The sequence below is a fragment of the Schistocerca nitens genome, chromosome 8 (genome assembly GCF_023898315.1).
Source record: "Schistocerca nitens isolate TAMUIC-IGC-003100 chromosome 8, iqSchNite1.1, whole genome shotgun sequence".
Classification (NCBI taxonomy): domain Eukaryota; kingdom Metazoa; phylum Arthropoda; class Insecta; order Orthoptera; family Acrididae; genus Schistocerca; species Schistocerca nitens.
This window is the reverse complement of record NC_064621.1, coordinates 200,211,879-200,500,236: the sequence shown is the minus strand read 5'-3', so window position 1 is coordinate 200,500,236 and position 288,358 is coordinate 200,211,879. Positions and strand designations below refer to the sequence as shown.

The 288,358-nt window shown below is 38.7% G+C and overlaps 1 protein-coding gene and 2 non-coding genes across 3 annotated transcripts; 2 read left to right on the top strand and 1 right to left on the bottom strand.

Moving 5' to 3' along the window:
- Positions 1–61,281: 61,281 nt before the first annotated feature.
- Trnal-caa (transfer RNA leucine (anticodon CAA)) lies at positions 61,282–61,356 on the top strand. The gene has a single exon. It is a non-coding gene; the product is annotated as a tRNA-Leu (tRNA).
- A 1,128-nt stretch (positions 61,357–62,484) lies between these two features.
- Trnas-uga (transfer RNA serine (anticodon UGA)) lies at positions 62,485–62,559 on the top strand. Its single transcript has one exon. It is a non-coding gene; the product is annotated as a tRNA-Ser (tRNA).
- A 34,367-nt stretch (positions 62,560–96,926) lies between these two features.
- Positions 96,927–251,740, bottom strand: LOC126198716 (B-box type zinc finger protein ncl-1-like). The gene is made up of 16 exons (XM_049935235.1): positions 251,612–251,740; positions 250,921–251,156; positions 208,402–208,549; positions 195,285–195,464; positions 195,055–195,195; positions 189,473–189,804; positions 164,725–164,929; positions 159,188–159,523; positions 153,391–153,574; positions 144,176–144,310; positions 133,905–134,069; positions 133,558–133,808; positions 105,738–105,931; positions 105,441–105,604; positions 104,182–104,414; positions 96,927–97,425 (listed from the first exon to the last, which is right to left on the bottom strand). The coding sequence occupies exons 2-16, from the start codon at positions 251,049–251,051 to the stop codon at positions 97,321–97,323; spliced, it is 2,904 nt and encodes a 967-aa protein (XP_049791192.1). The 5' UTR covers positions 251,052–251,156; positions 251,612–251,740; the 3' UTR covers positions 96,927–97,320.
- Between the last annotated feature and the right edge of the window lie 36,618 nt (positions 251,741–288,358).

Below are 288,358 nucleotides of genomic sequence, written 5' to 3'. Positions count from 1 at the left end.
AATTCCCACCTTTTTGCAGTTTCTTCAGTTTTAATCTACAGTTCATAACCAATAGATTGTGGTCAGAGTCCACATCTGCCCCTGGAAATGTCTTACAGTTTAAAACCTGGTTCCTAAATCTCTGTCTTACCATTATATAATCTATCTGATACCTTCTAGTATCTCCAGGATTCTTCCATGTATACAACCTTCTTTTATGATTCTTGAGCCAAGTGTTAGATATGATTAAGTTATGCTCTGTGCAAAATTCTACCAGAAGGCTTCCTCTTTCATTTCTCTCCCCCAATCCATATTCACCCACTATGTTTCCTTCTCTCCCTTTTCCTACTCTCGAATTCCAGTCACCCATGACTATTAAATTTTCGTCTCCCTTCACTACCTGAATAATTTCTTTTATCTCATCATACATTTCATCAATTTCTTCATCATCTGCAGACCCAGTTGGCATATAAACTTGTACTACTGTAGTAGGCATGGACTTCGTGTCTATCTTGGCCACAATAATGCGTTCACTATGCTGTTTGTAGTAGCTTACCCGCACTCCTATTTTTTTTATTCATTATTAAACCAACTCCTGCATTACCCCTCCTTCACTTTGTATTTATAACCCTGTATTCACCTGACCAGAAGTCTTGTTCCTCCTGCCACCGAACTTCACTAATTCCCACTATATCAAACTTAAACCTATCCATTTCCCTTTTTAAATTTTCTGACCTACCTGCTCGATTAAGTGATCTGACATTCCACGCTCCGATCCGTAGAACGCCAGTTTTCTTTCTCTTGATAACGACGTCCTCCTGAGTAGTCCCCGCCCGGAGATCCGAATGGGGGACTATTTTACCTCCGAAATATTTTACCCAAAAGGACGCCATCATCATTTAACCATATAGTAAAGCTGCGTGCCCTCGGAAAAAATTACGGCTGTAGTTTCCCCTTGCTTTCAGCCGTTCGCAGTACCAGCACAGCAAGGCCGTTTTGGTTAGTGTTGCAAGGCCAGATCAGTCAATCATCCAGACTGCTGCCCCTGCAACTACTGAAAAGGCTTCTGCCCCTCTTCAGGAACCACACGTTTGTCTGGCCTTTCAACAGGTACCCCTCCGTTGTGGTTGCACCTACGGTACGGCCATCTGTATCGCTGAGGCACGCAAGCCTCCCCACCAACGGCAAGGTCCATGGTTCATGGGGGTAGGGAAATATATATATATTCGAATACATTCCCAATACTCGCATGGTGGCTGTCTTGCACTGAGAAGTGCTGAGAGCTTACAGTAGGCAAGTACATCAGCATTTGATCTCCATAGCACATTGACAACTGCACTGACTCTATGGTAAGGAGTAACAGTTTGTTTTCTCAACCATACTTTCTAGAGTACATTATAGTTCTGAAATTATGGAGGCAGTGCAAGACGTTTACCAGGGTCCTAATAGCATTAAAGTTAGCCATTTTGCAGAATATGCTACGAGTTCATTAAATTATAATGCCAAAGTATTATATACAAACACTGCTGATTCCTTCGCTACAGAGTACAAATGCAATTGACCAAATGGAGATGTTTGACTTAATTAACTGTCTTAACATCAGGCAGCTAATTATTTACACATACCTGCATTTTTTTATTTATTCTACCAATTTCCTGCCAATTTTACAGCCAGTTTGTCAGATTAACAATCACGTGCTAATTTACCAATTTTCACAGCCAATTCAACAATTTCATACCAAATTGCCAACTTTACTATCAATTTAACATTTTCACAGCCAATTCCACCACCTTCCTGCCAGTTTTATGAAGTGGGGGAGGGAGACAGGGAGGGAGATAGCAGAAGGAAAGGGAGGGGAGGGGCGTGGGTGACCTTGAATATGGCATACCAATTGTGTCAGCTGTAATATGATAGCAAAGTTCATTTCAAGGTTGGGCAGAATACCCACTGATGCCCTACCACCCCAGACCCCATTCCATCCTTCTTGTGCTCTTCCATGACATCTGCGGCCCTTCCACGCCCCATAACTGTTACCTACCCTACCAGGTGCACTGTATGTTTTTGCCCATGCCTCTCTACTGGGTGTCTTCCTCTTGGTATGGTCTTTCCCATTTTTTTTCCACTTGCCGTGCTCCTCCACATGTTGCACACCCAGCGACATCTTCTCTGCCACTTTGAGTCTCCCTCTCGGGCCTACCTTTGATTTCCACACGTTTCTCTATATGCTTACATTCTGGACCGCCATTACATCTCAGGTGGCCGCTGTTGGTCGAGCCTTCACTCCCACTGCATCCTTCCTTATCACGCATTTTGGTGGTCACAGTGTCCCCTCTGCCCAGTGCCCCATCTTCACCCTCCATATGTCTCCTCTCCCCTTTTTGCCTCTTTCACATTTGGCTGAGATTTTTCTGTCTTCTTCTCCTAGGGAGGAAGTGTATTATACCAGACCACATCTCCTGGCCAGCACAAGCACCAACATTACACTCCTGCCCTGCAGGTTGTCTAGCTCTCCAAAAATGGTTCAAATGGCTCTGAGCACTATGGAACTTAACATCTGTGGTCATTAGTCCCCTAGAACTTAGAACTACTTAAACCAACCTAACCTAAGGACATCACACACAGCCATGCCCGAGGCAGGATTCGAACCTGCGACCGTAGCGGTCGCGCGGCTCCGGACTGAGTGCCTAGAACCGCGGCCGGCCGTCTAGCTCTCCACTAAGTTGCGCATGCACCACTGATAGTGGGACTCCATGGCACGACCATCAGCAGGCAGATGTGTCCCACTCTGGGAAATTATGCCAGGTCCATTCTGTGGCCCATCAATCAGAGCTAACTCACACCCCATTCTGGCCAATTATGGGGCTATATCCCATGGCCCATTAGTCAGAGCCACATTGCACCTTGCCGGCCTGTAGGCACTATCGCATCCTGAGACTGCCAGTGGTTGAATGCCACCTCTCACCTTCTGCCAAAACCTGTTGATATCGTCGCCATCTTCACTGACATCACTGGCGCTTCCGCTCTCGCCAAATGCTAGCCGAGCTCTTGCTGCATCGTCTCGCCAGATGCCAGCTGCCCTCTTGCTGCATCGTCACGCAACCCACCAACCGCACCCTTTGTTGCGACACCTCATCAAGCGCACCCTTGCCACATTGTCTGACCGGGCGGAGCCACGCCCATATCGCAGCATTTAACTGGCTGCTAGCTGCGCCCACAGCACAGCATCATGCCGGTTTCCTGACAGACCTAGAGGAGCAATTTCTATTGTCTTACCAAATGCCTCATTATTGTCGGTTATGCAATGAACTATTATGGATACAAAGCTGGGAAACTTTATATTCCGTGTGCCCTTGCCACTGTGCCAGTACACAAAATCTATAGTTCAGAGTAGAGTCACGTATTTCACAAGAAACTTGGTTTCATGTCCCATGGTTCATTTGAAAGATAATTGCAGTGATGTGGAATGAGTCATTTTACATTCAAAAAAGAAATTAATTTGTAAATATGAGTACATGCTCTTTTTTATTAATTCAAATATGAATTAGTAATTCCTACCCAGCTCCTTTACAAAGCACAATAATAAAAATTCTTCTATGGAACAGAAGGAGTTCTTAAGGCAAAAATTTTTCAGTTTGTTTCTAATTTTACTTTGCTGTCTGTCAGGCATTTTATATCATGGGTAAGTAACAAAAGTTTTGGTTATAGTACTGTACACCTGTTGTTGTGCTAAAGACAAACTTAAAAAATAAAAGTGTAGTAATAATTTGTACCGTAAACACACTCCTATAAAAACTGTAAGAGTAAGGAGGAAACCTGCGCCATAGCTCACCAATCAACTCAAACACCTTATGAGTATCCGAGATGCAGCACACTGGAAATAGAAACGGCACCCGACTTTTGCGAATCATGTCATCTACAACTAACTACGCAACCGAGTTAGTCAGTCTGTGCAAAATGCAAAACACAAGTACACGCACTCATTAACAGAGGACTTCCACAGGATCTCCATCTTGTGGCAAAATTTGCAAGATACAGGAAAAGGCAAACCTGAATCAACAGCTGAAGCTCTCGTTCCTATTGAGGATCTAAATGAGTATTTCGCCAAGCTGATCTCTTCACTTGACCAAGCGACAAGAGCCCAAACCATCGATTCCCTTAAAGAATCTATAGTTGATACAAAATGATTTTTTTTCTGCATTTGATGAGCTTTCATATTGCCAGGCAGTCAATTGCATGAAATCTTTCGGCAGTTGCAGGACACAACAATACTGCAGTGCATTAATTTCCTTGTTGATCCAGTAGTGGTCAAAATAATGGACTCAACAATATGACAGTGCAATTAATTTCCTCGACGATCCAATACTGCCCAAAATAATGAACACTTTAACCATTCTCTGAACTCCAGCGTCTTATGAATAGCCTGGTAGTAGGGACTCATAAAACCTCTACACAAAAGGGAATCTTGAAAAGAAACCTCTGCCTATACAGGCCCTTTGCTTTCTACCAGGATTATCTAAGGTTTAGAATATATAGTTCATGATCAGCTTACAAATTACTTAAAACGTTCTAGATGTATGCTAGTCTGGTTTCCAAAAAAACCAGAGCGTGGTGACTGCTCTTACCAAAGTGACTCACGAAGCTATGGACAAACAAGAAGCTACTATTATGTACTTTTTGGATTTCAGCAAAATTTTCGACACTGTCGTCTTTGATATTCTACTTGCTAAACTCAAAAGCGGAAATTTTCCTTCGGGTGCTGTACAATGGTTCCACTCATATCTTACATCCCGTCAAAAGTTTGTAATGGTCACAATGGAGGAATGTACTATCAGGGGTCCACAAGAATCAGTACTGGGCCCACGTCTCTCATTGTACGTTAATGATGTGTGGACCACTTCTCCCATTGCAAATATTTATACGCTGACGACCTTCAGTTATACCTAAGTCCAAGTACAACAAAGCTGCACACAGCCTTTCAGCATGTCAATGCTGACTTTCTTGCTTTTCAGAGCGGGCAGAGAACATAGGTTTGAAACTTACCCCGTCTAAAATGCAAGCAATCTTAGGGCTCACAAAATACCCCTCAGTTCAAAGAATCTCTCTATCATCCTTAAGCCTAAACAGCACAGAAGTAACGTTTCCTTCTTCTGTATAGAACTTGGGGATAATTTTGGACCATCTCTTAGACTGAACTGAACACGCAGTTGCAGTCTGTAAGGTGTCAGCATCACTTCATTCATTACAGGAACATAAACAAAGTATTTCTTCTCCAGCTTAAAAAGAAAATCATAGTCACTTATACTCCCCATTCTTGACTATACTGATCATACTTCCCGAGGACTTATGTATGAAATCTCACACTGCACTGGACTCGCATGCGGGAGGGCGACGGTTCAATCCCGTGTCCGGCCATCCCGATTTAGGTTTTCCGTGATTTCCCTAAATCACTCAAGGCAAATGCCGGGATGGTTCCTTTGAAAAGGCACAGCCGACTTCCTTCCCCGTCCTTCCCTAATCCGATGAGACCGATCACCTCGTTGTCTGGTCTCCTCCCACAAAAAAACCCAACCCAACCCAGCCCAGCTCATACTGACTGGAACTGGCGGTAAGTGCTTGTGTGTGACACATTTGTCATGTATACTATTTCGACCATATCACTCCTGCCTACAAACAATTTCATAGCTACGTTTCGGTAAATGTCGTGTACCACAATGACCATATTCCGTCAGAAACATTCAAAGTAGGAAGTAGATTACAGCAGAGCCAGCCACAAAACACAATACCGTCACCGCATGTTGCAAGGCGAGCAAACCAGGAGAGGTGTGGAGATAGTTGACACAGCAGCACTTAAGTGGAAGGAGGCAGAATCCTTCCCACACCACAAACTGCAGAAGTGTTTAGTATCATGCCACAAGACATAGTAAAGCTCAAGCAAACAGAGCTGTGAGTGTATAAATACCTAGCCACTTTTGTACTGAAATCATATTGGGTTAGTGTCACAGCACTACCACCACGAGGCTGTGAAACCGGGGGTGCCATCCACAGTTCAGTCTCACATCAGGGCAGCCTGCCCTGAGACATGAGATGCGGAGCCGCCGTCACCACGTAGCCATCCAAGCCCTGGTACATAGTGCGCCAGCCACAATGCTTCTAAATAGGTAACACTATCCAGAATGCTGTACAGAATCCATAGTTGGACCTCATGTCAGGACAGCCTGCCCTGAGACGTGAGATGCAGACCCTCCAATGTCATGGAACAGCTGAGCCCTAGCGCACAATGACCCAGCCACAGAGCTTCCACAATGAGTCACGGTCGCTGCACTGCTGGTGACATCAGCTGCGCCTCAGCCTTACCTGCTGACACCAAAGAAAACACCAGTCCTATTTCAGTAGGGATTATCATATCTTGTTGTTATGGCACGGAATAACTCAGCTCTCCATTTCTCATCACGAGTTGATCACTAGGATCAATGGCATTGAAAGTACTGGTATTCAATTTCACGATTATGATACTGTAGGGAATATATGTTCTAGATTCTCCAGCACAATCTATGACATAGCCAAAGATGTACCTGACATGATGGCCTTGACCTGATAAACTTCATGCTGCTCGTTGCCTACCATCTATTGATGGGAGAACTGAATGTCCTCTGACAACACCACCATTGCAGGGTGCTGCCAGCATTGAACTTCAATGCAGAAGCCGGTGACAGGGTCTCTTGGGGTCCATGTTACTGTTCAACTCTCAGATGCCTCCAATTGCTGAAACCTACTAGGCATAGGAAGGAGATAAACTGACCATATGATTACCAACACCAGGTACATCACAGATAGTTCATTAAAAGTTATCATAGCGTTCAGCGTTGGAACGAGGACGCTCCAGCAGCAAGTGCAAGAATCACTTCTTTCTGGGCAACGGCTATGCCTGCCAGCTGTAAACCTGCTGTAACATCCAAGGTTGCTGACATCTTCTCCTGGGAGTGCAACCACTGAGCTGACTCGATTGATGTCAGCTAGAATCCAACACACAGCTGAATGAGCAACAGCTGAGGCTGGCGTAAAAGTAAGAAAGCTCGTAAATATAGTGAATAAATGACTGAACTGTTAATGTTTTACTAGCTTCATTGACGTTTCACAGGTTCCCAACAGCTACACTGAGTTCACACAGAGCCGCGCGGAGTGGCCGTGCGGTCGTAGGCGCCCTGTCACGGATTGCGCAGCCCCTCCCACCAGAGGTTCGAGTCCTCCCTCGGGCATGGGTGTGTGTGTTGTTCTTAGAATAAGTTAGTTTAAGTTAGATCAAGTAGTGTGTAAGTCTAGGGACTTACACACAGGAATTCACACACATTTGAACATTGTGAACTTCACGCAGAAATGTCTCAGGTCAGCCCTCTCTAAATTGGCGCCAGAAGTGTGCACTCTGACGATGTCATCAGAGAATTTGGCATCAGAAGTGTTCGACTCCAACATCTGGACTTCGGAAGCAATGGCCTGCATCTACGACATTCACACTTCATAGCAGTAACCGCAATGCAGTAAGCACAGAAGACTTTTTTCTCTTTCTTTGGTTGTAAAATGGCAAAGTTTAGCTTATTGATGGGTCTGCTACGTCCAAAGGATCCAGAGGATTTGGTTGCAGTACTACTTGTTGCCACACAATTGCTGGGAAGATACACAATGGGAAACTAATTTTTGTTTCTGAAAAGAACTATTGTCGTTGTGGGAAGATAGGGCATTTGAAGACGCAGCGCAATCAACCACAATGTTACAGATGTGGACGTTTTGGTCACAAGACAAATGAGTGAGGGAACCGAAAGCAGTATAGCCCAAATAGGCAACGGAAAACGTTAAACTAAAACTGGAGTGTCTCTTCCGTCGGAAAGTATTTCGAGAGAGTCAGAGCACTGCAGACACTATTGAAGAGATGGAATGTTGTCTGATAGGTTTCGTAAATGTAAATTTTTAGTCGATACCGGTGCACATGTATCTACGGTTAGTCTAGACCTCATGAGTAGGAGAAGGCTAGGGACTCCAAGGTACAAATTATGTGGAGTGGGAAACAATGATTTGGTACCATTGGGGGCAACACAGTTCGCCTTTAGGATTGGAACAATAGAGTTTCGTGAGCATATGGAAGTGCTGCCAACTGTGGGACAAGGATATTCTACGATTCTGCGAGTTGACGTCCTGGATAGGCATGATGTAAAAACTAATCTTGCACAGCGCACAGTTGAACTTGATATGACCTTGTTTCTGATGAGTCTAACAGTTGTAAGTCTTTCAGTGTCGGACGGTACACCAATTGCTAAGGTGTCACCAACTGTTCTGTGTACACGTTCATTAAAGATAATTACGCATGGCAAAGTATCTGCTGGTGCAGGGAAGTTGGTTTTGGTATCTGTAGGTGCCGATGTGCCACAGCAGAGATTATGTGCGGTTGAGCCAGTGTAGAAGGATGAAACGTTAGATGAAAGCATTGTTTTGTATGAAGAAGCACTGCGTGCATGTCCAACGTTAATGAGAAACTGATGATTTCAGTGAACTTTGATAACTTTAAGGCAGATGAAGTGAATCTCCCAAAAGGATAAATTTAGCAGGTTTAGAGATGCTCGAGGACGAGGATATCGACGGATCACGAGGGACCGAAGCATAAAAGCACTGCCAAATCGTCTGTACCATGCACCAAGGTTCGTCACTTGAAAGACAGTGAACAGGAAGCCATGGAAACTTTGCCGTTAGGATATTCGCTTCAGATGGCCCACTACCAGCAACTCATACCACAGAACACCACATACCAACAGGCGGTAATCCACCAGTCTATAAGAAACCATACTGAACAGCGAAACACCTACAGCCACTAATAGCCAAATTTATAGATCAACAAATACTTTAGGTTTTTATCGAGCATAGCGATAGCTTGTGGTGACCAAATATTGTTATTGCACCCAAAAGTCAGTTGACGGCGCTCGAAACTATCGATTTTGTTGTGACCACCGTTACTTAAACGCACAATCCACAACGGATGCATATTCGATCCTAAACATCATGGACAAATTAGACAACCTAGGAAGAAGTAAATATTTTTCAACAATTGGTCTTAGAAGAGGTCATCACCAACTGGAAGTGTCTCCCAAAGACAGACCAAAAACAACTTTCACAACACCTTCAGGTCATTACCAATATCGAAGAAAGCCGTTTGGGTACATAAATGCTCCAGCTACTTTCCAACGCATATCAGATGGGGTACTTCATGTATTAAAACCAAGCATCTGTATGATACATCTCGACAATATCATCGTCTAATCGAGAACTACAGAAGATCATGTTAAATCTCTGGATGAAGTATTTAGCAGATTGAGGACAGAACACCTTACACTTACTGCCTGGAAAGGCTATTGTGCTCATACATAACTAAGTTTATCTTGCACATATTATCAATCAAGAAAGAGTGAGGACGGATCCTCGACTTACTTCCTCCAACGCCACTAACTATTGAACAGTTACAGTTGTCTATTGGATTCTGGAGGCATTATCGTAAAATCGTAAAGTGATTTACTGAAATTGCACATCAGTTAATTAAGTTGCTGTGAAAAGGTCTTTAAATGGACAACACAGTGTCAAGAAGCATTCGAGAAACTGAAGGCGATATGTTAATATTCTCTGACTTTGAACAGAATTCATATTTGTTGACCTTCAACAATGCTGGGGGCCGTATTCTAAATCAGAATGTTGATAAGAAAGAATTTTTGGGACATTGAATAAGACTGAAATTAATTATTTTACAATTAAAAAAGAAATGTTAGCAGTTATTTAAGGGAACTCTGATCGTCTTTGCTATTTGTACGATTGTAAATTCAAAGTGCCTACAGACCATGTTTCTTTAAAATGGTTATTGGGGTTGAAAGATCCATCAAGTCGATTAACGAGATGGACGTTACAATTGAGTTCGATTATGAAGTAGTTCATAGGCCAGGAGTGAGACATACATATACAACATGTTTGATCATTGTTCACGATAATTAGTTTTGGTAGCCATCCCAGATAAGGTGGCGAGTACAGTAGCATAGTCCATGCTAAAGCTTTAGAGAAACAAAAACGTACTGGACAGCAGACAAGTAAACTACCACAATACAGGACCGAGGATATTACTAGCTAATCTGTATGTTCCAAAGGACAAAAATTTTAATTAAATATCATGGACCTTATCAAGTTATCGAAATGACTTCGCCAGTCAACGTAAAACGACATGAGCATCTATCCGTCTAGAAACAAATAGTACTTTGTGCCATTTTGCAATTGTGCTGTTCAAATTTTTGATATTTTCATTACCTATTATTCCAAACAAAATTTTTAAGTATTTCCCTCCTGCTTCTAACCAACCTTGTTTTTATATATTAGCGTTTGTGACTTTTTCTGTTAACTGTTGCAATTTAGTCCTTAGTTTCTCATGCGAGAGTTTTAAGTCCTGGGAAGAAACGAAGTTCCGTCAATCCCCTCCCTCCTTGATGCAAGTAATTAGACACAGAACATGACAAGTGAAGAAAATTAAGACTAAACTAACAAACCAACAAATACCGTATGTGCATTTCACATAAAATTTGTCCTGTTTCCTACACATAAGTAATTCCACTTTTTTCACAACGGTTGAAGGAATCTGTGGCAAAGCATCAATGTCACCTCCTAACGGTTTGGCATTACTTACATGGACTATAAAGGCTCTAGTTGGCAACTAGAGCTTTTATAGTCATAGACTCCTTCAACTGTTGCGAAAAAAGTGGAGTTACCAAGGACAAAGGAACATCAGAGAAATGTACTTCATGCACTTAGATCTAGGAAATAACGCAAATTTCATGTGAAATGCACAATTGGTTCTTATTGATTTGTTATGTTAATTTACTTTACTTGTCATCTTCTGCATTTAATTACTTGCTTAAAGGATGGAGTGGATTGACGGTACTTCCCTTTCTCCCAGGACTTAAAACTCTCTCATGAGAAATTGAAGACTAAGTTGTAACAGTTAACAGATATGGTCACAGACACTAATATGTAAGAAACGAGGTTGATTAGAAGCGGGAGGAAAACTGTTAAAAATTTGTATGGAATAGCAGATAATGAAAATATCAATAATTTTAACAGCACAATTGCAAAGTGGCACAAAGTATTATCAGTTTCTAGACAGATAGATGCTCATGTCATTATGTCTGTAGCAGATTTAAAGGACTATACTAGAGAAGATATTTTTTGTATATGTATGCGTGGTATCCGTTCTTTTGGACATGGCTGAAAGAACAGACACCATACGGAATCCACAGCTATGATATATAATATGCAAACTGGATGTGGAGAAGAGAGAAAGGGAAGGAACTCAAAATGTCAACTGCATCAGAACTTCATGCGGAATCAGCAGCACTGAGTGAAAATGTATGCCACCCCAGGATTCGATCCCAGGATCGCCCGCTTACCAGGTAGCTGCATTAACCACTGCGCCACACAGACAGAGAGATTAGTGCAGTTGCGTGGACTATCTCGGTATGCCCCTTGACTGAATCACATTCCCACCTTGCTCCACATATCAACAGCCCCAATCCATGTCCTCCATGCTCGCTACTTTGAGGTTCCAGTAGGGCGTCGAACTTGATTCCGAAGTCGCGCTGAAGGTGGTGTATTCACAGCCCATCGAACTGACTCAGTTATATGAATGTGTGGTGTTTATTCTTTCGTACATGTCCTCCACCTGATGTACACTACTGGCTATTAAAATTGCTATACCACGAAGATGACGTGTTACAGACGCGAAATTTAACCGACAGGAAGAAGATGCTGTGATATGCAAATGATTAGCTTTTCAGGGCATTCACACAAGGTTGGCCCCGGTGGCGACACCTATAACGTGCTAACATGAGGGAAATTTCCAACCGATTTCTCATACACAGACAGCAGTTGACCGGCGTTGCCTGGTGAAACGTTGTTGTCATGCCTCGTGTAAGGATAAATGCGTACCATCACGTTTCCGACTTTGATAAAGGTCGGATAGTAGCCTATCGCGATTGCGGTTTATCGTATCGCGACATTGTTGCTCGCGTTGGTCTAGATCCAATGACTGATAGCAGAATATGGAATCGATGGGTTCAGGAGGGTAGTACGGAACGCCGTGTTAGATTACAACGGCCTCGTATCACTAGAAGTCGAGATGACAGGCATCTTATCCGCCTGGCTGTAACGGATCGTGAAGCCACGTCTCGATCCCTGAGTCAACAGATGGGGACGTTTGCAAGACAACAACCATCTGCACGAACAGTTCAACGACGTTTGCAGCAGCATGGACTATCAGCTCGGAGACCATGGCTACGGTTAACCTTGACGCTGCATCACAGACAGAAGCGCCAGCGATGGTGTACTCAACGACGAACCTGGGTGCACGAATGGAAAAACGTCATTTTTTCGGATGAATCTAGGTTGTGTTTACAGCATCATGATGGTCGCATCCGTGTTTGGCGACATCGCGGGGAACGCACATTGGAAGCGTGTATTCGTCATCGCCATACTGGCGTATCGCCCGGCGTGATGGTATGGGGTGCCATTGGTTACACGTCTCGGTCACCTCTTGTTCGCAGTGACGGCACTTTGAACAGTGGATGTTACATTTCGGATGTGTTATGACCCGTGGCTCTACCCTTCATTCGATCCCTGCGAAGCCCTACATTTCAGAAGGATAATTGAAAGGTGGCTACACTGAGCCACAGCGCCAGAGATCGCGCTAGAGAGTATTGTTCCGCCGCCTCCACTGGCAGTGATTATTGAGAACTCGTAGTGGGCAGTGCCTTGGGAGAACTCGTGGTAGTCAGTGCTGAGATGTCGTAGTGAGGAGTGTTTGTTGAGATGAGCTAGTAGGCAGTGCTTGCTGAGATGTGATACTGAAAAGTTCTTGTTGAGATGTGATAGTAGCGAGTCGGTGTGGAGAGATTGTAATGTCTAGAGTGCTTTTCATCAATATAAATTAAGGTAACAAACTACTTTTCTTTTCTTTCTCATTATTTCAATGTCCTGAATAATGCGTCATTACAGGTTCAGTCAACAAAGCATCTGGCTTGTGTTCTTGTATTAGAGTGTAATTCTGGTTTTCTTGAGTAATTATGGTATTTCTATTTTCTTTAATTAATTCATTATAAATGATATTTAAAATTTCTTGTGTTGTTGAAGAAGAACCGTACCAGATGCGTACGTTGAGTCATACTTCCACACACAGAACAGTTACACTTGTGCTTTGGTTTCGTAGGTTTTATAGTTGCTGGGGACTTAATTAATTAATTGTGTTAATGAAAATTTCCATTTCATTCTTTGTTATTGTTCTATGCAGTCAGATAGCGTAATAATACTAGTCAGGGCCAACCGTTTACGAGACTTCGTAATCGGACAGACAGCTACTAAAGCAAAAAATTAAAATTAATTGCAATATATTTTAATTAAGCCCCCATGCACGTGGCGACCGCTGCTTCGGATCGTCCCTTGGAATCTTCTGACTGTAAAAATAGTAGACAGTAGTATTGTTGTAGTAATTTGTAGTTTAGTAATTGTAGTCTATTTTGCATGTGTAGATTTGGTAATTGTCATTCTTCTAATGGTATTTTTTTCTCAGAATTTGATTTGTTGTCTTGTATACGCGTTTGACGATTTAGTGCAATTATTTCAATTGTTCGTTAATCGTGTTTGAGGGAAACATTTCGAGTGAATGGTATTGTTGATGATAAAGAGTCATTGTGTGTAATTTTCGTACAGTGACGAGCTTTGTATGTTTTGTAAATGATTACGCGATCAATGAAAAAGGCAAAAATGATGAATAGTGAGAATGACGAAATTGTTAACATGGCGAACTCGCCAACAGGGGAAAACAGTATGATGGATAATGAAGTGGAAAACAATTTAATAAGTCGGGAAAATAGTCCGGAACCATTTCAAAATTTTTCACAATCAAAAAATTTTCAGAATCCGAGATTAACGACAGAAGATTCTGCAATAGTATCGAACTCAGATAGCTTTACAGCTATGCAGAAGGAAGTTAGTTTTGCGGGAAATGTTAGGGGCGAAAAGAATTTCGAACCGGGTAATATGGAGCAGTTGATGGGTGCTATATTACATTTGGGATCACAGATGGGAAATTTGGGATCACAAATAGGAACAATTAAAACTGAGATGGGAACTTTGAGATCTGAATTAAAAACAGAGATGGGAACTTTAGGATCTGAATTAAGAACTGATATGGGAACAATGGAAACACGGTTAGACTCACTGGGATCACAGTTGGGATCACAAATAGGAACAATTAAAACAGAGATGGAAACAATGGAAACACGGTTAGATTCACGAATAGGGACATGTTTCAAAAAAATGAAAGATGAATTAAAGAAAGAAATTAGAGAAGAAGTACAACCGATTTTGAATTCTCACAATAATAGATTAATTGCAGTAGAGATTAGACAAAGGGAACAAGATAGAGAACAGGAAGAAAGAGATCGCGTGATAGTACAAAAATTTTCAGAGTTAAATTTACAACGTGCACACGATAAGGAAGAAATATTTGAGAGAATCGAGGAATCCGTACCAAATGACAGAATAAATAACCTAACACAACAATATGAACAGTTAACTACCAAATGTGTTAATACTGAAACCCGAGTCGCGACACTTACGGAAGACGTCAATAAACAGAAAGAAAAAATAGGTGACTTATCGGAAAGAGTTGAGGAGATTTCAGATAAATTGACAAATCTTAGTTTACATGGGGACAGAGAGTCGGATGATACAGCTCCATTACCATTTGCAGAAACCGAAGAGTACCAGAACATAAATAAGCATGTTGAAAATCAGGGAAAATTTAATGAACGTGTTAAAAGGGAAGCTGAGGCATTACGAAAGCAAGTCGAACAAATTGAAGGGGAAATTGTAGGAAAAGACAGCAAAAGAAATTTGGAATCACAGATAGCAGAGGGGTTTGAAGAAAATAATTTGTTTCATTTACGGGATGCAACAAGAGAGCGCCAGGCGCGCGAACTTGACAATAATCGACATTCAAACTGGGACAGACGCGGTAGGTCTTTTGTCGCCACGAGGCGAAAACTTCGACTATAAACACTTTTTGACTGTTCGGAAATTTAAGATCTTCCGCAATTCTAAGAATGACATACATCCATGTTCATGGTTAGATCAATTTATGTATGCACTCCCACCAAATTGGCCACTAAGTCACAAACTGGAATTTATGTGTGGATATTTAGAAAACGAACCGGCGACGCGGATGCGCGCACTCATTAGAGATTGTAATAATCTGAATGATTTTTATCATGCATTTCTATCGGCATATTGGTCCGAAAACACACAAGACAGAGTCAAACATAGTCTGATTATGCAGCGTAATTTTAAACAGTCTGAGTTCCGCACACCGGCAGAATACTTTGAAGACATGATTCGAAAGAATCAGTTCCTTTCCAACCCTTATAGCCCGAATGAATTAATTCGCATTTGTTTAACTAAGCTGCCACAATCCATAAGACAAATTGCTTTAGCTGGAAGATGTAAAGACGACATTGAGACTTTTAAGACTTTGTTACAAGAACTTGAGTATGACAACGACGACGGGACTTCTTGTAACTTTTTCAGTAACAGTAATTACGATAGATTTTCAGAGAAAAGGGATAGTGATCGGAACGGGCGTTATATGGGTAATTTTGAGAATGACAGACGTAACAGACAGGACAATAGATACCAGCCTTATGACAATAACAGACGTTCTAACAGAGATTACACAGACAATTATAATAACGGTAATTCGTACCGGAATGATCAATCATACGGAAACAGTAATCGGTATCATCAAGACAGAAATTATTCATACAATAATAGAAATTCTTACTACAGAAATAACCAGGGTAGTAGATACAACAATAATTTCAGAAGTGACAGTCGAAATTATACAAGAAGTAGTTATGCAGACAGACAGGAAAACAGAAATTTTAATAACAGACACAACCAAGAATTTGCATCTAACAGACAGGAAGGACCTAATTGGCATCCTCCGCGTGACAGAAAGTCAGAGAGACAAGTGGAAATAGTAGAAATTGATCCGCGAAATGACGGGAATAATCAAAGACGTGACGCAAACAATCGACCATGACTTGCAGCTTCGGCTTCTGGCAGCAATATAGACGGTTCAGAAAGTAATGACACTACGACTTTACACTACGTACGCCTGGAAGACATGAGAGACATTTTGCTAGACGAAAAGGAAAATAATGTAGACGCATTTTTACATCCTGTTATTGAAGTATGTGTGGGTAAGAATAAGTTCACTGCAGTTTTAGATTCTGGGAGCCCATTGAACGTCGTTAGTGAATCAGTTTTTCGTATATGTGAAAGAACTATTGCCTGTCCTGTGTTACCTATTTCTAAAACTACAATTCGAGGAGCGATTTCTGGAAAAGGTGTGGAAGTTAAACAACAGACCAACCTAAATTTCATTTGTCAGGGATACGAATTGTCTGCTAATTTTATAATTGTTCCATTACTCAACACACAAATTATATTAGGTATGGAGTTTCTTAACACACATAAGGCAATTTTGAACTTTAAAGAAGGAAATGTGAATTTGACTGTTGCCGGAATGCCGAAATCTTTGAAATTTTTCGAGTGCTTAGCAAGATCTGAATCAGATACAAAATGTTTAAGGTTTCTTACTTCTGATGTTTTCGTTGAGCATTATGACGACAGTGTGTTTATTCATGACAATGACAATAGATACAGAGACGCGATGGAGAATATAATTAGTAGCGAAGAATTAATTAATGAAAAGGTTAAGAAAGCTGAAGTGCCAGATGACGTTGCAAGAGAAGAGCTGCACCATATTTTGACTTCACATGCTACAGTGTTTAGTCATCACACAGGAACTATACAAGGCTCACAATATTTATTTAAAGTAAAAGAACACACACCATTTCGCGGAAAAACGTACGCTATTCCTTTGGCTTACAGAGACAAGGTTAAGAATGAACTTCAATACATGTTACATCAAGGCATTATTGAGCCAGCAGTCACTCCTTATACCAGCCCATTACACGTCGTTCTTAAAAAGGATGGGTCAGTCCGTTTGGTTCTGGATTCCAGACAGATAAATAATATCATCATTCCTGAAACTGACCGTCCACAAAATTTAGATGTACTTATTCAACATTTCCATGGAATTAAAGTTTTATCCACAACTGATTTGCGCACAAGTTTTTGGCAAATAGAACTCCACCCTTATTGTAGAAAATACACTGCCTTTTTAGCCTTTGGTAACTGTTATCAATTTCGGAAAATACCGTTTGGACTTACTATATCTTCTGCAGCATTCATTCGTAGTTTAAACGAAATTTTACCTGTTTATCTTCGTGACAATATTACTTCATATGTTGACGATATTCTTATTGCTAAACGTTCTTGGAGTGAGCATAACAAAATTTTGGATTCATTATTACGTATTTTTGCACGAGTTGGCATGACAGTGAACTTAGAAAAATCTGAATTTGGTCGATCTCAGGTGAAATTTCTCGGTCACACTATTTCTACAGAAGGTATTCTTCCTGATCCAGAAAAGCTAGACGCAATTCGTAATTATGCTGTTCCTACTACAAAACGTGATGTTCGTAATTTCCTTGGTGTCTGTAATTTTCTTAGACGCTTTGTTAGATTGGACAATTTGGCCACACCTCGTTTATGTGAACTATCTGGAAAAAATTCAAATTGGTGTTGGGATGAGGAAGCTCAGTCAGAATTTCAACAACTTCGTGATGCTTTAGTTGCTGCTCCACTTCTTTCACACCCGGATTTATCTAAAGATTTTTGTTTGGCGACGGACTCATCATACAAAGGCCTAGGTGCACATTTATTTCAAGAGATAGAAGAAAACGGCGTTGTAGTACAGAAGACTATTGCATTTGGAAGTCGTGTTCTCTCTAAATCCGAAAAGAATTATTCGATTTCGGAACTTGAAGCTTTGGCTGTTGTTTGGGCTTTCACAAAATTTCGCACATTTTTGTTTGGTAGACATACTAAGGTTTACACTGATCATCGAGCTTTGGAATTTCTTATGTCGACAAAATTAACTCATGGCAGATTGTCACGATGGGCGTTGTACCTACAGGAATTTGATTTTAGTATTGTTTGCATACAGGGATCTTCAAATATTGTTGCTGATGCTTTATCACGTGCACCTATGGGTTTGAAACAAACTGCTGAAGAGGACTGCAAAGAAAACCATTATTGTTTGATGTACATTCAAGGTGTTGCGTTTGAGAACTTTATTTCGTCTTCGCTCCAGGACATCGCTAAGGAGCAAAATAAGGATCCAATCTGGAAGGACATTAAGGAGAAGTGGAGGAGAAAGGAACGCGTAGCGATTAGACAGCATTATTTAGTTCGCAATGACATTCTTTTCAAACGAAAATCGGTCGACAACTCTGTTTGGTTAGTTTGTATTCCTGATGAGTGGGTCAATAAATTGATTTGGTACACACATTTCAGTTATGCGCACTTTGGTCCGAGAAAATGCTTTCATAAATTACGAGAAAATTGCTACTTCAGTAATATGGAAAAACGTATTCGATCTGTTCTTGCCAAATGCAAATTATGTCAACAGGCTAAGCCGCCAACTGTTTCTCACAGAGCACCGTTGTTTCCTATCATTCCAGCGAAATTAAAGGACATGGCTGCAGTCGATTTGTTCGGTCCAGTGGTTCGTTCTACTAATGGTTTTGCGTACATTTTCGTAGCAGTGGAATTGACATCAAAATACGTGTGTTTTACACCTTTACGCAAAGCAACAGCTCGTTCAGTATCTAATGCTTTCATCAAACATTTTCTTAAAGAAGTGGGTCATGTTGATAAGGTTATATCAGATAATGGATCACAGTTTCGCTCTAAAATTTGGCTTCGTACTCTATGGCGTCGTAAGATTAAACCAATTTTTATTTCACTTTTTCACCCTCAATCTAATGCTTCAGAGAGTTGGATGAAGGAAATCAATAAATTGTCCCGTCTTTATTGTCATCAGAATCACAGAACTTGGGATCAGTATCTTCATATTATTCAAAACATTCTGAATGAACTTCCTAATGACTCAACTTCTTTACCGCCTCTATTGATATTAAAAAATAAAGTGCCAACAAATCGCATTTCTGAAATCGTTCCTTTTCCGCCTTCACGGAAACTGCGGCATTCTGAAGTTGTCAACCTGGCTCTACGAAATATTGCATCTGCGGCTGCTAGAAGAGAGAAATCAGCGAAACGTCCTGGTCGTTTAAAAATCTTGTCAGTTGGTCAGAAGGTGTTAATTAAGTCTCATCGTTTGTCTCATAAAGGAAAAGGCTTATGTCGCAAATTTTTTCTGCTTTATAACGGTCCATATAGGATTCGCAAAATTATACATGATAATACAGTTGAAGTAGAAACTCTTAAATCTCGGCGCTCTAAGGGAATACATCACATATCTAACGTTAAAATTTTTGTGGAATGACATACTTTTGAGAAACCAACAGTTATACGTAAACATGCGGAGAATACAAGGATACCGCGCCGTGTTCCGGCGGCGGCAGATACTCAAAGCAACAGTGAAGTCTGCGCGCTGCACAAAGCAGTCGTTGACCGCAAACAATCACTTTCTACGTCACGCGCCTACAGCTGATCGAGCGCTCAGTGTGAACGCGCTGACAGCCGTAAACAAATACACAGTCTAATTTCTCCGACTAAATTCTGTATAAAGCTATGGTGACTTTATAAATTATGTTATTAACGTTCAGTATTTTTCAGGATACGGTTGTGTAAAATATTTAAGACCTTCAGGTAAATTCTGTGCGTGTCCGACGTTAAGATGACCTGCTATGGAGAAAATTTCAGGAAGAATGTAATTTGGAAGAAAAAAAAGTAATAAACTAAAAAGGGTAACTATTAATTGAGTTTATTTTTCAGGTAACATATTTCCACTTAGGTACGTACTTTAGACGTAATTTGCTGCTTGCGATTACGTGACTCATACTTTGTGCTAAATTTCATGTTCTATGAATTTACTTGTGAAGCGACGTGCTTGTGTACATTTACTGATTTTGACGATGATTGATTAATGAACAGGCTTGTTATTTGTATATATTATGCATCGCTTGGCTGCACTGCTTTTTCACTGATGTCATATTTTTCTATTATGTGCCTGCTGTGCTTATTTATTTAAATTATAATTGTCACCTGATTAATTGTGCTGACTGTAGTTAGGTATGTAGGTTACACTTTGTGATTTATCTGCTTGCGCCTTCATGTTTACTTATTAAGATTACATATGAACATTTATTTGCTTATGCTGAATGATGCTAATGACTTGTTTATTACGTAAGATATATGTTTGCTGCTGTGCGTATGGATTGCATATTTACACACTTCTGTTTTGTTGTCATAACTACTCTTTAATTTAGAATATAGAAATGCTGATATACTGTGTACGAACATAGAGTTTAGGTTACACTGTGGTATTAATTATAGATTGTTTGCTTGACAGAGCCTCGTTGTAGGGATTGTGCTGCATCCACTTGTTGACATTCTGTTCTCTACTGGTATATTTACTCGCTATTGCATGTTTTGCTTACGCTCAGTGCTTTATATTTTTGAGATAAGAAAATGAACTGCTATAATTCGACGAACGACATTAATACGAGAAACTTCATAGAAGTCACATGAGCTGGAGGTTTTATGCAAGCTGTATAAATTTAGGAAGGAAGATAACGACATGACATACCAACACTAGGTTAGACCATTGACAGTTATTACACTGCATTTTTCGTGAGTAATTGAAATAGGAAGTGACACTTGACACAAGAAATACTCCATATGTTTGCTTCTTTTTGCCATAATTCTTGAAGTGGTGTACACACTGTGAAATGTTATGATCATTAACACTTCGTAATCGTACTTACTTACTGAAAGTTATTCAAACTAAAGGCTGTTAGAGGTCATGTATGCATTTCTTTTATTTAATGATGGACAAGGAACCAAAATGTATCTTATAATTTATAATGAGTAGAAAATTTGGGTCAGATGGATTACACAGAGGTTGTGTGTGGACACTGTGTCTTCGGATTGTATGGGATGCTGAATTGAAGTTTGCACTAGGATTTTGTCTGTACTTGTTCGAGGAGACTGACTAGAGGAAAGAGTTGTTATGGAAGTGAAATGATATTGGTGCTGAGGTTTATATATATCGACGTATTGAAGAGGTATGATTGAGGTATTGAGATTATGTGAAGTTGATGATTATTGGAGTTTTCGTGGACAAGAGGTAAGGTAAATGATATTGATGATCGACGTATTGAAGAGGTATTATTGAAGTATTGAGATTATGTGATGCTGATGATTATTGGAGTTTTGGTGGATAAGAGGTGAAGTAAGTGAGGAGCATTTTTTTTTTTTTTTCGTTGGTCTATATGGAACAAGGAGGATAAAGATGGCAGACTAGAACACTAAAGTAGCAGGAAGATTGTCTACACACACACTTTGTTAAATCACTAAGCAGTATATACTTTTTTTTTTTGGAGAGAGGAAGTAATTGCATATCTTGGCTCACTGACAGTTGTTCAGCAACCGTACAATTTGATCTGGCTTGGCAAACATTGGTCTTGACATGATGACTATGACGCTGACTAACTATTATTGATTGTTATACATTGCTGCCACTACTACTTGATACACATGATGAACATAAAATTTTGACAGAATTGCATTTACACAGTTAACACTATTCAATTACACAGTAGCACTAATGTGGATGAAAGATGAGTGAGTGTGTTTTGTGTGTTTTCCTTTTATAATCCCAGAGAAGTGATCCCAACCTATCTCCTAAATATTATTTTACTTGTTTGTTGTGGCTTGCACTGACACCCATAAATATTATAGGTTTACTGCTATTTGTGTGTTGTAATAGTTAATATGACAATTATCTGATATCATTTGTGTGTTTATTATTATTTGTATGATGAACTGTCTAATTAGTGATAGGGAATATTTTGGACTGTTATTTGCACTTTTTCTACATGATTGGTGCCACTAGGACATGTTTAATTTCTGCTGATGAACTGTGTGATTAGTGATAGGGAATAGTATGGACTGTTATTTGCACTTTTTCTACATGATTGGTGCCACTAGGACATGTTTAATTTCTGCTGATGAACAGTGTGATTAGTGAAAGTGAATATTATGGACTGCGGTCAGCACCTGTTCAACATTGCTGGGTGCCACTGGTGGACTGTTTCTACTGAAAAGATGTCACCTGTTGCTGTGTGCACCTGCTCAACATTGCTGGTGCCACTAATGGAACTGCTCATACTGAAATGGTGTTACTTGTTGATGTCTGCACCTGCTCAACATTGCTGGGTGCCACTGATGGACTGCTTCTACTGGAAAGATGTCACCTGTTGATGTCTGCACCTGCTCAACATTGCTGGGTGCCACTAATGGAACTGCTTATACTGAAATGGTGTTACTTGTTGGTGTCTGCACCTATTTAACACTGCTGGGTGCCACTGATGGACTGCTTCTACTGAAAAGATGTCACCTGTTGATATCTGCACCTGTTCAACATTGCTAGTGCCACTGATGGAACTGCTTATACTGAAATGGTGTTACTTGTTGGTGTCGGCACCTGCTCAACATTGCTGGTGCCACTAATGGAACTGCTCATACTGAAATGGTGTTTCTTGTTGGTGTCTGCACCTATTCAACATTACTGGGTGCCACTGATGGACTGTTTCTACTGAAAAAATGTCACTTGTTGGTATTTGCACCTGTTGACCATTGCTGGGTGCTACTGCTGGAACTGTGAACTACTTGCTTCTTGGGCTATGGAAAGCGTTTATGTGAATATTTGTATAAACTGATTTTTTGTGTATTACTGTTGGTGAAAAGTTATGAGACTCTTACCTGCACATATTCGTCATTGCTGACGCTATTAATTGAACTGTTTAACCACATAATACTTGTGTAAACTGTTATGTAAAGTCACATGTATGAAAGAATTTGTATTGCTTACTGTATTTTATATATTAGGTTATTGAAAGGTCAGTGCAAAGCCAAAATTTTATCTAGTTATATGATATTTACGTATTAATTTTATCTTTTATTTTTGTCTGTATTTTTTTGACGAATTTGGTGGTATTTTCACCACCAATGCTGGCAAAAATACCATCAAATTCTAGCCTGTGGAGGAAGGGCATATGAAAGGTGGCTACACTGAGCCACAGCGCCAGAGATCGCGCTAGAGAGTATTGTTCCGCCGCCTCCACTGGCAGTGATTATTGAGAACTCGTAGTGGGCAGTGCCTTGGGAGAACTCGTGGTAGTCAGTGCTGAGATGTCGTAGTGAGGAGTGTTTGTTGAGATGAGCTAGTAGGCAGTGCTTGCTGAGATGTGATACTGAAAAGTTCTTGTTGAGATGTGATAGTAGCGAGTCGGTGTGGAGAGATTGTAATGTCTAGAGTGCTTTTCATCAATATAAATTAAGGTAACAAACTACTTTTCTTTTCTTTCTCATTATTTCAATGTCCTGAATAATGCGTCATTACAGGTTCAGTCAACAAAGCATCTGGCTTGTGTTCTTGTATTAGAGTGTAATTCTGGTTTTCTTGAGTAATTATGGTATTTCTATTTTCTTTAATTAATTCAGTATAAATGATATTTAAAATTTCTTGTGTTGTTGAAGAAGAACCGTACCAGATGCGTACGTTGAGTCATACTTCCACACACAGAACAGTTACACTTGTGCTTTGGTTTCGTAGGTTTTATAGTTGCTGGGGACTTAATTAATTAATTGTGTTAATGAAAATTTCCATTTCATTCTTTGTTATTGTTCTATGCAGTCAGATAGCGTAATAATACTAGTCAGGGCCAACCGTTTACGAGACTTCGTAATCGGACAGACAGCTACTAAAGCAAAAAATTAAAATTATTTTCATCATATTTTAATTAAGCCCCCATGCATAATGCACGACCGCATGTTGCAGGTCCTGCACTGGCCTTTCTGGATACAGAAAATGTTCCTGCTGCCCTGACGTGCACATTCTCCAGATCTGTCACGAATTGAAAACGTCTGGTCTATGGTGGCCGAGCAACCGGCTCATCACAATACGCCAGTCACTACTCTTGATGAACTGTGGTATCGCGTTTTAGCTGCATGGGCAGCTGTACCTGTACACGCCATCCAAGCTCTGTTTGACTCAATGCCCAGGCGTATCAAGGCCGTTATTACGGCCTGAGGTGGTTGTTCTGGGTACTGATTTCTCAAGATCTATGCACCCAAATTGCGTGAAAATGTAATCACATGTCAGTTCTAGTATAATATATGTCCAATCTGCATTTCTACTTGGTGCAGCAATTTTAATGGCCAGTAGTGTACTTCATACAGCTCAACCCTTACCATCTACTGATGGATGAATTGACTGTCTCCTGAGAATACCACATTGCAGGGTGCTGCCAGCACGGAACTTCAATGCAGAAGGTGACAACAGGGTCTCTTGGGGCCCACGTTACTGTTCAACTCTCAGGCGCCTCCAACTGTTAAAGTCATCATGCATAGACAGCAGATAAACCGACGACTCGGCTGCCAACACCAGTTGCATCAAAGATAGTTCATCAAGGGTCATCGAAGAATTCAGAGTGGGACTGAGGACACTGCAGCAGCCACTGAAAAAATTACTTCGTGCTGGGAAAAGGTTGCGCGTGCCAGCTGGAAACGTGTTGCAGCGCCAGGGCTGCTGACATCTTCTCCGGGAGTGCAACCACTGAGTTGACCTGACTGATGTCAGCTAGAACCCAACAAACAGATGAATGAGCAACAACTGGGACTGGTGCGAAAGAATGAAAACTTGTTAACATTGTAAATAAATAACTGAACTGTTAAAGTTTTATTAGCTTCATTGACGGTTCACAGGTTCCCAACAGCTATAATGACTTCACGCAGAGGTGTCTCTGGTCAGCCCTCTGTAAATTGGTCCCAGAAGTGTGCACTCATATGCCGTCGTCAGAGGATTTGGCATCAGAAGTGTTCGAATCCAACACCTGGAATTCGGCAGTAGTGGTCTGTGTCTACGAAATTCACACTTCGTAGCAGAAGCCACGATGTGGTAAGCACAACAGACTTTTTTCTCTTTCTTTGGCAGTGATGTGGCAAATTTTACTCTTATCGATGTGTGTGCTACGTTGAAAGTACCTTTTGTTAAACTTATGGGACCTGTTGATTTATCAGAATGCAGTGGAAATTCTACAGAGACATGTCTTGTAGCGTTTAGATGCACTATTTGTAATTTGGGTAGATCACATAACTAATGAGGAGGTATTGAATAGAATTAGGGAGGAATTTGTGGCACAACTTGACAAGAAGAAGGGACCAGTTGGTAGTACATGTTCTGATGCACCAGGGGATCACAAATTTAGCATTGGAGCGCAGCGTGGACGGTAAAAATCGTAGAGGAAGACCAAGAGATGAATACACTAAGCAGATTCAGAAGGATGTAGGTTGCAGTAGGTACTGGGAGATGAAGAAGCTTGCACAGGATAGAGTAGCATGGAGAGCTGCATCAAACCTGTCTCAGGACTGAAGACCACAACAACAACAACAACAACATCATTTGTAATTTAGTGGATTACAGTGAACCATGCACTAAGTTCGTACCAGTAAATAACTCTACTTATAGATGGCATGGTCTTGCAGCTCACATGTGTAGTTGATGGCGCTGGGTGATGATCAGGCAAAAAAAGTAACTGAGTCTAGTTTCGTAGAATGTAAGTTAATTTTTTTCTTTTTTGATATATGATGTTCTGTTAGAAGCATGTACTTGTAGCACAAATATAAGTTAGTGGTAAAATGCACAAAAACGCTAGGAACAAGGTCAGCTACCACCAGTGATAGTATAACCACTCTGATAGAGCGATGAATTGATGGTCCACGTACAGTCTTTGCAGGCTGCGAAGGCCCTCAGTCGGATTCGAGTGAATTGAAGTCGCCAGTAGCAATGCCCCACATTTCAGTAGATCCTTCAGTAGCTAACCTAATCGCACCTTTCTGCAGCAAAGCGACAGAGGATGTAATGGTATTCATTAATTATGTATTGGCTACAGCTGGAATGAGTAACTGTCCAGATGAAACTACTCTGCAGGTGGCTAATTTATGGCTTATGGGTGAAGCCCAGACATGTATGTTACAAAACGTTGAACAAGACAGCTATACAGACTACTTGGCAGTCTGTACTGTGTTTCCTCTATCATCTTCTCAATCATTGTACTCCCTCTTCCTCATCTTCAACTCTTTCACTATTGTCTGCACAGCACAGCAGAAATATTTGTTCTTGTGCTGGCGTAAGCTATCGCCAGCACACTGGTCGGCAAAGCTGAAGGGCGAAGATCGATAGTAGGTGCTCGATCAAGCGCGCCTATCACGAGAGAGGCCAGAGACACACCCGCGAACAACACGCCGCCAACAGCCTCTTGACAGCATGCATTTAAGCCGCCGACGCTGACTGGAGGAACACACTGACGCACTCATTCCAGTTGGCGTCCGTCAGTATATTCACCGAGCAAGCTCAGTTCACATCACTACAACAGCACATATCGAACAGATTAGTGACTATGGTGAGACTTGTACTTTACCAGCTGTGAGAGCAAAGTTCGTAATAGCAAGATTACCGATATTGTTTGCAAGAGGACTATTATTTATGAGCTTGTACCACAACACATGGACTCTGTTCAAGTTGTTTGAAGAAAGAGGATACTGGCCATCCATAACAACATCCTCTCCCTTGCGGCTCAAGGCTCTACAGTGGCGACGAGTAGACTGCAGTGGCGAATGAGGATAATTCAGTGGCGATCGAAGGTAATCAACTTGGCTGAAGATTTTGCTTGCTTCTCTTGTATTTTAGGCTGCACGTGTGATCGTGTTCAAGTGTTTCTGTTTGCTAATTTGTTGTTGTGTCCTTGCATGTAAACCAGAACGGGGGCAGCAGAACTATCAAATTACTCTTTTCAGAGGCTTTGCTTGCTTTTTCATATAACCTATTTGTGTACTCCATGAATTCCCCGCCTCCTCCACCTCCTTCCCACGCGCCTCGGCCGCAGACGGCCAATGGGATGGATCTCAAACAAGCTTTTCAGTTTCAGAACCAACAAATTGCTACACTACTGGCCATTAAAATTGCTACGCCAAGAAGAAATGAGGATGATAAACGGGTATTCATTGGACAAATATATTATACTAGAACTGACATGTGATTACATTTTCACGCAATTTGGGTGCATAGATCCTGAGAAATCACTACCCAGAACAACCACCTCTGGCGGTAATAACGGCCTTGATACGCCTGGGCATTGAGTCAAATGGAGCTTGGATGGCGTGTACAGGTGCAGCTTCCCATGCAGCTTCAACACGATTCCACAGTTCATCACAAGTAGTGACTGGCGTATTGTGACGAGCCAGTTGTTCGGCCACCATTGACCAGACGTTTTCAATTCGTGACAGATCTGGAGAATGTGCCGGCCAGGGCAGCAGTCGAACATTTTCTGTATCCAGAAAGGCCCGTACAGGACCTGCAACATGCGCTCGTGCATTATCCTTCTGAAATGTAGGGTTTCGCAGGGATCGAATGAAGGGTAGAGCCACGGGTCGTAACACATCTGAAATGTAACGGCGTCTGTTCACAGTGCCGTCAATGCGAACAAGAGGTGACCAAGAAGTGTAACCAATGGCACCCCATACCATGACGCCGGGTGATACGCCAGTGTGGCGATGACGAATACACGCTTCCAATGTGCGTTCACCGCGATGTCGCCAAACACGGATGCGACCATCATGATGCTGTAAACAGATCCAGGATTCGTCCGAAAAAATGACGTTTTTCCATTCGTGCACCCAGGTTCGTCGTTGAGTACACCATCGCAGGTACTCCTGTCTATGATGCAGGGTCAAGGGTAACCGCAGCCATGGTCTCCGAGCTGATAGTCCATGCTGCTGCAAACGTCGTCGAACTGTTCGTGCAGATGGTTGTTGTCTTGCAAATGTCCCCATCTGTTGACTCAAGGATCGAGACGTGGCTGCACGATCCGTTACAGCCATGTGGACAAGATGCCTGTCATCTCGACTGCTAGTGATACGAGGCCGTTGGGATCCAGCACGGCGTTCCGTATTACCCTCCTGAACCCACCGATTCCATATTCTGCAAACAGACATTGGATCTCGACCAACGCGAGCAACAATGTCGCGATACGATAAACCGCAATCGTATTAGGCTACAATCCGACCTTTATCAAAATCGGAAACGTGATGGTACGCATTTCTCCTCCTTACACGAGGCATCACAACAATGTTTCACCAGTCAACGCCGGTCAACTGCTGTTTGTGTATGAGAAATTGGTTGGAAACTTTTCTCATGTCACCACGTTGTAGGTGTCACCACCGCCGCCAACCTTGTGTGAATGCTCTGAAAAGCTAATCATTTGCATATCACAGCATCTTCTTCCTGTCGGTTAAATTTCGCGTCTGTAGCACGTCGTCTTCGTGGTGTAGCGATTTTAATGGCCAGTAGGGTACGTTACTGATGGCGGTACAACTACTGGCTGCTCAAACTGCGTCGGCCGCACAACTACAACCGACGAACCAACCAACCCAACAAGTGCTGCCGACCAGTATACCAACGTTCCGGCAATTTAAGGAAACAGAAGAAGAATGGCTTGAATACCTGATTCAGTTCCAAGCACATTGTCAACTACATCGTGTTCAAGGTACTGTAAAGTTACAATACTTCCTTTCTATTGCGGGGTCCCCAGTGATCAGATTAATAGAAAAACTAATCTCAACCGCATCTCCCGACGAACTCTGTTGTGGTTGGCAGGAGAGCCAACACCGTGTTACTAGAGGAGGACGAAAGGCACGCGTTTCAGCTCACGCAGGCTGGCGTGAGGTCTGGAACAGGACAAGGAAATTAGAATTTAGAAAAACGGACGTAGCTGGTGGAATACTTAACTTTAATCCATTAATGATGAACGTTGCTCTTGATGGTACATAATTCACAATATCAATAGTAACTGAATATGGCGCCTTGCTAGGTCGTAGCAATTGACGTAGCTGAAGGCTATGCTAAACTATCGTCTCGGCAAATGAGAGCGTATTTTGTCAGTGAACCATCGCTAGCAAAGTCGGTTGTATAACTGGGGCGAGTGCTAGGAAGTCTCTCTAGACCTGCCGTATGGCGGCGCTCGGTCTGCAATCACTGATAGTGGCGACACTGTCCGACGTATACTACCGGACCGCGGCCGATTTAAAGGCTACCACCTAGCAAGTGTGGTGTCTGGCGGTGACACCAAAAACTTAGCAATGACCATATAATCGTTGCATTAACTAAATACTATGACCAGCAAATCCAAGTAGCTGCAGCTAGATTTCAGTTCTTTCGCTTGCAGAAAAAGCCGGAACAGACTTATCGCCAGTGGTACACAGAATTAACGGGCATGACAAGGAAGTATAAATTTAAGTGTAGTTGTGGCAACTTTTGCAGCGATTTAATGATACAGAATGCAATAACAGTCAGTATCCCAGATAGTAGAATACGGGAACAGATCTTAAAGTACTCACATACATCACTTCCCCAAGTATTGCAAATCTTAGAGCAAAATGAGTCGGGTGCCGTAGCGACCGATAAGTCTGACCATGCCCCGATTTTTCTGGTCGACTCCCCCCGTGTTCGCGACCACCCGATGCAGGCACAACAACGAGCGCGTACACAGCCACGCGGACAGCTACGTAGACATGTAAACAGGCCGGGGAATTTAGTGAAGTCTTGCACTAGATGTTTTGTTCGCCACAAAATCCAGGATTGCCCATCAGGTAACGCGACGTATTACCTACAACAGGTTCTGACGAAAGTAAGATTATGGTTGTGCGTCCTTCTCGCTCTAGTGCTGTGCAACGACGTTCTGACAAACTATTTGTTTCAGAAGGAATTGATGGCCGTGGTGCGAATTCCAGTTAGACACAGGTACCTCAGTAACATTGCTTAATCGTGCCACATACGAACAGTTAGGCTGATAACGCCTTTTAAATCTAGCAATAACCTCACTGCTTACAACGGACAGGAAATTCCCGTGCTTGGACAGAGTAGTTTGACTGCCACTTACAAATCTCACACTAAGACAGTGACTTGTACTGCGTTGAAATCAAGAAACTGTGAGAACGTATTCGATTTAGATGCATTTGATTTCTTTGGACTTAGCATCCAAGACGATATACTTTCAGTGTCTGCTGAACTATTTTCAGAAGGAATGGGAATAGCTAATAACTTTGTAGCGCATGTTACATTGAAAGACAATACACAGCATATGTTTTTTTCGGGCCCGCCCCGTTCCAATTGCTTTAAGAGACAAAGAAGAAAGTAAATTGAAAGAATTACAAGATAAGGTGTAATTGCTCCCATTCAAGCTAGTCAATGGCTAAGTCCTCTCGTTTTGTTGCCTAAGCCTTCTGGTCGCATTCGCATTTGTGTTGACTTCAAGTCTACAGTCAATCTACAGACAGTAGTTGACACTTGTCCGTTACCTCACCCTGAGGAATTCATAAGACAGGCTTGGTTCAAATGGCTCTGAGCACTATGGGACTTAACTGCTGAGGTCATCAGTCCCCTAGAACTTAGAACTACTTAAACCTAACTAACCTAAGGACATCACACACATCCATGCCCGAGGCAGGATTCGAACCTGTGACCGTAGTGGTCGCGCGGTCCCAGACTGTAGCGCCTAGAACCACTCGGCCACTTCAGCCGGCGACAGGCTTGGTGCAGCACGTTACTTTTCTAAGGTAGATTTGCGTGACGCCTACTTGTAAATTCCATTGGATGAAGAATCACAGAAAGTGTTTGTTGTAAATACACTCTTAGACCAGTTCAAGTATTTACATTTGCCCTTCGGTAGTACTTCAGCAACCGCCATTTTTCATTGTTACTTGGAACAGTCGATTGCAAAAGTGCCATTTTGTTCCAACTACCTTGACGATATTGTCGTCTCAGGTCGTACACTAGAGGAACATATTGCCAATTTGCGTACTCTTTTTTCGAGTGTTATCAAAAAGCAGAACTCAAGTGTGGCCTCGAAAAGTGACTTTTTTCAAACAGAACTACAGTACTTACATCATGCGAAAAACAGTCAGGGTGTTCACCCCCTCCAATCTCATTTACTTGCAATCCGTGACCTGCCTGTTCCTCGCAATGTGTCTGAACTGCGGTCGGTACCAGGCAAGATGACACACTGCATTCGGTTCATACAGAATGCCGCACAGATCGCGGATCCATCGCGTCACTTAATGTGATTTTGAACAGATGGCCAAGGTTCGCACCACCCACACACGGGAACAGGCGCTCCAACTCTTTCTCGACTCCTGTCGCTCCCACCCACCAGACGATCATCGGCAGAACTTCTGTATGGGTGCCGCCAACGGACGCTGCTGCACCGCAGCATCAGCGCCGCCAATGGTCCGCCACTATCGCTTTGTGCCGCGCGATCTTGATCTTCTCAGGATTTATGGCAACCGTGGACGCTGGGAAAGAGGTATGATCCAGGAACGCATTGGCTCTTTTGTGTCCCGATGGTTTGTAGCGCCGGAACCAGAACCAAATTCGTGTGTGTCATTTGCCCCGTGGTTCTCCTGCTTTTCTTCGCAACCGCCCGCTGGTGCCACTAGGGCACCCTAGGAGGAGCTGATAGACGATGCGCCCTCGTCTCCGCCGTCCCCGCTCGCCGACCCGATGGACGTGAACCCGTCGTCGCCATCGCCGTCGCCGGCATCTCAGGACACTACTTCAGGCAGCAGTTTGCAGGAAGATGTCCCTGTTGCCTCGTAAACCAGATGGCGGGGTACAGTCGGGAGCACGCCGTCTTCCAATCACGGCTCCCAGCTCACCTCTGTGTCCAGTGTCCTGCCTCCCTCTCCCCCGTTGTCGTTCACATCTTCCCTGCATGACAACGGTGCGGCATTTCAGGGGGAGGAATGTGCTTGTGTAAGCTGTGGCCAGAACACTGGTCGGCAAAGATGAACCGCGAAGATCGATAGCAGGAGCTGCACCATGGGCGCCAATCACAAGAGAGGCCAGAGACACACCGCAAGCAACAGTCCACCAACGCCCTCTTGACAGTATGCATTTAGGCCGCCGTCGCTGACCGGAGCGACTCACTGAATCACTCATTCCTGTCAGTATATTCACTGAGCAAGCCTAAGTCACATCATAGGCTATGACAGTATATAGCAAACAGATTAGTAACTAGAGTGGGACTTGTACTTTAACAGTTGTGAGACTAAAGTTTGTAATAGCAAGATTACCAATATTGTCTGCAAGAGGACTATTACTGATGAGTTTGTATCACAACACATGGACTCTATTCAAGTTACGTTTCTAGTTCTTGTAAACAAACAACTGTATTAATCCACGTGTGGATCTGTGTTGTAGAAAGATGATACTGGCCACCCATAACATCCTCTTCCTTGCTTCCTTGCAGTACAAGACTCTACTGTTCTCAACAAAGTAAAATCCTCTCTGTACCACTCCACAACACTGCCATGTTCTCTCAGTCATTTTCTGTAGCAGAAACCCGAGTTTGGAACGACCTTCGTCGGAATATTAGAGAAATTAAAATGTTTTCAGACTTCGGAAGGCAGCTATTAAAACGTTTTCAAACTTCAAATAGAAACTATTGACCCACTTTCTATCACAATAGCTATCTCTTCCATATGCTTGTCTACAGCTCGGTCTCGTCAACCCACCCTCTCCCCCCAACCACCACTTTTACTGCCCCATTTACGACAGAGTCATCTACTGAAATTCTGTTCTTTCCCAACAGCCACTGTCACTTTCATTTCAATGTACTCCTCTTTCATTATCCCTTCCACTTCTTATTACACCGAACAAGGTTTCTCATGCACTAAACTAATCAGTATCATCCTTAATGCCTTTATTATTTCATTATTATTATTATTATTATTTCTTTCCTTTCTTAGACGTTCCGTCCGGTTAAAAATGGAAAGTAACACGGACCTTGATCAAGCGTGACTTCCTTTCAACTGTACGTTATATGTCACATTGCATTTAGGAACTTTCGGGTAATTGAACATGTATCGATATTTACAGATTTCTGTAGTTGTATATACAGTATTATTATTATTATTCTTATTATTATTATTATTGTTAGTATGCTATTGTTATTATTATTGCCAAGTATTATTTTATTAATAATGCGAATTATTATTATTGTGATTGCCACATAACACTGTATTTTATTGTGTGTGTTGTTCTGGTCGGATGTAAGAGAGGGCTTTAAATCTTTAAGCTGGTCAGGCTACATAAGCAAAAAATGAATAAATAAAATAAATAATGAATATAATTTTTTCTTCTGCTATTGTAATATGTATGTCATTGTTTCTTTTGAACTGTAGTGGAATATTTACAACAAACTTCATGTTGGAATAAATGTATTGTGAAGCAGAAGTCAAAATTCCTAAACCCTTAAAAGGATGATGCCAGAACATTACTTCACATGACATTATTGAATAAAAATGTTCAAAATATGTCAACTTATGACTTCTCTCTCCCAGATTTGCAGTGTGGCTGATATAAGTTATTTTAGGAGTTCTAAAACGCATTTTTTTTCAGTTTAAATTCGCATCAATATGAACACCTATAAATTTTGAAGTTTTCATCCTGTTTATTATTTCCTCACACGTATCATTGGTGTAGAACCTTTAGGTATAGGAAACTAAATATTGTAAGCAGGCTGTTTAGGTTTTTATGTTGGTAACGCCATGTAGCGCTCTATATGAAATCACTGACTGTGCTGTGTGCAGTCTGTAGCTGGTTTGCATTGTGGGAATTTGCTATTGTAGTGTTGGGCAGTTGGCTGTTAACAGCGCATACCGTTGCGCAGTTGGAGGTGAGCCGCCAGCAGTGGTGGATGTGGGGAGTGAGATGGCGGAGTTTTGAGAGCGGATGATCTGGACATGTGTCCATCAGAGACAGTAAATTTGTAAGAGTGGATGTCATGAACTTTATATATATATATATATATATATATATATATATATATATATATATATATATATATATACTTTTGAACACTATTAAGGTAAATACATTGTTTGTTCTTTATCAAAATCTTTCATTTGCTAACTATGCCTATCAGTAGTTAGTGCCTTCAGTAGTTTGAATCTTTTATTTAGCTGGCAGTAGTGGCGCTTGCTGTATTGCAGTAGTTCGAGTAACCAAGATTTTTGTGAGGTAAGTGATTTGTGAAACGTATAGGTTAATGTTAGTCAGGGCCATTCTTTTGTAGAGATTTTTGAAAGTCAGATTGCGTTGCGCTAAAAATATTGTGTGTCAGTTTTAGCACAGTCATTTATAATTTTTCTAAGGGGACGTTTCATATTTCGACCCGTAGCCGAGGATACCTCACTGGAACTTCTGATTTTTTCTTGTAGTTTGTGTAATTAGTGTAGCTATTGTTTATTGCTAGCGCGTAATTATAGAGAGAATTTCCTTTGTAGTTGTAGTTTTTCATTGTTGTACAGTAAAACAGTTGTGACATGCATGTAGATTTGCACCAAGTATTTCGCAGCTGCGCTTGCAATTAACTAGATATTATTTTCAGAGCTATGTTAATGTGTTTTCTTATTTTTGCTCTTCAAATTGTGCTTTTCTTGTTATCGTGTGAAATACGTGATAATTTTGGCGTGTGAAAAACGTAACACTAGGCTCCAAAGTAAATTGAGAAATGATAGTGACGACGAGCGTTGCTTATCAGCAACACCGTGTAATGAATTAACGGACATTCAAAGCAGTAATTTGGTAATTGTGCATAGGGAATTGGAGTGGGCGGCAAATAATGGTGTAGACAGTGAAACCATTAGTGAACAGGGAAGCATTATCGATCGATCGGTCGGCAACAGCTCGCCTCAGGAATCCGAAATGACAGGACACAATCTCGCAAATACTGTAGATTCAGGTTTTGCGTCCTCACATTAGGGACATCTTCTTCCAGGAACACGACGTAAAACATAACAACATTGCATATCCTGTAATTGACATTACAGTAAATGAAGTAAAATTTACGGCAGTACTTGACTTTGGCAGTCCCATTTCAGTAATTAGTTAAATATCCTTCAGCAAATGCAACAAATCGAACGATTGCCCCACACTTCCGTTACGTAAGATTAAATTACAAGGTGCAGTCGTTGGAAAAGTGTAGATGTACGCCAACAAACCAACTTAGAATTCTTTTGTCAAAGCCACAGCTTATGAACTTTATCGTCAACAGAAATTATATTGGGAATAGACTTTTTGAATGAATACATAGCAATCTTAAATTTTCACGATGCTGAAAAATGTTTATAGAAGGAAGGTAAGTCAATAGCTTTGAAATTTGAAGATTGGCTCTCAAACCACGACGATGAAATTAATCGGCTTTACCTCTTGTTAGACAACAGTTCGGAATTTTCGACGGAACTTGACACTAACAATCACTCTGCAAGTACTGACAGGTATGATATCGACGGCTTATTTGATACTAATGAGTTAATTCAGAATAAAATTCAAACAATTGAGAATTGTAATGACACTGATAGGCAGGACCTTTTTGAGATTTTACACGCACATTCCACAGTTTTTACTCACAAAACAGGAACACTCAATGGATTTCAATACCAATTTCGTGTTCGTGAGCATACTAAATTTTGTGTTAGACCATACGTAATTCCGGCACATTATAGGGACCGTGTTAGAACAGAAATACAACCTATGCTTGATGAGGGCATTATTGAGCCTGCAGTAAGCTCATACAACAATCCATTACATGTTGTTGAGAAGAAAAATGGCTCGATCAGGCTTGTCTTAGATACGAGGCAAAACAGTACTATCATCATTCCTGAAACAAATAGGCCGCAAACGTTGGAAGAACTTCATCTAAACTTTAATAGTGTAAAAGTGTTTTCTTCCATTGATCTCAGATCCAGCTTTTATCAGATCGAACTTCATCCAGAATGTAGAAAATACACAGCTTTCCTTTGTTTCGGCGTTTGTTATCAGTTTCGAAAACTTCCTTTTGGTTTGAACATTTCTTCGGCAGCATTCATTCGCGGGCTAAATTCCATATTATCTGAATTCTTAAAACATCACATCACCTTATATGTGACTCATATTCTAATAGCAGAAGCTTCATGGGAACAACATAATCGCATCCTCAGCAGTGTGTTACGTATTTTTGCAGAATCTGGAATTACAGTTAACTTGGAAAAGTTTGAATTCGGTAAGTCAACGGTGAGGTTTTTGGGACATATTATTTCATCTGAAGGCTTTCAGCCGGATCCTGAAAAGTTATAAGCAATCAGAGGATTTCCAGTTCCATCCACAAAAAAACAAGTCCGCTGTTTTCTAGGTCTCGTAAATTTTTACCGTCGTTTTCTGAATATGCAAATTCTAGTTACACCAAAACTTTGTTCTCTCACTGGAAAAAATACTATTTGGAACTGGGACGAACAAGCACAGTTGGAATTCAGTTCTTTGAAAGAAGCGCTACTTAACGCGCTCATCCAGATCTGTCACAAGATTTCTGCCTTAGCACGGATTTTTCTAAAGTCGGTCTTGGTGCCCATTTATTTCAAGAAGTAATAGAAAATGACACTACTGTTCAGAAAACCATTGCTTTTGCTAGCCGAGTGCTAACAAAATCTGAAAATAATTATTCCGTTACTGTATTAGAAGCTTTAGCTATCGTTTGGGCATTTAACAATTTCCGTTTCTTTCTTTCTGGTAAGCACGTAAAAGTATACAGTGATCATCGTGCATTACAGTTTCTTATGACTTCAAAATTAAGTCATGACAGGTTAAAACGTTGGGCATTGTTTCTGCAAGAATTCCACTTCACAATAGTCTACATTCTCGGCAAGCAGAACATTGTTGCGGACCCACTGTCACGCGCACCGGCTGGGCTTGAGAAAAGTAAAACAGAAGGCAACCTTGAGAAAAATATCAGTATTCTTTACATTCAGAAAGTCGCCTTTGCAAACTTCATCACCACATCTTTAAAGGACATAGCTCATGAACAAGATAAAGATCCGATTTGGAAAGACATCAAAAGAAAATGGCATGAAAAGAGACACACAAATCCGGCATTATTATCTGATTAGAAACAACATACTCTTCAAACGCTGCACTGTTGATAACAAGCTTTGCCTTCCTGACGATTTTGTTAATAAGCTCATTTGGTACATTCATTTCAGCTACGCACATTTTGGTCCAAGAAAATGTTACCATATTCTTCGGACGACTTGTTATTTTAACAATATGGAAAAGAGAATTCGAAGAGTCTTGTCTGTTTGTAAACTTTGTCAAAAGGCTATACCATCTACTATCTCACATCGTGCACCGTTGTTTCCTATCATTCCTTCTAAATTAAAAGAATTTGCTGCTGTTAATCTCTTGGGACCCCTTGTCAGAACATCTAATGGATTTTCGTACGTTCTAGTCGCTGTTGAACTTACTTCAAAATTTGTTTCTTTCACCCCGTTACGTAAAGCCACTGGACGGTCTGTATCCAACGCCTTTGTTAAAAATTTCTTACATGAAGTTGGACACGTTAGTAAAGTCATTTCAGAAAACGGACCGCAATTCAGGTCTGATGTTTGGTACGCATGCTTCGGAATCATAAAAACAAACCTGTTTTTATTTCATTTTACTCACCACGTTGTAACCCGTCTGAACGGATTATGAAAGAAATCAATAAGCTTTGCAGACTTTGTCACAGAAAGCATCAGTATTGGGAAAGATATTTACACTTATTTCAAAACGTGCTGAAAAAAAGGCCTCATGACTCCACTGCTTTACCACCTATTCTTGTGTTGAAGAATAAAGAACCACCGAACAGAATCAGAGAGATTGTACCTTTTCCGAATACACGTAAACTTCGACACAAAGACATAATTGATTTGGCTATTAAAAATATAAAATCTGCAGCAGACAAAAGGAGAAAACTACACGGTAAAGCAAATGCAAAGAAATTATATATTGCTCAGAAAGTTCTCATTAAAGCTCATTCATTGTCACATAAGAAGAAACACTCGAGTCACAAATTCTTTCTGATTTACAATGGTCCTTACAGAATCCGACGTATACCACATGATAATTGCGATGAAGTTGAAGCTCTGCGTACTAGGAAGAGTAAAGGAGTGCACCACATTTCACATGTAAAACCGTTTACTGAGAGATAATCTGTTTTTTAAGTTAGTCTTTGGTATAAAAATTTTCACTTCACGTTACTAGTACTCTTTGTCACACTTAGAAACTGTTTACATGCAACTGTGTTTTAAAGTTAACTACCCAGTCAAGAAACTAGGGAACTTATTTAGACAAGTAATTACAAATGCATTGTTATAGTGAACAGAGGACACAGTGTTATTGTGTATGTACATTCTTGCTTGTTAGTTGCACGATTACGTAACGACTATAAGGCTTACATAGAGCATATACTGCTAATGAGATTTTAATGCAACATTTTGGTTTACTTGAAAAGACATTCTTTATTTGAAGTACATTGTGTGAGATTAAAGATGACTTAGTATTTGGTTTCTTTGATAGCTACACGATTATATCACGACGCTACTAATGTGTGATACAATTTACATTGTTGCTTTTGTGCTGTATCTGTTTTATATCTGCACAGTTTTTCTGAATTCTTCTGGAAAGTAAAACATGTTTTAGTAGTAACTTTTGTGGTATAGCTACAATGAGACAGCCTTTTTCGTAGCACAACAATACGTTACAATATAGTACTTTCTTGATCACGGTAATGTACGTAATACCTACATTATCTCTACGCATAGCATTTCACTTTTGTTTATGATTAGGTAAGTACATTGACTTCTGTAGAACTTAGCTTTCGGAGGACATTAACTACGACACTTCCACAGAATTACCTTACACCAAGACGCACATTTACCGCTAAAGGACACGTATTTGAGTGATTAATTTTGTACTTAAAACACTTACTTTTAAAGATTTTTGAATTACAAGGATAGAAAGGTTTTCCGTGATACATTTCATTCCATTGCTGTAATCTGTAACACCTGAGGGTATTATTACATTAACCCTCAGGGGGGTAACGCCTACTTTGTGTACCATGTGTTTGGCTAGCACAAGGAGCCCTAGCTAATATGGTATTTGTTTATACAACTTTACACGTCGGCACCATGTTTCTCTAACACATAAATTACACAGCTATCTGATCATTTAACTGAGAGAGACAAACATTTTTTTATTATGTCAGTGACACATGTTTAGGTAATTACACTGGTGGATAACTTCACACTTCTGAAATTGTAATTTGTCTGTACTTTGTGAAATTATCATATTTTTTTCGGAACCATTGTGATATTGAGAGCTTTGAATGATGTATTTGGTATGAGATCACGATTTTTAAAATACGTTTGAGCTAGATGACACTATTGAAATGAGCAGAGAATTTTTTTTAGGTTTTGAAATTATTGCAGAAAGATACGACGTTTTTGAGATTTGGCTGAGATGTTATGATGTTATTATTACAACTACGATGTGTATTATGTTGTTGAGGTATGTTTATGATCAATAAGCTGATGCTATATGAGGAATTTGATTATGCTACATATTTATGATGATGAAATATTGAAGAAGTGTCTACGAATATGTATATGTGCAATAAGGTAAGGACTAATGAGTAGAGGTTAAGGACTCTGATTTGTGGAAAAGGATGTTGGAAACCAAGAATCATACTTTAAGAATTATGAAATGTGTGTACATGCGTGAATGTATCACAATGCCGGCGAAAACTTTTTGGACACTGTTACATTTATAGGATTCTCGACCTGTGAAATTTTTTTATGAGACTGTCACTGTAGTGCAAACTGCTGTCGTAAATATTTCGGTAAGAAAGCTAAGTGACCTTGATGTAATGCATTGTGGATGCCCAGCTGTGCCAGACGACTGGAGAAAAAGCCATTAGGTGGAGAAAACAAATGGCCATTAACCTCGATATTGACATCCCTTTGTAGAAAGCATCGCAAATACGACACTTTCTGATATTTACTGAAATGACTAATGAAACGATGAGAAACATTTCACAGCTATTGTCTTGCTAGTTGAGAGATTTTTTACTGTCTTATTAAATGCCATATGGCTAGTGAATGACGTTTCACACCTTGGTTTATGTATTTATTTGCTCATTTTGTTTAATATCTATTTTCTAGCTGCACTGCAGCATTGGTTAAAATAAAATTTAATAGATGTACTAATGTAAATATTTTCTGTCTACAGATCCATTAAACAATAATTTTATGATCTACTTTCTTAAAAAAAAAAGAAAAAGAAAGAAGGGGGAACACAAATAGACATTTCCCTTCACAGGAACTGTATAAATAATTTTTTAACGATTTGGTAACTTGTCTGCTAGAGTAAGTTATCGTGATGCATCACTCTAGTGTTAAGATGTGACATCGGTATTAGACATGGCCATCTTTACTGTAATATTTTTTCTGCTTGAGCTTTGTCATGTTTAGGTATAAGTTATGTCATTTGCTGCTATGTTTGCCAGACATAGTGCTACTAAATTTCACTTTGTATTACTCTGTTAAGCCAGTTTTACTACTGATTTATTTTTCTTGTTTGCTGCACAGTGCCTTATATTAGTTGTAATGTGGCATTTGCTTTGCTAATTTAGATATACTGCTGCTTGCTTTGCCAATTTGCATTTTTTGTCATTGCTGTTTGTGTTAATTTGTTGTGTGTTGCTGCATTGCCTCGTCCCTTGGTATATATATCTGAGCTCAGTAAATTTAAGTTAGCTTAAGAGGGGGTATATTATATAAGAAACTAACTATGAAGAATAGGGAAAGAATGCATTGAGAAGTCATATGAAAAAGATTTGGGCAAAAAATGAGTATTATAGAATGAGAAATATTTATTTTGAAAGAGGATACGAACAAAACAGTAGGGTTTAAGGACAACAGGCTTAGATAGGATTTTTTTTTTTGCAGGAATGAATGTTGAAATAAGAGGAAAGATCTATGGAATGAAGTTTTGGGTTGGACTGCAGTACCAGACGTCTCACTGAAAACAAACCCAGTCCTTTCCTTTTGTGTTATTCCGCTATGTGTTTGTATACTCTTGTGTATCTGTGTTTTTCCTGTCTTTATGTGTTTAGCTGATACGAGTTATGTTGTAGAATTTTTCTAATGATATGTTATTTTCTTTGTAAAGATGTTTAGACGTTATTAATTCTGTTGTTTCAATACTCATGTGTGAAATTAATGTTTCGAAAACTATTCTCATTATTTTATATATTTACTTATCTCATAATTCCTGTAGCACTAATTTATATGTTTATTTCTATTCTTTTGTAAAGCCTGTACTACTACAAATGTTATCTGTATTATTATGTTTTAATAATGTTTTCTGTACCTTTGTGATTGTATTCTCATGTTATAAAATTGTAATGGACACCAGTTCATCAAATTAAGTAACTTGTAAGCATACATTTCACTGCACACGTTTCTGTTGGTCTTAGTATATGCACAATATGTGAGAAGTTGGGACTGTTAGTGTTAGCACATGCGTTAATAATTCAGCAAGGGACTGGTTAACAGCATTGCTGGTTCTAAGGACATTTCAAAAAAAATTTTGTGAGTGCACAGGTGGGGTGGTTCATGGACTTGCTATATTGTCCGCAAGAGTCTTCAATGGTGATTGTGCACCTGCAGAGTCGCAACAGATGGCTGCTGACCGTCTCTACAAGGACTGCAGTGGGTCTGCATCTTTGGTGGCCCACCAATACCATTATTTCTACAAGGACTGCAGTGAGTCTGCACCTCTGGTGGCCCACCAATACCATACTCTCTACCAGGACTACAGTGGGTCTGGTCTGTGATGACCTACCTACCAATATTCTTCAAAACTTCGACTAACTCTGCTGTGGGTTTGCTCTGTTGTGACCCATTACCTGTCTGCATGTCAAGAATCAGCACTGTCTTTTCATTAGAAGGACAACACTACTTCTTCAAGACTGCATGGAAATCCACTACTTCCTTGTGCATTTTCTTTTACTAATGAGACTTTGTGGAAAAAACTGTAATTCCTATTGTGATAAATGATCAGGATTGTCTTTATGAGAATAATTTTTGCTTTTGACTAACAGTGTATCAATAAGTGTGTGCATTTGATACCTTTGTTATTGTAATTATGAAAAATTTTTTCAAATCTGTATTGGCCACTGCCCAAAACAATTTGTAAATTTTTTTGTGGGGAGCATGGGGGCTATGTAATAGACTGTTTAGGTTTTTATGTTGGTAACGCCCTGTAGCGTTCTATATGAAAATTACTGACTGTGCTGTGTGCAGTCTGTAGCTGGTTTGCATTGTTGGAATTTGCTATTGTAGTGTTGGGCAGTTGGCTGTTAATAGCGCGTAGCGTTCGCAGTTGGAGTTGAGCCGCTAGCAGTGGTGGATGTGAGGAGTGAGATGGCGGAATTTTGAGAGCGGATGATCTGGACGTGTGTCCATCAGAGAGAGTAAATTTGTAAGAGCGGATGTCATGAACTGTTATATATTATGACTTTTGAGCACTATTAAGGTAAATACATTGTTTGTTCTCTACCAAAATCTTTCATTTGCTAACCATGCCTATTAGTAGTTAGTGCCTTCAGTAGTTAGAATCTTTTATTCAGCTCGCAGTATTGGCGCACACTGTATTGCAGTAGTCTGAGTAACGAAGATTTTTGTGAGGTAAGTGATTCATGAAAGGTATAGGTTATTGTTAGTCAGGGCCAGTCTTTTGTAGGGATTTTTGAAAGGCAGATTGCGTTGCGCTAAAAATATTGTGTGTCAGTTTCAGCACAGTCATTTATAATTTTTCTAAGGGGACGTTTCAATATGTTATGCCTTTTTTAAACTGAGAGCGAGACCATTACAGAAAACTTGTCAGGGATACTTTTAAGAACATTGTTTACCATTTCTTCGCTTGCTATGGATTGATAACATTACTAGTGTCATCTACAAAAAGAATTAATTGCATTTAGATGCAAGATTGTTTACACATATGAGAACAATAGCAGACCTAAGATTGAGCTTTGGGGAATCCCAAACATCATTTCTCCCCAGTCAGAAGAATCTCCCCTGATTACATTGATTGAATTACTAAGTGCTACTTTCTGCATTCCTTTGGTAAGAGGTGACATCCATTGACTGACTATACCATCAGTTGCACAAAAATTGCATTCTATCTAGAGTGGTATTGTGATTTGCACAGTCACATGCTTTAGATAGGTCACAGAAAATATCACCCAGTGCCATTTTGTTATTAAATGCTTAGAAAGTTTGGTGAGTGAACCTGTAAATGCATTCTCTGTTCAGCAACTCTTCTGAAATCCAAACTGTGATTTACCAAGTGAGATACTATTACAGAATATCTCACTTACTCAAAATTTTTGGAAAATAATGTCAGTACTGAAGCAGATCGGTAGTTATTGACATCTCTCCTACCACCTTTCTTAAACCAGGTTTTAGCATTGGCATATTTTAGACTCTCTGGAAAAATATCAGTGATGTGAACTATCTATACCGTTAACTTCGAAGTACCCATTGTCATCTTCGTATGATATTTTGTAAAACCCCATGTTAAAATAAATGGGATCTTACATTCGTGATGTACTGTGCATTTCTTGTGTTCCCTACCGTTTCTATAAAGAAGATTCACAGGTTATGGCCCCAGGATCGCCGATCGAAAGCGAAAGGAAATGAGAGTATCACCCAAACAACAGAACAGGCTGGAAGATCGTTTGAAACGCTAAGGAACTGTGAGAACTGTATATTTTACTTTTTTGTGAAAGTGATAGATGCGACAGAATTCGACAGAAATAAGTAGGGAAAATTATCTTACTGCGTGATACGAGGGCAGTTCAATAAGTAATGCAACACATTTTTTTTCTCGGCCAATTTTGGTTGAAAAAACCGGAAATTTCTTGTGGAATATTTTCAAACATTCCCGCTTCGTCTCGTATAGTTTCATTGACTTCCGACAGGTGGCAGCCCTGTACGGAGCTGTTAAAATGGCGTCTGTAACGGATGTGCGTTGCAAACAACGGGCAGTGATCGAGTTTCTTTTGGCGGAAAACCAGGGCATCTCAGATATTCATAGGCGCTTGCAGAATGTCTACGGTGATCTGGCAGTGGACAAAAGCACGGTGAGTCGTTGGGCAAAGCGTGTGTCATCATCGCCGCAAGGTCAAGCAAGACTGTCTGATCTCCCGCGTGCGGGCCAGCCGTGCACAGCTGTGACTCCTGCAATGGCGGAGCGTGCGAACACACTCGTTCGAGATGATCGACGGATCACCATCAAACAACTCAGTGCTCAACTTGACATCTCTGTTGGTAGTGCTGTCACAATTGTTCACCAGTTGGGATATACAAAGGTTTGTTCCCGCTGGGTCCCTCGTTGTCTAACCGAAAACCATAAAGAGCAAAGGAGAACCATCTGTGCGGAATTGCTTGCTCGTCATGTGGCTGAGGGTGACAATTTCTTGTCAAAGATTGTTACAGCCGATGAAACATTGGTTCATCACTTCGAACCTGAAACAAAACGGCAATCAATGGAGTGGCGCCACACCCACTCCCCTACCAAGAAAAAGTTTAAAGCCATACCCTCAGCCGGTAAAGTCATGGTTACAGTCTTCTGGGACGCTGAAGGGGTTATTCTGTTCGATGTCCTTCCCCATGGTCAAACGATCAACTCTGAAGTGTATTGTGCTACTCTTCAGAAATTGAAGAAACGACTTCAGCGTGTTCGTAGGCACAAAAATCAGAACGAACTTCTCCTTCTTCATGACAACGCAAGACCTCACACAAGTCTTCGCACCCGAGAGGAGCTCACAAAACTTCAGTGGACTGTTCTTCCTCATGCACCCTACAGCCCCGATCTCGCACCGTCGGATTTCCATATGTTTGGCCCAATGAAGGACGCAATTCGTGGGACGCACTACGCGGATGAGGAAGAAGTTATTGATGCAGTACGACGTTGGCTCCGATATCGACCAGTGGAATGGTACCGTGCAGGCATACAGGCCCTCATTTCAAGGTGGCGTAAGGCCGTAGCATTGAATGGAGATTACGTTGAGAAATAGTGTTGTGTAGCTAAAAGATTGGGGAATAACCTGGTGTATTTCAATGCTGAATAAAACAACCCCTGTTTCAGAAAAAAAAATGTGTTGCATTACTTATTGAACTGCCCTCGTATATGCACAGCACCTAGGTAAACGATCAAACCTGGCTGACGAGCGGGAAATCGAACTCTTGAATAACGGTAGTTACCGCCACTGATTACAAGCCATTAAAAAAGGAATTCTCATAAATAAACAGCGTTGTTGTGCGATCGATATTGGCATGGGAAATACACCCACAGTGGAAGAACGAAATGCAAATGAAAGGGCAATAGGAATACTACTAGAGTGACCGTCACGAAATTAGACACCCCAAGGTCACTCTCGCTGCCTGCAGTGCACAGACGTTCAGCGCTGTGATTCGCCCGCCTCATAGCTTTGTTGCCACATACATACTGTTAACTGTGCAGTAAGTCAGCACCATAGACTAGAGTCAACGCCAACTCAACATTCCGTGTTTCTGTGTTTCAAGTGTGGCAGCACTCTTCTGTAGAACGATGCATTGATGTGTGTTTTATAGTGAGTTAAATGCTGAAGCAAAGATCTACGTGTACTACTAATCCAGTTGGTGTGAGTAATGGGAGAAAAGACAATCGAAAACAATTTAAAATAGTCATATCGAATACATGGAAGTTTTTTAAATCATATGGCCAACGGTGAAGACATCAGAAATAATATAAATTTTGCGGATGTTCATTAAATCACTAGAAAACTTGGTGCTGTTTAGGAATCGACTGTGTTCCGTATCAACAGTGCAATAACATCGCCAGACTCTCTAGATGTCAGATGTGTTTCGATTCTCCGAGAAAGGGATATAAACAAAAACGGAAATATACGGAATTGGACGATGGTGATAAAAAGTTAGTCTTAGAACTGTACTTAGATACTACAACAGAAGAGAGTATGTAAAGGCTAGAAAAGTACAAGGATGACCTCATTGAAAAAATTAAGTATTCTGTCTCAGAGACCTCCGTTCATTATCTTCTCTAGTCACTTTGTTTTTGATTCAGAAATTGTAATGATAAATCAAAATTTTTAATGGAATGCAGAGACACTGCAGCGCCAAGACGAAGTTTTGTGTACGATGCACTTTTTGCGTGCTGAGGTCAATATTCTTGTAATGTTTCACAAAACAGTACATACAACAGAAATAATGGCCTGAAAGTATCTAGTGTTACTGTTGTGTAGCTTATATCGGCGATACGGGTGATGTGTGCAGTGACGAGGGGTCAGAAAGAACTGCAAATAAAAAATCCTGTCGCCGGCATACAAGTACTTGCGTGCTAGGGCGCACTGAGTCACTCGCTAATGAAATAGGTGACGTGCAGGGCCGGCCTTAACCATCCAGATGTCCCGGGCGAGTCATTCATTTGGCGCCATTTATTATATAATAATATATAATAGAAAAAAACTAATTTTGAGTTGGGTATCGTATTTTTTATCCAATTTAATATAACTCTAAGCAGCGAGCCTACTTTGTCTGTCAATCGTCTGAACGCAAAAGATTTAATGAAAATCAAATATAAAGAAACATCTAAAACTTTACTTCTCTAGCTTTTTTGTCAGCAAACTTTCTGATAAGATTAGCAAAATCTAGGTTTTCTGCAGTTCATTTTCAACGGACTGTGAGGCCAAACTGGTCAATCTTGTTTGAGACACTGCGGACCGCAAGTATGTTTTTAACAATTTCAGTTCGTAAAAACTCAGTTCGCCATTTGCACTGATATTGTTAACAGAATACGCAACGTTGTCCCGGTGAAGATTATGGTTGGTTGATTCGGGGGAGAGGACGAAACAGCGAGGTCATCGATCCCATCGGATTAGGGAAAGATAGGGAAGGAAGTCGGCCTTGCCCTTTCGCAGGAACCATCCCGGCATTTACCTGAAGCGATTTAGGGAAACCACGGAAATCTAAATCAGGATGGCCGGACGCTGGTTTGAACTGCCGTCCTCCTGAATGCGAATCCAATGAGTTAATCACTGCGCCACCTCGCTTAGAAGATTGTTTTTTGATCAAATTAAAGGCTTCAATAGGTGTTGCCTGACTGTCCTCGAGATAATATTACAGGCCTAAAATTTCGTCGCACAACAAATCGCCATCAGTATCTGATTTCATGGTGACACTTAAAGTAGTAAAGGAGTTTTGCTATTTGGGGAGCAAAATAACTGATGATGGTCGAAGAAGAGAGGATATAAAATGTAGATGGGCAAAGGCAAGGAAAGCGTTTCTGAAGAAGAGAAATTTGTTAACATCGAGTGTAGATTTTAAGTGTCAGGAAGTCGTTTCTGAAAGTATTTGTATGGAGTGTAGCCATTTATGGAAGTGAAACATAGACGATAAATAGTTTAGACAAGAAGAGAATAGAAGCTTTTGAAGTGTGGTGCTACAGAAGAATGCTGATTATTAGATGGGTAGATCACATAACGAATGAGGATGTATTGAATAGGATTGGGGAGAAGAGAAATTTGTGGCACAACTTGTCCAGAAGAAGGGATCGGTTGGTAGGACATGTTTTGAGGCATCAAGGGATCACCAATTTAGTATTGGAGGGCAGCGTGGAGGGTAAAAATCGTAGAGGGAGACCAAGAGATGAATACACTAAACAGATTCAGAAGGATGTAAGTTGCAGTAGTTACTGGGAGATGAAGAAGCTTGCACAGGATAGAGTAGCATGGAGAGCTGCATCAAACCAGTCTTAGGACTGAAGACCACAACAACAACAACAAACCCCAGTACTCCTGGGAGGAAAAGAAGATCGTTTATTCCACGACAGCCCACTATGACTCATAGCGTCCTCCATAGTACAAATTACATATTAATGTTCAGTGTTCTGACACCAAACTAAGCAGGTGGCACGTTATCATAACTACATAATTATTTCAATTATTTAACTTCATGAAATGACAACTGTTGTTGTAATTATTATCACGAGTCATATTTGCTCACTTCTTGAGAGTGAGTTGCCGGCATTGACAACAGCCCACCAACCCCACCTTTGCGCCTGCGCAGTAGTCCATGCCCTGACTTGACTGCTCCCTGCGTGCTTCGCGGCAAGGGGCCAGGTTTTCGTGGCTCAGTAGTATACATTATATTTTTTGAAAAATAATAAAATACCCTATTTATTTTAGCCTAAACTCTAACCAATTATAACAATATTCACGACTCACTAAGTATTGAGCCGTTCCAGCCAATGTTTAGAAATAAGTGTAATGAAACGGACTATTATTTCGTTTCAGCCATTCGTTAATAACTCCACAATCACCACAGTTCAAAAAAATATTAGTTGGGACTGCTCCGTAAATCATTCCGCAGTTAGAAAGGGCTACGCCGCGCTGTGTACTTCCAAGGAGTTCCACCAGATGGCGATGGCATCGTTATCACAGTTCGTTGGACTTTAATCTATCATTTATATATAGACAGAGAGAGAGAGAGAGAGAGATGGTAGGTAACATCCCTCTCCCATTACACTTTGCCCTTCCACCCATAAAGTATCGCATGGGCGCCCTTGGATTAAGAATTGATTCATTCATTCTTTCTCGATACCCATTCCTTTTATGGTCGCAAATGTCTTGGCGCTGCGAGCATCTACTAAGTCAGAGCTTTTTACAATAACATTTTTAGGCATTTTCAAAAGTCCAAAAATTTTATTAAACGAATATTTTTAAATGCTAAATTCATCGAAGTATTCTGTTTAATTTTAGACCCAACATTGTTCATCTCCTTTTTAAACACCCATTGGAGAGCGCCCCCGGGTTCACTCCCCCCTCTCCCCCCCCCCCCCTCCGCCGTCAACCATTTATAATATTCAATTTATCTCGGTATACTTTTGTTTTAGCGATTAAATATGTATCACATGCACCTATAAACTTTCAGAATGTTCATATATTTTTTCCAGTCCAAGTATGTCAAGTGGTTCTGGTTTGTTGAAGTAAAAATTATTTTTCTTCAAAATATAATGCAGCGTTAGTTATTTTTCTTCGTAGCAACTAGTAACACTTGTCTTTTGGAAAGTACATCATCATATTCTAGACTAAAAATAGAGATGTCTAATATTTTTTTGAAATTTTCTAACATTTGCAATTATCACTAATTGGCATTACTGCAAGACTGTGAGATGACCTTGAAGTGCCTGTTTTTGTGATGGCCGCTATAACAACAGTAGGTGATAATTATCTGTATGATATACAAGTCATCAAAAGAAATATGTGATTCGTTGAAAGATTTTCATACATAAGATTTGTGGGACGGAACGCTTGCATTAAAGGAATATGCGAAAATCAAAAAGAAATCCGACGAATCGATGTTAGATCACCTTGCGAGGCACAACGCACTGCTGTTCAAACTACGTCGTTCCGACGTAGAATTAATAGAAAAGCAAGCAGTTATGCACACCTTGATAGGTTTACCGAATACGAAACTTTGGATGAAGTATATGGTTTGATGAGGCGGATTTCTCTCTTAAGAAATTATTCTTTTAGAATAAAGACCAGGACTTACAAACACGAAATGCGAAAATGAGACAAGAACACTAGGAGTTTCGACTGCCAGAAGAAGCCAAACACGACATACAGAGTGGGGCGGAAGTGTTCAAAGAGGACGAGGCCGTGGCAACAGCCAGAAGGATAAAGTCGCGACAGTTACGAAAAAATATACTTTGAAGAGGCAAAGAAACTAGTACGCCTGCCTAATTCGTGTAGGGGCCCCGCGGGCACGCAGAAGTTCCGCAACACGACGTGACATGGACTCGACCAATGACTGAAGTAGTGCTTGAGGGAACTGAAACCATGATTCCTGCAGGGGAGGAGACCTCTTCTGAACAGCACATTGCAAGGCATCCCAGATATGTTCAATAATGTTCATGTCTCGGGAGTTTGGTGGCCAGCACAAATTTTTAAACTCAGAGAGTGTTCCTCAAGGCACTCTGTAGCAACTCTGGAAGTGTGAGGTGTTGCATTGTCGTACTGGAATTTCCCAAGTCCGTAGGAATGCACAATGGACATGAATGGATGCAGGTAATCAGATAGGATGCTTACATACATGTTATATGTCAGAGTTGTATCTAGACGTATCAGGGGTCCCATGTCACTCCCAACTGCACACACCCCACACCATTACAGAGCCACCACCAGCTTGAATAGTCCCCTGTTGACATGCAGAGCCCATGGATTCATGAGGATGTCTCCATACCCATACACGACCATCCGCTCGATGCAGTTTGAAACGAGACTCGTCCGACCAGGCAACATGTTTCCAGTCATCAACAGTTACTCGCAATCTGAACGTAAATCAATGCAGTTTCATTAGGTACCACTTGAAAATTATGGAGTAAACTGCTAAAAGTTTTATGGATAGCTAATAGAAGCGGTAACTGGCGTAGAAATTCTTTATTTTAGATTGTATTTTAATCACACAGTCACAGCCTCAAAAATCAGTCCGCTTTGAACGACAATATTTTTAAAAAAGTGGCACAAGTAATTAACACAAGTAACGGTTATTCAATAGTAATAGTGATGACTTGCAAGACGATAGCATAAGTTATTGCCATTTCCTTTTTACAACGTTTCTTGACATTTCATTTCTACAGTGTTTTTATTGGCATTTCATTTTTTCAGTTTTTTCACTGAGATTCTGTTTCTGTTTTCACTGGCCTTTAAATAAAACAAGTTTGGTATACAGTTGTCTTTTGACTTTACCTGTCGGCTCAAGTGATGTGGCTTCACATAAATGACCTATTCTGCATATAAAGTAATGTTTGAGTTGCAGATTTATGTTTTGCATTATCCTTTCATTCCCCAAATTCAGTTGCTGTAAAAAGATGAGTACTGTTTATAAATAAGAAGCTTCTCAGAAATTGCAGTAAATTGTTGTTGCATGAGATAATTGCACAGACTTCCGTAAACCTGTGGGGTCAAGCCACCCAACGGTGTGTGGCGGAGGGCACTTTACGTGCCACTGTCATTATCTCCCTTTTCTGTTCCAGTCGCGTATGGTTCGCGGGAAGAACGACTGCCGGAAAGCCTCCGTGCGCGCTCGAATCTCTCTAATTTTACATTCGTGATCTCCTCGGGAGGTATAAGTAGGGGGGAGCAATATATTCGACACCTCATCCAGAAACGCACCCTCTCGAAACCTGGACAGCTAGCTACACCGCGATGCAGAGCGCCTCTCTTCCAGAGTCTGCCACTTGAGTTTGCTAAACATCTCCGTAACGCTATCACGCTTACCAAATAACCCTGTGACGAAACGCGCCGCTCTTCTTTGGATCTTCTCTATCTCCTCTGTCAACCTGATCTAGTACGGACCCCACACTGATGAGCAATACTCAAGTATAGGTCAAACGAGTGTTTTGTAAACCACCTCGTTTGTTGATGGACTACATTTTCTACGGACTCTCCTAATGAATCTCAACCTGGTACCCGCCTCACCAACAATTAATTTTATATGATCATTCCACTTCAAATTGTTCCGCACGCATACTCCCAGATATTTTACAGAAGTAACTGCTACCAGTGTTTGTTCCGCTATCATATAATCATACAATAAAGGATCCATCTTTCTATGTATTCGCAATACATTACATTTGTCTATGTTAAGGGTCAGTTGCCACTCCCTGCACCAAGTGCCTATCCGCTGCAGATCTTCCTGCATGGCGCTAGAATTTTCTAATTGTATAATTCTCTGTATACTACAGCATCATCTGGGAAAAGCCGCATGGAACTTCCGACACTATCTACTAGGTTGCTGAGTATATTGTGATCCTTACCACTAGACTGAAATTCCTAAAGGTTATTCAACAGATCGGTTATGTTTTCACTATGTAACATACACTCAAGAGCAAAAGAAACTGGTATAGCAGCTCAATATAGTGTAAGGCCCCCGCAAACACAAAGATGTGCCGCAACGCGACGTGGCATGGACTCGACTAATGACTTGAAATAGTGCTGGAGGGAACTGACACCATGAAGCCTGCAGGGCTGTCCATAAATCCTTAAGAGTACGAGGGGATGGAGACATCCCCGATATGCTCAATAATGTTCATGTCTGGGTAGTTTGGTGACCAGCGGAAGTGTTAAACTCAGAAGAGTGTTCCTCGAGCCACTCTGTAGGAATTATGGACGTGTGGGGTGTCGCATTGTCCTGCTGGATATTTCCCAAGTCCGCCAGAATGCACTTTGGACGTGAATGGATGCAGGAGTCACACAGTATGCTTACACATGTGTCACCTCTCAGAGTTGTTTCTAAACATATCACTCCAACTGCAATTGCACCACACCATTACAGACCCTCCACCACCTCGAATAGTCCCCTCCTGACATGCAGGGACCATGGATTCATGAGGTTGTCTATATACCCATACACGTCCATCTGCTTGATACAGTTTGAAACGAGACACGTCCGACCATGCAACATGTTTCCAGTCATGTTGGCGGGCCCACGCATGGCATAAAGCTTTGTGTTGTGCAGTCACCAAGGGTACACGAGTGGGCCTTCACCTCCGAATGCCTATATCGATGATGTTTTGTCGAATGTTTCGCACAGTGACACTTGTCGATGGCCCAACGTTGAAATATGTAGCAATTTGCGGAAAGGTTGCACTCTGTCACAATGAACGATTCTCTTAAGTCGTCGTTGGTCCTGTTCTTGCAGGATCTTTTCCAGGTCGCTCAATGTCGGAGATTTGATGTTTTACCGGATTCCTGATATTCACGGTACAGCCATCAAATGGTCATATGAGAAAATCCCAACTTTATCTCTACCTCGGAGACGCTGTGTGCCATCACCCTGTAGCACCATGCTCAAACTCACTCAAATCTTGATAACCTGTCATTTTAGGAGTAGTAACAGATCTAACAACTGCACCTGGCACTTGTTTTATATAGACGCTGCCGACCGCAGAGTCGTATTCTGCCTGATTACATATCTCTCTGTTCGAATACACATGCCTATGCCACTTTCTTTGGTGCTTCAGTGTATCATAAACTGAAATACATAGCCTTTTTTTTTCAAACCAACGACTAAAGTTTCTGCACTGTTCTTCTTTTGTGTCACACACTAAATAGCTTTATATGCTTCTTCAGTGGCATTATCTGCTTGTACTCTGTCATTCGCGCTTTCATCTTTTGTGGACTTGGAAGACTGTAACTGAGATCATCATAAACAAGGGTATTATGCACTGTAAGAATGACATTTCATCGTAAGTTATAATAATAATTTAATTGTATGAAAGATAGAAATTGTCAGTAATATGTCGTTGTTTCCAGACTTAATAGAAGCCAGGAATTGACAAACCTGATTTTATCTTGATGGGAACCTCTCAGTGTTCTGACCACTGTGGAAATAGTGACCGAGTTAACGTAGTTGCCATAGGGCATCTCTGTTGGTAACGTGGAATCACGTGCAGCTAGAGTCAGTTTAGTTTCAGGTAACCAATGCCAGCGAGAAATTAGTTTGCTTTTGTCACTAGAACTGATGCATCAAACATACGAAATTTCTCCGTTTTCAGTTTACTCTTAGAAGTTAGTCTTAAGCACGATGAACGAATTGATCGTGATTTTAGTTATGCTGCAGATTCTTGGTCGCCATTTTCTAGAATACATTGCACATCACGAGACTGTGGTTATGGTAGGACAAGAGCTTAAAATCAGGGCGACAAAACTGGTAGACTGCCACAGCTGTCATTGCTCAATTAAAATCAGTTCATGACAGATGATCTTATATTTCCGTCATACTTCGCAGTGTATGCTGCCAAGGTTTGCCCTGCTTTACAGATTAACAGCAATTGTGAAGTGGTCCGCAGTGTTTATGTATCGCCTATAACCATCAGGTAGCCAGTATCACATGTGGCAACACTGTAGCAGCAAATGACAGACACCAGCTATCAACTCATTTTAATTGCACTGTAGTTTTATAATTCGTAATATTTTTGGCAGTATCTCATTTAGTGTTAAATATTCCAGTGTGAAGGCACTGAATAAACATTTATAACCAGAAAGACACAAACCAAATATCACAAAAATCGAAAATCAGTCTGTTTTTAAATTAATGCAAGAATAGTTTTCTGCAAAAGATGACAAATTCTCTGCAATGGAATTAACTTTAGATTATCAAGATGTGAAACACCACCATTCTTACAATTCTCAAAATTGTGTAATACACTAAGACATGGCCGAGCTAAAAGTGAGGTGGTAGTAAAAAATGTGCTTCTGTCTCATGCCAATGAGAAGCAACTAAGTGAATTGAAGCAACATGTTAGTAATATATTTATGAGAGTTCTGGACCAAAGAGAAGATTTTTTAAAAATCTCTCAATACAAAACAAAGATTTTAGTTGTACTGTATTCCACGTTCAAATATTTATCTATGATGAGAAACGAAATTTTTATTTAATTAAAAAGTAAAAAATACAATAGAACCTAAAATTAATCCAAACTCAACAATATGGATCGATTTATCTTTATTTTGCTTTTTAGTTCAATAAATAAATTTTAATCCAAAAAATTCCTCCAATTTATCGACTTCTGAAAACATTTAATATAACGATCTGGAAGAGCAATTTTAAATTCATCATGTTAAAAGTAATAAAACTTTTTGCCCATAGTTATAAAAATTTCAACATTTGAAATATTGTAAGACTTATTTTTTCACCTCTGATAATTTAGTGAAACCTTCTCCATAACCATTACTATAACTGTAAAGTTCACTTCCTTGATTTTCAATGCTACCATTCATGTTCATCTTGTTTTGCTTTTATTTATAATGAAAAAGGTAAGATTTTCTAATTTTTTGAAATTGAGAATATTAAAAATTTGAAAGTATAATATTTTTGAAATTGAAAATCTTAAAAACTGAAAAACTTTGATTTTAAAAATTTAAAATGTTTGATGAACTTTTCAATTTTTTATAATCGAATTATGTTCAGTTTAATTGTCCTCTATCTTTCTGAATGTATTCCAAAGGAAATGTAAAAATGAAGATGAGACATTTATAACTTTTTAAACTTTTTATTCATTTAAGTAATTAAAAATTTTAGTTACAATTCCATGTTTGAATAATAGGTTAAATTCTTTTTACCAAATATAATTATATATGGAATTGTATCATTAGGTATATATTCATTAAAAAATGCATATAACTATATTGTTGTGTTCTGAATAGTTAAAACATTCATTCTTCTCTCTGACTTATGACATACATAGCATAATTTGGAATAAAATTGAATGTAATCGCATTTACACTGTTATTTAATGTTGTTGTTCTTTTAAAATTTGTAAAAGCAGTGCAAGCCATTCAAAAGTTATTCTTTAAATCACTATTCGATAATTCTTGAGAAAAAACTTCATTTCCTCCATTTTTACATAAATATTTTGTAATTCAACATGATCACATAACAAAGAATCAATTAACTGATTTTTTATTAGCTAGGAGAAACGAAAATAAAGACAGACATCAAATTCAGCTGGATTGTAATAATTAGTAATATCTGATTCAAATTTTTTTCTATTTAAACCAGCAAATTCAACTGTTTGTATTATAATGGAGGAAATTGAAATATTTGGATTTTCCAGTTTTCCTTGTTGTAGTTCAAGCAAATATTCTGTTTCATATTTAACAACAGGAACATGCCTCTTTTGGAAGAGTGCTGTTATTATTATTAGTAGTCCATTGAAAATAGAACCTTCCTGGTCTTTTCTTGAACTCCAAGTGAATATTACTGTTAAATCATGTTCTCAAATTATTTCTTTGAAACCCATGAAAAACCTATCAAATAATTCAAACAGATAAATTACTTCCTTTTGTTTGTTTTTAATTTTATCTTTCCATAGTTAATTCATTTGATAGAGATGAAGTAAATCACATAACAATTGATTAACAAATAAATGGATATTCTACTCTAAATAAAATATTGTTTTATTTTTTAATTGCAATAACATTGAACAATTGTAACACACAATTATCAATCAGTTTAATATCCGATTTACCACTGTATGCTGCAAAATCCATTCCACCTGTGTCAATAACATTAAATGTCATATAAAGTTCTGAACAATTACAATGTATCAATCCCTTGCCAATTATATTTCTGTTCCTTTGTTTGGAATATTTAAAACATTTTTTGTTGCCTCATTAATGGGAAATAAGTAAAATTGTTAACTCTGTGTTTTGTTCATGATTTATCAAGGAAATAATTTGTTAATTCATTTTTAAAATCACTTTTAAACAACAACTATTGAATGTGGCCAAATTATCATTTTCATCAGTGATAGTAACTATTACATTCTGAATAGTATTAGAAATTGGTATATTTATAGGATAATTTGATTCATAAATTACTGGTTCTCCAAAATCAGCATTTGGTTCAAATGTAAAAAATATTAGTATTTCAATGAAAATGTTCATTCACTTTAACAAATATTCTGTCAGCAAGATTAAAATTTATATTTATCAATCCAAATATAATAAATCCGGGAACATTATTAGCAATTGAGTTTTCATTAGCTGCAATAATTTCATTATTAATTCTAAAATTTGGCTTATATAATGGTTTTGTACATAAATAATTTAATATCAATTTCGATAAAGCTCTGTTTCAAATGTTTTAGGTTTTTATGATTGAATAAACTTACAGACCAACAGGAATTTATATCGTTTCCTCGTCAGTGTACGATTTATTGTTTTTCATTGTAATTTTTGCAGTTCAAAAGTTGAATAAAAAACAACTAGTGAAACATTTTTATAAGTTGCATTTATTGGAACAGTAATTCTATTTCCCCAGTATAGATAAATTATCACCCAATTACAATAATCTATACATTTATATTAATAAAAAATTATTTAAATAATGACAGATTGGGCAGCAAAACCACATTAATTATTAATGACTATATTCTGGCTCCAGGATGGTTAAACTGGAAAAAATTTAGATCAATCAAAATACTTGAAATTTATAGTAAGATGTGAAAAAATTGAAGATATAATTAACACAAAAATTTCTACTTTTATTCAAAGTAATGATGAAATGATCCTATTAGAAAATGTGAATATAATTAGGTTGTTATTTTTGATTATTTATTCTTGAATATCATGATATAGTCATAGAATATTTCACTAGAGGTGAACATAATGGAACAAATTGTTTTCACTTAGCTCAAACTTATTCAAAAATACCAACATTATTAGTTAGAGATCATCTAAATTTTTTAAATATTTTCAGACAATATTATATAAATTTAAAACATATTTATGATATATTTGTTGGTGCTGATATAAAATATGGCAATTTTAGAGAAATATGTAGTAAATGTTGGAATTAAGATGAATTTAGTTTTATTACAGTAGATATGACAACAAAAGTTAATAATCATATATAAAGAGAAAAGAATAAGAAGTTTTCAAACATTAAACATAAATGTTGAACATCAAATCGTTTAACATAGAAATGTTGAACATCAAATCGTTTAACATAGAAATGTTGAACATAAACTTTGAACATAAAAACGTAGAATGTAAATGTTGAATGTAAACATTGAACATAAAAATTTTGAGCATAATAACATAAAAACATACAATGTAAAACATGAACGATGGATGGATAACAAGCGTAGTTATTGTATTTTATCATAAAGAAATGTTGGCAAAATACAGCCCACAAGGTGTTAAAAAAGCTAAACGAAACAGAAAAGTAGAAGAACAAATAGAAGAAGAACTTAAAACGAAAAAGGACAACCAAGAAACAGAATATGAAAACTTTTAAAAAAATGATCAACCGGTTGTTGATACAATTTAACGAATTAAACAAGGAATTGAAGGTTGGGTGATAAGCCTTTGAAAGCTATAAAAGAAAACAGGGAAGCTGAAAAACAAATGGTTCCTTATAATCGATATTATTTGGAAGAACTGAATGATATTCCAACAATTAAACAGTATGAAATTGATATCAAAGTTGATACATTAAGTGATTCAGAAATAAATAAGTTTTCAAAAAATTTTGAGAAAGAAAGAAAATTAAAAAGAAGAGCAATTTATGAATGTTAGTAAAATAAATATAAGTGAAAGAATGTTAAAATTTACTAATCATATTGAAGGTACTGTATTTGTATTAAGACCTGTTGGTACTTTTAAATATTTCGATAAATATCTAGGTGAACTCAATGATGATAATTAAAAATTGGTGAAAAAGAATACAAAGGTACTCATCATATAGTGAATCTTTTAACAAAAAATCAAATTACTATGCTTGAATTTGGTAAAGAACTTTATTCTTTGAATTACAAAATTATGCAAGAATTTTATTTGACTCGCATGATGTATATTCTGATAATAATCCAAATAAAATTAAATCAATTAAAAGAAATAAATACAATATTTTGATAAAAATAAGTGTTGAAGAATATTTTCCTAGTTTTTCAGAGGTAAGTATTAATCATTCATTTCAAAAGGAGGGTAAAGGTTTAGTATAAAATATTCAGAAAAACAAGTTGAATATACTTGGGTGAATAAAGTTCATCAATTAATTGATAGATTACCAGTAACCCATGTTGAAGTATTAGCTCGAAACGAAAATTATTATAATCAAAAAACGAAATAACAATAATGTTTCTTAATAAATTTATTGATTTTATAATTAACAATCGAAAAGGAATTCCATATTCACTTTGGGAAAGTGAATATAGAACAGGATTAGTTAATAAAGTAATTATTAATTTACCATTTGCAATGCATATACATGTTTATAATTGGTGTGGCACTGAGACTAAAGTAAACGAAAAATTACCATGCGAAGATGAAATCGATTACATGGAGCATCTAAAGAAAATGAAATTTTTATAGAGATAATCATCAGTGTTCTGCCAAAAGGCAGGTTTTCACATGGTAGTTCTCCAGGCTGTCTGGTCTACTGTCATCCTCTTCAGTTCTGCATAATTTCCTCTTCCCTTCATGTTATCTATCATCTTGTATCTCCTCCTTCCTCTCAGTCTTCTCCCACAAACCAATCCTTCCAAAGTATCTGCTAGCAGGCACTCCCTTCTCAGTAAATGTCCCAACCAGTTCTTTTTCCTTGCTCTTACAACCTGCAGCAGACATCTTCTCTCACCAACCCTTTCCAATACTCTTTCATTACTCACTCTTTCCATCCAGCTTATTCTCTCCATTATCCTCCACATCTACATCTTAAATGCTTCTAACCTTTTTTCCACCTTCTCATATCAACATCCATGTTTCTGCCCCACGTTCCAGACAAAACATTTGCCAAGCCTTTTTCTTAGACCTATGTCTAAATTGCCATATAAGAGTCTCTTCTTTCTATTGAATGCCTCCTTCGCTATGGCAATTCGAGTTTCCATCTCCTGGTGACATCTCAAGTCTCCAGTTATTGTGCTTCTAAGATATTTAAATGCACTTACTTGGCTAACGGTAAATTGTCCTATTTTAATAATTGGACAGTCTGCGTCTTGTACTGATGACCATACTCTTTGTTTCTGCTTTGTTTATTTGTATCCCATATTCCACACAAGCTTCATTCAGATCTTTCAGCATGTCATTCACTGTCCGGTCAATTTCTTCCATTAATACCATGTCTTCAGCAAATTTTATACATTCTATTCTCTTTCCAGCAATACATATTCATCTCTTCTTATTTAAGCCTTTTGTAATAATCTCTTCTAGGTATGCGTTGAACAACAGTGGGGAAAGGCAACAACCTTGTCTAACACCTCATCCAAAGATGCTTCGTTCTAACATTTCATTTCCAATCCTTATCCTTACTTTCTGGTGTAAATATAGATTCTGTATCAGTCATATCTCTTTCCAATCCACTCCATTCCTCTTCAAAATCTCCATCGGCCTGTTCTGCTGATCTCTCTCAAAAGCCTTTTCTAAATCTATAACAGCAGCAAAGCTTTCTCTACCCTTTTCCATATATCTTTCGCCTATAGTTATTAACAGGTCAATAGCACCTGTTTTTCATCTTCTACATCTGAACTGCTCCTCTGCAAACCCTGTAACCAGCTTGCCATATTTATAGAGATAATATAGGAAAAAGACATGAAGCTGATTAAAAGCTTCAGTTAGTGGTAAAAGAAAGAATGCATGCTTGAGATGCTTCAACTAATGAAAAATTAAACTTCCTGGCAGATTAAAACTGTGTGCCCGACCGAGACTCGAACTCGGGACCTTTGCCTTTCGCGGGCAAGTGCTCTACCAACTGAGCTACCGAAGCACGACTCACGCCCGGTACTCACAGCTTTACCTCTGCCAGTACCTCGTCACCTACCTTCCAAACTTTACAGAAGCTCTCCTGCGAACCTTGCAGAACTAGCACTCCTGAAAGAAAGGATATTGCGGAGACATGGCTTAGCCACAGCCTGGGGGATGTTTCCAGAATGAGATTTTCACTCTGCAGCGGAGTGTGCGCTGATATGAAACTTCCTGGCAGATTAAAACTGTGTGCCCGACCGAGACTCGAACTCGGGACCTTTGCCTTTCGCGGGCAAGTGCTTTACCAACTGAGCTACCGAAGCACGACTCACGCCCGGTACTCACAGCTTTACCTCTGACAGTACCTCGTCTCCTATCTTCCAAACTTTACAGAAGCTCTCCTGCGAACCTTGCAGAACTAGCACTCCTGAAAGTTTGGAAGGTAGGAGACGAGGTACTGGCAGAGGTAAATCTGTGAGTACCGGGCGTGAGTCATGCTTCGGTAGCTCAGTTGGTAGAGCACTTGCCCGCGAAAGGCAAAGCTCCCGAGCTCGAGTCTCGGTCGGGCACACAGTTTTAATCAGCCAAGAAGTTTCATATCAGCGCACAGTCCGCTGCAGAGTGAAAATCTCATTCTGGAAACATCCCCCAGGCTGTGGCTAAGCCATGTCTCCGCAACATCCTTTCTTTCAGGAGTGCTAGTTCTGCAAGGTTCGCAGGAGAGCTTCTGTAAAGTTTGGAAGGTAGGACACGAGGTACTGGCAGAGGTAAAGCTGTGAGTACCGGGCGTGAGACGTGCTTCGGTAGCTCAGTTGGTAGAGCACTTGCCCGCAAAAGGCAAAGGTCCCGAGTTCGAGTCTCGGTCGGGCACACAGTTTTAATCTGCCAGGAAGTTTCATATCAGCGTACACTCCGCTGCAGAGTGAAAATCTCATTCTGGAAACATCCCCCAGGCTGTGGCTAAGCCGTGTCTCTGCAACATCCTTTCTTTCAGGAGTGCTAGTTCTGCAAGGTTCGCAGGAGAGCTTCTGTAAAGTTTGGAAGGTAGGAGACGAGGTACTGGCAGAGGTAAAGCTGTGAGTACCGGGCGTGAGTCGTGCTTCGGTAGCTCAGTTGGTAGAGCACTTGCCCGCAAAAGGCAAAGCTCCCGAGTTCGAGTCTCGGTCGGGCACACAGTTTTAATCTGCCAGGAAGTTTCCTATCAGCGCACACTCCGCTGCAGAGTGAAAATCTCGTTCTGGAAACATCCCCCAGGCTGTGGCTAAGCCATGTCTCCGCAATATCCTTTCTTTCAGGAGTGCTAGTTCTGAGGGTTCGCAGGAGAGCTTCTGTAAAGTTTCGAAGGTAGGAGGCGAGGTACTGGCAGAGGTAAAGCTGTGAGTACCGGGCGTGAGTCGTGCTTCGGTAGCTCAGTTGGTAGAGCACTTGCGCGCGAAAGGCAAAGGTCCCGAGTTCGAGTCTCGGTCGGGCACACAGTTTTAATCTGCCAGGAAGTTTCATATCAGCGCACACTCCGCTGCAGAGTGAAAATCTCATTGTGGAAACATCCCCCAGGCTGTGGGTAAGCCATGTCTCCGCAACATCCTTTCTTTCAGGAGTGCTAGTTCTGCAAGGTTCGCAGGAGAGCTTCTGTAAAGTTTCGAAGGTAGGAGGCGAGGTACTGGCAGAGGTAAAGCTGTGAGTACCGGGCGTGAGTCGTGCTTCGGTAGCTCAGTTGGTAGAGCACTTGCGCGCGAAAGGCAAAGGTCCCGAGTTCGAGTCTCGGTCGGGCACACAGTTTTAATCTGCCAGGAAGTTTCATATCAGCGCACACTCCGCTGCAGAGTGAAAATCTCATTGTGGAAACATCCCCCAGGCTGTGGGTAAGCCATGTCTCCGCAACATCCTTTCTTTCAGGAGTGCTAGTTCTGCAAGGTTCGCAGGAGAGCTTCTGTAAAGTTTGGAAGGTAGGAGACGAGGTACTGGCAGAGGTAAAGCTGTGAGTACCGGGCGTGAGTCGTGCTTCGGTAGCTCAGTTGGTAGAGCACTTGCCCGTGAAAGGCAAAGGTCCCGAGTTCGAGTCTCGGCCGGGCACACAGTTTTAATCTGCCAGGAAGTTTCATATCAGCGGACACTCCGCTGCAGAGTGAAAATATCATTCTGGAAACATCCCCCAGGCTGTGGCTAAGCCATGTCTCTGCAACATCCTTTCTTTCACGAGTGCTAGTTCTGCAAGGTTCGCAGGAGAGCTTCTGTAAAGTTTGGAAGGTAGGAGACGAGGTACAGGCAGAGGTAAAGCTGTGAGTACCGGGCGTGAGTCGTGCTTCGGTAGCTCAGTTGGTAGAGCACTTGCCCGCGAAAGGCAAAGGTCCCGAGTTCGAGTCTCGGTCGGGCACACAGTTTTAATCTGCCAGGAAGTTTCATATCAGCGCACACTCCGCTGCAGAGTGAAAATCTCATTCTGGAAACATCCCCCAGGCTGTGGCTAAGCCATGTCTCCGCAATATCCTTTCTTTCAGGAGTGCTAATTCTGCAAGGTTCGCAGGAGAGCTTCTGTAAAGTTTGGAAGGTAGGAGACGAGGTACTGGCAGAGGTAAAGCTGTGAGTACCGGGCGTGAGTCGTGCTTCGGTAGCTCAGTTGGTGGAGCACTTGCCCGCGAAAGGCAAAGGTCCCGAATTCGAGTCTCGGTCGGGCACACAGTTTTAATCTGCCAGGAAGTTTCATATCAGCGCACACTCCGCTGCAGAGTGAAAATCTCATTAATGAAAAATTAGCTCCAATATATGTGAAACGAATATTAGGAATTTGATTATATGTTGTTGAAATGAATAGGGATTAAAAAAATTCCTTATTAAGTTTTAATCTATATAATTGAATAACTTTAGTGTCGATTATACTGAACTCCCAAATGGCAAAATAAAACAAAAATCAATTAAAGTTAAATTCAATCATGAAGAATTGAATAGTACTGAGCAATTTTAACTGAAACAGAAAAAAGAGAAACAGATAAAAGTTGGTGGAAATTTGATTATTACATTGGTTACTCCTGTTGTAAAAAAATTATTGAATATCTAATGAAGAAAAAAACAAAACACGAAAGTGGATTTATACCATTATTATTAGCTTCAATACCATAACTAGCAACTGCTGGTTCATTCCCTGGCGGATTTGCAGCAATTGTGAATGTAGTTAAAAAGCTGATAAAGTTTTAGAATATAGCAATGGCAAGGAAAGGAAATGGATGTTGAAAAAAATTCTGATAAATAATAAAAAATACAACATGACTTTGTCTAATTTTTGACATTGAAGAACTGGTTAAACCATTAAAAATTAAATATCTTTCTGGCGTTTTTTGGTTGATGAATTCCCTGATGAACCAAAAAATTTAGACTGTTGATACTAAATTAAGATACATCTGATTATAATGCTACTCATTTGATTTGTTATTATAAGAATTAAGATACTAAATTTGTTTTTCATTTGCATGGGGGAAATACACCAAAAGTAGTAAATTATTTATGAAAAAATGATTTATATTATAAGATCGAAAGGAGGCAAAATATTAACGAATTTATTTGTGGTCATTTTTATCTGTTTTAAAATTGTTATGGATAAATTAAAATTTTAATGATATCTTAAATTTAATTGATGGACATTTTTGGAAATTGTATGTTCAACACATTAACGATTTAGAAGAAAGTAAAGATTTTCAACTATTATAACCAGAAATTAAAAACTCCAAAATTTGAAGATTATCAAGTAAAATTCAAATATTTTAAATCATAAATTAAAAATGTGCCATCATTAATAGATAGATAAATGAAAATTTCGTTAGAGTTGTCGGAAACAAAAATTAAAAATATTCAGTCATCAATATATGAAAAAAACAATCACTAGAGCCACATGAAAAATTTAAAGATGTCCAAAGATTTCAGTCATCAGTAAATCCGATAATAAATTGTCTAATGAAGCAATCTCAAAACGAACTAACCAATTTTTTAATTAAAAATAATAATACTGATTCTAAAGGTAGAAGATTAATGAATGTAAATGATCCAATTGCTAAAAAGCAAGTAGTGAACAAACAATATTTAGAAAAGGACAGTGCTAATGTTGTTACTGAAGCTGAAAGTACAAATATATTAATGCAGCTGAATAAATATTTCAAAAAAACTAATGTATCAAATTATTTTACAAAAAAACGATCAGAAAAAGATTTTCCAGACTATTCTGAAAAACTCAATACTTAAATGATTTAAGCAATCTTAAAGATAAAGTATATGATAATATAATAATGGAATTTACTTTTATGACTGGAGGTTCACAAAACATGCACAATAACAATGATTATGATTTTAGTCTTAAAAAGTTGTTCTTTTTGGTATATCTGTAAACAGTGACTCAACAATTAATGATTGTCATCTCTTGATGAGTGTGTTTGACAAACTTAACAAAAGAACTCATGACAAAAAAACAGTAATAATTAAATTTTCTAATAATACGATTAAAAGATTCTTTTAAAATTCTTTCTGTAGAAGTTAGGTTAATTATATTTGATGAAATAATTTAATTTTTTGATTCTATATAAATGGAGAATCATAACAACATTTACTGTTTGAAATGTAAAAATTTACTGGAACACAAATTCTAATAGAGGAACAACTAAAAATGGACAATGAAGATTTGTAGATATTTGTTCTATTTGTAAACCTAAAAAAAGCAAATTTATAAAAAAATGAAGGTAATGGATTAAATATCAGTAAAGAAATTGTTAATGAATTACATAAAGAATTGGAAAAAAAATTTAATGTAGTTCTTTTGGAATACAGGATTATGACTGGTTTAGTCGAAATGGATACTGGATAACTAAATTAAATTTCGAAAATAAATCAAAGATATAAAAAATTTATTTAACTGTTATAGATATTTTTCTCCAAGATTTGCTTGTTCTATTCCAGATAAAGATAAAATACATAAAAGTACAGCTGATCCCTTTGAAAAAGTATTTGAGCTGAGAAAACTGAAAAATTTACAAGCAGATGATGGAAAAGAAGTTTATCATAAGGTATTTCAATAATTAATCAAACAATTTAATTTTAAACATTATTCAACTTTTAGTAAATTAAAAGAATATATTGTTAAAAGATTTAACAGAATATTAAGAGAAAAAGGCACATAAAATTTTAATTAAAAGGAAATTATAAATTGGTTGAATTACATAAAAGCTTGTTGATGAATATAATAACATAAAACATTCAACAATAAAAATTAAACTAAAAGATGTAAACAATAAACATGAAAAAATAAGTTGAAAACTTTTTATGTAAGAGATATGTTAGATGCTAATGCTAAATTTATAATTACAGATAAGGGTAGAATTAGTAAATTAAAAGGAATATACAAGAAAGGATATACAGCAAATTCGTATGATGACATTTCTTAAACTGGATATGTTAAAATGAAAGGATGTAACTGGTTAACAAATAAAAGGAAATTTTATGACTCAACTACTTTTATAGACTCAACTAATTTCTGAAATACTGCTGCAGAGATTTGACACCATGAACCCTGAAGGGATGTCCATAAATCCGTAGGAGTACAAGGGGATGGAGATCTCGTCTGAATGCTATGTCACAAGGAATCCCAAATATGCTCAATAATTTTCATATGTGGGGAGTTTGGTGACCAGTGTAACTGTTTAAACTCAGAAGAGTGTTCCTGGAGCCACGCTGTAGGAGTGAAGGACGTGTGGGGTGTCACATTGTCCTGCTGGGCAGAGGCATATCTAGATGTATCACTCCAACTGCGCACATCCCACACCATCACAGAGCCTCCACCATCTTGAATAGTCCCATGATGACATTCAGGAACCATCAATTCATGAGGTTGTCCCCCCTACCCATACACATCCATACATTCAATACAATTTGAAATGAGACTCGTCCAACCAGGCAACGTATGTTCAGTCATCAACAGACTAATGTCTGTGTTTATCAGTCCAGGTGAGGCATAAAGCATTGTCATGCAGCTGTCAAGGTTACACAATTGGGCTTTCGGCTCCAAAAGCCCATATCAATGATCTTTCGTAGAAGGGTTTGTATGCTGATACTTCCTGATGGCCCAGCATTGAAATCTACAGGAATTTGAGGAAGGGTTGCACTTCTGCCATGTTGAACGATTCTCTTCAGTCATCATTGGTCCTATTCTTGCAGGATCTTTTTCTGGCTGCAGCGATGTCTGAGATTTGATGTTTTTCTGGGTTCCTGATATTCATGGTACAGTCATGAAATGGTCATACAGAAAAATCCCTACTGCATTGTTACCTTGGAGATGTTGTGTCCCACCACTTGTGTGCTAGCTACAACACCATGTTCAAACGCACTTAAATTTTGTAAACCTGTCATTGTAGCAGCACTAACCGATCTCACAACTGAACCAGACTCTTGTTGCCTTATTTAGGCATTGATGGTGACAGTGCTTTATTCTGCCTGTTTACATATCTCTGTATTTCAATGGGCATGCCTATGCCAATTTCTTTGGTGCTTCATTGTAGTTATTTGTTCATTTCTTTCATGTAAAATTTCTACAGTTCTCTATTTCATCCATTATCTTTGATTTTATTCAAACTTTTTTATAATTTATTTGACCTTCACAGAGTAGTTTTACATTAATCTTTATTTTATAATCTCCGATTTCTCTTACTGAAGGTAAAACATCATGATTAAGCCATTTTTAAATTATTTTATTTGTTCTTTTTCTGATTGTATAATGTTGAATAAAGACCTCCTTTTATTGATAAAAATAGTTCATTTTTCATTTCTTTTCAATACCTCACCAAAATGTTTGAAGGTTTTGTTTATTTCTTTATATCCTAAAAGTTTAGCACATCTTTGGTTTTAAACCACAGATTATTATTTTCATCAATAATTATTATTACTTTTTCATCATTATATGGAAGCTTGGTATTTTTTAGGTCAACAAACGACTACATTTATATATAACAACATTTATTCAACTTTAGAATTCTCATAAAGAAATAAACACTACAAATAAGAATACGCCTTCAAAACAGATTATATTGATTGGATAAAAAAGATATAAAAAGTATAGAGAAAATAGATATGAACATATAAAAGAACTTATTGATAACTGGAATAAAAAACATGTATTCGTGATAACTGTAAGAAAGAAAGTAAAATTCGTGTAAATATATTCATAGCTGTAGCTATATACAAACATACAAGGAAATATATTATCAAAAAGTTGAATTTTTTGTGGAAAAATTGTAAAGTGTATCTGAAAAAAGATAAAAAATTATCATATCGTGAAAACTGTTAAAAAGTGATAACTTTTTTACTTTATTTTTTGTTTTTGGTTAATCTTCTATACAACTGTTTCGTTCATGTAAGAAATCATTGTTATTATCTATTATTTTCCATAAGTTTAATTTATAATTATCATAGGTGAACCATTAATTTCATCTGGTAATATAATACATTTATCATCATCAGACCTTAAAACAATTTTATTACATTCAACTGAATATAACTGTGTTCAAACAATCTAGTTTAATTCATTTTCATATGATTTATTGTGCCATGTAAACAACTTTTATAATTATCAAAGGTAATTCCGTTTTGAAATAGATTTCACATTTTTTCTTTTCTTTATCACCAACTTTATACGCATACATTTACAATCTTAATAATGTGCTACAACATAATTTTTCTTCAATATTCACCTTTCATTTGTCCTCAAGGTTTCTTGTTTAATTGTGATATTCAATAAATATTAGCTTTCGAATGATCATTTGTGCCAAATTCGTTTATCATAGTTTACATATCTTGATAAAAATCTTCAGTTCTTATATCAGAAATAAAAGAATCTGTATCCATATAAGATAAATCTATATCTTAACCATATTTTGGTTTCATAACTTTGTAATAAAAATCCTAAATTTTTATTTTTGTAATACCTAGATTACCCATTCCAATATAAATTCGTTTATATAATTTTACTAATGTTTTTTTCATATGAACTGCAACTAGATATAGCAGTACATAACAATTTGGTTTTAAAGTATATTTCATATATTTTTCTTTATCTGCTGGTATTTTAATTTTCTCTATTTTTAATATTTTTAATTGTCTTATGAAATACCGAACTGTTCCTCAACTTACACAAATCTTTTTGAAATTCATTTGTGGCTTCAGTTCTCTTTCTGTATTAAAACCAATACACTTTTTCAATCAATTTGATTGTTCAAATGATAAAATTCCATGAATTTTCGTTAACTTTAAACCTACATTTAAAAATTGTTTACGATTTCGATAGTGTAAAACATATTTTTCTATATTATTTGATCTATTTTCTTCTTGCAGTGCTCATGGTAAATCTTTCTTTAAATCATGTAATTTTTTTATATTTGTCAGTTTTAATAGAGGATCCCACTATAGACCACGTGCTGTAAAATACCAAGATGGATCGAGTTTATAATATTTAATATATCTAACTCTAAGATGTTCCAAAATATCTGCTAAAATTAAAAAATCAGATTTATTATATTATTTTGTATATTCATCTAAATTTTTATATGGAATTTTTTCCAAACTGTTTTTGCACAGTTATAATGTTCAGCAAAAATGTTTTCTCTATTAAGTCTCGAATAAATACATTTATTTTATAGGAAATTTTATCTCTTGTAATTTTTCTTCAGAATCCATATACTCATCAGGACAGACTCCCTTTTAAATATAGAATCTAATTGTTCACAATTAAAATATTTTTGTGTTTCTCTAAATCGTACTTTTGTAAGATTAGAACATAATTTATCTATACTTGAAGCCATACATTTAAATGTATCCAAAAATCTCATTGCTAATCCATCTTCAACCCCTCTACCAAAAGAAATATATTTTTGTTTGTTATTTGGAATAGCAGTAATATCTTCTTGATCTATTGCTAATTCTTTAATAGATAAATGAACATCATAATTTGTTGAATTATGTATGTGAACTGGAATAAATTTACGATTTCGAAAACTAAGATTACTATCTTCATGAGCACTTCGATATTTTCTTTTTAAATAACAATGATCTCTTACTTTTTTGCCAACTTTAAATCATTTTAGACTAATAAAACAGATTTTGAATTTTTAAAATTATTTTATCTTCAGTTGTCATTATCATTGGTACATTTAGATAATATATTTTAGCAATTTCTCAAGATTCTTATTTCAACTCTTCAATTAATTTTCTTGCTGCATCTTTACCAGTATACATAACAGGATTTTTACATTCACTCTAGAATATTTAACATTCTGACTAAATAAAATCCATAATTTTTTTGCTGTGTATTAATATAAGCTTTTTCAGGATTTGGTTGATAAGTGTTTACATCTTTTAAAAGACATCTGTAATGTGCATAAATTTCAAAAGGTACTCCTAATGAGTTATTATAATTTTTAAATTTAATTTGTCACCTTCCAGAGAAATATCTATTTTTACTGCATATGTTCTTTGCAATCGTTTTCGTGCTTGTCTAATTTTTCTTGAAAATAAAAATATGTTAAACATCACACAGATAAACGTTTCCATTGTGTTCCCTTGTTTGTGAACTAATCAATCTAGATAAATTTTTTACCTAACAATATTGTGAGTTATCTTTATCTCAAATTAAAATAAGATTAATATGTTCTCTTGTTTTTTTAAGAGAATATACGATAAAGTTTTCATTATAAGTGTAAACATTAAGTGAAATATTTGACTTTTTCGCAAATTTTAGAATATCTGTTAAAGGAACAGAAAAATTAATTTTCCCTTTTTCAAAAATTTAATCTAATGCTAATCCAATATTTTTATAATTTTTAACTGTTTTGACATGATCATTTGCTGGATGTAATCTGATTTTATTGAATAAAGACGACGATTTTGATTATATTTTTTACATTACAGATTTTTTATCTTTAATTTCTTTTGGCAAATCGATATAAAAAGAACCAGCAATTGGATTGTATATGACACTTAATTTGTAGTTATTTATACAAAAAAATTTCTTTTCATTTATTCCATTCAAGTTAATAGTTTGTTTTTTGGTTTTTGATAATAAGCTTCTAAATCAGTTGTTCTTAATAAAACTTCGTTATTTGTTTTAAAGGTAAATTCATGTATATCGTCTTGTCTTTTAAAATTACTATAAAATTTCGTATTAGCTATAATTGCTCTTCTTTGTATTAAAACATTCTTAACATCAGTGATTATTTCCCCTTTATCTGATTAAAATAATAGTGTGGTTCAACAATATTATCAACTTTATTAATATCATAAGTTAATATTCTCGATTTAAAAGCAGAAGCTTTTCTGTTGATTCGCTTAGCTTATTTTTAAAAAAAATCATCATCATCTAGAAAACTGAAACCAGGTAACCTCTTGGTTCATCCCTATGAAATCTCCAGACCACCTTCTCTACCCTCTGGCTACTACCCTTGTAACCGCCCCCGGTGTAAAACCTTTCCCATGCACCCTCCCACCACCACCTACTCCAGTCCTGAAACACGGAAGGTGTACACGATCAAAGGCAAAGCCACCTGTGAAAGCACCCACGTGGTTTACCAACTGACCTGCCTACACTGTGATGCTTTCTATGTGGGAATGACCAGCAACAAACTGTCCATTCGCATGAATGGACACAGGCAGACAGTGTTTGTTGATAATGAGGATCACCCTGTAGCTAAACATGCCTTGGTGCACAGCCAGAACATCTTGGCACAGTGTTACACCATTCGAGTTATCTGGATACTTCCCACTAACACCAACCTATCAGAACTCCGGAGATGGGAACTTGCCCTTCAATATATCCTCTCTACCCGTTATCCACCAGGCCTCAACCTCCGCTAATTTCAATTTGCCGCCGCTCATACCTCACCTGTCATTCAACAACATCTTTGCCTCTGCACTTCCGCCTCGACTGACATCTCTGCCCAAACTCTTTGCCTTTAAATATGTCTGCTTGTGTCTGTATATGTGTGGATGGATATGTGTGTGTGTGTGTGTGTGAGTGTATACCTGTCCTTTTTCCCCCCTAAGGTAAGTCTTTCCGCTCCCGGGATTGGAATGACTCCTGACCCTCTCCCTTAAAACCCACATCCTTTCGTCTTTCCCTCTCCTTCCCTCTTTCCTGACGAAGCAACCGTTGGTTGCGAAAGCTTGAAATTTTGTGTGTGTGTTTTTTTATTGTGTCTATCTACCAGCGCTTTCCCGCCAGTTTCTAAGTCAAAAATATCCTTTGAGAATAAGAAGAGTTACCCCAAAATATAATACCGTACATCATAATCGAATAAAAATAAGCAAAGTACACTACTTTTCGTGTGGCGCTCTCTCTTACTTTAGATACCGTTCGAATAGTAAAAATGGCAGCATTAAGTCTTTGAACAAGATCCTGAAACTGGGCTTTCCGCAACAGTTTACTCTATCTGAACAACTAGAAATTTTAACTGTTCAGTTTCAATAATCATATGTCCATTCTGTGAAATTAAAACGTTAGGTTTTGTTGAATTGTGTTAGGCACTGTAAAAACTGAGACTTACTCTGATGTAGCGATAGTTTATTTTCTGCAAGCCATGAACTCATGTCATGAACTGCACCATTTGAAACAATGCCAATGTTGCATACAACATCCTTCACCACCAAGCCAGCGTCATCAGCAAGCAAAAATACACACATCATAAAAAGTTTTGCATCACCTCGGTTCCGAGAGTTCCAGAAAATGAGCAGAAAATTGGCATAGAGATAAACATAAACATCATTTCCGCCATCTTTATTGCTCATGAAAACCACACATTGCATGTTGTACCACCATACAGGGAGACCTTCAGAGGTGGTGGTGCAGACTGCTGTACACACCGGTACCTCTAATACCCAGTAGCACTTCCTCTTGCATTGATGCATGCCTGTATTCGTCATGGCATACTATCCACAAGTTCATCAAGACACTGTTGGTCCAATTGTCCCACTCCACAACAGCAATTCGGCGTAGATCCCTCAGAGTGGTTGGTGGGTCACGTCATCCATAAACAGCACTTTTCAATCTATCCCAGGCATTTTCGATAGGGTACATGTCTAGAGAACATGCTGGACACTCTAGTCGAGCAATGTCATTATCCTTAAGGACGTCATTCACAAGATGTGCACGATGGGGGCGTGAATTGTCATTGATGAAGACGACTGCCTCGCCAATATGTTACCGATATGATTGCGCTATCGGTCAGAGGAAGGCAATCACTATCGTACACCCGTTAGGCCGCCCTCCATGACCAACAGAGGCGTATGTCAGCCCCACATAATGCCACCCCAAAACATTCAGGGAACCTCCGCCTTGCTGCACTCGCTGGACAGTGTGTCTCATGCGTTCGACCTGACCAGGTTGCCTCCAAACACGTCTCTGACACTTGTCTGGCTGAAGGCATATGTGACACTCATCAGTGAAAAGATCATGATGCCAATCTTGAGCAGTCCATTCGGAATGTTGTTGGGCCCACCTGTACCGCGCTGCATGGTGTCGTGGTTGCAAAGATGGATCTCACCATGGATGTCGGGAGTGAAGCTGTGCATCATGCCATCTATTGCACACAGTTTGAGTAGTAACACGACATCCTGTGGCTGCACAGAAAGCATTATTCAACATGGTGGCGTTGCTGTCTGGGTTCCTCCGAGCCATAATCGTCAGGTAGCGGTCATCCACTGCAATAGTAGCCCTTGGGCGGCCTGAGCGAGGCATGTCATCGACAGTTCCTGTCTCTCTGTATCTGCTCAATGTCCGAACAGCATCGCTTTGCTTCATTCCGAGTTGCCTGGACACCTCCCTTGTTGAGAGCTTAAGTAAACACAATCAGCAAAACAACAAGAGTCAGCTTAAGTTTTCAAGGAACTCCTCGACAGAATAGGAGTCACCCGTGGGGAAACTCTTCAGTTTCGATTTGAAAGTGCATGGATTACTGCTAAGATTTTTGAATTGGAGTGGTAGCTTATTGAAAATGGATGCAGAATTATGCTGCACACCTTTCTGCACAAGAGTTAAGGAAGTCCGATCCAAATGCAGGTTTGATTTCTGCCGAGTATTAACGAAGTGAAAGCTGTTTATTCTTGGGAATAAACAAATATTGGTAACAAGAAACGACAACAAGGAATATACATATGGAGAGGGCAACGTCAAAATACCCAGACTCGTGAACAGAGGTAGACAAGAGGTTCGTGAACTTACACAACTTATTGCCCAAACCGCCCGTTTCTGAGCCAAAAATATCCTTGTAGAATGGGAAGAGTTACCCCAAAATATAATTCCATAAGACATAAGTGAATGAAAATAAGCAAAGTAGACTAATTTTCGTGTTGAACGATCACTCACTTCAGATACCATTCGAATAGTAAAAATGGCAGCATCAAGCCTTTGAACACTATCCTGAACATCGGATTTCCACGACAGTTTACTATCTATCTGAACACCTAGAAATCTTAACTGTTCAATTTCACTAATCATATGCCCATTCTGTAAAATTAAAATGTCAGGTTTTGTTAAATTGTGTGTTAGAAACTAAAAACTTAGTCTTACTCCAATTTAGCGTTAGTTTATTTTCCACAACCCATGAACTTAGGTCATGAACTGCACTATTTGAACCCAAGCCAATGTTGCAAACAACATCCTTTACTACCAAGCTAGTTTCATCGGCAAACAGAAATATTTTAGAGTTACCCATAATACTAGAGGGCATATCATTTATATAAATAAGGAAGAGGAGTAGCCCCAACACTGATCCCTGGGGCACACCCCACTTGACCGTACTCCACTCATACTCCACATCACAACCATTCTCAACATTGTGAATGATGACTTTTTGATGTCTGTTGCTAAAGAAAGAGGTGAGCCCACAGCCATTTCAATAACTTTTGCAAAAAGTGATGGCATAGAAATAGGTCTAAAATTGCCTACATTATCACTTTCCCCCTTTTTACAGAGCAGCTTTACTACTGAGTACTTTAATCATTCAGGAAACTGACCATTCCTAAAGGAAAAATTACAAATATGGCTAAATACAGGGCTAACATGTGCAGAACAGTACTTTAATATTCTGCTAGGCACTCCATCAAAACAATGAGAGTCCTTAGTCTTCAGTGATTTAATTATTGACTCAGTCTCCCCCTTGGCTGTATCACAGAGGAGTATTTAAGACATCAATCTCGGAAAGGCACTTGCAAAGAAAGTTATACGATTCCCTGTAGAAACTAAATTTTTATTTAATTCACCAGCAATGCTCAGAAAGTGATTGTTAAATACTGTACATATATCTGATTTATCAGCAAAAGAAATATTTTTACTATGAGCTGACTTTATATCATCGACTTTGTGCTGCTGACCAGACACTTTCTTCACAACTGACCATATGGTTTTAATTTTATCCTTTGAATTAGCTATTGTATTTGCATACCACATACTCTTTGCCTACCTAATAACGTTTTTAAGCACCTTACAATACTGTTTGTAATAGGATACTGTAGCTTGACTGCAACTGCTTCTTACATTTTGATATAATTCCCGCTTCGTTCTACATGATATACTTGTCCCACTAGTCAGCCAGCCAGGCTGCCTATTACTGCTAATACCCCATTTAGAACGTTCTAATGGAAAGTAACTCTCAAAGAGCATCAGAAATGTGTTGAGGAAAGCATTATATTTATCATCTATGTTATTGGCACTATAAACATCCTGACAAACTTTAAAAAAACTCTCTATTGCTGTTGTCTTAACTTTCCTACATAGTCTGTAATTATATGTGACATTTGAGTACAAAAGCCTTTTAGTGTTAAAATTTGGGCATCATGGACTGAAAGGCCATTCACCCTTTTACTACCAGAATGCCCATCTAGATGAATTTAGGAGATGTACCAACATCCTTTTTCTTGCACCATCATACACAAAATTTATATTGAAATCACCACATATAGCTAATTTCTGGTACTTCCTACAAAGTGATTCAAAAACCCTCTCCAGCTCGAGTAGAAATGCTCTACGTCAGAGTTAGGGTACCTATAAACAACAGCAATTAGCAGTTTATAGAATGAAATTTTCGCTCTACAGCAGAGTTGTTTTCAATTAGAAGTTTAGTTTCACTAAATTCAAATGCCCCTGCACAACATTCAAATATCTGTTCAGTGCAGTGTCGTGATACATCTATGGGCTCAAATGGAATACTGTTTTTTTACGTACCTAGCCACTTCCCCACCCCGCAAGGAACTCCTTGAAAAACAGCCAGCTAATCTGTATCTTGCTAAAGGAAGCCTCTGAATTGTCAAATTATTTATGTGGTGCTCCGACATACCAATAATATCAGACTCAACATCTATAGGCAGTTTACTAACTTTATCTCTAATACCTCTTAGATTTTGATGAAATATGTTAATTCCTTCTCTACTTGGAAACATGACATCATCTGTAGATGAGCCCTTAGTTAGAGGGACTTCCTTTAAGCAGATATACCTATCAGCTGACTTCAATCTAAAAAAGGCGTAGCTCTAACAAGGGGACCTCCCAATCGCACCCCCCTCAGATTTAGTTATAAGTTGGCACAGTGGATAGGCCTTGTAAAACTGAACACAGATCAATAGAGAAAACAGGAAGAATTTGTGTGGAACTACGAAAAAAACAGCAAAATATACAAACTGAGTAGTCCATGTGCAAGATAGGCAACATCAAGGATAACGTGAGCTCAGGAGCGTCGTGGTCCCGTGGTTAGCGTGAGCATCTGCGGAACAAGAGGTCCTTGGTTCAAGTCTTCCCTCAAGTGAAAAGTTTATTTTTTTATTTTCAGACAATTATTATCTGTCCGTCCGTCCATCCGATGCGAGGTACCTGCGCCGTAGCATGAGGATGCTACACCTAAACAAACATCGAAACACACGACGTCAGTCGACAACAGCGCACGGAAGAGAGAGTATTCCTGCTAACGAGGCTCCCTAGCTGGCAGTTGACTGTTCGCTACTTTGGACGCGAGTGCATTAAATACGTGAGATGTATTCCGTGGGCAATATGAATCCAGCAAATATAGCTCGCGACTTCAATAACAAGGTCAATGAATATTTTCCGAACTGTAAGTTTGCGGTGCGGTCGCAAAACATAGACACTAAGCTTATTATAGTGAACAGAGACGTCAATGAACAAACGGACAGATCATAACTTTGCGAAAATAAAGGAAGCAAATTTTCACACGAGCGAAGACTTGAACCAAGGACCTGTCGCTCCGCAGTTGCTCATGCTAACCACGGGACGACGGCGCTCCTAAGCTCACGTACTCCTTAATGTTGCCTATCTTGCACATGGACTACTCAGTTTGTATATTTTGCTTATTTTTTTCATAGTTCCACACAACTTCTTCCTGTTTTCTCGAATGATCTGTGTTCAGTTTTTCAAGGCCTATCCACTGTGCCAATTTATAACTAAATCTGAGGGGGGTGCGATGGGGAGGTTCCCTTGTAAGACCAACTACTACAGGAATTTTACCATGAGTGATCCCACTACCACCCACTACACTGTCACCTATAAACTTTGCCAGCCTCCCCTTCCCATACCTATTGAGAAGCAGGCCATGCCTAGCGAAACTCGATCTACTGATAAGACCCAACTGGCACCACTGAAATGTGACCCATGCCCTCTGCCAACAGCACCCTCCCCAGCCCCATGTCAACGCGCCTAATAGCCGCATTAATTAAGATGAGGCCAATCATGATGCTGAAACAGTTGCATGAAATGCACATTAGTGCCACCAGTTTCAGTAACTATCAATACCTGGTCACTGCCTACATCATATTCCCCACCCTTTCAAGACTGTTCCCTGCTCCACCCACTATCACTACCTGATACCCCGTAAAATTCCTACATAACTCCCTTATGCTGTCAGCCACCTGAGCCAACCCTGCACTAGGCTTCACAACACTGGTGACCTGGTAGTCACTCTCCAACACTTCTTGTAACTGCTGGCCCACACCTCTACCATGCGAACTACCTAGCAGCAGAACCTTCTTCTTTCTGTTAGACTTTGCAACGGACCTAAGCCTCCAGTCTGAAAAAAAAAAAACTATACATCTACATTACCTAAGTTCAGTTACACCAGTAGAACTATTTACAGAACTAACAATAGTGACCTCGAAATTCTCTGTCTACTAAGAAAGCAATTACTTGCATTAATACTACTACACCACACCTAATACCAATATAAACAAAACTTCACAAAATTATTAGCTAAAACATTGTTCCATATTTGGAACAATTAATCAGGTGTGAATACAGACTGCTTACTATGTATCAACCCTTATTATTACGAACACTGGACACACGTATGACTTCAGGACCGTGCTGCTACACCTGTTTTTATTTCCATATATTCTCCCCTGTCAGTCTGAAAAAACGAGGCTGCTTGCCCATATGATGAGTGATTTATCAGAGCTCCAAAATACGGTGAGATATTAGTATTAATCTCTACAAATTTTTGATGTATGAATTTCCTGTAAAAAGGATTATATTGAGAACATACACGGGAGGCATTCAATAAGTAATATATATCGACGGCTCCAAGTATTAACATCGTAAGTCCAAAAATGGCTAAATTGAGTTATGGTGCTCGGCAGAATTGTTGCCTCCATACTTTTCCCTTGTATCTCTAGCGCCGCAACTTATGCAGTAATAGCAATCTTCAGAATATCGTAAGTCAGCTAAGGGGCTCTTTCACCAATGATAATGATCGCAAGTTATGTTACGATGTTTTTCCCGGGAGAATTGTAGTGGAACAAATATCGTATGCGTAGTTACAATGTTTGTACAGGGAAATTTTACTGTGTAGATGCATGCGATGTTTTTCACTCGCCCATTAAGTTGGTAGCATTGTCGTCCCGGGTTGTATGTAGCCAGCAGTATGTTCATTGTAGATGCGGTCATCAGTACGAGTATAACCAGTTACTTCGCTTAGCACATGGTTACTTCGCTTAGCACATTAATTGATAAACATCTGTGTGAACGGGTTCAGGGTGTGCTGCTTTTGTAATTAGTTTTATTTATTACGTTTTTGGATAATTATGTACTCAAGTAGAGCATTAAAAATAATTGACATGGTTCTCAACCCAACGAAAGATGATGAACGTAAGTGCTCATTTTCTTTTATTGTAACAATGATAAAGAACGTAATTTCGTATATACAATTGAAAACCTGAAAAACCCCGAAATACTATAGACAACAAAAATAATCACACTTTCTCGTTTTATATACAAATTAAGAATATTTTTCATAAATTTTTGGCTGCAGTTCTATTTAACGCTACAAATAATTTGTGTTGTCGCAGGAATAATTATTGTTAGACGCCATTCGCGTATTTCTACAGGAGACAGAAGTGCAAATAAAAAGGAACCACTTCTCACTGATGCTGGGTGCTCAGTTCGTGGTTTTCTAATGTCCGTCCCAATAATGGCACAGCTTAAGTGATGACAACAGGAAATAGTTCCAAATTAATTGATACATCGTGTTTGGATAATAGTGATGACTCTGTTGCTGATCCTGACTTCGTTGGCACAACAGCTGATGATTCATCGAGCAGCAATGACGAGAAGGAGCAAAAGAGAAGAAAGTTCAAAGGGAAACATAACGAAGACCAAGGTAAATAATAATGGTTTCTGTAGCAGAGTACATTTCGCAAAGCAATATAATATAGGCATTTTATTTTAAAATTACGCATTTTTATTGCAGAAGAGATCTCCTTACAAACTACTGGGTAACGCTTAAATCTTTCTCCACCCATATCCACAGCGAAACATTAGCGCACGACAATGCGAAGATAAGGATAAAAAGACCTGTAAAAGGAGTAGGAATCCAGCCTCATGGATAGTAAATAGAGCAAAAGAATCTCTCAATAGAGGTTATGCACACATTGGTCGAAATAAAAGCAAGAGTAATGAAGCCTGGATGAGACCCTAGCTTATGCAGACTAAAATGTCTTAACAAGTTAGCTAAAAAAATCAGGCAGGATATTTTTGAACAGTTCTGGCAGATGGGGGATCATAGCAGACAACGAGAGTCCATATGTCGACATGTGAAAAATGTAAGCAGGAAACAGATTCGAAATGTGGCAGAATCAAGAAGAAAATTTTGAAGACAGTATTCTCTAACAGTCGATGGGAATATCATTAAGGTGTGTCAGAAAATGTTTCAGCACACTCTCTCTATTACGGATATGTGGGTGAGAACTGCCATGCAAAAACTGAGAACAGATGGAATTCTGTCACGAATTCTGTCACCTGAAATGAGAGGAAAGCATTCCAGAAGGGGAAATACAATAGGGCCTCAAATAAAGTAGTCAGTGCGAGAGCATATAAACAGCTTTCCTTGTGTAGAGTCACATTACACAAGAAAAGAAACAAGCAGAAAATACCTCGATGCAGAACTGAGCATCGCAAAAATGCACAGAATGTACCAGGAATGGATCAAGGAAAGAAAATATGCCACCATATATCCTGCCCCATTAAGGCAATACACTGATATATTCAACCAAGAATATAATTTGTCATTCTTTCGTCCTAAAAAGGATAAGTGTCAACTATGTGAGCTTTACGAAAGTTCCTCTGGAGAGGAGAAAGCAAAGTTGGAAGACAAATACATGTCTCACATTGCCAATAAAACTATTGTCAGGGATCTGAAAGAAAAAGACAAAATGAGTTCAATCTCTGACCAGTCCATTATTAGTGCATGTTTAGATCTGCAGAAAGTGTTGGCTACTCCTCAGTCTGATGTGAGCCTTTACTACTACAAACTGAAATAGTCCACCTAGAATTTTACAGTACACGACATGGGAAACAAGGAAGGGTATTTCTATGTTTGGCATGAGGCCACTGCCCGCCGTGGTCCAAATGAAATAGCTAGCTGTCTTTACCATTTCTTGCAGATGAAAGCTTGCAAAGGTGGAAAAACAGTCAACCTGTACTCTGATAGCTGTGGAGACCAAAATAGGAACAGATTCCTATTTTGAATGTTCGTCATTGCTTCTGTTAAGTTTGGAATTTCAATCACACATCGATTTCCAGAACGGGGTCACTCCCAGAATGAAGGTGACCCAATGCACACTCTGATCGAAAGAAGAAGCAATCAGTGTACGTTCCGGATCAATGGGTCACTTTGATTAGAATGAGTGAGATCACTGGAAAGCCATACACAGGTAATGAAATGAGTGAGGACTTAATTTATGACTTCAAGAAAGCAGTGCAGAAGCAACAGTACATGTATGACACTAATCAAAATAAGGTGATGTAAAGTACGGGAAATTGCTGTCTTTGAAGGCCAACTATATGAAGTGTACTTTTTAAGTACACTTACCAGGAATAAGCAAAGTGTATCTTTGTCCAGAAGCGTTCTAGAGGTCGACAGTTATTATCCTGCGACATCCTTGAACAGGCATATCACGGAATCTTACCGATAAGTGAACTGAAGTTGAAGGATCTCTTGTCCTTACGTGACAGCAAGTGCATCCCACGTGTTTGTCATCCATTTTATCAAAGCCTGGTTTCAACACAAACTGGTACACCAGAACATGACAATGATGTGTCAAGGGCAGATGAATGATGACCTATTGTCAAAAGTGCTCAAAAAAATTTAATACCTTATTTAGTCCGTTTTTGTTATCATAAAGCAATTGTAACGGAACTTAGATAGAAATGTTCTGTATATTTTTCCAGAGAAAAACATCGTAAGTCCGAAAACTATACTTTTGGAAAAGGGTGGAGCACATTAGTACATTTAAATCTCTTCATTTATAGCTGTTTACCTGTGAAGTTTCATTACAATTTAAATAAATTCTGATTTACAATGTTTGCTTAAACTTTCTTTTGCTTCTCCTGTAAAATTGACAATTTTGAGTTACGATGTTAATACAGGGCTATTACAAATGATTGAAGCGATTTCATGAATTCACTGTAGCTCCATTCATTGACATATGGTCACGACACACTACAGATACGTAGAAAAACTCATAAAGTTTTGTTCGGCTGAAGCCGCACTTCAAGTTTCTGCCGCCAGAGCGCTCGAGAGCGCAGTGAGACAAAATGGCGACAGGAGCCGAGAAAGCATATGTCGTGCTTGAAATGCACTCACATCAGTCAGTCATAACAGTGCAACGACACTTCAGGATGAAGTTCAACAATGATCCACCAACTGCTAACTCCATTCGGCGATGGTATGCGCAGTTTAAAGCTTCTGGATACCTCTGTAAGGGGAAATCAACGGGTCGGCCTGCAGTGAGCGAAGAAACGGTTGAACGCGTGCGTGCAAGTTTCACGCGTAGTCCGCGGAAGTCGACGAATAAAGCAATCAGGGAGCTAAGCGTACCACAGCCGACGGTTTGGAAAATCTTACGGAAAAGGCTAAAGCAGAAGCCTTACTGTTTACAATTGCTACAAGCCCTGACACCCGATGACAAAGTCAAACGCTTTGAATTTTCGGCGCGGTTGCAACAGCTCATGGAAGAGGATGCGTTCAGTGCGAAACTTGTTTTCAGTGATGAAGCAACATTTTTTCTTAATGGTGAAGTGAACAGACACAATGTGCGAATCTGGGCGGTAGAGAATCCTCACGCATTCGTGCAGCAAATTCGCAATTCACCAAAAGTTAACGTGTTTTGTGCAATCTCACGGTTTAAAGTTTACGGCCCTTTTTCTTCTGCGAAAAAAACGTTACAGGACACGTGTATCTGGACATGCTGGAAAATAGTCTCATGCCACAACTGGAGACCGACAGCGCCGACTTCATCTTTCAACAGGATGGTGCTCCACCGCACTTCCATCATGATGTTCGGCGTTTCTTAAACAGGAGATTGGAAAACCGATGGATCGGTCGTTGTGGAGATCATGATCAGCAATTCATGTCATGGCCTCCACGCTCTCCCGACCTAACCCCATGCGATTTCTTTCTGTGGGGTTATGTGAAAGATTCAGTGTTTAAACCTCCTCTACCAAGAAACGTGCCAGAACTGCGAGCTCGCATCAACGATGCTTTCGAACTCATTTATGGGGACATGCTGCGCCGAGTGTGGGAGGAACTTGATTATCGGCTTGATGTTTGCCGAATCACTAAAGGGGCACATATCGAACATTTGTGAATGCCTAAAAAAACTTTTTGAGTTTTTGTATGTGTGTGCAAAGCATTGTGAAAATATCTCAAATAATAAAGTTATTGTAGAGCTGTGAAATCGCTTCAATCATTTGTAATAACCCTGTACTTGGGGTCGTCGATATAACATACGACGTATTAGAATCCCGAATGAACTTGGTGACACAGGCTTGTGAGGCCTTGTGTTGTTATAGAGAAGGAAAAGTTTGCATTTTTGTGGCGATGAACAGGCTGAATTTGTTTCTTCAATTTTCTGCAGGTACTACAACACGCCGGACAGTTGATTGTTGTATCATGACAGAAGAAATCAAATGGAATAACTCCTTCAGAGTCCCAGAAGGCCGCCTCCATGACTTTACCGGCGGACCGTGCGGCTTTGCACTTTTTCTTGGGAGGAGAGCTGTTGTAGCCACACTCCACAGTTCACTGTCTTGTTTCCCGTTTGAAGTGAGCCGAGGAAGGGGGGAGGGGGGGGGGGGAAGGTGTTGCATTACTTACTGAGAACCCCTTGCATTTTACTGTGACAGGTGCTTTAGTTGTCACGTTTTTATATTAACCTCTCCCCTGAGTAGCACGCATTATTTAAAACGTAGGTTTTGACTGACTTCCTCAAAAATGCATTTTTTATACTTCTTTAGTTTGCTTGGGGAAATTATTACCCTATTTTAATGGTTGAGAAAATGCTATTTCATCATTTTCCTTTGCAAATGGAAATAAACTGACTTGTTCCATGATGATGGACATAAATGTTTGTGAAATGCTTACAATTTTTTTTTCCTTTTTTTTCTCTTCTTTTTCTTCTTCTTCTTCTTTCCTGATGCACACAACAGATTGCTAGCTGAACTAACTTTGCACTATGTGGAGACCCGCCGGCCGGAGTGGCCGAGCGGTTCTAGGCACTTCAGTCTGGAACCACGCCATCGCTACGGTCACAGGTTCGAATCCTGCCTTGGACATGGATGTGTGTGATGTCCTTAGGTTAGTTAGGTTTAAGTAGTTCTAAGTTCTAGGGGACTGATGACCTCAGATGTTAAGTCCCGTAGTGCTCAGAGTCATTTGAACCATTTTTTGTGGAGACCCATTTTTGAAATATTTCCTTCCAATGAATCTGACTACTAATTTTAAACGGTACAGAGCTTTTTGCAGTTTGAAAATAGTTTTTATGGTTTGTGTTGATTCCATGAAAAAATCCCACAGCTATGAACTAAATGTAGATGGAACAGAATGAAGTTTGTAGTCAACACAACAGTAACATTCATAAATTTGGTTAAATGCTCACTAGATACAACTATGTAATATTTATCATTTACCTTTAATGGGACTTAAGTTTTTTTCTCTCTTTAAATTTACATTAATGGTCTTAGTTTTCTTATGTTCAATGCTGTCCAATTGTAAACATCCTTGAGAACATCAGTTTACCTTCCCAACTAAGAGCTCTGGTGTTTTTATTAACTAATATAATGTTAGTATCACAGGAAAAGAAGAGGATTTTTCTCTCCATGCTTTACACTGCCTGAAAAGTAATTAACTATATCTAAGAACTGACAGGGTACTAATACGCCACCCTGAGTACCACCTATATTAATAGTTTTGAGTCTCATAACTGTTTCACAAATAATTTACTATCTTCTGAAGTGTGGGCTATTTCTACCTTTCATCTCATATTTCCTGCATTCATCAACTATTCATAACGATTCTATGGCTTCGATATACTTTATGGTCAATGTCAAAAGCCTTGGACTTGTGAAATATTTCATACTACTTTACTTTTAGTTTTTGCATTGTATATTTCTGAAGCAGTTTCTTCCCATATACTCTTTTATAACTATGATAATTTAGTAGCTCTGAATTAATACAGTGTTCTGTATTGAGCTGAGGTGGTTTTTAATACCCATTCTTATCCATTTATTTTCATTAGGTGTATTGAAGTCGAGAAATCATTCTTCACATACTAATTTGAACAGTGCATGGAATCTAGAGAAGTTTGCAGCTGCATTGTTTTTCCCGTACACATATCATACCACATTTCAGTCGCCAATATCCTTGAAAAAAGGGTGCCGTAAGTAGATCTATGAATGTAAATGTTCCAGTACTGAATACATTCTTTAATGGAATATTACACTTTCTCACACTAATATTCAAACAATGTATCCATCTTCCACGCAGTACCACCAATATCTACACTTTTCAATTACTGAATTTGCGTGGTGTCTGGGTAGAGAGAGAAAAATCTGAATCAAGGAGAGAAAAATAAAAAACTTTCAATTTCAATGTTCACTGCAAATGTTGGTCAGTGGCGCAACTTATTTACTACATACTAACCAATCACCAAGTTCTTCCAGCAGTCTGCACAGAACCCACCAACCTAGGATGACCACTAAATAGTCAATTTGTTATGTTTGTGAATGACATTTTGGATTTTAATGGTTGTATTCTCAAACGCATTTCATCAGTATGATATCTGCAGACTTTCCAACCAAATGAACTATTATGGACATACGGATTAAGGTGCAACACGTCTATATTACTACATGCTGAAATGGTTACCTAGGCTCAGTCACAGGTTGCCCATCTAATGCCTTCCAAGGGCTACAAAAATTTAATTTGAAGTATTTCCTATAATGATTGAATTCAAAATGCTGTCAATCTATTCATTAACCCTTAACCAGAAACATCTATGAAATGTACGTAACTAGAAACATGCAGTCTCTCAGACCAACTAATATTTTCTATCAAAGAATTCCACATAAGTTGACAGAAATCAAGTAAATAATCAGTTAATTCATGTTACAAGTAAATTTAAAACTTTCAGCCCATATAAACACTTTGTTGTTTAAATTATATAAAATAAACACAAAATATCACAAGTACGTGCAATCATTCAGTGTCAGATTTCATACGATTTTCATCACTGTTATACCAGACAATATTTTCCTAAATATAAATAAAATATTGTAGAAAATGTAAAAAAGGATAATAATCAGCTGAACTGAAATATTAAATCACATCTCTTTTGCACAGTCGATATCCATCTTTCTGCTGCATTCCAGGCAAACTGGGCGACCACATTTGATGCACTTATACGCCGTTTACCTCTTCTTGGACGCAGGGCACTTCATACACGTCTTCCTTTTGTCCATTCTATCACTTGGTATGCCTTCACTTGATTGCTGAGTGTCTCCCAAACTTTGTGGATCATTTCCTTGATATTTCTAGATAAATTTAGATGTGGCTCCATCAGCTCCATGGCAAGACTTTTGGTGAATTTGAGATGAGTTAGCATGAGGTTTCCTCTGTAGCACAGTTACAGAACAAAATTGTTCACACAACTAGTGTTTACAAATGTATAAAAGACTGCCATTGCCCAGTGCCTTGTACATCTGTTTGACAAATAATTGGTGCATTTCATGTCAAGCAAATCTACTCCTGATTTCGTTATATAGTAGTAACAAATAATTTCTGGCTTATTTTTTATGGTATCATTTTCAATGGAGTGATGCAATGAAGACATGAGAATTACTGTCTTGATTCTCTTAGTAACAAATGAAACCAGTGTTGTATTCTCAGAGAATTCATATAATGCTGACCCAACTGGCCTACTTTCAACAGCCAAAAACGCTTGAGGAATTTCATGTGTTCCCCCCCCCCCCCCCCCCCGAGTGTTCCTACATATGTTAGTCCTCTTTTTCTCAGCTCACGTATGAGTTCTATAGATGTAAACCAGTTGTCAACGGTAAAGTTTCTGTTACTTCCTTCAATTGGTTTTCACAGACGTAAAACAGCCCGAATGGGTTTGGCAAGCTTTCTCTCTTCTTCTGTCAGGCCACGTCCATCACTATCTGTCCCTGAATATATGTAGGTATTGAAGAGGTAAGCACTTCCAAAGTCTGCCCGACACAGTTTTTATGCCGTATTTGGCTGGTTGCTAGGCATATAAATGCAGAGAGGACATTTTCCCCTGAATGGTACTAACATTTCATCCACTGCAATGGTGCCTTTTACATAGTATAATTGCTGAGAATTAAAAATAAATTTCTCAAAAATGTTCGATATTGCAACTGCACGATCTTTCTTTCTTTCGTCTCTGGTAGTTGCACCATCAAGTCTCAGGCTACTTAGAAGCATTTCAAAGTGCTTTGCCGACATTGTCACCACAAATATAGGACGACCTGTCAGATCCTTTTCGAAAAAGAGACAACATATCTTCATGAGACGATTTGAATACTGATGCCACCATTAGAAGGTCTATGAAAGCTTCCATTTCAATGTTGTCAGGATCTCTATTATTGGATGGATTAGTTGTTTCCTGCAACTTTGCCATTATTGTATTCAGTTTCACATTTGTATGAAAAACTATTTCATCTATCATCTCACCATCATCAAATTCTCCCATATTTGAGATTTAGTAGGACTTCGTCCCAAACTTCAACTTTTGGCTGTTAGGCCAGGCATTCCTCCTTTCAGAATGTTGTGCTCTTGTGTTGTTCTCGTTCTAGCAGGCTCAGAATGTTCCCATTGGAAATTATTATTACCAAAAAGTACTGTTTTTGCTGTGAGATACCATCTGCAGTACAGACCGCTCCAGGCTCTTCTTCCAATAAAACATTTTGTTCACTAGTATCTTTTTCTGTTTCATGGTGACTATCACCTACCACAAAATATGGATCATCATCAGAATCGTTAAACGTGTCGTCATCAATCCCATTTTCAGAATCATTAAACGTGTCGTCATCAATCCCATTTTCCTCTTCATCTAAATCCCATAACTGCGCTTGCACCAGAGCTTCCAAATCTGGATTAGCTGCAGATATGTTACTCTTCTTAGAAACTCGATCCACGTTATACCTAAAATATGACAAATTCATGCATAGAAGAAGATGCTATAAAATAACAGCCACTGAAAGCAGAATATGTCATGATTAGAAAAATGTGGTCTATTGGACCTACCAAATTCTTGTACGTAATACGAAACGTGTGGTATCCCAGGCGCGCTCCTCTAAACAATACTCTGTACGTCTTCACTGACGAAATAAAACTGATTGTTGACTGCTGCTTTAGACACGGCAAGTATCGTGGTGAAGGTACTGGGAAAATGAAGCCGCGCTTTTTTTTTTTGTGCTGCCACATTCGACATTTAAAATAAACGAGGGGTCTGAGACACCGATGTTTCAGGTTAAGGGTTAAGAACATTAAAGGGGGAACACAGATAAGACAAATATTCATGTTAGAAACTGCGGATTTGTCTTGAGGTAGCTTAACTTGTATTGTACAAAATTACCTCGATTATATTCCTCCAATATTTGAGAGGGAATTTTGAGACTTCCAACAAACTTCACACGTATTTCAGAACTTTTTTGCAGATACACTTCATAAAATAATGAAAGGAAAAAGTTTATCATTTACATTTTCACTGTTCACAGAGTAAAACTTTAGCATCAGACACGACATTTTAATTTATTTCTTCCTTAATACTAACACTATTCACAACACATTTTGCAGACAGCATCCACATATCAGACTGAATGTATCTACAAGGTAATAATATTGTCGTACACATTGTTCAGGAATATGACATCATAAACACTGAGACGCTTGAAAAGTTACAGGTTCTTCAGCTGTAAAGGTTTTACATGCTTAATGTCAATGTTGACCCATTCATAATCAGACATCTGAAGCTGTTTTATACATAAGAGTTTGATTCCCTAAAGAATCTGTGGTGGTAGTGGTGGTGGGGTGGGGATTACTGGTTCCAAATATTTTATGTGATGTAACTGAAGTGTTACACTTCATGGTAATTATTTTCACCAAATGACATTCTCTGCAAGAACCAGCAAACATTGCAAATTGTTTTGTTTGTTACAGATTAAACTGAATTATTTATTTGGAAGCAACAATATCAAATGTTTGCATTGATCACTTATGGTTGCAAAGCTATCAGCGCAGCCACACGGGGTAGCCACGCGGTCTGGGGCACCTTTCCACAGTCCATGCGGCTTTCCCTGTCGGAGGATTGAGTCCTCCCTCAGGCATGGGTGTGTGTGTCCTTAGCATAAGTTATATTAAATAGTGGGTAAGCCTAGGGATCGATGACCTCAGGAGTTTGGTCCCATAGGAATTTACCATAAATTTCCTATCAGTGCAACCTACATCAATATATATATTCCATAAGAACCTGCAATGCATGGGAGATGGATTTTTATATTAGTATTTGCTAGTCCTATTCTGTGTGTGTGTGTGTGTGTGTGTGTGTGTGTGTGTGTGTGTGTGTGTGTGTGTGTGTGCGCGCGCGCGCGCGCGCGCGCGCGTGCACCCACGCACACACTTGATTTTGTTAATACCCACTGGACACCATATCATGCAACAGACTGAGTCTGCAATGATTCTGATAATATGTCCACTTCATTTTAAAACTGAGACAGCATTTTTTCATATCCTATGAAGTAGTCTTGAGAAGCTAATACCAAACAATATTTGGTACATGCATCTGGGGGGGGGGGGGGCGGGGTTACACTTTATCCATTTCTGAAATTCACGATGCAAATAAGTTAAATGTTCACAGATAAACTTGTTATTTCTTGCAGCATTCATTGATATTTTGTAGGGAGCAGGGTATTATCAAGACTAAAGAGACGATAGTGCTCTATTATAGGTGACTTTATTTCCAAAACAAATAATTACATTTTGGCAATATTTATGAGAATTTTCATTCCAAAAATAGTAATGAAAGCTATTAATTTACAGAGGAACCCTGACCAATCAATGACATAACAGTGGAAAATAAGTGTCAATATATAACACAAAACCAATTTTCTTAAATGCTGGTTCACTTTAAAATTTAGATTAGGCCCTGATGGTTTTTTTAAAAGTAATAAAGTAAGGACTTTCAATATTTATCTTACATCACTGTTTATAAAGGCAATGAATATGCAAGATGTCTTACAATTTTTTTTTTTTATTTTGTATAATCCTATGAATGATATTGTGTATATCATCAAATATTACAATGTATTTATATAAAAAAAACATATAATTCGTCAAATAGTGACAACATTAAAATAATTAGATATATTACACAAAAATAATGTACTTCATGTTCTTTACATTTATGCAAAAATTGAAGTGTGGAGAAAGACAATGAAGTAACAGACTAGTTTTTTTCTGTAATATCCTTTGGAAGCTTCTGTTAGAACATGTGTTAAATCCCATTTACCAACAATGAAATTCTAGGTATCACAATAAAGAAGATATGGTCTAGAAAAAACTGCAAAGCATGTCTGCATTAAAAACTAAAAACTTCCACTTTCCCGTAAGGAACTAGTAACAAAAAATTTATGTGAGCGCTGTAAATGTACCTTTCTGATGCTACATTCAGTTACAAACACACATAATGTAATTTTAGATGCGTGTATGTATATATATATTGTACAAACTATATATATATACTTTTACGTAACATTTTGCTACTCTTAAAATATATAAAGCAATCTACATGAGAAAATAATAATTTGGTGCACCTATAAATTTAGAGCTTTTATTTTTTTTTTATTTTTAGATTTTTGAACTCCAAGCACAAAAGCAATAGAGACAGGACTGATAAATTGATATGTTAATCATGACTCAGGGAAAAATATAAACTACAGCACAAGTGACAAATGGAAGAATCCATGAGTCATGACATTAAAATATAAATATTTCTGTTAACTCATTACCCTTCTTAATGCTCAGAATACAGCAACAAAATGAAGATTATGTACAGATGTAGAATTATCTATTTGCAAAACAGCACTGTCTGACTTGAACAGCACACAAAATACAAACAATTTTGAAAAGGGTGACATCAGACAAAATGTAATTATTAATATTTTAAGAGTTAAAGCTTGAATCTCAGTTTAAAAGCTGTGCTCAGAGCATGCCTAGGACAAAAATACCATTTTTCCATCAAGGAAGAAAAAATAATTTAGGACTAAAGTCAGTGTCCCTCTGTCTGTCTGATCTGCAAATGCTATTAAGCACAGCAAATAAAAGAAAAAAAGGTTGATAATGCCATGACTCACTGTCATACAATATTGAACAGACATAAAACAGCAATTCTTTGCAATAAAATAAACAATAAGAAAAAAAACTATGTAAAAAGTTCAAATAATCTACAGATTATCAGTAAATTATTTCAAAAATTTGTACTTGAGCTGACTATAACAAGTGATAAATTTACAGTTGAATAAAAAATATTGTGAACAATACATATTATCATCAGTCAGTAAATCAATAACTCTCAGGAGCCCAATTAAACAATGAATCAATCTATTTAGGGGCCATCTTCAACAATTTGTCGGCAACCATAGGACCTGAACCTCACTTAATTATTTGGCACTTACATAAAATTTTGCTTAAAAAGCAACATTGGTTCCAAATAACTAACCCAGGACCTCTCCACGACAGTGCATTATTAAGTACAATGTCATAAGAACCAATATTTTCTCTGCTATCTACATACAGCTGTGCAAAACTGCAGGTACATTCATACTACATATTAATGAACTCCAGTTATTAAAAATCTTTGTCTGTTCCATTAAACTTCATTCATAAAAGTATAGACCAGCGAATTATCCAAATTTTTCCCCTTTAAAAAAGTTCTGGTTCATTTATGCATGTCATTTATGTACATGACATAGTTACCAAAACAACTCCATTCTTTTGAAAGCAATGTAACGATATTAGGGAAAGAATACTTCAAACATGCCTGTGCGAATATTTCTAAACACGAATTTATCTTTCCTTTTTTTCTAAAAATGAGATAATACTGTTTTCTGTTTTCCCCCTTTACATTTAGGGGAAAGTGCAAATCTTGTGCTATTGTATGATCAATGAATCAGTTGCATGAGTAAAAAAAAAAAAAAATCAATGATAACTAGATTACTGGAAAATATGAAGCACCACAATACTGTTTACAGTTGTTTATTAATAGTGCTGCATAGTTTCATAAAAATATCAAACTACACATCACATAGGAGCAGGCAATACCACAAAGAAAATGAGGCGGCTTTTCTCAGCAAGTGCATACAAAGTCTAAATGCACGTTAACAACATAAATGAAAGTACAGAGAATACCGACACAAAGACAAAAATTTTGGAAATATGTGCTTCATAAATTAGTTGTAAAATTTTATGATCCCAAAAAGTACCCTGCATTTTAAAATAATTAAGACGACCAAGAAATTTAAATCTTAAATGTGACGTGCAATAATGCAAGAAGGGGGTGGGGGCTAAACATGTAACTTGTAACCTACTCTTGCCAGCGCCCTTTCAAACAAATGTACATTTTATTAGAAAGCGAATGAAGTATGAGTGTACCTGCAATCAACAGCCATGAAGATGGGCAAAGTTGTAAACATCTTACCTAAGTACATCAGAGAAAACCTTACTAATTTCAATATTGAAGTCAACTCAAACAAAAACACAGATCTTACTTCAAGAAAAATATGAAAATTTGAGGAACTGCAGTTTTGAGATTATTATTAGATTTTAAAATCTTTTTGCTCGAATTTATATTAATAGACTTCTTAAATACGATCACAGATGGCCCCTCAGTCACTGAACCCTGTGACTCTGATAATGAAACATCTTTTCAACATATGGGTAAAGTTATATTTTAAGGCTTGGAATGCAATTGCTCAACATTAAAAAATTATCACCTTTTGGCATTATTTACAAATGTGTACAACAAAAAGTAAAAATGTATAATTTTATGTTTCTTTTCCTATCACTGGTTTACTTTTAATTTTTTTTTTCCTTTTTACAATTACAATCGGGTATTATTGCACAACTGCATAGAAATGACAGAACTCTCCAAACACGAAAAAGTACAACATAAAATCTCACAACCATTTTTAACATACTGGGCCTACTGTATCACTAATTCTGCCAACCGAAATGTTTTAAATTACTTATCACCAAGTTGACATTTCAACATTGCTATTCTGAGCACTTGATAGATAGCACCTTATCCAAATGCAGAGGAATGAAATCCAATGTCAGACTACAATGTGTACACATATCGAATGAATAGGGCGAATAACATTCAACATCAGTGGAACAAAAATAGGTACAGTGGCAATACACACAAAATTTTCCCCATAAATATTATACAAATAATACTTCCGAACAGTGCTTCCTAAACATATGTATCTCCTTTTTGTTATTTCTATCATCACTGTAACAGAATAAACAAATTTAAGAGTTTATGCATACACATTTACATTTCAGTTGGCAGGCTGAGTTGAACTCTCAATGGTGCAAGTCATAGCACTTTATGGTCACTGCTCAGTGCAGAAAACTGTTGCTGAAATAGGGCTGAACTACTCAAGGTAACAAGTTTTCTTCATAAAGCAGTTCCTGTTATTTTATCCACCGAAACAAAAGTGTCAATTCCATAAAATACTTTTATAATTTGTATATTTTTCATTTTTATATATTTTGATGAAATAACATTATGACACATGTCATAATAATATAGAATGCAACAACTGAAAAAGGAAACCAGTAACAAACACCATGAAATGCCACAAAACTTATGGAACAGCCTGATCCAGTCTGAAATAAGGGGTAGTGTGAAAAAGGCTCTGAATAACGTTTTTGGGAAGTACTGATTTCCTCCTTCATTTGCATTTTTAAACAGCCATTTGACCACTGAAAACGCAATATTTTACATAAAATTTTATAAAACTAATTTTCAAATATTAAATAAGATGTATATGAAAAACTTGACAATAAAAAAAGCCTTTGACATATAACACAAATGATAAAATTGAAAAACAATTAAAAGTTCTAAATTATATTGGAAATTTGAGTGGTTAACTATAAGTGAACAACAGAAACCATAAAACTCACTTAACTGCAACTATAATGAAAAATAACAGACTTTTTCTGAGATTTAAAAAAATTCTTCTTTATAATTAACTACTAAATTACTTTCCTTAGCAACTAGGAAGACAAAATTAGGTTGCTTCAAATTTAACAACCACAGTGCTAAAATATGTAGCAGGATGAACTTGTTGAACATCCCAACTGACATTATATGTGCAATAGCACAAACTCCATTGGTGGTTGGTATTCCACCTTGGACTATGACATGTTAAGCGTACTAAATTAAGGGAAGAGAAAGACAACCACCTGCACAGCTTCATTATACTCCCAATTGTGACAGTATAAGTTATTCTGTCAAATCAAGACACATATCTCTCTCTCTCTCTCTCTCTCTCTCTCTCTCTCTCAAACACACACACACACACACACACACACACACACACACACACACATCACTAGTAATTAAAGTATACACAACTGTACTTCATACAGTTTAAGTGAAGCTCAAAATGTTAATCCAATTTTCTGAGTATTGGAATTATAATCTTTGCCTTCCAACAAGCCATCTAGACTGTGCAAATGGTTGTGGCAGAAAAGCACGAAGGGCAGTGCACATCAATATACTGATTTTATGCCACTGTTTAAGCTGCCTCAATGACTGGTGAGTCACTGACTAATTTCAAAGATGGAACCAGGGATAATGGATTTAAATGTTCACACTACTTTTCTGCACACTTATCTGAGGGATGCCAAATAAGCCTTTGAAGGCATATTTCCTTCTGTGCATCAAAACTTTGAAGGAAATCACGTGGCTACTGGTTCCATTATGGATGGAATGATACACAACAAAGGTCTATACAAATATTAGTGTAGATAATTACAACTGTTTTCTTATAATTTCAATACTGACAAAACTAACAACATTTATTGCTAGTGAATTTGGTGGGGAAACATACGTACAAACTCACCCCTGAAGCAACTTCGCTTCAATTTAAAGAATTCTGTGTTATTGTTTCAATATTCATTTCACTTGTTTAGCAGTTAGGGTGGAAAAATTACTCAATACAGAGTGGCTATCTAAAAAGTAATAACACATTTTGTACACATTGAAAAAGACTTGTGATTTGTAAAAACCATCAAAAATTCTATCACAATTACCACAATATTTTTTTTATATATTTTCTCATTATTGAGGTAAATCATAGGGGGATCAAAATGGAGGTTAGGCACAACTTCTTTGATTAATCACTGTGGTACAGCAAGGTTCAGAAGGTATGCCCAACCTATTAAGGTCAAAAAGTTTCGTAAATATATTTATATACCCAAAACATGTATAAGTTTCTGAGCAGGTTTAATATATATATAATGTATATATGTATATCTTTAAAGAGAGAGTATGTATGTGTAAAATTTTGTTGCTTCAATTAAGTCAAATAACAAAAATATACTGATATTTGTATTAACAATGGATACCCCCTTACAAACTGAAATTGAAGAATAAACTTCTTCACTAATAATTTTGAACTTGTCCCTTATTTATACAGAGAAGACACTGTCAACATGACATAATGGTTTGAAAGGAAACAAGCACCCCTTTAACATTTCAGTTTGCTTTCCTCAAAGGAAGGAGAAGCTACATTATACACATAAATATGTCCTAAACAGACATTTAAGCTTTGATTTTTTTAAAATTTTGTAGACATACAGTTTCATAGAAACATTATGGCTATTTTTTTTTAAACCTTACTTGCTAAGTTTTCGCACTAGTAAATACAGGCAGCGCATAATAAAACAACGAGATACTAAGGTCACAACTCATCCTGAAGATACTATTATCACAGGCATTTTTAAAAAGTGATTTTGAATTGTTACTTTTAAAACAGCTTCTTAGGACAAACAAAATTGGGTAAATAAGAATAAAGTTTAATAGCATTTTAGAAAGCTAAACTCAGATTGATAAAGAGGTTGTGACTTCTAGATTTGCCAGAAACACAAAACAGGTGTTTGTCTTATTGCCCATCTACGCACATAGTAATAGTATTCTATGTTGTATGTAATTATATAGAAAAATTCGTTGTTTTCAAAAGAATCAGTAGATAATATCAGACGGAAGGACGAATCACAATTAGTAACAAAATACTTCAATTGCTCTGCACTAGTTTTCATAATTTTAAGTTTATAATTTTATCACAGAAATTATTTTCAAATGAAGATATGACAAAAACCAGCAATACGTCATTACTATGTTAATAGATGGTTCTATGTGCGTGTAAATAAGCAATTCACAGACTCGAATATATTCAATATGCAATACATAAACTGACTAACAGTTATTTACAATAACTTAACTGTAGAACACTAAGGACACTTAAACACATTCAATTTATGGTAGTCAACCACATAAATTTATGAAATTTTTGAAGTAGAGGTGAGGTTTCCTTAGGAGACCATTAACCTTGTCATTTAGGTACCACTAATAAAACTTCAACATACCATCTATGATACATAAAAGACGTAGGTTAGGAAACCAATTACACCTTTTGTGTAAATAATTTCACTTCCAATTTTCTTTGATTCTTTATACAATAGAAAACCAAATTATGGAGTCTGGCTATGTGATGGACATATTTCACCTAACCATACAGGCACTTAAAATATCAGTGAATTATTTAAAAACATACTCCTCAAAACACAAAATGGAAAACTGTTGTGCAGTAAAACAGCACTTTAGAGTAATACATGGGATTTGCAAGAACAACATTTGTCTCCTTGGAAATTGTCTGCCACACTAGCACATTAATGCAGGCATAAAACACCTCATTCTTTTTCACATTCTACAAGTATATCCTACAATAAAATATATCCATTAAGAGAAGAATGGGACATAAGTGGCAATTAAAATGAGGATGGGATGTTTGGGTCTCCAAGTGAAAGGAGGGATAGATGTGAAAAGTGGGAACTGCACAGACATACAATGTACAAGCATGTATGCATGACCTTCAAAAACACACACACACACACACACACACACAGAGCCAAAGGGTAGGAAACACAGAAAGTATTTGCTGTCAACAGTTGAGTAAAAAATGGCACTGTCTGACCAAACATTATCAGGATCAAGTTCCTTCTTGCTTAGTAGCCTATCAGCTGAATAAGTCACAGCAAACATTTTAAATACAATTCTCTTTTTAAGATAAAATCAAAATTTCAACCACACATATTAAAAAAGTTATATATGTAGCATAATAAGATGAAAATAAAATGTCCTGAGTAAGTATTGTAATTATTAGTTACACAAAAATATTCAACACACACATATGCAGACACACAGCCATATTATAACACACTCACATACACTTAGAAACAAAAAGTGCTTCTTGAAGCCTTTACAATTAGGAACCATATTACTGCTGCTACTAAATAATTATAATAATTTAGTTCGTAAAAGTCAACAAATATAAAATAATAATTAGTGTAAATATTTAACTCCAGTATTTGTCTATTTGGATAATTTGCTAAATGCACTTCCACAATAATACAGTTTATCAATCAGTTTTAAAATAGACTTCTGCCTATACTAAATATATTCCCCCCCACATTCATCTGAAACAATTTACAGCCTAAACAGGCAATAGTGTTCACAATAAAGATCTATTGTTCTTTACCTGACTGGCTATTGATAATCATTAGCATTTTAATGCGAGATCATCTCTAACTCCCTGTAATTCGAATTAACTAAAATCTAATTTGTGGCTTACTCACAACAGCTATTGTCCTTTCATTTTTCAATCACTAATGATTTTCTACATTATATAAAGTGTATTGAGAACCAACACATGGTGATTGTTCTTAGCTAGAGTGACCACATAACCCTCTGACGTGATCTTTAGGCCACAGCAACGAGACACCTGCAGAAAATAGTGTAGTAAGTATACTAATGCTAATTTTATTTTCATTGCGAGCTAAATTAATTCAATAATAATATCTTATAACAGAATTTATAATGCCCTGTAAGATGTAACAAAGCATCAAACCGAAGTCTGAATCTAGGCAAGTACAGATGACAGCAGGCAAATAGACACAGATCAAAAATGTGAATGTGTAGTTAAAAAGTCACCAGTTTTAACTCTCATTACAAACAGAATAAGTCTGAGGCATGTAAAACAGTTTATTATACATCTATGTCAACGTCATCACAACTGAAAACCTTTTGGAAATACTGCTGTGTTCAATGCTTCCCTTAAGGACTATAGATGGAAACTGACATAAGCAATATGTGAAAGTTGTATGGGAAGAAGAAGAAGAAGGAATTACTGAAAATGAAGCCACTCAACTATTTCAAAAATTGCTAAAGCAGTAAAAACAGTGTATGACAGTTACTGATCAAAAACCAGCTAAACTACATCAGATTGTGGATAAGTATATTTTTCCTCTTGTAAATGAAGTGCTATTTATTATAGAACTAATATTCGTAACTACTCAACAACTGAAAGGAAACAGTGATAAGATGACATCAGGAACTCTGGCAGTAATAGCAAGTGTTTTTTGGCACAAAGCTTCTAGCAATCTTAATTGAAGGAGGTTTCATTAATTATTTGTCTATACCAATTAATACCAACAGTTGTAACCTATGAAAACAACTGTAATCTACGACTGTCTCATCTTGGTAACAAATATGACAAAACTGAAGCGTTGTGTATCTTTTGCACAATACAATGATGCCAGTTCCATGTTTGCACACTGAACAGTTAGCCTGCTGTAGCGAGTTGAATGAAATATTTCTTCCGTGCTGGATGTGAATAAAACATAGAATGTAACTTTATTCTTGGAATTTTGGAGAATATTCTCATGTTCACATGAATAAAGCGAGTCAGAGAATATACTTAACTGAGAATGTTCTCAGTTTGAGTAAATGGGTGAGGGAAATCACTCAATGTGAAGAACATTCGTTGATTTTGCATGAATAAAATTAGATATGCTTCTCACAAGAGAGAACATCCTCCATTTATTGAATTGAGCTCTTTTGCATACTTCGAGCTGAGTAAGTTCTGTTGAGGTTTAAGTTTTACCTGGTTTTTAAGTGAAAATAGCAGAATTTATGTTGGTTGAAAGGTAAAAAAATATACAGCTAAAAGAAATACTAAAGAGAGAAACTGTCTAAGTTTATACAGGTTAAACAATAAAAACATTATTTGGCTGACAAACTTCCTTCCCAAAAATTATGAAAGTAGAGAGGGGCGGCCTATCAAATAAAGCAGAAATGAAAACATTTTTGTGCTATTTAACAGACCCGAGTTTTCAGACTAGTGTGTGACTCCAGACGCCAGTGTCAGACATTTTTATATGTCTCATCATCGCATTTTCTCACAGCACTCATCCATCAGAGAACATGCTTTGAATTTTTTTATTCATATGAAACAGAGAACTTTCTCAGTGAATGTTCTTTTGCTCCGAGAATCTTCTCCAAAGAATGATCTCTTTTTTATTCAGACATCCCCAAGGCCTCCTTTGAGATGCCATTAAAACTGCCCTTTTACTGCTTTAACGTGTGTGATGTCGAATTGTCTGAACCAAATGCATGTACATAAGAAGAGAACATGATAAGGAATTGTTTAAATTAATACCACAGGGTTGACTATTTTATTTATTTTCATTACTTTTATTTGGTATGAATGACAAGAAATTATATATACGAGGGCGGTTCAGAAAGTAACCTCCGATTGGTCACAGTGCGGGTTGTGGGGGGAGTAGGGACGCCATCTGTGCGTTCACGCACTCAACAGGTCAGTCGGCATCAAGCCGTGGTCGAGTGAACGTCGTACCTGCGCTAGTTTAGTTTTTGTGGCAGTTTGAAATGTGTGCTGCAATAGAAAACCCCGCCAAATGTGAAGTGCGTGCTGTCATAAGGTTTTTTACAGCCAAAGGATATTCTGCAGCAGCTATTCATCGTGAGCTTTGTGCCGTGTACGGACCAAGAGTTATGAGTGAAGGAGTTGTCTGTGAATGGGTACGTTTATTTAAAAGTGGACGAGAAAACGTTCATGATGAAGAGAGGAGTGGTAGACCATCATTGGTGACTGACGAACTCGTTCAGACAGTTGATGCAAAAGTTCGTGAAAATCGACGTTTCTCAATGTCGGAGTTGCCTACTGGTTTTCCACAGATTTCTAAGACTCTCTTGTACGGTTTGATGATGACGAAGAGCTCAAAGATGCGGTCACAGGCTGGCTCCAGGCACAAGCGGGTGATTTTTATGCAGAAGGAATTTCAAAGCTTGTGAAGAGATACGATAAGTGCCTCAATCGCTATGGAGACTATGTAGAAAAATAGTACAAAGATGTAGTTGTAAGATGTATATATTAAAATATTTTTATTTAACTTGGTGTATTTTTTAAATCAACCGGAGGTTACTTTCTGAACGGCCCTCGTATATAATAGAGGGAAACATTCCACGTAGGAAAAATACATCTAAAAACAAAGATGATGTGACTTACCAAATGAAAGTGCTGGCAGGTCGACAGACACACAAACAAACACAAACATACACACAAAATTCAAGCTTTCGCAACAAACTGTTGCCTCATCAGGAAAGAGGGAAGGAGAGGGAAAGACGAAAGGATGTAGGTTTTAAGGGAGAGGGTAAGGAGTCATTCCAATCCCGGGAGCGGAAAGACTTACCTTAGGGGGAAAAAAGGACGGGTATACACTCGCGCGCGCGCCCACACACACACACACACACACACACACACACACACACATGCATACATACAGACACAAGCAGACATATTTAAAGACAAAGAGTTTCCGCTCCCGGGATTGGAATGACTCCTTACCCTCTCCCTTAAAACCCACATCCTTTCGTCTTTCCCTCTCCTTCCCTCTTTCCTGATGAGGCAACAGTTTGTTGCGAAAGCTTGAATTTTGTGTGTATGTTTGTGTGTCTGTCGACCTGCCAGCACTTTCATTTGGTAAGTCACATCATCTTTGTTTTTAGATATATATATATATATGGTATGTTTGTATTTGTTTGTGGGTCTATCGACGTGCCAGCGCATTCGTTTGGTAAGTCACATCATCTTTGTTTTTAGATATATTTTTCCCCCGTGGAATGTTTCCCTCTATATATGAGATTAACTTATCAGTTTCATAAAACATAGTTGCAGTTCAGTGTAGCTTGACACAAGGTTTCTCTGTTGCACAAAGAAAGTCTTAATTGTTTTCACACTTTTTCATGCTTTGGAATTTGTGATTTTAGATAACTTTTTCACTCTCATACCAGAATATGCAATATCTTTGGTGTACTCCAGATAGCATTCAAAACAGTCAAATTCCCATGGAAAAGAGCTCTAGAATTGGACAACACATACAATCCAATGTTCTGTAGTTCTGCTAAAACGATAACTCTTCAAGTCCAAAATACAGAGTACTTCCTCATAACACAAATGGAGAATTGTAAAGTTTACCAAAACGTCAGTTTTAAGTCACATCCATAAAATAATAATATGCACTATCAACAGAAGGATGGAGTGAGAGTTACAAAGGACAACCCACATTTTACAACATTTGAAGATTTTAAAACTTCTTACAATGTTGATAGAATGAATTCTCTGAAATTCTGAAGTTATCAGGGAGAAAATGTATTGTGCAAAAGGTTATCTACAACTTTTATGGAATATGAAAAGGAAACAGAAATTGAGTAGCGAATGTTACAACATTGTAGTCCCAACACATGAAGTGAAAGCATACTGCCAAAAGAACACTGCTACAAACTCTGAAATGTGTGTTCACATGTCAGAAAAATGTTATCACAAATAACAATTTCACTCATAAACTGTTAAAAAAAAAAAAAAAAAAAAGTCACCTTTAGTGAGTTTCGAACTCTGAACCATTGGTACAATGATTTGGTGCTCTGCCAATTCACCTACCAGAGAACTTTACATTCGGAGCTTACATATATGCTTTTCCTATACTCCGTAGTTCTGGTGTTACTCTTAATTACCATTTACGCATCTTCTACTGGACGACAGCGCACAGCATGAACTAATCCAGCCTTTTGGGTGATACTCTATCGACACACAACATTTGGTACCGATCTGAGTGTCTGACATCTGGAGGTAATGATTGTCAGAAGGACCAATTCCGCATGCAGGAAAGTCAAAAGAACCTTCGGTGAAGTTAAAAGCAAGGGTGGTAACATTAAGAGCGTAATGGAAATTCCACTGCTTAATGCAGATGAGAGTGTGAATAGGTGGAAAGAGCCTCTACAAGGAGGAAGATTTCTCTGATGGAACAGGCGTCAATTTAGGCAAGAGAGAGAGGATTCAGTATTAGAATCAGAATGTAAGAGAGCTTTGGAGGACTTCCAATCAAATGAGGCAAAAGAGATAGATAACATTCCATCAGAATTTCTAAAATCATTGGGGAGAGTGGCAACAAAACCGTTATTCACGTTGGTGTGAAGAATGTACGAGTCTGGCGAAATACCATCTGACTTTCGGAAAAATATCATCCACAAAATTCCAAAGACTGCATGAGCTGAAAAGTGCGAGAATCGTCGCACAATCAGCTTAACGGCTCATGCATCCAAGTTGCTGCCAAGAATAATATACATAAGAATGGAGAAGAAAACTGAGGTGGTGTTAGATGAGGATCAGTTGGTTTTCAGAAAGCTAAAGGCACCAGAGAGGCAATTTTGACATTGCGGTTGATAATGGAAACGAGACTAAAGAAAAATCAAGACACGTTCATTGGATCTGTCTACCTCGAAAAAGCGTTCAACAATGTAAAATGGTGCAAGATGTTTGAAATTCTGAGAAAAACAGGAGTAAGTTGTAAGGAGAGACGGGTAATATATGAAACGCCCTTGTTGGTGCTTCACATGTGGTATTTTTTGTGTGTGCCACCAGAAGTTTCAAACTGTTCTGGCAGGTGCCACATCCATAGCACAGCATCAAAACAGCATCTACATACGGCTTGCATTACAAGCAGCATGATGTTATTTGATTCTAGTGTGCAGAAAAACAAACCACAATGAACATCCATAAAAATTTGTGTGCAGTGTATGGCGATGCTGCAGTTGATAGGAGTACAGTTGGGTGACGGGTAAAGAAAATTACTGCCTCAGGAAATGGAAAAACAGAGCTCCATGATCATCCACGTTCAGGACGTCCTGTCACACCCAATGCTCCAAACATGCTGAATCGTGCAGATGCCATTATTCGTGCCGACCAGCGCACCACAACTTGACAACTGGCTCTACACACTTTGAACATGACGAGAATGTCAGTCATGCAGTGAAAACATGGGTACACCTACAGGACAAGAGATTTCACCAGCAAGAAATAAATGCTCTTCCACAATGTTGGCGTACAGCCACAGAATGCAATGGAGACATCATAGAAAAATAGGACATGGACAAGACATGTTGGTGTATATTGTCACCAAATTCTGACACTTAACAATAAAAATGTTGTGTGGAAAAAAAATTTTGGGCATTACTTATTGAACGGCCCTCATACATTATCTACAAGAACCAAGAGGGAATAGTAACAGTGAACAACCAAGAATTATGTGCTCGGATTAAAAAGGGAGTAAGACAGGGGTGTAGTCTTTCACCCCTACTGCTCAATCTGTACACTGAAGATGCAATTGTGGAAATAAAAGAAAGGTTCAAGGGTGAAATTAAAATACATTGTGAAAGGATATCAATGATATCTTACTTGGAGTGAACACCTACGACTTTCAGCTATGTTTTCCTATTATCTGCTCTAAAATATTCCTCAAATTCAACAATAGTAACGGACAATGTGGCTTTCCACTCTGCTCTGTTAGATAAAAATTCTAGAAATGCAGTGGATGAGAACGGGTATTTTGTTCTGGATGGATATAAATGTACCACATAGAAAACTGAACCTGGCATGAATAGAGTGGAGCTGATGGACCTTTATAGGCTGCACAAACAAAAACAAAAACAAAAAAACCACACTTGTCTAATTGACAAACTGACTGCAGTGAAAACATATACACTAATCAGGCTTCCTGCATACTACCCTAAGTGAAACGTAATTTGGCAGCAAACTATAAAAAGTTTATTCCCAGTGAGATGAATATTCTGACAAAGAAACTACTGTGATTGTTACCCAACAGGACTAGTCTCGGGTTGTGAGCCACACCACGAAGATAGTGAACACGAATCTGTGAAGGATTGCTAGAATATAGAAAAAATAATTATTTCCGTTGGTTCCAATACCAGTTCTTGGTCAAAGGAAGAAAAATTGTGCAATTTACACCAAGACTGCAACTATTTAGAAAGTATTCAGTAATGTAAATGCCCTGTTGGGAATTGTTATTTGTTTATTACTTTAAAATGCTTCAAAGACAGCCAGAACAATCGTGTGCCGAAAACAGGTGTGGCCCCTCAGACACATGCTGGCAACAATGCTACCCTCCATGCACTCTGTGCAGTATTTTAAAAGGCACTTCTATGTCACACAGACAGAGTAATTAAAATGGTAGAGAAACATAGTAAAATTTTGGTTTACTGAGCCTCACTCAACCAACCACTATAATTGTGTAATTTATACACATATTACACAAACTGAAATAGTTCCAAAATTACCAGTCTTAATACTATGTAAAAAAAAGTATTTCTATCTTTAACGTACCTTGACATGGGGGCATTCAAATTCTGATAGCAAAACACCATCTCTTGAGAACACAGCCACATGAAAGCGATTTCCATGGGAATCACCAACTAAAACATCACCGGCATCTGATATGTCTATTCCATTGGGAAAATTTGTAATGTTTTCATATCCAATGCGACGCAAAAACTGGCCTTCTTCATTGAATACCACAACACAATGTCCTTTAAAATCACACACAAAGTACTCTTTACCTGAAAAAGAAGTAGAACTAAAGTAACTTTTTGTAATAAAACTTTACTTTAAAAATTAAACACAACCAATCACCAAAAGTAACTTCATTATTGATTAGCAACATGAATGGAGGAATATTGCACGAGAGAAGCTCAGAGATTAATATCCCGTTGATATAGACCTTTATGGATGGAACTCTAGCTCAGATGGCCAAAAACGAAGAAGGGGGGGGGGGTTAATAGCTACGGCCATGTTTAAATGGCAGAGGGGGGGCAGGATGCCAGAAATGACATCAAAATTGCACTAGTTGATAGGGAATTTCAATTTTGCTTTCACGCTTTGTATCACATATATCTTTCGAAACAAGTGGCCAATTAACCGTTTGTGTATACAACTAATGTGCATAATTCTTTCTTTTTTCTTCTGAGGTTTGCCTTCTGATGAAGGAATCCATTGTTCCAAAAAAAATGGGAGATCTGCTTGGTGATGTTTTACGAGACTGAATGTGGAAAAGACGCTGATCACATTAGTCTCAGCATGATCACTGGCAGCCAGCTGGTCAAGGATTATGTTTAATACATGCCACTGAAATCAAATATTAAGTAACACTATTTTTCATCGTTTGAAATGAGTGTTTGTGTTATATCAGCAGAACAAATGATGCGGAAAGAAAATAAACATGAAATTCATCAAGTGTGTTGCAGGTCCATAAGCCATATTGGTAATACAGCCATAAAAATTTTAAATGCTTAAGTCTATGTGTTGCTCACTGCCCTGTTAAGAAGCAATACTTTCAAGAACACGGTCAATTCGTACGAGTGCTGAAAATAGAGAGGATCACATGAGCGCAACTCAAATTCCTGTTGGTGGCACACAGAAGTGTAATTCATGCAAGTGCATAAAACATTTTCTGTATGTGAATACTAACAATATTTCTCACATTTCTGCAATTGCTTTGCCTTTCCATGCTGTGTACATTTTTACATGTTGCTGCTTTTTGCATTAATTATTTTTTATGGAAGCAGCAACAGTGAGAAATTACTTACCACTGATTGCAATATCTGATGGTTCTCTCATATATTCACTGCAGTCAAACCAATGAATGAGTTCACCACCTTCTGATATAACAAAGACAGTTGGGGACACACTATCCACTGCAACAATATGACTCTGTGATGTAACTGCCAGTCCAGCAACAATATCTATGTACCTGAAACAGAAAGTTTCCAGTTATCACTCACAACAGTAAAGACAAAGTATTAAGTATTTAATTATTTGTATTACACTGAATTACCATAACTAATTTAAATGGTAATGTCTAACATTTTTGTAGATTGTCTAACCTGATTGCTATTTTCTTCACAAAATGGCCACTTTTTGTAAAAATTTGCATTCGAGACCTTTCATTGCCACGATCACAAACCACAAATTTTCCACTATTTCTCATTACAGCCACTTTGCGTGGATACCACAGTTGGCCCTCCTCTCTTCCTGGTATACCAAACTGAAATTTGAATGTTCCAGTTTTCTCAAACACCTACAGAAAAAAATACTATTAAGAATGGCTTCACACAGATAAGATTAAAGATTATATTTGTTAATAAGAGAACAATAAAAGTTATGATGTTTACAGTTGTACCTACAACAATGTCACAGTCTACTGCTACAACAAGCATTTTAGTTTTGTCATCCAATTTATTCTGTACATTAGATCATCTTTTTCTTTTTTTACTAAGGAGAGACACATTCCTAAGGCCTCAATATCATAACAGTTTATGCATTTCATATGTGGGTGCTTAATACCCATCAAAATGTTGCACCTACGATTGGAGAGGGATTGTAAAGTGAAAGGTTAAACCTTGTCCATAATGTAGTTATGTTCAAATCTCTACTTCTCATTGAATGAGCACATTTTACATCATGCTTTTGAGATAGCCACATATTTAGAAATAATATGTAACTGCTCATTTGACAATAAACCTGTACCTGAGGACTGGAACATTGCACAGGCCATACCAAGGAAACTGAACTCATCTGTTGAATTATTGACTCTTATCACTGACATCAATTTGCAGGCAGAATATGGAACATATATTGTGTTTGAGTAAGCATTACAGGCCATCTGCTGTTTGTGACCTGCATAACAATTTACAAAGACATCTGAGCAGCCTTCTTGGACTGTTTGCAGATGAAGATGATGTTTACTGTCTAGTAAACTTTCCAGATTAATGATACAAATTACTAGAGACTGCAAAATGCAGAATATATTTTTGTCAAAAATCATTTTTGTGAAATTGTCTGTAAATGATTAGATGCACAAATTTAAAATGTCACTCTACATGAGTGACGACAAACAAAGTCTTAATTCTTTGAAACTGACTGTTAAAACAGTGAAGCTTACTGGCAGATTAAAACTGTGTGCTGGACCAAGACTCGAACTTGGGACCTTTGCCTTTTGCAGGCAAGTGCTCTACCAAACACGACTCATGACCGGTCCTCACAGCTTTAGTTCTGCCAGTACATCATCTACTACCGTCCAAACTTCACAGAAGCTCTCCAGCAAAACTTGCAGAACTAGCACTTCTGGAAGATAGGAAATTGCAGAGACATGACTGCCACAGCACTTTCCCACAAAAACAAAGGTCCTGAGTTCTAGTCTGGGTCCGGCACACAGTTTTCATCTGCCAGGAAGTTTCATATCAGCCCACACTCCACTACAGAGTGAAAATTTCAGTGTTTACAGTGCACTTTTTGACTGGACTTTTGCAAAAACTTCAACAGTGGAACAATAAAAAGAATGAAGTCCTCAACATTATTAATTACTAAAAATTACTAAAAATATTCATGTTGATTCCTGTTGCAATTCAACTAATTTACTTGGCACAGCTGAATAAACTGGAGACGAGAGTTAATTCTCGATTCTCATGGAAATGGGTGAGACGTGGGCTAGCTAGGCTCTCACATCAGGAGCGACCTGCTGATACAAGTACTGCCACCACAGCATGGAGCAGTTACCAGACAGTCCAGCCAAGCAGAGGGACCACAACTGTAATATTATCAATGCAACAGAAATGCATGAGCTGCTGAGGTGTTGGCGACCTGATTGCTTCACATCTGAGCCATTACTCTGCTGGGGCTTATATGATGGAAATTGGTGCCAATGCAAAACAAGGATGGGCCAAGCTTTTATAAACACTTTTCATTTCTCAACAGAAGCATGCAGCCTGACAGCTACCAGCTACAAGGGGAGGATCACAACGGACTTCAATGACATGAGTAAAAAAGCTGCCTCCACCGTATGCTGTTGCTGCTAGCTGTGACCCTACTGTTTGCACTGAGTCAATGCTGTTGACTTAGTGCCCTCCAAGCGGTAGCCCACTTGTGAGCCTATTTCAGCAGCTGCTGACCTCCTGCCCTGATGGTCTACTGTTCGAGTCTGGGACCGTGCAGTCACCACTGTCTGTGTGATCAAACTCCTTGCTGTCCACCTGTACTTGCATGGGCATGCGCTGTTGCTAAGAGCCACCCACCTCCATGCTGGATCTAAGGTGTGATTCTGTGTTCCAAATGCCCTGACATGAACTGCGTGGCTGCCACCATCCTGTGCAAAAGCAGTGTCGCAGGATGCCAAACACTAATGACATCAGTGCCCTGCCATCATCACTTCAATGGCCAAGCAACACCACGGGTCAGCAGAGATGACAAGCTGCTCACTGACTGCAGCAACTTCTCACCTTTCGTGTACAGCTTACGCTTTGGGGGGCGTTTGCTTCTCCATGCATTCTCACAGCTGTTAAAGTTTTCTGAGCAATAAAAATGTATGTTTTAACAATTCTGTTTTCATGAAAAGACAACAGCCCAGTTCCACTTAGGAATTAAATTACGGATAACTCAAATTGAAGCCATCACAGGGAAAATGTTGTGTAGAAAGCAAACCAAAGACTGCATTTTACTGGTAGAAAGTTGGAGCCATCACATGTGAATGACAACATTTTACTCGCAGAAGACATAGAACAAATGTACAATGAAAAAATCCATAGAATATGACAGAATTATGAAAAGAATAGCTGTTACTCACAATATGGTAGAGATGCTGAGACACAGACAGGCACAACAAAAATATCGGTGAGGGTAAAGAGGAGGCTGGGGGCGGGGAGAGGGAGTGGTAGCAGGTTAGTGGTGGGAGATGGTGAAGTGCTGCTTGTGGGAGCATACAGGTATGAGGTGTAGAGGGGGTAGAGCAGCTAGGTAAGGTCCTGGAGGTTAGATGGAGGGGAGGGGAGGGGGTAGAGCAGCTAGGTAAGGTCCTGGAGGTTAGATGGAGGGGAGGGGGTAGTGGAAAAGGAGAGAAGTAAAAAGACTGAGTATGTTGGTGGAATAGAGGGCAGTGTAGTGGTGGAATGAGAATGAGGCTAGATAGGTATGGGCAATGAATAACGAAGGTTGATGCCAGAAGGGTTACGGGGGTGTAGGATGGAATTCCCACACGCAAAATTCAGAAAGGCTGGTGTTGGTGGGGTCAAGGTGACATGGGCTGTGAAGCAGTCATTGAAATGAAGAATGCCGTGTTGGCCAACGTGCTCAGGAACAGAGTGATCCAGTGTTTCTAGGCCACAGTTTGTCGGTATCTACCCAGGTGGACAGACAGCTGGTTGGTTGTCATGTCCACGTAGAATGTAACACAGTTGCAGCTTAGCTTGTAGATCACATCACTGGAACACAATGGCTGCAGCTTAGCTTGTAGATCATATGACTGGTTTCACAGGTATTGTAGATCACATCACTGGAACACAATGGCTGCAGCTTAGCTTGTAGATCATATGACTGGTTTCACAGGTAGCCCTGTGCTTGATGGTATAGGTGATGGCTTCTGACTGGACTCTAGTGGTTGGTGGTGGGAGAATGGATGGGACAGGTCTTGCATCTAGGTCTATTACAGATATATGATTTATGAGGCAAGGAGTTGGGAGCAGAGGTTGTGTAGGGATGGATAAGGATATTGTGCAGGTTCATGCTCATTTTAGGGCATGACGAGAGGTAGTTAAAACCATGGCAGAGAAGATGATTTAGTTGCTGCAATCCTTTGTGAGTCACGAGTGGAATGTTCCTCTGGGCCAGATGGTGGGACTTTGGGATATGGTGTGTGACTGGATAAGCCAAGGGGGATCTGTTTTTGTACAATGTTGGGATGGTATTTACAGTCTGTGAAGGCCTCAGTGAGACCCTTGGTGTATTTTGAGTGGGGCTGCTTGTCACTAAAGATGCAACAGCCACAGGTGGTTAGACTGTATGCAAGGGATTTCTTGGTACAGAATGGGTGGCAGCTGTGAAGTGGAGATATTGCTGGGGGTAGTAGGTTTGATATGGATGGAGATACTGATGTAGCCACCTTTGGGGTGGAGGTCAACATCGAGGAAACTGGCTTGTTGGGTTGAGTAGGACCAGGTAAACTGAATGGGGAAAAGATGTTGAGGTTCTGGATGAATTTGGATAGTATGTCCTCACCCTCCACCAGATCAAGGAGATGTCATCAATGGATCTGAACCACTTGATGTGTTTGGAATTGTGTGTGTTGAAGAAAGATTCCTCTAAATGGCCAGTGAACAGGCTGGCATAGGATTGTGTCATGTGGGTGCCCATAGCCATACCCCAGATTTGTTTGCAGTTGATGCCTTCAAAGGAGAAGTCATTGTGGGTGAGGATATAGTTGGCCATGGCAACTAGGAAGGAGGTTGTAGGTTTGAATCCGTTGGGCATTGGGAAAGGTACTGTTTAACAGCGGTAAGCTCATGCGCATTAGAGATGTTAGTGTAAAGGGAGATGGCATCAATGGTGACGAGCAAGGCACCATGTTGTAAAGGAACAGGAACTATGGGGAGTCGGTGGAGTGAATGGCTGGTATTTTTATACAGGACGGTATGTTGCAGGTAATAGACTGAAGGTATTGGTCTACGGGAGCAGAGACTCTTTCAGTGGGGGTGCAATAACCGGCCACAATTGGCCATCCTAGCTGTTTGGGTTTATGGACTAAGGAATCATGTAGAAGGTAGGAGGGCAGGTAGTAGTACAGGTGATTGGGGGGGGGGATTGATTCCGGGCAGAGGTTCTGGGGTGGGCAGAAGATATGAGGAGAGATTGGAGATAATGCTGGACTTCTGGAATGGGGTCACTGTGGCAGGTAGATGAATCTGGCAAAGTCTCTCTGTCAGGTAATCCTTGCAGTCCAAAACAACAGTTTTGCTTTGTCAGCAGGTAGGATGATAATGTAGGGATCAGTTTCTAGGTAGTACATTGTGTTTCTTTCCGTGAATGTAAGATTAGTTTGCATGTTGAGGAGTTATGGTGAGATAAGGTTAGAGGTCAAGAAAGTCTGGAAAGTTAATGGGGTGATCTGGGTCAGTGGGCGTGAATCACAGATGGATGGAGGAGTGAACTGAGTCAGGCAGGGTTTAACACTGTCCTACCCACTATCCTTCTCACCCCTCCCACAGTGATATTCTGGTGCCCACAGAACCTACATAAAATTGTCCATCCCTACACAACCTCTGCTCCTAACCCCTTGCCTCATGGATCGTGTCCCTGTAACAGATATAGATGCAAGACCTGTCCCATTCATTCTCTCACCACCACCTACTCCAGTCCGGTCACAAGCATCACCTATCCCACCAAAGGCAGGGCTACTTGCGGAAACCACTCATGCGACCTACAAGCACCAGTCATGTGACCTACGAGCTAAGCTGCAAGCGCTGTGCTGCATTGTATGTGGGCATGACAACCAACAAGCTGTCTGTGTGCATGAATGACCACCAACTGCGGCTAAGACACAGCTGGACCATCCCGTTGCTAAGCATGCTGCCCAACATTTCAATGAGTGCTTCAGGACCCATAACATCTGGATCCTTTCCACCAACACCAGCTTTCCTGAACTGTGTCAGTGGGAAGTTACCTGCAATATATCCTACATTCCAGTTAACTCTCCTGGCCTCAACCTTTGTTAGTCATTTTCCTTATCTTGCCCCTTCCCTGTTGCCATTCCAACACTACACAACCCTCTATTCCACCAAAACATCCAGTCTCTTTACTTTTCTCCTTTTCCACAACCCCACCCCCCGTCTAACAGTGACTACACCTAGCTGCCCTTATGTCTCTCCACCTCATCCCTGTATGCTCCCACATGTAGCACTTTACTATACACCACCCCTACCCTGCCACTCCTCCCCCTCACTGCTCCAGCCTCCTCCTTACCTCCACCACCCAGTAGCTTCTCCCAACACGCACTGCCGCTCACAGTCTGGCCTCAGCAGCCAGAGACTCTGTGTGCACGCGCGTGCGAATAGTCTTTTTTGTTGTGCCTATCCGAAACTCAACATCACCTCTACAGGATCTCTACTATATGGTGAGTAGCAAATATTCTTTTCATAATTTTGCCACAGAACCAATATACTGAAGTTACTGCCTACATTATGGTTGTCCTTCCTGTTCTGCAGTGGTATAGCACAATATAGGGATCCTTACCATATAGGATTGACAAAGGCATTGAGAAAGATCAAAGGTAAGTAGGCAGGTATGTACTATCAGGAAATCGGGGGGGGGGATTTACAATTACTCCATATGTACTTCACCTGAAGTTTCCACGTACACATTGAATCTGCAACACAATGATATCTACATGACAGACACAGAAACTAAAGCATTAAATAAATGTTGCATTAATATGATGATGATACTACAAAAGTTCCATTGGCCACTATAAACATCCCCTTCCAATAAATAAAAATCTATGGTCTATGAACTAAAAAAGATTATAAAGAACAAAGCAAACTTAATTTTTAACTTAAAATATTTTGGAAGTCAGCTCGATCGTGCAGAAGAACCAGTAACTTTCTCCATGACACAAGAGGAGGAGGAGGAGGAGATTAGTGTTTAACGTCCCGTCGACAACGAGGTCATTAGAGACGGAGCGCAAGCTCGGGTGAGGGAAGGATGGGGAACGACATCGGCCATGCCCTTTCAAAGGAACCATCCCGGCATTTGCCTGAAGCGATTTAGGGAAATCATGGAAAACCTAAATCAGGATGGCCGGAGACGGGATTGAACCGTCGTCCTCCCGAATGCGAGTCCAGTGTGCTAACCACTGCGCCACCTCGCTCGGTCCCATGACACAGGTAGGTTACTGCACAACCAACAGAATGTCCAGTGCACAGTAGACGCAAGGTGAGGTGTGGTTGGCCCAGCAAACAGAAGGAGAGTATGCTACATTCAGCACATATCAGTCTAGCAATTCTTGATACATGTTCTGTGTTTTTAATTGTGTTGTCAATGTACTACCCCTCCCATTGTAGGAGTGCACCCTATGCCCTGTCATGAACTTTTTCCAGGTTTTACCTGTATAAATTTTTTCCACTGTCATTATAGTTTATTTTATACAATCCAGACTCACTGCATTTGTCACGTTTTCATCAACTTTTGTGGGGTAACAAATTTCCTAGGCTACTTGGCGTGAAGGCCTATAGATACATTAGCTTTCTTGATGCTGTGAGTGATGCTTTCAGAATGTGAGCTACTATATGTAAAAACTTCTATTATTCTGATGCACGCCTGGCCATATACATTTTGTATCTTCAATTTTCTTCTACATTTTGATGATATGGGTACTCATGTATCCCTCTGCAAGGTCTTAGCACAATTTGAATGTCTTTCTTGATATCACCCTCATCCAAAGGTAAACTTAAAGGTTCTGTGTATCACAGATCTGAAGAATCCGTACTTCTGTTTTAGGGGCAACATGATTTCATTAATGATCACATCAGTGTTGGGTGGTTTCTAGTGTTAATTATTTCTTGCTTCACATCATTATTAATATTAGAAAGTTCAGAATTATGTTTTTTTTCTTTTGTAGTTAACTATGAAGTTAATTTTAGGGTAAATTGTTGTCAGCTTCCTAGTGACTTCTTTTATTTCATCAGCATTACAAAAAATGTGACTAAGAAAGTACATAATAAACAGCAACAGTTGTGAAAAAATTTATAAGCGAAAACCAAAAGTTCTACACCTACATCTATACTTTTCAAACCACCGTGAACTGCATGCAAGAAGGTACGTCCTATTGTACCAGTTATTAGGGCTTCTTCCCAGTCACTCACATATGGAGTGCGGGAAGAATGAGTGTTATGCACTGATAGCTGCAACAGGCAGAAGACATGCCTTGTTCGCCCTCCACATCTTCACGATTTTGATTGAGATGAACTCACACTGCAGTGTTCTTCGGCATGCAGAGCAGAAGTTGGGACAGAAACAGTTACGTAAAAAATTTGTGAAATTCCCTTTTTTTGTTTATATGTAAAAGCAGACTTCAGAATTTCCACAGTATGAGATCACATGTGCAAGATTCATGTGTTGACAAACTCCACAGATTCGCGTTTTTACTGTTCACGTTGCTTCTACATTGTTTTTCACTGATTGTGTCAATACCTGTTTGCACTGTGATTTCTTGTGAAATTTCAAACATTCATGAGTTCTGCAATAAACTTGCGCCATTATAGTCAACTGTATATTTGAACTTATTTGTGCTTTTAAAATATTTGAGAACAGTAGGCCTATGCTCATTCAAAATAATTCTCTAATTTCATTGCAGAATTACTTGAGAAATAAGTTACTTTTGAGAATTTTTGAACGCTTCACAACACAAGTATTTTAGATAACTTATTTCGTAACAAATCAGCATTTGTGATTCACAGTTACTGCCAAAGAACAGAGCACCCCGATTTTCAGTGTATCAACACAAATCAACATGCATTTCTGGGAATTTTTGGAAGTTACTATTGTCCTGTGCATATTCTAATTTATAGTAAACAGGTGTTTGTGATTTGAGTTCTATAGCAGATATTATATTGGTTACACCTAGCTTTTCCCTTAAAGAGGAATATACATTATCTACATTTACCATAAATTAAGTCTATTTTCTACTTTGCTAACATCTATAATCGACCACAAAAACTAGTAATTTTTACCATTATTTTTCTGTTGACTTAATAGACATCTCTATTTAGGTTATTTACTTTAATTCTTATACGGAATTAGTAATTTTTTTTAGCTCAACAGAGTAAAAGATTGGCTTTCAGAGGGCGCTACACGTCACCGACACAGCTGGTAGTCTCGCCAGCAGGCTTGGTTTAAAATTATTTGTTACTGGCCTGTAATACAGGGCACCAGCCAAAATGCAGCCCCACTGTAAATGCTTTTCTCGAAGACGGGTTGAGTTGGTTGACGTTTGTAAGCAACGGGAAATAGCTCTGACTATTTTCATATTACTGACAGCTGCTGCAAATGGGTGTGTTGGAAGAGCTTTTGAGAGTCGCGTATCTGTGGTACTGATACTACGAGGTGCATTCAAGTTCTAAGGCCTCCGATTTTTTCTTCTAATTAACTACTCACCTGAAATCGATGAAACTGGCGTTACTTCTCGACATAATCGCCCTGCAGACGTACACATTTTTCACAACGCTGACGCCATGATTCCATGGCAGCGGCGAAGGCTTCTTTAGGAGTCTGTTTTGACCACTGGAAAATCGCTGAGGCAATAGCAGCACGGCTGGTGAATGTGCGGCCACAGAGAGTGTCTTTCATTGTTGGAAAAAGCCAAAAGGCACTAGGAGCCAGGTCAGGTGAGTAGGGAGCATGAGGAATCACTTCAAAATTGTTATCATGAAGAAACTGTTGCGTAATGTCAGCTCGATGTGTGGGTGCGTTCTCTTGGTGAAACAGCACACGCGCAGCCCTTCCCGGACGTTTTTGTTGCAGTGCAGGAAGACGTTTTTGTTGCAGTGCAGGAAGGAATTTGTTCTTCAGAACATTTTCGTAGGATGCACCTGTTACCGTAGTGCCCTTTGGAACACAATGGGTAAGGATTACGCCCTCACTGTCCCAGAACATGGACACCATCATTTTTTCAGCACTGGCGGTTACTCGAAAGTTTTTTGGTGGCGGTGAATCTGTGTGCTTCCATTGAGCTGACTGGCGGTTTGTTTCTGGATTGAAAAATGGCATCCACGTCTCATCCATGTCACAACAGACGAAAAGAAAGTCCCATTCCGTCGGCATTCGTGGCACCCACCTGGATGACACTTTTCGCATTTTCAGGTCATCATGCAGGATTGTGTGCACAGAACCCACAGAAATGCCAACTCTGAAGGCGATCTGTTCAACAGTCATTCGGCAATCCCCCAAAACAATTCTCTCCACTTTCTCGATCATGTTGTCAGACCGGCTTGTGCGAGCCCGAGGTTGTTTCGGTTTGTTGTCACACGATGTTCTGCCTTCATTAAACTGTCGCACCCACGAACGCACTTTCGACACATCCATAACTCCATCACCACATGTCTCCTTCAACTGTCGATGAATTTCAATTGGTTTCACACCACGCAAATTCAGAAAACGAATGATTACACACTGTTGAAGTAAGGAAAACGTCGCCATTTTAAGTATTTAAAACAGTTCTCATTCTCGCCGCTGGCGGTAAAATTCCATCTGCCGTACAATGCTGCCATCTCTGGGACGTATTGACAATGAACGCGGCCTCATTCTAAAACAATGCGCATGTTTCTATCTCTTTCCAGTCCCGGGGAAAAAATCGGAGGCCTTAGAACTTGAATGCACCTCGTAAAAGTACCTCTAGTACTATCCTCTACTGTGGATCCTGTCTCCTCTGCAAAAAGTATGGGATCTGTCATTACTCATCCACTTGACTGCGAGTGGCATTTCCATGGTAAATCTGTGTGTCCCGTACAGAGTGGATGGGAAGGAGGGAGGGCTCAGGGTGTTATACAAATGCCCATAGCCAACAAATTCGAGGTGCTGTCTTTCACTGAAATTGAACCAGTGGGACTCACTTCACCTGTTTGGGGATGAGAAAGGGTAGGGTCTATTAATCATTGACAGTTCAAATGTACAGAGAATGATGGTAGGATGAGAAAGGGTAGGGTCTATTAATCATTGACAGTTCAAATGTACAGAGAATGATGGTACCCCTTTACGGAAATGGCAGCAAGGGACACCATGTGCACTCAGTGTGTACGTCTGGGGATCTCACTCAACAAGTTAAAGAGGCTGTTTTGGCAGCCACTGTGGGAACAGGATAAAACCAACTGCGGATTGTGGCACACGTTTGAACAAACAATGCCTGTCATCTGGGCTCCGATGTCATACTTGGGTCATCCCAGCAACTGGCACAGATGGTTGAGAAGATCAGCCCTGCACATGTAGTTTCAATGAAGCTCACGATTTGCAGCCTTGTCATCAGAACTGATCATAGTCCCTTGGTTCTCAGTCAGGTGGCAAGACTGAACTAGAGATTTCGAAGATTCTGTGACAAACTATACTGTAACTTCCCGGACTTGCACAATAGGGTTGAGAAAAATAGGGTTCCCCTAAATGGCTCTGGTGCGCCCTAGACATCGGAGGCTGCTACACACTGTGTGTGTGGGGAGCTCGCACGGGTGGGAGTATTAAAATCCTAATTGTTAACTGCCAAAGCATTCACAGCAAAGTGCCGATTTTCAAAGTGCCACATGAAAGCAGTGAAGCTCAAATGAAACTTTGTAGAGGAAGCTGGTTGAAACCCGAAATTGATAGCTGTGATATTTTTGGGAAAATTTAAGTGTATATCGAAAGGATAGGCTAATGGGTAGTGGTAATAGTGTATTTGTAGCAGTACACAAGAAACTCAAATCCACTGAGATAGAAATTGAAGCTGCATGTGAGATTGACTGGACAAGACTTAGTATCAGAGGTGGGCACAAAATGATAAACGGATTCTTCTATTGCCCCACTCATCTCCTGATGTAACTGAAAACCTTAGAGCAAATATCAGTTCGCTTCTTTGAACGTTTCCCAATGATAACTACAATCATCAGAGGAGACTTTTAATCATGCAACAAACAAATGGGAAAATTACAGTTTCTTCAGTGGTGGGCTTTATAAAGACATCCTCTGAAACATTACTAAATGCCTTCTCTGAAAACTACCTAGAACAGATAGTTCAGAACCCCACTCAGAATGGAAATATATTGGATCTAATGGCAACAAGTGGACTTGACCTCTTTCAAGGACATCCACATTGAAACTGTTATCACCGACCATGACGCAGTGTGGTTGTGGCAACAATGACTACCAAAGTAAGATAATTAAAACAAGCAAAAAGATACATATGTTCAGTAAATTACACAAATAATCAGTAGTTTCATATTTCAATGACGAACTTTAAACTTTCAGCAAAGGGAAGAAACATACAGATGAATAATGGCTCAAGTTTAAAAGAATTCTTGAACATGCACTGGATAGATATGTACCCAGTACAATAGTTCATAATGGAAGGGACCCTCTATAGTATTCAGCCACTGTAAAGTAACTTCTAAAGAAACAGGAATTACTACATAAAGTGTAAAACAAAGAATAGGACTACAGACAGAGAGATGTGAATGAAATGCATTTGATTGTCAAGCAAGCAATTTGTGAAGCCTTCAATGACTGTAGCAGAATAGTGTTGAACCAACTTTCACAAAACACACGGAAATTCTTGTCACTTGCAAAGGCCGTTGGTGGCACCAAAATTCGTGTCCAGTCCCTAGTGAATGACAGAAACTGAAATTGAGAGTGGCAAAGCTACAGCTAAAATGCTTAATTCTGTTTTCAAATGTTCCTTTACAAAGGAAAACCCAGAAAAACTGCCCCAATTTAATCCCTGAACCACTAAAAAGCTGAAGAAAATTAGTATTAGTGTTACTGGTGTTGCAAACAGCGGAAACCATTAAAACTGAACAAAGCTACAGGACCTGATGGAATCTTTATCAGTTTCTATATTGAATTGGCAGCTGAGTTAGCCCCTCTTCTAACTACACTGAAGAGCCAAAGAAACTGGTACACCTGCCTAATATCGTGTAGGGACCCCATGAACACACAGAAGTGCCATAACACGATGTGGCATGGACTTTACTAATGTCTGAAGTAGTGCTGGAGAGAACTGACACCATGAATCCTGCAGGACTGTCCATAAGAGTATGAGGGGGTGGAGATTCTTCTGAACAGCATGTCGCAAGGCATCGCAGATATGGTCAATAATGTTTATGTATGGGGAGTTTGGTGGCCAGCAGAAGTTTTTAAACTCAGGAGAGTGTTCCTGGAGCCACTCTGTAGCTATTCTGGACATGTAGTGCAAAGCACTGTCCTGCTGGAATTGCCAAAGTCTGTCAAATACACAATGGACATAAATGGATGCAGGTGATCAAGAGAGGATGCTTACGTATGTGTCACCTGTCAGTCATATCTAGACATATCAAGGGTCCAATATCACTCCAACTGCACATGTCCCACACCATTACAGAGCCTCCACCAGCTTGAACAGTCCCCTGCTGACATGCAGGGTCCATGGATTCATGAGGTTGTCTCCATACCCAAGCATGTCCATCCGGTCAATAGAATTTGAAATGAGACTCATCCGACCAGGCAACATGTTTCCAGTCATCAACAGTCCTACATCAGTGTTGATGGACGCAGGCAAGGTGTAAAGCTGTGTGTTGTGCAGTCATCAAGGTTACACGAGTGGGCCTTCCATTCCAAAAGCCCATGTCAATGATATCTTGTTGAATGGTTCGCATGCTGATACTTGTTGATGGCCCTGCACCGAAACCTGCAACTATCTGCAGAAGCATTGCACATGTGTCGCATTGAACGATTCTCTTTACTCGTCGTCGGTCCTGTTCTTGCAGGATCTTTTTCCGGCTGCAGCGATGTCTGAGATTTGATGTTTTACCAGATTCCTGACATTCACGGTACACTCCTGGAATGGTCATACAAGAAAATTCCCACTTCATCGCTACCTCAAAGATGCTGTGTCCCACCGCTCACGCATCGACTATTACACTACGTTCAAACCAACTTAAATCCTGATAACATATCGCTGTATTTGAATATGCATACCTATACCAGTTTCTTTGGTGCTTCAGTGTATAATCTATCGTAGATCCCTCGAACAAACAACTGTGGTCATTATTTGGAAGACAGAGCAGGTCACACTCATCTACAAGAATGATGGTAAAAGTGATCCTCAAAACTACCATCCAATATTCCCAACATCAATTTGTTGTAGCATCTTAGACCATATCTGAGCTCAAACATAATGAGGTATCTCAAAATGAATTACCTCCACGCTAACCAGCATGGATTCTGAAAACATCGATCACATCAAACCAAAATTCACTCTTTTCTCACATGACCTACTGAAAGCTTTGGATCAAGGCACTCAAGTAGCTGCATTTGACTGAGTACCACACCTAAGCTTACTGTCGAAGTATGATCATATGGGGTATCAAGCAAAATTTGTGACTCGATTGAAGACTTTTTGATAGAGAGGATGCAGCATGTTATCTTGGATGGAGAGTCATTGTCAGATGCAAAAGTAGCTTCAGGTGTACCCAGGGAAGGGTGTTGGGACCCCTGTTGTTTATGTTGTACATTGAGGATCTTGCAGACAATATTAATAGTAACCTAAGGCTTTCAGCAGATGACGCATTTACATGTAGTGAACTACTGTCAGAAAGAAGCTACATAAATATTCAGTCAGATCTTGATAAGATTTCAAAGTGGTGCAAAGATAGGCAACTTGTTTAAATGCCCAGAAATGCAACAACAAAAGAACTTAGTACTGTATGACTAAAATATCAATTAGACACATATGGAATCAGCCGATTCATATAAATACCTGGCTGTAGTACTTTATGGGGATACGAAATGGAATGTTCACATAGAGTTAGTTGTGGGTAAAACATTTGGCAGGATTCAGTTTATTGGTAGAATAATGTAACAGACTGGCACTGCCATTTCTTGCGACATCACCTTCATACCACACTGAAAAGAAAGCGACAACACCTCTTGGCACTGCATCCCATCATCCTTCATGACAATGGCACGATGCCACACAGTGAACCCAGTGCAGGTGCTCCTGCATATATGGGGGAAGATGATACTGGTACATCCACCATATTCAGCCGATACACGAGGGGTGTTTGAAAAGCCTGTGCAAAAATAAAAACTACTTACATGTTTGGGGTAAACCTTTTTTATTTTTCGACATGGTCTCCTTTTAGACTTAAACACTTCGTCCAACAACAGGGTGTATACATGGACAAGGAAAAAAAATTTCTGGATTTTTCCCGGTTGAAAATGCACTTTCTCCCGGGTGAAAATACAGTTTTTCCGTCTTAAGTGACAATATACTTTTCCTCGGTGCTGTAAAACTTATCAATCTTTAGAATGTTTACGGTTTTCTACACAGACGTAGAATTTGCCGGCACTTTAGAAAACAAAACCCGGGCTGGTGGGTGGAGTGGGGGGCAAGTTTTGGAAAGATCTTTGATGTGTAGCAACATGTACGCTGCATTTTTTCATGTTACGGAGGTATAAATTCGATTTCCACCAAACACTGCATATTACTTTCTGAAGCAATGAAATCGAGACTGCGACGCGCTTTTGTAAGGCAGTCATAGCTCATGTCACGTGATCTCGCCAACTGATGACAGCATAGGACATGTGATGTACTCAACCAATAGCAAGATTACTCTTAAGTAGCACGAACGCACAAAAAAGAAAAGTTAATGGTTTAAATTAATATACATAGTGTTGCTACAAGAAAAACAAAGCTTTCACAAATAATATTGGTCTCGAAGATTAATAAGCTGCAAGAGAAGCTAAGCTTCCACATATAATGCTGATCTTTTTGCGCGTGTTACACTTTAAGATACAACACACAAATGTGCCAGTCAAATTTTTAATAACAACGTAAATGTCTGATCTTCTGGGCTCGAAATTCTTCTAGATGGTTGTCCTCAAAGAGTTGATTTTTAAATGAGAGTCAAGCGCTCTGTGATTTAAGAAATTCATCGTACATTCTCGCACATATGGTAGTTCATCTTGCGTAAAAGGAAATTTACTTTGAAAGTAACACTTTTCAAACCTCCATTCAAAATATTTTCCCATGACCTGTTAGAAATTGGTTCATTTCAGCAGTTGACAGAGCGCGCCAGATAACAGGCGCCACTGCGCCTGCGCAGCTACGATGAGGCAGGAAGCCCGCATGTTCGTATATGTAATACATAAAAAGATCTAGTATTATGTCATAAAAGAAACAAGACATCAAAGGACACTTCAAGAGCATCGGAATTTTGTGAACCATACTAAAATGCATAATTTGGCTTAAAGTGCACAATCCTATGTCCAGATTCGGATGTAAATTCTCTTGAGTACCAGTACTGTATTTCACGTTTGGTTATTTATTATGGCATAATGCCATACGAACTAGAAGATGGAAAACGTGCACATGAAATGCAGCGAACAGTTGAGACTAACCAACAGTGTGAAATTAAACACTTCGTTTCAAATAAATTGACTGCTTAAGCCCAGAAAATTAATAAAAGCCAAATCTCTTTAGCAAACCGACAAAAATAACTTCATTGTTCTGCAAGGCGATTAATGACTGACTGTCACAAAGGTGGAAATAAAACCTGAAACTTACAACATGTTTTAGCCTTCCATAATTATGTGAACATATTTTAATTCATTTGGTAGATACCGGCCACAGAAATCCGTTTTGTTTTCATTTAATGTGAGAGCATAAACGAAGAGGAAACAGCAAAATCATTGGAGACTACCCACCTCCCCACTACAACTCAGACTGCTCTGTGCATCAGGTCCGGATCTACAATATTTCCGCAGTTTAGATAGTGGCGGCCAGCCACACATCTGCAGCCAGAAGCGGGAGAAGGTACTACTCATACGCGACTCAACTGCGCATGCACAAGAGCCCAATCGCAACTGCTCAAATGAATCTAATGTAAACAGCTGTCACGTCACGCTCATCAGAGGCAATTTGTTGTTAGGAAGCACTGCATATTCTTCCTAAAGCCTTTGACACACTTTGGTTGGCAGACGCTTGTATGAGCACTTTATTTTGTTGTTGTATATGGCGCATTTCCTTTGCGACTTAAGTTTTATTACTTTTTTTTTCTCTCATTCATGTTTTGTTGCTGCAGTATTATTCTGCAGAGGCGGGATACAGTAATATCCTTCGTTAGAGTATTGGTTCTTACCAGTCAAAATCACAAAAATTTAACTGGTACCTAAAACAATGAAAAATTCCCGGAATTCTAAAAAATTCCCGGGTTTTTCCCGGACAATAAGATTCCTGGGTTTTTCCCGGATCTCCCGGGTCGTATACACTCTGAACAATGATCTAATTTGTTGATCCCTTCCAAATAATAAGAATTGTCCAAGTCTGGAAAATAGCTATTAGTTGCTGCAATCACCACCTCGTTTGAATAAAATTTTCGGCCTGCCAGCAATTTCTTCAAATTGGGGAACAAATAGTAGTCCGAGGGAGCCAAGTCTGGAGAATAGGGGGGATGTGAAACGAGTTGGAATCCTATCTCCATTAAATTTTGCGAACACAACTGCTGAGGTGTGTGCTGATCCATTGTTGTGATGGAAAAGGACTTTTTTGCGGTCCATTCGCCGGCATTTTTCTTCCAGTCCAGTTTTCAAATGGTCCAATAATGATGAATAATATGCACCTGTAATAGTTTTATCCTTTTCCAGATAGTCAATGAGGATTATCTGTTTCGAATCCCAAAAGACAGTCGCCGTAACCTTTCCGGCTGAAGGAATGGTCTTCGCCTTTTTTGGTGCATATTCTCCCTTGGTAACTCATTGTTTAGATTGTTGTTTGGTCTCAGGAGTATAGTAATGTATGCATGTTTCATCCACAGTGATGAAATGACACAAAGTCCTGCGGATCCTTCATGAACAGCTGCAAACCATCCTTGCAACACTTCACACGATTCAGTTTTTGGTCAAGCGTGAGCAATCGTGAAATCCATCTTGCAGATAGCTTTCTCATGTTCAAATGTTTATGCAAAATATTATGTACTCGTTCATTCGAGATGCCCACAGCACTAGCAATCTCACACACCTTAACTCTTTTGTCATCCATCACCATATCATGGATTTTACCAATGATTTCTGGAGTTGTAACCTCCGCAGGGCATCCAGAACATTCAGCATCACTTGTGCCCATATGGCCACTCCGAAAATTTTGAAAACAATTATAAACTTTTCTGATCGAAGGTGGAGAGTCACCGTAATGTTTATCAAGCTTCTCTTTAGTCTCCCGAGGCATTTGGCACACCACGCGAAATTCTTCTTTATCCATTTTTTGAAAATCACTTGGCTTCCTTGATTCACACGAATGCCAAACACAAAGAAATAGACCAATATGGCTGAAAATTTGTGTGCGTTCTTTCCAAAGATGCTACTGACTAAACATGACCTCGATATGCGCCGGTGGTGCCATCTCTTGGCCTTTGCACGGACTTTTCAAATGCCGCTCACAAGTCCATGTGATTACGATCTGTTCACCAAGGTGAACAAACTTCTTCATGGCATGCACTACAACGCAAGAGAAGACATCATCTGTGCCATAGGGTGGTCAAGACATGAACAGAGGACACATTGACAGCGTATGACTCCTTCCATCTATGTGGGGGAAGGTGATCAAGATGTGGGGCATTATGTTGAGGGTACGTAATACGGCGAATATAGGTAAATAAGTCTGGTATGAATTTTAAGTGTTGCCACGACTTTTTATCCAATCCATGTAAATTAAGCTATATAGCTAGTTTTATTCACAAAACCTAAGTCTTTAGATTTAAATCTGCTCTTTCTTTATATGCACTCACTACATACAAAGTTTGCCAAGGTAATCCCATTCCTGATGTCCAGGCGGAGCTTCAAGGAATCCTCAGAACCTTAGGACCCCTACAAAACCTTTCACCTGACTCCATCAACCTCCTGACCCCACCAACACCCCGCACCCCTACCTTCTACCTTCTTCCTAAAATTCACAAACCCAATCATCCCGGCCGCCCCATTGTAGCTGGTTACCAAGCCCCCACAGAACGTATCTCTGCCTACGTAGATCAACACCTTCAACCCATTACATGCAGTCTCCCATCCTTCATCAAAGACACCAACCACTTTCTCGAATGCCTGGAATCCTTACCCAGTCTGTTACCCCCCAGAAACCATCCTTGTAACCATTGATTCCGCACGTCCAGGGCCTCGCTGCGATGGAGCACTTCCTTTCATGCCGATCACCTGCCACCCTACCTAAAACCTCTTTCCTCATTACCTTAGCCAGCTTCATCCTGACCCACAACTTCTTCACTTTCGAAGGCCAGACATACCTACAATTAAAGGGAACAGCCATGGGTACCAGGATGGCCCCCTCGTACGCCAACCTATTCATGGGTCGCTTAGAGGAAACCTTCTTGGTTACCCAGGCCTGCCAACCCAAAGTTTGGTACAGATTTATTGATGACATCTTCATGATCTGGACTCACAGTGAAGAAGAACTCCAAAATTTCCTCTCCAACCTTAACTCCTTTGGTTCCATCAGATTCACCTGGTCCTACTCTAAATCCCATGCCACTTTCCTTGACGTTGACCTCCACCTGTCCAATGGCCAGCTTCACACGTCCGTCCACATCAAACCCACCAACAAGCAACAGTACCTCCATTATGACAGCTGCCACCCATTCCACATCAAACGGTCCCTTCCCTACAGCCCAGGTCTTCGTGGCAAACGAATCTGCTCCAGTCCGGAATCCCTGAACCATTACACCAACAACCTGAAAACAGCTTTCGCATCCCGCAACTAACCTCCCGACCTGGTACAGAAGCAAATAACCAGAGCCACTTCCTCATCTCCTCAAACCCAGAACCTCCCACAGAAGAACCCCAAAAGTGCCCCACTTGTGACACGATACTTTCCGGGACTGGATCAGACTCTGAATGTGGCTCTCCAGCAGGGATACGACTTCCTCAAATCCTGCCCTGAAATGAGATCCATCCTTCATGAAATCCTCCCCACTCCACCAAGAGTGTCTTTCCGCCATCCACGTAACCTTCGTAACCTCTTAGTTCATCCCTATGAAATCCCCAAACCACCTTCCCTACCCTCTGGCTCCTACCCTTGTAACTGCCCCCGGTGTAGAACTTGTCCCATGCATCCTCCCACCACCACCTACTCCAGTCCTGTAACCCACGTGATTTACCAACTGACCTGCCTACACTGTGAAGCTTTCTATGTGGGAATGACCAGCAACAAACTGTCCATTCGCATGAATGGACACAGGCAGACAGTGTTTGTTGGTAATGAGGATCACCCTGTGGCTAAACATGCCTTGGTGCACGGCCAGCACATCTTGGCACAGTGTTACACCGTCCGGGTTATCTGGATACTTCCCACTAACACCAACCTGTCAGAACTCCGGAGATGGTAACTTGCCCTTCAGTATATCCTCTCTTCTCGTTATCCTCCAGGCCTCAATCTCCGCTAATTTCAATTTGCCGCCGCTCATACCTCACCTGTCTTTCAACAACATCTTTGCCTCTGTACTTCCGCCTTGACTGACATCTCTGCCCAAACTCTTTGCCTTTACAAATGTCTGCTTGTGTGTGTGTATGTGCTGTTGGATATGGGTGTGTGTGCGAGTGTATACCCGTCCTTTTTTCCCCCTAAGGTAAGTCTTTCCGCTCCCGGGATTGGAATGACTCCTTACCCTCTCCCTTAAAACCCACATCCTTTCGTCTTTCCCTCTCCTTCCCTCTTTCCTGATGAGGCAACAGTTTGTTGCGAAAGCTTGAATTTTGTGTGTATGTTTGTGTTTGTTTGTGTGTCTGTCGACCTGCCAGCACTTTCATTTGGTAAGTCACATCATCTTTGTTTTTAGATATATAGTTTTCTCTCTGGTATTTCAGTCTGGTTTACAAAGAACAAATCTGCATTACTGACTCCGGCTTCAACAGTTCTGAATAACTTCAAATCATTAAAATCAAATACTTCCACTTTTTGTTTCCATTGCTAGTTTTCCCTACATAAGCATCTTCCCTTTTAAAAAAAAATTAACTGCACTCCTCTTATCCTGAGTTTTGTATGTATGCTGAAAAAGTAATTCAAAAATCTACACTGTGCATCCTCAGATGTTTGGCATTCCTAAACTCCATTACAGAATACTGGCTTTGACTTGACAGCAAATAACAATATTAAACACTAAATCCCTTTTTTCCAGATAAATGGAAACTGGGACCAGTGTTTTGTTTAGGAATTATCAACTGATGAAATGTATCATATTTCGAAGGTTAAAACATCATTCCCAAAAAGGTAACTTTTATGGCCCCTGTAGTGAACCAGAAGCAGCTAATTGCACAAAATATTAAAAAAAACGTAACACAGAAAAGACAGTATAAAGGGGCTTATGTCTTTTACTGTGTGAACATGTTATCTGATGGAAGGAATTTGGGCCTGGGGCCAGTGAGTTTTAAAGGCAAAAAACATACACTGACAGTATCAAAACCAATATTTTTACAAAGCCAAAATGTAGAATATGAAGTACTGAATCTTCAAAAATGTATTTTATCATCTGGTTACAGCGATAAGATGGTATTATTCTGCCTGTCCCCTAAAGAAATTGAAAATAAGAACAAAATCAGTATTTAAATTAAAAAAAAGAAAAAGAAAGGGAAAAAAAGGATTCTTTTGAATGAAATATGCGACTTCACAACACTAATGAATCTCAACTGTTTACCGAACTGAAGAGATATCATCACATAGGTTACATTCTTTCACTTATCGCCACTGTCTCTGCCTGCCGAGAGGCCAGTATAGTCTCAGCAGCCAGAGACAGTTGTTTGTGAACTTATAAAATAGTTATTGGTGTCCAATGACAAGAACAGGAAACATGTTGCACAAAATAACACTCTCTCATACATAAGGTGTGGTAAGTTATTTGATTGAAATTACTCATGAGACACTACTAAACACACTACTTATGAACAATACAGGGCGATAATAATTAAAGTTAAACTTTCAAAACATTCTAGAAATAACATCACTCGTCAGAATGACTTCAAATTGCAACAGAATATTATCAGAGAAGGGAGAAAAAGTATGTCAGAAGGGGGAAAAAATGTGAAAACTGATCAATAGATGGCACTGTGTGTCAAGAATACATAAATGAAAACACCTGTCATGCGCGCCACCGCGACCCACTGAAGTTGGTATAAACACGTCGGGTACAAGGCTTTTCCTTCTTTCGCACCACAGTGTTCGCCATGACTGTCTCAATGCAGGATAGCGCTCTGCTTGTAAAGCTGTATTACAAGAATGATGGCTGCGCACATGTTGCTTTGCAGACGTTCGGGACACTGAAGGGTTTGAAAAAAGGTGTTGGTCCGATGACTGCCATGGGTTTGGAGAACATTATTCAGAAATTCGAAAAGATGACTTCTTTTGGTGTGCAACCTGGTAGAGGGAGTAAACAAATTGATTCGACGTCAGTGAAAGCAGTGGCAACAGCAATGCAGGAGGAGATGAGTGGTGATGTGCAAACATGAAGTGCATGGAGAATTGCCCAAACATTGGACATACCCATGAGCATGGTGCACAAAATCCTACGAAAAATCCTTCTTTGCGATCCATTCAAAATTACCCATGTTCACGAGTTACTGTATTTACTCGAATCTAAGCCGCACTCGAATCTAAGCCGCACCTGAAAAATGAGACTCTAAATCAAGGAAAAAAAAATTTCCCGAATCTAAGCCGCACCTGAAATTTGAGACTCGAAATTCAAGGGGGAGAAAAGTTTTAGGCCGCACCTCCAAATCGAAACAATGTTGGTCCATTGTAATATGAGACACAATTTAGGTCGAATGAATGACGATACAGCTACAGTAGTTTGGTTCGAGTCGTAAGCTTAGCAGTTAAGCTTTACCAGGTAGCCATTGCTATGCGTCAGGCGCTCCGTCCATATTTATACTGGTACCCTTCCCTTTTCACGTGCTTCGTGTGGTTTAAATTGATTACTTATTTTGCTTTGATCTGATAAGTGCCGTTTTCTTTGTTATAGGTGTTAACGTCACTCTAAGCTAAAAATGCCTTATTGTACTGTCGGGCAGTTTGTTGCATTCTGACGATGAGTGTTTACGACCAGTCGCCGCTCGCGGCATGGCTTGCTCTTGTGCGCGCTACCGCCGCTTACAATAAAAAAAGGAGAGGAATTCTCTCATTAGCGAAACAATGGCAAGAGACTGCTACTTGTTGTTACTTACACTACTGCTTTCTTTGATAAAGAACAAAAAGAACCAAATAATAGACTGCGTATGATAGAAAATGTTGTGAACGAGAATTTAGCCAAAATTATTCTCCGTTTGAAAATCTTTGCAGACGCCTCTTTAGTACATTACATTCTGCACAGAAATTAGTCATCTTAGATTCAAAAATCTAGTCAGTTGCCGTGCTTCATTTCTGACTGTATCACTATTCCGCATGAGAATAATATGAATATAAATATGACATGATATGATATGTACATTCTTTCGCGTTTGCTGTTGTCTCACTCTAGTTTCGCTGTGTATTAGGCAGACAGGATTTAAATGAAATAGCAGCAAACACGAAAGAATACATGGCATAATGCTTACATTCGTATTATTCTTATGGTGAAGAGAATACTGCATGTGATTCACGATTCATAAAAGTTCCCATTAGCAACCATCTCTTGTCACAGGTAGGAAAAAATTCAGAATGTAGAGTTGGCCATATTGACATACATCCCAAACAGTCTTGCCAGCCGGATTTTCGTAGTAGATTTTTAGTGATGACTTCAACTGCAGAGTGTGTTGTTGTCTTCAGTCCGTAGGCTGGTTTGATGCCGCTCTCCACGCTTTTCTATCCAGTGCAATGCAGAGTAGCAACACTTATAAAATAAGAATGAAAATAACTTAGAAATTAAACGCTGAAATTTAAAACAAAATTTTATTAGGTTTGTAATACATCTTATACGATATGTTTAAACTATGTCATGATTCTGAATCACTATCACTCGATTCTTTGTTGCTCATTTCTTCATACAGAGCATCGTCCTCCGTACCATCTAGTGCATTGGATATCGAACACTTTTTAAATGCTTGTTGCACAGTCTGATTTGGAACACACTTCCATGCATCACAAATCCACTGGCACACTTGCGACAAACTTGCGCGTTTTACACGTCCTGTTGGTGTCAGTTGTCTGTCGCTTTTCGAAAGCCAGTCTGTGTACATGCGTTTAATCTTGTCCTTAAATGGTTTATTCAAACAGACGTCAAGTGGTTGCAGAATTGACGTCGTCCCGCCAGGAATTACTGCCAAGTCCGTTTTGCTTTCCTCTAATTTTCGTGTAACTGCAGGTGTTGTATGGCCAGCGTACGCATCTAATACCAACAGACTGCGTAACCCAAGCATTGTGCCAGGACGACGATTCCACACACACCTAACCCATTCCAACACCATGTCCTCCGAAAACCACCCAGTTTCGTTTGCTCGTACAATTACAGTTTTTGGAAACACTTCCGATTTTGGTAAAGTCTTTCGCTTGAAAACTATGAATGGGGTAATTTATGTCCATCTGCTGTGCAAGCAAGCATAACAGACATCCGCTGTTTTTCACCCCCTGATGTAAGAACACTTATGTCTTTCTTTCCTTTGGCGTCAACCGTATAATTTGACGGCATGTCAAAATATACGGGAGTTTGGTCAGCATTTCCTATCTGACCAAGGAGGTATTGCTTTTCTGTGCACCGCCTAATTATGAAGCGCTGAAATTCCACAAGTTTTTGTTCATAATTTTTCGGCGGCTTCTGAGCAACTGAAGTTCGCCTCCGAAGTGAAAAACCCCAGCACTTCATAAACAGATTAATCCAGTTGCGACTAGCCTTAAAATTTTCGATTTTTTGCTCTCTAGCAATTTCATGTGCCTTAATTTTTAAAATTTCGGCATTCACAGGCAGGAATTTCTGACGCTGTTCCTTAACAAATTCATTTAAAATCACTTCTAGTGCATGATATTGGCCACACTTTGGCCCACTAAATGCTTTCCTGCTACTTAAACATTCAAATAATTTGTCTCTCTGTAGTCGCCATCGCCTGACGTTGCTCTCATCAATCCTGTATCGCAGACCTGCAGCACGATTAGAACTTTGTTCCGCAAAAGAAATAACTTCCCCCTTGAATTTGGCACAATAATGAAAGCGCTTCATTATGGTTCACTAACACCAACAAGCACTTCACAAAATTCCACGAAACAATAGGTGCACTACGTGAAATCTTAATGAGCCCCAGCGTATCAACTCGTGCTACAATCCTAAAGTCTTGTGCATTGTTGGTATTTTTGTGTTAAGAAATTTATTTTCGTTGCTACGAGTATTTTGAAAGGCCGCTACATTCGAAGATGAACAATACGAAATTTCTATTTACTTCGTTGGATAATGTCTGTAAATGCAGTGGTCGAAACTTGGGGTGGAGACAAAAGCTCGTCTTCTACTTTTTTTTTTCTTTTTTTTTTTATTTACTTACTGACGCAGAGGTTTCGGCGCCAGTATTTATCTTTGTGCCTACAAAGCATGTCTGTGTAGCGCTACATATATTCGACAGCAGAACTTAGTTGTGGCGGCACCTACCAACATTTTTCAGAACTTCCACTTACTTTGCACTCGATTCTAAGCCGCAGGCGGTTTTTTGGATTACAAAAACCGGAAAAAAAGTGCGGCTTAGATTCGAGTAAATACGGTACTTCCTGTTGACCTGACAGCAAGCGAGACCTTTGCTTTAGAATTTCTTGCTCACATGGAATTGGACAATGAATCGCTGTAGAAAATTTTGTGGACAGACGAAGCCCACTTCCAGCTGACAGGATATGTCAATACACAAAATTGTCGAACATGGGCAATGGAAAATCGACACCCATGTCAACCAGTGCCACTTCATCCTGAAAGAGGTCACTCTGTGGTGCAGATTTACGGCACCATTTATCATAGGGCCATATTTTTTCCAAGAGACGGGTGCTTCCAGTCCTGTTGCCTGTACCGTCACTGATAAGCGCTATGAGTGCCTTTTACCCAACCACATCATTCCAGCTCTCCAACAGCGTGGATGGGATCATTTTTATGCAAGATGGCACACCTCCGCACATTGCAAATCCAGTTAAGCAGCTGTTGAAGCACCATTTCCGAAATTCTAGAATTATCAGCTGTCCTGATCACCTGATCTTAATCCGTGTGACTTCTGGCTGTGGGGCTATCAGAAAGATGTTGTGTTCAGTGTTCCAACTGCAAACTTAACTGCACTTAAGGCACACGTTGCGCAAAATATTCTGAACGTGACCCTGGAAACATTTTGATCATTTGTGGAACATGCTGTTTCTCAATTTCAACTTGTTGCAGAAAATTGTGGATAGCATATTGAACATGTTTTGCGGCAGTCACACGGAAATTAATAATCCAATCTGATTTTGATTGATGCTTTTTATGCTGCTTTTGGTCTCACGACAATTAAAAACCATTGTGATTAATGCTTTTTATGCAGTTTTTTGCTTCGGTACACTTACAAACCGATGCGAGTGATGCTTTTTATGCGGTTTTTGGCCTCAGCACAATTAAAAATCTATTTTTCCCATCTAATGTGATATGACCTTGCCATGGTAGATGGGCTTACGTAACTAACAGTATCACAACTGTACAACCACACACACTGAGTAGTGCAGTTTGTTTAACATTAAACATACACCATAGGCGTTGTTGTATGATTCATTTGTCATTTGTGGTCTACCACTATTAAATTATGATGCTTAGAGTTCCATCTATTGCTACATTTTGTAACTATTTATTTTTCTTCCACCGTACATTTTCACCCCTTCTCCAATAATATTCCATTGCAATTTGACATCATTTTGACCAATGGTATTATTTCTACAGTGGTTCGAAAGCTTAACTTCAGTTATAAACACCGTGTATGTTTCATTATGAAATTTTTAAAAATTAAATGGCCTTATTCTGGCATGAGATTTTTCGAAGCACTCCAAAACACAAAAGGACAGTCACATTACCTACAGCATCATCTCGTACCTTATGTCAGTACCTTTCGACAGTTTTTCCGTGAACGACAAACACTGTCATCACAACTTATGCATTAGCTTCCATGTTTTTGCACTATTATGGACAAAGTAATGCATACCTATACAACTGCTGATGGAAGAATGAAATGGCGAATGCCCTTAGCATATTGGTGATCCACAAAATACTGCCACAGTTCACAAGATACTGGGGGGCATCAAACAAAAATATCAAATAAAGAACTCTTGCTAGGTCCTAGCAATGATCAGTGCAATTACAACCAGCCAAACAACTAATTTTGCAACCTATGAATATAATACAAGCATTCAAGTGGTTACTAAATAAGATGGAAGTTAAGTGGAATGGCCAAATAGTGTCAATCATATGTGATGTAGGTGGCAGGCTGTGGTTCACTGCCAGAATATTAGGAAAATTCAATCCGACTACAACGAAAACTGCATACAGAACACTAGTGTAACCTATTGTAGAATATTGTTCAAGTATGTGGGACCCATAGCAAACAGGACTAACAGGGCATATCAAATGGATACAAAGTAGGACAACATGGTCAAAGGTTGGTTTGACCCAAAGTAGTGTGTGTGTGGGGAGGGGGGGGGGGCTTAAAGAACCAAACTGGTGGACACTTGAAGATAGACACACAGTACCCCATAAAACCCTACTTAAAAAGTTGCTAGAACCAACTTTAAGTTATAAACATAGGAAGACACAATATTATAGCCCCCTACACATCACTCCCATAGGGATTAAGAAGGAAAGATTGACTACGGTGCAAACAACGGCTTCAAAGCAATTATTCTTCCCTCACTCCATACATGAATGGATTGAGAAAAAAGTCTAATAACTGGTACAAGGGAGCATACCCCAATGCTATGCTCTATTCCATGGTTCGCTGAGCTGATGTGTGACGTATGTTATTCGTATTTAAAAGCCAAAACATGGAGAATTATTAATTATGTCCAATAGCCCCAATGTTTTAACAACTCTTAATATGTTATGTTAATAATTTATCAATGGAATTCAGGGAACAAATACAAGTCTATGACCCTTTAACACCAATTTATTTGCATTTGCATTTATTTTATGTGAATTGTAATTTTATTTCACCTTTTCTTACCTGTATACGGTGATTGTTTGTGTCTGCCACTATTATATCCTCTTCTGTGCCTAAACAAAAGCCATGAGGAGAGTTGAACTGCCCCTTTCCAGGTCCCAGCTGTCCATACTTCAGTCTGATGTGCATGGCAGGCAGTTTTCCCGGAGTTGCACGAGGATGGTGAAAATTATTCGGGGGTGGCGGTGGTGGAGGAGCTGTGCCCGTTCCAACCAGCAAAGGCATGTTATGAATTGGGTCATTAACTATTTCATCTGTATATTGTAGGAAATACACAATCAATGCAAACTATAAATTAATATATTGTGAATCAATAAAATTAGGAGAAAACATTAGGGTTGTTACATTACCAGGTTGAGATAAAATAGGAGATGGCGATCCTGAAAGTGACTGGTAAGGTCCACCATTTACTGACGCAATAGTAGTGTTTATTTCTAGACTTGGCGAAGCTCCACGTCCCAAAACCAAAGAAGAACTAACTGGAGGACCTGTGTTAAGGGATCCATTTGTCAGATCTAAAAAAAAAATAAAAAAATAAAAAAAATAGTTGAAGTGCAATCTTTACACAAAAACACACACACACACACACACACACACACACACACACACACAAACTGTTAATGGCCAAGTATATTGTTAAAAGCCACTCTCAGTGAAACCCAATTTTCAAAACAATAATTATCTTCAACAGCTTCTAAATGGGATACATTATAGGTTAAATTTATTAAATAGTCAACTACTTGCAATTAGTTTAATGTTTAGGAACTGGTGACTTTTAGGAGATGTAGTCTTGCCATATAAGGCACTTCAAAGCAGACTTCTGTGCCACTGGAGAAGTTCATTAGTATGTGCACTTACAACACTTCAGAGTACTGAAAAGTAAATACAGCACAGAGCAGAGACCAATTCAAATGTTATTAAATAACAACAAAAGAGGAATAATCAAGCAATTTCCCCCACATAAGGTGACTTCGTTCTCTTTATGTTTCATCTCCAATAACGTTGTGGAGAGGGAGAGGATTCAATTTTTACACACAGTGTCACAATGCCTGCAAGTGCAGTTTATTTAACCACAAAACTGATGGCCATTGTGGCTCAACTACTTAAAGAGTGCATTCTATGAACGGCTCCCCACCATTCCTCAAGATGTTTCTTCCCTTTACTCTCCTTTCCTAACTACACATAAGTCGTCCTAGCCATCCTCTGAAGTCAAGTGTGAAATAGTTACTTTTCATGTAACATTCTTTTCCCAAATCTCAAGGTTACTTTTGCAGCACTTTGATTAAAATAACTTAGTGAATGTCAGTTTTGTAGGAACGAGCAAAACTGCAATTTAAAGAGAGGCGTCATGAATCGATGCATCAATTTACAATGGAGAGTGCAGGGTGGGAAGGAAGCTCCACCTCCCTCTTGCAGGGCAGCAGCCTATACCCACATTCTCCAAAAGCAGAACTGACACAAGGATCACCGATCTCTTGTGATGTCGCAAGGGTCATACTATAAATCCGTTTTGGACAAGGATTAGTTGCTAATGGACTTCAAAATAAGAAAACAACGAACAACGCACAGCACAAAGCGTTTGGGAACAGTAACCACGTAACTGCTTGTTGATGTTGGCAGCATATTGTTAATGACATAGTTCAGGCCCAAATTCTTGCTGTGTTTGACACAACCACCTACCTGGCCACATTAAAGTGTATGCATTATAACAACTTTTGAACTCAAGTAAATTAACAAACAAACATACACATTTCTTTGTTATAAAATGCTAGGTCACACAGCTGAGTACTAAGTTGCATTAGCATCATGTATCTTAAATAAATCATTAAACCATTCTCAACTGTCACGGCACCAGATCACCACGTGCACTGATACATTATCGCATTCGTGCACTTTTTTTATTTTGCAAACAAGTTCTTACACACATTATCTTTCCAAATTGGGCTTCGCTAGATGGTGTACAATACCAGTAACTGAAAACTTATTTATAAGCAGAAAATAAAGAATTTCAAACTATCTCTGATAAAATATTTTGTCTGGATAGAATTCGCATTGAAATAGTGCCTATTAGGTAATTTCATGTTTTCACATTTTTATGGCAGAATTTGCACCTATTTCAAATTTTCTCACAAAATGCAAAATTTTCCAGTCCCTATCCATTTGTAATGAGAACAATAATGACAGTATCTCAGGTCAGATGGAATGCAGTGCTAGTTTTTTTCACTATTTGCAAGTAACTCAGCCCAGTATGTATATATGTTAGTTATGTGCTGCTTAACAGTAACAGCAACCAAGATACACTTTTGCTCATTTTGTTATTTGATAAGCAATTTCCACACAAAAAAATAGGATTTTATTTAAATTAGTTCATTATAGTTTTTCTCTACGTCCAATGCTTTTGGCTACATTCATGTAGACTTTTGCCAATTATCATTTTTCCTGCTAATAACCTTGTTTCAATACTTCAAACAATTTATGTAACATGAAGGGACTTGGTACTTCATTCCCTACTTTGTTAGGATTAAAAAGCTCCCTCTTCTAACTCTAAACCACAACATGGCACAATCCCTAGAATTACACTTTGGTTGGCAGTGTCATGAAAATCTATGTTCTGTTTTGCTTGTAGTGAACAAATAAGACCCGCAGCACGAGCAAATGGTACACTGCATTCCAACAGCTGAACTAAAAAATGTCAAGGTAGCCTTGATGACAGCTTCCACTCTCCAGGCATACGTTCAATGGCGTGCTGGAAGGTTCTTGTGGAATGGCAGTCTATTCTTCACAGAGTGCTGCACTGAGGAGAGGTATCGATGCCTGTCGGTGAAACCTGGCACGAAGTTGGCATTCCAAAACATCCCAAAGGCGTTGTATAGGATTCAAGTCAGGACTCTCTGCAGGCCAGTCCATTCCAGGGATGTTATTGTCGTGTAATCACTTCACCATAAGCCGTGTGTTACGAACAGGTGCTCGCTCATGTTGAAAGATGCAATCGCCCCATCCCTGAATTGCTCTTCAACAGTGGGAAGCAAGAAGATGCTTAAAACATTAATGTAGGTCTGTGCTGAGATAGTGCCACACAAAACAATCAAGGGATGCAAGCCCCCTCCAAAGAAAACACAACCACACCGTAACATCACTATCTCCAAATTTTACTGATGACACTACACACGCTGGCAGATGACATTCACCGCGCATTTGCCATACCCACACCCTGCCATTGGATCGCCACATTGTGTACCGTGATTTGCCACCCCCACACAAGGTTTTCCCACTGTTCAATTGTCCAATGTTTAGCTCCTTACACCAAGCAAGGCATCGTTTGGCATTTACCGGCGTGATGTTTGGCTTGTGAGCAGCCGCTCAACCATGAAATCCAAGTTTCCTCACCTCCCACCAGACTGTCACAGTACTTGCTGTGGATCCTGATGCAGTTTGGAATTGCTGCGTGATGGTCTGGATAGATGTCTGCCTATTACACATTACAATCATCTTCAACGGTCGGCAGTCCCTGTCGGTCAACAGATGAGGTGGGCCTGTACGCTTTTGTGCTGTACATGTATCTTCACATTTCCACTTCACTATCACACCAGAAACAGTGGACCTAGGGATGTTTAGAAGTGTGAGAATCTCGCATACAAATGTATGACACAAATGACACCCCCACATTCGAAGTCCATGAGTTCTGTGGAGTGCCCCATTCTGCTCTCTAGCAATGTCTAATGACTACTGAGGTCACTGATATGGAGTACCTGGCAGTAGGTGGCAGCACAATGCACCTAATATGAAAAATGTATGTTTTTGGGGGTGCCTGGATACTCTTGATCACATAGTGTATATGATTTGAAGGTCAGTGTATAGACATCAATTTCCTAAATCAGTACCATGCACCTATCACTTATCTTGATTCTTGCTAAGTGCAACCTTTTTTTTTTTTCCCAGATTAATATAAAACTTAATGTTGATTGACACAATGTAAGTAATTATTTCTTAACAATGATACATTTTTAATTTTCATAATAAACTAAAAATTCGGGAATGTGTTATTGTTAAGTGAAAAAGATGTATTCTGTTCATTATCTCTAGAAATAAGATAGTCTTAGTTCAATTTGAAGTTCCGCATTTTTGTATCAAATTTTAATTTATAAAGAATTTCTGTATTTTAGTGTGATCAGTAATTAACATTCTTGTTACAGAATTATGGTTCATTGTTTGTTACATAACATTTTACTTTGATAAATACAGCACTCAAAAGTGAAAGAACATTGTTGTACCTAGCAAGAACCAAACCAAAAACTTCGCGATTACAAGGCTAGAACACTATGGCTGTAGATACAGGTGGATCCACTGATAAGCTCAGTTTTTTATTTTAACACACACACACACACACACACACACACACACACACACACACACACACTCTTCAGAGCACCTAAAAATCTTTGAACTCAATTAGTTGGGCATTTTTAAGAAGCATCTTATACTGCTTTAAGAAATTTCTGTCTGGGCAGTGACCTACAAATCCAATTAGAACAAAGAAAATAAACATGGAGGGCCAATCCATATGGTTTCCTTGTTACTCTTGAACAGACAAAATCCTGACCTGGAATACTAGTCAACTAAATAACCGAAAGACTTGATTTGTTTTAGGGCACAAAAGCAAGGTCATATGCGTCCACGTCACACCCTTAGAATACCAATACAGAAAAGGAGTTAAAACGACTATACGTTAAGCCCAATCAATGCAAGGAAATACAGGTAAATGCAATGACTTCCTCTTGGGTAAAGGTCCACAAGGTATACTGCAAAGGCAACAGAGCTTCCAAACTATAATTAAATGACCTTCACCATATTGCTACGATACATAAAAAGTAAAACGCGGTCGACAGCCCACTCGTTGTTCGTTAAAACAGCCGATAACTCAGACAGCAAACATACATTAAAACGTAAGTAGTTAAAAAAGGGCATTTGTTCAGGAAACTGCAAGCCATATAACGTTTATGACAATAAGCACAAAGTGGAGGGGGATCACCACGTAACAAATGGCAATGGCTAAAACAACAGAGCCCAATCCACAACCGAGCTAAAATGATCTCCTCGCAGCAAGAGGGCCAAGATGAGACCGGTCAAGCCCCTGGGAGATGTTTAATTCACCAGAACTTGTTCCCATGAAAGGAAGATCAGTGGTAACACCAAAGCGACATCACCTCCTAACAGATGGCAACACAGAGATCACCAGAAGTAAGGAAAGAACAAAAGAGCCAAGGTAGGAGGACAGCAGCTTGGCAGCAGCGTCAGCAGCCTCGTTTCCTGTCAGACCAACTCGACCAGCAACTCACAAACATCACAGTGGCTCCCTCAAGAGTGAGTAAGTGGAAGCTTCCTGGACCCATTGCAATAAGTGAGGGACTGTGTACAGCACACAAAGACCCTGAAGGGCACAGAGAGAATTGGAGTGGATGTATTGCGTGGCCTGATGACAAAGAGCTCTGCTGTAAATACTGAGCAGTGTTCTGGATGCTGATATCAAAAAATCATCTTTGGCACTGAAGAAGGCACACCCGACACCATGGTCAGTCTGAGAGCCATCAGTGTTCATAGATGTACTATCGCTAAGTCCACACGAAGATCGAGAACTTACAGTGATAGATCAATTCTTAAGCTGTTTCCTTAGGAAGCAAATGAAGTCCAAGATGAACATGGACCACTGCACAAAACCAAGGTGATGAAGGGTTCACACCCATAGGGAAAGTGGGAGGCAGCGTGAGGTTAAGCTGCTGGAGCAATAGCCAAAAGCGAACTGCAGGAGATAACAGAGAAGAGGGACGTGCCCAATACTGGCAATAAAAGGAGTCATTGAAGGAGGAGGCATACGAAGGGTTGCAGGGCATGCAGACAAACGGATGTATATCTGCTGAGTAGAACATCACGCTGCTATGACAGTGGTAGTTCAGCAGCTTCTCCACAGAGAATTTGAACTGAGATACTATATAAAGGTACCTGTCATCTAACTAATTCCACGATGATGGATTGTATTTAGAAGGCGTAAGATGGAAGGACGTCCAGATGCATAGACTAAACACCCATAATATCGTTTTGAACCGTCAAGGGATCGGCACACATGGAGGAGGGTGGTCCGTCCACTGCCCAGGAAGTACCACTTAGGACACGTAGAACATTGAGGGAGCAGGTACAGCAGGAGGTCAGGTAAGACACGCAGGAGGACCAAGAAATTTTCCTATCTGGCATGAGCCGCAGGAATTTTGTAGTTTCAGTGAGCAACAGGCGCAAGATGTAAAAACAGTGCAAGAAATACACTGCGCTGCTATAAATTTACTCTAATGGTTTTGTCAGTGGAAAAACAAAAGCCACTGTTGATGCTTCACAAGCAAATGTGATCACGACATAACTGAAGACATGGCTCATATTGACAAGTCTTTGGAGAACTGCAATAGATCGCAAAATCGTCAGCAGCAAGGGAGCTGGAGTTACCCGGCAGCAGACATGCCATAATAAGGTTAATGGCTACAGCAACGAAGACGACGCTCAGGAAGGAGCCCTAAGGCACCCCGTTTTCCTGGATAAAGGTGTCCCACAAAGCACAACCAACATGTACCTTGAAAACTCTGCCTTTTAAAAATGCCTGAAAGAAATGGGGCAGGTGGCCTCGGAAGCCCTATGTGCATAGTGAACAAAGGATACCAGTTCTCCAGCAGGTGTCATAGGGTTTCTCCAAATCAAAAAACACTGCCACAGTCTGGCATTTCCACAGAAAACTGTTCATGACATGGGTTGACAAAGTGACGAGATGGTCAACTGCTGAGCAGCATGCTTGCTCGAAATTCACATTGTGCAGTGGTTAGTAAACTGTGAGACTCGAGCCACAATACCAGCTGGGCATGAAATCACACATTCCATCACCTTACAAAAACATCTGGCAAGAAAAACGGAGAGGTGGCTATACGAAAAGTGTTTGTCCTTACCGGGCTTCGGTATGGGTATGACAGTGGCTACAAGCCAGCATCTGGGAAGCGTGCCATATGCCCAGATGCAACTTTACGTATGAAAGAGAAAGTGCTGCAACATCTGACTGTGAACATCGTCCGGCCTTGGGGCGGAAGACCAGGATGAAGTGAGAGCATGCTCTAGCTCCCTCAGAGTAAAAGCAGAATTGTAGCTTTCACGATTCATAAAGGAGAAGTCTATCACCCGAACCACCTCCCCTTGTTTCTGATGGAGGAAGCTCGAGTGATAGTGGGTAGAGCTCAAAATCTCCACAAAATAGCAGCCTAAGGCATTGGAGATAGCAATGGGGTTCCACGGTATATCATCTGCAATGGTCAGACCGGATATTGGGGAATGAACCTTGGTCCCAGAGAGCCACTGGAGGTTGGTCCACATGATGGAGAGGGAATGGAACTGTTAGAATAACTAGTAAATGAAATCCAGTGAGCTTTCTTGCTATCCTGAAGAATGTGATGACACTGCACAAGCAACTGTTTGTAATAAATACAGCTCCCCATTGTAGGATGGCAGTTAAAAACATGGAGAGCACATCTCTGCACACAAATTGCATTGCGGCATGCCCTAGTCTACATAAGGGTCCAGGACACTTGCACGATAAAGATGAAATGCGAGGAATGGAACGTTCTGATGCAGTAAGAATAAAGTTTGTAAGGTATTCTACTTGGTCATCACAACTGGGGAAATTTTGTTCAACAACGATCACCATGGAGGAGTACAGCCTCCAGTTGGCCTTAGAAAGCTGCCAGATGGGTTACATGAAGATGGGGTAGGTCAGCAAAAGGACAGCACACAGGAAATGGTCGCACGAGTACGTGTCTGAGAGAACGAACCACTCAAGATGACAGCAAGCTGGGCAGTGCGCAATGAGAAGTCCAAACAGGAACAGACATGTGTTGAGTCTGAAAGCAACGTAGGTGCTCCAGTGTTAAACAGATGAGGTTGAGTTGATTGAGGTCAGCAAAGAGGGCAAAGACAAAATTTCAAGCGAGGAAGGAAAATGCAGACTGCAGTGGCTCATAGCCAGGTATTCAGTGAGATGGTTTGACTATGAACATCATGGTGGATGAGCAGCACAACGCCCCCTTGAGATGGAATGCCATTCTCGCAGGGGAGGGGGGGGGGGGTCAAAGCAGACTGGAAAGGAATGCGAGAAGTCAAAGCGGTTGCAAGGACACAATTTTGTTTCCTGGAGGAAGAAAACAAGCGGACACTGTGATTCCAAGAGTAATCGTAATTCCTCCTTGTAGGATTTAAAGCTGTGATGTTCCACTTGAGGGGAGACATGACAGGGCAAGGAGAGGAGGAAAAAAAAATAAGTTGCCACCTCAGCGGCTGCTGAGTGCTAACCTTCGAACACTCACATCTAAGGAGTCATCGACATTCTCCCTGGGTCAGCCTTCAGGTTCCATGGCAGAAAAACAGTTGGCGGTGCACAATGGTGAAACGGAGGTTGGTTGGCTTGGGTATCACACGGCGACTCCACTGAAGAGGACATCCAAGTCTGCAAAGGAGAAGACCATTTGTCTTTGTTCAATTTTTTAGAGCCTTTGTGACTGGCAGGTGAAGAATCAGATGCTTGTTGGCTGGAGGGACGTAAGGAGGCTTCATGGGATTGTTCCTTTTGTCTTTTTGGCCTACCGATTGTGAAGTGGGGGATTTCGCCACCGGGGGTGAAGATTTGGTGGCTTGGTGCACAGCTGGAAGAGAAGGAGATGGGGATGCTACCATGAAACTTAGCTATTTCATAACTGCAGTGCTGAATTTGAGGTTTCAAGTCTGTGTGGCCATGTCGTTCGTGGAGAGAGGCATAGCAAGAACAGTACTGTAAGTGCCAATTGGTAAAACACAGGTCTTTCGACTAGCCAACAACTTGAGAGCGATATGATTACGAACCTTTTTCCTTCACATGGATCTCCTGAGTGGTCCGCTCAGAGATACACAGAACATTCTCGGGATGAGGCAGCATGCTGTCCATAACAACTGATACAGCTAGGAGGAGGAGGCAGGCAATCGCCCTCATTAGCATCCCTACCACAATTAACATATTGCGGTACTTTTACACGATATTTGAGTGCGGTTGTAACGTTGACACTGATAGCAACACTTCGAGTTGGGAATGTACAGTTGGACTGTGATGACTTCATAGCCTGCTTTGATCTTCGATGGAAGCACTATTCGATCAAAAGTGAGAAACAGTGTGTGCATCGGGATTAAGGTATTTTCATTACCAAATGTACTGCAGTGACTCCCTGATCAGGGAGGAAAGTTTGGATTTCTCCATCACTCAATACCAGCAAGCAGCCAAGAGTAAATAATAACACGTGAGGAATTCAGCATTCAATGGGTCTCGACAAGAAAAGGATTGCCGTGGAGGACAGAAGCTGTAAGCACTTGTTGGGCTTGAAAATCACCATTGGTTTCCAAAACAAAAGTCCCATTCGTAGACGGGAGTAAGATTTCACTGTGCCAGCAACTGCATCTACACCGTTCTGAATAATAAAGAGATTAACTGTAGCAAAGAACTGACCTACTTCAGTACATAATACCATGAGGAACCAAGGTGTGACCGGCAAGAGTCGGTGAATTTTTAACCTCATTCTGTTCACATTTAATAGACAGAGACTGAGATGGAGGTGTGTGGCTTACTAGGGAGAGGGGGGGAGGAGAGGGGGGAGGAGAGGGGGGGGGGAGAGAGAGAGAGAGAGAGAGAGAGAGAGAGAGAGAGAGAGAGAGAGAAGTAGAGGATTGCCAGTGCCTCTGATGACACGCTTCTTCCAACTGAGCCCCCCCTCAGAATGGGACTCACCCGCTTAAGGTGACTGTTCACACCTCAGGGACCAATTGGCAAACTGGGGAAGGTCACAGCTGAGGAAATAACCCCTCCCTGGACCTGGCCTATACCAGGGGATACATGCAAACTCTGTCAACCAAACACTGGGAATTATGAGTTACCCAGTCACCTGTTATGTGTCACACATGTGGGCCAGCTTTCAGGAGTGCACAGGGAGGAAGAAAAAACACAGAGGAACCTCAACTCCTAGGCAGAGGAAGGGTATGAGATGGAGAATGAAGAAAGAAGGAAAAAACAGACAATGTACTGTTCTGATGCCAAGCTATCGAACCTTCAGAATACATTTCCAAACATATCCCATACATGTTCCCCTAGGGAGGGGAAAAATGACAGCAGGATAGATATGCAGCATAGAAACTGAAGAGATGCTGCAAAGGCTGGGGCCCCATGGTAGCCAAGCACAAACTCACCAAAGAGTGGTGAGCCACTGGGGTGGGGGGAGGTCAGAAAGGAAGCCCTGAGCAAAGCGGACAAAAAGCAACCTCAGAACACTGACTTTGGCTTGCTTCAATGTTTACAGCTGCAGACTAAATTATCAATGCTAGTCACAAAATGTGTGTAAATTTTCATTAGTAAGAAAAATACGACCACATTCTGATACAGCTGGGGTTTCTTTTCCAACATCTCATATCACAGTCCTGATTATATTCTGGAACAGATAACTCAACTGTAAATGTACTAGTAATGCACAGCTAGTTCTCTTCAGACACTGTGTCATGAAATCAGAACGTAACCAATGCAACCTACCATTAAGCAGAGCTCCGAGAGTTGCTGGTGGTGGTGTAGGGGTAGAGCTGTGAGTTGCTGCAGCAGCTGCAGCTGTTGCTGTGGTTAGTGGATCCACCAGGCTTACTGCAGGGTCTCCTGTAACCACTATCTGCCCTGAAAATATGCATGATAGTATGTCAGAATGATATTTATGTATATGATCTTTTCTAAGCAAAGTAAATGTGTTCCCATATACTGAAAATGGGGTTGCAACATTGGCTGTTTTCCTTGTTTTGTCTTTTAAACAAATAAAGTTATTAAAAGCAAATTATCTGCAATAATGCAGAGCACTGACCTTTTCCCTACAAGCTAAAAGAAGTGTACTAGTTCATGAATATTTGGGCAGTTTAACAATGTAATCCCTTCAACTGTTCAAAGACGGATGTAATTTTTGTCAAGCTACGTCCAATGCTAATTGACAAATCACCTTCCAGGATACGCCATGCACAGAGACTGAATGTTATACGAGGAATGAACAGATAACTTTTAGTCTAACTGTTAAACAGTCCATGAAACTGCATTTATCATATTTTGACTGCTCTACTACCAGAAAATGGTACAATGATCAGCTGACAGTAATACTGATACGTCAGTGCACTGATGGGTACTCTGTACAAACAGTCGACATGCAGTCATTCACGTGTTTTGAAAATCAGAATGAATGCTCACAGTTTTTGTTACAGCTCCCAAAATGCAGAAAGAAGTACGAGAATAATTAAGTTCAGAAACCTATCGGAAAGGGCAATCTAAATTAAAAATAAGGTCAAATTACTCTTTTAATTTCATATTAAGTTTTACTAAATCTTCATGTTGTTGGGCAGCATTTTATTTTATTGTTAAAGTGGTCATTATGGTCCTTATACATTATCTTATTCCCATGACACAGATTTCTTCACAGAAATTAAATGGGACACAAAAACTGATTAAAATTTACACTTTCACTTAAGATTACTTTTTCTACTGTACAACAAAACTATGATTCTCAAATAAGTATGCACACAAAGCATTTTCAAATTTAATTTCATCTGGGTTTTTAATCACTTTACATGGTTGGAAGCTCAAGGAAAGTTAACCAGTATATATCAGCCATGAAGACATGCATTTATACAGAAATATTGTCGGTTTTGTGATATACGCAAGGACAGGAAGATTTCACATTAATGTGGCAAGCACAAACCACATCTAAAAGTGAATTCAAGTTTAGTGGTTTGTGCTTACCACAGTACTGTGTTGGCCAGAATTGCCACACCACAGTATGATCAAAAAGTATGACTGTCGTGCATAAAGTTAGCTTTAATCCCAATTTTTAATTCATGTTCACAACTTATGATAAGATGACTCATTTATATGTCCACACATTTTGTAATAGTTTGGTGGCGACGGAGTATCAGATCAAAGGGCTGCATCGCGGATAAAGCAGTGATCTTCAATTAGCAGCAGCTTTAAACTGCCCAAGAAGTAGATAAGCAACTGTGAATATCTGGCTCAAAGCACCATGGAAATATCTTTGAAAGACTATAACCCATTGCACAAACTAGAAAACGAAGATTTTTCGTCACAGGATGAACAAATTCATTGAAGTTAAGTTGCGGTTACTGACAGTAAACAGTATGATAATCAAATTATAGTTTTCAATTTGCCACTGCACATTTAATGAAGTTTTTATTTTAAAAAATACAGATTCAGTTCAAGTATGCTAGCAGTGGTTTTTCTTAACATTGCTGGTGACATTCCATGGGTCAAAATAATGAAGGTAACGGTTATCCCTTCAATACAGAAACAATGAAAGGACGAAGTGATGCAGCAACTAACTGGCAACGATGTTGTGTTCGCTAATGAGATCACTGACAAAAAGAGACTGTCATATTTTTACTGTGTTGCTGGAGACAGTTTGGGCATGAAAAGAACAAAAACTTTTTGTTGCACGTGTACAGGTTCTCGACAAAGTGAAGTCAACACGTGCTCATGCTTTACAAGACTATAATAATTAATATGGCAATGTAAAGCATATTATAAATGATGGTGCTAGGTACATGAAGGAACATGTCATCTCTCTGAAAACAGTTATAGGAAACCATTTAAGCCTTTTTCATTGCTGGGCACATAAGCAGAACATGGTTACAAAAGTATTTTCAGAAGAACTTTCCAAAAATTCATCTCTGCAGCAACTAAGTAAAAGGAGTTTTTCTTGACTACTAGGAACAGATAGGATTTATATCTGCAGTTTTTCGAGGAGAAGAATGGAGGTCTAAAGACATTTCCAGTGCTAACACGTAGGAATTCTTGCCTTTCCACCGCCATTTATGTAGCAGAATACGTGGTGTCCATAAAAGAATGTCCCTGTTATAAATGTTAATAGCAACAACTGTAAGCATTGTAGCGGTTTTTTCCTGGGTGAAAATACATGTTTTCCAAGTTCAGCGATAATATACTTTCAATCAGAGCTTTACAACTTCCCGGCACTTCAGGAAACAAATTCCAGCAACGCCAATAAAATTTTGAATAATGGCATAAATGGCTGGTCTTCTGAGCCCAAGATTTTTCCAAATGGTTGGTTCTCTTTAAGTTTCAAACGAGAGTTAAAAAAACTTTGTTATTTCAGAAATTCATCGCACATTCTCACACACAATATTAATTCACCTTGCTTAAAAGGAAATTTACTTTGAAAGTAACACTTCTCAATCCACCATTCACATATTTTCTCGTGACCTGATAGAAATGTAAACAGTTGTGAAGTCACACTCCTTGAGAGCAGTTCGTTGTTATGAAGTATTGCATAGTCTCTGTCCTATAGCCCTTGATGCATTTTGCTGTTTGCAGGTGCTTGTGTGTACACTGTGTTTTTTTGTTGTAAATGGCGCATTTTCTTTGCAATTCAAGTTTTATTTTGGTGTATTCTCTCGTTTATATTTTATTGCTGTAGTATTATTCTGCAGTAGTCAGCTGAAGTAAAAGTCTTTGTTAGAATCTCATTTCTTATCAGTCAAAATTATAAAAATTTAACTGAAAACTAAAGCAACCAAAAATTCCCAAATTCTAAAGAATTTCAGTTTTTCTGGACAAAAAAATTTATGGGTTTTTCCCATTGTCCAGGGGCATATGCACCCTGACTGTAGTGTTGGTTCAAGCTCACAAAGAGTACCTCAAACAATTTTAGATAAGGGCATGCATGAGAACTGTTATGTTGTTTTCCCTGATGCAGCACCACATACACAAAATGATGACTCTTGGGCATAAAGTTTTTGTGTTCTGCATTTTGCTAAGAGAGAGTCTGTAATTACAGTTTGATGAGCCCCTAGACAGCTTGGATCCACTGCTATACAACTTACATCAGACAAGTGCTCTTTTTTCCACAACGAAATCAAGTACCTGCCCCATAACCAAATGCTTCCAGGCCATTGCCCAACTCCCAGATCCCACTAACAAGAATCAACTCCATTCTGTCTTACAGCAAGTCGAATATTACCAGAAGTTCCTATCAGTGGTGGCCACAATCACACAGCCCCTTCACAAATTACTACTGAAAGACAAATGCAGGGACTGGTCTTCTGAAGGTCAACGGGCATTTGAGTGAGTCCTGGACTCCAAACATTTGGTGTACTACAACCCTCACAAGCCTCTGATTGTGGTTGTGGATCCTTGCGACATGGAGATCGGGACAGTGTTGTCGCACAGGACAGGGATGGCAAATAAGCCAATAGTGTTCATGTCCAAAATGCTGACACGGCTCTGTGCAGCTACTCTGAAGTTGACAGAGAAGCCCTGCCCTTCACTTTTCTCATCAAAAATTTCATAACGACATCTATGGGAGAAAATTCCTACTGCAGACAGACCATAAACCACTGGTCATGCTTTTTATTCTCCTTTCCATCAACCTATGATTATGAGATAAGTTCCGGACATCATCCAACCATAGAAACACCATGCTGGTGGGAGGGAATGATTCATTTAACGCATGTCTTGATGTTTGTCCCAGTGTCAACGCCTTCTCCAGCCAGGCTCTGACCTGCCTTCTGCTCAATGCCAGGGTCATTGCCAATGCTGTTACGAACAACACAGTCCTCTCGTGAGTCAAACACTTCTTGCAAATTCTGTGGCCTATGTCAAGGACAACCTTGACCCACTCCAAGTTCACACATTTTTTGAATATCCTAGCAGTTCTATCACTTTACTAGAGTCAACATCTTCCATGGGAGACGATTTGTGGGTGGTTGTTGCAGCAGCTTTCAGAGCAGATGTCCTCAAGCTACTGCACCACTGACACTGGCATTTTAATGGCCAAACATATGGCTCAACAACACACGTACCGAAAGGCCTGCACACACCACTGCAAGTACCAGGCAATGCCCTCAAGAGTACATTTCCCCTGGTCTAGGCCAATGGAGTCTTGGAATTGGTACATCTAGACTTCCGATCTGATAACATAAGCATAGAAAAGATGTGGAATTATTTCAAAGAGATAGTATTGACACCAACAGAGAGATATATATCACATAAATTAATAAGAGATGGTACTGATCCACCATGGTACACGAAACTGGTCAGATCGCTGTTGCAGAAGCAACTAAAAAAGCATGCCAAATTTTAAAAGAACGCAAAATCCTCAAGATTGGCAAAGTTTGCAGAAGTTCCAAATATAGCCCATGCTTCAATGTGCGATGCTTTTAATGATTTCCACTATGAACGTCTGTCTCGGAATCTGGCAGGAAACCCAAAGAGATTCTGTCCGATAACAATGGTGAAGTCACTTACAACAGTGCCACTAAAGCAGAGTTATTAAACACGGTCTTCCGAAACTCCTTCACTAAACAAGACAAAGTAAATATTCCTGAATTCCAATCAAGAACAACTGCCAAGATGAGAACCACATGAGTAGATATCCTTGGTGTAGCAAAGCAGATTAAATCACTTAATAAATCTGATCCAGACTGCATACCAGTCAGGTTCCTCTCAGTGTATGCTGATACAATAGCTCCATATTTAGCAATTACATACAACCGCCCGCTCACAGAAAGATTCATACCTAAAGACTGGAAAATTGCCCGAGTCATACCAATATCGAAAAAGGGAAGTAGAAGTAATCCACTGAATTACAGGCCCATAACACTAATGTCGATTTGCAGTAAGGTTTTGGAACATATACTGTATTCTAACATTATGAAGTACCTTGTAGAAAATGATTTATTGACATACAGTCAGCACAGAATCAGAAAATATCGTTCTTGCGAAACACAACTAGCTCTTTATACTCCTGAAGTAATGAGTGCTATCGACAGGAGATGTCAAATTGATTCCATATTTTTAGATTTCCAGAAGGCTTTCGACATCATTCCTTTCAAGCATCTTCTAACCATATGCCTATGGAATATCACCTCAGTGGTGCGACTAGATTCATGATTTCCTGTCAAAGATCACAGTTCGTAGTAATAAACGGAAAGTCATCGAGTAAAACAGAAGTAATATCCGGCGTTCCCCAAGCAAGTGTTATAGGCCCTATATTGTTCCTGATCTATATTAACAACACAGGAGACAATCTGAGTAGCCCTCTTAGATTATTTGTAGATGATGCTGTCATTTATCATCTTGTAAAGTCATCAGATGATCAAAACGAATTGCAAAATGATTTAGATAAGATATCTGTATGGTGCAAAAAGTGGCAACTGACCCTGAATAAAGAAAAGTGTGAGTTATTCACCTGAGTACTAAAAGAAATTACTAAATTTCGATTACGCGGTAAGTCACACAAATCTGAAGGCTGTAAATTCAACTAATTCTTAGGGACTACAATTACAAATAAGCTAAATTGGAACGATCACGTAGGTAATGTTGTGGGTAGAGCAAACCAAAGACTGCGATTCATTGGCAGAACACTTAGAGGTGCAACAGATCTACTAAAGAGACTGCTTACACTACACTTGTCCGCCCTATTCTGGAGTATTGCTGTGCAGTATGGGATCTGCAGCAGGTGGAACTGACGGATGACATCAAAAAAGTTCAAAGAAGGGTAGCTTGTTTGTACTATCGCAAAATAGGGGAGACGGTGTCACAGACATGATACGTGAATTGGAGTGGCAATCATTAAACCAAAGGCATTTTTCGTTGCGACAGAATCTTCTAATGAAATTTCAATCACCAGTATTCACCTCCAATTGGGAAAACATTCTGCTGGCACCCACCTACATATGGAAATATGATCATCATGATAAAATAAGAGAAATTAGGGCTCGCACAGAAAAATTTAAGTGCTCATTTCTCCCAGCGCTCTGTACGAGAGTGGAACAGTAGAGAGACAGCTTGAAGGTGGTTCATTGAACCCTCTGCCAGGCACTTAATTGTGAAAGCAGAGTAATCACGTAGATGTAGATGATGTGCTGTCCCTTTCTTGGGACTAATTCGCTCATTCTGGTACAAGCCTCCCAAAAGTTATTGGCTCATTCTGGTAGAAACTTCCACAAGTTATTCTTGTGTTGATAAATGCACAGTACAGGGACGTCCCAAACTGTCAGAGCACCTAACCATATTTTCACAGTGGAAGTACTTCCCCTCACCATCATGGCAGATAGTGGCACACAATTTACCACCTCAAGACACCCTGCTAGTTCCTGAGTAACAGACACAGACCTCATCAGTGACAACAAAGAGGCCCAAGATGCAGATGGACATCGTCCACAACCCTAATGGCTGACATAGAAGCTTCACCTCCTCTCTCTTGAATGGGGAGGGGATGTTGAATTCTCTGGCACCTCCTACTGGGTACATTCCTTCCCATATCACAAAACAAGTCACGGCGACTGATCAACAGAGGTCGCCATCGACAAAGGAACTTCTTTGTCACATCTCCCACAGACATTAACAAAGGACAATGATGAAACCATCCGGCCAGGAGAGCCAGAGGCAATGAACTCGTTATCACAGACAACGCAGCCAATCACGCAGCTCCCATACTGCCACCTACATCAAGTTATAACACAGCTAAATTTCGAGTGTCTCATTCTGCAGTCAACAGTCATGTTCTACAGACTACCATCGCAATTATGAAGTTACCTGGGAATGTAGTGGACAATAGACAGACACTACAGCACTAATGATGCAGTGCCTACGTGAACTTAGTCTTAGGAGGACATTACTAATGGAAGTGATAACTTGTCACGACTAATCTCGTGTCTGTATGGAATATTGTGCACCAGTGTTCATGTCCAAGGCACTTTGTGAGTTATAATAAATAAGAGTTACTTTGTTTGGACTAATTTATTTATGCAGTAGTCAACAGTGACCTAGCTCAACAGAATATATCACTTTTTCAAACCAACAGCTCAATTCATGGAAGCAATACTAGAAATAAGAACCATCTTCACAAGGATTTAAAGTCACTTAGTCTTGTACAAAAAGGTGTGCATTATTCAGGAACACACATTTTCAATAACTTGCCAGCAGCCATAAAAAGCTTAACAACCAATGAAATTCAGTTTAAGAGAAGCCTAAAGGATTTATTGGTGGCCAACTCCTTCTACTCCATTGATGAATTTCTTAGTAAAACCAACTGATTTGTACATAAGTACAACGTAACTTCTGCACAATTTCAGTGCAGTAGTGTGTTCATTGAAAATGTGTGTGTGTGTGTGTGTGTGTGTGTGTGTGTGTGTGTGTGTGTGCTAGTATAATCTAACTTCTGCACCATTTCAATGCAGTAATGTGTTCATTGTAAATAAGTATTACAGTAGTTGTATTACTTTATAAATAAATAAAAAACTTTTTTATTTTAAATTCAGTGCATTAGTATTTGTAAATGACTCTTAGTGTTCATTAAAAATGACGATCATTCCACTTGGGACCTGTGGAATGGTACATTAGCTTATTTGTTTTAGTTGTAAATATTTGTCATGTATTGTTGTTTTTCTGACATGTTCCATATCCTGGAGGACCTCCTCACTACGGATCAATTGGAATGAAAGTAAATCTAATCTAATCTAATCTAAAGTACAGAGCATGTCGCAACAAACAAAATACCTTCTGCATACTGCATATTAACAAGAGAGGGAGTTACACTAATATGCTATCACTTCGCCTCATTTAGTGTTTTGATACCAATGAAGAACAAACTTTAATTAAATGCTCTGTACACATATTTAAAAGTCTCAATATAATAAATAAGACAGTACACAAACATAATGGAAATCCTAGGTGGAATTCAAATAATAGAAGGAATAAAAGTAACTACTCACCCTGTAGTAAAGATAATATATTTCAGAACTAAAACACATGTGCAAGAAAGAAAGAGAGAAAGTTAGTCTTCATCATCGTGTCTTCTGTGACTCAATGCCTCCCCTATGTGGTGAGTAGTAATCCACCCTTTCCATATTGCTGTTATTCCATCTTGGATTTGCCATTGTTTGATTATACTGAATAACTTATTTCATCATATAACAATGTCAGAATTATTATTTCATCAAATATGTTTTTCCATCTTGTGAGCAGGCATACAAAATTTTACAAGTTTGATGGGTTGTGACTTAATGCATATTTTGGCTATGAGAATCTCTTCACTACTTTTTTTGTAGATCGCCCACATTAAAATTTTCTTGATCATCATTAGACGCTCTCCTGCAGTATCGCTATTTGATTTAGAGTTTAAAATCAAGTATTCACCTGAGAAAAATACTGTTCTTCCTGCCAGCACACTTCATTAATCCCGGCTAGATTTAACATCAACCTAGCCACTTACCTTCCACATTCTCTAAGACCAGCCTGTTCACTGATCTGCTTGTGCAAGTTTGCTCACTCATATGCACGTCCAAGCAGTGAGCAACTGGCGGGCTCATGGCAAGTAAGGGTGGAGCAGGGGGGAGGAAGGGGGGGAGGGGGAGGTAGCTCAGCTTGTTTAACTAGTGTCATAGAGCCTATTGCTAATGTTAGTTCTACGGAGATGTATTGCTTTACCTTGGATAATTAATACCTTTTGTTGCAAATTTATTGCCTAAGATAGTTGCATTGATGGGATATGATGATGAAATGAAGCGTGCATTTCTTTCAATTGATGAGGCAAAAAACACAGAAATAAAAACAAGCTTTGCCTATAACTATACAATGTAATTTGTGGAAGTGGAGTAGTAGCTACACCTCCGAACAGTTCTGTAACATCCCTCTGGTTATTTCCACTTCAAATTTACTGAACATGAACACTTGAGAAAACCTACCTTGGTTGTTGAGTGTGACACTCCCCAACTTTGCAAGCGCTTGAAGATTATTGATTGCATTGTTTGTTGAACTGAAATCACCAGAGAACAGATCTGCTAATGTGAATGATGGAGTAGGGCTTGGATTTGAGCTAGCAGGCGGATGAGTACTAGTTACATTTACTGCAGAGGCACCGACTGCAACCTGAAAAATTAGCATCTTCTTTAATACAAACAGTTTGATAGACCAACAAAACAGAACAGTCAAACATGATTTCATGCACAGCCTTCCTATTTAACAAAAATGCACATGTCGATATTGCAATGCATAACTCCAAGAAAGAGAAGATACCTAAACTGTAAACACCGTGTAGTTTCTAACTATAATACCACACAAGCACAAGTATGTCAAATGGTGGTTTTGTCTTTCTCACATTTTGAAAACACGTTTCACAACCCAATCACTGAACTGAGCAAAGTAGTTTAGTGGCAAGGCACTGTACTCAGGAGGAAAGCAGCTAAATTCCCTTCCAGCCACTCAGATTTACATTTTCTGTTGTTTCCATAACATTCTTCGTGTGGATAATAGGATGGTTCCTTTGAAATGAGCACAAACAATTTTCTTCCAAAATCTGAGCTTCTGTTCTGTCTCTTAATGACCTTGTTGTCAATGGTATGTTGAACCTTAATATACATACATACACCCCCCCCCCCCCACCTCCTCCTTGTCTTCAAACACTGACAAATCTCAACATTCAAATCTCATTACAGTTAGTCTCTTACCATCAAATGCAGGGAATTATATCATACTCCTTTCTCCTTCATCAAGGAAAATTTTCTTGTAAGTAAAACCATGTCATTATGCAGAGACAATAGCACAAACTTTGGTGAAGTGCAATGAAACTTCTGGATGAGAATATGTGAAAGGGTGGACATATAGGGGTGGAATAGTATAGTACAGCAGTTCTTCGCAAAACTGCAGTACTACAATGGATAATCTTACCAAACCCCCACAGTACACTCAACAGATGAATTTATGAACATTGGTGTAATTAAAATATTTCAAATAAACCAGAGCTATGCTAAGATCTATTACAAAAATCTTAATTTTTCTTTTGGAATAAAGTGAAATGCAATTCCAAGCATGCACAGCCATACACACACATAGTGAACACCATCTTGAACAGGCATGCACCTTCCGATTCTAAAACAAGATCTTGGCTTAAAATGTGTGTTTCATGAAGTAAAGCTACTATAAATTACTTTGCAGCCAGTTTAAACCCAATAGTACTTCAATGAGCAACAAAGGGCATGTAAGAAACCAAAAGGCTATAGCTGTGTAATAGCTCAACTTTTAATCTCATTCCTCCCAAATGAGACTCCACTGCATCACATTGCCCGGTCTAAATCACAGTTCTCTCTCTTCACATCTTCACTGTTGTGTCAATTTTTAAACAGGACTCAAACCAATCATATATCAACCACACATAACATCTGCTGTCCTCTTCCTCTTCCTCTTCCTCCTCCTCCTCCTCCTCCTACCCAGATTTCTTAATCATAACTTCAAATTTAATTTGAGGAGAGCAAGGAAAGCAACTGAGACTTTATCACTTGCTACATCCTGTTATGAAATAATACTACAACAACAATACAAAATTTTAAAAAGAATAGTACACAAAACTCTTCCTACATAGACCATCTCCCATTTACCAGTAAATGTTCAAGAGAGAAGAAACGTTTTGCACAAATCATTTATGACTGAACATTCTATAGACAATGACACTGTAGATAGCACATCCTACACACATTCAACATACCCTCATACCTGCAGAAATACATGTTTTTCATATAAAAGCCCATACTAATGCAGATTTCCACAGCTATGTATGTCGGTATCTACAATAATAATTATTTTGCGGTTAACACTTTACGGACTGTGTCAATGTTATTACTTTCCTCTATTTGGATTACACAAGAACACTAGACTCAATTGTTACAAGCCACTGTTATTACTCAATAAGGACAGAATGCCACTTTGCTAACTAGAACACAGTGTGTAGGAAGAAAGGATAGCTGCATTGCCGATATCTGTACGGCCTGAAGAGGGTTTTCCCATACAAATACAGATATGATCTATTTCCACTGTACAGGTAGCTGCCTTATGTCCAAGTCATTCACTGTCTCACTTACATTAACAGCTGCCACTTACGCTATTACCAGAAGCTTTAACTAAGTTACATAAAGCCTATTCAAGGACATTCCATCATTTGGACTTCCTCTGTATGTTCTGACTCCTGTTTTGTGTTTCACTTATAACATAAAATAAGTGAATCTCCCAATATTTCTCTTCAATATATTTGTAAGTACACAAAGTAAAGTTTATTACATTGAGGACCACATTAACAATTGATTTCACTAATTACAATAGAAAGCTGTAACAAAGTGAATGTATCACATTATGACATGCTAAATTGTATTAAAATGCAGCCTCTAAGTTCATAGTCAATAGAATGTGAATTGCAAGGTCTGACTTCATTAGAGGATAATTCAGGCAGGGAATATGTATGTTCATCAAAGTTCCAGCTATCGAATAGATTAATGTGATCTACAAAATTTTAATGTATGTGGATACGAATTGCAAGAGTTTGTATGTTAATAGTATTGCCACAGCTGCCTACAGAACAAAGAACAGGATGCAGTTGTATCATCCTCTGCTTTAGATATTACAGTCTTCTAATTCCTTTACGTCAATATCATCTACATCTACATCATACTCCACAGGCCACCTAATGGTGTGTTGTGGAGGATACTTCTAGTACCACTGACCGATTCCCCCCTGCCCCATTTCACATGCAAATGGTGCATGGAAAGTATGATTGTTGGTAAGCCTCTATATTGGTTCTAATTTCTTGAATTTTCCCATTGTGGCCATTACGTGAGATGTATGTGGGAGGACGTAATATGTTGTCAACTCATCCTGAAAGCACTCTCTTGAAATTTCAATAGTAAACCTCTGCTATGCACAATGCCTCTTGTAATGTCTGTCAATGGAGTTTGTTGAGCATCTCGGTAATGCTCTCACTCCGACTAGATAATCCAGTGATGAAACACACCAGTCTTCATTTGATCTTCTCTACCTCTTCTATCAGTACTACCTGGTAAGGACCCCATATTTATGAACAATATTCAAGAACTGGTTGAACAAGCACTTTATAAGTCACTTCATTTGTGAATGAGTTACATTTGCGTAAGATTCTTCCTATGAATCTCAATCTAGCTGCTTCTTTTCCTGTTATTCCACTAGAGCAAACATGTAATTTTTCCGTCCTGACCACACACTATTATTTCTAATACCGATTACATGTTTTGGCTAACTGCCATGAACAGATCTGCCCTGAGGCAAAATAAATGAATGAAGAACAATGATTAATAATCACATGATAATTACATGGTACGTGCCATCTACTGAAATTGTGAAGATTGTGTACTGAACCATCTCTCAGTTCTCTGCAGATTATTTCTGTAACTCACAAAATGGGAAGTACTCATAATAAATAAATAAGATACTAATAAATAAACACACACAAGTGACACTTACCACGTACGGTAAAACATCAATATAATCTACATCGTCAAATAGTACATGATTGTACGGGGTGTAGGTGACTACTGGTGACCACACTAGAATGTAAATTATTCGGATGCTATCAGGAGGCATTAATTTATTCCACTTGCTCTGAATAATTACGCCTAGACATTTTACATTTGATAGTGTTTCCAGCAGTTTCCCCATTAACAGTGTAGTTCTACACTGGTGACTTTCTTTTCCCATGTACGTTCAATACGTTACGTTTATTTACAGTCATGATCCACGGCCAGGGCCTACAATCATTCGTCAAACCAATGCAGGTTATTCTGCAAACTGATACTGCCTTCCGGCATTGCTACATTCTTATGTAGAAACTCTTGATCTGTGAACAGTTATAAAGAGCATCCAGCACTTTCAACTAAATCATTTATATACTTGTAAACAATAATGGTCTTATCACACTTTCTTGAGGTACATAGGAAATTACCTTTACATCTGATAATTTTCTTCCATTATGAGTGACATGTTGAGTTATATATGAAAAGAAGTCTTTCATCCAATCACAAATCCGGTCTGATACTCAATAAGCTCATTTTTTACATTAAACAGGAGTGTGGGAAAACAGCATCACCCTGAACGCCAATGCCTACAGTGCTATGGATCTCAGACGAACTAAGTGAGTAGAGTTTCACAAGATATATGTCTGCAGAATTCATGTGGATTTTTTGAGAGTAGATTTTTGTTCTCAAAAAAAGTCATAATTCTTGAGCATTAAACACTCCTTTAAAAATAAATGAATGCTGGACAATGATTAATAATCACATGACAATTATGTGGAAAGTGACATATACTGAAATTGTATAGGTTGTTTACTGAACCAGTCAATGTAGCCATTGATCTAACAATGACAAAACCAGGAAGCCTTGCTGGAATTAACCTTTGAATGAAAGAAAGAGCCTCCTTTTGTTTATAGTAATCAAAAAATCTTTTAGTACTGAAAGAGTAAGCCGAAAAATTTGAAAGGAATGAGCCCTGTTTTCAGACTGCATTACTAAAAAAATGTGGCAACTACTCTTCAGTTCAGAAGCACATATAAAGGAAAACTGATGATAATAGATTTGTGTGACCAAAGTCAATATTTGTGAAATTCCTCTCGGTTGCAGACACTATCTTGTTGTGAAACAATGTACATGTTTCGTAAGTCGCCTTCACATTAGACCATCTTAATAGTACTTTCTTTTCTCAGTGTATGTTAACTAAAAATAAGAAGCACTTTTAGAGCGCCCCCCCCCCTCCCCCCGGAGTAGAGAATACCCTGCTAACAGTTACGACAAAAACAAAATGTTTAATGGCCATTCTTTACTAAAACTCATGTATACGATTCGTAAATACAGCCAAACAGTTGGCTGTGTAATACAAATCTTTTTGTTGAACTGTTGCTGGCTCACAGAAGTGTTTAAAACTGTAAAATCATACTATTATTTTGCTGAGAAGACTTTACACATGCAAATTTGTTGTGAAAGTAATCATGCTGGTGGTGGTGGTAGGGATAGTCTTCAGTTCGAAGATTGTTTTCCTCTTCATGCTACTCTATCCTGTACAAGCCTCTTCATCTCCGAATAACTACTGCAACCTACACATCCGTCTGAATCTGCTTACTGTATTCAACTCTGTCTCCCTCTACGAATTTTACCCGCCACACTTCCCTCCAGCACTAAACTGGTGTCCCTTGATGTCTCAGAATGCAACCAATACCTTCTTTTAGTCAAGTTGTGCCACAAATTTCTTGTCTCCCCAATTTTATTCAATACCTCCTCATTAGCTACATTATCTACCCACTTCATCTGCAACATTCTTCCATAGCACGACATTTCAAAAGCTTCTATTATCTTATTGTCTAAACTATTTAGCATTCATGTTTTACTTCCATACATGGTTACACTCCAGACAAACACTTTCAGACACTTGCCACCACCACTTAAGTATACAGAAAGGAATCACACGGTAATATAATACTCCGCATATATCTCCCCCCCCCCCCTCACTCACTCACTCACTCCTCTAAATGCCCTTCAAACAGAACTGTTTAACAGAGCAGTAGGGCAATTGCCACAAATGCTTTCCAAGAAAATTCAAGCACACAGAAACTGGCAACACACAGATGTTAACACAGTTTGCAATTTACATACACAGACCAGAAAATTTGAGACCGTAATTAATTGTACAAACCTCCTTCTCTGCAAGGCTTGCTAACTGTTGCAGATTGTATTCCTGAATACTTGTAAATCCATGTAATGTACTTGGAGGCACAACTGGGGCAACATCTTGGTTGAGAACATTTGTGGCCATTGTGAAGTTAGTTGCCAATTCACCATCAAATGATGAATGAATTGAAACAGGGCTACTTGTAGTGGTAACTGTTGTTGGGCAACCTGTCACCAAGCCCATTCCTGCTGCTGCCATCACATTATTTAGAGTCAATGGCACTGGTGCTGGCAAGGTCGCTGGCGGCGATAGTTCCTTTGATGTGGATACAACCTCTGTAGTAAATGTTCCAAAAGTAGCCTGAAAAGAATTCCATATTTGTCACTGTTAATGTCGAATTGTTAGAAACATTATCAAGCAAATACGACGGTTGCACAGAAAGTAATGCACTGTATTTTTTTCTTCAACAATTCTTTATTGAACATAATGAGAATTACATACATGAAAGAAAAGAATGGTGTTTTATCTGAACACTCTATTTTTCCATATAATCTCCATCCCATTCTATGGCCTTCCTCCAATGTGAAACAAGGGCGAGTATACCCTGGCGGCACCAATCCTTGTCCTGGTGGCGGAGTCAGTGCTTTAATGTGTGTATCACCACCTCATCTTCCCCAAACTGACGTCTACGAATGGCATCCTTCAATGGTCCAAACAAGTGCAAGTCTGAGGGGGCTAGATCAGGTGTGTCATATGTGACAGCTGTGGATGGTGTCCTCGACCGCTGCAAATTGTCGAGCTCCGCCAAACCACCTTCTGATGACCTCACCCTCCGTGTCCAGCGACTAACTGTACTTCTGTAGACAGCTGATGCTCCATAGAGTTTGCAAAAGTGTTTGTGAATATTCCCCAAAAATGGTTCAAATGGCTCTGAGCACTATGAGACTTAACATCTGTGGCCATCAGTCCCCTAGAACTTAGAACTACTTAAACCTAACTAACTTAAGGTCATCACACACATCCATGCCCGAGGCAGGATTTGAACCTGCGACCGTAGCGGTCACGCGGTTCCAGACTGAAGCGCCTAGAACCGCACGGCCACACCGGCCGGCCAATATTCCCCACAGTTTCTTTCTCTGCAGAGAGAAATTCAATGACGGAACATTGCTTGTAACGCACATCACCTACAGACGCCATTTTGAAACTGTCCTGCAGCTACGCTATCTGTCTGAAATGATGGAAACTTGGCATGCTCACTCAGGAAATTTCAAATAATACATACGTAACATTTTGCATTCATAGCAATGTTTTCGGCTGAAGGGAATGGAAAAAAAAGTGGTGCATTACTTTCTGGGCAACCGTCATACAATAACTGAATAAACTCAATCAATAATAATGAAAACACCACTCCTAATATCTCAGTTTTCAGAACATGCACTGTTAAATGTCTAGTGCTGGAATGGGGTAAAATGAAGTTCAGTAGGAGCACTTCATTAGTGGACATGGACATGTCCAAGCAGGTCCATACCCCCAACCCCCCCCCCCTTTTCTGTCTTCTTCTATCAAATATAAACCCAAATTGAAGACCCTTATTGACTGAAGTTAAAACATTAGACTTCCCTTCCTTCTAGAAAAATTCCCGACATGGGAGAAATTTAGGTTAGATTAGGTGTACTTTTAGTTCCAATAAATCCATAGTCAGGAATCCTCCAGGATGTATAAAAGGTAAGAAAAACAAGAATGTATAATAAATGTTTATAAAGAAAACAAATATGCTAATGTGCCTTCCATACATGCCACATGAAACGGTCCTTACAGATGTGGGATAAGTCAAAAAATCTTACAACATATTTTCATTTAATTTCCAATTACTTATATTTTCAAAAATTGATTATTTTTGTTTTCATTTAAAAGGTAATAAATAACTTGTCACAAAACATGTCAATGTTCAATACACAGAGCGATAATTGAGATATGAGATAATTCTCAGGCTAAATGTAGCCATTCATCTTCAAATAGAAATATCATTTTACAACCCTGTTTTACAATGACTGCATTCTGCACTTAATTTGTATTGAAGTCCAACTGTAATAATACTGGCATTATTTGATATTTAAGTAGGCATATTTTCATTTGCCATGAATTCCAATCACAAAATTAATGCTCACAGGCTAAAACTTATCACCAAAAATTCCCAGAGTCTGGTTTTACTTCTGAAGCTCAGGGAACTAAAAGTGAATCTTAAAAGCCCTACCAGCATTTCCAAGCCTTTAAGAAGTCAAAGACTCAGTGGGGATTCAAATTATTCTTTGGCGGAAACAAATGTGAGAAAAAAGGGTAATATACTATGCGATTTTTTTTTTGGAGATCAATAAGTGGTGGAGTTGGTAAATGACGGGAGGCACAGTACTGATTTGAGTTGGTAGGGTTTTTACACAGATGTCTCCAAGGTGCTCACTAAATGTGGGAGTTGTTCTCTGGCAGGCAGGTGCGTTTTTTAGATTGTTCATTTGTGAAAGTAACCTGCACATCAGATTTAAACTGTGCTGTGGTTTCTTAGTTCCTTATTCACACAAAAGCAAGAGTGGAATTATTATTATTTTTTAAAACTAATAAAGACTTTTTTAATATACATGTTTCACTGATAAGCAATGAATACTCAGTCTTCTTCTTCTTCTTCTTCTTCTTCTTCTTTTTACTAACTACAATAGAAACTGGTACTTTTCTGATTTTACTGTACACCTTGCTTCAAGCAAACCATGGGAACAGGATGAAAAATGCCTGTACCAATACAAAACTGATCTCGAGAGATACAGAACAATGACATAAACACACCGGGAGAATATAATTTGAAGAACTGTTGTTGTTAATGTATAAACTAATGTCTGGTTTTTTCATTCTGGTGTTTGGCTACACTACTACAGATTATTCTCTCAGGTAGGGATTTAATTAATGAGAATTAAAAATTCTTCCTGCATGATTAGGCGCAGACTCTACATTATTTCATGACTTTTTTTTTCTGCAACATAATTTAAAATCATTTCTCTTTGTTTTTTGAAATGCAGGTTTTTTACTTTAGAACCCTTCACAATGTATTCAAAGGCATAGCTGTGTGAAAAGCTCTGATCATTATATTTCAGTTACTATTCATTCTGGCAATGGGTTGGAGGATTCAAGTGTTGCACAAAGGGCGATTGCAGTCACTCTGCACATCAAGAAATACATCATGGAGGCAACAAAAGAAACTTGCACCTATGTTGTCTATTAAATGCTAAATTCACATTATTTTTTGTTAACATATGATGTGAAACTAGGCTGCTGAGAATTTCAGTAAACTGTTCCATTAGTTACATTTATACACAATACCAGACTTTCGATTTTAAAAGTTAGATGGGATGGTTTACGAAGCATGGATTTTCAATGCAGCACTGGTAACCTGCCACAACACTTAAAAATTTTGATAATTACTACCTACATAGCTTGTTTTCTTGGTATACTCTAGGGACTGAATGTAGTTAAAAACACTGATACAGCAGTATTGCTTTTGTTTCAATAATGAGTGTAAAGATTTAAGTTTGCAACATACTCAGATGATTTAACTGTTGATAAAAGCTGCAAGGTGTCACTGTCTCAGTCTAATTCAAACTACTTCTGATATGAACAAATAACAACTGAAAACATTTCTTTTAATATGTTTAGATATTGACTGAGGTTCTCTAGCTGATGACTTAATATGATAAAGCCACAAACTTTTAACATAGCCATGGATAACCGATGCACTGTGAACCTATCGCACAGAAACACTGACTATTTCTGGAGCAGCTGTGTGAAAAGTTTTTAACCCATAAAGATAAAATGATTCTGTCTCTAGCACAGGACTGTGAGTTGTGGGGCTTCTCTTTAAACACAGAGTACCTATCAGAGAACATGAAATAAGAATCAACTGTCACATAATGCAATCTCTGTAATCCTACCATTTCTAGATTCATTTTCTCTAAGCAATCATAATTACAGAAAGAAAGAAAAAAAATTGCAAAACTTAGTAGTTTCATATAGTAAACTTTTAAAATTGAATGATATTTCTTGACAGTTAAATAATCTTTTTTTCTGTACATCCTCTTTCCAGCTCTAACAGAATTCTGCATGTGATGTGGCAACTCGAGAAAATTAGATGGCCTGCCACAAGCACCGAGAAAGCAAACTATACTCTGACATACAACCAAAATAGCATCCAAAAATTTGAAACTTCAACATGTAAATCCCTAATATACCTTTTGATGCAATGAGAGAAATAAAAATGCCACCCTGTATTGGGTAGAAACCAACAATATCTGAACTTCAACCGGTTCGCAGAAAATTGTGCCCAATACTAAAACTCAACATATACACATAACAGACTTTAGTCATCAATAATACTGTCTCCATTGTTTACAACAGTCTGCCAGTGCTGGAGTAGCTTTTCGATTTTGCAACTGTAGAAATAACATCGCTTTGAGGTGAAGATCATCGAGCAATGTTTGGAGCACATTTCCATTCAGAAGGCAGGTTCCTTGAAGGTTGCTCGTACAAAGAGGAAAATATGAAAATTTGAGGGCACAAGATCAGGTGAACAGGGTGAGTGCAGAATGACTTCCCAACCCAACTCTTGTATGGGGCTTTCTGTCAGTCTAGCAGAATGCAGACAGGTGTTCTCATGGAGTAGCATCATCTCACGCAGTCTTCTTGGTCATCATTCTTGGACCGAGTCTCGAAGACATCAAAGTTGCTAACAAAAAATGTCAGCATTAGTTGCACCTCGGGGAATCAACTTGTGATATACACCACCTTCACTGTTCAACCAGATACATAACATCATATTATGCAGATGCACGCAGGCCTTTGTACTAGAAATTCCTGCTTTGTTTGGGCTCAACCATACCTTTCTTTTCCTTATGTTAGAATAAAGACAACATTTCTGGTCATCAATTAACGAGTCAGTTGACGACAAGCAAGCATTCGGCCACCCGCTGATTTTTGTGATTTTTGGCTTAGAGGATGCGGTACCCATACATCTAACTTTCGAACCTTCCCCATTGCTTGCAAACATTGCATGATAGTAGAATGATCCCAGGGCATCACATTTGCCAGTTCTGAAGTACAGTGTCATGGATCACAGTGGATCTTCTTCAAACCTCTGAGGTCTTCCTGAGTCACTTTTGTCGAAACACTCCTTCTCAAAATTAAAAAACCATTTTATTGCCGTACTCTGTCCGAATGCATTATCCCCACACATGGAACGAATGTTTTTGGCTGCGGCTGCTGCTGTCACCCTTCTACTGAATTCAAAAAGATGATTATGTCAAAAGGTTTAGGTTTATCCACTTGGCACTCCTATTTTTGACATCCACAGCTCCCCCTCACTATCTCCAAATGACAAAACAGCAATATGTAAACTCAGATGGCGAAAGTTAACAAAAAAAAAAACTGATAAATAATACTATAGCAACCAAAATACCAACATGCAGAACAAAAACACTATGAACTAATGCATAAACCTAATATAAAAACAAAGATCAACTCACCTTGATAGCATCTTCAAATTTATTAATATCTGTGTTGAACTCAATTGTGGTGGTTACATCTGGTTTTGGTGTGTTATTGATTAAATAAAGCAACTGAGCTCCAACAAGCTTCTTTAGTGACAGAATTTCTACAATATTTCCATGCTCCAAGAGCCGAGAAGTAAATTTGCAAGCATCATTTATTTTTTCCATTGTCTTTTCAATGCTGAAAAAAAATTAAAAAAAAACACACATTTAGCTTTCCATATCATAAATATATTTCATTCTTTCAAGTCTCCAACATTACAGAATTGAACTTAAAGGCAGAGTCGCCTCACTCCCTTCACCATCGGAAAAAACATTATTATGCATTAATATCACAGGGAACACAGATTTTGAAGTAGAGCTTGTGCAAAGTAACTTCAATCATGCACAGAAAACATTCTTGTTCTGAGAAGTGGGCATGTCTGCCCCTTCTCTCTCTCTCTCTCTCTCTCTCTCACTCACTCACTCACACACACACACACACACACACACACACACACACACCAATTGAGACAGACTATTGATTTTGAAAGTCTCTATTCATCAAACTATTAGTTTACAATCATTAGTTAATATGACTGCTTGAGACTTCCTACCGGCACCTTTAAGTTCTGCAAGATAGACATTTGTGTGAAGACCTCAGCTGTCAAACAGCCTTTTCCCTACATTCAGTGTCCATTCACAAGTGGACCTCCACCTCTACAGCTATCCACTGCCATTCCATTTGCACAGGTAGGGAGCCAAGTTATTTTGTACACACTCTACGTCTAACGTATCATCAATGAAACACGGCACAATTTCAACAAAGCAGAAGACATGTCCCAAATGTGTTTTAAATTTCAGTGTAGACAAATGTATAGCTGATTTGCTCAATCTCAAATTAAGATGTACAGCAAGAAAGCAAGCCTTTAAAAAAAAATTGAGCAACATGCTGAGATGGGGGGAAAAAAAAAAAAAAAAAAAAAAAAAAAAAGAGGTAGCTTGAATTTACCAAATTGAAATTCTACATTACACGAAAATCTCTCTCTCTCTCTAAGCTTATAAGTTCCTTAATGCTTCTTATTTAGAGGGTATTTTAATTAATAAATGTACCTTACACATCTTGTGGTATATGTCTCATGGATGCAGCCCTCTCCTTTTGCTACAAAGCAGATGAGACGGTCTGTCTACTAAGAAACAGATTTCATAAATACTACCTGCAACCTTAATATTGCGTGTCATGAATTGATTAAAATTCTTTCCCACAAACTCATTCTTATCATCTCTCCAGTTTACTTCAAGTAACTAGTATGCACATTTTTTAATATTCAGTAAATGTACCAAAACATTGGTATTTACACATACAATAACTGTTAGTAACATATCAAAATTTATCTTTCACACTTACGGTTTTGCATGTCTTGCCACAAACCATCCATCATTTCCTTATCTTTCTCAACACTAGATTTCAAACCTTTTCAATATCATCCCAATGGGAAAAGTTATTCGTGTTTATAAAGCCTTTGCTGAAAGTGATTTCTTCCCCATTAGCAGGCTCATATGAATCGCTAGACTCAGAAGAAATGGTGTTCCCTCTTCCAAATCACTCACTACTGTTTCAGAAATATATGCAATTATCCAGAATAGAAGTAAACAGGCAGAAAACGGCACTGTGGTCAGCAACGGCTATAAACAACACCATACGTCTGGCACAGCTGTTAGATCAGTTATTGCTGCCAAAATGGCAGGTTATCATGATTTAAATGAGTTTGAATGTGGTGTTACAGCTGGCGCATGAGTGATGGGATGCAGCATCTCTGAGGTAGCAATGAAGAGGGGATTTTCCCGTGTGACCATTTCCATGAGTGTACCATGAATACACCCCCCCCCCACCACCACCCCCCAATGACCCATGGACCTTGCGATACAGATAGCCGTACTGTAGGTGCGACCACAATGGAAGGCTATCTGTTGAGAGGCCAGACAAACACGTGGTTCCTGAAGAGGTGCAGCAGCCTTTTCAGTAGTTGCAGGGTCAACACTCAGGATGATTGACTTATCTGGCCCGGTAACATTAACCAAAACGGCCCTGCTGTGTTGGTACTGCGAACGGTTAAAAGCAAGGGGAAACTACAGAAGTTAATTTTTCCCGAGGGTATGCAGCTTTACTGTATGGTTAAATGATGATGGCATCTTCTTGAGTAAAATATTCCAGAGGTAAAAAGTCCCCCATTCAGATCTCCGGGCAGGGACTACTCAGGAGGATGTCGTTACCAGGAGAAAGAAAATTGGCGTTCTACGGATCGGAGCATGGAATGTCAGGTCCCTTAATCAGGCAGGTAGTTTGTAGCCTATCCCCGATGTTATTCAATCTGTGTAGTGAACAAGCAATAAAGGAAACAAAAGAAAAGTTTGGAGTAGGAATTAAAATCCACGGAAAAGGAATAAAAAGGGAAATGGATAGGTTAAAGTTATAGTGGGAATTAGTGAAGTTCGGTGGCAGGAGGAACAAGAGTTCTGGTCAGGAGAATGCAGGGTTGTAAATACAAAATCAAATAGGGGTAAGTAATGCAGGAGTAGGTTTAATAATGAATAAAAAAAATAGGAGTGCGGGTAAGCTACTACAAACAGCATAGTGAACGCATTATTGTAGCAAAAATAGACACGAAGCCCACACCTACCACAGTAGTACAAGTTTATATGCCAATTAGCTCAACAGATGATGAAGACAATGAAGAAATGTTATGATGAGATAAAAGAAATTATTCAGATAGTGACAGGAGACAGAAATTTAATAGTCATTGGGGACTGGAAATCGATAGTAGGAAAAGGAAGAGAAGGAAAAGTAGTAAGTGAATATGGAATGGGGTAAGGGATGAAAGACGGAGGAACATTGTAGAATTTTGCACAGAGAATTACTTGATCACAGCTAACATTTGGTTTAAGAATCATGAAAGAAAGCTGTATATGTGGAAGAGGCGTGGAGACAATGGAAGGTTTCATATAGATTATATAATGGTAGAACAGAGATTTAGGAACCAGGTTTTAAATTGAAAGACATTTGCAGGGGCAGATGTGGACTCTGACCACAATCTATCGGTTATGAATTGTAGATTAAAACTGAAGAAACTGCAAAAAGGTTGGAATTTAAGGAGATGGGATCTTGATAAACTGACAGAACCAGAGGTTGTAGTGCGTTTCAGAGAGAGCATTAGGGAATGACTAACAGGAATAAGGGAAAGAAATGCAGTAGAAGAAGACAGGGTAGCTTTGAGAGATGAAATAGTGATGGTAGCACAGGATCAAGTACATAAAAAGCCGAGGGCTAGTAGAAATCCTTGGGTAACAGAAGAGATACTGAATTTAATTGATGAAGGGAGGAAACATAAAAACGTAATAAATGAAGCAGGCAAAAAGGAATACAAACGTCTCTACAATGAGATTGACAGGAAATGTAAAACGGCTAAGAAAGGATGGCTAGAGGCCAAATGTAATGATGTAGAGGCATTTATTGCCAAGGGGGTAAGATAAGATACTACTTACCGGAAAATTAGAGAGACCTTTGGAGAAAAAGAGAACCACTTGTATGAATATCAAGAGCTCATATGGAAAACCAGTACTAAGCAAAGAATGGAAAGCAGAAAGATGGAAGGAGTATATAGAAGGTCTATACAAGGGTGATGTACGTGAGGACAATATTATGGAAATGGAAGAGGACGTAAGTGAAGATGGAATGGGAGATATGATACTTGTAAAGAATATGACAGAGCCAGCTATGACAAAAACTCTAGATGTACGAGACAGGCGAAATACCCTCAGACTTCAAGAAAAATATAATAATTCCAATCCCAAAGAAAGCAGGTGTTGAAAGGTGTGAAAATTACCGAACAATCGGTTTAATAAGTCACGGCTGCAAAATACCAACGCGAATTCTTTACAGACGAATGGAAAAACTGGTAGAAGCCGACCTTGGGGAAGATCAGTTCGGATTCCATAGAAATGTTGGAACACATGAGGCAATACTGACCCTACAACTTACCTTAGAAGATAGGTTATGGAAAGCAAACCTACCAGGTGTAAGGGTATGAAATGAGCGTTAAGATACAAATGTGTCGATAGGGAACATTTGTTGTGAACGAGCCTTAATTATTTTTTGTTTGGTTAGTATGACATCTGTCAAAGATATTTAGTATACATCAAGTCATGGAACAAACAACATCATATGTTTTCATCGTGTTAACAATGTCGAATTTTGTACCAGAAAGATATGATTTGGGGAAAGAATTAATTTTTTGTTTTCATTTGGAAAAAAAAAAAGTGCTGCAGAGTCGCATCGAATGCTTGTCGAGGCATATGGTGATCATGCTTTATCAGAAGCAACATGCAAAAGATGGTTTCAACAGTTCAGAAATAATGATTTTGATGTAAGAAATGAAGAATGTGGCAGACCACCAAAAAAGTTCAAAGACGCCGAATTGCAAGCAATATTGGATGAAGATGATACTTTGAGTCAGAAGCAAATGGCAGCAATGCTAAATGTTGCACAACAAAATTTCTGACTGTTTGAAAGCTATGGGAAAGATCCAAAAGTGTGGAAATGGGTGCCACAGGAATTGAATGAAAGAGAGATGGAAAACCGAAAAACTATTTGTCAAATTTTGCTTCAAAGACATGAAAGAAAATCAATTTTGAAGTGAATTGTTACTGGCCATGAAAAATGGGTTTATTTTAAGAATCCTAAATGGGAAAAATCATGGGTTAATCCGGGACAACCATCAACATCGACTGCAAAACCAGATCGATTCGGCAAGAAGACAATAATACTCTGTGTTTGGTGGGCTCAGAAAGGTGTGGTGTATCATGAGCTTCTAAAACCCGGTGAAACTGTGAATACTAATTGCTACAGACAACAAATGATCAATTTGAACTATGCATTGATCAAAAAAAGACCAGAATGGGCCAGAAGACACAGCAAAATAATTTTTTTTACATGACAATGCACCTGCACACAAAGCAAAACTGGTTCAGGATACAATCAAAACATTTGGCTTGGAGCTGCTACCCCACCCGCTGTATTCACCAGACTTGGCCCCTTCTGACTACCATTTTTTTTTTCATCAATGGGACACGCACTGGCTGAGGAACACTTCGATTCCTATGAAGAAGTCGAAAATTGGGTGTCTCATTGGTCTGCTTCAAAAGACGACTGTTTCTATTGGTGTGGAGTCCACAAATTGCCAGAAAGATGGTCAAAATGTATAGAAAGCAATGGTCAGTACTTTGAATAAAATGTTTTTACTTTTCAATTCAAAATTAGTGTTTCATTTTCGCAAAAAAACGCTTATTTCATACCGGTACACCTGGTACATTTCTACCACATGTAGACATAGAGAAAGCTTTTGACAATGTTGAATGGAATACTCTCAAATTCTGAAGGTGGAAGGGGTCAAATACAGGGAGCGAAAGGCTATTTACAATTTGTACAGAAACCACTTGGCAGTTATAAGAGTCGAGGGGCACGAAAGGGAAGCAGCAGTTGGGAAGCAGTGGTTGGGAAGGGAGTGAGACAGGGTTGTAGACTATCCCTGATGTTATTCAATCTGTGTAGTGAGCAAGCAGTGAAGGAAACAAAAGAAAAGTTTGGAGCAGGAATTAAAACCCATAGAGAAGAAATAAAAACTTTGAGGTTTGTCCGATGACATTGTAATTCTGTCAGAGACAGCAATGGACCTGGAAGAAGAGTTGAATGGAATGGAACGGAACGTCTTGAAAGGAGGATGTAAGATGAACATCACCAAAAGCAAAATGAGGATAATGGAATGCAGTCTAATTAAATCAGATGATGTTGAGGGAATTAGATTAGGAAATGAGATGCTTAAAGTAGTAAATGAGTTTTGCTATTTGAGGAGCAAAATAACTGACAACGGTCGAAGTAGAGAGGATATAAAATGTAGACTGGCAATGGCAAGGAAAGTGTTTCTGAAGAAGAGAAATTTGTTAACATTGAGTATAGATTTAAGTGTCAGGAAGTCGTTTCTGAAAGTATTTCTATGGACTGTAGCCACGTATGGAAGTGAAACATGGGACGATAAATAGTTTAGACAAGAAGAGAATAGAAGCTTTCGAAATATAGTGCTACAGAAGAATGCTGAAGATTAGATGGGTAGATCACATAGCTAATGAGGAGGTATTGAATAGAAGAGAAGAGGAGCTTGTGGCACAACTTGACTATAAGAAGGGATCGGTTGGTAGGACATGTTCTGAGGCATCAAGGGATCACCAACAGTGGGGGGTAAAAATCGTAGAGGGAGACCAAGAGATGAATACACTAAGCAGATTAGGAAGGGTGTAGGGTGCGGTAGTTACTTGGAGATGAAGAAGCTTGCCCAGGATAGAGCACCATGGAGAGCTGCATCAAACCAGTCTCTGGACTGAAGAACACAACACACCGTGGATATCAGGAATCCAGTAAATCATCATCCCTGCAGCTGGAAAAAGATCCTGCAAGAACAGTGTCAACAACAACTGACGAGAATCATTCAATGTGACAGAAGTGCAACCATTCTGCAAACTGCTGCAGATTTCAATGTTGGGCCATCAACTAGAGTCAGTGTGTGAACCATTCAACAAAATATCATCGATATGGGCTTTTGGAGCAGAACGCCCACTCGTGTACTCTTGATAACCTCACGACTCAAACTTTACAACTCGCTTGGGCCCGTCAACAGCAACATTGAACTGTTGATGACTGGAAACATGATGCCTGGTTGGAAGAGTCTCATTTCAAATTGTATCGACCAGTTCAACATGTATGGGTATGGAGACAACCTCATGAATCCATGGACCCCGCATGTCAGCTGGGGATTGTTCAAGCTGGTGGAGGCTCTGTAATGGTGTGGGGCATGTGTAAGTAGAGCGATGTGGGACCCTTGATATGTCTAGATACGACTGACAGGTTGCACGTATGTAAGCATCCTGTCCAATTGCCTACATTGATTCATGTCCATTATGCATTCCAACGGTCTTGGTCAATTCCAGCAGGATGATGCGAGACCCCATACGTCCACAATTGCTACACAGTGGCTTTGGGAACAATCTTCCAAGTATAAACACTTCTGCTGGCCACCAAACTGCCCAGACATGAACATTATTGTATCTGGGGTGCCTTGCAGTGCGCTGTTCAAAAGGGATCTCCACTCCCTCGTACACTTACGGATTTATGGACACTCCTGCAGGATGCACAGCACTACTTCAGACATTAGTCGAGTCCATGCCACGTCGTGTTGTGGCACTTCTGTCTGCTTGCAGGAGCCCTACATGATATGTACCAGTTTCTTTGGCTCTTCAATGTAAAAAAAACACACAGACAAGAAAAAAATCTTTAACTAATTGTGTAATGACAATTCACAATGGTGATACTGCATATGTTTGGATGTAAGCTGCATGCGTGGTCAAAGATGTCAGAACCAGAATGATCGAGGGCTGGGTAGGGCAGACCCAAATAAGTGAGACTATGCAGGAAAGGATACGAAGGAAAGGACTAGAGGATCTCCATAGGTAGTACAAGAGCATGTATTCAGTAATTTCTTACAAGTAAGAAAAGCCGTCATCACTCTGAAGATTGTTTTGAACAATACAGTGCTTTGCTAGGCATGGTCCTGTTGGAGATGGTATGGCACTGTCTTCCTCCAGCCTTTTAACTAACTTACCACAGATTACTTGGCATTTTTCACAGCACTAAACATTGTCAGAGGTGAAAGAGTCATACACAAACAGATAAAAATCCTATGTTTGACCACGGATCGAATGCAGAACCTCTGGATTTGTAGTCTGACCTTTACCACTAACAAGGAGAGGTTCCCAGTGGTGGGATCAACTTTTGAAATCTTCTATACAATGATGTAGATTAAGGTCTCAGGTATCATACCCTGCAGCCATTCACCCTGTAGGGCCATCATTTGCAAGTAATTAAAAGAAGAAGAAGAAGAAGAAGAAGAAGAATTGGAATTTTGCATCACGTTCTACAGCTGTGAAGAAGTGATGTATAGCAGATCAGTTGCACAGCATAATGGTTAAGGTTTTGGCTTCCCAGGCAAAAGACTGTCAGTTCAAAACTCATCAGGTGCTATTTAAATTTTATTTTTAAATCTTTAACAAAAAGACTTTGGTCATTTTTTATTCAGTTAATTTGGTTAAATGCAATTATTTTATTTCTTCTTCTTTGTCACATAATTTCAATCACTGTATTAACTTCTTCAGATGCTCTAATTTTTTCATATCATCATTCATTTTCCACTTAAAATATTTTCTCAACTGAATATAATTCTTTCTTATTTATCTATAATAATATTTAAACATTTGAAACTGCAAATGTATTAGTTAAATATTGTAAATGTCGTGTGACCAGGGCCTCCCGTCGGAAAGATCGTTCGCCATGTGCAAGTCTTTCGATTTGATGCCACTTCAGCGACTTGTAAGTCGATGGGGATGAAGTGATGATGATTAGGACAACACAACACCCAGTCCCTGAGCGTAGAAAATCTCCGACCCAGCCAGGAATCACACCTGGGCCCTTGGGACTGACACACTGTCGCGCTGACCACTCAGCTACCGGGGGCGGACAGTTAAATAATGAAAGATGAAATACTCTACTTATATTAACCACACAATGTGTTGAAAATGTATTTTCCTAACAATACGTACATTTTTATGGTAATCATCAAACACTGAAAACAAATGCTTACTGCACTGCAGACAAAGTAATGCAGATGAAGCTTTAAGCGGAAAATGAGAAATGGAAAGCACGAATGCAAAAACATGAGAAAAAAAAAGAGGATGATAAAATGGTAGATATTAAATCAAAGTTAATATATAAAAATAATAATAATTACATGAACAAAGACATCAAGTGGAAAAAAATGTTAGGAACAAAAATGAGAGCAAATGAAAAAGTAAATACAGTGATTAAAATGAAATGACAAAGCAACAGAAATAAAAAGAATTACATTTAACCCATTTAGCTGGATGAAAATTATGACCAAAGACATTTTGATAAAGATTTAAAAATCAAAATTTAGACAGCATCTGATGAGTTTCGAACCAACAACCTTTTGCACGGGAAGCCAAAACCTTAACCACTACACTGTGCAACTGATATATTACTTTTCGCAGCTGTACATCATCACACAAAGCTCCGATCCCCCCCCCCCCCCTCTCAGTAAGTGGTTTTAAGAAAATTAAACTTTTATGTAAAACTAGAGTAAAGGCCAGTTTTCATGTGTTGTCCACATATGTTTTATACACTTTTTAATTTAATAAAATTATAAACAGCCGACCAGTTGCAATGGATAAAGAATTCTTTACCTAGGTTTCAACAAATTTAAATTTGTCTTCTTCAGAAGGTGGCAATTTTACATTAGTAAGGACTAATGTACCATCGCCGTTTTTACAAATGTCGGCATAGATCCATTTGTCAAAATTAAAATATAGCCCTAGAAATAGGGTTTGTCACGTAAATATAAATTAGTACATGGGTCTTGCAGAGCTCGCAACCATTGCAACTGGTTGGCTGTTTATAATTTTATTACGTGGAACCGTTGCTGTTGTGCAGCTACGTTTAAAATACTTTTTAATGTGTTACATTTTGAACTCACTTTCAATTTTCCGTGTACAAGACAGGTTAAAACTGACCCACTTCACTTCAGAGTTTTAATTCATAATGCACAGAAATAACGTTTGCCCGAGACTGCTAATGCATTCCTATTACAGGTGGGCAGGTATCATTAGGTTTCGAGGAGTGTGGTTACTTTCTTTCTTTCTCGACCCTTCACTAACTGCTTCTTGGAAGATTGCAGGACTTTTTTTTATTTTTTTAAAAGCAGCAATCTTATTTTAAAACAAAGGGCTATGGATAATTTCTTTAAAATATAACACATTTTTCAACTTGAAAATGTGTGCCCATATATGCACATAAAACACAGGTACGTACTACACTGTTTTTTTTTTTTATTATTTATCTTGTGCTCATTCAACATTTATTCACGATTGACCTATTGATTTAGTGGTATTTCCATATAATCCAAGTTGTTTTTTTTTTTTTTTTAATTCGAGGTAGTCTCACCCCCAATTACCTGGGCTCTACTGAGAATTAACCTACATCATCACACAGATGATTTCAAAAAGTCGATCCCATTATCAGGGACCTCTTCTTGTGGCTACCACAATATGGCATGAAATGACAGAAAATAACACAATAGTTCCTTTTATGTTTAAAATGACAAAGCACAGGTATCTCATTATTGTGCTAAATTAGACCAGTACTCCCAGTCAATTTCTCTAAAATGGCAGAAAATTTCAGTGGGCATCATTCACATATCTGTCACAGTTTGAACAAAACTAGAGTAACACGTTTCTTGACAGCTACACCAAGTCATTAATATCAAATGCTTCATGAAAGTGCCTAAAAGGAGTAACATGTAGCAATGTGAAGAGTACCTCTGTTATGCTAAGTAAACTTGGTGAAATATGTTGGGAGATAGTACCAAGACTGCGAGCAATTACTGTATAAAGGAAATTCAAGTGTGGTTGTATTAACACTTCTGGTTTGGCAGACTTCAGATGCCCAAGTGCACCTACATCTATGATCCAAAAGCCAACTCACAGTGAGGAGAATGGAGGTACAGTCTGTTTCACATATCAATAATGTAATTCTCTTTCCTGTTATATTCACAAATCATGCCTGGTTCTCACACAGATAACCCCTTTGTTTGCACAAAGCCACCGAAATTGAATGGGCACACAGTTATTAAACATACCTCATGTAACATGCTACTGTTCTTTATATCTTTGGATTTCTGCACACAAGTCAAAATATGTGACATATCACATTGCAGAGTAGTTGACAAAAATTTTGTTGGTAATCCCTCATCAAGCCTGTCAACATAATATTTTTAGAACAGGCTTGATAAAAGTTGCCTTCATCACATAGAAGACAAGGTTAAAATAGACATGGCTCCTACATCAACAGCGTTAAGAGATACAACAATTTAATTACCCTTGGGAAGATACCAAAGCCCAGTACTAGATCGAAAAATGTATACTGTGAACAGTCAACACACTGCCTCTAATTGGCTTCTTGCAAATTCCACACAAATCTCCACAAAACCAAAATGGATGAACAGTTCACAACTACGAGAATTAAAAACCACACCACAACCATAGCACTCAATGTTTTGATATAAACAAATTAAATTTATTCATTTTCACTATGCCTCACTAATCAATATCTCCTCCAGCTATACAGGGTGTATCAAACGGAATCATCCAATTTGGCATGTCTATAATTCTGAAATTAATAAACATACACAACGAATTTTGTTCATTGATGAATGGGAAACTCAAAAAGTGTGTCTCATATCTTTTTATAAGTGTTCATCAACATACCCTCCTTTAGATGCATGGCATATGCCAATGTGATATTCAAATTGTTCCCACACAGCTGCGAGTTACAGATCCATAGCTGTTGTTATGCAGTGTCTCAGGTCATTCATTTTTGTTAGTAATGGAGGCACATAAACGGAGTCTTTTATAAACCCCCACGAGAAATAATCACATAAGAGTCAGGTCCATTGACCTTGGAGGCCTGTAATGTAAGGCTGAATCATCTGGTTCAGTGCAACCGATCCATTGTTCAGTAATCCTTCGATTTAAAAATATCTGCACTTCCACATGCCAGTGTGGCGGTGCCCCACCCTGTTGGTAAATGAAGTCATTTGAATCAGTCTACAACTGTAGGAAAAGAAAGTTCTCAAGCATATCGAGATACGTGCTTCCTGTAGCAATGTTCTCGACTAAGCAAAATACCTTTTCCTGTGAAACTGCACAAAACACATTACATTTTGGAGAGTCTCTCCCATGTGGTACAACTTCATGTGGTTGTTCCGAACCCCATATTCTCATATTACGATGTTTCACCTTTTCATTTAAGTGGAATGTTGCCTCATCACTAAACATTAAGCATGGAAGAAAACTATCATCCTCCATCTTCCCACGAATGAAATTACAGACCTCCAAACATTGTTGTTTGCCATCTTCACAAAGAGCTTGCAGTAGTTGAATTTTGTATGGTTCCACATGTTAGTGTCGACGCAACACATGCCAGATGGACACCAGGGGCATGTTGAGGTGTCAAGCTGCACGGCGAACAGATTTCTGTCTTGCAAAACTATGGCGGATGCGTTCGACGTCTATGTCAGACACTTGGGACGGCCGGCAATTTGCCTTTATGCAAACAACCTGTTTCTCAGAATTGTTCATGCCATCGTATAATGCCCTGTGCTGTAGGAGTATCCACAACATACCGAGTACGAAAGTCACGCTGAACAGTTATTACTGACTTCCACTGTGCAAAACGTAGAACAAAAAACCACTTCAGTTGTCCAGATACCATTTTTACTAGAACTGAAGTGGGTGCACACTGCTGCTACCTAGTGGGAACAATGTAAACTTGAGTGTTTGCTCTTTCCAACAGTATGTTGTTGAGGCACGTCTCAGATAACATAACAGTTAGGATTTTTTTATTTATTTTTTATCAGATGATTCTTTTTCATGTGCCCTGTATAATAACTTTACAATTTAATCTAAGGCTGCCATTGACTAAACACACACACACACACACACACACACACACACACACACACACACACACACACACACACACAGAGAGAGAGAGAGAGAGAGAGAGAGAGAGAGAGAGAGAGAGAGTCACAATACCTGCTTGTAAAAACCAGAAAAAAAATAAAAATCTTAGTAAATTCTTGTGATTCTTCAATAGTTGAAAAACAATATCGTCAAAAAGTAACTTCTGACTTCAAAAACATCTAACATTCGAAAACTACACCTCCACCCCACAGGGCCAATATACTGCCTACACCAAGGTGGACTGCTTGATCAACATATCTGACAAGCTGCAAGCAGATCCCAAATTGTTTCAACATTGAGGCCTTTCAGAACAATTGGATTTTGACCCCAATGCCAACATTCCCACTGATCACTTCTTTTCTCGAGAAAAAGAGCTACTCTGATAAAACACTTAAATCCTGGCATGAATACTTCCATTGTATTTTTCCCACTTTTAAATTTCTCGAGTAGTAGTACGCGTAGCCCATGAAAACTCTTAAGTCCCAGAGCCAAACAGTTCCTAGCTGCATACAAACATGAGCACTGCTAGCTCATAGAACCTGGAATTCTCTTACAGAAAATCCAACATATAATGGCCCTTGCATTGCTGATGGTTAAGCTGAGACTACTGCCTACCTTCTCAGAGACTAGAATGTAAAATTACTGTCACATTTACAAAAGAAATTGGGGAATTATTCTCCCAAACACTTGTCCCTGCAAAATCTGAAATGATATGTTACAAATTACCAGTCTATGTACCAATCCTCTGCAAATCTCCCTGCAGTCTGTTAAAATTTTATAGCACTGGGCCTATTCTTTATGAATAGTACCATCCATGAATAACCTTACAGACCTGAAACTTTCTCCAGTACATCACTTAGAGATAGCAGAAACATTAATGGTAACTCTCCCCTGGGGTACATCAAGAGCTACTTTCACATCCGACACATTCTCTCATTAATAATTATGTGCAGCACCACAGCTGAAAAGCAATTACAAAGCTGGTCCAAGAATCCATAAGGTCAAATTTTTGTGCACTAGGTGATTTTGTGAAACTGTATCTGATACCTAAAAGTTAAAGAATACTATCTCAACCTGCACACCAGCACCAATGCCTTCTGAATCTCACAGAGAAAGGAAACCGGTTTCACAAGATCATTTACAGAACCTCTTCTCTTTTCTTTTCTTTTCTTTTCCTTTCAAGTGATGCACATACCCCGTCAAATCGTTTTCCTGCCTCTATACAGCAATTTCAGTCCATTTTCTATTCTCCAATCTTTTATCTCAGTACCATTATCCACAGTGAAACTCTTTCGGTAGGCAGAATTCAAAATTTCAACCTCCTCAACGTCATCCTCCAGTTTGGTACAGGTATTACTAAGCCTCATTTAGACAGACGCTCCAAGCTGCGTAATTTCTCTTGAAATCATCATTGCATAACTATTTTAATAAATAGCTGCCTACATGGCAGCAATGTTCATTTCAGTTCAGAAATTTTATGAGTATCAATGCATCATTTTGTCTTTGAAATGAAAGCTGTGGCAGTTACATTGGTAGTTACGAAGTTGGGGCTTGTCTGTCCAAAATCAGTACAAAAATACACAAGTATAACAATGAAAACAATACATTTTTGATAAAAAAGATTCAGATTTTCAAATCTCGTCCAGCGCAGTTCCCAAAAATCAGTCCTTCCTTCTCCTCCCATCTGGTAGTCTCCCCTGACCTGTGGTTCTGGGTGACTTTCCCGAAATCTACCCCTTTTCCGAGACCCCTCCAGTTCTTTTCCTTCACCCCTCTTCCTTCCCCTTCAACCCTTCTGCCTGAAGAAGGAGCCACTGGTTCTGAAAGCTTACCAAATTATAACCTCCTTTTATGTGTGTGTTCTGCGGCCACTTGGTGATTAAATTTTTTATCTATCCAGTTACATTAAAAACACACAAGTTTTTCATTTTGTGACTGGATAAATAGAAAACGTCAGCTCAGGTGCTCAGCAACAAAATTTTTGTATATCACTACAATAACTACTTCAACAACTAAGACAAAATGTCAGAACAATTTTCACAAATTGTAGCATAGTTCAAAATACTGTAGTGAAAGAAGATACATTAATGCATGAAGCATTATTGTCAGAATTGAAACAGGAGAACAAAGTTTTTTTTTGGCAAGTGGAGACTTTCATGCCTCATCCCAACAGTACCCTTATCACATTATGAAATCAACAATTTCCAAATCTGTTTGGAATAATTATGATTCCACCTATTTCAGAAATTTCTTGTCTCCAACTTTCAGGGATCAAGCATTTCACTTCATATATGTTATATTTTCTATTTCTAACTGCCCAAAAACCAACAACTTCCTCAGTTCATCTACCTAAAAATACACAACAGACTGTTGTGTGTTGTGAAACCTCGAATGCCCCAAAACCGAATAGTTTCACCAATGCCTTTTGCTACTGCAGACCATGCATGCACAGTGACTAATATTAGTTTTAAAACTTACTGTCACAGTTTAGTTCTCTGTGAAAACTACAACTTCTCTATGTATTTCTCCTAAAGCATGTCCCATAAGATTCTCAGGAATGTAAGTACATATCTGATATCAAAATTCTGGTGTGCTTCAAGAATCTGAGGACAACAAAAGGCTCAGACATGTGCTGAATGGGCCAACAAGCTAAGTTATAAACTTAGGTATGGTCTTCCTTTCACAACAAATAGCATATGTGCATTCTGGTTGATCCACAATGCCAAACAGTACAAGAGGAAAACTGTCTTTCCTTTGAGCTGCACTATTTGTTTCGCATGAAAAGGAAATTGCTATATTACACTCAAATAGGAACTCCCCATTTTTATTGCATAACTGATTCTACGCCAAAAAGTACCTAGGGTCAGCCCAAAACATTTATTTTTTTTTCTTCATTTGTGGTAGATGGCACTGTAATTAACAAAATTAAGTTTTTCCAGTTTTTACATTTAAGAACTGGCTCATTTGATTCTACATTGCTTTACATTTTTTATTAAAATGTAATGTATAATCGATGTTTTGTTAATAGCATTGTACCTTCTGATGTAGGTAATGAACGAATGAAAATGTTCAAAACCACTTGCTGGATCCTTAATTTTAAAAAATTATAAAGATGGAAACTTTTTGATCTTAACAGTTGATATTATTGCTAAAGATTTAATTTAGTTCTGCAAATTTGATTGCACAGTAAAACTTTTCACTTAACACATTTAAAAGTCTTGCAAATAAGCTACTTTCAATGTAACAGTTTTCTGCTCCCTTCGAGTTGATTCTCTTTGAGTCTCCACATCATCAGGATGATTGATTTCATTGAGTGCCCTCAAATCTCTCTAAGAGGGGGACTGATATCAGTGTGTTCTTCCTTCCAATTGTAGTATCTTTTGTACCAATTACAGCGCTATCTACCATGAATGAAAAAAATTATTTTGGATTAATCCTTGCCACCTTTTTTTGTGTTGAATGTTAATCTGCAATAAAAATAGGGGAGTTCCCCTTTGAAAATAAAAAGCTGACCCCATGCAGTAGTGGAACTTTTTTTCATACAATGTTTATTTTTTTCTAGTTAGACAAGCACCCTGTATCATTCCAGACAAAAATATATATACAACAATGTGCAGCTTTTTTTTCTTCCTTGCGGTCAGTTTTAAAAGAGAACAGGAAATTCGTATTTATGGCTTATCAACTTGTGATCAGAATACTACTATGGAATCTGAATCATCCAAAACTTTGTAATACTAGCCACTAGCAAATTATAATTATGTGAAACACTCTCACTGAAGCTACTATCTTCAAAGATTCGCCAGCTGGAGAGGTGCCTCTCATACCTCTATACCAATGATTCCAACAGAGTTACCCATTCACTGTAAGTTACCCATTCACTGTAACTAACTTCAGCTCCCAATGGGTCATTCCACGTAAATGAGGAAACATTATCAAAAAATTAATTTTTCTGTGGGAATATTCTCCCCCTGTTACGTATGTAGGTTAGGCATTGAATTTTTTTGGCAAGATTGATTTTTCCCTCCAAAACCTATTGTTTACTTGTGGGAGCCATTGTTTTGAAGACTATATTGTTGAGTTTTATTCATGCAGAAGATTTGATCAATGTCATGGAAAGAAAAAAATAATGAAATTTGTAATAATTCTTTATGGTTTATATATCACTTTAAAGTGTATAACTTCTTCTTTTTGATATATTTTTAGAAGCAAAGAATTTACGCATGATAAATACAAAAACATTTATATAACCTAACCCAAAAGTGTAACATGAGTTACCAAATGCCAATTTTTTTATGATTTTCACAAAATACATTAAAGTGTAGAAACTTATATGCCATGCTGTCCTTCACATAAGTGTACCTGATAATTTGGTGTCTCAAATAAATTTCCTCCTGGAAGCCTTCTCCTGGTATAGGATATTTAATTCACGTAACGTGAGTTACCTTTATTTATGTAACATGAGTTACCATAATTTTTGTAGGATTAATTATAATTTTGAGCAGTCAGATTGGTTCTGAATTAATTACAACACAATTAACAATATATTTCAACATATTTAATGTATATTTATCTCCATATGCCACATAAAATCCAATAGGGACTAGCTATTTCTACTTTACAACAATTTGCAATTTTTGCAGAATGCCTTTACGTGCAGCTGTGAAGAAGAAGAAGATATTGAAAGATGAAGGCAGATATGAAGAGTATAAAATCAGACACAAGGAAACTATGAAAAAATTCAGGAAAAAGAAGCAGGAACAGGAAAAATGTTTGAGTAAAAGAGAACAAGAAAGGATTGCTGCAGACAGGAAACAATGTTAGAGAAAGAGTTGCCAAGTACAGGAAGCGGCTAAAGGAATCACCTTCAGCTACACCAAGTAGTTCTGCCTCTCCACCATATAAAAAAATGGTCTTCATTGGGAAAAGCCATATCGAAAGAGAAACGTGTACTTCCAGCATCACCCACAAAACAAAAATGTGTTATTAGAAGGTTGTATCATACATTTGTTGAACCTTTAGAAGTAGAAGAAATCTCTAAACAAAAAATAAGTGATGAAATAACAAGTGCAGTGAGAAAATTCTATGAAAGGGGTGACATTAGCAGACAGGACCCTGGACGCAAAGACGTTGTGACTGTAAAAGATGAGAAAGATAAGAGTAATTTGCAAGTACAACACTTGATGTTTCCTTTGAAAGAAACCCATGCAATGTTTTGTGAAGAAAATGGCAAAGTGATGGTAAAAGTAAATTTGCTGAATTAAGACCCAAACATGTCATGCTTGCCAATAAACTTCCTCCCAACGTGTGTCTCTGCAAATATTATGAGAATTTCATCTGTGCCATTAACTCTCTTCATAGCAGTCTCTGAAATACTTAAGTACACCAGTAACTGGCCAGAATTTTTTGCATGTGCAGAGCCTACAGCCGACTGTTGGTTGGGACAGTGCATGAAATGTAAAGATTTATTGGCAGCTAAACTTCTTGGTTTATGTACTGGCGTACAAGAGTATGGCGTGAAGTGGTATGTGTGGCAGGAGAGTGTTGGCAGAATTTTGAAAGTAGAGGAAGAAGGTATATTACAGAATCTTATTGATCATATTCTTACCATGGGACCTAAATTTTTAGAGCACTGCTACTTTAATAGAGAACAATCAAAGAACTATCAGAGTGATAAGGAATCAATGCCTTCTGCAATGCTAACTGCCATGATGCAAATCGATTTTTCTGAAAATTTTACATGTGTAAGTCAAGACGAAATTCAAAGTGCACATTGGCAGCAGAATAAAATTAGTATTTTTACTGCCATGATTTGGCATTCATTCAGGTACTTCTCACCCCTACGTGTTGGTAGCTGATAATCTGGATCACACAAAAAACACTGTCATTCCCTGTATTGATAAACTTCTTGAAGAACTACGAAAACATATTAGGTAAGTTACAATCTGGTCAGATGGTCCTGCTTCCCAGTTTAAAAACAGATATACTGCAGAGGCTATAAAAGTTCTAAGTAAGAGTCAGGCCAAAAGAATTACATGGAAGTGCTTTGCACCTTCTCAAGGGATGGGGCCAGTGGATGGAATTGGTGGAGCTGTCAAGTGCCAAGTTTGGTCTCACGTGAAAACCAGGAAATGTGTTGTGAACAATGCAACAGATTTTGTAAAAGCATTGTTGAATTCTTCTTCTAATGCGACAGCAGTTCTTATGGGTGAAGAATACTTTAGCCAAAGAAGCAAAAACTACATCTCTCGGCCTTAATCAAGAACTGCAGGCCTTTCTTGAACATTTCTAAAATTCATCACTTGGAACTCTATAATAATGAAGTTGTAGGACACACCACTTTATCAGCTGCAGAGGAAAACACTAACAGAACAGAAAAATCACTAAATATACAAGTAGATGACTGAGTGGTGGCAAAATATGACAATTCATATCTTCCTGGTAATGTTACTAAAATTGAAAATGGTGAGTTTAAAGTTGATGTTATGATAAAAGATGGGAAGTTTTAGAAGTGGCCTGAAATTAAAAAAAGAGATATACTACACTGAAGACAAGCGAACCCTCCAAGTGTTGTAAATTCCCATGGTTTTTTCAAGTCTGACTGTGATCTGTGACAATATGAGTTATCGTATGTTGCAATGTGAGTTGTGTGTTCATTAAGGTTTTAATATTTATTTTATTAAGGATTAAATGTTTGGAACTTTGTTAAAATACTAATAAGATTTTCTGGTATTGTGTGTAAAACTTACAAGAAAAGTTCACATAAAACAGAGCAGACTTTCGCATTTTCTTTATCATATGCAAAAGCCATTTCTTGGAAATGTAACGTGAGTTACTAAGAATAATTATAAGATTTGGTTTTATAAATATAGAAATGTAACAATTACTGTGATATAGGTTTATAGAGCATCCTGTATAAAGTATGTTTTGAGGTATAAAAAATATTTAACAGAAATATTTCCTTCTGTTAATTGTCCATAACTTATAATATAAACATCCCTTAGTAATGTGAGTTACCATGGAATGACCCCAATGAAGGTTTCTTTTGTAAATTGCAACAACAATAAACATGGGTCAAGGTCAGTTTGAGCATTAAGAGGACAGAGAGGAAGGGGGAGGAAATAAACACGGATAGAAGGGATGAGGAGATGGGCTGAGCGAGAGGAGAGGAAGCAATGCACAGTGAGAGAGAGTGGAAGAGATGGAGGAGGAGGAGGAGGAGGAGGAGGAGGAGGAGATTATGTGTATACATATTTAGCAATTGTGAAGCAATGCGAGGTTCACTGGGAGGTAACAATGATAGTAACTTCAGATTTGTTTTGCAGATGATACGGTATCTGTAACTAAGTATTATCTGGAAAAACCTGTACAAATAGTCAGCACACGTTTTGCTTTAAGATTTCAAAACAGTGTAAAGACTGAAAGCTTTTTGTAAATGTTCTGAAATGCAAAACTGTGCACTTCACAGAACATAAAAAAGTTCCCTTGACTACAATGTCAATAAATCACAATTTGGGGAAGTATGAAATTGACTGATCACATACATTCTGGGATGTGCATTAAAAAAGCTTTCTCAATGCATTATACTGCAAGGTCACATCAAAGCTATGACAACGCATCAAACAATATATCTACTGTTTTGACAAATGAAATTTGTTTCAAGATCACTCTACAATGTTTATAATATCAGCATACCAGCATGAGGTTTGAGCACACCAGTGCTAATATTGAGTGGTACACTGCTAGTGGGATCCAAGGCATTTTCATGGTTGCAACCATACCAAGGAATACCAGACGTACCAAAATTAATACACGAAACGGTCATAAATATTCAGATTCAAAATAGATGGAGTATAATATTACTGAGTCACTTGCCATCAGTAATGTCTTTAGGGACAATAATGTTTGGTTATATGGTGGTAATCAGTAAGATTCTTCCTGTACTCTGAGATCACTCTTATGAATTGTGTTTGTTACAGGCTTTCCTTTTCTGCATTTTCTCAATTAAGACATACTTCCACGTCTGGTCAGTAGGAAGATTACTGACCAAGTTTTACTACACATTACTTGCGTTTTATGAATTATACTATAAAGCATTTGTAGAATAATTATTTGTAATGTCTTTCATCATTTTTACAAGTTGCACATAAAATTTATTTGATGTGTTGCTGTTATCACTTGTTACTGTGCAAAATGGAGAGTGGTTAATTTATACCTCAGAGTTGGATGCAACTTTGTAGAAAAGGTAATGCAGAAAGGTACATACCTAACGTTTACGTCTGTGTTAAGCTCACACTCAACAGAGTGTAACTTATCAACTTTACAAATCTAACTAGTTAAAACTAAACAACCACAAACAAAGTGCTCACTTTGCCATTTCACCACAGTTTGTAATTGTAATAGGGCTGAAAGTTGGTGAAAGTAGTTCCAAAATTCCTATAGGAAAGTATCCTCCTCAGTACTGTGTCTTCCCTTGCCCTTCCACTTCCACCCTTTTTATTGTTCATTATAAGAAGCTGGGTGCTTTAACACAGCTGACTATTCATTACAGACTGAATTCTGAAGTCCTACTTCAGCAGCTGCACAATTCATTGGCGTGTGTGTGTGTGTGTGTGTGTGTGTGTGTGTGTGTGTGAGAGAGAGAGAGAGAGAGAGAGAGAGAGAGAGATTCACTATGGGCTCAGTTCTTACAACACCAGAGACCATAGCACCACTTAATTGAACCCTTACAAAATCATTTATGGCAGTTATAAGACCTTGCTGCTGAATACAGCAGTGTCAACAAGAGCCAGTAGCAATGAAAAATAACAGTGTGACAGTTGTTGAATTCCAATATTTTCCAATGAATTCTGCCTACCAGTGAATTGAAAACATAGGGAAACGAAATGTACCACCAAAAGCAGATCCATCAAACTTAAGACAGGCACTTATTAGTCCACCATCAAACATCAGTTTTGCCAAAACAACTCTCAAAGAAATTACAAGAACTATTAGGCCACTGAAAAGCATAAACTTTCATGCAGTAGCCCGACCGATTTATAAAAGCTGAGAGAACCAAATCACTTACAATTAAAGACACACCTGCCTCCTGCATTCCCACAACTTTTTGAAAAGGTAGCTTGCAACAGAATACTGAACCACCTTCCTGAGGAACTCTTAACAGCATCTCTTCAAAAACTAAAAATACAGAACAGATTGAGATATAATGTTGTAAGATACAGAGCCTTAGTAATTGGATACAGTTCCAAAAATGAGGACACAATTTTGCGAATAGGAAGGATAATCATCTGATTATTCTTAGAGAATAGCATTAACTTTAAATAAAAAATACATATTGCTCTTTGATTAGTAAAAGTCTTGCCAAAGTTCTGGGTACAGTTTGCATTTTGTCCCCTAATTTGACATAATGCTGTTTCTGAAAGTACCTAAGGCAACCATAACAGGATGATGATCCCACCAATCTGGAGCCAGCACTTGCTAGTTGCCTTACACCATTTCAATTTTTTTTATTTGGATGGCATCATACTAGTAATGGGAAATCCACTTAATGCACTATCGTTAAAAACAGTCCTCTACGAGTGAACATTTTAAGTATTATTAGTGGCAGCTTTTTTATCATTCTGTGTGGGTACCGTATTTACTCGAATCTAAGCCGCACTCGAATCTAAGCCGCACCTGAAAAATGAGACTTGAAATCAAGGAAAAAATTTTTTCCCGAATCTAAGCCGCACCTGAAATTTGAGACTCGAAATTCAAGGGGAGAGAAAAGTTTTAGGTCGCACCTCCAAATCGAAACAAAGTTCGCCTAGTTGTAATATGAGACACAATTTAGGTCGAATGAATGACGATACAGCTGCAGTAGTTTGGTTCGAGTCGTAAGCTTAGCAGTAGCGGTTTACCAGGTAGCCATTGCTACGCGTCACGCGCTCCGTCCGTATTTATACGGATATCCTCCCTTTTTCACGTGCTTCGTCTGGTTTGAATTGATTGCTTATTTTTCTTTGATCTGATAAGTGCCGTTCTCTTTGTTATAGGTGTTTACGTCACTCCAAGGTGAAAATGCATTACTGCACTGTGTCATGCATTGTTTGACGCTTTCTGATAGTGCGTGTTTACGGCCTGTCGCCGCTCGCGGCGTGGCTTGCTTTTGTGCACGCTACCGCCGCTTACAAATAAAAAATAGAGAGGAGTCGTCTCATTAGCGAAACATTTGTTGTTACTTACACTACTGCTTTCTTTGATAATGATCAACAAGAACCAAATAACAGACTGTGTATGATAGATGATGTTCTGAACGAAATTTTAGCGAAAATTTTTCTCCGTTCCAAAATCTTTGCAGGCGCCTCTTTAGTTCATTACATTCTGCACAGAAATTAGATTCATCTTAGATTTAAAAATCTAGTCAGTTGCCGTGCTTCATTTCTGACTGTATCACTATCAGGCATAAGAATAATAGGAATATAAACATGACATGATATGTATATTCTTCCGCGTTTGCTGTCGTCTCACTCTAGTTTCGTAGTTTATTAGGCAGACAGGATTTAAATGAGATAGTAGCAAACACGAAACAATACATGGCAAAATGTTTATATTCGTATTAATCTTATGGCGAAGAGAATACTACATGTGATTTACAATTCATAAAAGCTCCTATTAGCAACCATCTCTTCTCACAGGTAGGAAAAAATTCAGAACGTAGAGTTGGCCATATTGACAAACATCCCAAACAGTCTTGCCAGTCGGATTTTCGTAGTACATTGAAATGCTGCTACATTCGAAGAACAACAATACAGAATTTGTATTTACTTCGTTGGATAATGTACCAAAATGCAGTGGTCGAAACTCTGGGCGGAGGAAAAAGGCTCGTCTTCCACCTTTTTTTTTAATTTATTTACTGACGCAGAGATTTTGGTGCCAGTATTTATCTTTGTGCCTACAAAGCATGCCTGTGTGGCGCTACATATATTCGACGGCAGAAGTTAGTTGTGGCAGCACCCACCAACATTTTTCAGAACTCCCACTTGCTTTGCACTCGATTCTAAGCCGCAGGCGGTTTTTTGGATTACAAAAACCGGAAAAAAAGTGCGGCTTAGATTCGAGTAAATACGGTAAATGACAAAGAAAAAGCAACCACTTACCTACAACTGACAGATGCGCACACACACACACACACACCTGCGGTCACCAACTGACTGTTGTTGTTGTTAATCAATTGATAGCAGTTCCCTGTGTGGAGGAGTTAGAGAAGGACGCCCAAGGTGTGTGTGTGTGTGGGGGGGGGGGGGGGTGTTACATGAAAGATGGATAGAAGGTAGAGCAAGAGAGGGGGGGGGGGGAGGCAGTACACTTCTATCTGCCAACGCTACTGATAATCGACAGACACCCTTGCAGCAGCCATACTTGTGCACATTTGGGTATATGTAGTTGTGGGCGTGAATGTGTGTACTTCTACTATAGAAAGGGCAAGGGTTCAGCCAGCTACTGTTAATACTGTTTTCTTTTGTGTGTTTCTATGTGCCACATATCAGTCAGCTATACATGAGTGGTAGAATCCCTAATGCCAACTCATTTTGGAAAAAAAAAAATGACACTGCTTCCATTGATTATTTACAATTAATTCTCTTTACAACACTATCACAGAAGCATTTCAAAACACAGTGAACAAAAAAATGACAAAAATCAACTTGTTGCTTTGTAATCATTAATTCTGTATTACAACAATTAACCAGACCACAGCACTTACTTTAGACCCATCTTGATGAATTCAAAAGACATACTTGGTTAGCCAAGGACAATAAACTTACTATCACCCATTTCTTTACTCAAGCATTAAAACATCTTTAATAACTGAAAGTTTTCCTAATGTTCAGAATAGACTTCATTCAGGGGCTGCTAATAACGCTCATATTGTCAAAAAGCCCAGACTTTAGTACCTTGTACTCAACATTAGTTTTAAAGAAAATTTTGTCATCAAAGGTGTAAATTACCAGTCTGAGTAGCAAAGACATATATTACTTTACAACATATACAAATATAATGCAAACCTTACCTGTTATATGTATCCATTATTTTCAACTCTTTTGATTTATGTATCTTAGTCAAATCTTCTAAAGCTTTGTCCCTGCACTTCTCAAGCACAGCCTTATAACTATGAAATGTTTCATGAATCAGATCTTTGGCATTATCATGCTGTATCTGCAGTTCACCTAAAGCACTTTCTAAATGGTTTGAAGCACTTTCACAGAACTCTATTTTTGACTTGCTCTCTGCCATGAGACTTTTTAATTCGTCTTTCTGCTGCTCCTCTGCATCTGCTAGGCACTCATAATGATGTTCTGGTGCTTTGTGGTCACTCACCATGCAATTGTTACATATAGGCATCTATAAAAAGCAAAGACATTGGAATCAGCAACAGTAAGCACCTGTGTTCATTCTATTGAATTTAGCAAGCAATCAAAAAATTTATATAAAACTGTTGAGCCACACAGTATGCCAAGATGAATGTTTTACAACTTGCAATGGTATATAAATTTATTGTGCACTCGCATATCTGGTTCCTATGTTATTCTTTAATAAAGCACATAAAGAGCTGACTTGAAGTGACTCATGCCACTTTTCAATGGTCCAGAATGTGGGGCGAAAAAAAAAAAAACTGGATGTATGAGCATCCTAAAATGGCTTTTACTGCAAAAATGTCTGCACATGTCAAAGTAACATTGACAATACATCAAGAATGAAGACCCACAGAAAAATGGTCTCACAAAAAGTTCTGTGCTAACATCTTATCTTAAACCAGCTGGACGAAGACAAGCAATTTTATGGTACAATATGAGTTTACAGTACACACGAATGATGTTTTTGAGCAACACCGAAATGGGTAAATCAACTGGAAACCTGAAAATAATTATGTCAAGAGTACATCAGAAATCAGGACACTGAATTTATTCGATTAAACAATATTACACTTAAACAGCAAAGTAAACACACGTAACTACCAAACTTTGGAGTAGTGGCAATGTGCAAAAATTTGAGACAGCTGCAAACTTAAAATTTTTTTGTGGCAAAAGTAAATGCAAATGCAAAATTGCAGACATGAAATACTACAAAAACACGTTATACACGTCCAAAATGGTGGCACATTATCACACAACGTTAATGAAGTTCATAACTGCCTCTGTGACATTTTCACCTTGTTCATATTTTCTCATACTCTTATTATTAATTCTGAGGATTTGTGGGAGATGAAATTTTTCAGGGTGTATACGTGGACAAGTAACAAAAATTCCCGGATTTTTCCCAGATTTCCCGGTTAAAAATACACTTTCTCCCGGGTGACAGTATATTATCCCTCATCAATCCTTTGAATGGTTATGGTTTTATACGCGGGTGTACAATTTCCCGGCACTTTAGAAAACGAAACTCAGGGAAAAAGACACGTTTTGGAAATATCTATGATGTGCAGCAACATGTACGCTGCGTATTTTCGTATTATGAAAGTATACATTGGAATTCCACTAAACACCGCATGTTGCTTTATGAATCGTTGAAATCGAGATTTCGATGCGCTTTTGTAAGCCGTTCATAGCTCATGTCACGTGATCTCGCCAGCCAATGACAGCGGATATTCAGAGCATAGGACACGTGATGTATTCAGCCAACAGCACCATCAATGTTACGTAGCACGAACTCACAAACAGGGAAAGTTAATAGTTTACATTAATATACATAGTGTTGCTACAAGAAAAGCAAAGCTTTCACATATATTATTGGTCTCAAGCTGCAAGAGAAGCTAAGCTTTCGCATATGCTGTTGATCTTTTTTGCGCATGTTACACTTTAAGATATATCACAGAAATGTGCTGGTAAAATTTTTAATAATGACATAAATGTCTGATCTTCAGGGTTCGAAATTATTCTAAATGGCTCGTCATCAGTCGATTTTTTTCAAATGAAAGTGAAACGCTCTGTAATTTAAGAAATTCATCGTACATTCTCGCACATAGTTCACCTTACGTAAAGCAATATTTACTTTGAAAGGAACACTTTTCAAACTACCATTCGCAATATTTTCCCATGACCTGTTAGAAACAGGTTTGTTTCAGCAGTTGCCAGAGAGCGCAGATAACAGGCATCACGCTTGCGCAGCTACAATGGCATAGGAAGCCCATATGTGCGTACGTGTAAAACATTAAAAGATCATACATTATGTCATAAAAGAAACAAGACATCAGAGGATACTGCAAGAGCATCGGAATTTCGTAAACCATATAATTAAATGTGCACATTTAAAGTGCATACTTAAAGCGCACATTCGTAAGTACAGATTCCAAATGAAGTAGACCGCGACCTGATATTGAGCTTTTCACTGTGGTTTTCGGGATGTAAATTTTCTTGGAGCACCAGTACTGTATTATATCATGTTTGGTTCTTTATTATGGCATAATGCCATACGTGCTACAAAATGAAAACATGCACTGTTTGAAACTAGCCAGTACTGTGGAATTAAACATTTCGTTTCAAATACATTGACTGACTCTGCGGAAAAGGTTAACAAAAGTCAAATTTCTTTAGCAAACAGACAAAAATAACTTCATTGTTCCGCAGTGCGATTAATGCTTCACTGTCAGAAAGGTCGAAATAAAATAAAATCTGAAACTAATGACATATTTCAGCCTTCCGTAACTATGTGAATGTGTTTTAATTCACTCGATAGCTCCAGGCCACAGATATCCGTTTTGTTTTCATTTGACGTGAGAGTAAACGAAGGGGAAACAGCAAAATCGTTAATGTAAACACGCGTCACGTGGAGACTACCCACGAACAGGGTCAATACTACAAGTCAAATTTTCAAAATATGTTCATCTTGTAGCGCACAGCTTTCTGAAAAGTCTGAAACATAAAACATATGTATTCCAGGAAATGTAAGACATATTATTTGGTCTTAAGTATGCCAAACTGCAGTGCCACGCCTCTTCACAAAGCATTTTTCTACCGCACGTCCAAACCACATTCAGGAGAGTGGAAATTGAAATGTCCTGTGGTGCCTCTCCTGCTCCCAAAATGGTTCAAATGGCTCTGAGCACTATGGGACTTAACATCTGTGGTCATCAGTCCCCTAGAACTTAGAACTACTTAAATCTAACTAACCTAAGGACATCACACACATCCATGCCCGAGGCAGAATTCGAACCTGGGACTGTAGTGGTCGCGCGGAAAATGTGTGTGAAACCTTATGGGACTTAACTGCTAAGGTCATCAGTGCCTAAGCTTACACACTACTTAACCTAAATTACCCTAACGACAAACACAAACACCCATGCCCGAGGGAGGACTCGAACCTCCGCCGGGACCAGCCGTCCTGCTCCCAGTTGGCCGGTTTGACAGCCTGCCCCGCTTTAAAAAAATCTCACAATTAATAGCGGATGGGATTATCTGTAATCGAGGGAACAAGAACTCTTCAGAAAATCTGAACTCTTTATTGCCTATTAGTTAATAACTTGCTGTTTTGTGTGACATAAAATTAAATATAGGATATATAAAACCAATACTGACAAGACATATGCAAGAAATTACACATTTCTTCAAACCTTAGCTCCTAGTATTTTTTTCTCTCTATCTTGCTACAGCTTTACATGGCGTGCTTTCCTTTCTGCGAAAGAATCTATTACCTCATCAAAGTTCGTCAAACGTTATCTAATACTGAAAATGTTGTTAATACGAATAATACCCAAGACAGGTGTGGTTTCTCGTTCTGATTACGTCTATTTTGTCACTGTCTGCTAGATAAAACAAAATAGGCCTTCCTAATACTGCAGCAATTTTGTAACCTTGTCATCACCAATTCTGTAGCTATTGCTGCCATTGTCAAAATTTGTTGCCCGATTAACTTCACTAACCCTGTCAGAATCACAGGTATAGTTTTCCCGCGATTATTTTCTGGTTAGGCATTAATACGTGTTCGAACAACACATTTTCCGCGTTACTTCCAGAATAGAACTTACACGGCTGCTAGCCGGGGACTGTACTACTGGTCCTTACTAGTGTAGCGATCTGGCCAAAAATTTTCTTTCAAAATTTCATTTTCTTGGATACACTGAGAAGATAATACGTAATCTTTCTCACCTGTTATTCCTGTCAGTCGTTTATTTCCATCTGGTAGTCTGAATCTATGGATTTCGCTAGTAGTTATAACAATGCTGATCATTCGCAAACCCAATCAACCACATAATCAGACAGCGATTGGCATGCATCCGTTCGGCTTTAGCTCGTATAGCCCTGTTCCCCTTTGGTCTGCGGAAAGTTTATTTCTAGATGCGATGAGGATTCTCCTGACAGACATCACGTACACTATGCATCAATTCAAAAGTCAACTTATGATTCATTCAGAAATGAACTTTAAATGTGTTCAAAACCCAACAGAACCATGTGAGTAATCGATAGACAAACAGGCATTGGATGCTAGGCACTTTGTGAAACAATTTTTTCCCTCGAGAATATGAATTTGGCGCCACCATTTCGCGGTAGCATCCACCTGCTTGCTGCGACTGCTTGTACAGCCAACAGCCACATTCCTGTAGCCAGAAGCGGGAGAATCTATTACTCAGACGTGACTCAACTGCGCCTGCGCATGAGCCCGCGCGTAACCGCTAAAGCAAATCGAATGTAAACAGTTGCGACTTCATGCTCATTGCAGGCAATTTGTTGTTATGAAGCACTGCATAGTCTTCCTAAAGCAATTGACATTTTCAGTTGACAGATGCTTGCACGATCACTGTGGGTCGTTGTTGTATATGGCACATTTCCTTTGCAATTTATTTTCGTTTTTTTCTCTCGTTTATGTTTTATTGTTGAAGTATTATTCTGCAGTAGTGGGATACAGTAATATCCTTTGTTGCAGTATCGGTTCTTACCAGTCAAAATTACAAAAACTTAACTGAAAACTAAAACAACTAAAAATATCCCGGGTTTTTCCCGGATCTCCCGGTTGTCCCGGGTCGTATACACCCTGTTTTTACACCATTCTGACTAGACACATTCCCCTAATGAATAACAAAAATGTGCATCACAACTAAACAAATTACCCCTAACTTTGGAAAAGGTTTCACAAGAGATCTTGACACATTGGAAGTCACATCAAACCATTAATGTAATGTAAAATGAACTTGAGATTTTGCTAAAAGGAGGACACCAAAACCAAATTGGTTAAGTCATCTTCACCAATTTGTACATTGGAAAATTGTGAAGCCGCCACCAATGCATTTTGTATATACTACGCGGTCTGTTCAACGATTACTGTAAACAAAAATTACAGATTTTTTATAGGCACGCACTGTAATGTTATTTGATCATCATCATCATCATCATCATCATCATCATCATCATCATCATCAATAATGACCATTCAACTGTGTTGGGGAATATTGTGCATATTAAAGAACACTTCCTGTTGTTCATAGTTTTATAACTGTAACCATCCCTCGCCCCAGATACACATAATTAAATGGTGTGTCACAGCTGATGTGCACACCACACAAGAGAACTCACATGGACAGCATCCTCTGTCAAACATTCCATATTTTCCAGCAAGCATTATACCATAAAATTAAGTGGCAATACTGTACATAAAGCTTACCTGACACTTAAAACAATAGAACTTCAGACTTTCAGCTGGATGCGTGTCACAAAATATTGGTTTGTGTATGGGGACAACTTCTCTTGAGCTTCGTAAATCCTCAAATGGTACTACCTGATGATTTTCAAAGCAGCGCATAAACTGTAACATAAAGCAATGCAACAATATAGCAAATTATTAATGAAAGTACCAGTTAATGATATTTGACCTAAATCAATGAACCTGCTTACCTGATGTGCTGTGTTGCAGTTAGGGCAAAGGAAGTGGGCACAATCTGAGCAACGAGCTACAGCTTTCTCTTTTGCTTTACAGCTCGTGCATAATACGGCAGTGCTTTCAATAGCAGACATGTCCAATATATTTGTAAGGACATAGTCACATGGAAGAGAGGAAGCTCCCTTTGATCCTGCCTTAAGACATAAATTGTATACATCATTGTTTCTAATTTTGTTTGAAAAATTATTCTACGATTACTTATTACAGAAGATGTTAGACGATCTTCCATAAACCTTACGGTATATTAATAATTTTTACTTATGGACCGTCTGACAGCAACTAAATAAAACACAATTTTAGTGCCATACGCGTTTCGCCTTTATTTTCTGCAAGGCATCATCAGTGGCCTGGAATATGTACATATGTTAGCTATTTTATTTACATTTTTGTCATTGTGCCTATAGGTTATAAACAGTTCTGGTGGTTGGTATTTCCTATTAAGTAGTAATGTTTTGAACTGTACTTACAGGTTGTGTGGACAATTTCCTACATATTACGCCCCTGTTGCACTTTTGGTGGTGTTCTTCTTCTTATGAACGCCAATTTGCGGTTTTTTTCCCAATTCCACAACACAATGCACTGAACGCTTGTTTTAAAGCAATGACCTACCCACATAAACTAACACACAGAGTTGCAAACATCCTAAAGAGACAGGGCTTCAAAATAGCATATAAGCCTGGGCAAACCCTTCAATCACACCTAAGCCAGCCAGCAATTCGAAAAAACAGCACCTAAACATGATGCTCTATGAGACTCATCTAGAATTGGCAAGAAACGTAGAAAACGCCGCAGTTTTCATGGCACTAGTAGAAAAAACTGAACACAACACATATACAGCAACGAAACATTTACAAACCAAACGTAAACAGAAGATAATGAAACTAACAGTAAAAAAGACGCAAAAACACATTTACATTTTAAATGTGAAACCACATGAACACCAACACACATTCCATCCACGTTTAGTTAACCTAACAGAGACAGAACTACACGAAAACGAAAAAATGCTCTTGGAAAAAGGTTTGAAACACTGCACCAATAGCAAAGTGAACAATCAATACATAGAAAATCTCATAATAGAAACCGAACACATCCTTACACGTGAAGAACAACAAAATAATTGTGAAATAAACATAGGACTGACAAGAGAACTAGTAAAAGAAGAAATAAAAGGCATAATATAACAAACACAGCAGACACACAATAAGGACAACCAAACAGAAGCAGCTACTATGAAAAGGTTAAAATAAAAGTTAACAGACAATAACGTATTAATAACAAGAGCATATAAGGGAAATGTAACAGTACTCATGGATAAAGAGCAATACATCACAAAAACCAAGGAATACATAAACACCAACGCCATACAAAAACTGAAGTCAGATCCAACTACACGGTTCCAGGCAAATGTGAAACGAACACTGAAAAACATTGAACACACACTCACAGACAAACAGAAATACTACTTAACACAGAAAAACCCACAAGCACCAACACTCCGCAGTCAACCGAAAGTACATAAAGACGGAATGCCAATAAGAGCTGTTATCAACTTCAAATATGTCTGCTTGTGTCTGTGTATGTGCGGATGGATGTGTGTGTGCGTGCGAGTGTATACCCGTCCTTTTTTCCCCCCTAAGGTAAGTCTTTCCGCTCCCGGTACTGGAATGACTCCTTACACTCTCCCTTAAAACCCACATCCTTTCGTTTTTCCCTCTCCTTCCATCTTTCCTGATGAGGCAACAGTTTGTTGCGAAAGCTTGAATTTTGTGTGTGTGTTTGTGTTTGTTTGTGTGTCTATCGACCTGCCAGCGCTTTCGTTAAGTCACATTGTCTTTGTTTTTAGATATATTTTTCCCACGTGGAATGTTTCCCTCTATTGGTTATAATAGAGATATATATATATATATATCACACCAAAAAACACTCACACACATACACAAACGCACACACAAATGCATACACGAACAGACCACAATACTTCAATAGTTACACTCATAAGTTTGGCAATAACATTCGATCTTTGGTAAAACATTTGACAGTCGGTAACAGAAACCAAAACATTGCTTTAAAACAAGCGTTCAGTGCATTGTGTTGTGGAATTGGGAAAAAAACCGCAAATTGGCATTCATAAGAAGAAGAACAACACCAAAAGTGCAACAGGAGCGTAATATGTAGAAATTGTCCACGCAACCTGTAAGTACAGTTCAAAACATTACTACTTAATAGGAAATACCAACCACCAGAACTGTTTATAACCTATAGGCACAATGACAAAAATGTAAATAAAATAGCTAACATATGTACATATTCCAGGACACTGATGATGCCTTGCAGAAAATAAAGGCGAAACGCGTATGGCACTAAAATTGTGTTTTATTCAGTTGCTGTCAGATGGTCCATAAGTAAAAATTATTAATATACTGTAATATTACACGCAACTGAGGAAGACAGGACTATAAAAGTTGAAGAGATCTTCCATAAAGTTAAAATCTAGTTTATAAAAAAGAAATGAGGAATTTTTACACAATTAAGAAATGTTCGTATTAAGAGAATACTGAAGGAATTTCAAGGTGTAACATCATCTTCAAGTCATGTTTATTACGGGTGAAGAACAGCCTGGACAGGACAAGGATGAGGCATGAAATTTAATGGCCAACTTATGAAAGAATAAGCCCAGAATTCTCCTGGAGTGATTTAAGGAACTACAAACAATCTTAATCAAATTGGGTGTATAGGTTCTATGTATTAGCCGCTGCAACATCACACTCAATTCCAGAAGGAAAATTAAGGTTTAATATCTGTCAATGATGAGTTTATTATAGATGGACGACAAGCGCACACTTATAAAGGAAACCAACTATGTGCTTTCCAAATATATCTTAACATTTGCTTTAAGTAATTTATGGAAGCCAAAGAAAATCTAAATTTCGGTGGTCACTGAGGGAATCAAGCTGCTGTCTTCTCAATTGCAAGTATGTGTCGTAACCACTGAGTACCATGCTTCGTGGTTCCTGAAAAGCAGAGTAAGCATGATGGACAAACATACAATTATACACAACTATCGCAAAACAACAAATCAAATATCAGATCGATCAACAAAAAACTGGCAGAATGGACAAAAATTTGAGAATGATAAATACATATCCTTAGTGGGAAACAGCACATATATTTAGAAAATGGGAGGTACAAAGAAAGGAGAAACACTTGTCAAAAATAGCATAAAATGATCTGAAGGTATACAACAGTAAAGCCATCCTCTCACATGACATGAGTGCAAATGGAAGAATGTGGCATGTCAGATTTTTGCCTAGTGGAAAGCAATGTAGCCAATGAGATGACCATTTTACATGACAAGCAGATCAGAGGAGCCGCCATATTGTGTTGAGTTAAACTACACAGTTGGTGGGTCTTCGTCACAGAATACACTATACTCTGTTTACCATAAGAATAAACCTGATGTACACAAACGCGATGATTGGTCAGAAGCCGTAGCACACCTACAGTGGTCTTGTTACGCTCTTAGAAGTAGGTTCTACTTATGTACTAGATATATTATTACTAAGTTATGGTAAAAGACACTTTAAGATATTCAAATATATTAACAACCATCAACGTATTTCCTAATCACGCTTTAGTTATGTAGCTTTTATTTCAAAAATTGTGTACAGTCACAGCCTATCCACTGTTGTACTCCGATTGTCATGCCGTTAATACACAATATGAAAATGGCTGAGGCTGCTTACACTTCCATACTGAAACACGCGCATGGAACACGGTTAAAAAGTGCCAGGAAATATGTTGTTCTTAATGTTATTTGTAAATTTAGAGAGATAATCGGCTTTCAAATTTTCCAAGGGACTGTATTATATACAGTAGTGACCTAAGCTCACATTTCATTTACAGCGGAATCTGTAGTGTAGTAGAGAGATAGGTCATACCAGTTCTTAATTTGCTGGTTCAAGTTTCACCTACATCATTATTTTTTTTCTTCTTCAATTTGAAATACCTACATCTCGTAACTGTATAATTTGTCATCATTTTTATATGAATAATGGACGTCGTCTTGTGTCTAATTACATACTGCACGCGAAATTCTTGTTTTCATTTCAAATATAAATTCTTAATTATCGATATTTTATGGAAGACTGTTAATAAAGGTTGCTTAAATTAAGAAAACATAACCATTTAATTTTGTGAGGCAAAAATGAAAAACCAAATATACTCATTATTTGAACTATGTCCATTGTTTTATACCACAGGTGTCGACGAGTGTCGTAGAAACAAAAAACAATTATTTTCACAGCATCAAGCACAGCACACAAATGCTGCATAATTTTTACATTTTTCACTGTACCATTACAATATGAACCAAACAGAACTGATAGCCACATTAAGGGATTTGGTACAAGAAATAACAAGACTGTTAAGCTGCCAGACACACTGGAACTGACACTCGCAGCTTTTTCACGGCACAGTCAAATGCTGGCGGGATACAGAATGGCACGTCATAAAAGAAGAGGAGAAAATGCAGTTTCTAGTTGGCTTCATGGATTCTGTTGTTGACTGACTCATTATCAACGTAGCAGATGACAATTCCAGAACTGAAACATATTTCTCAGATTTGGGTAAGGATGGAGCTAAGAGATTACCTGACGACTGACCGTAATTAATACCTTCGTTGGAGCACAAGAGCATTCTATGTTTCCCGTTTGGCCAACTAAGAACCACGCGGTAGTGCTGGAATTTTGCCGATTATTGTTTCACTCTTTTTAAAAATGGCATTCGAAGCTAAATTGTTTCTTTGATCGTCTCCTTTTACATCCGAACTGCAACTCCTCACACCACTGCAGTTTAGTTGGACTGCTGGCTGGCCAGTGCTGTCAAAGTTTAATGCACCAGTAAAGCTGTTGGCCAGCGTAATCGCTCAGTCTATGTGCGTGTAACACAGCATAGAGTGTATCCCTATGATCGTACTTGACTGTACAGGACACAGCTTGATTTCCACTCCAAATGAAACAAAATCCAATGAGACTCAAGCAAACGCAGAAGCATACATGGTGTAATGTTTACATAAGGTTTATTCTTATGATGAACAGAGTATATATACAGTTGTTTCACAATATAAGCTGTTTCAAAACATCAGGAAAGTGACGATCTCTTGAAAACACTCCATTTTATCGTTTTCATTACAATTTGTTATGAAAATAACAGGAAACTACAAATCGGCATATAATGGCCTCCTGTATTTGATGTTTTTATGATTGTTAGGTGTGTGTTATGAAAGTACACCGTTTCAACGCTACAGCACAATGATGATCTCTCAAAAGCGTGTCGTTTTGATAAAATTTGTTACAGTTAAAATATCAAATACGGAAAATTGTAGATACAGTCTTTAGACAGCCCATTATTGGTGGCCAGGAAGCCACGTTGAGGGCATAGCTAAGTTGACAGCATTATGGGCAGTGAAGCTCAAGGTTGCTTATTTGCGTCCACCACCTACACACACACACACACACACACACACACACACACACACAAAATCACTTTTCTTTTTCTTAAAGATTCTGGCTCTTTCTTATTAATTTCATAGAATTTCATGGAGGCAAAGCCGCCAACTTTGGATATATTTTATGAAAGATACTTTTACCTTCCAAGCCCCTGCTTTTGCACACTTAAAACAACTGTTTGTGCTAAACAGACAGTTACATACATCTGGTGACAGTTGCACTCCTTCAAATTCAGCCTAGAATTTATAGTATCACACACATCCACTCTGCTGTGTGCTTTTTGTAAATAGCCTCTGTCCTTCTCTATCGCAATACATCCGCCTGCAAATTTGGTGTAAACATTTTCACTGGCATAAATCAGGTAGTTTTGGTGGTCTGTATCGTAATCGTATGTTCTTTAATATTTTTTATGTTGCTATATCTACAAAGAATGTTCTTTTAAGCTTCAGAAGCTATATAGTTTCATTTTTGAACTCTGCCTGCTTATGGGTGGAAAACAGTACTTGAAGTTGTTACTTTTTGTGATATTGAAGAGCAAACAGAAACTAAAATCAGTGGAAACAAATTTTAAAAATACAAGTGTAGTTATTTTTCAAGCAATAAACCAAATTAAAATCCAGAAAGTTACAACTTTTACACGCACTGTGCAACTGGAATAATAATTGCCAATACTGTCTTGTTCAGATTCTGAGTAAATATATTGCCTTCCTGAGCTCCTTTACGGTGCTTTCATGATTTTAGATATATGCTGCTTTGGAACCCAGAAAATATCTTTAGTAGGTGATCACTGGAAGAAATGGGGGAGAGCACAGGGATGCATAAAGCTGACCAAGGTTCTCCTCCCCTCAATGGAATCTACCAGGATGGCTACTCAAACTTGGGGAAAACAACTCCTGAGAATTCTAGGTATGAGGAGGAAGATGGTGTCATTAAGCTCCTGATAAATTAATGGAAATTAATGGTGAGGAGGGGGTGGCAGCATACCACGATAATTACTTTTCTTTCCTCTCAGCCATAAGTAGGAGTTTAACCGCAGTTTTTAAACCGATACTTTATGTGGAATAATATTCATATAATTAACACATTTAATGAAATATTAAGCATTTTAAAATTTGTGATTTATAGAACACAATAAAATTCAATTTTAATGCTAGGTTAAAAATACAGAATTCCCCAAGATTTTATGAAATTCCTGCAGCTGCCTCCGGTCTCCCTGATTTTTGCAAGTAAAATGTAATTCCCTGAGAATTCCATGTTTTCCATAAGAATCACCACCCTGTTTACATACATTTCACACTCACCAAGCATTTCCATACATGCAAGTGACATCCTGCTCAGGTTTTAACACTGTTGTTGAAAAAGCTGGATTTTGTCAATTGTTTTAACTGTGACTGCTGCAGCGTCATTGGAAACTCTGCTAACTCTGATCCTGTTTAAACCAATGGACATCAACAGGTGATTTCCTCCAGTCACAACTATGTGGCCTTTAGCAAACCTTTCCTGATCAAACTGAATTTGCTCAGTTTCTTTCTGTGTAACTATTTTTTAAAAAATTATGACTAAAATATCAGTGCAGAACTGAAACAGTTCAAGAGGTGCCAAAATCTGGTTATCTAAAGGCCTCTGCAAACTAGTATGAGCAGCCAGTCTCTCTAACTATTCCTTCAGTTCCATCACAAGGAGATTTTCCATGGCTGGTTGCAAAGAAATTCCACTCAGCAGAGAAACCAAATCCTTTTTATGGAGACATAAACTGTTAAAATTCTTGTACTGGACAGCAGAGCCCTCACTAAAGCAGTGAATATGCTTGCTGCTCGATTTCTTCTATCTTCAAATATTTAATCAGCCTCATTACGAACGCATTAACTGCAATGGTATAATGATGAAGGCCGTCACTAATAATACAGACGCAGATACTGTGTAGTTTTTTTCCACCAAAGTAAACCAAAAATTGATGCAATATGGCTTAGCTCTTCTCCAATGAAACCCTTTAACAGTAGCTTGAATGACAAGTGAAGTTCCCACCAAAATAATCTGCAAGATTTTATTTCTTCAGGTGCCTCAGATATGAACTTTTGTATTCTGAAATGAAATGGTGGCTAGTCAGAATATGAGTTTATAGAATCAGTTCTTCTACAAACTTGTCTAGTGTTGTGTGATGTGTCCAGTGTATCCCTGTCAGTATGAACCCACTGTTAGTATTCTATCGTTTCTGGGTCACAGTCTTTGAAAACAGCCACCAAATAAGCTTCCCTCTCAAGTTTTTGAGGACACAGTCCACAGCACTGCAGCATAAAGTCTTTTCATTTCAAACAGAACATTTTCTTGATGAGCCTAGTTCCTTTCAGTCAGCATCCTCCTTGACCAATATTGCAGCACACATAATTTTGGCATTTTGATGCACAAGGTCTGTTCAAAAAATTCCATGCCAATGGTGTGTTGGAGTGAAATGCAGTTGGCATCCCTACACACACCTGTGTTTGTGTGTAACTGCTGGAAGTTTCACTGTTGTATGTCTGTTAGCTATTGTTCAGTGCTGTTCGAGTAGAATGCTGTGTCGCACAGTTTGCGAATTTGAGATGGCAGAGTTAGAGGAGCAATGTGTCTGCATTAAATTTTGCATGAAACTCAATAAAACCTTGGGTGAGACACACCACATGATTCAGGAAGCCCATGGTGATAACTGCTTAAGCTGTAATCAGTGTTACAAATGGTACACATGGTTACAAATGGCCAGACCCAAGTTAAAGGTGACCCCAATTCAAGACACCTTTTGATATCTACCAACGATGCTCGTGTCAAACATCAACGCAATTATGCATGCCAATCCAAGACTGACTGTCCAAGAGACTGCTGAAGAATGTAACATTTCAGTTGAATCATGTCATGAAATCTTGACATAGCTTCTTGAAATGCATCGTGTTGCCACCAAAGTTCATCCCACGGCTAATGAGTCAAGACCAGAAAGATCTTTGCCTCACAATCTTTGAAGAGCTTTAGGATCTTGCAAATGAGAATGAGATGCTCCTTAAGAGAAATAGTTGACTGGTGGTGAAATGCGGTCTACAGTTATGATGTTGAGACCAAGTTTCAGTCTTTACAAAGGGTTGGGAAAGATTCTCCAAGACCAAAAAAAGCTCATCAGGTCGGGTCAAATATCAAAGCCATGCTGATAGTTTCCTCTGAGGTGAAGGATTAGTTCACCATCATGAATTTGTGCCACAGAGACAAACTGTTAAGTGATAGTACTATCAGGATGCGTTGCGACGCCTGCGAGAAAATGTGAGAAGTAAACAGCCTGGAATGTGGTGAGACAATTCATGGCTCTTGCATCAAAGGAAAACACCCGTACATTCATCCCTGGTTGGTGTATGACTATTGCACAAAAACTGAAATCACTGTGTTGCCTCATCCTCTGTATTCTCCAGACCTAGCCCGCTGCCAACTTTTTTTTAGTTCCAAAGTTAAAAGCCTCATTGAAAGGATGAAGATTTGCAACAGTAGACGAAATAAAAGAGAATTCGCAGATGGCACTTCACGCAATCCAGCAAGAGGCGTACCAAAACTGCTTCTGGATGTGGAAACGGCATTGGGGGTGGTGTATCAATTTTGGAGGAGAGTATTTCCATGGAGACCATGCACAATAAGTAAAAGGTAAGAGTAGAAAAATTTTGTGGATTCGGGAATTTTTTTGAACAGACCTCGTACAACACACACACGCACAAATAGTGTGCAGCATCAGCACCAACTGCAATATCCCATTTTGGTCTGCAATGGCGAAACTGCAAGAAGCCCAATCACTGCCATGTTGCTTACAACTGAAGACGAACATTTCTTTCAAATATCAAGGTAGGAGGTGTTTCTGTGTATGAACTTTTTCACCACCCAATGTTACTGAATGCAATCATTTTTGCCAGGCACAGCTGAGAACTTAATGTTTGATTTTATCAGAGAGACTTTGTCCATACCATTTTGCAGGTACTGCCAAGATGCCCTGATTCACCACTCTTGCGGAAATACTAAATACCTTTTCTGTTTCATCTATACTCCAGCTGCCAGAAGTCAGGGTCAAAATTTGAACTTTACCAGAATGACTTGAATGATATACTTTAATTTTTAGTTCATTAATTAAAATAACCGTATCTTTACATTTCTGGCATTGCTTTACCATGTGTTTTCTCATCAGCAGAGTCCACACCAGCAGCTGCTGCTATAGACTTTGTGACTGCACCCTGTACTTTCTGAAATTTCTGCCTTATGTTAATACATTGCATCACGTTTGCTAATTTATTGAAGCTTTAAAGGCGAATCTTCAGGAGTTGGTAGTGAAGCATTCACTGTCAAGCAGGCATCAACTGCATCCATATAACACCTAGATGTTGATTCTTACTCATCCTGGGGCTATAATTTCTTATGAGCAAATCCTTGTCTATATCTGAGACAAAATGTACTGCCAGACTTGAAAACTATTAGTCAACAATTTCAACTTTTCAACATGAGCAATGCTAACTGGATATAAACCCATTTTAACTTTAGATTTCTTCTTACCAAATGGATTAGAGCAGATATTTTGCAGAGATTGGAATTTTACCACCAGCAGAGCATTATGGTATGAACAAATTTGTTCATCTCCTGCAACGTGATGTGGAGATTTAAGTTTTACAAGCTCTGTCTAACAATTACTTTTTTTTCACTGGCTTAAGCTGACTTCACCACAGTAAAATGGTGAAGACTTATGACAGTCAGTGCAACCTCGACCACAACTTCTTGGTTTGCTTCACAAAACACATAAAACACAAATTACGTCAGTCACAAAACTGTCAAAGAGCAAGCTAACCCACTATGCAGTTAAAAAGGAACTGACCGTTCAAAGGCAAATATATTCCTTCAACAATGGTGTAAAAACATTTTTGGCCGTATTTTCATTATTGTTTTCAATAACAATTAAGAAAAAAGAAATCAGTAATACATTTATAAAAGCTTTTGGAGGGTCATTTCAACCCTAAGTACACACAAGTCTAAAATTTGACTATATAGATCCTGAAGCTTTAAGGACATTCGTTCCAGACAGTGCAAGATTTAAAACCATGGTCTAACAATGTCTTGGCAGCATATTCAACAATATTTCCAATAATGTCCTAAATGACAATGACTGATATTTCTTCAGGAATAAATTAAAAAAACCTTTCTGGAGTAATTTCATCCGTAAGTAGGCATGGATTTATATTTGTTTCATTAGAGCTTATTCCTTAGAAATTGATTTCTTCATAATTACACTTGTATTTTATTGACATAAAAGGTAATTTTACTTTCTGTTTACCCACTGTCACATTCGAGCATATACACTGTGCATGAAAAGTAATATCTTCGAGTGCTGTTTTTTCAGCCATAAGCAGGCACAAGTCAAAAATCTGTAGTAAGTACAGTACTTGGAATCGTAGTTAACACCAACTAATAGGTCACACGATTCCCTACAAATATGTTTTATGGTCATACAAGATACAAAGCATACTGTCACGAACACTGATCAGAGTGAATTAACTGCAGGTCCAGAGAGGTTCATTCAAGGTGACTCCACAGAGTTATGTCCCCACAAATTAAAGTATAATTCTTCTGAAGCTTGAATGGATGGAAAGATTTAAAATTGTTGGGTGCTAAACAACTTTATCATCAGTGCTCTTTCACAAGATCATGATGGTAGTGAATGAAGTGTATTCTTGCTAAAACAGTAACTGAAGGCAATATAATGACAGCCACGGCAATAGAAAATGCCACATACAAGGGCCACCAGATCTAGTCATACCATTGTCACATGTTAAAAGAATAAATAAAACAGGGAAAGTCAGTAAGAGAGCTGGTTGATCACAGAACTAAAAAGATGAGCCACCCACTAAAAATCACATTAAAACCTCCATCCAATTAACGTGGAACCTCCATATTACGTTTTTCGCAATTCTACACCATACATGCATAGCCCCTGTGAAAAACCCTTGTGATCAATGCTAAAAATTCCCTGATTTTACATTTCTTCCTTGTAAGGTTTACCTTGATTCTTATATATTACTCGATGTCTCGCTTGACTCTGTCCCGTTTTCTTCCTATTGACATTCAATGTAACTGAACAAGTTGTAAGTGACAAAAGACAGATGGTTCCCACCACAGGTGGTGGCAGAGTTAAGGGAATTTTTTAGGCAACTGTGGAGAGGGGGCACGTGAGAGAGGAAATGCTGATGTAATCCACGAACTGTTGCCAACACAACTCACATTTGGCTTCACTGCGCAATTATGGTACAACTACTGCCAGGTAGCAGCAGTAATGGAAAAACAAGACAGTCAACGCGAAGTGTTCCGGACCGAGCCAATACATGACGAAGGGGCCCAGCCATCACCTTTTCTTGTGCCACTCTTAACTGCCTCATCCTTTTGAATGTATTCCCAATGTACTGTATTCAGCGACAATATCAATCATCAACCTTTTAAATTCAAACATCGAGTATCAAAGCATATGCTCAGTCGTAATCGAGAAAACATCGCCCATTTCCAGCTACCGAACTCTTTTTGACTAGAGACTTGTTAAGTTACCCAATAGCCAGTGCAGCCATCACACCACACTACCACATGTAAAATGAGCACACCTACGGGATGTGTGGAGAGGGAGAACAGCCCTACAATGATGGGAGTGCAGGCAGAGGTGAAAGCATTTTGTGGAGTGCTGAAATAATACTTTTCATCCAGATAATGCACTATGGCAGATATTTCACATGGAAATAGAACAAGAGTTTTGCGATAGCATATTTTGAAGACTTTCCTGTTCAAACCCGACATTATAGAGTTGCAACAACTACACACACTAAAAAGGCACATTTTTGGAATGATTAGATGAGGTTGGTGTAAAGGAAAGACAACAAATGTTCAAATGTGTGTGAAATCTTATGGGACTTAACTACGAGAGTCACCAGTCCCTAAACTTACACACTATTTAACCTAAATTATCCTAAGGAGACACACACACACACACGCGCGCGCACGCCCGAGGAAGGACTCGAACCTCCACCGGGACCAGCCGCACAGTCCGCGCGGCGAAAATGCAACACACACACACACACACACACACACACACACACACACACACACATGATCACTGTCTCAGGCTGCGGAGGCCAGACTGTCTTCAGCAGCCTGTGACAGTGGCCATGTGTATGTTAGTTGCATCATTTGCATATATGTGTGTGTGTGTGTGTAAGTCAGAAGGTGACTTGTTTAACAGTTTCTCTCTCTCTCTCTCTCTCTCTCTCTCTCTCTCTCTCTCTCTCTCTCTGTGTGTGTGTGTGTGTGTGTGTGTGTGTGTGTGTGTGTAAGTCAGAAAGTGACTTGTTTAACAGTTTCTCTGTTTTGCCTGTCTACGACTCAACATGTCCACTATATATGAGTAGCAATCTATCCTTTTCATAGTATTATTGCAGCCTTGAATTTCCATTGTTTCATATAAATATGTTTAATTTATAGGAACATGTGATTTAAAAAAGAAGTACTCTCCTTAATAAATAACATTATAACTTACTATTTTTGTTTCCTGCTTGCACTTCGGACATGTAACAATACTGTCCCGTTTTCCAGAATCTCCAGACTCATCAATAAGTAACTTATCGATACACGATTCACAGAAGACGTGCAGGCATGACAGAACACGGGGATTCGTGAACTTCATACTGGAACACAAGAGGAATGCAGTCACACACACACAAAATTATTGTTAACACACTTTATTTCCTCTATGGTGTCTCTGGGTAAGCCAACATGCTCACAAGTGCAATTAAATTACAACTATCCTTGTTTTACTTCACTTTTGCAAACAATCCATTAGCACATTTCATTTCAAAAAGCAAGTACTGCATTATTCTAGCAAACAATACCAGTTGCCTTAGAAACAGCTAATTTGGCACTTAAGCCCACATTACACTGTAAATGATTTTCATCAAATATTTTTATATAAATCTTTGATGGTGTACTGGATTACTTTTATTATATGTCTTAGCGCGATGTTGGTTTATATAAAAGATTTGTTGAAGAATGCTGGCAAAGTAATAAGGGCCATCTAAAAAAGTTGAATGTATTTCCATGTTCTAAAACAATTATTTGGGATTCCCACCCCTACTATATAAACATACTTTGAACAGCTGTTTCAAATATTCTATATTTACTATGTCCTCATTATATGGTTTCTTTCAGAGTAAAATTAACTTCAGAAGAAGTTCTGCATTTATCTGGGCAGTTCCTTAACCTTTATTCTCTACTCTTTCTTTAAAGAACATCTTTAATTCATACTTTACATGTCCACTTGCGATTTTTAACCCCCTGCACTACCCCCCCCTCCCTTTACCCCCCCCCCCCCCCACACACACACACACACACACACACACACACACACACACACAGAGAGAGAGAGAGAGAGAGAGAGAGAGAGAGAGAGAGAGAGTTACGCTGATAACTGTTCTCCTTTATACTATTTTTATCCCTTCCATCTTTGTTCTATTTAATCTGAACCGAAAGAGTGTCAAGAGCAGATCAGGGAGGATATTTCAATTAACAGTTATGAAGTCTTCCTTACTTTCAACTATGTCAACCCACGAAACTAACTCTCGTATTTATTTCTCTCGTTTTTTTATGCGTGTTCTAAGTTTTCCCATTTCCTTCATTGGTCAATATTTCTCATACAGCATTCCCTTTGGCAGGAAGGAAGGAAGGAAGATTGGGTTTACCGTCACATCAACATTGAGGTCATTACAGACAGTACTTCTGGACTCTCTTTACAATCACAGAGGTCTTCAATGTACAACTGACATCTGCATTCCCTTATCTTTTGTATCTAAGGTCACTGACAAACCATGTTAAAACACCAGAAACAGATATTTGTGGAATAGGCTAACTATGATATAAATTCAAGTAATGCATTTTATGACACCAGTTTACTCCCTAGTTATTTATACCATGGATAACATTACCATTCAGTTAGTTTGGCAATGCAGATCAAACTCAACAGAGTTTTTTTCTGTTCAGAAGTTATTTCTTTATTTTCCATTCATTTAATCATCATCATCATCATCATCATCATCATCATCATCATAAGAAGAAGAAGAAGAAGAAGAAGAAGAAGAATCAATGTAAACATGAGTAAGAAGCATTCAAAATGTCAGAAATACATTCTTGAAGATGCACTGTGACTAGCAGACATTGTGTCAGGAATCAAGAATTTTGTGAAAAAGAAGATAAATTTCTGAAACACATATCAACATTCTATCTCTAAGTAGGCTGGATTATGGATCCGATATTGGTAGTTTGGCTAGTAAGAGAGAATGTGTTTTTTCTAAACTTCAGAGTAAAACATGAGAAAAAGTTAATATCTGCCCTGCAAACGCAACAGAGGCAGCAAACGTGGTAGTTCATATGTGGAACATACAGTAAAGTATATGTGATGAGAAAGTTATCAATTGTACGATACTACTGTTGGTCCAATTCTGTTGCATTCAAGCTAAGCTAACACGCTCATGAGAACAACTATGTGATACCCTATACTGATACAGCTCCTGTGATAATTAAGATTCTATACAATAAAGCACTGATATTGAAATAGTAACTACTTTGTGAAAAATTAAGTTTGCCATGGTAGACATTCATGCTTTTTCCGAGCCTCCTCCAATCTGTAATACAGAAACTGTGAAGAAAACTTTGAAACCCACAATTCTGAGGTATTATCACTGGCAAGTTTATTTAATTGGATAAATAAAAAATCTACTCACCAAGTAGTGGCAGAACACACACATAAAAAACACTTGTAATTGCAAGCTTTCGGAGCCAGTGGCTCGTCCTTCAGACAGAAGGGTTGAAGGGAAAGGAAGAGGGGTGAAGGAAAAGGAATGGAGAGGTCTAGGAAAAGGGGTAGATTTCAGGAAAGTCACCCAGAGCTGTGGGTCAGGCGAGACTTACTGTATGGGGTGGGACTGCATTGGATAACATTTGAAAACCTGAGAGCTTAAAGGTTGAAGACAAGGTAATATGCAGACAGAGATTACTGATTCAACATCATGTATGAGTTAATAAGAGTGAAAAGCTGAGTGCATTGTACGCAACAGATGTGGGAGGGGGGGTGGGGGGTGAAAAATAGATGGGAAAGACAATGAAAGTTGTAGAAAACTAAAAAGAGAGTAAAGCAAATAGCAGTTCCAGTGAAGAAATGCTGAGGCGAAGAATCCAGATGTTTGTTTGGGGGAAGAGTCCAGATGGTGTGTGTGGTGAAACGGGCGCCATGGTCACAAATGTCATGTTGTACAGTATGCTCTGCAACAGGATATTGAGAATTGCCATTATACACCCTCTGCCTAGGTCCAATTCATCCTAATTGATAATTTGGTGGTAGTCATGCTGATGTCGAAGGCCAGACAGTGTTTACATAACAGCTGGTATATGACGTGTTGTTTCACAGGTGGCTCTCCCTTTGATAGCATACATTCTGCCAGTTACAGGACTGTTTTAGGTGGTGGTAGTAGGGTGCATAGGTGAAGTCTTGCACTGGGGACTGTCACAGGGGTAGCAGCCATAGTGTAGGAGATTGGTGCATAAGAAGCGTAGGGTCTGACAAGAATATTGCCAAGATTGGGAGGGCGGCGGAAAGCTATTCTAGGTGTGGTGGGCAAAATTTCACACAGACTGGATCTCATTTCAGGGCACGATTTTAGGAAGTCATGGCCCTGTCGGAGTAGATGATAACACATTCCAGACCAGGATAATACAGAGTCACCAATGGTGTGATCCAAAGTTGTTTTGTGAAGGGATCAGCAGTACCAGGATTGGATGTGATGGCACGGGAAATCTGCTTTTTAACTAAGCTGGTGGAGTAATTACATGCAGGGAAGTCTGAGGTGAGAATGGTGGTGTACTGCTGTAAAGAGTCTGCATCCGAACAAATACATTTGCCTCAGATACCAAAGCTGTATGGGAGGGAATGTTTGACATGGAAAAGATGGCAATTTAAGTACTGTTGTTTGTTGGTAGGTTTAATGTGGACGGAAGTGTGAAGCTGGCCTTCGGTGAGGACGAGATCAACATCAAGGAAAGTGGCATGGGTTTCTGAATAGGACCATGTGAAATTTAATTTGGAGAAGTTATTCAGAGATTCAAGGAATTTTAGCAGGTCAGCTACACCATGAGTCCATATGGTAAAGATGACATCAATGCAACTAAACCAAACCAGGGGCTGACGACGTGGATCTCAGGAAAGCCCCCTCCAAGTGACCCATGAAAAGGTTGACATAGGAAGGAGCCATCCTGGTTCCCATAGCTGTACCCCTGATCTGTCTTTATGTCTGCCCATCAATGGTGAAGTAGTAGTCCAGAGCACACCATTGGTGACTCTGTATTATCCTGGTGTGGAATGTGTTTATCAGCTACTTCAACAGAGCCATGACTTCCTAAAATCAAGCCCTGAAATGACATCTATTCTGTCTGAAATATTGCCCACCACACCTAGAATAGCTTTCAGTCACCCTCCAAAACTCTGCAATATTCTTTTCAGACCCTATGGTCCTTCTGCATCCATCCTCCTATCCTATGGCTCCTACGCCTGTGACAGTCTCACTGCAAGACTTGTCCTATGCACCCTACTACCACCACCTATAACAGCTCTGTAACTGGCAAAACATATATCATCAAAGGGAGAGCCACCTGTGAAACAACGTCATATACCAAGCTGTCATATAAATACTGTTCGGCCTTCTACATCGACATGACTACCACCAAATTATCAATAAGATGAATGGGAGTAGGCAACTCTCAATATCCTGTTGCAGAACATGCTCTATAACATGACATTCGTGACCTGTTTCACCACATGCACCACCTGGATTCTTCCCCCAGACACAAGTTTCTCAGAACTCCGCAGGTGGGAACTAGCACTACAATGTGTCCTAGGTTCTTGCCGCCCACCTGGCCTTAATTTACATTAATTTCTTCTGTCTCAGCATTTCTTCATTGTAACTGCTATTTGCTTCACTCCGTTTTAGTTTTCTACAACTTCCATTGTCTTTCCCATCTATTTTTTACCACCCACCCTCCCACATCAGTTGCATACAATGCACTTAGCTTTTCACTCTTATTAACTCATGCATGATGCTGAATCAGTAATCTCTGTCTGCATATTACCTTGTCTTCAACCTTTAAGCTCTCAGGTTTTCAAATGTTATCCAATGCAGTCCCCAACAATCAGTCTTTCCTTCTCACCCCGTACAGTAAGTCTCGCCTGACCCACAGCTCTGGGTGACTTTCCTGAAATCTACCCCTTTTCCTAGACCTCTCCATTCCTTTTCCTTCACCCCTCTTCCTTTCCTTTCAACCCTTCAGACTGAAGAAGAAGCCACTGTCTCCGAAAACTTGCCAATTACAATTGTCTTTTATGTGTGTGTTCTGCAGCTGTTTGGTGATTAGATTATTGATGTACCCAATTAAATAATTTGGTCAATAATTGATTGTTTTCATTGGAGAGCTGGATGTATAAATGGCACTGAATGATAAATGGGAGTAATATGCATGACCAACAGAAAGTAAGAATTATAATTCTTTTTCACTGTTTGTATATTCATTCTTCATCCTCTTTTGCAGTTCTTGCACATATAAAAAAAAATTATCATGTCCTGTTTATTAGCAATTATACTGTATTATGACACACAGAGGAAAGAACAGTTCCCACTATTTGCAAGGAATATCACAGTTCCTTTCACATTGGTGAGGTACATACTTAAGACACACAATGACGTCTCATGTTTTCCCTGAATTGGATATAGGAGAAAAAGTAACTATTGTATACATAACTTTAGTTTGTGCAACCATCTCTAGCAGCTCTAGGAGGGAGGATATGGTCGCTGGCCCACTTATTTACATCTACATACATAGTTTGCAAACCACAATACGATGCACTGTGGAGGATACCTGGTACCAGTACTAGTCTTTCCTTTCTCTGTTCCATTCGCAAACAGAGTGAGGTAAATGCGTCCAACTATATACCTCCATATGAGCCCTAATCTATCTAATGTACATCTGAGGTAGTAAACTTCACATGATGCTTCTCTAAATGATCGCAATAGTGTTTTGCAAAAAGAATTTGATTTCCCTCAAGTGATTTCCATTTGAGTTCATGAATCACCTCTGTCATACTCACATGTTGACTGAATCCACTGGGAACAAATCTAGCAGCTCACCTCTGAACTGCTTGTATCTTCCTTTAATCCAAGCTGGTGGAGAGCCAAACACACTAACAGTATTCAATAGTGCATCACACAAGTGTCCTTTATGCAGTATCCTTTACAGGTAAACCACACTTTCCTAAAATTCTCCAAATAAACTGAAAATGACCGTTTGCCTTTCCTACTACCATCCTTACATGCTCGTTCCATTTCATACTGCTCTGTAACGTTGCGACTAGTTATTTAACCAATATGACTGTGTCAAGCAGCACACAATCAATGTTGAATTCAAAAACTGAGGGATCGTTTTCCTACTAAGCTGCATTAACTTACATTATTCTATGTTTAAAGCAAGTTGCCATTCAGCAAACTGCCATAAATTGCTGTTCCCATGTCCTTGAGATCATTTATCTGAAGATAAATGAGCAGAAGAGTGTATGAGCAGTCCAATCCAACTTTCCTGGGGCAGTCCTGAAGATCCCCTTATCTCTGACGGGCATTCGCTATTGAGGACAACATACTAGGTTCTAATACTTACGAAGTCTTTGAACCACTCATGTACCTGGGAACCTATTCTGTATACTCGTATACGAGTCATTCCATGTCAAATCAACACACCTATTTTACCTTACCCTCTTAGATTTTGCTGAAAGTTGGTATACTTATAGTGGGCAACTGAGACTAAGAAAAATACCAAATTTCAATTTTTTACCTCAAACCATTCCTGAAATATGGCTATGTAAACTTTTCAAAAACCAGCCAAAAATGTGTGAACGGACTTTTTTTTTTTAAATTGTCCTAGGAGCTGCCCTAATTGAGCTAGAGAACTGGGAAATGTGTCATTTTGCAGCATATTGCATGCTCTTTCCAGGGATATACAAAAAAACATAGCTTCTAATTAATAATCATTTCAAAATACTAATTAATATTTTGATTTAAATTTAATTTTTTTTTACAAAAGTACATAATTGAAAATTTTCAAAATATTTCCATAACTACTTCATACAATTGTAAATCACATGGCAAAATATAAATCTGGGATGATGATGATGAGTTCATTGTTAAAAAAAATTATTCCGGACTCTTGTTTTTCACTAATGGCCCTAGTTTGAACAAATTGACCTTTAACAAACAGGAATTTCTTTAAAATACACTGAAAGGTAAGTAAAAAAAGTATTAGAAATATCAAAACATCACCTTATTAAACCAAAACTAATCAGCATATTTTATAATTAAGTTGATTGTTTATTTTAATTTCATAAAACTTCACTAACAGTATATTAACCAATATAACAAAAACAAGAAATTGAGCATTTAACTACAAACTGAAATAAAGTATGAATAAGTACAAGTATTTACATAATAGTTCTGGTCCACGATGTTTGAAATGGAACTATTACACAAATTAAATACATAATGCTTGTTTTTGAGTAACAGGTATCTGTACATAGCTAAATTTAACACAATAGGCACTAACAATAATCTTGAAACAACTTTCTATAAAATATACATTAACACTAACCTGAGACAAAAATTAAGTTTTGAGTTGAAAGCAGTTTCCAAATAAATTGTCTTGGAACTTCACATACTACATTTTAATAAAGCTGACTGGGTTTGGTTTACGTCACTTTCATTAAGAAAGTATGTTCTCCCTGTCGGAGAAAATGGATTCACTTTTGTGAGAACATCCACAACTGACACCCACAAGACATCTGCATGTGGAGGATAAGAGAATGACTTAGCTGGTCCACGTGGATGAAGAAAAGTTATTTTCACTTCAAGTTCTTCGTTATTTTCTAAAATGTACCCAAGCCACCAGTTTCTGCCATATACAGTGGTGACATAGCCTGATACATCTCGTAACTTCAGTTTGTCTGGTGATGTAGTTACTTCCCTCTCCCAACTCTGCATATCACCTGAGAAGTATTTGACTATTAATTTTGATGTAGTGTTGGGAATGAAAGCATGAAATTGCTGTGTTCCTTTGATTGTCAAAGCCTCTTCCAAGTCGGCTTTTTAAGAATATTTCTGAAGCTGCGTAGTCTTCTTGAGTGGAATATGCAAAATCAACTTTTGTGATATTATCTACTGCCCACTCCACTCAAATAGATCTCGTGCGGTTTGGATCTGATTTTGGTATCGCCTTTGCAAACTTGCACGATCTGCCAGTCTCTTTACTGAATCCCCTACTCCATCACAAGGCCCTTTCCCATGTGCTGTGGCTGAAAAGTGCCACTCAGCTTTTATGTTGAAGTCTTCCTCATGAAAGCAAAGGTTCAGGAAGTTTTTCTTATTTTTATACTGAGCGGCAGAACCATCAGAATAATAGTATATCTTTTTTGGAATCTTTTGAAATTTATTTGTTAGATATGAAATTAGCTTCTTTTGAAAGGTGTAAACTGCAGTTGTATTGTGCTCCAGGCAATCAGAAACAATAATAAAACTCATATGCTCAATTTTGTCTTCCTGTTTGTAATATATAACAAAAGGATGAATGGTAATCTGTTTTCTTGTCCAGTGGGAACTCTGAGCTTCATCCTGTAGAACTATACTCTAATTTTCTGAAAAATCACATATGACAACAAATTCAGATTCCATAAGGTTTTCTCTAGTGGAGTTAAGTTGCTTGGCAATGAAGTCATGCTGAATCAAAGTCGACATCGTACTACAAAATAAATCGATGAATTCTTCAGAAGTTTTCTGAACAATTTCGAGATTACATCGGTCAACTGACATCCACTGTCGGAACTGAACTTGTTCAATTATAAGTTCTCATGAAAAGATTCTTTTAAAATTTTAAGTATGACAGTTTCTCCTGGGCAGTGTTCACAGTTTCCCATGTTGCAATCAACTGATGATGGGTTGCAAAGCATTTTTGCAATGCACTGCTTATAATTGTTTAAGCTGCTGTTTGTTACTGTATTTAGTTTGGCATTTTCTATCATTAATTTTATGTTTTGGTGAGTTGTGCACACGCAGACAGTGTGTGTGTGCACCACTCCGGCCAGCTAATACACAATGTTTTGGTCTCAGCTCAGCAAACTTAGAGAAACCTATTTTTATGTTAGGAAACTTGTCTTTAAAATGCTTGTAAGCTTCTTTAAGGTTACACAAAATAAGTCTTTTTGATATTTTTGTTTTATTTCCACTTGTTTCTGAAATTGTCACACAATCTTTAATACCTGGCATTGCCCTGCTAACTTCATCATTTTCATAAAATGAATGTACAGTTTTGACAGTTTCTGTTGGTAAACACTTTCCTGGTTTTGGGTTTGGACCTTCCATAAATCCTTTCTCTTTCAAAATTCTTTTGGACTGCCAAACAATGTTAATTAGGAGCATTAAATTCCTTCATTTTCCTGACACTCCACTTTTCAGGTAAACTTGTAAGAATCATTAGTTTTTTTACTCTACTTATAGAATTTTTAAAGTTTCTTTTAAGATTTTCAAGAACGGATTCATTAGTATCAGTATCTGACGAAGTAGTTTCAGGAGCAACAAAAAGTTTACGTGTCATTGATGAATTTTCTTCACTTTTGATTTGGCGTAATGCCTACATGTTAGTTTTCTCTTGTCAATTGGGGACTCACCTAGTTCTTGAAGTGCTGTGGTTTTTGGTTGGTTTATTTGAGGAAGGAGACCAGACAGCGATGTCATCGGTCTCATCGGAGTAGGGAAGGACGGGGAAGGAAGTCGGCCGTGCCCTTTGAAAGGAACCATCCCGGCATTTGCCGAAGTGCTGTGTTAAATGTTTTAACAGCTACTGAAGTTGGAGTGAAGTCAGGGTCTTCGTCTCGGATGATTATCTCTGAACCAGAAGATTCTTCTCCAACACTTTCATCACTGATGGGCTCTGGTGTATTTTTCAATTTGGTTACATCTTTCCTACATTTATCACAAATCTTGGCACCACTTGGTATTTGAGGAAATAATTTGGGCATCCATGTTGTGACATTTCTCAGTTTTTTTTTTCTGTCTCTAATAAAATGATTTGACTTCTTCAATGGATTACAACACTGCACTCTTACAGCACTGCACTTTTTACTTGGTTCCATATTTATACAAAAACCACTTATAAACTGTCCTTCAATGTATAGATTTACTTGAAAATGAACTGTTAAATATAATAGATACAGACTGGTCAACACAGAGTTAACAACTGATTTGCACTAAAACCACAGTGCACAATAATGCTGTAGGCACACAAAGCCTCAGAAGGTAACAACGCAGACTATATCAACTCAACAATGGCTCCAGTCTCTGAATTATTGTACAGACATCAAGCCCTATGTATACGGTCCTCTACTGACATACTACCTTAAAGGTCAGTTTGGTCAAACTAGGGCCATTAGTGAAAAACAAGAGTCCGGAATATATATATATATATATATTTTTTTAACAATGAACCCATCATCATCCCACATTCATATTTTGCCATGTGATTTACAACAGTATGAAGTAGTTATGGAAATATTTTGAAAATTATCAATTATGTACTTTTTGTAAAAAAATTAAATCAAAATATTAATTACCATTTTGAAAAAGGTTATTAAATAGAATATATGTTTTTTGTCTATCACTGGAAAGAGCATGAAAAATGCTGCAAAATGACACCTTTCCCAGTTCTCTAGCTCAATTAGGGCAGCCTCCTAGGGCAATTTAAAAGAAGTCCGTTCACACATTTTTGGCCAGTTTTTGAAAAGTTTACATGACCATATTTCAGGAATGGTTTGAGGTAAAAAATTGAAATTTGGTATTTTTCTTAGTTTCAGCACCCACCATAAGTATACCAACTTTCAGCAAAATCTAAGAGGGTGAGGTAAATTTTTTATTTAAAGTATGTTGATTTGACATGGAATGACTCATATTTGTTCATAGTCTGCAGTGGTGCACCGTGTCAAATGGAATCTGCTCATTGCCCTCCATCCATGGTTTGCAGGATATCTTGTGAGAAAAGGGCTAGCTGAGTTTCACAAGAGCAATGCTTTCTAAATCCAAGCTGATTTACAGACAAAAGCTTCCCCGTTTCAATGAAATTTTAAACCTTGGTGCCATCCCCGCATATCGTGAATCATGTGGTCGTGACAATATTCATATTTTGTGAACAGTTCAGGATACTGAAACATTTTTTGCAAATGATGGCATGCGAAGAAGGCACACATGTTGCACGATGAATATTCTAAACTTTTTATATGGTGGAACAGAACATGTAAACACATAAATAGTGCTCAAGAAAAACCCAGAGGCTACGTCCTCAGCACCTGGGGAGCAGTGGAGCATGACATGGTAACTTACCCACAGCGATCAAAGGGTTAAACCACTGTGAGTCTTTTCCATCCTTAGTAAACTTCCCTCAGCACATCCTTGTGCACGGCGCAATTTACAATCTGTTTAAACTTTGGCCATAACCTCTCTACGACCATCATACTGGAACTAAATGACGTCCATTCATTGTCTAAGTGAGATGCAAACACCTCTTCCCAGCAAAAACACTCTCCTAGCCTTCTTGATGGATTTGTTAACTTCAGTAACCATTGTCACAATAATGACATAATGATGAGTAATCCTGTCTCTTAAGTGACACTGTCATACAGCCAGACATGTTAGTAGCTACAAAGTCTAAAATATTTCCTTTTTGTGTCGGCTGTCTAAAAAGCTGCTCAAGACAGCTTTTGGAAAACTGTGTTCAAATGTACTTCACAAGACTGGGTATTATACCAATAATGAAGTGCCGTTGAGCATCTCACCACTACACATATCAATTTGTGACATTATCTGTTGCCACATAACCCACAGGAAAGAATTGTAGAAGCTACTGCATAAATATTTTTAATTACACTGCACAACTTCATGCAATTAATGGCCACTGAAAAATTTCAGATAAATACCGTAAACATTCTGATGCCCATTTCTGGTAAGTCTTAACACAGCAAAGCAATTTTCAAGTAACCCTTTACAATAAATATTACAAGCACTATGCCTTGCACATAAGGGCAAGAGCTGCAAACATATTTTATCGGGTACATATAAAAGGCGTACAACTTTGCTTCCACTGTTCTTCCCCAACATTTGAGACTTTAATGAAACAAATTGGTTATACATGTATCATTCGAAGTATTTTCCATCACTGGCCACTACTTTCTCCCACCTTTCGGGCAGTGTACAAATCCCACGTCAAAAAAATTGTTCATCTTTTGAAGCGATCCACAAATCAATCCAATTTGTGACTTCTTCATGAGATCAGAAGTGTTGGTCAGCCAGGCCATGCGCCATTGATCTAAACAGGTGATAGTCAGAGGGAGCAATGTCTGGAGAATATGGGTGGGTGGGGTAGGACTACCCATTTTAATGTTTCCAAGTATGTTTTCATCTCTGTCGCAATGTGGGGTCAAGATTTGTCATGCTGCAAAATCACTTTAACATGCCTTTCGCTGTATTGCGGCCAGTTGTCTTAATGCTCAGCTCAAACGAATTAGTTGGGTTCGATAACGAGCACCTGTGATCGTTTCACTTGGTTTTAACACCTCATAGTACATGACGCCGAGCTGGTCCCACAAAATGCAGAGCAAGATCTTGGAGCCGTGAATATTCGATGAACCGTGAATATTCGATTTGGCCGTCGTAATGAACCCATTTTTCGTCCCCGGTCACAATGCAATGCAGAAATCCCTTTTGTTTTTTGCCTCTGAAGTAACTTTTCACAAACACACAAACGCCGTTCAACGTCTCTTGGTTTCAGCTCACATGGGCCTGAATCATACACATAAGCCTTGAGACATTTTGAAATGACTTGCTGTGTCACTCCCACTAATGGTGCCAATTCTGTTTGAGTTTGACGCGAGTATTCACTCAGGAATTTCTCCAATTCTGCATCTTCGAAAAATTCTCTCTTCCATCACTATGCCGATCTATGACATTAAAATCACTGTTCTATAAGCTTTGAAACCACTCACAACACGTTCTTTCACTATCAGCATCCTTACCATACATACTTGAGAATATTCAATGAGACAGCCGCTGTTTTCTTCATAGTAACACCTCCCACAAATGACGAGAATTAGGCTCGTACACTGACATTTTCAAATCAAGAATTACTTTATGATGCAGACAAAAGTAGACTAATGTCTGAATGAGGTTATGTTGACCAAGGTCCAAGCTAACTTCCTGACATCTGCGATCTGTTTATTTCAACCGCTACTTACCGTTGTCGCCATCTATCAGCTAAAGGCGGATGCAAAGTTGTACACCTTATGGTTTTACTGTTCATGTGGCACTATCCACTCAAAACCAAAATGTGTAAAATACATTGAGCTGCACCGCAGACTGAGTTCAATACGTCACATATCTCTCCTTTTTCTTTTGCCAATGCTTGTTGATGTGAAAAATACAAACTTGCACCATGATTCCTAGTCCCTGTTAAACTGTAGGTCCTCTCAATTACTTGCTGAGTAAGTCAGCTCAAAGGTTTGAGGAAGGCTATGGCATACCATCTCCAACAGGACCATGTCTAGTAAAACAGTGTAGTGTTCGAATCAACCTTCCAGTTGATGAAAGTTTTTTTACTTTCAAGTGGCATAAAAAAGTATTTAAGCTTCTCCACATTTCCTTAAGTAGTGGGTTTTTATTTCAGATATGTGACTTCTTGAGGAATTCTAAGAGGTTCTCTACATCATGCTTTGGATGTAAGCAGTATATCACAGATGTGTCAACGACTATACAACTGGTAAGCAATTTAATAGCTCACTGTGTCACATATTTTCCCAGCATTGAAATGAAGTCAGCAATGAAACAAATTAAAATACATTTCTATATAAGAGTTTACTTGTTTTCAACTTGTGATCATTAGGTTGAATCAGATGCATCAGTTCCTCATTGAGATAGTATATCGAATTTACAAGCATCGGGTGGTTATAATTAAACTGATGGTGTTTCAAACACTGAAGTACGGGTTGTAGACATCGCAAGATGCTGAAATGTTGCAGGTATGTTCATTGATCAGTGCACTTACGAAGTATGCTGGAAAAAAATAATAGTTCCACTTTCTGCCATCAGGAGGAAATATGGTGCTGTAAGCAGTAAGAATGTGGTGTGAGTGCAGGAAAAATGGAGAAACCGTCAAACACATGATAACAGTGGTTCTGGCACTTCTATTAGGACATGGTCACAAGTTACAACATGTGTTCAACACGGTCTCCCGACTCCACAACATGGTGAATCTACTAACATAGCACAGTCGACAGTTGCCAGTGTAGTCAGAGCAGTATGTCCTCGTATGCTGTCCTTCGCATCACGAAGAGTCTGAATACATCACTGACACACACGAGCTTTCACATGGACTCACAACCAGATGTCAAATGGACTTAAGTCAGGTGATCTGGAAGGCCACACTCTTAACTGTCAGGTGATGAAGTGATCACTAATGAACGTTTCTCAAAGCAAATCATTTACCTAGCAAGCGACATGTAGGGGTCACCCCGTCTTGCATGAAAATAGTGATGCGGATGAAGCTGCGATCTTGTAAAGCAGGAATCATATGTTGCACAAGGATGTCCTTATAATATGCATATTTCACTGTACACCTAACAGGCCCACAAGGTATCATCCCCTCAAAGAAAAACAGACCAAGAACAAAGGAGCTGGTGAAACCATATCACAGTCACGTGAGATGGGTGCAATGGATGTTCCTTCAAACACATGGTGGAGTAAAACTCTGTATGCCACAGCCCTGCTTTCACAGTACAGCGCAGAGTAAAATGTGCCTTATCCACTATCAGAATATTCCCCTGCCAAAAAAATTAAGGGCAAAGTCATGGCTTTGCAGACCATCTTGAGGCTTTGTTTAGAGTACATTTGTGAATCTTGGAGGGTACCACTGTAAAATGCACCGCAAAAGCTTTTGAACTGTTGACCAGGGTAGAAACAATTCCCATGACACAGTTCAAGCACTAGGTGCAGAATTTGAGGCACTTGCTGCACAGTCCACTCCAGCAACACCAATTTCATCAACAATTGCCACGGGAATGCGCTGCCTACCTCTCTTTGCCACACCACCTAATCCACCAATTTCTTCAAATTTTGTGATCATATTCTTTAGTTTGTAGCTGTTTCTGTCACTGCTATTGCCACATTGCAGCACTGCTATTGATGCCATTCTGAGAAAACAACTTTACCAGCAGGGAACGGTCTTTCTTCTCAATAGCCACTGCGTTCATACGAAAACTTTCATCTTTTTAAACCTTTACACAATTAGTTACTTCACAAAAGAAATCAACATGCATAGCCAAGTGATGTGATGTTTCAGCATCCTACGGATGTATACAGCTCCCACTGAAGCACTCAGAATACTGTCAGTTTAATTATAACCATCCGGTATGCTTCATTAATATTTTTTCATTCTGAGAGGCAACTATGCTTGTGAACAGGTTTTCACAATTCTTAAACCCAATTGTAGGGAATAATGACTGGCACTAAGGCTCAGGCTCAGAAGCCACATACTAAGCTAACTCAAATGTTCATATTAAACCGCCTACATCCCCTTCTACATAGATATTTGCTGATGCAAGTCATTCTCAAATTTGAACTATGTAATTCATTAACTTTTATGTCGACTTATTGGACATAATTTTTGTAGTTTCCAATTGCAATGAAAACCAAATGAGCTCAAGCAGGTACAGACCTATGATTAAACACCAAATAGTGCCAATTCTGGTCAGTCCACACAATAATCATCACAGAGTGGCAAAAACACGGTGATAAACTTCAAATGAAGACAAAGGAAAGATTGTCATGCAGCAGTGGAATCTTTTATTTTTTATACCTTGTTTCCGGTGACTACAGTGAACCATCCTCCGGTTCCCAGCCTCCAAAATCAAAGACACATTGTCGATCACAAGCTTGATCCCAGTATCAAAATCTCCAAAATTCTGATTTTAGTAGCTTCCTCCTCTAACTGACCAACAAGTTCATTCCCTGAAATTACAATATGACTGTGCATCCAGAGAAATAAAATTGAAGTCCTAGTAATGCGGAGATCAGTGAAAATATAACGAATGATGAAAAACCATCAGGTTCCACGCCTAGCAGTGGTTATTGAGCTGTAGATTGTTGGGTCACAGACTAGGAAATTTGTTTGAGGTTGTGTGAATGGATTCTGATACCAGGTGCTAATTCTGTTGTAAAAACACTACAGCCGTACAGTAGGGAGTGTCCATTGTGAACCCCAGATTGTATGAAAGCTAAGCTGATGCGATCACTGACCTTCAAAGCTCTCCATATGGATGAGTTTTGAACCTGAAAATTCATCAAGAATTGAGAGGTAAATACCCTGGAACCCAGAGAGATCAACTATTTCATTTAGCCCGAAGTACAGATGGGTCAATCCATATGAAGTAGTCTAGTGATGGTTGCTTGACCATTTTTAAATATTTTAATTTTTTTAAGGTAAGGTGTGGGATGCGTCACCAATAGCCTCTCCCACACAAATGTCAACCTCGCCGGCACGTGGTATCCCCTGCTACGCTAACGAGGCTCTGGCGACCGAGTTTCTCCCGGGATAAGGAGAACCCTCTACTAAGTCAACGACCTTCTAGAGGGCGGATGAGCTGGTAGAGCAAGGGCACCCTCTTGTCCTTGGAGCGAGAAATCACTCCTAAAGACGGAAGAATCACCAAGGGTGGTCAACGGCATAGGATGCTGAAGGCAACGGGAAACCACAGCATTAAAGATCCAATGGATATCCCCAGGAAAACTCATCATGGCAGAGTTCAATGTCAAATTATCCGGAGTTTCAACTCCCCCACTCGGATCTCCGGGGGGGAGAGCCTTGAACAATGCCACAAGTAAATACAAAAATAATGCAACAATAGCAACTTGGAATGTAAGATCATTATACCAACCAGGCAAAGTAAATAATGTTATACAAGAAATGAAACGTCTAAAAATTAATATTTTGGGTGTAAGTGAAACAAGATGGCCTGACTCAGGAGAAATGACCATTGACAACATGAAAGTATATTACTCGGGAAATTCTGATAGCCAGCACAGGAATGGGGTAGGAATAATTTTAGATGAGTATGCTAGTAAATCTGTCAAAAGCATTTTACCAATCTCAGATAGAGTAATCAGTCTACATTTACAAACGAAACAAACAAATATTAATTTAATCCAAATCTATGCTCCAACAGCCGACAAAGACCAAGAAGAAATAGGAAAATTTTATGAAGAATTAACACAAGCAATAGGAACCTCAAAAAGCAGAGACATTATCATCATCATGGGAGATTTTAATGCCAAAATAGGTGAAGGAAGTGAAGGTGATCTTATTGGACCTTTTGGTTTAGGAACAAGAAATGAAAGAGGAGATTTGCTGTCACAATTTTGCCAGGAAAACAATCTGTCTATTACAAACACATTTTTTAAACTCCCAAAACTAAGACTTTATACTTGGAAATCACCAAGAGACTGTAATGAAGAAGTTTGCAGAAATCAAATTGATTTCATACTTATAAACAAGAGGTACAAAAATTCTATTCATGGTGTGAAAACATATCCGGGAGCTGATATATTTTCTGATCATAACCTTTTAGTAGCAAAGTTCCATGTGAAACTGAAAGCCATACAAAAGAAACAAAAGAAGGACTATATAAATACAACTATTCTAAGAGACCCCTTGACTAAACAAAAGACTTCTGAAGAGATTAATAAGGAATTAGTTAGGATAAAGAATAATCAAACAGAAGATATTGATGGCAAATGGGAACTTATAAAAGACACATTAAATAATGCATGTAAAAACACAATGGTGACCAAACACGACAACATGAAAAAGAAGTGGATGACAGAGAAGATATTACAATTGATGGAACAAAGAAGAATACTTAAAAATAGAGATGAAAGTGAGTATAAAAGATTACATGCAGAAATACGAAAAGAATCACGGCGAGCAAAAGAAGAATGGTACAAGGAACAATGCTCTGAAATTGAGAGTTATGAAACAAGACATGATAGTTTCAACTTACACAAAAAGTTAAAGATTTAGCTGGACTTAATAAAAAGAAAAGTACAAGTTTATTGTTAGATAAAAATGACAAAATAATTCCTGATGTTAAAGGTAAACTGGACAGGTGGACAGAATATGTCAAAGAACTATTTGAAGACACAAGGAAAGATCAAAAATTTTATGATAACATGATTGGAGAACGAGGACCAAGCATATCGAAAGAAGAAATATTACATGTTATCAACAAATTGAAGACAGGAAAAGCCCCTGGACCGGATAAGATACCAAATGACATCCTGAAACTCATAGGAATAGACCATATAGATATATTTGTACAATTGTTTAATGATATTTATAATTCGGGAATTATTCCTAGGGATTGGTTGACATCTGCCTTTGTTACATTACCCAAAAAGGCTAATGCCAAAACTTGTAATGATCACCGTACAATAAGCTTAATGAGTCACACCTCAAAGATATTTCTAAAAGTTATACACCAACGAATATACAAAAAAGTAGAAGAAGGTATAAGTGAAACACAATTCGGTTTTAGAAGTTCCCTCGGTACAAGAGAAGCATTGTTTGCTTTTAACATATTAGCGCAACGATGTATGGAGGTTAACCAGCCACTATATGTGTGCTTTCTGGATTATAATAAAGCATTTGACAAAGTTCGTCATGATCATCTCATAGAATTGTTAGAAAAGAAAACACTTGATAAGAAAGACATCCGCATTATATACAACCTCTACTACAATCAAACCGCAACCGTGAAGGTAGAAAATGAATTATCGAATGATATAGAAATAAAGAGGGGTGTGAGACAAGGTTGCGTTCTCTCACCCTTATTGTTTAATATGTATTCAGAAGACATAATCCAGGCAGCTCTATCAAATGAAATAGCTGGCATTAAAGTGAATGGGCTAAACATTAACAATGTTAGGTTTGCTGATGACACTGTACTACTAGCTGGAAACCTCAAAGATCTACAATTACTTCTTGACAAAGTCGCAGAAAAAAGTGAAGAATTTGGCTTGACTCTTAACGTAAGCAAGACTAAGTTCATGGTGATATCTAAAACACACCAACAAGAAAATCTTACAAGCAATAGGGAAAGAGTCGATCAAGTACGTAAATTTAAATATCTCGGAACAATTGTAAATGAGGAGATTGAAAGCTCAGAAGAAATTAAATCGAGAATAGGACAGGCCAGAAGTATCTTTAATAAGATGAAAAATGCATTCTGTTCGAGAGACATTTGTTTAAACACAAAAATGAGGTTGCTAAGATGCTATGTATTCTCAAAATTATTATACGGAATGGAAGCGTGGACATTGAAAAAGAAGGACATGAACAGTTTAGAAGCTTTTGAACTGTGGGCATATAGAAGAATACTTAGAATTAGTTGGGTGTCGAGGATTACTAATCAAGATGTCCTAAGAAGAATGGGAAAGGAAAAAGAATTAATTAAAACTATTAAAGTAAGGAAGCTACAATATTTAGGCCATGTTATTAGGGGAGTAAATTACAAAATATTGCGAATAATACTAGAAGGGAAAATTTGTGGGAAGAGAACGAGGGGTAGAAGACGGACATCCTGGATTGACAATTTAAAAAATTGGTACAACTGTTCAACGTCAGAACTCCTTAGATCGGCCAAATCAAGATCAGAAATTGCCATGATGACAGCCAACCTTCTTAGAGGAGACGGCACATGAAGAAGAATATGTGATTGCCCTATATTTGAGAAGTTCAAAACAGTTTTTTTTAAAATAATTTATCTTGCACCTGAATGGCGCCAATTTTTATTTGTAGGTGCGCGACAATTTTTCAGTCTGGAGACATTAGCGAAAATTTTAATATCTCTGCACTGGGTTAAGTTACAACATTTCAATTGACATGATTGTTTTTAGAAGTGTCCTCTACAACATTGACTACTACACAAAATACCCTAAATTAAAAAATAACCAGCCAAAATGACCTCCAAAGTTTGGTATCCAAATTTTTCAAAAATAACAAACAAGGAGTGATTTATGAGAGTCTATTTTTTTCCTATAGTTAGATATCATACACTACTAGCCTCATATAGAACAAGAACACTTACAAATGTTTCCTTAATTTTTTAGGAATTTTGGAAGTTTTACAATTTTCATTTTTTGTTAAGTTGGGGGTTGGTTATCTCGGGTGGGACTGAATATAAAAATATGATTTTTGCACAGTTTGTACACCTATATGATAGCAACATACTGTAAAAATTTCAACATTGATATCTGACTGAACAAAGATATGAATTTTTGAAAATGAGGAAATAATTCACATTACTCTACAACTGATCTTATGGCTGTTGGCTGTTTAAATGGTTTATTGTTCCATTGTAATAAAATTTAACTGTGACATATATTTAGCTAACACTACCACCCAAAATTCATTTAGTTTATTTATTTTTCATAATGCAATATTAAACATTAGGAGCTTTCACTTTTGTTCTATGGTAATAAAAATGCGCGTTTACGTTTAGGTTTATTGTAAATAAAGAAGTACATTATAGCTGGGTGTGGCATTGTAGTAATAATACAAGTATTGCTGGATGTGGCATTGTTGCAGTCGGTATGTTCTGAAACCTCTGTTAGAGTGGATGTATATACTTCATCGAGTGTGTAATTTGTAATTAATTTTGAGAAATTAACTGGAATGCAATAACATGGATGAACAGTGTTCTGTTGGACAGATAGCAAGTGAAGTGTGTTACAAAACAGTTTAAGTTGCAGTTTCAAAAAACTTGAAAAATGTCAATGACTTTGATGAAGTTCACAAACTCTGTTTAAATTTCGAGTACGTTCTTCTGTAATATCAGCGTGTATCATGAGAAGAAATATATTCTGAAGTACAAGCACATTTTTGGAAGAAAGTGCTGTGATCCACTTGAAGTTCATAAAAAGTCTATTACTAAAGGTTTGAGGGAAATAAAACTTGAACATCTCTCCTTGTTATGCGAGAGTGAAACAGCTTCCCAAGTGAAACATAATATCATTCCTGGAAATAACCTGTGCCAAAATTGTTACTCAAAAATATTCGTTGTGAATCCAGAACCAGAATCATGCAACCTTGTTAATGGCATTTATATTCTTAATGAGGAAGCTGTTAGCATATTGTATTTTGCTTGTTCTAAGTTAGACGTATCTCCTGCTTCGAAAATAATACAATTAAGTAGCAGAAAACGAAATGAAGCTATTGAAAATAAGGTACAACAATTTTCAGACAAAATTAGAAAAGACTTGAAATCATGCTTTAATAATACAGATAACAACATTATTTCTAAAGAAGAAGAAAACCTACCACCAGCATCATCTGACACTGGATATTTGAGCTTAATGGAGAAATTAAAAATTAAATGTTCAGTGAAATCTAAAGAGGAAAAACCTAAAATTTTAAGTTTGCTCCCTGACTCATGGTCAAGAGGAAAAAATTGTTCATGAATTCAGCATTTCTCATCGTTTGGTTAAACTAACCCAAAAATTAGTGAATGAGCACGGCATTCTTCCAGTTTTAGGAAAGAAGAAAGGAGTAAGTATAAGAAACTATTAAAAAGATCAAACAGTTTTTTGAAGATGATGAAAACAGTACAATGTGCCCAGGTTGCAAACATAGCAAAACAGTTGTTATAAATGGAGTTAAAGTAACAAAGCAGAAACAACTAGCGCTGTCAAATTTAAATGAACTTTATGTAGCTTTCAAAAATTCTCATCCTGAATGCAAAACTGGAAGGTCAAAATTTTGTGACCTCCACCCTAATTGGTGTATTTTGGCTGAATCCTAAGAGACACACTCTGTACGTGTTTGTTTACATCGTCAAAATGTCAAACTGATTATTGTGGGTGCAAAACTCGGTGATCTTAACTACAAAGAGTCACTAGATTTAATGGTCTGTGACACTAAGTTACGACTGCATGATGAGTTTGTGTAATAAATGCCCTGGTAAGGAAACTGTTATTGAATTTTTTCACAAATATGATGAAATGCCGGACAGTATTACCTTCAAACAGTGGGTCACAACTGACAGGGCAGAAATGATAACAGTGGTTAAATCTCGGGAAGAGTACTTGAAATCTTTAATTAATAACTTACAAAAACTCAAAAGTCACCACTATGTTTCTAAAATCCAAAGTAAGTTTTTGAAGGACAAAAATTCACAACTTCATGAAACTGAATGCACAGTGCTAGCTGATTTTGCAGAAAATTTTCCATTTGTGATTCAGGATGCAATACAAGGGTACCACTGGGTCAAAAACCAGGTAACAGTGCATCTATTTATTCTCTACTTTAAAAATGAGAAAGATGAAGTTTGCAGTTCTTCAATTTGCATCCTAAGTGACTACTTGGAGCACAACACTTTGGCTGTACATGTGTTTCAAAAGTATGTAACAAATTACATAAAGAAAATTTTCCCAAGTTTGAGAAGCTGATATACTTTTCAGATGGAAGAGGTAGTCAGTAGAAGAACAAAAAGAATTTTTCAAATCAGTGCAACCACAAAGAATACTTTCAATTGGAGGCTAAATGGCACTTTTTTGGATCTTGCCATGGTAAAAATGCATGTGATGGAGTAGGAGGTACAACAAAATGAGAAGTAAGTAAAGCCAGCCTACAAAGACCAACCACAGACCAAATTCTCACAGTACAAGGCATGTATGTCTTGCAAGGATAATATCAAAGGCATTACCTATTTTCTGATCAAGAAAGAAGAAGTGGTTCTGCATATGAAAACAACACTTCAAACCAGCTTTGAAAACTGTATAGCAATAAAAGGAACAGGGCATTTCCACAAATTCCTTGGCATTGCAGAGAACTTAATTCGATGCTATGTGATGCCAGAAACCAAAATTTATGAGGATCATTGTGTCAGTAAAATTACATCTCTGTCTTTAACGTTGATTGACATAGTGACATGTGTGTATGATGGACAGTGGTGGCTTGCAGAGGTTGAAAGAATAAGTTTGGAAAACAATCATGTTTTTGTCCATTTTTGCCACCCTGCTGGCCCTAGAACATCATTCAAGAAATCTATTAGTGAAAGTTTGGGTTATTGTTGTTGTCGTCGTTGTCGTCGTCTTCAGTCCAGAGACTGGTTTGATGCAGCTCTACATGCTACTCTATCCTGTGCAAGCTGCTTCATCTCCCAGTACCTACTGCAACCTACATCCTTCTGACTCTGTTCAATGTATTCATCTCTTGGTCTCCCTCTAAAATTTTAACCCTCCACACTACCTTTCAATACTAAACTGGTGATCCCTTGATGCCTCAGAATATGCCCTACCAACCGACACCTTCTTCTAGTCAAGTTGTGCCACAAATTTCTCTTTTCTCAAATTCTATTCAATACCTCCTCATTAGTTATGTGATTTACCCATCTTATCTTCAGCATTCTTCTGTAGCACCACATTTCGAAAGCTTCTATTCTCTTCTTGTCTAAACTATTTATCGTTCACGTTTCACTTCCATACATGACTACACTCCATACAAATACTTTCAGAAACGACTTCCTGACACTTAAATCTATACTTGATGTTAAAAAAATTTCTCTTCTTCAGAAACACTTTCCTTGCCATTGCCAGTCTACATTCTATATCCTCTCTACTTCGATCATTATCAGCTATTTTGCTCCCCAAATAGCAAAATGCATTTACTACTTTAAGCGTCTCATTTCCTAATCTAATTTGACTACATTCCATTATCCTTGTTTTGCTTTGGTTGACATTCATCTTATATCCTCCTTTCAAGACATTGTCCATTCCGTTCAGCTGCTCTTCCAGGTCCTTTGCTGTCTCTGACAGAATTACAATGTCATCGGCGAACTTCAAAGTTTTTATTTCTTCTCCATGGATTTTAATTCCTACTCCGAATTTTTCTTTTGTTTCCTTTACTGCTTGCTCAATATACAGATTGAACAACATTGGGGATAGGCTACAACCCTGTCTCACTCGTCTTCCAAACCACTGCTTCCCTTCCATGCCCCTTAACTCTCACAACTGCCATCTGGTTTCTGTACAAATTGTAAATAGCATTTCGCTCCCTGTATTTTACCCCTGCCACCTTCAGACTTTGAAAGAGAGTATTCCAGTCAACGTTGTCAAAAGCTTTCTCTAAATCTACAAATGCTAGAAACGTAGGTTTGCCTTTCCTTAATCTATTTTCTAAGATAAGTCGTAGGGTCAGTATTGCCTCACATGTTCCAACATTTCTACGGAATCCAAACTGATCTTCCCCAAGGTCGGCTTCTACCAGTTTTTCCATTTGTCTGTAAAGAATACCAATGAAAAATGTTTTAAGGAAACTCCCAGTGCTTGTACTTACCACAGCAAATGGGAGGTCTTATTCTATATCACAGAAGCTGTCTGAAGAAATAAGTGTTCTTAACATTCACCACCAGGTTTAGGAACAGTCGCGTCTCAAAGGATGTTAATTGAAAATACTTATTTTAAGTATGTCAACATAAAATAAATGTTAATTTCAGTGATTTTTCCACTGTTTTTATATAATTCAGCACCTTACTTCAATAATAATTGATTATATCCCACCAATATCACACATTAATAGGCAACAGCCATAACATCAGCTGTAGAGCAATGTGAATTATCTCCTCATTTTCAAAAATTCATGACTTTGTTCATAGTCAGATATCAATGTTGAAATTTTTACAGAATGTTGCTATCATGTAGGTGTACACACTGTGCAAAAATCATTTTTATATTCAGTCCCACCCGAGATAACTAACCCCAAACTTTACAAAAACTGAAAATTTTCGAATTCCAAAAATCCCTAAAAAATTAAGGAAACATTTGTAAGTGTTCTTGCTCATTTGTGGCTAGTAGTGTACGCTATCTAGCTATAGGAAAAAGTAGCCTCTCATAAATCACTCCTTGTTTGTTATTTTTGGGCCTAAAAAGTGAATTTTTGAAAATTTGGATACCAAACTTTGGAGGTCATTTTGACTGGTTACTTTTTAATTTACGGTATTTTTTTGTAATAGACAAAGTTTTAGAGGACACTTTTCAAAACAATCATGTCAACTGCAATGCTGTAACTTAACCCAGTGCAGAGATATTCACATTTTTGCTTACATCTCTAAACTGAAACATCGTGCCCATTCAGTAAAGGTGAAACGTAAAATTTTTTTAAAAACTGTTTTGAACTTCTCAATTATAGAGTAGTCACATATAAAAAATTGAAATATTTAAAAATGGACAAGCAACCAAATTAATTTTTGTTGGACCACTTCATTTGGATTGATCCAGATCCAGACAAATCCTCCAATGACATATGAGGAACAGGGTGACGAGACTGCATGAGGATTTGACAAGAACTGAAGACGACATAGGTCATAGTGAAGAGAGACCAGATAAACTACAACTCCGAACTTAGGTCGTCGTCGTAGGACGTGAATCCCCTTATCAGGAATATGGGTGTAGTAGTCTGAGTGTACAAGCAACTGTAAGACAAATATTGCATAATTCAGTAGCAATGTTGCATCTGATCTGTAAAGGAGGAATGTCATCCTCTGCTAGGAGACTGACCACAAAGCTCATCCAAAAGGCACCAGTCGCAAGTCAGATTCCATACTGGTGCACTGGATCAAGTCCCATTAACACCTAAGGTGCTGTTGATCCGTCAGTCAACCTCCCATAACCCAGTCAAAGTAGAAAGAGAGGTTTGTCAGGATGAAGACACTCAAAGTGGTCCGCTACACAGGAAGTTTGAGCACGGTGTGTCAAGTTCCAACTGGCACCTTTTTAAGTGGGTGAATACGTAGCAGCTGTGCCAACTGGTCATCAAATTGACGTACCAAAAAGTGAGGTTACTCTACCACATTTGGTAGTGCAATATCAATACTTTTCTGATGGCAGAAGTGCGTAACGTGTTTTGGCAGTGGAACAGTGGAAACAACTGATGTGAGCCAACAACTGTTTTTCCATACGGCACCCTGTAGCTAGCACTCAGCACTCGTGGTTCAAAACTGCAGTAAATATGAAAGGCATCTAAATGCAGGAACAGTGGGACTATAGGCCCTCCATTCTCCCATGTATTAAAGATACTACAGTGTGGGCAGACTAGCACTAAATAACTGGAGAAATAGAAAGGCTATCAGTTTTTCTTGTTGACCGTACCTCCCACAATCTGAACTGAAAATTAGACAGAAGACCCAGTTACTGATTCAACATTTGTTGAGTTACCTTTCTCACAACTTTCCCAATAAACTGAAGTTGCACTTTGCAACTTTACATCTAGACATTTAATTTACATGACTGTGCCAAGCACTAATACTGTATTTGAACATTACAGAATTGTCTTTCCTATTCATATGTACTATCTTACATCTGTACTGTATCATCCTGCAGTGACTCAAAAGACGACACTTTCCTGTACACTACAGCGTCATCTGCAGACAGTCACAGATTACTGCTCAGCCTGCGAGTCAGATAATTTATGTGCACAGAGAATAAGTCCTATCACACTTCCCTAGGGTACACATTACAATACCCTTGTCTCTGATGAGAGTTTGACATCAAAGGAGGAAGAGATTAGTGTTTAGCATCCCATCGACAATGAGGTCATTAGGGATGCAGCACAACCTCGGATTATGGAAGGATGGAGAAGGAAAGTGAGCAGCAGAACTCTTTCAAAAGAACCCACCCGGCATTTGCCTTATGTGATTCAGAAAAATGATGGAAAATCTAAATCTGGATGGCCTGATGTGGGTTTAAACCACCATCCTCCCGAACGCAAGTTCAGTGTGCCAACCTGCACTACCCCGCTCAGTGCTACCCATCAAGGACAACACGCTGGTTTCAAATACTTAAGTAGTATTCAATCCAGGAAATCCCAAGTTCAAATCGCGGTCCGGTCCCCTCTTTCACTCATTGTCGCTGATTCCGCTCGATGTCCTGATGCAGCTGACACCAATCATCCCGCTTCAAAATATCTCGTTACATTTGGACTCAGAATATGTAGCAAGATTTTAAAACAAATCGATGTCAAGGACGTTGGGTGGTAGTTTTGTGGATCACTTCCACTACCCTTCTTGTATAAGGGTGTGATCTGTGCCTTTTCTAAAAACTGGGCATGGTTTTTTGTTCAACATATCTACGATAGATTATAGTCGAGAAGAGAGGCTAACTCAGCTCCAAATTCAGTAGAGAATCTGACAGGGATTCCATCGCGTCCTGGAGCTTTAAAACGACCTACAATCCAACAAGTCTGTCAGTGGATAAAACAATCGTGATCTAGAATAAGACCAGACATTACTGTTAAATCCGTCAAGAGGAGTGGCATATGTAACGCTCTCGATGGCAGTGCTGACCATCTTATATATGAAGAGGACAACAATGACAAAGAAGAGCAAGAGCAGATCAGTGTTTAACGTCCTGTCGACAACGAGGTCATTAGAGACGAAGCAGAAGCTCAGGTTAGGGAAGAATGGGGAAGGAAATCAGCCATGGCCTTTTAGAGGAACAATCCCGGCATTTGCCTGAAGCGATCTAGGGAAATCACGGAAAACCTAAATCAAGATGGCTGGACACAGGTTTGAACCGTCATCCACCCAAATGCGAGTACAGTGTGCTAACCACTGCGCCACCTAGCTCAATCAAAGACGAGCAAGAAGAAATGGGGGAGGAGGAGGAGGAAGAAGAAAGTTCAGATGATTTTCAGCAATTTTAAAAGCCACTTTGGTTTTATAAACTAAGTTTTTTTTTTTTTTAATCTGACTTTGCAAACTAATAAAAATGGTAAAAATGGTTTTTTTTTTAATTGCTTAAAAATTAGAAGTGCATTTTATAGTCTGTAGCGTCTTATAGTCCGTAAGATACGGTACCATTCCAGTCGAAAGTCTGCTAACTCCCACCACGGGGGAAGCCTTTTCACATGAATCACCAGCATACAAATGACTGCTCTGCCAATGCACTGCCCTTTTACACCTTATATAAGCGATATTACCGCCATCTGTATATGTGTATATCACTAACTAATGTCACCTCAATGTACCTGCATGATCCTCCTGTGTGAATGATTTTTTTAAAACACAAATTCAAAGCTTTAGCTTTCCTTTTGCTGTCTTCTACTGCCGCACCAGACTGACGACAAGTGACTGAATAGAAGCCTTCAACCTGCTCAGCATTTTACATAGGGCTAGAATTTTCTCAGGTTCTTGGCAAGACCATTCACTAACATATGACAGTAGAAGTTGTTTGCTTAACATATCAATCTTTTTCTAAACGCACAAATTTCTGTTAAATTTTGCCTGCCAACAGTTTTTTGGACAGGGTGCAGAAATTCCAGCTTCCTTAGCATTTTCCAAGTTTTGTTATTAAATAACATTGGGTCTTTTCTGATCTTCATTCACTTACTCAGTATATACTTCTCCAGAGTGCAACTGACAATGAGTTCAAACTCTGCCAGTAACGACTGTCCATTTATCATATTTGAATTAAAAAGTACCCATTCATTGGTGAAGTAGGGTGCCACCAATTGCTCATCTGCTACTTCCAGTGTAAAAACTTTCCTAGAACACTTGACAGATTCATTAACTTTGGTAACCATCGTCTATTTGGTAACATTTGAGCCAGTAATCTGCGTCTCTATATTGACACTGTCAATAAGGTCACCCCTGTTTCTAGCTACAGAGCCTGAAATATTTCCATTGCACCTGGGTTGTCTAACTGGCTGTTCACAACAGTTTTCGGAAAATACGGTTGGCTGGTTTAAAAGAGGGGGGTGGGGGCGGGGACAAAATGCGAGATTATTGGCCCCTTGTTCCCAGTAAAATAATTACACAAGGGAAAGAAGAAAAGAAAGGAGACATACACCACAATAACAGGAGAAAGGAAGAACCAAAAGAACGATGAGAAGCAAGAAACTGAAGAGATAAAAAGAAGAGAGCAGATGATCACTGCTGGCCGGCCACGAGAATAAAAAGGAAAAGCCAGGCACTCTGCGACACATTAAAACATCCACCCAAAAAGCATTAGAAGTGGAGGACACAAAGGGACAAACAACATGCGCTAAAACTTATATCGAATGATAAAATCCACCATCACATATAAAACGTAAAACTAAATTAGCCAATGAGGTGTTGTCAGCTAAAATTAATGGCAACACGTCCAATAACTGAAGAGTATGTCACAGGGAGCTAAAGAAGGACAGCTCACCAAGATATGGGCTGCTGTCAGCCAGGTGCCATACAGACACTGAGGTGGGTCATCACGGCGCGGGAGGTAGCCGTGTGTCACCCAAGTGTGGCCAATGCAGAGCTGGCAGAGAACCACAGAGTCCCTGAAAGAGGCCTACATGGAGGACTGATACACATTCTTAGTCTCCTTAACAGCACACAGTTTGTTGTGCGTGCTGAGGTTATGCCATTTTGTCTACCAAAGCTGCAAAACTGTGTGGCGTAGTACTGAACGCAGGTCAGTTGCAGAGAAGCCAATCTCCATAAGCAGTTTCCATGTAGCGTGTTTGGCCAGCCATCAGCAAGTTCATTGCCTGGGATTCCAACGGGACCTAGGGTCCAGACAAACACCACTTAATGACTGGAGTGTTCCAGGACATAGATGGACTCCTAGACGGTTGCTACGAAAGGATGACAAGGGTAGCAGTGGTCAATAGCTTGTAGGCTGCTCAAGGAGTCAGTACACAGAAGAAACGACTCCCCAGGGCATGAACGGATGTGCTCGAGAGCACGAGATACAGCCACCAGCTCGGCAGTGAAAACACTGCAGCAACGGACATATGCAAAGCCGACGTGAGCATCAGCCATCAAGCCATCAGTGTAAACCATTTTGTGGCCTCGGTACATGTCAAGAATCAAGAGGAAGTGGCAGCTGAGAGCCGCAGGGTTAACTGAGTCCTTAGGCGGCCTAGGCGTACACCATGGAGGTGAATGTGAATGGACCTCAAGTATACATGGTAAAGGCAAGGACTCAAGTTCGTAAAGAAGGGATTGAACACGAACCGCAATGGGAAGCCCTGACCTAGAACGCCGATGCGGGAGATGAACCGCCTTGCCACATTATACAAGTGGGGTCTCAGAGGCCCGCTCCCGATTTTTATCCATAATTTCCTGTCACTTCGTACTTTTAGTGTCCAAGTTGGTGCCTCCCATTGTTCCCCCCATATCCACGAGAATGGGGTCCCGCAGGGCTCTGTATTGAGTGTCTCTATTTTTAGTGGCCATTAATGGTCTAGCAGCAGCTGTAGGGCCGTCTGTCTCACCTTCTCTGTATGCAGATGACTTCTGCATTTCGTACTGCTCCACCAGTACTAGTGTTGCTGAGCAGCACCTACAGGGAGCCATCCATGAGGCGCAGTCATGAGCTCTAGCCCACGTTTTCCAGTTTTCGGCCACAAAGTCTTGTGTTATGCGTCATACCGTTCATCCAGAACCAGAACTTTGCCTTAACGATGATCCACTCACTGTAGTGGAGACATATCGACTCTTAGGACTGGTTTTCGATGCCCAATTGACTTAGCTTCCTCACCTTCGGCATCTTAAGCAGAAGTGCTGGCAGCACCTCAATGCCCTCTGGCAGCACCTCAATGCCCTCTGGCAGCACCTCAATGCCCTCTGCTGCCTGAGCAACACCAGCTGGGGTGCAGATCGCTCTACGCTGCTCCAGCTCTACTCAGCCCTTGTTCAATCCCGTCTTGACTATGGAGTCTGGTTTATGGTTTGGCGGTGCCCTCAGCATTGTGTTTACTCGACCCACTGCACCACTGTGGCATTCGTCTAGTGACAGAAGCTTTTAGGGTGAGTCCGGTAACCAGTGTCCTCGTGGAGGATGGAGTCTCTCCATTGCAGGTTAGGTGAGCACAGCTGCTGGCCAGTTATGTTGCACACATCCGTAGTTCTCCTGCACATCTGAATCACCATCACAGAAAGGATAGTAGAAGTGATCCGCCAAACTACTGTCCAATATGCTTGACATCAATTTGTTGTAGAATCTCACAACATATTTTGGACTATCTTGAACAGAATAACCTCTTCCATGCCAAAAAGCATGGGCTTCGAAAGCATCGATCACAAGAAACTGAATTCACACTTTTCTCACATGACATATTGAAAGCTTTGGATTAAGGCAGACAGGTAGATGCAGTGTCTCTCAAATTCTGGAAAGCAGTTGACCCAGTGCCACACCTATGCTTGTTTCAAAAGTATGAGCATATATTAATTCTACAACTGCTTCCGCCGTTTTGCAGTAGACAGCATTAGTGGAAAGTAGTGGCGCAAGTCATAGGTTAGAAGTGTCATACAGTAAGCTTAGGCATTTGGGAACATACCGCAATCAGAATATTAGTTGATTTTTTATTGCATCTTAAAGTTATTCTTGGCTAAATATGTAAACTTATGAGCCCAATTCTCGTCATCTGCGGGAGGTTTTAATTTTCTGCTTTGATATGAAGAAATCTGCAGCTGAGTCTAATAAAAAGCTGGGTAAGACCTACGATGAGACACCTGATAGTGACAGAACTTTGCAGAAAATGGTTTCCATGCTTCAAGAATGGTGATTTTGACACTGAAGACTGGCATGGTCGTGAAAGAGAGAAAGCTTTCGATGCTACTGCAACTGACAAGAACAATCACAGGAGATCATTATCAAAAGTAACTGATGGGTTTGAGCCGAGCAGTGAAAGACAAATGGCCACAGTACAATGATATACATAAAAAGGTGATTTTTACAGCATGACAGTGCTCGACCTCATGTCACAAAACCCGCCAAAACATACATGGAAATGTTGGCACACAACCTGGCTGCCCAGCACTTCCTGTCATATGAACAATTGTAAAATTGGATTGATGCATGGATCTTCTCGCAAGACACCCAGTTCATCCGCCGCGCGATTCGTATGCTGCCCAAAAGGTGGGAGAAAGTAGTGGCCAGTGATGGCCAACACTGAAACTTAAATTTTTTGTAAGATGCTCACAATAAAAAGCCTATAACTTTGAGAAAAAACAGCGGAAGCAAAGTTGTAGCCCCAGTGGCATATCACGCGAAATTAGTGATTGGATAGAGGATGTTTTGATAGGGAGGACACAGCATGTTATCTTGGTTGGAGAGTCATCATCAGATGTAGAAGTAACTACTGGTGTGACACAGGGAAGTGTGTTGGGACTCTTGCTGTTCATGTTGTATATTAATGACCTGGTACACAACATTACCAGTAACCTCTGACTTTTTGCAGATGATACAGTTATCTATAAGAAGTACTGTCTGTAAGAACCTACATAAATATTCAGTCAGATCTTGATAAGATTTCAAACTTGTTTTAAATGTTCAAAAGTGTAAAATTTTGCACTTCATAAACCAAATAAACATAGTATCATGTATCTTCAATGAGTCACTGCTGGAATCTGCCAATTCACAATTTTTTTAGTTGAATGAAACAACCAAATGAAATTAGTCTCTGCAGCGATGTCAGCTATATGTTTGCGTGCTTTTACTCAGTATGAGACAATTTACTGAAACAAGTCTCTGTCATTTGTTGCCGTTATATGAATGTTTTCACTCACTCATCATGTTGTGAGACAACCAACTGAAACAAGTCTCCGTCGGCTGTGGCAATTATATGACTGCTCTCACTCACTCATTCACTGGGTTTCAGTGGTTTCGCTAACTGCGAGACAACCTACTGAAACAAGTCTACATCGAATGTGGCCGTTATATGAATGTACCCACTCACACACCATGTTTGAGTGACTTTACTTACACATATTTCTGCCTTTTTGGTTATACATGGACCTTGACTAGGGTTGGCAACTTTTTTTGAGACAAAGTATCTTATTTCAAAGAGATGTGGACGAAAAGTATATTTCTAAAATTAAAGTATATTCAAAAGGTATGTATTTACTTACAAAAATACTAATTTTTAGATCTTGTGGCATTAAATAACAATTTTTTGTTGGTTTTAGAAGTTCAATATCTGGTGCTGCACTGAAGATTTGTGTACATATAAATGAACAATCACTTCGCAACACATTTTTATTAAGTTTGTTTCTTGTCTCTCCCCCTCCCCCCCTTTTTTGTGCAAATTTTGCAACTTATTTTAAACCAGCTTCTCAATAAGCTGGAGGCTTGAAACTTTCAACACAGCTCAGAACTGGACGACACAGTAATTTAACTCACTTTCGTGTCTGGTATGTGGAAGAGGGTACTGTGTCTTTCAGTCTGTTCAGTACAACTTTTGCTATTGATTTTAAACTAGCTTCCCTATAAACTAAAGACTTAAAATTTTCAAATTAACCCATAAGTGGATGACAATACAATTTCTTTTCTGGTGTGTGGTGAAGAGTAGGTACTTGGTGTAAGAACTGGATGATACTGCATTATTAACTTCCTTCCAAGTCTGGTGTGAAGCGGAGAGTACTTTGTGTTTCGGTCTGTCTCTGTCCGCTACAAATTTTGCAATTGATTTTAACACTAAGAACCAAACCCGTAAAATTTACGGGCCTAGGATCGCGCAAAAATCACCAGACCCATAAAATTTACGGGCCGCTACATTTAATTTAATGCAAAACACTGCAACATTATTTCTACAGGTTTGGCCAATGTTACACTTTTTACAGATGTTTAGTAACAAAATGCGTCCATAGATGGCACAGCAGTGTTGCGTACAGCACTGTAATTCATGTTAAAACTTATCTCTGCGTTCTCAGTCTTCCTTAAGTCGTCATGTTATTTCATATTTGTAATCATGTCTCGGAGAGGGGGGGGGGCGCGTTGTTATCAGACGCAGATATCGCTGATTTGATTAATAATAGAGGCACTCTGGATAATGTAGAGAGTGATTCTGAATACAATGGTGTGTTTGAAGGTACGTATTCCCGAATTTTCAACGACATATGACTCCTTGTAATTGTGCAGTACACACATTTCTGCTGAACACATCTTCTGTAAGAGATATATGTAGTTACATATAAAGTGATATTCCTTTTAGAGAGCGAGATTGGCGACAGCTTGTCTTCATATGCAGACGCAAATGATGTTGACGGTGTTATTTCAAATCCAGCTGATGGATTCATCCAAATAATATAAATCTTAATCACATAGGCAGAGCGATTGCAAATGTTAATGCTAAATGGCTTGGTCTAGTAAAAATGTAAGGGAATAGTCCTATAAAATTATTGAATAGTATTATAATTAAGATCGAGATAAAGATTAATGTTGTTCCATTAAATGATTTTGGTCCTAGTAATGTTTTAAATTCGTTGTGTAAAGTTAAGATGTTGACTGGACTGAATTTGACACCTACCGACCTCTGCCTGTCAACACTACACCAAGGAAGAGTCTAGTGAATATTGATGACTCAAATTCTGTACTGGATTGCAGTAAAGTGTTCCTTACCGACAGTGATGTAAAAGAACTGAAGATACAAATTTGTATGCATCACAGGCAATCCAGAAGAAAAGAAGAGGAAATAACATCAAGCCTAATTCAGTTTTGAGTTCCTGGAAGCCAGTGACTACAAGTGAGATGAGGCGTTTCTTGGGTGTGCTTTTCCACATGTGTATTTCAAGAAAGCCAAAAATTGTAGACCACTGGAGCACTAATCCTGTCCCCAAGTTATGAGTCATTTGCATTTTATTCAGATACTGTCGTGCTTGCATCTTGTTGACAATTCTGAACAGAAAAAACCAGGTGACGATGGCTTTCAACCACTTTAAGTTTTACCTTATTACAAGAATTTGAAGGAGCGATGTATCCAGGCATATGTATCCAGGCATATCACCCCCCAGAAAAACTGACAACCGATGAAGGCATATGTCTATTTCGAGATCATGTGAGCTTCCGTGTTTACATGCAAAATAAGCCTCATAAGTATGGACTGAAGGTTTACGCTGTTGCTGAAGCCAGTAGTGGCTATGCTGTAAACTTTGAAGTTCATGCTGGTAAGCACATTTTTACAATTCTACGCCCACTGTTGTATTGTGATTGTTGTCTGATGGCCACTTGCTGAATAAAGGTCATACTGTGTATTTAGACCAATTCTATTCCAGTCCAGAGCGTTTTCAACGACTGGCTGACAAAGGTACTAGAGTTGTTGGTACTGTGAACAAATGTAGGAAAGGATAACCTAAAGATTTAGTATCAAATAAGCTGAGAAAGGGCGAAATGTCTTTTCGGTGTTAAGATAATGTATTAGCAATGAAGTGGAAGGATAAGAGGGACACGTATGCATTGTCTACAAGGCATCAGGCCACATCTGGTACGCATACTAAGAAAAATGGGTCTGTAGTAATGAAACCACTTCAGGTACTGGATTACAATCTGAATAAAATTGGAGTGGATATCAGAGACCAGCACCTGCAGTACAATCCATTCCAGCACAGAACAGTGCAATGGTGGCGAAAATTATATTTCCAACTGCTGCTGATAGGAGTATCAAATGCTTTTTGGCTCTACAATACAGTGCACAACAAGAAACTAACAATAATGGACTTCATAACAGTGCTTGCAGCTCAGCTTGTTGAAGATGATACATTTTAAGTCAGGAATGAAGGAACTGTAGGTCGACTAACAAAGAGATATTTTTTTGCAGCACATACTTGTGTGTGTCACGTGTGCAGTTCCAGGAGTAAGAAAGAGAATGGCAAAGCTTCACACAAAGACACACGGTATGAATGTGAACAGTGTGGTGTTTCAGTCTGGCTGGAACCTTGCTTCAAAATTTCCCCCACTAAAAAACAATATGATTCTGTGTGAAATTTGTATGCAATTATTGTAGGCTGACAGAAAGATGTTACGTAGTGCTATAATATCAGTTAAAAATAAATAACAATTGCATTCTCTTATCCGTATGACTTTTCTAAATTCTTAAAAACACCTATGTGATTTCTATAACTGTACCTTAAAGCTGTGCATTCCAAAGTAGTTTCTTTTGCACAGAATTAAAGACGAAAAGTGCAGCTTCAAAATGGTACCAAATTTGCCACAATCCAAAAAGTAGATTCGATGCAGTGATTTTCTAAACACTGACAAAATTGCCTGGTTTCTAGGGACGGGTACATAAAATAGGTCTGGTACAGAGGGTTCAAACTAACTTTCCTTTAAGTTAAGACTTAAAACTTCACTCAGAACTGGATGACAATGCAATATTAACTCTTTGTCTCTTCTGTTTTTGTGTAGCGGAGAGTAAGTACTTAGTGTACCACTACTAATTCCCTGTTTTCTTGTTCCAGTCACTAATGTTTTACAGTTAAGAACGATAGCTGCTAAGCTTCCCTGTGAGCTTGATTCTCTCTCATTTCTACATTTGTGGTATTTTTGCAAGATACACCTATGAGGAAGCAATATATTGGTAGACTCAGTTTAAGAGAAACCAAAATAAACCTGGAGTTTACCACATGTCTCTGTTGTAATCTCACCAAAATGTTTTAAACCAGTTGAAAAAATTCACAGACACGAGACTACAGGGCAGAAAATAACTAAGTAGAGAAACTTTTTAATGTTAAGCAGTTTTAAAATGGACTAAATAATATTAAATAATCTCTCCTAGCCCCATACAAATTTATAATGTCATAGCGTAAAACTGAAAACATCAAGGGCATGTATGTAGCTGCTGACGTAATTTTCTATAAAAAATATTTACTTTCCACACAAATAAATGGCTAAATATTCCAAATAATTTTGCATTTGTGGACATCACTGCCCATTGCCTATAACAAAATGCAAACTGTCTCTAAAATGAGACAAGACTCCTTTCTTTTCCACATATCATTAAGGGATCCAATGCACTCATCTTCACATCCCCTATCAGAGATACAATACATCCAGATTTCCCTGGATTGGTCCTAACTTTCAAAATGTCCAGCGGCATGCCGAAGGGATTTTTATACAACTGTCCAGGGTAAACTTGCACCTTTCTACGTGTCTGTGGAAATTTGATTGACTGGAAATAGACTGTAATAAACCTGAGTTACAATTCACTAAAGGAAGACAAAACCATAGTGTGTTTCTTCATTTTCATCAGTTAAAACTGCAGTGGCAAACATGCTTATGTGCTCTCCTATACACATATGGTGTGTTCCAAAATGATCTTTACAACTTTGATCTTTTATATTTTAGAAATGGGAATAGGTAGAAAGGTGCAGTTTTCAGCATAATGTTCACACAACATACATCCGATTTTTTCCCCTTATTTTTCCATGTTTGTTATTGAGTGGCCACTCGCCCACAGTTGGCACAATGTGTGGAATGGTTGGTAAGACCAGATCCAACACCAAGGTCCTGCGGAACCCCATTACATTTTTTCTTTGGGTGAGACTTGTGAGCCTGCATTCAATTTGGCTTTTTCATCATAGAAAATCATTCATATTTCCCAAAAAATAAAATTCACCGACAATCTTAAAATTAATCACAGATAAAAGAGAACTGTAAAAGAACATAAACAGACAATTCGAAAAAAAAGTTTAAGAATTTTTTTTGAAACGAGAACTCCACAACACCTACACTATTTACTTAGTGCTTTGGTCACTACAGGTTTCATGGCCAAAGTTTAATTAGCAAGCATTCATGTTCAGTGAAGTCTGCAAATCTTAAATTGCGCTACTTGGCACAACATGAATCAGTTCACATTTTGACCACTGAGGAGACTTTATGAATATGATACAATTCATGTATGTAGCATGTAGGACAACAACCTGTTGTCTTTGATGAGTTCAAACACATGACAACATGGTTTCACCCCCGAAACTAGTACATACAAAATAAATGAATCAATAGCGTACCTCTAGAAGAGTTATTGCCAAAAATAACGTATCACCAATGGATCTAAATAAGTTATCTACATAAAAAAAGAACGATTATGAAAGCAGAAGACATTTAACACATCTGGAAAAAGAAAACTAGGCGGAGGATTGCCCAATGTAGTACATAAACTTGAGCAACTGACAGTAACGAAATACCGCATGCTATTAGAATAGCACCTGCTGTCTTGCTCATAGTGGTATTAAATGAAAATGAATGACGGTAAGGTCTGTTGGTGGTAATTATTACGTGCTCTTCCACCTTGTCACAGTTCATACTATCTAGAATTAACTTGGAAAAGCCCACAATTTTCAAAACAATTGATATGAGGATATATGGTGTCAAAACTACTGATTTCCAAATGATATAATAATAATGCTTCATTATGACGTAAAGAATGCTACAGGTTGAAAAACTTATTACACGTATTGTTCACGTACAGACTTGTTGGCATCCTTGTTGATTCCCTAAGACAAGAGACGACAATAAACTCAGCTCATTACAGGCATACAGTATGTCTTTGAAAAATATTTTAAGTAGGATCCACAATGATAAGCAGAATGTGTTGTCACAACATGAAAGCATGCCACACACTTCGTGCACTGTCACACACAAGGGAAATACGGAAGCGTACGATCCCGCCCGTCTGCTTTGACCCATGACGTCACAAATATGGCGGAAATGACCATAAACCACGATTCCAATATGACGCATATAAAGTCGTTAGGGTGAAGTGGGGTAAGTGTAACCATGGGGTTAGTGTAACCAAGGATAGTGCCTTGAAGAATCTGTATTTTTACCTCTGACCTATCACACATGTAAATTTACTCCTTTCCTTGTTATATTTAACCATAAGTTGTCAAATCTGACATAAATTGGTAATTAACTTTTGGACTTGAATTGACGTCTACATTTTCACTCTGCAAGAGAGTGACATGCTAAGAATTTGGTGGTCTGTCATTTTTGCAGTTTTAAAGATAACTGCACAATTTTTTGGTTACAAACTAACTTTTGCATGATAATTTCAAATATGAGATTCGTTTTACTCTACTGATAAAGCTCTTGATATGCCAGGCATGGTTACACTTACCCCAACTTTTTCCCATGTGGGGCAAGTGTAACCAATCGGCTGGGGCAAGTGTAACCAGGAGGGTTACACTCGCCCCAAACAAACTTACCGGAACATATTTATTTATTTAAGCCGTAACCCTGTTTTTGCCATCACACTAGATCAACTAAACTGGCCTTCCTGTGTGTGAAATCTACTTGGGACCAAAAGTTAACTCATCACCAGAGACATCATCAAGGGCTAAAAATTAGCAAACGTGACTTTTCCAATCTCCTCACTGCTGTATGGAATGAAACACCACCTGAATTGTTGAAAAGTGGTTTTCAAAAAGCAGGAATATTCCCTTACAGTAGAGAAGTAATTGATAAAACTAAATATGATCCGGAGGCATATAAAAGATATGTAGCTCATACCAAATCTTTGGCAGAAACAAATCCATTGCCAGCTCACGATAATGCAGCCATAGACTGTGTGGAAGCTACGTCTCTAACAGAAAGTACTCAGATTTTGCTGAACAACCTCCAGAATTTTATAGGCCTACATCTACTGAGCCCTGTAGTTCTCCCAGTACCAGAGTTCTTTCTCAACCATTCCCAAGCTAACCAATGTTTCATTATGTTCTGGAACTTCTGATTTGTCATTTGAAAGGTTATTATTGGAAACAGTCCAACAGTGTAGTCCCACAGGTAAAACAAAGAAGAAAAGGAGTGCACCAGGAGCTGAAGTTATCACTTTTCAAGATGCCATCTATAAAGAAAAAGATTTTAAAGGAAACAAGAATAATAAGGAGAAAGCAAACCAAAAAAGCATTATCGGCATAAAAAGGGTTTGGTAATGAAAAGTAAATCTTCCAAACAAGGTGCTGTTACTTTATCTGAAATGGTATCTCAGAATGTTGTGGAAAAAAAATCCCTGATTGCTCATGTGGGTAACAAGAAAAAAAAGACTGGAAGTTCAATCAACAAGTGAAGAAAGTGAAACTGAAGGAGGCCTATCTTTAATATGTAGTGATGAAGATGATAACAATGGATGATCTCAAGAAAGAAATGATAAGCTGTGAAGAAGAAGAAGAAAATGAAAGAGGCAAACTTTTTTGAAGCCAAAGATAAAATTACAGTTGGAAAGTATGTTCTGGTAGCTTTTGCAACAAAATGTAAGAAAGTTCATTTTATTGGCCAAGTTACCAAAATTATTGATTTAGGTGATCCAGAAGTGATTTTCCTCGGATGCAAAAATAAGACAAAGCATGGCACTACATTCTATTGGCCTGATAGAAGAGATGAGATGCAAGTTCCCTCCTCTGATGTCATTTCAGTGCTGCCTGAGCCTACTTTGGGTCACAAGGGAGACCTGACATTTGGTGTTACATTTGATTCATACAACATTCAGTGACTAAATAATAGTTAGGGCCTAAGTATGAATATAATAAGTTGAATTAGGGCAGTTTAGCATTAAATACAAATTGCCAACAACTTTAGTTCAATTACCGTGAAAAATAATAGAAAGTGACTTATAAAGTGATCTTTTCTTTTCTCTTGAGACTAGATATTTTATTATTTTTGTTAAATTGCCTACTGAAGAAAAAAATATTACTTTTGTAGAATGTAAACTAATAAATTAATGGCCTAAAACAAAAATAAATCGTCTATGATGCGTTCTGTTTCAGTGCTTTATGGTTTAGGCTAACACTTATTTTTTAGTTTAGCTAACATTTTCTGAGTATTTCATAATATACAAAGAGGCGTGTGCAAAAAAGTTCATATCTTGAGTAAAATTTAAGATATTTTAATGATTTAAAAAATCCTCAAATTCAGTAAAAATTGGGTAATCAGGTCACTTACCCCAAGTCTCTTTTACAATGCTCTTTATGGGTACAACAATGCGAGGTTACACTTGCCCCGAACCATGGGGGCAAGTGTAACCTCACAACACAAAATTTTGAAAACAATTATTTGACCATATAATTTTATCTTTCAAAAACAAAATGTATATTGTTTAAAAGTCAATAAGTCAAACTTTAAGCATGAGAAATTTCAAAATCATATCTTCAATAACAAGTTAGCAATTTGGTATCAAAGTTGAACTATGCCAAAATGTGGTTACACTTACCCCACTTCACCCTACGTACACATAATGAGGACGAAAATACATCAAAAAACAAACACACACACTTTCCACAAAAAGCCTAATGACACTAATGGGACAAGTGCGGGAAATGGGGTGTTTTTGGGTGGGGGCAAACTAAATATAAGCGAATTTAGACACCCACCCCCATAATTAAAAAACCACGACATTGTAAAACTCTCCAGGTACCACTAAACACAATATCATCTGGAATCGGATACTTCCCTTGACCTATATAGGTCAACAGCAGCTCCCGATCCCATGAATTAGGATCAAACACTTCCCTTGGCCTATATAGCTCAGAATCGTCTCCTGATACCAATACCAACATACACAGCCACACATTGGGATCGAACACTTCCCTTGATCTGCACACTGTTAATTTTATCCGTCATATCCATTCCTGAGCACAAACAACAACCGATTATTTCACTAAAATTACCACACGACGTACAGTGAACAACATTAAACTAACCTTCACACAAAATCGTTAACTCACTGAAACGAATTCCACTACAAACACAGCCGACACTCAAACAGTTCTGGATAATGAGCAAAAGCAAACTGAGCCCATTACACCACACAAACAAAAACCCTGAACATATCACCAGACAGCCCAACAAACCACAACACGACGACATCTACAAAAACGCCACACTCACAAACCAAACTCCGCGCCATCATGGTGTCTCACACGACAACACCCTTACGTCACAGGTCAAAGCCGACGCGTGGGATCGGACGCGTCTGTCGGCACCACACAAGCTACAGAAGTTGCAAATTTACATATTAATTCATCCATTATGCATTCTAAACCAGGTAATCTGGACATGCGAATGTGAAAACTGATATAACTCTTTTGTGACTCCATTGCTGAAAAGTTTAGTATTGTGAAAAGTATACAGTTAGTTATCTGTGGCTGTGTTCAAAACTGGCTTCTACAATCCAAGGAACAATGTAATGATATGTTCCGTGCTTTATTAAATTATTCACAGCCTATGTGTAATGTTTATATATGTATTATGTAGCCGTCAATTATCACATATTTAATTTGTTCCAACTTTCCATTTACATGCAGTTCTTCAGAAACTGCAAAAGCAAAATGAATGCGTGTATGTTATAGTGCCTACTACATTACAGTAGAACATACATATGCACTTACAAAATTATCACTTTCACAATTAAATACATGAGGATCTACATTTCAATATGGATTCCTACACTCTGCATAACTTGGAATGTTTTACATTAACTAATAATTAACAGAGGTGAAAGAAGTGGTAAATGAGAGAAATAAATGAGAGAAACAATCTCAAAACTGAGGACGTAACGACAGACCTTCGTATTTGTAATCTAATCTCAACACTCCCACAGAGCCATATATATGTAGGGCCTAGTATTTATGCACAAAAAATATCACAAAAATTATTAATTTTATTTTCAAGCGGGTCTTCAATAAAGTGAGTAAGAATGTCACCACACTTAAATTATAAAAATTCTTAGTACATGAAATGTTTGTTGACAAACATCCACTGATATAACACAGTGTCTTTGTAGTTCCAGCAGGAAGAAAAACGAAATTTCACCATTCAAAGGTTCTGGCATCATCTATGAATTACAGGACGAATCATGATAGTTAATCGTCCCATTATATACGACTCACCACTTACTTACATCATTTGCTAAAACCTTAGAAATTATTAAAATATGCAAAATGTAAATAAGCTGCACTTTGATACAACCGCATATATGTTCGTAACGGCTAGTCAACAGAGCAATTGCAACAGTGCGTCTTACATGGTGCCATACACGAAATTAAATATATAGATATATATAAATAAAACTCAAACAAATATTCACTAACCTGCAAATACTGCATACTTGATCCCGGTTTTCAGACGGACTAGATTCTTCTAAAGGGCTCGATCGACTTCCGCTAAAGCCTTCGCCGAAAAGATCCAAGTCGTTTTCTTCGGTTGTTTCCACCATATCCATGTTCTTTCCTTCACGCAAATAATAAATCGAGTCTGCGAGAATTTACTGCAGTTCCCTGGCAACGATTCACACCTTAACTGAAGTTGTGAGTGGCGTCAAGCAGACCTGCAGATCAAGAATAACACAATTTTCAGAATCCTTTTTTAAACGGTACATTTAGTTGCGTGTTTCAGACCAACAAAAATTGACATTAGGTGTCCTTGGAAGGTTTCGTATAATGTAACTGCACTAAAACTTTTTTCCTTAATTAAAAAATACAAAAGCCTTTGAATCACCCACGAAACGACAATAGTTTAACAATACTGAACATCAAATTATTTACTATGCGAACATTTTTAGCTCACAACAGCACCGGACTGGTGCTACAAATGGCAGAGTTTGTGAGGTCAAACACAGACGTCACTTTATTACAAAACCGTAAGAGTTTGGCCTTTAATTGCCATATTCTTATATTCGCATTCTAAAGAGGCAACTCTCCATAAAATTTTAAAATAAAACAGGTTGTTGTTAACAATGGAAAATCATCACAAATGCAGTGTACTATCTCGGAAAGAACTTACCACAGCCATGGCAAATGGCGCGAACATATCATGCGGCAACTGAGTATCCCACTCATTAAACAGACTATTGATAAGCAAATTTTGACATCTGCGCACCACAATACAGGCTACTTAATCAGCATATATGATATTAGAAAACTTAACGAAGGAATTTACTGTACGGAAGTTTTTAGTAACTTTTATAACCTCCACAACGATGCTAAAAATTATGTAATTGTGTTGGCAGTTCCGATCTTGCTGGTAGCAGTCTTGTTCATTAGGTAATCCAGTTGTATTGCAGATCGTTGGAAACAAGAGCGTATCAGTCTTATAAATAAAAAATAAACAGACAACAATTTACTTATGATTTTTCCTAGTCATAAAATGAAACAGAATGAAGACTGTAAAACAATTAACGACCATTGCACTTTCATTGGCATTGCTTAAAAATCAACAACTATCGCAAGAATGTCTGCATGAATGAGGTAATTTCGAAATCTCTATTACATAGACATGAGCCTTGTCGAACTGCACCGTGGACAGCGAAAGACGTGAAATTCGTGACAAAAACTAGACGGAGTCAACCGAAGGCTATCTATTGTTCAGGCCTTCTGCCAATGTTTCCCGAAGATAAAATGTACTCTATTTTTACGAAAATCGTGTTCGTGTACTGCGTTCCATCCTAGCAATTAGTCGTGCAGACGAATTAACACAAGACAATACAACATTCTTGCAATGCAACAAAGAGTCGAGTTACGGGTCAGTTCACATAGTAACACGGCCCATTCGCATTCCGCTACATGTTGTCTTTAGATGAAAATTTGCTTTCTAAATTCAAAGACAGTTCGGTGGCAACTTTCTAATAGCGGCTAATTAACATAGGCAATAAAAACTTTTTAAGTCCAATTCAGAACAAAATAACGTACAACCAGAGTAGCATACTTCAATGTAAGAAGCGGAGGTGTTTTTTTAACTATTGCATCCCTATCAGAAAGAAGTTCCCAAATAGCAAAGAATTTTTCTCACTGCATGTTATCAATTCGATGGGTTTTTCTACCTCTGACATTTACAGAAACTATTTACATTAACAGAGTGAAGCAAAAATTATTGTTTCAGTGAACACCTATAGATAAATGACAAAACTTTGGCTCTTATATTGCACACAACTATGTTTATGTTGTTGGTGAAAAAATTGTTCTACAGTTTTCTTTCACGCGATAACGAGATCTTGTAATTGTTTCACGTAATGTTACTTATGAATGTTTTCCTCTATTGTTACAGTTCTCGAGAATTTATAGTAAAAATGTATATACTTTATGTGTGACTGGGTGTTCGTGTGCACCATGGATAAACAAAGACTGACGCATAACTCCTAACAAAGGCGATAGCTTTTTACACATACTTTCTCTAGTAAGGATAAATCAATTTAATTCGAATTACCTGCGTAGTCAACTCGAAATATTTTCCACGCAATAATAGAACCGGTTCTTTCTTAAATTTACGATTTTCATCCAGCACAAGAAGAATAACATATTGTCAGATTTCAAGGCTGAAAATAAAATCTCTTTTGACGTTGGAAGCCTCAAATCTTTAACTCAAATACAAACAGTATACTCATTAATGTGTCAGTAGCATGTCGGAAACAGACCGATCTAAATATCAATATAAAAAATTACGCATTACCGCTATAATATTGTGCTTATTTACGTACCAGTACGCTAAAATCAGTACACAAATGTCACGAATTATCAACAACGTTACCACTGCTAATGCTTGCCATATCACTATAATAGAAGAGTACACATTAATTCATTTTTTTAATCGTTAATTGTTGTAATCTAACTTAAACAAATGCGCAACGTTTACTGGCCAAAGTATCGACTGGATATTTTAAGGATGTCTTTCTCCGATGTGATGTATTTAGTAGTGTTATGTACGTATCTTAATTTCTAAAATAAGCTCGACACACACATTACTTAACACTGCACTGCTACAGTGTTAAAAATCTGCCCTTTGCCTAAAATGAATACATGAGTGATTTCCCAAAAAAAAATATTTTTTCTAAATGCTCAACCAAATGAAAAGAAATTTAAAAGTTGCATACCCACTACATTATGTCAGGAAGATTACTGTCAGAGCAGTAGCAATCTATATATTTCATAAATGACTGTAATTTGTTGCTACTAACGTGTATACTTACGTATTTAGAGCATGGAAAAGGTGTTCAGTGTGAGCAATGTCCTGGTTAACTCGCGCGTGGAACAGACTTGTGCTTCGTACTTCCCTAGTTCTCTTTGCACTTATTTGTGTAATCCTCAACCCACCCGTCCCCTCATCTGTCTTTTAAATCTGAAACTCATTGGTTATTTATTTCGACAGTAAGTCACCAAACTTCCAGATACTAACGCCTAAGCTATTTACATCTTTACGATAATGCAGTGAGATGATACTTACAGAATTAGTTGTAATTAAATAATATTATGATCTGGCAACAACAAATTGGTAATTAGTTATCTACCCACCAAAAGAAAACACAGTAAAATTCATTTTTTTAAATCAGCCTGTGTAATGTTTTAACACGCAAAACATAAAGTGACAACTCAATTTTCTAGATAAAAAGCCTTTTCCGCTACATCGTTATTGTACCTTTTTTTAAAAAAATAAAAGAACTTGTGAAATTACGCTACATCTCAACTAATCCCATGAGGCAAAATACTAGTCACCTCCTGACAAGAGCCAAATAACGGTCGCACTGAAGCACTCACTACGTTTACATCCAACACATCTTCCGGAAGACGAAAACCAAAGTTTGGAAACCGGTTTTTGCCGTCATATTTGCATGTACAGGCCTGGAGCGGATTTTCTACCACAATCAGATATGGCGTCTTGAAAGCAGCTATTTCAGTTTCTGATTTATTCTGCACAATCGCTATTTCTCTTTAGATAAATATTAGAGGTGCAGACAGCTTCATGCTCAATCTAATATTTCTACTTCTCCTTCTGTGTACAAAATGTCACTCCGGAAATTATCCGGAAATTTTTAAAAAAGGACAAATAACCTGACAACCCAAGCACATTTCAGAAAGGGTTGTCCATTTACAAGGAAGCGAATATCGGTTGCGGGAGTGGAAAACGGTAAGTAGAATACGATTTCCAGACTCGGTTTTAGACAGGTACATGATTAACCGGAATCGATATTGGGAAAATGGTTTATGTAATGCAGTGGTGTACAACTTCTACCAAGTAGTCATGTGACTCTCCACCGATGATGTAAGACTTGGCACTGATACGAAGTGATGTGAATGTACCAGTTGAATGTACGCAATCTATCGCAGTGAAGAAGTGATATAAAGGCTGAAAGAAGATATTGTATTTAGACATGCCCATGACCACACCGTGAACGAAGTTTCCAGATTTGTTGCGCTATAAACGCGGTGTAGCCAAACAAGGAATAGTGTGCCACTTGCAGCCATGTAGTACGTTGTAAGATCACTGGTCTAAACAGGCCCTAATCGATAAGTACTGGAGATGAATGTCACACCTTGCCACTCCAGTCGGTTCCAAACACGACAAGAATTTATGTAGTCATCGAATGCAGGTCCATTTCAACCAGTTTCCGAGCGAATATTATGGAGTAAAGTGCATGCAATGAATATCTGGTGAAGGATACTTCGCAAAAGACTATCGTTCAAGGTGATATTGAGTCCATTATCGAGGCTAGAGGCCGTGTAACATGGCAGTTGCGTGGTATCTCTTAAGAACGACTATTTTTTTAAATGATGCATAACATCTACACTACATTGTAAGAAAAATTAAAACGGTGATGAAAACCAAATTCGTTCTGTTTTTAAGGCACTTAAAATCAATAGAAACTATTAGCCTTATTCTTTGTATCTTTAAAGCTCTTAAGATCACTGTTTCCACAGAAAAAAATTAAAAAAAAACAGAAACACTGACTGCACTTTTGCTGCAGTGAATGATTGAATTATATTAATTTTTAATTTTAACAAGAGCAAAGTCTTTCAAACTTTAACCATTTCTCTATTTACAGGAGATGACTTTATAAAAATATTCCCTCATACCTAGACTGCTGCAAACTGCTCAATCACTCTCTCAAAATCACATTTCTCTGTCGCACCTTTCTTCCTTTAAATATTTAGCAGAACAAAGTCACTGAGCCTACTTTTTATTATATGTGCGGTGAGATACGAAAACATAGATTTCTCATGGCTAGAGACGGAAGCAGCAACTTCAGCATGATTTTGATGATATTCTTAAGATCAGGAAGACACTTTTGTCACCTTATTTAACTATGAACAACAGGAATTCTTCTGGTCTTGATAGACCAGTTGTCATCGAGTTTAACAATGATCAGCAAGAGTTCTTCTAAATAACGTGATTACTTTGCAGTTCAAAGTTGAGAGTCTAGTAGAGAGTTCATCGAATGACTTTCAAGCTATTCCTCTACCATTACACTCTCAAACAGTGCATGAGAAAAACGAACACTTAAATCTTTCCATGCAGGCTCCGAATTCTATTATTTTATTACATGCCCACACTTTGCTGTGGTTCAATCTACTTAAATGGAAAACAAGGAAAAGAGGAAGCCATGTTTCTAATTCATACTGGAATTTGACATACGTATTAATCTCCAGCTCCCCCCTGTCGCTGTCGATCTCCATTTCCTCCCTTCTTTGTCCATTTCTTCCTCTTTCTCCCTCTCTCTACACGCCACCTGCTCCCCCTCTCTCTGTCCATCTTCTCCTCCATGCTCTCTCTCTTTCTCCATTTCCTCATGGCATCTCTCTATCCCCCCTCTCTCTCTGTCGCTCACCTCCTCGCCTATCATCCATCTTCTCCTCCCTCCTCTCTCTCCACCTCCTTCTGCCCCCTCTCTTTGTCCATGTCCTCCTTCCCATTTTCTATGTCAGTTACCTCCCACCTTCTGTTCATCTCCTCTTCTCCCCTCTCCCTGATTTAGTTTCTTTATTGATATTGCAAATTAAAATTCTGTATAGTACTCTTATCATAAATCAAGAAACCATAAATACAAATTTCACATTTGGTAACAACATTTCCCCATTGTATAATGTGTCCCTATTAAGAAAATTATATAAATTTGTGTCTTATACATATTTGAAAAATAGGTAAATAAAACCACATACATATACCAATTGAACACTGTGTCAAAATTTCAAAGCAATCGTTCAAGAATTTTGGGGAGATAAATGATTTTGAACAAATCAACATTTACATTTCTATAACGTTTCCATTTATATTACATATATACAAGATGGTATTCCAGTAGGTATATAACAACACCTGAGTATCTGAATGCAATATTGTGTCTAAATTTGAAAGCAATCCTTGGAGAACTTTTGGATATCTGACATTCTGAAGAAACAAACATCCATATGTGTAGTTATATATAGACTGTTTATGTGTAGGTATACAGAAAGCGGCCGACTCTGGGAATGCTAAGGCAATGTACGATGGTATTAAGAAAGCAATAGGACCAACTGTCAGAAAAACAGCTCCTCTGAAGTCCAAGACAGGTGAAGTCATTACTGATGAAGGCAAACAAATGGAACGCTGGGTTGAACACTACCTCGAGTTGTATGTAGTCGAGAATGAAGTTAGCAAGGATGCATGTGACGCCATCAAACAAATGCCAGTTATGGAAGAACTAGATGCAATGCCTACTATGGAAGAACTTAGTAGAGAAATAGATTCTCTTGCTAACGGAAAGGCCCCAGGTGAAGATGGGATCCCTGCAGAGGTTATTAAGTACAACAAGTCTGTTATTCTCAAACATTTATATTCACTTATCACAACCAGCTGGGAAGAAGGTTATGTCCCAATGAGTATGCGGAATTCGAGGATAGTTACTCTATATAAACAGAAAGGGAACAGAAGTGACTGTAACAATTACCGAGGCATTTCATTACTAAGCGTAGCCGGGAAAGCTTATGCAAGAGTCATCCTAATGCGATTACAGATCTTAGCTTCCAGAATCTACCCAGAATCTCAGTGTGGCTTCAGGCCCGGCCGATCAACCGTAGAAATGATCTTTTCCTTAAGACAGCTACAAGAGAAATGTTGTGAGCAGCAGAGGCCACTTTATATTGCTTTCATTGACCTTGTTAAAGCGTTTGATTTAGTGAGCAGAAATGGGCTTTTCAAACTGTTGCAGAAGATTGGATGCCCACCTAAACTACTGCAGATAATTGTCTCTTTCCATGAGGAAACACAAGCAACAATTTGCTTCAACGGTAAAATATCAGAAGCATTCCCTGTTAATAGCGGTGTGAAACAAGGGTGTGTGTTAGCTCCTACATTGTTTGGGACTTTCTTTTCCCTTCTGCTCAGATTTGCCTTTGAAGACTGTGAGGAGGGAGTGTATCTACATCCGAGGTCTGACGGAAATCTTTTCAACATTGCTCGCCTCAAGGCCAAGACCAAAGTAAATACAGTCGTTATCCGTGAGTTGTTATATGCGGACGATGCAGCTCTAGTTGCGAACACAGAAGATGAGCTGCAGTATATAATCAACAAATTATCAAATGCCTGAGAAAAGTTTGGTCTATTCATCAGCCTTCAAAAGACTAAGATCATGGCGCAGAGCACTACCAACCTTCCATCCATTAGCATTGACGGCAATCCTCTCCAGATAGTTGATGACTTTACCTACTTGGGATCCACAATATGTAGCAACTTGTCCATGGACACTGAACTTACTAACAGAATCGCAAAGGCATCATCTGTCGTGGCTAGACTGACAAACAGAGTATGGAACAACGGACTGCTTACCGCAAAAACTAAATTAAAAGTCTACAACGCTTGTGTTATAAGCACCCTTCTCTATAGCTGTGAGACATGGACAACTCTTTCTAGGCATGAATCTCGACTCAACAGCTTCCATTGCCGCTGTCTCCGGAAGATCCTTCAGATCTCTTGGAGAGATAGAGTACCCAACACCGAAGTCTTTCATCGTGCAAGCACAACCAGCATCTTTGCACTCCTGAGTCATCGACGTCTAAGATGGTTGGGACATGTCAGGCGCATGGATACTGAGCGGATACCGAAACAGCTGCTGTACGGCGAACTTCAGGAAGGTGTGAGGCCAGTGGGACGACCGCATCTTCGTTTCAAGGATGTCTGCAAGAGAGACCTGACCAAGACCAGAATCAATCCAAGCCGCTGGGAAAGCATTGCAGATGACCGTGTCAAGTGGCGAGTAACTGTGCGCAACGGAGTTAAGCTCTCAGAGGACGAACGCACAGCGGAACAAATCAGGAAGAGGACAAAGCGAAGAGACAGAGAGGCTTCTGTTCGAAGTCCCTCAAATTTCACATGTTCAAACTGCAGTAGGGACTGCCACTCTCGAGTGGGACGTTTTAGCCACAGCAGATGCTGCAGGCTCTGAACCAAGCATGCTACACCATCATCCCTCAAGGATGGACGGATGCCATTAAATATATATATATATATATATATATATATATATATATATATATATATATATATATATATATAGACTGTCAGTGTTTCTGATGGCAAATTGCTGAAAGTTATTGACCAAATGCTTTGCAATTTTCGACACAATTTGCACTGGAATATGCAAATGTTCTTCTAAACCTATTTTTTAACGTATGTAACATATAATTTTTATAAATTTAGTAATATGGGAATGTTCTTACAAAGAACTCAAAAAATTACACACACACACACACACACACACAAGGGTGTTACAAAAAGGTACAGCCAAACTTTCAGGAAACATTCCTCACACACAAATAAAGATAAAGAAACGATGTTATGTGGACTTGTGTCCGGAAACGCTTAATTTCCATGTTAGAGCTCATTTTAGTTTCATCAGTATGTACTGTACTTCCTCGATTCACCGCCAGTTGGCCCAATTGAACGAAGGTAATGTTGACTTCGGTGCTTGTGTTGACATTCGACTCATTGCTCTACAGTACTAGCATCAAGCACATCAGTACGTAGCATCAACAGGTTAGTGTTCATCACGAACGTGGTTTTGCAATCAGTGCAATGTTTACAAATGCGGAGTTGGCAGATGCCCATTTGATGTATGGATTAGCACGGGGCAATAGCCGTGGCGCGGTACGTTTGTATCGAGACAGATTGCCTGAACGAAGGTGCCCCGATAGGAAGACGTTCGAAGCAATTGATCGGCGTCTTAGAGAGCATGGAACATTCCAGCCTATGACTCGCGACTGGGGAAGACCTAGAACGACCAAGACACCTGCAATGGACGTGGCAATTCTTCGTGCAGTTGACGATAACCCTAATGTCAGGGTCAGAGAAGTTGCTGCTGTACAAGGTAACGTTGACCATGTCACTGTATGGAGAGTGCTAAGGGAGAACCAGTTGTTTGCGTACCATGTACAGCATGTGCAGGCACTATCAGCAGCACGGGGGGAGGGGTTTATTAGTTATTGGGAGCTCCAACATTAGGCGGGTGATGGAGCCCCATAGGGAAGTAGCGAAAAGGTCGGGGAAGAAGGCCAGTGTTCACTCTGTCTGCTTGCCGGGGGGTCTCATCCGAGATGTGGAGGAGGCCCTGCCGGCGGCGATTGAGAGCACTGGGTGCACCCGACTGCAAATTGTTGCTCATGTCGGCACCAATGACTCCATCTGGGTTCAGAGGTCATCCTCAGCTCGTACAGGCGGTTGGCGGAATTGGTGAAGGCGGAAAGCCTCGCTCACGGGGTGGAATCAGAGCTAACTATTTGTAGTATCGTTCCCAGAACCGATCGCGATTCTCTGGTTTGGAGCCGAGTGGAAGGCTTAAAACAGAGGCTCAGACGATTCTGCGGAGATCTGGGGTGCAAATTTCTCGACCTCCGCTATCGGGTGGAGAAATGTAGGGTCCCCCTGAATAGGCCAGGCGTGCACTACACGCCGGAAGCGGCTACAAGAGTTGCGGAGTACGTGTGGAGTGCACATGTGGGTTTTTTAGGTTAGACAATTCCCTCCCTAGGCTCGACAAGACGCCTCCTCAGATGCGACAAGGTAGGAGTAGGCAAAATGCAACAGGGAATAACAATATTAATGTGCTAATAGTAAACTCTTCCCCCATGAACCATGGACCTTGCCGTTGGCGGGGAGGCTTGCGTGCCTCAGCGATACAGATGGCCGTACCGTAGGTGCAACCACGACAGAGAGGTATCTGTTGAGAGGCCAGACAAACATGTGGTTCCTGTAGAGGGGCAGCAGCCTTTTCAGTAGTTGCAGGGGCAACAGTCTGGATGATTGACTGATATGGCCTTGTAACATTAACCAAAACGGCCTTGCTGGGCTGGTACTACGAACGGCTGAAAGCAAGGGGAAACTACAGCCGTAATTTTTCCTGAGGACATGCAGCTTTACTGTATGATTAAATGATGATGGCATCCTCTTGGGTAAAATATTCCGGAGGTAAAATAGTCCCCCATTCGGATCTCTGGCCGGGGACTACTCAAGAGGACGTCGTTATCAGGAGAAAGAAAACTGGCATTCTACGGATCGGAGCGTGGAATGTCAGATACTTTAATCGGGCAGGTAGGTTAGAAAATTTAAAAAGGGAAATGGATAGGTTAAAGTTAGATATTGTGGGAATTAGTGAAGTTCGGTGGCAGGAGGAACAAGACTTTTGGTCAGGTGATTACAGATTTATAAATACAAAATCAAATAGGGGTAATGCAGGAGTAGATTTAATAATGAATAAAAAAAATAGGAGTGCGGGTTAGCTACTACAAACAGCATAGTGAAAGCATTATTGTGGCCAAGATAGACACAAAGCACATGCCTACTACAGTAGTACAAGTTTATATGCCAACTAGCTCTGCAGATGATGAAGAAATTGATGAAATGTATGACGAGATAAAAGAAATTATTCAGGTAGTGAAGAGATACAAAAATTTAATAGTCATGGGTGACTGGAAATCGAGAGTAGGAAAAGGGGGAGAAGGAAACATAGTAGGTGAATATGGATTGGGGGGAAGAAATGAAAGAGGAAGCCGCCTTGTAGAATTTTGCACAGAGCATAACTTAATCATAGCTAACACTTGGTTCAAGAATCATAAAAGAAGGTTGTATACCTGGAGGAATCCTGGAGATACCAGGTTTTAAATTGTAAGACATTTCCAGGGGCAGATGTGGATTCTGACCACAATCTACTGGTTATGAACTGCAGATTGAAACTGAAGAAACTGCAAAAAGGGCAGAGTTTAAGGAGATGGGACCTGGATAAACTGAAAGAACCAGAGGTTGTAGAGAGTTTCAGGGAGAGCATAAGGGAACAATTGACAGGAATGGGGGAAAGAAATACAGAGAAGAATGGGTAGCTCTGAGGGATGAAGTAGTGAAGGAAGCAGAGGATCAAGTAGGTAAAAAGACGAGGGCTAATAGAAATCCTTGGGTAACAGAAGAAATATTGAATTTAATTGATGAAAGGAGAAAATGCAGTAAATGAAGCAGGCAAAAAGGAATACAAACATCTCAAAAATGAGATCGACAGGAACTGCAAAATGGCTAAGCAGGGATGGCTAGAGGACAAATGTAAGGATGTAGAGGCTTGTCTCACTAGGGGTAAGATAGATACTGCCTACAGGAAAATTAAAGAGACCTTTGGAGAGAAGAGAACCACTTGTATGAATATCAAGAGTTCAGATGGCAACCCAGTTCTAAGCAAAGAAGGGAAGGCAGAAATGTGGAAGGAGTATATAGAGGGTTTATACAAGGGCGATGTACTTGAGGACAATATTATGGAAATGGAAGAGGATGTAGATGAAGATGAAATGGGAGATAAGATACTGCGTGAAGAGTTTGACAGACCACTGAAAGACCTGAGTCGAAACAAGGCCCCGGGAGTAGACAACATTCCATTAGAACTACTGATGGCCTTGGGAGAGCCAGTCCTGACAAAGCACTACCATCTGGTGAGCAAGATGTATGAGACAGGCGAAATACCCACAGACTTCAAGAACAATATAATAATTAAGAAAATATAAAGAACAATATAATAATTTCCCAAAGAATGCAGGTGTTGACAAATGTGAAAATTACCGAACTATCAGTTTAATAAGTCACAGCTGCAAAATACTAACGCGAATTCTTTACAGACGAATGGAAAAACTGGTAGAAGCGGACCTCGGGGAAGATCAGTTTGGATTCCGTAGAAATGTTGGAACACGTGAGGCAATACTAACCTTACGACTTATCTTAGAAGAAAGATTAAGAAAAGGCAAACCTACGTTTCTAGCATTTGTAGACTTATAGAAAGCTTTTGACAACGTTAACTGGAATACTCTCTTTCAAATTCTGAAGGTGGCAGGGGTAAAATACAAGGAGGGAAAGGCTATTTACAATTTGTACAGAAACCAGATGGCAGTTATAAGAGTCGAGGGGCATGAAAGGGAAGCAGTGGTTGGGAAAGGAGTGAGACAGGGTTGTAGCCTCTCCCCGATGTTATTCAATCTGTATATTGAGCAAGCTGTAAAGGAAACAAAAGAAAAATTCGGAGTAGGTATTAAAATTCGTGGAGAAGAAGTAAAAACTTTGAGGTTCGCCGATGACATTGTAATTCTGTCAGAGACAGCAAAGGACTTGGAAGAGCAGTTGAACGGAATGGACAGTGTCTTGAAAGGAGGATATAAGATGAACATCAACAAAAGCAAAACAAGGATAATGGAATGTAGTCAAATTAAATCGGGTGATGCCGAGGGGATTAGATTAGGAAATGAGACACTTAAAGTAGTAAAGGAGTTTTGCTATTTAGGGAGTAAAATAACTGATGAGGGTCGAAGTAGAGAGGATGTAAAATGTAGACTGGCAATGGCAAGAAAATCGTTTCTGAAGAAGAGAAATTTGTTAACATCGAGTATAGATTTAAGTGTCAGGAAGTCGTTTCTGAAAGTATTTGTATGGAGTGTAGCCATGTATGGAAGTGAAACATGGACGATAAATAGTTTGGACAAGAAGAGAATAGAAGCTTTCGAAATGTGGTGCTACAGAAGAATGCTGAAGATAAGGTGGGTAGATCACGAAACTAATGAGGAGGTATTGAATAGGATTGGGGAGAAGAGAAGTTTGTGGCACAACTTGACTAGAAGAAGGGATCGGTTGGTAGGACATGTTTTGAGGCATCAAGGGATCACAAATTTAGCATTGGAGGGCAGCGTGGAGGGTAAAAATCGTAGAGGGAGACCAAGAGATCAATACACTAAGCAGATTCAGAAGGATGTAGGTTGCAGTAGGTACTGGGAGATGAAGAAGCTTGCACAGGATAGAGTAGCATGGAGAGCTGCATCAAACCAGTCTCAGGACTGAAGACCACAACAACAACAACAACAATAGTAAACTGCAGGAGCGTCTATAGAAAGGTCCCAGAACTGCTCTCATTAATCAACGGGCATGACACCCATATAGTACTAGGGACAGAAAGTTGGCTGAAACCAGACGTAAACAGTAATGAAATCCTAAACTCAGATTGGAATGTATACCGCAGAGACAGGCTGGACAGTGAAGGGGGAGGCGTGTTTATAGCGATAATAAGTGCAACAGTATCGAAGGAAATTGACGGAGATCTGAAATGTGAAATAATTTGGGTGAAGGTCACGGTTAAAGCAGGCTCAGACATGGTAATTGGATGTCTCCATAGGTCCCCTGGCTCAGCAGCTGTTGTGGCTGAGCACCTGAAGGATAATTTGGAAAATATTTCGAGTAGATTTCCCCACCATGTTATAGTTCTGGGTGGAGATTTTAATTTGCCGGATATAGACTGGGAGACTCAAACGTTCATAACGGGTGGCAGGGACAAATAATCCAGTGAAATTTTTTTAAGTGCTTTATCTGAAAACTACCTTGAGCAGTTAAACAGAGAACCGACTCGTGGCGATAACATATTAGGGCTTCTGGTGACAAACAGACCCGAACTATTTGAAACAGTTAACGCAGAACAGGGAATCAGCGATCATAAAGCGGTTACTGCATTGCTGATTTCAGTCGTAAATAGAAATATTAAAAAAGGTAGGAAGATTTTTCTGTTTAGCAAAAGTGACAAAAGGCAGATTACAGAGTACCTGACGGCCCAACGCAAACGTTTTGTCTCAAGTACAGATAGTGTTGAGGATCAGTGGACAAAGTTCAAAATCATCGTACAATATGCGTTAGATGAGTATGTGCCAAGCAAGATCTTAAGAGATGGAAAAGAGCCACCGTGGTACAAAAACCGACTTAGGAAACTGCTGCGGAAGCAAAGGGAACTTCACAGCAAACATAAACATAGCCAAAGCCATGCAGACAAACAAAAATTACGTGAAGCGAAATGCAGTGTGAGGAGCGCTATGCGAGAGGCGTTCAATGAATTCGAAAGTAAAGTTCTATGTACTGACTTGGCAGAAAATCGTAAGAAATTTTGGTCTTATGTCAAAGCGGTAGGTGGATCAAAATAAAATGTGCAGACACTCTGTGACCAAAATGGTACTGAAACAGAGGATGACAGACTAAAGGCCGAAATACTAAATGTCTTCTTCCATAGCTGTTTCGCAGACGAAGACTGCACTGTAGTTCCTTCTCTAGATTGTCGCACAGATGACAAAATGGTAGATATCGAAATAGACGACAGAGGGATAGAGAAACAATTAAAATCGCTCAAAAGAGGAAAGGCCGCTGGACCTGATGGGAACCAGTTCGATTTTACACTGAGTACGTGAAGGAACTTGCCCCCCCCCCCCCCCCCCCCTCTTGCAGCGGTGTACCGTAGGTCTCTAGAAGAGCGTAGCGTTCCAAAGGATTGGGAAAGGGCACAGGTCATCCCCGTTTTCAAGAAGGGACGTCGAACAGATGTGCATAACTATAGACATATATCTCTAACGTCAATCAGTTGTAGAATTTTGGAACACGTATTATGTTCGAGTATAATGACTTTTCTGGAGACTAGAAATCTACTCTGTAGGAATCAGCATGGGTTTCGAAAAAGACGGTCGTGTGAAGCCCAGCTCGCGCTATTTGTCCACGAGACTCAGAGGGCCATAGATACGGGTTCACAGGTAGATGCCGCGTTTCTTGACTTCCGCAAGGCGTTCGATACAGTTCCCCACAGTCGTTTAATGAACAAAGTAAGAGCATATGGACTATCAGACCAATTGTGTGATTGGATTGAAGAGTTCCTAGATAACAGAACGCAGCATGTCATTCTCAATGGAGAGAAGTCTTCCGAAGTAAGAGTGATTTCAGGTGTGCCGCAGAGGAGTGTCATAGGACCGTTGCTATTCACAATATACATAAATGACTTTGTGGATGACATCAGAAGTTCATTGAGGCTTTTTGCAGATGATGCTGTGGTGTATCGAGAGGGTGTAACAATGGAAAATTGTACTGAAATGCAGGAGGATCTGCAGCGAATTGACGCATGGTGCAGGGAATGGCAATTGCATCTCAATGTAGACAAGTGTAATGTGCTGCAAATACATAGAAAGATAGTTCCCTTATCATTTAGCTACAAAATAGCAGGTCAGCAACTGGAAGCAGTTAATTCCATAAATTATCTGGGAGTACGCATTAGGAGTGATTTAAAATGGAATGATCATATAAAGTTGATCGTCGGTAAAGCAGATGCCGGACTGAGATTCATTGGAAGAATCCTTAGGAAATGCAATCCGAAAACAAAGGAAGTAGGTTACAGTACGTATGTTCGCCCACTGCTTGAATACTGCTCAGCAGTGTGGGATCCGTACCAGATAGGGTTGATAGAAGAGATAGAGAAGATACACCGGAGAGCAGCTCGCTTCGTTATCGGATCATTTAGTAATCGCGAAAGCGTTACGGAGATGATAGATAAACTCCAGTGGAAGACTCTGCAGGAGAGACGCTCAGTAGCTCGGTACGGGGTTTTGTTAAAGTTTCGGGAACATACCTTCACCGAAGAGTCAAGCAGTATATTGCTCCCTCCTGCGTATATCTCGTGAAGAAACCATGAGGATGAAATCAGAGAGATTAGAGCCCACACAGAAACATACCGACAATCCTTCTTTCCACGAACAATACGAGACTGGAATAGAAGGGAGAACCGATAGAGGTACTCAGGGTACCCTCCGCCACACACCGTCAGGTGGCTTGCGGAGTATGGATGTAGATGTAGATGTGATTGGCCTCCACGGGTACACTTCTGCGAATGGTTCATCCAACAATGTGTCAATCCTCATTTCAGTGCAAATATTCTCTTTATGGATGAGGCTTCATTCCAACGTGACCAAATTGTAAATTTTCACAATTAACATGTGTGGGCTGACGAGAAACCGCATGCAATTCTGCAATCACGTCATCAACACAGATTTTCTGTGAACGTTTGGGCAGGCATTGTTGGTGATGTCTTGATTGGGCCCCATGTTCTTCCACCTACGCTCAATGGAGCACGTTTTCATGATTTCATACAGGATACTCTACCTGTGCTGCTAGAACATGTGCCTTTACAAGTACGACACAACATGTGGTTCACGGACGATGGAGCTCCTGCACATTTCAGTCAAAGTGTTCATACGCTTCTCAACAACAGATTCGGTGACTGATGGGTTGGTAGAGGCGGACCAATTCCATGACCTCCACGCTCTCCTGACCTCAACCCTCTTGACTTTCATTTATGGGGGCATTTGAAAGCTCTTGTCTATGCAACCCCGGTACTAAATGTAGAGACTCTTCGTGCTCGTATTGTGGACGGCTGTGATACAATATGCCATTCTCCAGGGTTGCACCAGCGCATCAGGGATTCCATGCGACGGATGGTGGATGCATGTATCCTCGCTAACGGAGGACATTTTGAATATTTCCTGTAACAATGTGTTTGAAGTCACGCTGGTACGTTCTGTTGCTGTGTGTTTCCATTCCATGATTAATGTAATTTGAAGAGAAAAAATAAAATGAGCTCTAACATGGAAAGTAAGCGTTTCCGGACACATGTCCACATAAAGTATTTTCTTTCTTTGTGTGTGAGGAATGTTTCCTGAAAGTTTGGCCACACCTTTTTGTAACACCCTGTATATTAAAGGAAGAGGTACCTAAAACACACCTGTATTAGAATGCAATGTTGTGTCAATATTTCAAAGCATTCGGTCAAGAACTTTCTTATTCACAGTTATGAACAAATTATATTACAATTTATTTACACAGATGATGATCAATTCTTCCTGTGTAGGTGGACATAAAAAATATCTTCGCATTCAGAGGAGAAATTTGATGACTGAAATTTCATTAGAAGATCCTGCTGCAACGAAAAACACCTTTGTTTTAATGAATTCCACACCACTTCGTTTATCATATCAAAAAATGGTTCAAATGGCTCTGAGCACTATGGGACTTAACTGCTGTAGTCATCAGTCCCCTAGAACTTAGAACTACTTAAACCTAACTAACCTAGGGACATCACACACATCCATGCCCGAGGCAGGATTCGAACCTGCGACTGTAGCGGTCCCGCGGTTCCAGACTGTAGCGCCTAGAACCGCTCGGCCACTACGGCCGGCGTTTATCATATCCATGGTACTGTTTCCCCTGTTTAGTGGTAGTACAAATCGAACTACCCTTTGAACTTCTTACTTCTTCAATGTCATCCGTCAATCCTATCTGATGCCAATCTCACACTGCTCAACAATACTCCAGAAGAGGACAGACAACTATAGTGTAGGCAGTCCCTTTAATAGATGTGCTGAGTTCTCTGCCAATAAATCGCAGTCTTTGGGTCACTTTCCCAACAACATCATCTATGTGATCATTCCAATTTAAGTTATTCAGTATTGTAATCCCTAAGTAGTTAGTTGAACTTGTAGCCTTTAGATTTGTATGATTTATAGTATAACCGAAATTTATGGGATTCCGATTAGTAGGCCTACTCATGTGGTTAACTTTGCACTTTTCATTATTTAAAGTCAGTTGCCTGTTTTCACACAATGCGGATATATTGTCTAAATCATTTTGCAGTTGGTTCTGATAATCTGACGAATTTACAAGATGTTAAATGTCAACATCATTTGTAAACAGTCTAACAGGGCTGCTCAGATTGGCTCCTAATCGTTTATATGGATCATAAACATTAAAGGGCCTGTAACACTTCCTTTGGGAATGCCAGATTTTACTTCTATTACTTCTGTTTTACTTGATGACTTTCCATCAGTTACTACGACTATGAGCTTTTTGACAAGAAATCACGGAACCTGTTGCACAACTGAGACGATTCTTCATAGGCATACAGTCTGATTAAAGTCACTTGTGAGGAACTGTGTCAAAAGCATTCTAGAAATCTAAAATTATGGAATCAATTTGACATCCCTGTCGATAACACTCATTACTTCCTGAGAATAAAGAGCTGTCTGTGTTTCACAAGAACAATACTTTCTATATCAGAGTTAGTTATTTGTCAATAGTTCGTTTTCTTTGAGGTAATGCTTAATATTCAAACATAATATATGTACCAAGATCCTACTGTAAATTGACATTAGTAATAAGGGTCTGTAATTCAGCAGATTACTCCTGTTTCCTTTCTTGAGTATTGGTGAGACTTGTGCAACTTCCTACTTTTTAGGTACAGATCTTTCGAAGGGCAAGAGTTTGTGTATGGTTGCCAAGTATGGAGATATTGTATCGGCATACTCTGAAAGGACCTAACTGGTATGCAATCTGGAGCAGAGAGATTTAAGCTGCTTCGCTACCACCAAGGATATCTGCGTCTAAGTTACTAAAGTTTGGTGTTGTTCTTGATTCGAATTCTGGAATATTTACTTCGTCTTCTTTAGTGGAAGCATTTCGGAAAACCCTGTTAAGTAATTTTGCTTTAGTGACACTGTCTTGAGTAAAATTTCCATTGCTATTGCGGATTGAAGATATTTATTGCGTCTTGTCACTAGTGTACTTTACATATGACTCGAATCTCTTTGGGTTTTCTGCCGGGTTTTGATACAAAGTTTCGCTGTGGAAACTATTAAAAGCATCTCGCATTGAAAATCGAGCTACATTTAAGTTTCTGTAAAACTTCGACAATCTTGGGGATTTCGCATTCTTTTAAATTTGGCATGCTTTCTTCGTTGCTCTAGAACAGTGTTCTGACCTGTTTTGTGTGCCATTGGGACTCAGTACCATCCTTATTAATTTATTTGGTATATATCTCTCAATTGCCCTCGGTACTATTTCTTTCAATTTAAACCACGACTTGTCTATGCTTACGTAATCAGACTAAAAGGAGTGAAAACTGTCTCTTAGGAAGGCGTCAAACGAATTTTTGTCTGATTAAAAAAAATGGTTCAAATGGCTCGAAGCACTATGGGACTTAACATCTGAGGTCATCAGTCCCATAGCCTTAGAACTATCTAAACCTAACTAACCTACGGACGTCACACACAGCCATGCCTGTGACAGGATTCGAACCTGCAACCGTAGCAGCAGCATGGTTCCGAACGGAAATGCCTGGAGTCTGATTTTTTAAACAGATATATTTTGCATTTATTTTTGATGGATTTGGATGTTACAGTATTTAGTATTGTCGTAGCTACCTTGTGGTCACTAATCCCTCTATTCTATCCATCATGATACTCCATATTTGCTTCTGATTTTGATGGTTTATCAGAATCACAACTTGATAACAGTTCAAAAGTTATGCACACAGCTGTTCACTATGCACACCACAGCAGTAAATTTTGCCAAGAGTTTCACCTTTCGTCTTCATAGTCACCTTATCAGCATCATACAGTAGTCCTCATATACCAACAAGAAGCCCAAATTTTTCATTTATTTTTTCCAATGAGAAGACTCTTCCATTCTGGAGACTATCCACCATTCTTTTCATTCATTTGTTGCTCAGCCATCAGTCGTGAGTCTCTGGACTTCTTACCAACCACTGACATTGTCTGTTATGCCTAGCAATGTCTGATAGGTGTGATCCTTCCAGAAGTGCCCAGGCCAGTAACTCTTTATTAAACTTATCATGTAGAACTTTCAGTTCAAGTGTAGAGTGGTGAAAGTTCACAGAAGGCTCCTGGAGTCCTTTTTGTACTCTAAGTGGATGAGAAATTTGTCCATGAATACCAGCGGAGTCAGGAAATGGTAGCTCAACATGAAGCTGCACAGCTGACTTGCATCCAATCTTGTCTCACCATTCACTTGGTTATCCTCTGTCATACTCTGGAGAACTAGATATGTTTTCAAGAAACTATCTGATGGAATGCACAGCTTCTCTTCTCACTGTGTATGTCGTCTCAGATCGTAATTTAAGAACCATGGGCACAACTTTTCTTTAAGTGCCTGCAGTGCATTGTCAAGCAAGAATATAAAATGTAGAGTGCTTGAATATTTGGAAACAATGGCGTCAACAAAGCGTTTTTGTTGGCTGAATGCGCACACACTAATTTCATGAAGTCGTTAGCACAGTTCACAGAGAGAGGTGGATATTTTTTAATCCTAAATCTGTTGCCTAACTCTTTTGACCATCCATGACAGTAGTGTTGTCATAGCACTGTGTCTGCGATCCTGAATATCCGTTCTACCATTTTCCAATTGGCATAAGACGTCACTCAAGTTTTTCAGCGTCTTTTGGCTTATGTCGATGAAACCAAGGAAGTACTCATGAATATCTATAGTCTTAACTTCAAAATCCTTATCTTCATATCTGACAACTTGTGTCATACGCTCACGATATTCTTATCAGGAGCGTTTAGCTTTATGGATCTTGCTTAGTAGACTGGTGAACAGCAGTTCCCACTTGGAAAAGTGGGAGAGTGTAGGACAAGGTACTCGGATGATTTTCCAAATGATGAGGTGTTCTTTCATCGCAGAATGGAAATTGGCAATTAGATACAACAGATCAAGAAGGTTTCCTCCATTGGAGATGTCATTGTCTCCTCTTAGTGACTCTCCTCTATGTAATTGCGAGTTCTCTGTCAGTCAGCTTTTTCTTTTTTTTAACAGATTTCTCTCAAATACCTTGACTTGTGTAAACCATTCATGATCATTTCTCGCCACGGCCAATTTTTTCAGGTGCTTTTCTTTGCATAAATCACTCTGTAATCTCCCTATAATTTTCAGTACGTTAGAAATTGACAGTAATTAAATGTATCTAATTATCAGATAAGACAGTTCCAAAGTAAAGAAGCCAAAAGAATGTAGAAAAGTGTACAACTAACTGTTGCTATGACCAAGAATATGTTGCCCTAATAAGGGTCTGAAACAGTTATGTGTAATTACAAAAACTGATTTCTGATAACTTAGGGGCATGCAGCTGGGTGACATTGTCAACAACCGCCGATATTTTCACGGGTGCACACCTTATAATTTTCAAGGCAAAAGTGCAGCAAATAAGCACTGTGCAAGTGAATTTAAAACCTCAGTTTGCACGGCAATTCCATAAAGATAACACACACACGCTATAAACACTAGCACCACTACACAACAAAAGATGACTACTCCAGGAGTTATCGATAGTGAAAATTACTAAACAATGGGTGAGTTGGCATGAACTCTGTCTCTCTGTATTTTTCACAAATGAGACAACAGGATTCCATACATACTTTAAACAAAAACCCCATCTCTGTTTACAGGGTTACTTGCTAATTTATTCTCAACTGCTTCCTCAATATCACTATCCCAATAGCTGACAGTGCATGCCAGAACCTCCATGTTATTAATTCCATAAGATGCCCAGTGCCAAGACAGTGTTCTGTAGTAGCCAATTTGCTTGGCTGTTGCAAGCATGTGTGACTCTTATGCCGAGTCACACAGAACTGAGAGGGGCGCTAATCTTAGCTGTAGGTCGGAAAACACATTTCATATCATATTTCTGCAAAATACGAACGATTTGTTGGAGATGCTCCCTGTGTGAGATAGGAAGGCCATAGATCTTGGTGCCAACTCGGTATTATCGTCATTCACCTGGTGTACGATAGAGCGACAGTGCAATGCATGTCTGATCTGTCATTCACTTCATCCATTCTGATGGAAGGAAACCTCAAGATAGGTTAATTAAGGTGACAAACTCTCAGTATTTGAAACGACTTGGACCCTTTGAACAAAGGTACGAAGTACCTCTTCACAGTGAGTCACGTGGCGACAACTGTAGGTTGAAGTCAATGTGAGTACGTTTCCAATAAAAAGCATGTTCCACAGTACCATCAACCTTCCTACTGATCAAGACATCTAGGAAAGGAAGGCAGCCATCCTACATTATGAAACGAATATGGACTATGTCGCAGCTGCTGATGAAACGAATATTTGGGTGGACTGATTCAAGTGTTTTAAAAGGTCATTCGAATTATCACTGCCATGAGGCCAAACAAAAAAAGTGATGTCTGAAAACACACATGTTTCAAAGCCGCTGACCCCAACGACGTTCCTCAATGTCTTCCATAAACAAATTTGCAATAATGGGTGAAATGGGCTTCCCATTGCAACTCCATATGTGTGCTCATATTACTGGTCCTTGAATAAAAAGTATGTGGGAGTTAACACAATCTCAGTTTATTGTAACAAATCAGACAGAGGAACACAAGTGAAATGAGAGGCTTCATCGGAACTTATTAGAATATCAGAGTCATTGAAATGGATTCCCTTTAATCGATATAAGAAATCTGCCGAATTCTTTATGTAATTCCCACACTGACCAACTAGAGGACTCAACAGATTAGCAAGGTATTTTGCTACACAGTATGTCAGACTACCATTGTTACTGAGAACTGAAGAAGAGGAACCCCTTCTTTGTGGATTTTCAGGAAGCCATATTTTAACCTAAGGGGAACAGGACAATAAGTATCAAGACTATTGATAGTCTACTGCAACAAGAAGGTAGACTAACAGCCTCCCAAGAAAAGTGTTGAACTGACAAACCTATTTGGATAAGTGTTGACGTCCACTTAATTTTTATTCAATGAGCAGTTCTATGAGCAGACAGATGGACTTGCAATGGGAAGCCCATAAGCTATTATTGCGAATTTGTTTATGGAAGACTTTGAGAGACATACCTGGGAGTCCTGCATGTTTTTTTTTTTTCATATGCGTTGACAACACTTTTGTTGAAATTTCCTGGCAGATTAAAACTGTGTGCCCGACCGAGACTCGAACTCGGGACCTTTGCCTTTCGCGGGCAAGTGCTCTACCAACTGAGCTACCGAAGCACGACTCACGCCCGGTACTCACAGCTTTACTTCTGCCAGTACCTCGTCTCCTACCTTCCAAACTTTACAGAAGCTCTCCTGCGAACCTTGCAGAACTAGCACTCCTGAAAGAAAGGATATTGCGGAGACATGGCTTAGCCACAGCCTGGGGGATGTTTCCAGAATGAGATTTTCACTCTGCAGCGGAGTGTGCGCTGATATGAAACTTCCTGGCAGATTAAAACTGTGTGCCCGACCGAGACTCGAACTCGGGACCTTTGCCTTTCGCGGGCAAGTGCTCTACCACCTGAGCTACCGAAGCACGACTCACGCCCGGTACTCACAGCTTTACTTCTGCCAGTACCTCGTCTCCTACCTTCCAAACTTTACAGAAGCTCTCCTGCGAACCTTGCAGAACTAGCACTCCTGAAAGAAAGGATATTGCGGAGACATGGCTTAGCCACAGCCTGGGGGATGTTTCCAGAATGAGATTTTCACTCTGCAGCGGAGTGTGCGCTGATATGAAACTTCCTGGCAGATTAAAACTGTGTGCCCGACCGAGAGCCCGACTGGTAGAGCACTTGCCCGCGAAAGGCAAAGGTCCCGAGTTCGAGTCTCGGTCGGGCACACAGTTTTAATCTGCCAGGAAGTTTCATATCAGCGCACACTCCGCTGCAGAGTGAAAATCTCATTCTGGAAACATCCCCCAGGCTGTGGCTAAGCCATGTCTCCGCAATATCCTTTCTTTCAGGAGTGCTAGTTCTGCAAGGTTCGCAGGAGAGCTTCTGTAAAGTTTGGAAGGTAGGAGACGAGGTACTGGCAGAAGTAAAGCTGTGAGTACCGGGCGTGAGTCGTGCTTCGGTAGCTCAGTTGGTAGAGCACTTGCCCGCGAAAGGCAAAGGTCCCGAGTTCGAGTCTCGGTCGGGCACACAGTTTTAATCTGCCAGGAAGTTTCATATCAGCGCACACTCCGCTGCAGAGTGAAAATCTCATTCTGGAAACACTTTTGTTGTTTGGCCTAATGACAGCGAGAATTCGAACGACTTTTTAGAACACCTGAATTCAATCTAGCCAAACATTCGTTTCATAATGGTGGAAAAGAATGGCTGCCTTCCCTTGCTTGATTTGTTGGTTAGGAGGAAAGTTGATGGTATGTTGGGACATGCTGTTTGTAGGAAACCTAATCTCACTGACTTGAATCTACTGGATGATAGCTGTCAGCATGTGGCTCAGTGTGAAGTGGTACTTCGTACCCTGGTTCACATGGCCCATGTCATTTGAGACACTGAGGGTTTGTCAGCTGGTTTAACCCATCTTGATGTCACCTTCCATCAGAATGGATGAAGTGATTGACAGACCAGACCTGTGTTGCAATGTCGACCAACCACGCACCTGATTAGTGATGAAACTACCGAGTTGGCGCCAAGATCTAAGGCCTTTGTGCTTTGGAGCATCTCCAACAAAATTGCTCGTATTTAGCGGAAAACGATATGAAATGTGTTTACCGACTTCCATCTAAGATTAGGGTCCTTTTAGGTTCTGTTAAGGATGATCTTGGTTTGCGTAAATGCCAATAGCCTTGCTGCAGGGGTAACACTGGTTCCCAACATATCACCGAAGTTAAGCTCTGTTGGGTTTGGCTGGCACTTGGATGGATCACTGTCTAGGTCTGCCAAGTGGCATTGAGAAGTGGGACACACTCAGCCCTTGTGAGGCCAATTTAGGAGCTACTTGATTGAGAAGTAATGGCACTGGTCACGAAAACTGGCAATGGTCGGGAGAGGGATTTGCTGACCACATGCCCCTCTGTATCCACATCGAGTGATTCCTAACGGTTGTGGATGACACTGCGGCCAGTCAGTGGGCCTTCAAGGTACGTTTGGATGGTGTTTGTTTTGTTTGTTTGGTTTGTATAAGGCAAATGTCTATTGTATTCCTTGCAGTTGTGGTATGTGATATAATAGTTGGACTGTCAGGATGTGGAGGACCGGTGTACTGAGCATAACCATCACACATGCTTACAACATCCAAGCAGAGATGCTATTGCAGAACACGGTCATGACACCCGTTATCCTATGGAATATAAAAATATTGAGTTTCTGGCAGGCACTACCAGCTATAGAGATAGTGTTACTAAGGAAACAGTTGAGATTAAATTAACGAGTAACCTTGTAAATAAAGATGGAAGTTTTTGCTTAAATACTGTGTGGAATCCTGCTGCCTGCCTTGTCAAATAAATATAGAAACAGAGTTTATGCCAAATTACCTATTGTTTAATAATTTCCACTATCGCTAATTTCTGGCATCACTCATATTTGCCTGTGTAGTGGTGCTAGTGTTTACAGTGGTTTTGTGTGTGTGTGTGTGTGTGTGTGTGTGTGTGTGTGTGTGTGTGTTTGTGTGCGTGTGTGTGTGTGTGTGTGTTATCCTTCTGGAACTGCACTGGAAACTGAGATTTTAAATTCACTTGCACAGCTCTTATTTTCTGCACTTTTGCCATGAAAATGACAGGGATGCATCTGTAGAAATATCAATGGTTGTCGATTATGTCACCTGGCTGCATTCCCATAAGTTATCTGAACATTGTACATCCTGGGGGAAATTCAGGTCTCACATGATTTTTAGTAGTTAGCTGAATTTATTTCTAGTTATGAAACTACACTTCAGTGGTAAACTATTTATTAAGTGATGTAACATGGTTACCAGTCCTAAAGTGGACAATAGTTTTAATACTGATTATGTTAGGTTGAATTTGAATTTAAGTAATAATTAATTATACATACATGTGCTATAAAGGTCATTACACACATAGGACTTTGGTCGAATATGCATGCTATCACAGAATTTAGATGTTCAGTTATTATTATATTCAACAGGTTAGAATTAATTAAAAACAAAAGATAATTAACTTATCATCTCTTATGAAATAGTAATGACTAAGCAGTGTGACCTTAAAATAATGACCCTTAGCTTAACTAATCAGAATTTACTTCTGGAGAGTCAAAACACACTTGCTATAGATCTCCTACACCAGAATTTATTGGAAAAAGTATGGAACGGGACAACAAGTTCCATTCCATCACTCTCAGGTATCTTTGGAGAAAATGGACTCAGGGCTGTCTTTGCAATGGAACGACAGTCCAGGACATTTTTCAGTTGGTGCTACGAGGAGGAGACCCTAATCTCCATGCTACATCAATCCGTTATTGATTTTTTTGTTATGTTTGGCAAGTTTCAAGATACATCATTTGAAATAGTTAACTTGCCAAGACCATTGACACAGAGGCCATTGCCACAAATATTCATAAAATTAAAAACATTCTGTAAATGAAATTACCTTAATTGATTACAGTTAGATCCAACACAGGTTGGTACTCATGTAAGCATATTCATAATATTACAAAAAATTCTATAAATGAAATCAACTTAATCAATTAAAACACTTATATCCAACACAGGTTGGTACTCATTAAGTAAATATTAAATTATCCTAAGACATAACAATGAAATACTGATAACAAGCGTGACTGTTAGTGTATCTCAACAATACACAATACGTTCTATGCAAAGTATTGAAAAAACACTCAGCCTATAGTGGCTACAAAATATTTTCTGCTATGTCCATTACCTATCCATCAATTGCGCAAAACATCGGAAAATAAGTAAACATTCAATATAATTAATAATACTAAACACCAGGCCTTCAATAGCTCCATAAACTTTTACTGTTATGAATATCCCCTAGTCACCAATCAGAAACTCTGATAAAGAAAAGACATATTTGAAACAGATCCTACTTGACACTATTTACTCAGAATGGGACTCTCAATAATTAATCTTTGATTGACTCCAAATCTCAAATCAAACTAGAACAAAATTATGTAGTAGCACATTAGGTAGGTCGCAAATTTCATAGAAGAGCAACTTTGTATTTTGACACATTAAATTTTATCTAATTTGTTCTTTGCCAACTAGCAATCAAGTTATGTATGTGTCATGAAACCAATGTGATGACCTACCTTTATGTAGTTAACTGACAGAGTGGGACTCTTTTTAAATGTTGTGATCAGATATCACTTGACTACGTTATATGCACTACTTTCAGGATCAGGGCCTCTTGTTAATCCACAAATGTAGGTCTGGTGAGACAGGAATGAGGGAAACACTGTCGATCTACTTTCTGATTGAGATATTAGACAACAGTTTGCCTTGAGCCAGTAAACTTTTAATCATCTCACTGCCCCATTTTCAGGCTGATCAATTACAGAAAACAATTCATCAAAGAAAGGAAATAAATAAAATTACTAACCTAAGGCAAACAACATTTCATATCCTCCACATATTTAACTAAGTCACAAACAAAAAACACAGCATATTAATATGAGAATATCTCGACGAAAATCCCCATGAAGATTTTCAAAGGACCAGCCCTCACACTAGTTCAGTTATCGTTTGGCATGTCATACGTTTGAGTAGTCTGATGGCACTATGAAGTCACACACACACACACACTATCTAGGGTAATCATCAGGGAGGGATTTCTTCAAAAGGAACTTGGAGGTAGCCTATTGCACTCTGCCGACTGTCTAGCTCATGCTGTCTCCTTAAATTTATTGTTCCGTAGACTATTACTTTCTGCAAAATTATGGTAGCAAACTAGTTGTCCTTTTGCAGTCTTCACACTATCATAAACCAGTTGCCCTTTTGTATTAGCCTTAGAGCAACTCAACGAGTGGAGTGGGCTGGACTAATGGTACATCAGTTCCAGTGATCCAGATAAAACCGTAAGTTGAACAACTACACTGCATGTACATGTCCTTAAGCTGTTGACCTATTTTACTGTCCTCTGTCTACTTCTGAATTCTTTAAACTGGAATGTTCCTTGGCTCACGGGCATAAGTTCTGTGATGAACAGTTTTTTTGTCTGGCAGAGCTGTTTGTGCCTACCCTTCACCGTCATGGGTTACCAAAACGTAAGTTCATCATGTATACACATACAATTTACTCAAATATCGGTTTATCTAACTGTCCCCTCTTTCTAAATTCAAAGTCCACTGTCTTTGCCTTGAAAGTTCAACAGCACTTTCTCCATATACTCGGTGTTCATGCATCCAACAAGGGTTACTAATGAGGGTAGCAGCCCTTAGTAGTTTGTACTTTATCCCTTGACTTTAGCAAAAGTGACAGTGTTCACAGTCACCAACTAACAGGTTCAATAGTGCTAATAGCCACTGTCAGTGTCGCCGCCTCCTGTATCCTGGTGGAGTGAAATTGGTATCTCCATCCGACAAGATGTCTCGCAGTGATAACAACAAGGGTATCCTTTGTAGTGGAAAGAGTTTAGTCACCCTCACAGGCCGTGACCTTGCCATAGGTAGCTGCACTGCATGCCGTAGCTCGGGGCCGTGCATCAGCATGTGACACCTAGGCCAATGTCGCTCTTCAGCGGCCGCCACTGTCGCTTGGAGAGAGGGCGAGGGTAGCACCAGACCCAGCCTGCTGCTCACATCCACAGGGTCAGCTGTTTGACAGGGACGGGTCATCCCAGGTCCTTACCAGTCGGAGCCGACCAGTTGCCCTTTGCTGCTCGCCGTCACCTTGCAACATTTAAATGAAACAGTTGTTACTCCCTTAAACTTTGGTGGTCCTCAATTACTCTTAGGGGTCCTCAATTACTCTTGTTTGTACCAAGTACGATTTTCACTTAACCTACTGTACATCGAAATTTAATTATCTATGAATTTCGCCAGAACTTTACAATTAATGATTAATAGTTATTAACAAAAATATAAGAACCCTAAATCGCTACGTATTGTACATTCTCCTACAAACATAGGCCTCTAAAATGTCCATTCTCATCTGTGAGGCACTGTACACTTAAAACAAGGTCTTTTTGATTTCTGAATAATAATTGAATAAAGAAAATACGTCTCTAAGAAGTCTTTACAATATTTGGAGACATCCTACAATAACTATCCTATTTCTTATTTTAAAAGGTATTCGATTGCCCATAAATGAACAAATTGTGGAATCAATTAGGATAGATATCTTGGGTTGTGAGAATTGGTATGCAGTTCACTACACCACCACCACTATCTACATCTCCATGTCCTACTATTCTGCATGCTTGCTATCTCATATTTTCTGGGTCTAAGTTACATACATATCATTATCCAAAACATTTACGAATCACAATATGGTCTTATTATCACCCTTTCCTGTAATCTACTTCCAAAACAGGTTAAATGTCTCATTACTGGACTTCTACCACACACGACAATCAAAACAGGTGACGTATCTGCTCATCCATGAGGGTATGACCAGGAAACACACCATCAAATGACAAGTAGACAATTACACAGTACAAGGAAAAATATACACTGCTGGCCACCGTAAATGCAACACCAAGAAAGACAAGAGGTAGCACAACAAGATTTATTTTGTAGATAACTTGTCTGGTCCATAAATCAACACCCACTGTACTCTTTTCGGTAATCTCCCTTTTAAGGCATCTATTTGTATTAGTTCATCAAAAACTTTGAGTGTACTAATTTCCTCTATTGGTTCCCACAAAAATACTTCAAGTTACTGTCAACTTCGCTATACATTCGACCATTCAAAAACTCACTCTTAATCCCAGCTTGCTCAGATTCAGACCAAAACTTATTTAAGAACTTTCTTTCAAATTCATCATATGACATCGTACAATTAACATTCTGATTGGCCCATGAGATTGCTTCTCCATCCAAAAATCTCTTAAAAATTTTACTTTTAACATTATCTGTCATGTCATTGCTAAAAGTATCCTGAAAATGCTGTAAAAATCAACAGTATGCAATTTACCATCTCCTGGAAAGCATTTTAAATGTATGCCACCCCTACACAATTAATATTGCTAACAAAATTTCTTTAAGCTAAACCCTCTTGTAGTTCTACAACTCTCCTACTTAAATCTACAACATTAATTTAACACTAATCTATTTTTTCATCACATTTCAGTTCTACACTACTTATTTGATTAGTAATGTCTGTAAGTTTTGACTCAGAGTTCCTCTCCTACTTAAATCTACAACATTAATTTAACACTAATCTATTTTTTCATCACATTTCAGTTCTACACTACTTATTTGATTAGTAATGTCTGTAAGTTTTGACTCAGAGTTCCTTTTGTAAGATTCTACTTTTTCTTCTAAAATTCTCCTAGTATGGACAACCTCTACTTTAAGTTTAGAATTTTCTACTTCTACATATTTATCTACTTTTTCGAAACTCTCCTCGTTTTTGACAACTCTTGTGTGAAATTACTTCCTAATATTTCTAACCTTCCTTCTACTGCGCCTACATGAGCATTGAGATCACCCTGCCATGTTTCAATAGTAATTTTTAAGGCTGCCAAACCCTCCTGGGTTTCCCTTATCTGATTAGTATTTTCAACTAATTGCTGATTCAAATGTTGGCTTTGCTGACTAATATCTTGCCTCATCTGTCCCATCTGTTCCTTCACTTCTTTCATATGCTGCATTAATAACATTAACAAATCATCTCCGCCTACTCATCCCTGTGCAATTGGAGTACTCATGGCGACATTTTCACTGGAACCCTCTCCAGCAAAGCTTCCATCTACAGTTTGATTTCTATTGGGCGACAGTTCACTGATACTTGCTCCTAGGTCCAAAATGTTTTCAATTGGTTCCTCACTCATTTTTACCTTCTCATTATCGGCTATGGTAAATTACAAAATATAAAAACTTCCCACACAAATGTTTGTCACTGTCACAAAACTATTTAATTAAAAAGATAAACTGTTACTCATCTGATGGTTGACAGTGCTGCCTGAGAATTTGGTCTTTTTTATCCACAACAACTCTTTCCATGCAGCAACATCCATTCGTTCTGTGCATCCATAACACAAAATTTTTCAAGACAATTTATGCTTGGCATTTGTCTTTCATTCATCTGAAACAGTCACTTGTTAAACATATTTCGACATTTCAAATGTTGGCTTTGCTGACTAATATCTTGCCTCATCTGTCCCATCTGTTCCTTCACTTCTTTCATATGCTGCATTAATAACATTAACAAATCATCTCCGCCTACTCATCCCTGTGCAATTGGAGTACTCATGGCGACATTTTCACTGGAACCCTCTCCAGCAAAGCTTCCATCTACAGTTTGATTTCTATTGGGCGACAGTTCACTGATACTTGCTCCTAGGTCCAAAATGTTTTCAATTGGTTCCTCACTCATTTTTACCTTCTCATTATCGGCTATGGTAAATTACAAAATATAAAAACTTCCCACACAAATGTTTGTCACTGTCACAAAACTATTTAATTAAAAAGATAAACTGTTACTCATCTGATGGTTGACAGTGCTGCCTGAGAATTTGGTCTTTTTTATCCACAACAACTCTTTCCATGCAGCAACATCCATTCGTTCTGTGCATCCATAACACAAAATTTTTCAAGACAATTTATGCTTGGCATTCGTCTTTCATTCATTGAAACAGTCACTTGTTAAACATATTTCGACATTTCAAACATTGATCCCAGCTCAGCTCCACCAAATGTAATGATTCATGTTGAATGTTACTTAAGTTTCTTCTGCCTGGTCCATTGATGAATGAATGGGAAATTTTCATGCTTCACAAACTTTACTCACATTAATTGACATCCAAACTGCACTGCAAATCATGTAAACAAAACATGGACAGACTTCACTGATCTCTTTGGCTTCCAAAAGTAACTTTAATACTGACTGACAAAACAACAACTGAACAACTAACTTACAGCCTTGCTGCATCGATTTATATAGAATTTTAACTATAGATTCCAAAATAAAATATTATTAATTTTGTACAATTTTGATGTTATAATTAAAATTTAGAAAATGTAAAGAAACTGATGTTACAGCCAAATAAGGTATAAAATACAATATTGAATGACAATCTTTTTTAGTAATATCTTTAGTTTTGTATAAGAAAATCATTCTGAACTTTAATTGCAGTAATGTCTCTCATATTGTTTTAGTTATGTAATTAATTACCGTTTGGATTTGGTTACTCACATTCAATGGTAGTACAGAGCTCATGCTTTATCCAATTAAATATATAGAATGTACAAATAAAAAATCAAATTCTGGAATTTAGAAAACTGTGAGATGTAAACAATTGGAGATTTAATTAGAAATCTAATTACAAAAAATATTAATTAGAGAGGAAGACATAAAAATAAATAACAAATGAAAATACATTGGTTGGTAATAACTTTTAAGCTGTTTCTCGTGATAGTGTGGTCTAAGGTTACTGAATTTTTAGATTACAATTTTGTTAATTAAAAATATTGATTTTTCATGCTAACATCTCTCAGTCTCTAGTTATTTATTTCTAAGGACTTATTACCTCAATTTCTTGATCAGTTACTTAATTTAGTACATGTACATAATTTTGTCAATGACATTAATCCACCGATAATTATGATAACACACATCCTTCCAAAACATTCCACACACTTTCATAATGAATATCAAGTTTTTTATCAAATAGGGCAGAATTATATATATATATATATATATATATATATATATATATATATATATATATATATATATATATATATATATAAGAACACACATCCAAAGCCTTAGGAAGCACTGAATTGTCTGATAACTATCTGGATGCATATAAAAAAAAGGTGGTATTGGAAATTTTATATGAATCATGGGGAATGCTGTACCGTTATAAGTAGAAGAGAAAAATTTAAGTTTTACTTTCGAGCACATTTAATACTTCTAAATTGAAGTCATTTTCTTTCCTTATGAGTGATTTTCGTTTGTTGGGATGATGCAAAATAGATTCTGCTCATAGTAATAATGACTTGAGTTAATGATTAACATGAGATCAGGATTAAATTTTGTGTACACACTTTAGTGTTCTGTAAGTGATTCTATGACATTGCAAGTCTTTTACAGTTCTTATGATCCGAAATGATAGATTTACTTGAAGTGAAGTTGTTGGTGTGATATTTCAGTGACAATAGTTATTTAGCAAATGCTCTTCAATATTTATTTAGCAAATGCTCTTCTCCAATTTGTGGATAACTGTTAACACACTTTGGTCACACAGTACACTGCTTTTAATAATTCTCCTGAAGCCTCTTCTTTAACATACATTGTACAATGGCCCACAAACTGCATGCCTATCACATTCAAAAAGGCTTGTTACATCGGTTTTCACCACAACACTGACAAACCCTCATTTGTGAATATTTTTCTTGCAGCCACATAATATCCATGTCCAGCCTTTATCAGAGTTAACTTCTATCTCTATGCACACCATATATGTTGATATCATTCAGACTATTTATCTAGTGTTATATAAAGCAGGGTCCTGGCATCACCAATGTGTCTGCTTACAACATTTATAAAATTGTTTTCAATAGTCTATGTGAAAGTTACTTCATAATATGATAACCGATTAGCACTGACAAGATAACAGAGAAAATGTATAGATTCATGTTAAAAGAACAACCTTGAGAAATACAAAACAAATATGGTATCAATGTTTGATATACTTGTAGTACTACAAGTGCAATATGCTTCCTTTATCTGTTTTGACAAGAACTGACTCAAAGAAGGGTCTATATCATGGAACACAGTTGTCTATATGTTTGATGCATCATCTGAATTTGTGACAAATGTAGTAATACATATACATCGCTATGTAACAGTAGAAAGAAAGAAACATGTACACATAACATGTTAAAAATGCATTACAAAAAAATTGAATAAATTGTTTTTGCATTTTACAAAATAGGTAGTGTGTAATATTTAATCAGGTAAGTAATCAAACAGAGGTCTATACACTGACGCAAAGTAATGATTTCAAAAACTCTAAGTGCAACTGTTTCAAAAATATTTACATAAGTAGTATGCAGTCAATTACATTTTGAGATTGTTTTCATCTGAACAAATACATAATAGTACTCATCATTTTTAATTACGACATTGGGCTTTTAATTAATTAATGCATAAAAAGATGTTCTCGTTTATCACTGAAATTATTAGAATAGATGCACCAAATAGCTGCTTATAATAAATAACCTTTATTCATGACAGACTGTTTCGGCCTTTATCGCCAATGTCAAGTAGCTGCAATTACAATTTTGGTGAGAACATGTATAAAAGTTAAAGTGATTTATATTAAAGTGTCTATATTGTACTCATATCTAGACTGATATTGCATCCATATTATATCATTAGTAAACTGTCTTATAACTGTCATGGTTTTAAATGTAAATATGTTGAAAATAAAATGTTAATTATGGTGTGACAGCTGTTTTGACAGTTCCACTCCTACAGACCTATATGTTAAAAAGATTGTTCAGATGAATGTCAATATTATTTTATTAACTAAAATTTGTTACAATTGTCTTTGGTTGTTGCATATGTTACTTCCACTTTATTTTCGCGTTACCAACTTTTAGTAACGTTTTTGAGGTAGTATTTGTGCCTAAATTCTATATGTTCATTTAATATTTCTTGTGTGTTTTTTCTCATGTATATATAGATTTCTAATTCTTCATGAATGTTCATTGCAAAGCCTTTTGGTATGATGTGAAACATCTGAAGTGTGTTTTCGATCGTATCAGCAGTCTGATTTTGATTTTTCAAGCGCAGGAAGAAGCTCAACTGATTATTTTCACTCTCTCTAATGTGTTATTTATATCTTAAATGTCTTTCCATTTAGCCAACATAAGGGAAAGTCATTAGCTCAGCACCATCTCATCCCTTTTCTGCACTGTCATCCATCCCCTCTAAACGTTAGTTGCTGCGTGTTAGCTATGTCGTGCCAAACATCTTTCACAGTCACTTAGTTCATTAGTGAGTCTATTTATTTAATTACTTATTCTTCGTTCCTCTACACTTTCAATAGTTTATATAACCTGCAACTTGTCCAGAAAGTCTTACTAGATCTAAATTTACGTTTTGTATCCATCGCCCATTCATTTAAAGCTGTCCACTTTATTATTAACTACTGTACAATTAAACTTCTTTTGGCAAAATACAAGGAAAATTTGAAAAACTTAGCTTTCTATGTATCACAGCTTATGTTATAGCAAGCAGGTGTTTGCTTTTACTAAAATTATTTTTATGGACCATCTCAGTCAAAACCATCACAAAATGAACTTGTTTTTACATACTCATAAAAATATGTTAAATACTTTAGTCCAAGATATGTAATATTATATTGTACAAAGTCAATCACTTCTGTTCTAAAATAGCTTCACTTCTACAGTGGTCTGCATACTCAGTATTCTAACCAAATGTGCATATATCATACAGAAAGCATCAGGGTGAGGAACACTCTCAATCCTGAAAGGTCAAATGTAAATGGTTCTAAACTTTGGGTTTAATAATGATGTCACTGGATTTTTCCAAAGAGTTTAATGAGTACCTTATTACCTGCTTTCAATGTTACTGGTTTAAGAACCTTTCCATGTCTTTTAATCATTGCTTCAGCATACTTCTGCATTTTCTCCCTTAACAATTCCTTCTTCTGTTACATGTCTAATTCTTACCATGTAAGAATTCCACTATGGTTTTCAGTTTAATATTGAATATAATTTCACTCAGAGTGCATCCAGTACTTTCATGTGATGAACAATTCATGATGTCTTGTCAAGTATCTCCTTTCTGTTCCATTAGGAGTAAAAATGTTATAGAGGAAATGATACATCACTTCTAATAAGAAAAGAAACCAGATACTCATAAAATTGGCAAGAAGGTATTGGTTTGCTTAGTGTTTTCTTATGGCATAAAATGATTCATATTTGTTAAAATTTACTTTCATTCTCATGCAAGAATTAGCTGCAAGTCAAGCAGTCATCATTGGAAAGTGGTGAGCTTGTTATTGTTAATTGTTAATGAAGAAAGTTAGTTTTGCATGATAATAACAGTCACAGTCGGACTTCATTAAAAATATAAGTTGCAGGTTCAACTTATAAATGTTCAAGGGAAGATGATAGCACACTTATGGCATGCTGTCATCACATCACTGAACTAACTCCTTCAAACTAATTTACAGGCCAAGAATTACACAAAACCAATTTCATTAGTACAACAAAGCAGGGTTCCATACTGTGCTACCACTAAAAAAAGAAGATAATTCAAACAGCATTATTATTTAACATAAGATACAGATAATTGGGATACAAAAATGAAGTTGATTTTCTGAGATGTAATCTTATCTCTAATATCGAAATTTCAAGATCATTCAAGGAGGCTGCTTGAAATAAAATGTTTTGCTGCACAGCCCCCTTGAATGGCAGAGACAGTGTCTCCCATAGTACATCGAGTGCCATTCAACAAAACTTCAGTCAGGAGCTTGAACAGTCGATGTACAAGAATACAGTTATGTAGCCATTGTAAAAAAAAAACATTGGCTAGTTTTGTTAAACAGTTGGTTATTATAGACTAATGGCGGTTTCTTGAAAGCAGTTTAGTTAACCTGTGTGGTAAGGAACGATCACTCTGTTACAACATTAATGGAAGTGGTTTGAGAGGTATAGATTTGATAAAATTTTGCAGTAGAACTCTAGGTGTCATGATTTAGGGTTGATGTCTGGATTTAGTTCTACGCTCTGGAATATATCTAAGTAAATCTGTCCCCCCATTTGGGTGCAGTCAACAGAAAACCAGAGAGGAATTGTGATGGAAACTTTAACACTTCGAATGATTAAAGACATTTCGTCATTGCAATATAAATTTGGCACGAAGTGAAGTACAAATGGTGAATCTTTTAGTCATCGTTTTAACAAGTTAATTTAACAGAACATATTGCTCAGATAAGTGGAATGTAGCATGTTTTTAAAATTTTATGTGTCCACAGTTTATACTCACATGCGCATTTTCTTTGTTTTATGATTTCAATACAGATGTATGTATATAGTTTTTAGATACTGTTTCTTGTTTTATATTCATTTGCTCACACAGGTAGTATAGAGTAAGTGACATATAATGCATAATACAGTACAATAGGAAAATCATTTCGGTTCATGGTTCTGTGGCAATGGATATCAGAGGTTAGAAGATGTCAGACTGTGGTTATAGTCTGGTGGTTCAGGTAATGAAGATGAGATAAGATAGATCCAAGGACAGGATGTAGGCAATGGCTGTCTGCTGTTTAATCTCAGAAGAGTGTCCCTGGAGCCACTCTGTAGCAATTCTGGCCATGTGGGGTGTCATCGCATTGTCCTGCTGGAATTTCCAAAGTCTGTCGGAATGCACAATGGACATGAACGGATGCATGTGGCCAGACATGATGCTTATGTATGTGTCACCTGTCAGAGTGGTATCTAGACATATCACTGCATCCAACCCACCCCACTAAGGAGCCTCCAATAGCTTGAACAGTTCCCAGATGACATGCTAGGTCCATGGATTCATCGACTCGGTACAGCATTATCACATGGACTGTATAAAGTCCTCGCAGCACAAGATATTTCCTGCGAGATCGGTAGGTCATCCCCCGCAGATTTTTCACAAAATCTAGTTATCTCAGTCCCCCTAAATATTATTATTCCTAAATATGCCACGATCCTGCAACTGCCAAACTATGAATTCAACGGGAAAGAGA

Bases quoted from the DNA above. Each gene is read 5' to 3' on its own strand.
- LOC126198716 (XM_049935235.1), bottom strand. From the start codon at position 251,051: ATGGATATGGTGGAAACAACCGAAGAAAACGACTTGGATCTTTTCGGC. The intron at 164,930-189,472 runs GTAAGGTTTGCA...ATTTTTTTTCAG, and splicing joins ATAATGGATACATATAACAG to CATTGAAAAGACAATGGAAA. The intron at 105,932-133,557 runs GTAAGAAAAGGT...TTTTTTCTGTAG, and splicing joins CAAACAATCACCGTATACAG to GTGTTTGAGAAAACTGGAAC.